This window comes from Taudactylus pleione, unplaced genomic scaffold (assembly GCF_031769625.1).
Source record: "Taudactylus pleione unplaced genomic scaffold, aTauple2 ptg000520l, whole genome shotgun sequence".
In the NCBI taxonomy this organism is placed as follows: Eukaryota; Metazoa; Chordata; class Amphibia; order Anura; family Myobatrachidae; genus Taudactylus; species Taudactylus pleione.
In genome coordinates this window covers 1,057,106-1,296,777 of record NW_028284922.1, presented here as the reverse complement: position 1 = coordinate 1,296,777, position 239,672 = coordinate 1,057,106, and the positions used below count along the sequence as shown (strand labels likewise).

Genomic DNA, 239,672 nt, shown 5'->3' with positions numbered 1-239,672 from the left:
ATATATACACCACTGGTAATAGTCTAGGCTTGAGCTGAGATTCCCGGGGATACTAGCTGATAACGAATAGAGACTTCTGCACATGCGTGAATTAAAATTGCCATGTACTGTACACTGCAGATTTGACTAAAAAATATAAAAAGCAGAAGAGAAATGTAAACAATATAAGTTGCAAAAAGAAAAACAAAAATACTCCAACCCCTCACAATTGCCACCCTTCTTTAGTAGACCTTTTCATGTAGCCAGTGAAAGCACCAAAGCTATAAATTTATTTAACTATCAAATTACCATATTTATTCTCATACTGAAATGTAGAGCAGCAACAATGAATAGTTTGTATATAGACACAATTATTGTTATTATTATTTTTTATTGTTTTCAATTTATTGATTCTACTTTAAAATCTCCAGTTTGTATCTCAAATATACAAAACGTGGTTGTTACATTATACAAACAATAGAACTGTAGAAATAGCCTAACAAGAAAAAATGGTTACGTGTTACAGGATAAAATGGTAGCACGTTATATTTTCCATTAGACTACTATGGCAGGCATAGGCAACTTGGGTTTGCCAGCTGTTGTGGAACTATAAGTCTCAGCATGCCCTAATGCTGGGTCATCTTTCAGCCTAATTCTGCTCTATGGCTAGCCTAATAACCTATGCAATACCCCCAACAGCTTCCAATTAAATGTTTCAAAAAGAATATATGCTTTGTTTGTTACAGACATTCTAAAGCAGTTACCCAGTATCCATTACAAAATTTTTGAAAATTAATAAAAGTGATAAAGAAAAAGGTCATGCAGATAATCCACGTATGCATTTGTGCAAACTGCAGACTAGTTCCATGTATTTCTGCAGGAGATATCTAGTCCACCATGTGTACATGGCAATGGTTATTTAATACCTATGTCCTTACAAGCTCAGGTCAACAATGACATGTTCAAAAATCTGAGTGTTTCCTTTAAAGCTTGAAGCAAAGACAAAATCCCGTCGATCAGTCGACACGGCTGTGAAAGAACGTGGTGCTTGAATATAGATCTCTTTGAACTTCTCAAAAGTCTTCTTCTCGGAGTCCCACTGGTATATTTGTGAAAATGTATAGTCACTGCCCAGTGCTAAGTAATATCTATCCCTAAAGGAAAACGGTTGCAACGCCATTGCTCCACGAGACGGCAGAGCCTGGATCTCGACAAACTGCTTGCTGTTCCACTTCATGATTTTAGAGTCGCCAATGAACCTGGTCAATGAAATATAAAGTTCCTCTTTCATTTTGAAACTCTTAACCGCTAGAACGTCTTCCATGTTTGGTATGTCACTATAAGGGGTAAATTTCTGTGTGCTTTTGTTCCACTGCAATATGAGAGGAACTTGAGAGCGGCTGGATAACACAAGATGAGGCTTCTCGTCTATTTCGATAAATTCTGCATCTGTGTCTCGGAACCATTCGTGGAGAGATTGGTGGGAGTAAAATCCTTTGCCATTCCACTTATACACAGTAGTCAGGCCAGCCTTCGAGCTGTCTGCAATCACAAAAAATATTTCACCTTCAATCTGAAACAGCTCAATGTCATTTGGTTTGGATATACGCGAGACCTCAATGTCTTGAAATTTGGTGAACTTGGCCCAGCTTTCATCGTACTTGTATATGTGAGAGCCACCAAACAGTTGTGCCACCACCATGAACACTTGGTCATCGATTAGGATGGCTTTGCATCCAACAATGGACTGGCCTGCCAACAAAAAAATATTGGAAGTATATAGTTTATAATATATTTAGATTTCAAACTGTTTGAACAGAATTGATTTTATTTATTATTATTTATTATTCACTTTAAAAATTAATCACAAGATTGTGCAAGGACATATAGAATAAGCTGCCCACCACTAGCCAAGGATTTTTACCACTTCCTCTAAAATACAATAAAAAATTATTTATTATTGAAAGAAAAGCCACTTCACAAAGGCAAACCAATAATGTTGAGGCTTAAATTCTAATATTAATTATTTGTGATGTACGAGTGAATGCACTGTTTTATTTATCTGTGTGACTTTGTTCAGTTTTTAGTGCAAGCAGATGTGTATAATGTATAACCACATCACCCTGATGGCAAGGAGGTGTAATGTATAACCACATCACCCTGATGGCAAGGAGGTGTAATATATAACCACATCACCCTGATGGCAAGGAGGTGTAATGTATAACCACATCGCCCTGATGGCAAGGAGATGCAATGTATAACCACATCGCTCTGATGGCAAGGAGGTGTAATGTATAACAACATCACCCTGATGGCAAGGAGGTGTAATGTATAACCACCTCGCCCTGATGGTAAGGAGGTGTAATGTATAACCACATCACTCTGAAGGCAAGGAGGTGCAATGTATAACCACATCGCCCTGATGGCAAGGAGGTGTAATGTATAACCACCTCGCCCTGATGGCAAGGAGGTGTAATGTACAGGGCCGTAGCTAGGGTAGTGCGGCTGGTGCCATCGCACAGGGCACCACAGGTCAGGGGGCGCTGTTTGGGCCTGTCAAATTTCTGTTTATCAATCTTGCTTGTAGCTTCCTCTTATTTCATCCCCAGCATCTCCTGGCCTCCCCTATCTCTTCCCTGGCCCTTCCCCATGAAGCCATGGCCTTTTTTTGGTGCATTATGTCCCTTTGAAAAATGAGGGGGGCGCCAATGCTCATTCTGGCACAGGGCACCAAAAAGTCTAGTTACGGCTCTGGTAATGTATAACGGTTAACCACATCGCCCTGATGGCAAGGAGGTGTAATGTACAACCACATCGCCCTGATGGCAAGGAGGTGTAATGTATAGCCACATCGCCCTGATGGCAAGCAGGAGTGCTGAAAGTGTGAGTGTGTGTGTCTGTGTTGGGGGGGGGAGTGGGTACTAATCATTTAGGCCCGGGCTTGTTAGAGTAGGGGCCCGGCAGGGGCCTAGGTCACGTCTCACTTCCTGTCAGCTGGGCGGCGGCGATGTGTACTCAGCAGCAACAGCCAATGAGTCTGTCTGACTCTCATTGGCTCCTGGCTGGTTAACACACACATCGCCGCCACTGCAGTCAGCGCTACACTGGCTATCTAGGACAGGTGGCGCCCCCCTGCACCACCGGTCCCACAGTGCCCAGGGCACGTGCCCCGCTCGCTCTGGCCTAGTTACGCCACTGCCCTGCTGGTCATGATCCCTCTTCGCATCCCCAGAACTCCTTCCCATAGGAAGGAGCGGGGCTACGAGAGCAAGTGTCATCTGAAAATGGCGCTTGTTCTTGTGAGCAAACTCCGAAAACTTTCAGTTTTTGGAGTTTGCTGAATATCAGGGGGTCCTATCAGACCCCTGACGATGAATGGCCCGGTACCTAAAATATATGGAAACTAGTGTTTCCCCATGGTTACCGGGCCATTTATCATATGATGAATAGGCCCCTGAATGTTGGATGAACACCTCTGGGAAAAATAACCACAGTGTTTCAATTTCTCAACTTTGGCAAGTAAGATCAGCAAAATATATTAAAGATTGATGGCAGCTTTCTGATACAACAAAACCTCAGTTTCTTCTTATTGATCGTTGTGCTAGAGGGGAGTTTTATCAAAAGTTTTAAAAAGGAAAAGTGGAGGTGTTTCCCAAAACAACCAATCAGATGCTAGCTATCATTTTCTAGAATTTACAAGATAAATGATAACTAGTATCTGACTGGCTGCTATGAGCAACACCTTCAATTTACTTTATGGTAGGTTTGATTACTCTCCCGTGTTAAGGCTCCACCCAAGTGCAAGTGTAACATACAGCTGTCGTCCAACTGTTACCATTCTTCTGAATTATTTACCATTCAGTACCTGTCTTTATTTTCATGGCTCAGTCACTGAATCTTATTTAATCATTTTACCTTTGAACTGTCTTTATATTACAGTCTCCTGGATATTGCAGTACAGAGCTTTAGCTGCAACATGTAGGAAGTATACAGGAGCATAATAGGGCTTAACAGCGCCCCCTTTGCGCATGATGTCACACAAAAGGGGGTGCAGCCAACAGCAACCAGAATTGCAGCAGTGCCCACAGCGTTTTCAAGACGCTCCAGGCAGTTGTACACGTGGTAGGTTGTCTGCCTGTAGCGTCCAATGTGTTTTGTACCTGTGATGTTGTCATAACTTCTAAAGTTCATTTCAATGTGATCCCACTCCAGGACCATACAATTCTCCATGCTCGGCTGTGCTATAGCCACAAAGACATCATCCTTATACTGAAAGGTATCCACAGAGACAGACTGGTGGGGTAATATCTGATGGACAACAAAATCTGCAAATAAATAGCAAACAAAAAATTAAATAGTTTCTTTGATTTCATAAGGACTTAATATAAAATAAAATAGTAATGTGACAAACAGTCAGTTTGCAGAGAATATTCTTTCATGCCTTAAAATAGCGTATTATACGTTTAGACTAAAATGTGCTCAATGCAAAACATTAGCGCAGAATAAATAGGTTGTCTCTGTATGCAGTGGCGTAGTGTGTGGATACGAGCAAGCACATAGTATGGCTCACCAACAGTATTGACGTGCGCCAATGGCGGTATAATGTAGTGATACCGGTGCTGGTATGATGTAGGGACACTTGTATAACACAGAAACAGTAGTGCAGGTGAAATGTAGGGACACTGGTGCTGGTATAATGACACTTTTAGTAACTATGGGCCTGATGCAGACCCACTGGTAAGGGCCGGCCGCTCGCAGGTAATGTGGGCCCTTTTTTTTGTCTCCTGCCACTCGCAAAGCTGTGGGAGCCCACCCACAGCTTGTGTGAGCGGCAAGAAGCCTGTCGCGATAATCGCGACCAACGGCTTTGAGACGACACCCTGTGGTAGGGTCTTGGCTGCCGCAAGGCCGAGTGGACTCCTTGCTCCAATAGGGCAGGAAGTCCACTACTGACATCAGTTGTGATGGCAGTAGGTCCTCCCTCAAACGCCAGGCACTCCTAAGGGAACACCTGCGTTTGGCCAACCACCCCGCCTACAAAACGGGGCGAGCTGTCACTCAACATCGACGGCCGCCCCGTCTTGTAGTGAGCCCCGTAGCAACTGAATTTCATGCGCAGATCACAAACATCGAGCCGCTTTGCGAGCGGCTGTGAATCAGGCCCTATATCTTCATTACGTAACATTTGCTATACACTGATAATTTCTCCTTACTAAGAGAGTCCAGGCCATATATAGGACTGTGGGCCTGATTCAGCAAGGAACGCAGTTGCTAATACGCACACAAATGGGCGATTGTTCACACTGCGCATGCGTACGCATAGCAGCGCGCGTACACGAACCAGCCGCTGTGATTAGAACTGCAATCGCTGTGGCGACACAGGGCCGATTCAGAGCCGCTCGTAAGAGGCCGTTCGTTCGCTCCGAGTGATGTTTGCCCAACTGCGCATGCGTACGGATCGTAATACGCATGCGCGAACCAGTCAGTGCGGCCGAAAATCGTTTGTTCGCTAAATAGCGAATGCCTGCTATTTTGAGTGACAGAATGAGGCGTATGTGGGTGGTAACAGGGGAAGGTGCTTGAAAACGGGGAGTAGAGATCCGATCGCAGGCGTGCTTAAAGGTCAAAACGGGCGTTTTATGGGTGTGCATAATTAATACAGCAGCGTCATTGACCACGTCACTGGGTTATTTTATAGCCAGAACTGCTTGCAAAATTGTGGTAGCAAAAACCAACCACAAGAATAGCGAGCAGTTCATACGCTGGTCGATGTACTCGATTAATCTAATAAATAGCAGACATGACGTAGGATGCGAGCGGCCAGGGGGCGAATTTTTTCAAAAAACGACCGCAAGTTTTGTTCGCTCGTTCAGACATAGAGGCGTGAACAGACCGCAAAGAGCGAACGGTTCATTTGAATAGCCACCCCTATTTTCTGAACGAGCGAGCGCAAATAGCGTCCGGCTCTGAATCAGGCCCACAGACCCATCGCAGAGTGAGTGACAGGAAGTGCCATTTGTGGGTGGTAACGGGGGGGTGTCAGGCGAACGCAGGCGTGTCAGTACATTTCAACGGCATTGCATGGGCATGCATAAATTAGCCCAGCAATACCATATACAGTCTAAGGCCTCATAGCGTGCGCTGAAGTTAGCAGTTCCTGAGTGAGGTCTGACCTGCCTTAACTGTGCGTATGGGTCCGATGTTACACGATTGTTATGGATTATTTTGCTATGCTGCCAAAGTATATGGATGTAAGTATGGAATGGATAGGTGGCCGTCCTTATGTTAGGCTGCGATCGCAATGCAAATGCAATCATTTACATATCACCACTGATATTATCAACTGCAGAATAGCGATCCTTGCTGAATAAGCCCTGTGTGTACTATTATCTGCCCAGCATAGAAGGCAGTCCTCTACCGATCACTGAGTAGAATCAGTACTGACCATCAGCTTCTCCACTCCTTATGAGCAGCCCATTAGTCTACCAGAAATAGAAACAAAGAGAGAGATTTATCAAATCTTGGAGGGAGATAAAGATGGATAAGTTGCCCATGCCAACCAAAGTTTCTAGCTATCGTTTTACAACTGACAAATGACAGTTAAGCCGCACATCCACAAGGCGACTAGGGAAAGACAGTACAATTACAACATCGTAATCGTACCATCGTTCCCCATACTTTGCAGTGCCTACACTGAGCGATTAGTTGTTCAGTGTAGGCACCCTACATCATCCCCGAACATGGGCAATCTGTCGTTATCGGCAGATTGACCGGCATGTTCGGGCGGTGATTGACGTTGGAGTGCGCATCGCTGGTCGTTTCCGACAATATAGTGCACGATTGGTGCACGATTAATTAGCGATTGCATGATTACGATGTCGTAATCGCACATTAATATCGCCTGGTGGATGTGCGCCTTTAGAAGCTGATTGGTTCCTATGAGCAACTTTTCCATTTTCTCTATAAGACTTGATAAACCTCTCTTAAAGTATACACAAAGTGGCAGCTATTTTCTGGACATCCCAGCAGGGAGAAACTCATTCTCCAGTCCTGATCATACGGGGGCCCTTTGGTATTGGGGCCCACCAGGGAATTACTCCGACCCATACTTCCTTACTATCCTGGAATGTCAGGGGGACATTTTTGGGGATTCATATGGACTCCTGGAAGAATGAGGGATCTTACTCACTTCTTAGTGAAAAGTACAGGACAGATAAGGGGAGAGGAGGGGTGGCATGGTGGCTCTGTCCCATCTTCATGGAGGGCACTAATGACGAGAAGCACCCGGCCTCGCCCCCCACAGTGATCAGCTGCATCTTCCCTCTGGGAGATCTCCAGCTGAGGTAGTTGCAGTGTAGACAAGTAAGCTCCAGCCCTCATACTCACAGCTCATTTAGCGTTTAGAATACATGTTCTCCTTGCTTTTACCATTCCACACCCCTATCTATAGCTGCACATCTTGGCCACAAAAAGCTCTGCATAAACTGTCATTTAAAAAAATATTCTCGTGTATATGCGGAATATCATAGACAAATGCTGGATGAGGTGAATATTTTGTGCATTATTAATGAATGATGATATAATACAATTGTAGATAAACTTTAAACATACAGTTACCTGTTGTTATGCAGTCTGAATTAAAGCTTGTTAATTCATTCAGCTTCTTCCATTGATATTCAGGAGGCCCAACACACAGCACATCAGACACAGTGGAGTTTGTCATCTTAAGCCAGGAAAACAGCCACTTGGCTTTACAGTCACACTCAAACCTATTGCCGCGTAAATCTCTATAACACAGAGTTAAAAAAAAGAATAACTAAATATCCAGAGCACATAAACAAGATTTACCATTATTGCTGCTAAAATTTGTCAACACTATAAATAAGGCAAATTCCAAGAGATTATATTATCAGTTGTATTTAGAACCATTTTGTATTATTTAAGTAGAGAGCTCTCTTTTTCTGACACCAGCTTAAAACACATGCCAAAAGAGGTGTTTATAGCGGGGTGGCACTATAAGATTCCCTCCCAACGGTCTCCATACGGTGGGACAGTCCTGATTTATGGCCTATGTCAGTTCTTCCAAATCAATACTTTAATACCCTGATGGGCCGGGCAGTTGGGGAGGTAAGTCCCATTTACCGCTGCTCTTCTGTACACTGCCTGCCCCATGCCATGTGCTCTGCTTGCCTAGATCACACCATAGTTCGGAGAGGAATACGCCAGCTGGAAGATATGATGTCACTTACAGATGTCACAGCATCCATAGTGTTATCTGCTAATTAAAGATATAACAATATCTCCCTGGGGGTGGTGAGTGACTGGAGTTGGCGTGTGATCAGGGCCAGCGAGACATACAGCGAGCCCCGATGATACTGAAGGGACGTGACCAAATCCGGGCAGTGTGGCCACATCCCCTTCGGAAACAAAGTCAATGAAAATTATTATGTGCAATCGGGAGCATCTGTCCTCCTTAACAGCTGACCCGGGTCCTTGATGGCCCCTCAATATTTTTGGTCATGGAGGGAATGAGGGTTATAATAGGGTGTAAATGTGAGACGGTTTACAGTGCTGTATGTGAACAAAATGCCAAGAGACAACTACAACAAAAATATCTTTATGTGAACCCGTTAAAATGTCCATATACCACATTTGCCATAGGCTGATTAAACTATGTAATTTTTAGCAATGTCAAACTAGGCTCATTCGCCTGACATATATACTGTGCATTTTAAGCAGGTTTGACATACAGTGTCTTGGCATTTGAAAATGTTCCCTAGAACTTTGAAACATTTTAAAGAAAAAAAAATATTGTGAGGCCATAGTTTAATCCAGATAAGCTTCTTGAACATTACTATGAAGGCAGATTGAATTTATTCAATTTATCTTACTCAATACCACACTATTAGGGCTCTCCAATGTAATTCTATCCTTATCTAAAGACTACTCCAATGCAAGTTGAAGATTCAAGAAAGGAATATAGGGCCTGATTCTGCAAAGATCGAAATAGCAAAGCTGCACGTAACTTCGGCCGGCTGCGGTGACCCATGGGGTCCCACAGCTGGCCGCTGCAATTTGGAGGAAGAGGCCAGGAAATCTCCATCAGCCGACAGGAATCTGCATTCACCAGTGCACTGCTGAATCAGGCCCATAGCTTCAATTTACTATTTTATTTTGCACTATATGTATTGATTACACATTGTAATTAGTATCATTAATTTAATATCATTAATTAATATTACCAGCTAAAACAACTAACCATTCACATATATGTGTGTGTGTGTACGTATATATAAATATATATATATATATATATATTTTCCATAGTCAAAGGACCTTACGGTTTCACATGTTCCATTAAGGCTTCTTAGACATGATCTGAAATTTCACAAATCCTACTGAATTTCTGCCACTCAAACTTAAAAAAGCAATGAAATTCCGATAATTAAGGCTGACGCATTAATAGACGTGTTCCTTGCGCAAAACAGATATGGTATGCTATCACACCCTGTGGTTTAATGCAGATTCAGCACTCTCACAGAGTGAGATTGCCGTCACTCACAAAACGGTGGAGCTGCTAATTCACAGAATTATGTGCTCATTGGAATACACATATGCAGTCTATGCAACTGAGGTCTGAGCAGTTGTGTGGCACACACATCCCACTCAGTGCCCACAATCTTCCCATTTGTTCACCACAACAATCCCACTGGGTTCCAACATCCTTCTCACTCATACATCCAACTCGTTCAGAATACACATTCAGCTCCCTAATTTCTAAAACTGTCATACTCTGTCTATGCATGTACACTATCGTTGCCTCCATGCTGCTATAATCCCTACAACTGTGTGGTCTCCTAAATCTGCTAGTTCTTTATTCCCTCATCCGCACCAATCTGTCTTTCCCCATCCTCGCCACCCTGTCTTTCTGCATCTGTGCCACTCTGTTTCCTTACATCTGCACCACCACCTTCCCCCCAGCCACACCACTCTGTCTTCCCCTCATCTGTAGCACTATTTCTTCCTTCATCTGCACCACTCTGCCCCTCCAACCGTGGCACTCTGTCTTCCCCCCCATCCGCACCAATCTGTCTTCCCCAATCTCTACTGATGTGTGTTCTCCCATTGTGCTAGTCTGTATTCCCTCATCCGTACCAATCTGTCTTTACCCATCTGCACTGCTCTGTCTTCCCGCATCCATGCCACTCTGTACCCCTATCCACATCACTCTGTTCTCCCAAACTGTGCCACTCTGTCTCCCCTGCATCCGCACCACTGTTTTCCAACCATCTGCATCACTTTGTCCCCCCCATCCGCACCACTGTTTTCTACCCATCTGCATCACTTTGGCTCCTTCCCATTAGTGCTGCTTAACCTTCCCCTCCACTCCACGCCTGTCTGTCTTGATCCACACCGCTCTGTCTCTTCCCCCATCGACTCCACTCTTATCCTTACTGTGCAGCTCTATCTTCTGCTCAGACCTCAGTTGCATAGGCTGCATTTGTGTATACCAATGAGCACACAATTCTGTGAATTAGCAGCTCCATTTTGTGAGTGACAGCAATCTCACTCTGTGAGAGTGCTGAATCTGCAGTTAACCACAGGGTGTGATGGCATACCATATCTGTATTGTGCAAGGAACACGTCCAGCCTTAATGATCAGAATTTCATTGTTTTTTTAAGTTTGAGTGTCAGAATTTCAGTAGGTTTTGTGAAATTTCAGATCATGTCTACGAAGCCTTAATGGGACATGTGAAACCGTAAGGTTTCTTGTCTATGGAATTTTATTGCTTTTTTATAATTTATTAACCATCAGGGTTAAGGAGCAAACCAGGCCACCTGCAGGGCAGAAGGACAACAAATAGGTACACTAGCATGGGTGGAGGAGTGAACAGCACACAGGAGTTGTTTTGGGGGTGCAGAGGGAGAAATGGCTGCAGGGGCAGGCTGCAGGTGTGTGAGGCAGTGGCAGCAGTGGAGGTGCGGAGCAGTGGCAGCAACAGGGCCGTGTACAGGAGCATCAGAGGGACTCACTTGGCATTGGGCATGCACCTGAGAAAATCAAATCAATATTACACAGATGCATGGATGTATCAGTGAGATCCATACATGCATCTGTTAAAAAATGAATGTGTAATATAAAAAAATTATGTTCCCCCCCCAGCACAACCAGCACCAGGCTTTGGAACCCCAGTTCTGGTTGTGCTAAATACAGGGGACAAATGACGTAGAGGTCACCAGTATTAAGCACAACCAGCACCAGGCTAATCAGAGCCAGTCCTGGTTGCCAAAATACAAGGGAAGAATGATGTAGACGTCCCCTCGAAAAAAATAGAATTCTCCCATAGAGAACTCCTGAGGGGGGGTGGCATGGTGTTTAAGGGGCTACATCTTAAAAGTTATTGGAGGTACTGAGCTGAACTTTGGCATGGGCGGGTAGAACTGTTGCTCGGTGCTGCATGCCAAATTTCAGGGCAAAAACATAACAAATTAGGATTTGGGAGTAATCTAAAATTTCAACTGTCAGTTTTTTCTGACAGTCTCAATTAGGACCACTTTTCTGCTGTTCTCTATGGGGGATTTTTGGGAATGCATAAGTCAGGGTATAGGGTGAATTTAGACTTGGGGTTTGTTTTATTATGTTGCAATTGTTAAGATCTATCATGCATCCAGTGCATTGTGTCCCAGACTGGCAAATCTGCCCTACAGCACGGCGGATCTGAAGATGCGATGTACGACGAGCAGGGACGCGCATTGGCATCGTGATCGTGAGTGGACACTCACGATTTGGCCATATTTTAGACGATTTGTCGTCACAATTCGTCGAAATCGGCCAAATCGAGTAAAATATTGCTAGGGTGTGTGGGCAGCTTAAGGCTTCCGACAACCGAGAGACTGACACCACCAAAGAGGAAGATACTGCCGAAGACACCCCGGAAGGTAAGTATTGATCAATACCTGTGGTTTGATACATCTCCCCCACAGTATTGACTCTTTCCCCATTACACTTATTCTGCCAGCCTGTGTTACTATCTAATTTACATTGTCAGTGTGTATGACTTTATCGTACATTGGCTGTCATCCTGTTTCCCCATACTACTTACAGTCTCAGCATGTGACCCATTACATTTATATTATCTGTTTTATGATATTCCTGGAAAAAAGGCTAACATGCATGGTGTTTAAACTATCCTGCATCATAATAAGTGAGCTCTATTCTCTGGCGTCAACTCTCCTACACCTCTCCTGCTGCCAGTACAGGTTTAGGAATGTGTTTGGCAAGGGACACAGGGCCTGATTCAGAGCCGGACGCTATTTTCGCTCGCTCGTTCAGAAAAAAGGGGTGGCTATTCAAATGAACCGTTCGCTCTTTGCTGTCTGTTCACGCCTCTAGGTCTGAACGAGCAACAAAACTTGCGGTCGTTTTTTGGGAAACTACGCCCCCTGGCCGCTCGCATCCTACGTCATGTCCGCTATTTATTAGATTAATCGAGTACATTGACCAGCGTATGAACTGCTCACTATTCTTGTGGTTGGTTTTTCCTACCGCAATCATGCGAGCAGTTCTGACTATAAAATAATCCAGTGACGTGGTCAATGACGCTGCTGTATTAATTATGCACACCCATAAAACGCCCGTTTTGACCTTTAAGCACGCCTGCGTTCTGATCTCCACTCCCTGTTTTCAAGCACCTTCCCCTGTTACCACCCACATACGCCTCATTCTGTCACTCAAAATAGCAGGCATTAGCTATTTAGCGAACAAACGATTTTCGGCCACACTGACTGGTTCGCGCATGCGTATTACGATCCATACGCATGCGCAGTTGTGCAAACATCGCTCGGAACGAACGAGCGGCCGCTTGCGAGCAGCTCTGAATCAGGCCCACAGAGTCTAGCAGGGCTGGGGCCAAGAATCCAGTACTGGTCGGCGCTAAGTATGAGCTGCTCCTAAGGAAGTGTAGGACCTACCAGATGTTCACCGCTGGAGATCTGTCTCACCTGTCTTGGAAGAAAAAGCTGACATCAGGATTTTCTATTTCCTGGAGGTGGCAGGGTTTTATTTACGCAGTTTCAGAACAAGCCTTTGGAATGAGCAATCAGAGCTAGCCAATTTGCAATCAGGGCTGTGTCATGGATCCTCCTCTTCACTCTTTAAAAGCAGGAGCAAGGCAGTCCAATGGCAGAGAGGAAGAAAAGAAGACCTCCCACGCAGACCAGAAGGGGACAGATGGCTAGACATTTAAGTCCTGGCAGCAAGGGGGCTCTTGTGCAAAAGAGCTAGCGCTTGCCTTACTTGCTTGTCCAGGATGAAGCCCAGAGCAAGTGTCAATGTCAATGCCGAGAGGCAAGAGAGAAACCAGGGTTTGGCAAGCTGAGGAGTGAACCTGTGCAGAGAAGGGCCTCGTCTTTGGCCAGATATGGTAATGCCTCAGTGGGCTGCCCCTTGGTTATTGGTTCCTTTGTTTGTCAGTGCTAGGCCTTGTCCTTTGATTAGTTCAGTTCTAGGTCATGCTCTTTTGTTAAATAGGGCACTAGGTCCATGCTTCCTCATCAGGTTTCATGGTCCTAGGCATTAGTAGGGCACTAAGCTTTTAGTAATATTAGCCCTTTTCTGCTGCCACTGAATAGTCACAGCTGGGAAACCTGTGTGCAGGTTCCCAATGTATCAGCTGCTGTGGCAGGTATTACACCTCCCACATCGCAAAGGCAGCTAGGCTGCGACATCAGGTAGAATTTTATGCACAGCCTTTTTTGCTTCCAGGGATAAGAGCAGTTCTGGTCAGGCCTGGGTAGCCCTTGTCACCAGGCCCGCCAAGAGCCGCGCTGAGCCCCAGTAAAAAAGGGGCCGTGGCCTAAGCGTGGGAGACATGGCCACACCCCCTTAAGTTTAAAAAAAAACAGGTTTTGCAGCGCTGTGTGCTGGTGAGGGGGTCACAGTGAGCTCCCTCAGCCCGGCGCATAACCAATGGGGGGCGTGATCAGCTACTATTGTGACTGCTTCTTGTTCTTAGTAGCAGCCACAATAACACACAGCAGCTTGTGCTGGGCTACTGTGATGTAGGAGGTGGGGGAGCGGTGCCGGACCCGGGCCCTCGCCAGGCCCCTCCAGCAAGCCTGGGCTCAGGTAATTTGTACCCACCCAACCCCCCCCCTCTCGGCGCCCCTGCTTGTCACCCCAATAGGCTGTTTATAGCCATGGCCCCATTGAAGGTAGGCTGTTCATGTAATACCTATTGATTGCTTGTGTTAGTCTCTCTGCAATTATACCTGCACTGTATACTTTTATATTGTTTTATTTTGTTGCTGCCTCTTTTGATTAGGTGCTGGATTGCAGATGAAAGTTATAAGCAAAGTGACAAGTGTTGTTCCAGCGAGTAGCCTCTGTGTTGTGTGTCTTCTTGTAGGCCTGTCCAGTGCATGTGGCTGCTAGGACAGACTGGGGGTCTCATTCAGGCTCGGTCGCAAGCGCCAATGCGCTCGCAACCGGGTTGATGGTTAGCCCTGTGCACGTGCAGCGGCCGCACTGCGCGTGCGCAAGCCCCTGAGCGAGAGAGACACTCTCTCTCTCCGGAGCTCTCTACAAAAGGGGCGGCTGTCGATGTTGATCAACAGCTCATCCCATTTTGTAGGCGGGCCGGGGGGGTGGTTTCAAAAACATAGGCTACCGTTTTGTGGGCGGCCGCACTGATATCATCAGTGATGTCAGTGGGGAGCTTCCTGCTCGATCTGAGCAGGAAGCTCCCTGGGGCTTAAGGTTGCCGAGACCCAACCTTAGGGTCTCATCGCAAGCCCCGATGGTCGCGATGGTGTTCACCATCGCACCCATCAACCTGGTCGGTCGCTAAGCTGTGGGTGGTAACCCACAGCTTAGCTAGCGACCAGGAGGTCGCACTAAAAAAAAGGAAGCGGCCGCCCTCATTCAGAGAGAGCAATCGCTTCTTGCGACCACCTCTGAATGAGGGCCTGTGTGTGTATGCCATTTGTCCACACCGTATAGATGTATAAATCTGTCTGACACGTGTTGCCTGCAGATGAGTCCTTATACATCTTTACTGCAGTCTCACTAAAATGACCCTCTTGGCATGTCAGGTCCTATGAGACTCTGCTGGCGCCCGGCATCTTTTTTGCATCTTTTTTTGCTGACAACGCGTCTAAATTGCAACGCGATGCAATCAGAACACACCAGGCTGTGCTGATTAATTAGATATGCGACACTCGAATACCTGTGTGCAACTGAGTGTTTACGATGTGCTACAATGTAGCGGCCGCAGCTTTTTTTCGCTCCAAGTGCTCCACATACAGACTCAGGTGCACACAGATATATTTTTGCATTCTTGGCAAATAAAGAGATGCCCGACGCTAGCACAATAGCTCAGGACCTGGTAGCTCAACCACGCCAAGCAAGTCGTGCTGCATGATGTTTTGAGGCTAAATGTATGAGGACATATCTGTATAAACTGGTCGTGTTGTCAGGTAGGAGCTTGACAACTGCTACTTGGTTGTGTACACACCCATAGGTGACATTTGGGTGTCCGAGGCATTTGTGCCAATTATGAAGCTCATCCATTCCTATCTGTGTTGCCACTGTTTTGTCATCGCATATCTGTTGGGTCTTAACATCTCAATCTTTACAGAGAGTCGTCCAACCTGCATTCCAGGACCGTATGTAACACCACAGCAAGTGGCCTGAATGTGAGAGCGAGTGTAGAAGGGTAATGGTGTGACTACACCTGCACCATACCCTCCACACCTACTCACACAGCAGGAAGGGATCACAGAAGTACAGTAGAACTGCCCTAGTCAGCAGGGCACATTTCTTCATCGCCAGGTTAAAAGTAATACAACAATTTATATTTGCTATATAGATTATACGTTTAAGCATGTCATTAGTTAGCATTTCCAGTTACATTGCATCAATGGCCAATTTGCTTATTACTTCTTCTTTTAGCCCCTGTAATGCTTTATTTTTAGAAAAAACATGGTTATTGAAGAAAGACTTCACCGCAATTTTCATTTACTGATATCTGTTTTATCTTTTTCCCTATCTCAGGCCCCTGGTTTCATCATGAACTTTACATCTTATTGAGAGTGACAACTGAGCTGACAGTCTTTATACGCTATCTGATGTATGGGACAATGGGACCTATTGAATGTGAGAAGAATGTGAAACTGACAACGTGCTGATCTCCTTTCATCTTGATAGAAGATATCACGTTAAATAATTACTTTATTCTGCTATGTTGACAGTAGCCAGTCAGTTCTTTTTAGATACTATTTCAGTTTATCAGCTTATACAGATAATTTATAGTAAGTAAAGTAAAGGGATATTGCAGGTGAGCACACTATGGGCCTGATTCAGAGCCACTCGTAAGCGCCCGCTCATTCGTTCCGAGCGATGTTTGCACAACTGCGCATGCGTACGGATCGTAATACGCATGAGCGAACCAGTCAGTGCGGCCGAAAATCGTTTGTTCGCTAAATAGCGAATGCCTGCTATTTTTAGTGACAGGAGGAGGCATATGTGGGTGGTAACAGGGGAAGGTGTTTGAAAACGTGGAGTGGAGATCCGAACGCAGGCGTGCTTAAAGGTCAAAACGGGCGTTTTATGGGTGTGCATAATTAATACAGCAGCGTCATTGACCACGTCACTGAGTTATTTTATAGTCAGAACTGCTCGCATGATTGCGGTAGGAAAAACCAACCACAAGAATAGCGAGCAGTTCATACGCTGGTCGATGTACTCGATTAATCTAATAAATAGCGGACATGACGTAGGATGCGAGCGGCCAGGGGGCGTAGTTTTCCAAAAAACGACCGCATGTTTGGTTCGCTCGTTCAGACCTAGAGGCGTGAACAGACCGCAAAGAGCGAATGGTTCATTTGAATAGCCACCCCTTTTTTCTGAAAGAGCGAGCGCAAATAGCGTCCGGCTCTGAATCAGGCCCTATGCTACTAAGCCAGTGCTGCATAGAAGGCAAATACTGCAAGTGCTGCATAGAAGGCAAATAGTGCAAGTGCTGCATAGAAGGCAAATACTGCAAGTGCTGCATAGAAGGCAAATACTGCAAGTGCTGCATAGAAGGCAAATACTGCAAGTGCTGCATAGAAGGCAAATACTGCAAGTGCTGCATAGAAGGCAAATACTGCAAGTGCTGCATAGAAGGCAAATACTGCAAGTGCTGCATAGAAGGCAAATACTGCAAGTGCTGCATAGAAGGCAAATACTGCAAGTGCTGCATAGAAGGCAAATACTGCAAGTGCTGCATAGAAGGCAAATACTGCAAGTGCTGCATAGAAGGCAAATACTGCAAGTGCTGCATAGAAGGCAAATACTGCAAGTGCTGCATAGAAGGCAAATACTGCAAGTGCTGCATAGAAGGCAAATACTGCAAGTGCTGCATAGAAGGCAAATACTGCAAGTGCTGCATAGAAGGCAAATACTGCAAGTGCTGCATAGAAGGCAAATACTGCAAGTGCTGCATAGAAGGCAAATACTGCAAGTGCTGCATAGAAGGCAAATACTGCAAGTGCTGCATAGAAGGCAAATACTGCAAGTGCTGCATAGAAGGCAAATACTGCAAGTGCTGCATAGAAGGCAAATACTGCAAGTGCTGCATAGAAGGCAAATACTGCAAGTGCTGCATAGAAGGCAAATACTGCAAGTGCTGCATAGAAGGCAAATACTGCTAGTGCTGCATAGAAGGCAAATACTGCAAGTGCTGCATAGAAGGCAAATACTGCAAGTGCTGCATAGAAGGCAAATACTGCAAGTGCTGCATAGAAGGCAAATACTGCAAGTGCTGCATAGAAGGCAAATACTGCAAGTGCTGCATAGAAGGCAAATACTGCAAGTGCTGCATAGAAGGCAAATACTGCAAGTGCTGCATAGAAGGCAAATACTGCAAGTGCTGCATAGAAGGCAAATACTGCAAGTGCTGCATAGAAGGCAAATACTGCAAGTGCTGCATAGAAGGCAAATACTGCAAGTGCTGCATAGAAGGCAAATACTGCTAGTGCTGCATAGAAGGCAAATACTGCAAGTGCTGCATAGAAGGCAAATACTGCAAGTGCTGCATAGAAGGCAAATACTGCAAGTGCTGCATAGAAGGCAAATACTGCTAGTGCTGCATAGAAGGCAAATACTGCAAGTGCTGCATAGAAGGCAAATACTGCAAGTGCTGCATAGAAGGCAAATACTGCAAGTGCTGCATAGAAGGCAAATACTGCTAGTGCTGCATAGAAGGCAAATACTGCAAGTGCTGCATAGAAGGCAAATACTGCAAGTGCTGCATAGAAGGCAAATACTGCAAGTGCTGCATAGAAGGCAAATACTGCAAGTGCTGCATAGAAGGCAAATACTGCAAGCTGCTGCATGCTGCACACATACTGGCCACTTCTATTTTTGCGCTTTAGAGTTGGGCTAGCATGTACCTCCTAACAACCATAAATCAGGATAAACATTTAACATATTGCCCTGGGTAGCGCAGAGTGATTTTTCGGGTGCAACTTTGCACACAGTGGGCCACACAGGACATATCTTGTGTGTTTGCACACAGCGCATGCTCCAGAGCCAAACTCACCCAAGTACATGCGGTGCAGGGACAGACACAACTCAGTCACAGTCCATCACTGGGTGTAACAGGGCCGTCACACGTTGGCAAAGTTTAGTGAGGTTGTGCGTTGGCCGTGTTGATAGAATTGCGGTCTATACCAAGGTGTGAGTAGGCGTAAACGTGCCTATTTTCAGACAGATTTATTGAATGAGGAATAAGGGTGCAAATGTGCTCTGGTAATAACGATGGCTATGAAACTAATCCTATGGACAGAGGTGGTGCGGCCACATCGAATCAAACAACTCTGTGCACAGGTGAAAGTCTGCATTGTATACATGCTCACAATGTAGGTATAATTGTGCCTCATTTACATTTAAGTCTGCATCAGCCACGAGTGTGGATTGATCGATCTACAGTATTTAGATAGACAGTCAATAAGTCAACACCAAATGGTCGATAGGCAATAGGTAGACAGGGTCAAATGATTGACAGGGTCAAATGGTCGACACACAAATGGTTGACATATGTTGTTTTCATTAATTTTACCCTAACCCTCCCCCTAGTGCCTAACCCTAACTGTCCCCTTCCGCAGCCTAACCCTAACCCTTCACCAAATGCCTAACCCTCATCCTAACCCTAACAATCATGAAAAATGATACAAAACCTGTTAAGCTTTTTCTGTGTTGACTATTTGTGTGCCGACTTTTGACCCTGTCGATCTTAGCCCTTTTACCCTGTCTACCTATTGCCTATTGACCATATGGTGTCGACCTATTGAATGTCTATCTAGACACTGTAGATCTTCCATCCCTGTACCATCAGCCATAGCATCATATTTTTATAAATGGCTGCTTTGACATTGGTGTCTGATATTGCTTCTGCCTTACAGTAACCAAGCACACTTTCCCTACCACCAGTTGTTATTACTCTTTCTTATTGTGGGCCATACATCTATGGCCCCGATTCCCTGTTCTATTGATAATATTTTGGCCGAGATCGGTGAATCAAAGTTTTCCAACATGTTGAATCTCCCTGATTCCAGAATCGGCAGAATGGGTAGTTGGGTTAATCCATCGCAGATGTATGGGCCCCATTACATACACCCATACTTACTGTACACAACCTATGCTAACCAATATCTGTCCTTCCATACCAGGTGTAAGAAGGTGCATGTCTAAGATATGGATACATTTTGGTATATGTGTGAAGTATAGAAGTGCATATATTTATGTCCCACAAATGTACATACAGTACATCCAAATCAATCAGATGTGTCTTTAAGACACAACTCAGATTGGCTGCACTCATCTAGGCAATAATTGTGTTTGCCATTTAAAGGGATGCTGATATAATTCAGATATAAATGACATGATCATCAAAGTTTATTTATAAGGTGCCAAACACTTTGCAGCACCATAGAGAGCAATGTAGACAGGACATACAGGGAAAGACTCATCTTGGCCCTCCCCTTGCCCTTGTCTCAGTAAATATTAGTCATCTTTTCCCTACAGTATATGACTGCCATATAATACAGACAACATCAGTGACCACCATATAACACAGACAGCATTAGTGACCACCAGCAGCGGCTCCTGCACTCTTACCTGAGGGGGGGCAGCCGCTGTTGCTGGCTTGGATCCTGGCGCCTGCTCAATGAATCTGGCAGGTGTTGGGACCGGTGCATGGGAGGCGCATGTGCATGCTTAACAGCAGCTTCTCGGGGCTGCATGGTTTGCAGCCCCGAGAAGCCCTGTAGGGCAGCCCGAAAGGCTGATCGCAGCCCAGACTGACAGCCCCAGGGGGAGGAGACACTTTCCCCTGGCTGCTTGTCTTCAGCGTGACTGGCAAGTGGCGCTTCCAATGGGAAGCCACCTCCAGTGACAGTGAAGCCAGTACAGTCACGGACTGCACTGGCTCACTGAAGTAGCGGATTTTACTGGGGGGGGGGGGGGTGGCTGCAGCCTCACAGCCCCTAGGTAAGAATCGCCACTGGTGACCACAATATAACAGAGACAGCATTAGTGATCAGCCATATAATACTAAGAGCATCATTAACTACCATATAATACATGGAACATCACCATGACCGCCATGTCATATAATGCAGAGAACATCACTGTGACTTCCATACAAGGACATGCAGTAAGGGTAGGCACTCCTGAGATTTGATATAAAAATTATTAGAATAATACAAAGAAGATATTTATAACTTATAAACATCTTCTTTGTTTGTTATAATAATTTTTATAGTTAACACTCACCAGCTTTGTGGAGCTCCCTGGGACTGCAGGGAGAGGAGAGATGAGGCAGCAACAGCTCAGCCTTGCTTCTCTATAGTCAGACACTGCTTGCAGAGCTGGGGGTGGGGCCACACCACGTGCAGTAAGCTGCACAGAAAGAGAGCTAATAGAGGCATGCCTCTGAGTATGGAGACGTGCCTTGAGCACTGATGGACACCTTGGATGTGTCATGTGACCAGGAAGTGCACTTCAGTGTTTAGAGATCAGAACTCAGTCAGCAGAAGCAAGAGAAGACACAGTGATGCAGGTAGGAGAATAAATGGACACTGAAGCTTATGGTGCGTACACACTAGATGATATGCTCCCTGAGCGATATCATCTAGTGTCCCCCCGGCAGGGTGTGCTCAATGACGTTCATGACATTGAGCACACCCGCTGAACGACATCGTCAGGTTGGCCTGCATGTTAACCCGATGACCGATGATGACGAACGACCCACGGGAACGTGTGTCGTCGTTATCGTTCATCATTTTTGTGTTAAAAATGGACGATAAAGTGGATGACTGAACGATATCGTTATCGTTCAGTCGTCCACTTTAATCGCCCAGTGTGTACGCACCATTAGTGTGGTGAGGGGAGAGTTACAGTGAGTAGGGAGTGAGACAGGCTCCCAGCACTCAGACCCATCTCTATGTGTGCCTCCCCAGCCAGTGACCTCAGAGCACATCACTGCCGCCATATAATATAGAAAGTACTAGTGACCACATCCATTTAATACCTAAGCATCAGTGTCCACAATACAATAAAGCATCAGTGACCGCCATATAATACAGAGAGTATTATATGCAGAGTATTTTTGATCACCTTACATTATCATTCCCTCATCAATAATTAACTCCACCTCAAAATCATTAACTACGTTAGCTTCATAGGAAAAACTACATTGAATATAATTAACCCCTGCACAATAATTACCTTTATATTCCACATTATTAATTAGCACCAATGTCATAAAATAATTACACTTATCTACATTAAACTCCTAATTACTTCTCTCAGCCTCACAAAAAAAAACTAAAAAGAAAAACTAAACCTTAATAACTCATTTAAATCATTAATCCCTTACCTCCCCTTATTCTGAAGGTGCATACACACATAACGTTTTTTTGAATGATTTAACTATAACGATGTCGTTATCGTTCAATCGTTGACAAAATTGTTCAGTTCCTGAGTTATAACGATGAACGATTATCGTTCATGCGCGTTCCCGTTTGTAGTTTGTATTTTGTAGTTCATTCTGACTGACCAACTGAACGATTTTCATTAAGGGAAGTTACAAAAATCGTTTGTAGTTCAAAAAATCGTTCATTACGCTTTAAAAAATCTGACAGATAATCTGACAGAAAATCGTTCATAAAATGGTTGGTAACAAAATCGTTGTGTGTGTATGCAGCTTTAGTATTATCTGCTATAAACTATCTAACCTATACCAAACCACCCCCTTCCCCCCATACCCTAAGTTACCTGTTGGAGATCTCATCTCTGGAGTCTGTAAAGGTGGGTATCCACTTGTAGATATACAAACGAGAGCATGATTACGACATTGCAATCGTGCTCTCGTTTGTATGTCTAGTGATGTGCCTAGACTGAACGTTCAGTCCAGGTACATCCCTCATCCCCGCACATGCTGAACCTGACGAGATCGTCAGGTTGACCAGCATTTATGGGCGATGTCAGATGTTGGAAGCGACCAGCGGGCACGCGCATCGCTGGTCGCTTCCGACCAAAACATGCCCGATGCATGCACGATTTGAAAGCGATTGCACGATAACAATGTCATTATCATGCAATCACTTGGTTAAATCGCTAAGTGGATACCCCCCTTTACTCTCCTATTGCAGCCACTGTGCTCAGGAAGCACCAAGCAGCTGCCTGTCAGTGGTCAGGGGCCATGCACAGACAGAGTTTATCTTTCCCACATTCTGAGGAAAGGGTTAACTTTCCTGTAGCTAGGGAGAAACCAGACCCTTACCTCAATTAAGACCAGCTAAGGTATAAAAACCTGGTAACTTTAGTTAGTAACTGGAAATGTGAGGAAGAGATTGCACCTTTAACAGCTCTCCCTATGCTGGACAATCTGAACCATGACTGCTTGTTTGAACTGCTGTCCCATAAGCTGTATTATTGTTCCTGAACTGTTTTTGCCTTATGTAAGAAGTCATTACACTGGCTCTACCTTTTCAAGCTTGGAATAAAAAGCTCACCTGTTTGCATCATCTCAGTCTCCCATTGGTCGTCTGAACTTACCAGCTACAGCATGCCACAGACTTGACTAAGCCACGCTATGCACTCATCTTATTTGCATCAATAATGATACAAAAGTATGATGCTACACAAGTACCCTGGACACTGGTGCTGGCATTGCATATAGTAGCTGTGTGCGATTCGGACGCTATCCTGAGTAAAAGGGCAAACGACTGAAGTCTGGTGCAATTGAGCCGCGCCATGCATCTCACTACCCAGTGTTGTGCTTGATCTGCAACTTTATAACAGATCCATTGCTACAAAATAACTAATCCTAAGCACTAGAAGTGACCTTGGATGCAGCTATGATGCTACAAAAACACTAAATTCAGATATATGTATGAATGTCATGTGTTTCGTGCCATATGGTGCAAAAAAGATAGCTGTACGTGGATACAATTAATGACCAAATAACAAGGCATACAGGCATGATCTTGACATACATGAATACAGCAGTTATGGGCCCATTTATCAATAAAGTTTTAGACCCAATAATCAGAATTTCTCATTGCTGCTATTCATGGCAAAAATAAATTCTGTACCTCCTGAATATATTAAATATCACATCCAGGCATAGGGACTCTGACAGGAGCCTGTCACTGCAATGTGTAAAGTAAAGTGATCGCATCAGCTTAATTCTACGAGACTACAAGCGATCTACTGTGCATGCACTATCATCAGACAGCACATGCCTGATTGTCTATTAACGAGGAGGGATCAGATGGTCCCCAACCACTCAGGGGCACGTCAACCGCCGATAAATACTATAGCAGTATTTAATTTAGAACCACATCGATCGGCACAACAATAGGAACAGAGGAACAGATTTAAATTACACTAAACCCCCCTAGTCACTACCCCCCTGCCCCCCTCATAGTGTAGATGGGGAAAACTACAAAAGTGTGTATGTGTCACAGGTTTGGAATTCTGTAGATCTGGCCCAGGATCCTTGGGTTGAACTAAAATACAGGGGAGTCATGGAGCTTGTATGTAAGAAATAGGAACCACAGACCAGAGAGATACTGGGAGAAAGACTTGGAACCAAGGAGAATCCCACATCCTTCTGGGCGGCTCTCAGCCCATTGACCAGAAAAGTCCAGCAGAACTAAGGACACACTCCAGGAACAGAGGTGGCCACCCCAGAACTTAGGCCAATATAGGAGAGGCAGAACTAAGTCCAGGAATTGGAGTCTTATGTATGCAGAGCCAAGCTTGAGGAAGCAAGAACTCTGGCACTGCTCTGATGCAAGACTTGAAACTGGAACCCGGTTCGGAACTCAAGTACTGAAGAGTCGGGGTAAGAAATACAGATCTGCCAATCACCCCGGCGTGAATACTGTATTCTGCACGCTGCCCACAGCCCTGGAACCTGCACAAGTTCCTCAGCGCCAGCCCTGGGCAACAACACACAGCACAGGGAAACCAATAATCAGTCAGCACAATAATGTAACTGCTAACCTGAAATAGACCTGCGGAGAGCTTGAGTGTAACAACTGAGAAATTAATAGGGCTTGCACGTAATATCCCACTAGTACAGCAGCCAGATGACACAGATACTGGGCGAACCTCCACAAAGATGTAGGTTTGGCAGTGAAACACAGTGGCAGGTGGTAGTAAGCTGCTGATGGTAACGCTGGATCTGTGGTAATGGAGACCGGTATAGCAATGGCACTTGGATGGAGCTGTATGCTGTATGGTAATTGGAATGCAGGTAACGGAGTCCACTTGGAAATAGCGTATGAGGCAAAGGTACCTGGATGTAGTTGTAGAGTTAGCAATGCGGCAGATAGTGTAGTCCACTGAGAGGTAGAATGTAGTTCACAGGGAACGCTGGAAACAGGAGTACTGATACCTGGGGCCTAGAACTATCCTGGAAAGAATTAAGTTGTTCAGGCAATGTGCTGACTACAGGTACAGGTTTAAATAGGGAGAGGTACAGCGTTATTGGTCTGGCTGACTAGGCGACCACACAAGTGAATCAGGTGATGGCTGTGGAATGTCTCAGAGGTGCTTTGAAAGCAGAAATAAAGGAACGTCTGAGTCTGTGTGGGATACTAAGACCCCGATCTGTGACAGCATGTTAGAGAATCGGTGATGATGAGTGACAGTGCGGGTAATGACGTGTGACGCCAGTGGCATAAGTTCATCCCAGATGCCCGGAGGCAAGTTAAGATTTGTTGCCAAGCCCCCAACCCCCCGCCACAGCCGCTGACACTGTAATGTAGCAATTCGTATGCAGACAGGCTATAGAAAGAAGAAGGCGGCAGATGATGGTGTGACATGGAGCTCTCCACTAGTGTATGATGGCTTCTCAGGTGCCGGAAAGGGGTGCCATGTATTGGGTGGCAGTAACGGTATACTCCGGGTACATAGTTACAGCACTAAGTGGGGTGAATATGTTGTGGACAATGGAGGCGGTGCCCCTTCAGATTATCTAAATGGTAATCCAACATCACACAGAAAATAATGATATATCATACTAGTACCATGTATTGGCACACCGTATAACTACTGGGGAGGGGTCGAGGAAGAAGGGCCTCAAAGACATCAATGTACCGGGCCCCAAGATTTCTGTTGTCGGCCCTGGGTTTCCTAATGCTGGTGCAAAGTATATTCAAAGTAAGAGCTTCCGCGCGACCAAAAGTGGTTTGTTCAGACATAGTTTTAGCCTATACATTAATTATGGCCCATTTATGTACAGCATTATGTCCTATGAAATGTTATTAATGAACTTCGCTGTCAATAAGCTGCATTATTTATTGTACAGAAAATTGTCCATTACAACTAGTACATTAGTCTGAGTGCTGCATTACAGATACTGTGAGAAGAGTATTGGGAAACTAGTTGACGACATCTATGTTTTTCCAAGATTTCTGTCACACTGTATATGTTTTAAAACTCAATGGGATTTTTTTTTTTTTCAATGGGATTTTAGTATGGTCATGGAAGGGTTGGGTACGGGATACTGGCACTCCAGATCCCAACAGGGTTAGGATACCAACGCCTTTCGGACGGTATCCTAACCCTCCCCCTCTCCCTACCCCTAACCCTCCCTTCCTGGTGCCTAAACCTAATTTCCCCTTTACTGCTTAAACCTAACCTCCCCCTCCCCGCAACCTAAAACTAACCATCCCCCACTAGTGCCTAACCCTAACCCCCCCCACAAGTGCCTAACCCTAACCCATAATGGTAACTCTCCCCCTAACCCCGCTACTTACCTTTGTGATGCCAGCAGTCGGGATGCCGGCGCTGGGATTCTGACTGGTGTGTGCCAGAATTCTGGGCTCCGGAATCCCTGTGGTCATTATTATTAACTTGCTAATATTTTTTCAAAACAACTCTCAGAAATTAATGGGTTTTTCAAATTATTGAATTAGTTCAAGAACATCTATTTATAACAGGTTGGGTATGATATGCTGGTGGCTGAAAATCCACCGGTTCAAATCCTGATGCCGGAAGCCCGATGGAGTGAAATCCTGATAGAGGCTGTAAGTACCCTAACCCTCCCCCTCTCCTCCCCATAACTCTAACCCTCCCTTGGGCAGTTGGCTATTTATCAAGGGCTCCTGTATGTATTCTTTATCACCGAGCATTGCCATACTGATAGACAAATAGTCATTAACATTATTACTATTATTACTATTATCTTTTATTTATATGTTGCCACAAGAGTTCCACATCACCTTACAAAGTACATAAACAAATGAGCAAACAAGACAACAGCCACTTGGTGGTGTCTAACCCTAGCCTCCCCAGGGGATCCCTAACCCTAACCCCCCCCCCCCCCCGGTGGTTCCTAACAGTAACTCCCCCCTTCCCGCATCCTACACCTAACCCTCCCCTGGGGGGTGCCTAACCCGAACCTCCCCCGATGGTGCCTAGCCCTAAACCCCCCTTCCCGTAGCCTAACCCTACTTCTCCCCTGGGAGTGCCTAACCCTAACCCTCCCACATTGCCTAACCTAACCTCCCCATTCCTGGTTTAGCAGTGAAGGTACGCCGGTTACTTACCTTCCGGATGCTGGCGGTTGGGATCTTGGTCCTGTTCGGGATTCCGGCGTTGGGATATCGGCGGCCGGCATCCTGACTACATCCCCTTATAGAACGTGTTCGATAAATAAGTAGAATCTCATTGATTGCTATGGGCAACAACTCCACTTCTAAAAACTGCCACTTTAATAAATATATTCCTAAGGGTCTATTTATTAAAACCCAGAAACACTTAACTCTGTCAGAAACATCTGTTGTTTGCCAGACTTAGGGCAGTTAGCTATTTATCAAGGGCTACTGTATGTATTCTTTGTCACAGAGTATCGCCATAGTACTAGACAAATAGTCATTATTATTATTATCTTTTATTTATCTGTTGCCACAAGAGTTCCACATCGCCTTACAAAGTACATAAACAAATGAGCGAACAAGAAAACAGCCACTTAGGGGTAAATTTACTAAGCTCGAATAAATCCGAATGCGGCTAAATCGCACGTTAAATGCACATTTGCAATTTACTAAACGCTAAGATCGTCTGAGTTTCTCCCATTCTAAAGAGAAAAATCGGTCGAGAACACCTGAAACTCGGATGGTAACATGTTTTTGGACAAATAGACCATCGATCCAACTCGGCAGCCTTTTGCCATAGATATCAATAGGACCTGGAAATTTACTAATGGTTCGAATTTGTAATTGCTGCCGAAATATAGTGCAAATTGGCCGCAAAAAACGCTAAAACGAACCCAAATAGAAATCTCAAATAGAACACCATTTTCAATTCGAGTTTGACATCTGGGCATACTTAACCATCACTGACACCTAAAATCTGTGGCCAGTAAAAGGGGGTTAACCATATGCATACACCTCCTGTTACAAAGAGAAACAAAGCATGTCAGAGTTTTCTGTGCTGGATGGAGATCTTGTGGTGGCTATGAGATACCTGAGGCTCTGCCACCAGGGTCATGAAACTGAACATGGTAAGCATTGGCCGATGGTGAAGTCATACATGCCATGGCGTGACTCGGTTGCATCAAGCGTCTTTTCGTGTGACTTTTTTTTCTTCAAATGCGTCTTTTTCACTCTGTGATATGAATAGGTAGCACAAGCATCTTCTGCTGTTTAAAATGATATGCAGCATGCCTATGTTTTTGTGTTGCTCACAGAATATACTGTAGGCATGCTGCATATCATTTTAGACAGAAGAAGCTGCTTGTGCTACCTATTCACATCACAGTGCGAAAAAGACGCATTTGAAGGAAAAAAAGTCACATGAAAAGACTCTCGGTGCAACAGGTGGCCCTGCTCGAATACAGCAAGAGGGTCGTTTGTAGCACCTTACATTAGCAGGCTTCCTACAATAAAATACCTTCAAAGCCAAGAGTGTTATTTGAGTTTTGGGTCTTGTAGCTGTGCTAATTTGCATCCACACAGGCCCTGGGAGAACAAAGACCAGTATTTTGAAGCCTGAAAAGGGTGGGGGCTGTTGGGGCATGAGCAAGTCATTGAACTATAAGGCTCAGCATTCCACACTGCTCGGTGTTCACTTAGTTTAAGTGAGATTTAAGTGCACCATTTCTCATACACACATTAATATGCACAATTGCGCTGTTAACTAGTCGCATATTAGCGAATGCATAAGATCCTGTATGAAAACGCTGTTTATTAGCTTCATGCGCACGCATCTGCCCCAAGTTAACTAGCGTCTTTACATCACACCCCGCATACTTACACATTACATATTCACATAAAAGGTTTAATAAGCTTTAAAGTATAAGATTTAAGTTTGTTCATTTAGCATAAATGCTGTGAAATAAAGATTATTTGGTAACTAAGGTTTTATACATGATAACTAAGCCGTGATTGGTATTGTACTGATGCTTACTCTTTCAACAGTATTCCGGTACCATCGGTGTGGAGATCGCATCATGCATTCTCAACTTATGGACCGCAGAGACTTCAAGTTTTAGTTTTGATAAAAATGTACTAGATAATGTCCGGGATCACATCAGTCTGATGCGCTCCCGAGAGAAAAAGGTAAAATACCCATAAAAATGTAACAAGCAATTTGTACCCTCTCTTAAGCAACCATAAAGAAAATGTTCATGATGTGGATGATGAGCCTATTGTCATGACTGCCATTTCCCATGCTGTGCAAATGATAGATGCTGCATCACCACAATCACGAGTGGTGCCGCCATCTTCATCGGCAACAGCAAGGGAAGTGCTAACACCCTCTGCACCTGTAGAGGAAGTTGTTAATACCATACGTAGCAGCAGTAGATTAAACCCCCAGCCAGGTAACAAGGTCAAAGGTAGCAGCACTGCCGGTCTGCATCCCATTCGGACAATAACCATTCCGAATGGAAATGCAGATGCGAACGGTGTAGTGCCCACGAGGGAAGTAGTAATGCATTGTCCCTGGACAAAAGCAGAACTAAATTCCATCATAAATGATTTCCCCGATCCGAAAAAGGAACTAGCCAAATGTCAAAGATTTTTGAGAAATTTGGGTAGTTCTCATGAGCCAACTAATAAAGATTGGCGTGTGGTGTCAAGGGCCTGTCTACCACCGACGTGACAAAATTTATCATGGATTGTCAATTGGATGGTGACGTTCCCTTAACAGACCAAGTAAACCAAGGTAACATTTCCCGCATTGTAACTCAATTGGGTATATATTTTCCGGTAGTAGTTAACTGGAACAAACTTTTCACCATTAAGCAAAAGGAGAGTGACTCTACAGAAGATTATTGCGACCGGGCTCTGCAGGCTATCACCCAGTACACTGGGTTAGAAGATATTAAGGATAGCACTCACCACAGGGGAATGATAGTCACGGTACTCATGGATGGTCTGAAAGAGAATTTAAAGACTCGGGTTCAGACCTCACAACCTGGCTGGAGGGGAGTCACAATAGATACCCTCATAGAATCTGCCATAGAACATGATAAAAACATCTCAAAGAAGAGAGAGACCCAGAGCGAAAAACTAATGGCTGTCAGTATACAAGCTCTGGAGGGAATGACGGTAACATCACAGCCAACAGACACACTCGCAGCTGCACACACACTTACACCTGAACAGTTATATGTCCTCACTAACCCCATGCAAAAACAAACACAGCTCTATTCCACAAACCCTATACAACCACAGGTCCCATACTGCTCACAAACCTCATATCCCCCACAATACCCTTACCCTCTCTATCCTTACCTATATCCACCACCTTTACCCTCTGCTCAAACCTCACAACAACACGTGTCTTCACCCGATCCACGAACATGTTTTAATTGTAAACAAACAGGACACTTAAGTAGAAACTGTACAGTAAAAAGAGTAGGAACCCCAAATCAGGGAAGACCTGGACATCCCCATAAGGGATATGCACAGAGACCAGCAAATGTCCAGCAGGCACCAGCTCCAGTTGTGGCCGTAAATGCTTTATTGGAGAATGGTAGCCAATGCTAGGGGTCAGGTCATACCTGTAGTCTACAGATAGTCAGGTTAACGGGAAGTACTAGGGAAGAACCGGTCATGATGGTTGATGTAGCTGGTACTGAATATCCTTTTCTTGTAGACACAGGGGCGACCAGGTCAGTGAAAAAATCTCCCATTAATTTACAGGTGACCAACGAGACATTGCCAACAATGGGTGTAACAGGTAAAGTGGAACATTATCCTTTAACAAAGTCCACAGAGGTTACTATTGGACCAATGCATACCAGGCATTCTTTCCTTCTGGCTGCTGCGGCTCCTACTAACCTGCTGGGTAGAGACTTGTTATGTAAGATGGGATGTGTTATATATTGCACCCCTGATGGTGTATTTTTAGATATCCCAGATAGAGTTGCACACGAGGTGCGGGATATGTTGGACACTCCCCAAAGGATAATGTATCACTCTACAAGTTTAAATGAAAATCCATCTCAGGTAGTTGAAATGTTGTCCCAAATTCCAGATTCCATTTGGACTAAGGATGGACAGGACACTGGATTAATGGCAAACGTAAGCCCTGTAATGGTAGATTTAAAAAGCGGTAGGCAAGCTCCAAAAATTCCCCAGTACCCACTAAAACAGGAGGTACAATTAGGGTTTTTTCCAATACTTGAGCGATATTGTTCGTACAGCTAGTGTAGCCAACAGTCCCATCTTCCCGGTGAAGAAGAGTGGTGGGAGGGGTTATAGGCTGGTACAAGACCTTAGAGGTGTTAATAAGGTAGTAGAGAGCCAATTCCCTGTAGTGCCAAATCCAGCTGTCATCCTGATGCAGATCCCACCAAATGCAACCCATTTCACTGTCATTGACCACTGTTCTGCTTTCTTCTCTGTGCCTCTCCACCTGACTGTCAGTATCTATTCGCATTTACATACAGAGGTGTACAATACACATGGACACGGTTACCCCAAGGTTTCATAGACAGCCCCAGTATCTTCTCCCAGGCATGGCACGACTGTTTACAATCTTTTCAACCTGCCAATGGATCTGTTCTAATTCAATATGTGGACGATTTATTGCTATGTTCTGACTCGTTTATGTCATGTTTGAATGCTACTAAACTTTTGTTGCTTCATCTCTCGCATACAGGACACAAGGTGGCTAAGGACAAACTACAGCCGTGCCAATCCAGAGTAAAATATTTGGGACACTGCCTAACCCAGGGGTTATGACATATTACAAATGATAGAATCCAGGTCATACAGAACATGACACTGCCACAGAATCAACAGCAAATTCGTACCTTCTTGGGAATGTGTGGATACTGTAGAATGTGCATCCCAGGTTTTTCTATTTTGGCCTTGCCTTTACAGGAATTAGTCTCTTCCTCAAAGCCTGATCGTGTCATACACACAGAGGAAACAGAGCAGGCTTTTCTTCATCTTAAGGATAGTCTGACAAAAGTTCCTGCATTGGGAATACCTGATTATGAAAAACCTTTTGATTTGTATTGTACGGAAGCCGATGGTTGTGCTGCAGGTGTCCTTACACAAAAACATGGTGATGCCAGTAGGCCCGTAGCATACTACAGTGCCCAATTGGACACTGTGGCGAGATCACTCCCCACTTGTTTGAGAAGTGTAGCAGTTACCACTTTATTGGTGAGTAAAAGTGAGGACGTAGTATTGGGTCATGATATGATTGTCTACACTCCCCATGCTGTATCTGCTCTGTTGAACTCAGCTCAAACCAGACACGTCTCTTCGGCTAGATTTACCAAATGGGAACTAGCTCTAATCGCACCTGCAAACATCACTGTTAAATGTTGCAGCACGCTGAATCCAGCAAAGTATTTACCATATGTACAACATGATGTACAAAGGGTGGAAGGAGGCGAGTTGCTGGCGGGAGGTGAGTTCAGCGGACATAATGATACGCATGATTGTATGGAATATCTGAATCAGACCTTTATTGCTAGACCTGACATACACGACACACCTTTAGAGAATGTGGATGTGACTTTTTATACGGATGAGAGTTGTCATAGACAAACAGACACAGGTGAATTATGTACAGGTTATGCTGTTGTAAATGACACAGACATCATAGAAGCTAAACCTCTTGGTCCTCCTCACTCAGCCCAGGTGGCAGAGTTAGTAGCACTAACTAGAGCATGTGAACTGGCAGCAGGCAAATCTGCTAACATTTACACTGACTCGAGGTACGCGTTCGGGGTGGTGTACGATTTTGGGGCTCTATGGCATCTGAGAAATTTTATGACAGCAGCAGGCACACCAGTTGCACATTCCCGACACATAAAACATCTTTTAGAAGCAATCCAACTGCCCAAAGCGGTGGCAGTAATTAAATGTAAAGCCCATACATGTGAGGATGATCCGGTGTCACTGGGCAACAACAGAGCCGATGAAGCTGCAAAATGGGCAGCAGGGTTAAAAATGTTTTCTCCCACTGAAAAAATGATGTCTTTCCAAACAATTGATATGCTGAAATTAATTGAGATGCAAAATTTGTGTTCAATTCAGGAAAAGTCCATTTGGAAGTCCAAGGGATGTGGGCAAGAGTCCTCCGGGCTCTGGAGGGATGGACAAGGTAAACCAGTAGCCCCCAATACATATTACCCCAGCCTGGCTGAGGCAGCACACGGTCTGACTCATCTGGGAAAACAAGGTATGTGCAAGTTGGTGAGAGCATACTGGTGCGCACCAGGTTTTTCTTCACAAGCAGAAAAGATAGCAATGTCCTGTCTGACCTGCTTGAGGAAGAACATAGGGAAAGCGATCCCTACCGAACCGTCCCACATTTCACCGACTGATGGACCTTTCCAGGTGATACAAATTGATTTCATCCAATTACCACCCTGCAGGAATCTTAAGTATGTATTAGAGTGCACTGATGTATTTTCTAATTGGGTTGAGGCCTACCCAGCGGCCACTAATACTGCTGCATTTACTGCCAAGAAAATAGTTCAGGTATTTGTATGCAGGTTCGGTATCCCTAAAATCATTGAGAGTGACAGGGGTACTCATTTCACAGGTGATGTTTTTCAAAATATGTGTAAGCTGATGGGTATTAATAGCCGACTTCACACCCCCTACCGACCGCAAGCCAGTGCCAAGGTAGAGAGGATGAACGGGACTATTAAAAATAAGTTAAGTAAAATCATGGCAGAGACTGGACTAGGATGGCCAGAAGTGTTACCTTTGGTCCTACATAGCATAAGGACCACTCCTAGACCCCCTCTAAATCTGTCCCCATTTGAAATACTGTTCGGTAGACAACCTCATTTGATTATAAGTCCACAGGAAGACTTGAAGGGTAACAACGAGGTAACTGTAAAGTATCTTATATCAATGAGTAAGCAGTTAAAGCAACAGCAGCAGAAACTGAAATTGTTGTCCCATGATATGCCTGAAACTAACTATCATGATGTTGAACCAGGAGAATATGTTATGATCAGAAATTTTTTGCGTTCAGGTTGTTTGACTGATCTGTGGGAAGGTCCGTACCAGGTGCTGCTGACAAGTACTACATCTTTGAAGGTGGCTGAGAGAGATACCTGGGTCCATTCCACTCACTGCAAAAAGGTCAATCAACCGGTGGAGAAACAAGTCGGAGACAAGGCTGATAGCGTGGACCTGTCGCTCGCGAGCTTGTTCCGGGAGGATTGAAAAGGTCGTAGTGAGATACCTGAACTAAGAGAAATTTGCAGGTCTTGTTGTGACAATGGACAGGCCTGCTGTGTTCATTTTCATATTCTCTTTTAGAGTGTTCACCATCCTGGTCGGTTCGGGAATATCCAGCTTCTGTGATGGGAGACCGATTGAGGAAATGGGAGCTGATGGCAGTGCTGATGGAGTGGAGTCAGGAGGAGTGCAATGCCAATCAGGGGAGTGTCTCACCAATCTTAGTACTGTTATTGTTAAGAGAGCTGTCATTCCGGATACTCGGGGACGGTGTGGAGGTTTATCATCTGAAGATTCCTGTATTTGTGAGCTTTGTGGATCCCCAGTTGATGAGAACTGTATCCAACGGTGCCAACCTAAATATAACCCGTACTGGGGTGGGTATCCTTTAGAGGATTATCATAGCATGGTAGGCAAAGTGTTAAATCAAACTGATTGCTGGGTGTGTTCACATGTGCCACAGGGACAGCATAATGTAGGGTTGGTGCCATTTCCGCTGAATATCACGGAAATTTTAGAATTACAAAAAGGGAAAACATTGGATGGAAAATTTCTCTCATCCAAACCACCTCATTTCAAACTATATCAATTCCAAGTAGATAGATCACTTTTGTGTTTAAACATAACCAACTCCAATAAACCCGGGAGTTGGGAAGTGACAGGGAATAATCAGACGATGACCTTCTCACAAAGAGCTAATAATGAGTCCATAAACCATGATCTGTTACGCTCAATTAAATCTAGTGGGAAACATTTTAGGTATCGGTATACATTGAGTTCCACCAAAGAAATTATTGGTAAGGTGCCAGATGGTTATTTTGCTAATAACCATCTGACACAGAAACTTGCATGTACCAGATGGAAGACCCAGAAATAGGATTGTTTGCAAGGGAAATGTGCTTAATGATAATGATGCATACCTTTCCTTATGTTCTCCCTGATAATCTACATTTTATATGTGGAAGAAAAGCGTATAAGTGGCTCTCCCTGAGGTCCGAAGGTTTGTGTTACCTGGCAGGGCCGCAACTAGGGGGGGTTAGAGGTGCACGTGCACCGGGTGCAGATTGCAGGGGGTGAAAAAAGCTGACTCAAGGTGGCTTGGCGGCTGCAGACTCAGAAAACGGCCATCCAAAAATGGCCGCTGCCAAAGAGGAGACAAATGCTAGAGGTCCTTACTGGCCAGGGGGTTTTATGCTCATTGCCAGGGGGTTTATGCCAGCCATCCGCATGGACAAGCAAGGACAAACTTCAGGTACAGGAAGGGAGGGGGCGCAAAATTGCTGTATTGCACCGGGTGACAGATATCCTAGTTTCGGCCCTGTACCTGGGAAGAGTAGTCCCAGAAGTTATGACCCTCACACATGTTGAAATGCTTGGTATACATAAAAACACACCGTCACCATATCTTCACACACAATATGAACACAGAGAATACAAAAAAGGTGTATTTCACCCTCTAGCGCTTCCCCAACACCACATGCAAAAAGGTGATAAGACAAAGAAGACTTATAACCACCATAAAGCAACTCCACTTGCTATGGGACCATATAAACATAAATGAGTCTTGCAGTCTCTGGTTACAATAGGATCTGAATTTTTCTTATCCTCCAAGGCTTTAATACGCTGATCACAGCGAAGTATCACATATGGGGATAAAAAATACAAACATAGTGTAGATCCAAATAAAATAAAATATACTTTTAATTAAAGGTTACACTCACAAATGACAAGTCAATAACGAACATGTAGAAATCCATACAGCATGGCACAGCAACAGCATGTACGCGAATTCCCTCCTTGGATTCTTTGGATGATGGAAAACCAAAGATAACCGCTCTGGATGCAGTATTGAACCATAAGGTAATGCAAGTACAGCCCAGCCTCTGCCAATGATGGATATCGTCCTTAGAGCCCACGCCTATGCCTATATGGTCCCATAGCAAGTGGAGTTGCTTTATGGTGATTATAAGTCTTCTTTGTCTTATCACCTTTTTGCATGTGGTGTTGGGGAAGCGCTAGAGGGTGAAATACACCTTTTTTCTATTGTATGTGATTTGTTGAGTAGTGGGTGTTTACTCAATTGTATTATTCACCATGGCTGCATCCCTGATTTTATTGCGCACCTACGATCAATATTGTTTTTCACAATATGAACACAGAGGCAAACGAAATATGATACCTGGTGACGTGCACAAAGCCACACAGTTAATTAGTGAGACAACTGGCTTTCAAGTTTTAGTCGCATTGGATCCCACCAGGATTGCTCAGGGTACATTAAACTTTAGATATATTCAGGAACTTGCTAAATTGATAGATAATATCACCGAGATGTACGATGACACATTCAGGTATACAGGGAGAGAATTGTAAGCGTACAAGAAAGAACTGGTGCAACACAGGCTAGTGTTAAATTATTTAACTGCTGTTACTGGAGGGTATTGCATAACGTTGGCCACCCAATTTGGAGTTAAATATTGCACCTATGTCACCAATGATACCAGCGACCCCAAGGAGGTGATAGACCGGAAGATGGATGAAATACTGCAGCTAAAATGGGAGTTTCCTAAGAACCATAACGCTTCAGTGGCTGAAGTAAGGGAGAAGACAGAAGGATGGGTTTCATGGCTGAACCCAGTGAAATGATTCTCAGGTCTAGGGGAATGGGTCCAGGAAATGATCGCCAGTATAGGCAAATTCTTAATCCTTATACTGATTATCATCATAATAATTGGCATATGTGTCCGGTGTGTTCCTATTGTGTTGAAGTGTGGAAAATGTAAAAATAGAGTAAAACGAAAGAACGAAATTATGATGGTGGTCAGTAAGAATACCGAGGTAAATACAGAACTGCATTACAACCCTGAACTAGGAAATACCATAATTTAATGTATTATATTTAGACATGCATAGAATGTATTATTGAAATGTTATTTTTAGAAAAACACCTCAGAAAATGTAAAGTCTCAATTCCCCTTCAAGACTGCCTTTATAGGACTGGTGTATCCCCACACCTTTCAGATGATCTTCCAAGATCCGCGGTGTGCGTATAATAGTAGTTTTATGTCCCCACTCAGAGACACATTATTGATGGATTAAGAACCACCTTGTGCCATCCCATAATAACACTAAATAGTATATAAATGTAAGCCTAAATTATATTTTAAAATCAGATTGTAATAGCATGTTGTTTGCTACCAAAGGGTGGACTGTCGAAGCTGGAATTTTGCGAATGGCCGCCTAAGCGCCATTTTAGATAAACTCACACTTTAGTACATGTGGCAATATTACTATTAGCATCATACAATTGCATCTGTGACCATCGCCATAAGTTACGGCGATTCATCAAAAGCCCATTTCATGACTTTACGTAGTTTGGGTGCTCTGGATAAAGTGTGTATATTATTATAATTCCCCTAAAGGATATATTTCAGAAATGGCTGTACAGTATGTCAAAATTGGATTGCATTAGCTAAACAGAGCAAATGGCCACGTGACAACTAGCCTGTGTAGACAAGCTTCATGGACATAACGTCTGCTCTCACTCCAGGTGGCCCTGCTCGAATACAGCAAGAGGGTCGTTTGTAGCACCTTACATTAGCAGGCTTCCTACAATAAAATACCTTCAAAGCCAAGAGTGTTATCTGAGGTTTGGGTCTTGTAGCTGTGCTAATTTGCATCCACACAGGCCCTGGGAGAACAAAGACCAGTATTTTGGAGCCTGAAAAGGGTGGGGGCTGCTGGGGCATGAGCAAGTCATGGAACTATAAGGCTCAGCATTCCACACTGCTAGGTGTTCACTTAGTTTAAGTGAGATTTAAGTGCACCATTTCTCATACACACATTAATACGCATAATTGCGCTGTTAACTAGTCGCATATTAGCAAATGCATAAGATCCTGTATGAAAACGCTGTTTATTAGCTTCATGCGCACGCATCTGCCCCAAGTTAACTAGCGTCTTTACATCACACCCCGCATACTTACACATTACATATTCACATAAAAGGTTTAATAAGCTTTAAAGTATAAGATTTAAGTTTGTTCATTTAGCATAAATGCTGTGAAATAAAGATTATTTGGTAACTAAGGTTTTATACATGATAAGTAAGCCGTGATTGCTATTGTACTGATGCTTACTCTTTCAACAGTATTCCGGTACCATCGGTGTGGAGATCGCATCATGCATTCTCAATTTATGGACCGCAGAGACTTCAAGTTTTAGTTTTGATTAAAATGTACTAGATAATGTCCGGGATCACATCAGTCTGATGCGCTCCCGAGAGAAAAAGGTAAAATATTATGAATGTTTAAAGTTGTGGCAGCATGAAGGGGATGCGTGGCTTAAAAATGTGCAAGCGATGCAAACTAGCGCGGAGGATAGATGTATGTGGACACATCTGTAAGAACCCAGAGTTTTTAATTTAACAACAAAACATTACATTACACAATAGCAAACTCACACCATACATTAATGTGTGCCACCCACACATATGACACTTTAAACTAATGGTAAACAGGGGAACGGGTAAATTACCCCACATGGGGTAAAAATTAAATTCCTGGGGGTAATGGACGGTCAGCCGGGCATGCATATGAATCATTCTATAATATGATTCATATGCATGCCTGGCTGTGCCGCAGGGAGGCTCTATGTTCGGCCATGATGATCAAAATCGAATGCAAAATGCGAATGAAAATTACGAATGGTTATGAATGAATACACCATTGATCAACATGAATGACAACAAATTGGCAGCTTAGTAAATTCAGTAACCTGTTCAAAAAATGAAATACATGAATACGGACAATGTCATCCGAGATTGATCTGGGATGACATATAGAAATCGGCACCTTAGTAAATTTACCCCTTACAATACAAAACAATGCAGGATAAGGACATGGTTTATAAACATTGCTGCATTAGCGATCATAATACTCAAATAAGCAGCAGTGCGTTGTTAGGTGCCCTTGTGGGGAGTTAGGAGTAGATGATAGTATGAGTACGGGAAGGAGAAGCACATGAGGGATGAGGGCCATGCTCGTGAGAGCTTACATTCTAAAGTTGAGGGACAGACAGGGGTAACAAAGATGGGGGAGACAATGAGGAAGGATCATGGAGCAGTGGGTTAGGATAAGAGGTGGAAGGCTTTGATAAAGAAATAGGTCTTGAAGATTTGTAGAGAGGTAGAGAGTCTGATAGGGAGAGAGTTCCAGAGGTAGGAAGTAGCACAGGAAATCAGTATGTGTCACTATGTATACATAAATTATGTACATTATAAAACTTTTTTTGTAATAGGTAAAGTTGAAACCACCCCGTATCAATATTGTGTACTTACCCTTGGGCTAAAGGAATAACTACAATAGAAATATGGTTAAAAACACATACAAAATACAAACAAGATCTGAATAGGGAAGCATGAATAGCATTTGCTACTTACAGGTTAATGAGAGAATCCAAATCACTGAAGATGTCTCTTGGAAGAGTTTTAATGTGGTTATTGGCCAGAGATCTGGAATAAGAGACAAGTAACTGATGGATAATTCTCTGCTACTGTAATATATTATTTTATTAAAAAAAATTGAATAACATCTTAATAGAATAAAAAAAATACAAAACAGATCCCTATAGCTGGACTTACAGGTGAGTTAGGTCTCGCAGGCCTCTGAATGCATGTCTGGAGATGGTCTCTAATTTATTCCCTTCAATAAACCTAATAGAGAAAAGAAACCATGTGAATAATTTTTCTATAATTTTTTTATCATGACAAATATTTTTTGGGGGTAATCATGTTAGATTTTTTTAAGACTTATTAATTATTTCCAACTGTAACTTTGTGTGAAAAATACTAAAATACAGCTGGAGCAAACTGCAAGTTGTCATGCAATTTGATACACTGTTTGTCAACTGTATGCTTTACTAATGGTAAAACTGCACATAAAACCACATGGTCTAAAACTGCATTTGTGCTTTGAAGAATTTGCTGGGTTACAAACTGTCCCATTAATCTTTAATATGACCCTTGCTAGACAAATTAATTTTAGCCATGCTTTTATGATCTTTGGAACTCTTAAATGTTCAGTGAAAATGGTTGACTGCCCTTCTGTGACACTATGCATAATGGTCATTATTTTAAAACAAAAGCATATCACATTTAGAGCAAATTATTCTGAAATTGAATAATTTAATTTAGGTAATCAGAGACCATTAACAGATTAAGGGGAAATTAAGAGAAACAAGTTTTTAAAGGCCTAATAAATCTGAAGTGCAAATTGACTCATGAAAAGAGCTAATAATATAGAATAACCAATAATATAAAATAATTACTAATATAACTGAGATGCTAATATAAAAGAACTATGAATAGAAATAAGCTACCTATATTAAAAACTACTAACATACATGAGCTTCTTATATTAAAAAGTAACTAATATAATATAATAAAGCAACTAATATAAATGAGATACTAATATAAAAGAACTGATATAAATGAGCTACTAATATAAAATACTACTAAAAAAAGAACTGCTAATATAAATCAACTTCTAACATAAAAAACTAATATAAATTACTAATATAAAAGAACTACTAATATAAATGAGCTGCTAATATAAAATTACTACTAAAAGAAATTATATATTTATATACAATAAATTATATTATACATGAGTTACTTATATAAAAAAGCAACTAATATATAAAAAGCAACTGATATAAATGAGCTATTAATATAAAAAAGTAACTAATATAAAATAAATAACCAACTAATATAAATGAGCTACTACTATAAAAGAACTACTAATATAAGTGAGCTGCTAATATAAAATAACTAACATAAAATAACTAATAAAAAGTACTAATTTAAATGAGCTACTAATATAAAATAACTAGGTAATAGTATAAAATAACTGCCAATATAAAATAACTTCTAATATAAAAGAAATTAAAATTTAAAATGACAACTAATATAAAAATGACTATTATAAATTAGCTACTAATATAAAATAAGTACTAATATAAATGAGATACTTATATAAAATACCTACTAATATACATGCACTACTTATATAAAACAGCAACTAATATAATATAAAAAGCAACTGACCTAAATGAGCTACTAATATAAAAACACAACTAATATAATATAAAAAACAACTAATATAAATGAACTGCTGCTATAAAAGTACTACTAATATAAGTGAGCTGCTGATATAAAATTACAACTACTATAATAAACTACTAATATAAAAGAACTTCTAATATGAAATAATTAATAGTATTAATTAGGTACTAATATAAAATAACTACTAGGTAATACTATAAAATAACTGATATTAAAAATAACTGCTAATATAAAATAACCTCTAATATAAAAATAATTCTCATTTAAAATGATAACTAATATAAAAATTACTATTATAAATGAACTACTAATATAAAATAACTACTAATATAAAAAACTATTAATAAACTTTAAATGAGCTGCTAATATAAAATAACTACTACTATAAATGAGATACTTATTTAAAATAACTACTAATATAAAAGAACTTCTACTACTATATATAAGCTACTAATATAAAATAACTACAAATAAAAGTTAGCTACTAAGATAAAATATCTAATATTATCCACTACCTACTAATACAAAAGAGCTACTACTATAAAATAACTACTAACATAAAATAATTACTAATATAAAAGAGTTACAAATATACTGTATGTATAGGATTCAGAAGATTAGCAAAACTATATATATTTTAAATAAATTCTTGGCTATGAGGTAGATTGCTTTACTACTCACAGCAGTTATTCCATTGAAAGTCACTGCAGCCATTCTCTTTTAAAGTGCCCAGAGAAGCAAAGCTATTGCCAAATTTTCCCATTCAATGAGACCAAAGTTATAGCATCAACTAATGATGAGATACTAACATTTATCTGGTAATAGAGTTTTGGCAGGTACACATCTATATAAAAACCATGTAGAATTTATAAAAAAAAATTATTACATTTAATAGTCTTCCATCAAGTCACCAAAACCCTTAGGCATGGATGATATTGACGCCGCCAGGCAGGGTGGGTCAGGCAGCAGCCAGTCAGGTTTTGTCTGAGGTTATTGCTTGGAGAGGGCAGAGTAAACAGGTAATGCTCCAAGGCAGGCAATAACAAAGAGAAGTCCAAGAGCAGGCCGAAATCAGAATTGGAGATGTCATAATCATCAGGAAGCAGTCCAGATCCCAAAGTGGAAACCAAACAATAGTAGCAGGTCCAGGCACAATCACAGGGGCAGGCAATTATAACCAGCACAGAGTGTGCTGACATCCTTCCTCCAGAAACTTCCCTCCTGACTTCCAACCCAATATCAGGAGCACTCACGGAAAGGGCCCTTCCAAATTTGACCAGTCAGTCAGCCAGATACAAACAGGTAAGTACAAATGCTACCAACACATTTCAAGCCCTTCATTCTATATGAACTTCTGTGCTCCTTTTAAAAGGAGCTGTCACGGTACGGTTCCATGTGCACTGTTATCATTATGCTTCATGTATTTCTTCTGATGTAGTGATTTTTTTAACAGGTCATGACTTGTGACCACTCAACCTTTTATTAATAAATATCTTGATTTTTTTGGACAGTCTGCGCTATATATATATATTTTGTTATTTGTGTATATCTAATACAGAAAAGGAGAGTTATGGTAGAACTTAACCTTGTTAACTCTATTTCTTCGAAGTCCATAGGGTCCACAGTGGAGACAATGGGATGTAGGGGGGACCTGGAGGACTGGACACCAACAGTAAAGCTTTTCAATCCCAGGATGCTCAGGTCCTCCCCCTATACCCCGTCCACAGCCTGAGGGCAACTCATTTTTGTTAACAAGCCCAAGGCAGGAGCAGGATAGGAGAGAAAGAAGAATGGTACACTGAAGAATCACACTCTCACACAGAGAAGGAAACAAGTGACCAAGAGAAGAAACCCCTAGAAGCCAGGTGCGTCAGGGCGGGTGCCCTGTGGACCCTATGGACTGAAAAGAAAGAGAGTTAACAAGGGTAAGTTTTACCATAACTCTCCCTTTCATCTTCTTCTTCCTTAGGGCTGCACAGGGGAGACAATAGGGATGTCCCAAAGCAGTTATTCACAGGCAAAAATGCTCCTGAGCTGATAGGAGAACCCTATGCCTGAAGGAAGCATCCTGTGAGGCAAATGTATCAAAGGCATAAAACCAAAGAAAGGTGTGGACAGAAGATCATGTGACCGCCTTGCATAGCTGTTCAGCAGAGGCGCCACGCTGGGCTGCCCATGAGGGACGCACAGAGCGAGTACAATGAGCAGAGACTGTAGTTGGCACAGGAAGGCCATCCTGGGTATAAGTCTGTGAGATATTATTATTATTAAATTTTATTTATAGGGCGCCACAAGTGGTCTGCAGCACCGTACATACAGTAAAGGGTACACAGAACATTACATTACAATACAGTATCCAAAATATAAACAGAACACAAGTAATTATTAGCAACACAATTTTCCATACACAGTACATCTCTGAAGGTGAAGGCTGTCATAGAAGTTCTAGAGAAGAAGGTTGTGAGACAGTGGGGAGGAGGACCCTGCTCCTAGGAGCTTACAATTTAGGGGAGAGGGGAGTCGGACAGATGACATGAGGCATGAGTGTGTAGAGGTGGACCTGAGTGCAGGAAGTAAGCAAGCTAGAGATGGCTGAGGCGGGAGGGACAGAGACCTGGTAACATGGTTATGTGGTGGAAGGGTATGCTTTGATGAACAGGTGGGTTTTCAGTGCACGTTTGAAGCTCTGCAAGGTCGGGAAGAGCCTGATCGAGCGAGGGAGCTTATTCCAGTGGAGGGGGGCTGCACGGGCAAAATCTTGTATACGAGCATGAGATGAAGTAACCAGGGTGGAGGAGAGGTAACAGTCATTGGCAGACTGGAGTGAGTGGGAGGGAGTATGTAAGGAGATGAGGTTGGAGATGTAGGGAGCAGCAGAGTTAGAGAGGGCCTTGTATGTGAAGGTGAGGAGTTTGAAGAGGATTCTGTAGGGGAATGGGAGCCAGTGCAGGTTTTGGCAGAGGGGAGCAGCAGAAGTAGAATGGCGGGAGAGGAAGATAAGTCTAGCTGCAGCGTTGAGAACAGACTGGAGGGGGGCAGGATGGCAATGTGGGAGGCCAGTAATGAGAAGGTTGCAGTAGTCAAGCCGAGAAATGATTAGTGAATGAATAATCAGTTTGGTAGCATTCTGGGAGAGGAACGGCCTAATGCGAGCGATGTTGCATAGCTGGAACCGACAGGATTGAGCCAGAGATTAAATGTGGGGGGTGAAGGAGAGGGTGGAGTCAAGGGTGACACCCAAACAGCGAAGTTGGGGGACAGGGGAGATGATGCTGTTGTCAACAGTGATAGCAAGATTGGTTGGAGTGGAGACTCTATTAGGGGGAAAAATGATCAGTTCGGTTTTTTCCATGTTGAGCTTCAGAGAGCGCTCGGACATCCAGGAAGAGATGGCAGTGAGGACAGAAGGGGAGAGTTCAGGAGAGGAGAGGTATAGTTGCGTGTCATTGACATAGAGGTGGTATTGGAGGCCGAAGGAGCTAATGAGTTCTCCTAGTGTAGAGGTGTACAGGGAAAAGAGCAGCAGACCCAGGAGAGAACCCTCTGGGACACCAATGGGAAGGATGGAAGGGGGGAGGTGGAGGCAGACATGGAGAAGGAGCGGTTGGTGAGGTAAGTGATGAACCAGGCATGGATGGTGTTAGAGATGCCAGAGGTCTGAAGGGTGCGGAGGAGGAGAGTATGATCCATGTTGTCGAAGGCTGCAGAGAGGTCCAGGAAGATGAGCAGAGAGAAGTGGCCCCTGGATTTGGCTGCAAACAGGACATTGGTGACTTTGGCCAGTGCAGTTTCACTGGAGTGAAGTGGGCGAAAACCAGATTGAAGAGGATCAATGATGGAGTTGTCAGAGAGATAGCTGGTGATGCAGTGGTAGACAAGCCACTCAAGTAGTTTGGAGGCAAAAGGGAGAAGAGAAATGGGGCGGTAATTGGTGGGTGGGGACGGGTTGAGGTTGGGTTTTTTGAGAATAGGTGTGACAAGAGCATGTTTGAATGATGAGGGAAAGTTGCCGGTGGAGAGAGATAAGTTGAAAAGGTGAGCGAGGTGGGAGCAGGTGGTGGAGGAGAGGGAGCATAAAAGGCGAGGAGGGAGAGCGTCAATGGGGCAGCTGGAGGGGGGGAGGACAAGATGAGGGAGTGGACCTCGTCGCCCGTGGTGGGGCTGAGGGAGCACAAGGTGGGGTGGCCAGGAGGCACGGATGGTGAAGGAGGTGGGGTTGCAGCAAAGAGATTGAAGGAAATACTGTGACAAATTGCCTCAATTTTGGAAGAGAAGGAGGAGGCATTCAAATGCAGTGAGGGAGGATAGGGAGGGTGGAGGGGGGGGACGAAGGAGAGTGTTGAAAGTACCAAAGAGGTGGCAGGGATTGGAGGACTGAGAGGAGATGAGTGACTGGAAAAAGGATTGCTTGGCGAGGTGGAGGGCCAAGCTGTAGGAAGAGAGGACAAACTTGAAGTGAAGGAAGTCCGCCAGAGAGCGAGATTTCCTCCAGAGGTGCTCGGCTGTGCACAAGCACTTTTGGAGAAACCGGGGCAGTTTGGAGTGCCAGGGTTGGGGTTTGGACTGATGGAGGGGAACAGAGGAGGTGGGGGCAATGGAGTCAAGTGCATAAGTGAGGGTGATGTTGTAGAAGGAGTCCACCTGGTTAGGGCAGGTCATGGTTGATAGAGGAGAGAGAAGAGTATCAAGTGATGAAGACAGGACAGCAGGGTCGAGAGTCTCAAGATTGCATCTGGTGATGGTGGCTTTGGGTGAGGGGAGGAATGGAGGAGTTGAAAGAGTGAAGGAGAGCAGATGGTGGTCAGAGAGGGGGAAGGGAGAGTTGGAGACGTCAGAGCAGGGGCAGAACTATGGGAGACAATGGAGGTACCTGCCACCGGGCTCCAGCTCTGAAGGGGCACCTCCTCCATTGTCCAAAACATATTCACCCCACTTAGGGCTGTAACTATATACCTGGAGTGTACCATGACACCCCTTTCCGGCACCTGAGAAGCCACCATACACAAGTGGAGAGTTCCATGTCAGACCATCTGCTGCTGCCTTCGTCTATCTATAGCCTGTCTACATGCAAATTGATACATAACAGTGTCAGCGGGTGTGACGGGAGGCACCAAATTATAACTCGCCTCCGGGCGTCTGGGATGAACTTACGCCACTGAGTCAGAGAGAGCACACAGATGGGTGAAGACAAGGTCAAGGGAGTGGCCGAGACAGTGGGTAGCGGTGGAGGTCCATTGAGAAAGTCCAAAGGAGGAGGAGAGGGCAAGAAGATTGGTGGATGCAGGATTTGTGATGCCAATAGGGATGTTAAAGTCACCAAGGATTATAGCGGGATAGTCATGCAAATCCATCTGGCCAGAGTCTGTTTGTTAGCTGGCTATCCCTTCTTGTGGAATCCATATAGGACAAAGAAGGAGTCCGATTTTCTGATGGGAGTTGTATGGTTCACGTAGATCTTTAAAGCATGGACCATATCCAAAGAGGCCTCACCTGCCGAGAGGTCTGGTGATTGAAAGGCCAGAACTACAATTTTCTCATTATGGTGATAACGAGAAACCACCTTGGGAAGGAAGCCAGGGCATGTTCGAATAACAGCCCTGCCCTGATGAAATATCAAAAACGGGGTGCGACAAAGCGCCCCATAAATCCGATACCCTACGGGCAGATGCTATAGCCAGAAAAAACAGAGTCTTCTTAGTGAGCTATTTAACATCCACCGATTCCAGGGGTTCGAATGGAGGTTCTTGAAGTGCTTGTAGCACCACTTACAAATCCCATGGAGCCACAGGAGGGACAAAGGGAGGCTGTATATGTAGAACACCTTGCAGGAAGGTGTGAACATCCGGTATAGGAGCAATTCTGCCCATGGTACCAGATAGACAAAGCAGAGACCGCTTCCCAATTGAGAATCCCCGGGATGAACATTGCGTAGATAGCTGGCAGATTGCGATAGGCCCATGTGAGAATGTGGGACAGTTCTGTTATCACTAACTGACTTCGAGTGTCCCCTTGATGATTGAGGTAGTCCACTGCCATGGCGTTGTAGGACTGTACTTGTACTGGCCTGTTCTTCAGAATATCCTGAGCCAGAGTGAGAGCTCTGTAGATGGCTCGAAGTTCCAGTACGTTGATTGGCAACACTGCCTCGACTGGGGTCCATCGGCCCTGGAAGGAGTGCTGGCTGGTTACCGCGCCCCACCCTCAGATGCTTGCGCCTGTGGTGAGGAAAGCCCAGTCTGGGATCCAAAAGGGGCAACCCTTGTCCAAATGGGATGTCTCTAGACACCTGATTAGTGACAGTTGAACCTCTGGGGGGAGACTCATCATCTGGGATCTGAGAAGATGGGGTAGCCCATTCCACCTGGAGAGGATCAGGTGTTGCAGGGGCCTGGAGTGAAACTGGGTGAACTCCACCATATCGAAGATGGACACCATTGATCCCAAGGCCTGCATTGCAAAGTGAATTGACACTCAGCGCTTGTAGAGCAGTCTGCGCACTCTGTGCTGTATTGCTGAAATCTTGTCTGCTGTTAGGAAGATTCTCTGAACCCAAGAGTCCAGGAGGGCTCCCAAATGCACCATCTTTTGAGAGGGTGTCAGTGAAGACTTTTTCCAGCTGATCAGCCAACCGTGCATTTGTAGAAAGGCAATGGTTACCTGTAAATGCCAGTGAAGAATCTCTGGGGAGCTGGCCAACAGCAAGAGATCGTCCAAGTATGGGAGTAGTCTGATCCCTTGTCGATTAAGAAAGGCCACCAGAATTGCCATGATTTGGTAAAGACCAGAGGTGCCGTAGACAGGCCAAACGGCAGAGCCTGAAATTGGTAATGTTGCTGTAGTATAGCAAACTGGAGATATTGTTGATGAGAGGACACTATAGGTACATGTAGGTAAGCGTCTCGGATGTCTAGAGACACCATAAAATCCCCAGGCTCCATAGCTAGGATAATAGAGTGGAGGGTTTCCATACGAAACCTGGGCACCCTGACAAATTTGTTCAGAGATTTGAGGTTGATGATAGGCCGATGAGACCCACTGGGCTTCTGAACGAGGAAAAAGGTAGAATAATAACCCTTGACCCATTGTGAGGAGGGGACCCGAATTATTACTACTGAATTCAGTAAGGACTGAATGGCTTTTTGGAGCAGCAGGGCCTTGGTTGGGTCCGATGACAGGAAAGAACTGCTGGGAGGGTCGCATTAGGAATGAGAGTGCGTATCCGTGGGAGACCACTTCTCTTACCCAGGCATCTGACGTGGTTTGATTGCACAACTGGGCAAATTTAAGAAATCGGCCTCCCATCCTGGGAGCCCCCAGGGAGAGGCCCGTCTTGTCAGGCTGTAGGCTTGTTCTCAGATTTGGCAGGGGGATGTCTAGTAGCCCAGGTCTGTTTAGTTCTATGCTTGAAGGCCTTAGTTGATGCCTGATGTCTTGAAAAGGATCTGGCATATTCCATGCCTCGCTCCTGTGATCAGATAGCTGGTCAGAGTGAGGAAACTCTGGTAAATCTACCTTTTGTCGTTTAAACAGTGGCTGTTTTGTCTTGGGAGCCGGTTCCGCCTCTTGTATTTGTAGGATAGACGTTACAGCTCTCACCAATGCAGGTATGTTTAATTTAAAGGATGGCTCCACGTGTCCTGATAAGGAGTCAGAGTGAGAGAGGCCTGCATCTTCAGCATCCCCAGAGGATATATCTGAATCAGAGAACTGAGTAGACTGGGTAGATAACACAGCATGCTTAGTAAGTTTACTAGGTAAAGGCTTCTCTTTTTGCAGCATTTGCTGAAAAACTGTAGAGGTAGTCGCCAAACTTTGTACTGATTTGGACAGTACATCTATCTATGGGGGAGGCAAAGGATTTGCAGGGAGCACCGGTTGTGGCCATCCCATAGGGGTAGCTACCACAGGGACCACTAGATGGTCCGCAATTTTTGTCAGTACCTGTGAAAAGGCAGCCCAAGGTGGGTCCTGAGGGAGAGATACCGGGGCTGATGAGCCTGGGGCGGTATAGCAATTAATACAGAGACCATCCTGAATGAGATCCTCTGGAGCTGAGCCCGCTGAGCAGGATTTACAAGACACCAGAGTAGCAGCATCAGGCTGCTTGTTATTCTTTCCTCTGCCAGCCATAGTCACTGGGATAATGGAATATAGAAACTGACTCAGTGCAGTGTGAAATATGGCACAGTTTAGTGAGCAACCATGCTATATAGTATGTAATAGCGCTTCCAAATCTATGGGAGATGTGAGGTACAATAAACCCCCTATACCATAGTATGTCAGGGTATAGTAGAATAAAGGGAAACAGTAAAGAAAGTACAGATCAGCGCTAGCACAAGTCACATACAAACTCAGAAAAACACTATATATATCTACAATGGGCACTAAATCAACTACACAGACCACAGTGGCTGGTAGGATATAGCGCTGTATAACCTAGCCCTTGGGAGAGGTATACAGGGAGACTGGACCCAGCGTTCCTGGAGATCTGCTTGCTGAAAATGGCTGCCGCGTGTCTCTTAGGGGGCGGAGGGTGAGGGAGGAGCAGCTCAGGGCACTGCAAGACCACAGTGGAATGGCGCCTTGAGCTGGGGGAGGGGCTGCAGGGAGTGCGCCATTTCCCCTGGCTGATGCGTTAACCACCGGGTCCCCTGGCATATGTCTCTGCACCAGTATAATATATGCCCCGGTAGTGAAGTGGAGTCTTGGGCACACCCGTGTCCATATCAGGGCCTCCGGTCTGTCTCCTGAGATCGGAGGCAAGACTGCATAAAGACGCTGGTCCCTGTAAGGATCCGCCTTACTTGTCCCCTGGATTCCAGGCTGCAGTCTGGGGTCCAGGAAGCCTGCTAGCTAGAGCCCCGCTGGGAGTACCTAGCCGAGGGTTGTGGACGGTGCCGCGGAGGGGTGGTGGAGCAGCAGTGCAGACGTCCAAGGGACTGTCTTGTGCTGCTGCTCAATAGTAAAAATACTAGAAATAAATATAAACATAAATATGAGCTTGGGCTGCGTAAAGCAGCCCTACTGTTAAAAATGGTGATCCAGCACCTGCCGGACACCAACGAAACTGAGGTGCCCTCAGACTGTGGGCAGGCTATAGGGGGAAGGACCGGAGCATCCTGGGATTGAAAAGCTTTGCTGTTGCTGTCCGGTACTCCAGGTCCCACCTACACCCCATTGTCTCCCCTGTGGAGCTCTATGGACCCTGAAGAAGAAATCTTTTCTTATCCCTATACCCTTGGCAGTAAAGATAAACAGGTGTTGGATTTTCAGATTATTTTTCTATGTACATGAGATAAAGAACTTTCTTGGAACTGGATACGCATGTGGAATTATCTTTGAGGGAAGTTCTTAACAATTTTTATTTATGTTTTTCTAGATGTCTCTATAGAGTCTATGCATAAAGAATATGAACTGGCTACCGAAAATTATCACTACATATCGCATCACATCGATGCAATATATAGTGGTGTTTAGTAGCCATTATTATTATTACCAGTTATTTATATAGCGCACACATATTCTGCAGTGCTTTACAGAGAGAATAGCCATTCATGTATACTTACTTGTCTTACATGTCTTCCACAATCCTGGATGCAGTGAGAATACAGACATATCGGGAGCCCAATATGTCTGCACTCTCACTGCGCATGTGCCAGCGTCCCAGAGCAGCAGGTCCAGTCAGACCATACTTGCTGACATCCTGGCTCATCCTTCCGGGAGGGAGCAGCCAGGTCGGCTTAGCAGGGGGCGGGGGCGGCAAAAGGGGGTGTGGCTGAGACAAGATGTGCCGTTACCCTAAGGTTCCTCAGATTGCTCCTCGCAGCTTTGTAGCTGAGGAAGACGCAGACCCTGGCCTGGTCAAGCCTAAAAATGGGGGCGTCACGCCCCTGTTTTGTAGAACGGTCCCAGTAGCTGCTACACAAATGCAAGCCAAAGGCGGCAGCATATCAGTCATACTGCAGCTTTGGGGAACTGTGAGCAATCTTGCAGATGGAGACCTACACGTGCGCAATACAGGTCCTAAGCATGCGCAGGTCTCTCACAATGAGTTGTATGCAAAGCATTGGGCTTGCATATTACTCTGAATCAGGCCCTATGTCCGGGGGGCAGGGATGAGTGGTTTATACCCAGAGGCGAGGTTAGTGGTATATGTCACTGGGAAGGGGGGTTTGTCAGACACTGCTCACCAACAGCCTGCGCATGCATATGAATATATGTAAGTATATGCTCACCCGATATATAAATTGCCCAAGAATATATGCATATTGACTAGATGCTGGAAGCAGCCAGTGTATAACAAAGCACAAATGGTTAGTGTAAAGCTGGGTACACATTTATACAATTGTCGGGCCACTTTTTCACTTTCGACTCGTTCTTTGGACATGGAAAGTGGGTACGCACCTTCCATCATGAGATTGGACCAAGAGTGCAATGTGTATGCACCTTCCACCTTTCTCGCGATTCTACACTAGCAGCAGCACCGTCTCTGTGGGTAGTACAATCCGATTTTTATGATACTTTAGCCTTTGGGGATCGCAGGTTGCAAATATGATTGTATAGTTGTTCACGCGTTTCACAGCACTGTGGTCAGGACTTCCTATCGGGAATGAAGCTGATCAAAACATTGCATCAAAAAAAGTGATTGCAAAGGTGTGTACCCAGCTTAAGAAAGTTGACTTTGTTCAAAACATTCCATTGATTTCCATGTCTACTCCAACACATATTCAGAAAATACATATATTGCTAAGACATTTTACAGTAGTTCAGGTCTTCTTTTAACACATCTGACCGTATTTATCAATATTATTATTATCCTTTTCACATTATTTTAGTATCACATAAATGTATTGAAAGGCAAATAGAGTCGTTTTCGTGAAAAACTACTCCAATACCTTCAATTCACATTTTTTTAGTAATCAGATCGCACTTCCCATACTTTTAATGCGAAATGCAATCTGCCTGAAATTTACTAAAAATAAATTGTAAAAAAATAAGTGGGAAAGCCCTGTGATAATGCCAGATGGCGTTATCAGGGCTTTCCTCAGGTTCCCAGGCAGAGCAGGGCCGGGTGTTAAAAAAACCAAACATTTACCTGCATCCAGGGACCGATAATCAGTGCTCCAGTGAGGTCCTCTGGGGCTCCGGCCAGCTGGTCTCTGGGTTCCTGCACTAGTTTGCAGTATAGAGCAGCTGACAGTGGTCACAGTGCAGGAGCCCGGAGCCCCAGAGAGAGGACTTCACCGGAGCACCGATCGCCAAGGTAAGTGTAAGCAGAATGGGGGGGCAATCATGGAAGGTTTATGCCGGCGGCACATGCTCGGACACCTCACTATTTTTTGCGAAAAATACAGTGAGAAGTGTGCGGAGGGGATTTGCAGAGATAGAATTGTATCGCAAGCTCTGGGCCTGATTCAGAGCCAGACGCTATTTGCGGACGGTCGTTCCAAAAAAGGGGCCGGCTATTTAAATTGAGCGCTCGCTCTTTGCGGTTTGTTAATGTCTCTATGTCTGAGTAAGCGAACTAAAAATGCGCTCGCTATTTTGTAAAGACACCCCTTTGCCGTTCGCAACACACGTCATCTCCGGTATTTATTAGATTAATCGGGTACATCGAAAGGCATCTGAACTGCTCGCAGTGCTTGTGGTAGGATTTTCCTACCGCAATCACTGCGAGCAGTTCAGGCTAAAAGACAACCAAGTGACGTGGTCGGTGACGCTCCTTTACTAATTATAATTATGCACTCCCATTAAACGCCCGCGATCGGATCTCCACGCCCCCGTTTTCAAGCACCTTCCCCTGTTACCACCCACAAACGGTACATTCTGTCAATCAAATTAGCAGCCCCTCGCTGTTTTGCGAGCGCAGGATTTCTGACCACAATGACTGCTTTGCGCATGCGCATTACGACCCATACGCATGCGCAGTTGTGCGAACATCGCTCAGAGCGAACGAGCGGCCGCTTACGAGCAGCTCTGAATCAGGCCCTCTGTCCCTGCAAGTGTTTTTGATACATTCCTGTGATATTTCCTAAATTCGCAATGTGAATTTAGGCAAAAATATCACATTACAACAGCATTTGAAATGCGGATTGTAGTAAATAAGGACCATCATGTATTCTTGTCCGAGGAACAATATTCCATTTATTTACATTGTGTTAGGGTTCCATATATATATAATACTAGCTGAAGTACCCAGAGTTGCCTGGGTTTAAATCTTATTATCTATATATTAATTCTATAAGGTTTTTTTACTGTGAGACCTATTTTGAGAGAATGGCTGAACGTAAAAATATGGTTGCGGTATCAAAATAAAGGTCTTACCATGTAGATGTGCCAGTCGTAAAGAAAAATGAGTTTGGGGCAACAGTTGAGGTGTGGTGGAGTGGCAAAGTTCCCATGTAAAGTAGTGTGTTATAATGACAGCATTTACACTAACATGATTGGACACACTAGATCACGTGACTGTGCATTATTTCCCAATGGCCGCACACTTCCTAGCATAACCGCTCACCTGATCTACTTCCGACTGTCACATGACCATCTGTAAACAAATCCAACTGTAAACAACAGCATCACTCATACAGACGCTACTCACAGGAAAGTAGCACATCCCTGCTTCACTGACAGCAGCACATCCCTGTTTCACTGACATACATACACATTTCTGTTGCATAGTTCCCTGTAACAGAATTTCTTCCACGCAGCAAAAAAAAAAAAGATGTAAGAACCTTACTGGAAGGGGTGAGCGATCATCAAGAGAGAAACTCACGAGTATTCGCAACGTGAGTCTCATTCCAACAACATTTACAACCAAATCAAGAGGCGCAGACTATCCAGCCCTCAGCCATCAACCTCTAGACAGCCAACTGAAATGGAGGCATTGATGGCAAACCTCAAAATCCCCGATTGAACAGGGCCTTGACACCCCCCCATCTCGAACATCAGTGAGACATTGAACCAACTGGGATATCACCACTCTGAGCACTTTGCCGATTACATTTTACCTGATACCTTAGATGAAGAAGAAGCAGAAGTGATTCCTCTCTTGATGCCAGCTATAAGAAGGTGTAAAGCACACCTTCGCTGTGCATTGAATCCTGATTTTTTTCTGTGGGTTATTATGATCTAGGTTCTCTGTCCTTCGAATGTGAGTTCTGAAGAGCTTTACATTTCAATTGTGAAAAGGTTGGCACCAAGACGAACTTTCACTTTAGTAGCTATTACAATGATAAGAAAGTTCTCCTGTCACCGACTCTTTCTCTCCGATTACTTGAAAATCTCCTGAAGAAAGATTGAGACTTTGACAAGTGCCATTTTTTAGACAACATCAGGAAATACAACAGCGCGATGTCATTAGCTTCTTTTGTTGCAAATTAAGCTTTCTTACCTGTAGGACATGGCCCATATACTTTCAAGCTCAACTTTAAATTATCGACACTGCTGAAGCAAATTAAATAAGGATTGGATGGAACTCAACCTGCGATCCTAATCTGATGCCAAAACTGCATGAAATGATGCTCGAAGTCCACCCTTTAGTCCACAACTACAAGATGATGGCAGAAGTTGAGAAGGCAGAGAACGAACTGACATTTATCAAAGGCAGGGAGCCATACGAAGGTCAAATGTTTTTTCAGAACAGCCTGACATCCGTGACCAGAGCAAGATTCAATTTGCCTTCAGCAGATGAAATCGCTGCCATTTTCACGATCAAAGATGGCGATCCTCCAGGAAACTACAACTTGAAGGTCTTCCCTAATGGATCTGGGACTGAATACCTGAAAAATATCAACTCACTGCATTAACTAACTGCAACATTGCTTTACCCTTTACTGTTTCCTTATGGAGAACATGGATGGGATAAGAATAGGCCACATGAAAGACAGACCAATGGCAAGTTCAGAAAAGTGACTCGATTGCAGTATGTGACTTGTAGAATGGCTATTCGGAAATAATTTTCTGTTTTACACAACTCCGGCAAGTTGTGGCTACAGCACTTAGTCGATCAGTACGTACCAGTTGAAGGTTGGGCATCACATGCACAATAGGACACTTGTTTTGCTTGAGCAAAAGAAACTCAGAGTTGAGACATTCGCTGACCTACAAGACCACCTATTAAACGAGGCAGCCGAGCGTGGAGTACAACCTTGTCTTTTTTTTCCCAAGGTTTACCCAGAAACATGAACATGCATCACCAAGATGGTATCGCTTTAGTCAGAGTCTTCGGCAAAGCATCGCTGTTCATCAAATTCACATGTAATCCAAAATGGAAAGAGATAACTGAGAATCTTAAATACGCAACTCAGTCCAACTTCAGACCTGAACTTATTGTTTGGGTATTCAAAGCAAAACTTGATGAGCTCATCTCTGATTTGACCAAGAAAGAAGTCATTGGAAAGGTGATCTATTACCTATATGTCATCGAATTCCAGAAATGAGGACTGCCCCATTGTCACATGCTTCTCACCCTGGCAGAAGAAGATGCGATATGTGAGATTGAACACATGGATAAAATCTCAGCAGAACTTCTGACTGTCCTATTCGAAGTTGTGAAGTCTTGCATGATCCATGGCCCTGGCGGATATGAGTTCACTCTTTTAAAAAAAAAACTGACCGTCAATTTTGACGAGTTTCTACTAGTTAAGTTTTATTATGTGATGTCGTCCAAATCCATCCAGTGGAAGGCCCAGAACCGGCTCTCTGAGTCAAAGTTCTGGCCTGCGCACTCCCCCAACCAAGAGCCCAACTACTCTATTAGGCATCCCAGACCAATTGCAACCCCTCTGTGAAATTTTCATCCAAATTCAGCCAGTGGAAGACCCAGAATAGGCTCTCAGGTCAAAGTTCTTCCCAGCGTACACCAACGGAGGTCCAACCGGGACCCTTGCCCCTTAAAACCTGGCCACAATCCAACTGGACCACTTTGCATTGGTTTCATCCCAATTGGTGCAGAAGTGTCCAAATGCATAACTGGACAGACAGACAAACAAACAGACCAGGAGAGGTCAGGAGATGCTGGGGATGAAAGAAAAGAGAAAGCTACAAGTTAAAATGATAATAAACGGAAACTTGACAGGCCCAAACAGCGCCCCCTGCCCTGTGGTGACCCTAGTTACAGCCCTGGTGGCATTGTCTAGCACCTCATATTTAGGTGACAAATGGCACAACTGACTTTTCAAAAGCTTTTACTGTAAATGTATCCTGATATTTAAAAAACCAGGGTAGCTATCTAGTAAGAATAACCTCTGATTTGCAGTCAATGAATACATCTACAAATTGATTGTAATATATGATAGTAAAATAAAATATGTAAAATGTGCTTTTCTATTGTTTCCTTACTCTGATGTGAGCGAATGGACGGTTTGCAGAGTAATGCTGGGTACATGCTGACATATATATCGGCCGCTGTGCATCGGCGGGTGTGTAGAGACGATATGTCTGTGAATGACGTTGTTCATCTGCCCTGAATCATAGCCGATGCCGATATATCTTGCATATATATCGGCACAACTGGCTGTGTGTACGGGCAGCCCACCAACCTCCTGCATACTTGCTGCAGGGATCCAGCATTGAATGACATCTCAACTGGATGCAGGGGTATATCTAGGGGTCCGAGCGCCCCTGGCAAAGTAATGGACTGGCGCCCTCTCCCCCCATATTTTCTGAATAATTACTCTGTACTTATAACGTCTCTACAGCCAATCCTCCTTCTGTATCCCCAACCAACCCCCATGTTTTATCAGCCAGCACCCCATTCTGTTTCTTCAGGCAGCCCCCTTTTTGTCTCCCCAGCATCCCCATCCTGTCTCCCCAGCCATCCCTTTCTGTCTCCCCAGCCCCACCATCCCACTTCTATCTCCCCAGTCACCCCCCTCCTGTCTCCCCAGCCATCACTCTCCTGTCACCCCAGCCCCACCATCCTACTTCTGTCTCCCCAGTCACCCCCCTCCTGTCTCCCCAGCCATCACTCTCCTGTCTCCCCAGCCATCACTCTCCTGTCTCCCCAGTCATCACCCTCCTGTCTCCCCAGCCCCACCATCCTACTTCTGTCTCCCCAGTCGACCCCCCCTCCTCTCCCCAGTCATTAGCCTGCCTGTAATGTGGGGCTCCAGTCCCTTTCCCCCCTGCTCCAGTCCCTGGCCCCACGCATCCAGCCCCCGGCTCCAGTCCCTGGCCCCCACCATCCAGCCACCAGCCCCCCAAAGCCCACAAATACTTACAAACTTCAGCATGTGACTCGGCGGCTCCTCAGTGCAGCAGCAGCGATGAGGCGCACATGACGTCATGACATCACGCGAGCCTTTATTCTATGTACCTACCAGACAGCCGCCGGTATGCGATAGCGGCTGCCCAGACCTTGACATCTAGGAAGTTCCTAGATGTCAAGGTCCGGGCAGCCGCCATCGCTTGCCAGCGGCTGCCTGGTACATAGAATAAATAAAGCTTTTTTTTATATTTTTAACAAAGCTCGCATGAAGTCATGTGCGCCTCATCGCTGCTGTCCCAGGGGCGTACCCGGGACTGCAGTCCTAGCGGCCCTGTCTTGATTCTACCCCTGGCCACGGGAGGCACCCCGGATGGCGCCCCCCCTTGGCCGGCGCCCCTGGTGAGTGCCATCCTGGCCAATGGGTAGATACACCCCTGACTGGATGGGCAATTTAAATGCCCGGCCAGTTCTGATGTCAGCGCAGACACAGAGCCGGAATGATTGTTAAGTGTGTAACAGGCCAGGTGTGTACCCAGCTTAAAGCTACCAACAACACCACTTTGAAACATGCAAGTGGTAGTAGTAATAGAGAGCTGCACTGGACTATTGATCTTAATGAGGCATTACATTGATTAGGCTCCAGTTATTAAATGCCAAGCAATGATCTGCAATATACTCCTTCCCAGGTATATGCCTGCTAGATGTTGGCCAACTGCCAGTGCTTAACTATCTTTCCACTCCTAATGCTAAATACTCCTTGGGCCATGGTGACTGTATACTATATGCTGCTCAGTGAATCAGTTTTCATCTGTTCTGCTCCAACATTTTTGTCTGGCTGTCCCTGTTATCCTACTATAAACAGTCGCCCCATTACTCTCTCTTCACCTGCTCACAAGCGGCTTTTATCGAGGGCTGGACATTTCAACCACTAGAATGTTCAGGTAGTCCAATTAGAATCGAAGTAAATGCGTAACAAAGGAGCAATATTAATGCAGTATGGCGTAGATCAGAGGTTCCCAAACATGGTCGAAGGCACCCTAACAGCCCAGGTTTTAAGGATATCCATGCTTGACCACAGGTGACTTAACTAGTACTTCTGTCAATTTCATTTAACCACCTGTGCTCAAACATGAATATCTCTAAAACCTGAACTGTTGGGGTGTCTTGAGGACCGCATTGGTAATCTTTGGTGTAGGCTAAGCTTAACAACCCTCTTCACCCTCTTCACTCATTCTCCCCAATACACAGTCTCCCTCTTCACACACTCTCCAAAATACACAGCCCACTTTTGACTAACTGTCCCCAATACACAGCCCCCTTCTTACTCCCCTCAATATACAGCCCCATCTTCATATAGTCCCATAGTGCCACCTTCACTCACTCTTCCTAATATAAAACATCCCCTTTACTCCTCCTAATACACAGCCCCCCCTCTTCAATCATTCTCCCCAGTATACAGCCACCCTATTCACTCACTCTCCCCAATACCCAGCTCCCCACTCCAGTCACACTCTTTGCTTATTCTCCCCATCTCACTTCACTCACTAAACTGGTGTTTAAAAGTGTAAATAAAGGGATAATTAAAAAATATAACAACCAGGCTTGGGGTCCCCCCTTCCCAAATGCATAACCAGCCACAGACCTCTGAGCCCGCTCTGGTACTGGAAAATTGGGGGGAAAACCGGCATGAAGTCTCCCGTATTTACCAGTAACCAGCAGCGGGCCACCTGGGGGGGCTTATACTACAGCAGGGAGACACAAAGCGTGGGGCCCCCTGTCATAATGTACAACCAGCCCCAAACTGGTCAGCCCAGGGTTGGAAATCCTTAGTATATATATATATGTAAGTCCAGATCACCGGAACTCACGGGTTCCACAATGTCCTGGGCCGGGTGCCCTCCACAGTCAGTCACTGCCAAACAGGACGGACTGAACATAATCTCCACAAGGCGGCACTCCGTGTAAAAAAACGACCAAATGTGACAAGATGCTGTCTGCAACGTTTCAGCGCCTTTTATTAGCGCTTTTTTCAAGCATAAAATACACATATTTTATGCTTGAAAAAAGCGCTAATAAAAGCAGCTGAAACGTTGCGGACAGCATCTTGTCACATTTGGTCGTTTTTTTACACGGAGTGCCGCCTTGTGGAGATTATATATATATATATATATATATATATATATGGAATCGGTATGTATTACTGCCGGACAGATGAAATCCCGACGCCGGAAGACCGGCAAATGAAGATCCCGACTAAGGTAAGTAGTACCCTAACCCTCCCTTAGGGGTGCCTAACCCTAACCTCCCCCCTAGTGCCTAAGCCTAACCTCCCCCCTAGTGGCTAACCCTAACCTCCCCCCCGTGGTGCCTAAACCTAACCCCCCCTCCCCGCATCCTATACCTAACCCTCCCTGGGGGGGTGCCTAACCCTAACCTCCCCCCCCGTGGTGCCTAAACCTAACCCCTGCTCCCCGCACCCTATACCTAACCCTCCCCGGGGGGGGTGCCTAACCCTAACCTCCCCCCCGTGGTGCCTAAAACTAACCCCCCCCTCCCGGCACCCTATACCTAACCCTCCCCGGGGGGGGGGTGCCTAACCCTAACCTCCCCCTGGTGGTGCCAGACCCTAACCCCCCCTTCCCTTAGCCTAACCCTAACCCTACTGGGGGGGTGCGTACCCCTTAGTCCCCACGGGAGTTCCTAAACCTAAACCCCCCCCCCGCAGCTATGAGCTCCCGACATCCGGCTTATCAATGTTCGGTATGCCAGGTGTTGGGATTTCAGCGTGGGGCTAATGATAGGTGTCGGTCATTGATCCTCTGCCGGGCTTTCACTGTCGGGAAGCCGGCGGTCAGCATTTCGACCGTCGGCTTCCTGACTACATATACATATATATATATATATATATATATATATATTAGGGGTGAGCGGGTTCGGATTTCTGAAACCCGAACCCCCCCTGAGCCCCCCCCTGAGGCCAATCCGAGTCAGGCTCGACTTTTCCCGCCTGACTCGGATCTGAATTCGAGGCAAAACGTCATCATCCCGCCTTCTGGGTCTCGCGGGTTTTGGATTCTATATAAGGTACCCGCGTCGGCGCCATTTTCTCACTCGGCTGTGGACAGTGAAGAGGGAGGGTGGGAGTTAGGGCTGGCTGGGCTGTGTAGTGTAGTGCAGTGTAGTGTTGTGCTGTGCTGTGCTGCTGTTGTCCATAGGGGCTGTGTCCACTCCTCCAAAGTCCATAGGGGCTGGCTGTGTTGTGCAGTCAGTTGTCCATAGGGGCTGTGTCCACTCCAAAGTCCTGTGCAGTGTCCCAGTCCTAAAGGGGTGCTGTAGTGTTGTCCAGGGGGTGCTCTGTCCATCAGGGGTGCTCCCCCCAAGTCCAAAAAAAATATATATTTTTTCTGTGTTTGTGAATTGTGTGCGCAGTAGCCGTAAGTAAAGGGCCGGCTGGCTCGTCCGTTAAAGGGTGCTGTAACCCCCAAAGTGCACTCCAAATAATATATATTTTTTCTGTGTTTGTGAATTGTGTGCGCAGTAGCCGCACGTGCATCAACAAAGTAGCGCCAAGCGTGCGCCTGTGTCATAAGTGAAGGGCCGGCTGGCTTGACCGTTAAAGGGTGCTGTAATCCCCAAAGTGCACTCCAAACAAAATAAAAAATTATTTTTTGTGTTTGTGAATTGTGTGCGCAGTAGCCGCACGTGCATCAACAAAGTAGCGCCAAGCGTGCGTCTGTCTGTCATAAGTAAAGGGCCGGCTGGCTCGTCTCTTAAAGGGTGGTGTAACCCGCAAAGTGCACTCCACAAAAAATAAACAATTCTTTTTTTTCTGTGTTTGTGTGCGAAATATATGCGCAGTAGCTGCACGTGCATCAACAAGCGTGCGCCTGTGTCATAAGTCAAGGGCCGGTTTGGACATCTGGTCCAGACTGAAGGATGTGCCAACAATTTCTGATATGTCTACTGTCACTGCATATGATACTGTCACCACTGACAGAACGGTGGAGGAATTATTTTCTGTGTTTGTGAATTGTGTGCACTGTGGCTGCACATGCATCAACAAAGGAGCAGCGCCAAGCGTGCTCCTGTGTCATAAGTAAAGGGCCGGCTGGCTTGTCCGTTAAAGGGTGCTGTAACCCCCAAAGTGCACTCCAAAAAAAAAAAAAAATTCTTATTTTTTTTCTGTCTTTGTGAATTGTGTGGGCTGTAGCCACACCTGCATCCTCAAAGCAGCAACGACAAACGTGCATCTGTCTGTTAAAGGGTGGTGTAACCCTCAAAGTGCGCTCCACAAAAAATGTAAAATTCTTTTTTTCTGTCTTTGTGAATTGTGAGCGCTGTAGCCGCACCTGCATCCTCAAAGCAGCAGCGACAAGCGTGCGCCTGTCTGTTAAAGGGTGGTGTAACCCCCAAAGTGCGCTCCAACCAAAATAAAATAATCTTTTTTTCTGTGTTTGTGTGTGAAATATATGCGCAGTAGCCGCACCTGCATCCTCAAAGCAGCAGCGACAAGCGTGCGTCTGTCTGTTAAAGGGAGGATGTAACCCTCAAAGTGCCCTTCACAAAAAATAAAAAATTCTTTTTTTTTTTTTCTGTCTTTGTGAATTGTGTGGGCTGTAGCCGCACCTGCATCCTCAAAGCAGCAGCGACACGCGTGCATCTGTCTGTTAAAGGATTACATCAGTGACAGCATCCAAGTAGGCATGTCAGACAGTCCGTACCTGTACTGGCAGGAAAAAGAGGCAATTTGGAAGCCCCTGTACAAACTGGCTCTATTTTACCTGAGTTGCCCCCCCTCCAGTGTGTACTCCGAAAGAGTGTTTAGTGCAGCCGGGAACCTTGTCAGCGAAAGGCGTAGGAGGTTGCTTCCACAAAATGTGGAGAAGATGATGTTCATAAAAATGAATTATCAACTCTTCCAGGGAGACCAGCCTCCATAACATACAGAGGGACCTGTGGTGGTGGATTCCAGCGGGGACGAATTAATACTCTGTGAGGATGAGGATGTACACAACACTGAAGAGGGTGAGGAATCGATGGATGAGGAGGATGAGGACGACATCTTGCCTCCGTAGAGCCAGTTTGTGCAGGGACACATTAATTGCCAGCTTGTTTTGTGGGGGCCCAAACGAACCAATCATTTCAGCCACAGTCGTGTGGCAGACCCTGGCGCTGAAATGATTGGTTTGTTAAAGTGTGCATGTCCTGTTTATACAACATAAGGGTGGGTGGGAGGGCCCAAGGACAATTCCATCTTGCACCTCTTTTTTTTCTTTGCATTGTGTACTGTTTGGGGCCTAGTTTTTCAAACTGCCATCCTGTCTGCCACTGCAGTGCCACTCCTAGATGGGCCACGTGTTTGTGCCGCCCACTTGTGTTGCTTAGCATAGTCATCCAGCTACCTCGGTGCAACCTTTTGGACATAAAAACACTATTGTGAGGTGTGAGGTGTTCAGAATAGACTGGAAATGAGTGGAAATTAAGGTTATTGAGGTTAATAATAGCATAGGAGCAGAAAAACCAACACATTCTGTGATTTTAGCTGTTTTTATGCTTTTTCAAAAAATACAGGTCCAAAATACAAAACCCAGAACCCACAACACGGAAGGGTGGTTTTGGCAAAACCAATCCAGATCCAAAACACGAAGAAAGATCCAGATCCAAAACCAAAACACGAAAAGTGACCGGTGCACACCCCTAATATATATATATATATATGTATATATATATATATACAGACATACATATAAAAGAGCCAATAACCTGGCACTCCTGAATCTGGATAATTTACACCGATGCCTTATGGAAAAAAAATTGATATACAGCTTCGAATAAACAAACGGCGGCACTCAGTGATTTTCAAATATTACATTATATTGGGCAGGATGTACTATAGGAAAAATGCTGTAAAAACTCAGTTTTTGGGGTTTTTTTGTACCGCATTTCCATATGTACTAAGCCCCGGCCAACCTATTATCGGTGTGGAGGGTAACTCCAGAAAAACCTGCCGTTACCCTATAGAAGCCTATGGGCTTCTTACCGCATCGCTCACCTGACGCTTCGCTGTCGCCCAGCAATTGTTACCACTCACCTAACTCTCCATGATCGCCTGCCGTGCTCCTCCGCCTCCAAGCCCTGGGAACTTCCTGCTGGTGACCTGTGCAGGAAGTTCTGGGCTCCTCCTCCTCCCTGCACCCAGAAGAAGATTAGGAGGAGGAGGAGCCCGGGACCTTCAGCACAGGTAACCAGCAGGCAATTCCTGAGGCTCGGAGGGGGCGGGGTCCCACGGAGACCCCCTCACCCGGCAAAGGGCAGCTCTTACCGCAAGAGCTGTCCTTTGCGATACTAATCGCAAATGTTAGTACATATGCGATTAGTAAGGTTGCGGTGACTGGCGGAATGGTCACAGCTACCTTAGTCCATCCCACCCATTGTATGTATTGAATCATGTCATATTGGAGCTGACATTTCGGGGCTCACATGCCCCTTTGTCAAGATGTTTTTCAACTTTTAACTTACATTTGTATTATGAAGTGAGATTAGAGAAAAATTTATCTTATTGTACATGTGACTATTTCATGATAGCAACATAGCTGCAAGCAAATAAACAGAAATAAATTAGTATGTTACATTTTCTAAACTACACATTATTCCCGAATATTGCTTACTCTGGTATCTGCTCTTCCACCCACAAGTGCAATAGCATATACTAATGAGTCCGTCCATCTTTGCCCTGGGAATCGGAGACCTGTCCTCACTGCTGCTGAAGCAGGCTTTCTTCATACAGGAAGAGTGCTGTCTATTAACAACATGCTGCTGACAAATGCAGACATGTGGGGGCCCGTTAGCGAGATCAATGTTTAATTTATGGAGCTCCATCTAAAGCTGAATATTCAGTTTTGTTGGAAATATCCTTTCAATACAACCATGATAAAGAGCCTGGAGCGTATCATGCACTCTAAATGATAATAAATACATTCTACCATCTAAGAGGTGCATTGTTATTAAAAATAATTACCGTACAGGGTTGCACTCGGCAACAGGTTATTAATTCAGCCCTTCGGTGAGGTCCTCTGGGACTCCAGTCAGCTGGTCTCCGGGCACCTGCACTGGTGAGCAGCTCTATGCTGTAAACTGAGATGCCGGCATAGAGCAACCAACAGAGGTTACAGTGCAGGAGCCCGGAGACCAGCTGACCGGAGCCACAGAAGACCTCACCGGAGCACCGATCACTGGTTCCTGGATGTGGGTAAGTGTTGTTTTTTTGCTTTAACTATTCATATTTTTTAAGTTTTCAGCTTGTGGTCTATTTAGACACACAAAGCTGATCACAGGGATTGGCTCCCGGCTCTGCCCTGCCTGTTAGAGCAGAGCAGGAGTTGGGGAAACGGGGAAAAGCCTGCATAACGCCATCTTAAGATGACATTATGATCACAGGGCTTTCCCTGGTATTTTTTTGGCAATTCATTCTTAGTAAATCTGAACAGATCACATTTCCCATTACAAATATGGGAAATACAATTTGCTTACTAAAAATAAGAAAATTGAAAAGCTTGGAGTAGGGTCTTTTTTTTTTTTTTTTTACTAAAACTGCTCCAAAAGCCCTTTAATACATTTCAATGAAACTAAAATAATATGAAACGGGTGTGGAAAACATACTTTTTAAAAAAAAATTAGTAAAAAAATGATAAATAGCACTGTTAATACTTTAATTTCCATCGTACATAGCTAGAACAGTGCCAATTGGTTTGTACTATATGGGGCTGATGGAAAGCAAGTCATTTTGCGGACAGAATTTATCAGTTTTAAAACTGTGCATGCTTCATAGGGGCGTATACATATAGGGGCTATTGTGAGCAGTATACATCTCAGATGCATCTCAACTTGCGGCTGAATTGTCATAGGTGGCCGATAATGGGGTGATCGCACATAGGCTAAGTTTAGTTAGGGCATGTACTGTAGGTGGTATTGCAAACTATATGAGTTGTATGTACACAGAGGTCCATCTGATTTCCAATAGATCTCTTGCACCAGGAGCGGGGCTTGTGCAAGTGCGCTGATAATAACAAAGACGTTTTAACCAAGACTATGTATAAGGGCAATGTGGCCCCAAAGATTCGTACAACTCATCATACGGGTGAATATCCACATTTAGTCCAGCGCATCAATGCAAATTAAATTGTGGCCCACTTGTGTTCAACTTTGAATTAGTCCCAAAGCCTCCTAATTTCTCAAACCCCAAATTTGCAAGTAGGCAAATAAAAAACACATGCAAGTAGCCATTTTGCTTGTTCATACAGTAGCGCAGGCCAAAGAATGAAGGAAACCAGTTAAGGAATAAAAATTAAATACAGCATATGACATTAAGTGGAGCACTTACAGGTATTCAAGGTGAAAGAGACCAGCAAAGGCATCGTCTCGAATGACAGTAAATGAGTTAGAATTCAGCAAGCTGAAAATGAAGACAGCAGTATTAGAAGTCAACCAGAGGCTCAGAATTAGTCAAGCTGAATTTATTGACTGCTTTAGCAAGGCATTGAGACGTGCAATGTGCTGCCTATTGCTGCTGAGTCAACTTGCAGAGCCTTCAATATGACACACAGCATTAAAGCTTTCAGGAGGCTGATTAGCGGAAAACAAGGTACAGTACAGCAGCTTCATATCTAGGTAGAAGAGTACACGCTACATTTTAAATACAGTTTTTAAGTAAACCAGATTTATCAAATAGGAAAATGTACAAAATGTATTGCTAAATATATGTACTGCGCACATCTCTAGTAATTAGCATAGCTGAAGTGTTTGTCTGCTACGTGTCCCTTTCCCTCTATAAATTTCAATAGAGTTCCATAAAGAACACTCAGAAATGCTTATGGACATTTTTTCCTTCAGGATACAGCAGGTAAGGGGATGAAAAACAGGGACTGCCTGGTTTTAGTGTTCATGGATGTGATAAATACAAACAAGTGTAAAAAGGTCTTATTTTCCCCTGAGCCCTATCTTTGCCTGGTCCACCTGAATACTTTCCTTATGCCCCTTTCAGAATTAAGATCCGGGCAATTGCTGGGCCTATCAACCCAACAAATTCCCGGGGCTCAGCCCGAACCATGGTAAAGAGCAGGGTCGCGAACCCAGGACAATTACATTCACACACAGAAAAAACTTGGCTCAAGGCACATTAATGTGCAAAAACCAGAGTTTTTGCTCTTTGTGTGAAAGGGGTATTAATCATTCCTTCGCGAGCGGGTCTGAATCAGGCCCTAAATTTAATTTCTTTCCCAATTCATCATTTTGGACATGGATCCTCCGACCAGCGCATCCACAGAAGTGGTTGAGCAAAAAATAGTGACGCCATCTTCCAAAGCTACTTGTAAGAAGCGGAAGGCGGCCTTCATGACTCCCACTTCTGGACTGTCTAGAAGTGATCAATTTTTACAACATGCAGAGGAGGTTCTTCAGAAGCCATCGGACGCAAACTCTGTTTTTGGTATGTACTTCGCCAACGAAATGCACACCATGCCGCCAAACCAGGTCGTGCATTTCAAGCGGTTAGTAAATAACTCTATGGTACTAGCTCTTCAAGAACAATGAAATAAAGATAGTAAAGTTGGGTTATATCCTAGGACGCAGCCCACCCCATCGGCCTCAGTCAATTTCCCTGTCCCATATCACCAACTGGCGTATCTCCCAATGCCAATTCCTCCTCCGTCACATCCCCACACCTATCATGCGTCGCGTAGCCCCACGCCGCCACCTCCCTTTTCCCAGCACCTCCAAGAGTGGTGTGCACGCAGCATGGTGATGAAGATTTTTTAAATTTGTGATTTTTTTTTACTCGTTTTGCTAAGTGTTGTAAAATTTGGTCACTTTTTCTTTGGCTTTTGTTCCACGATGACCAAGAGTTTGGTCAAAGTGCCATGACAATGGCTGATGAACTATATATTTATATAGTTCTTATATATATAGATATATTTATATTTCTTGTGCTCTTATCATGAATCCAGTTCTAAAAATGTTGGATCTTTGTCTTTACCTGGGTTTTGTTGGCATCACTAATTTGGCCTCTACTGTACATGACCAATTGTTTAAGTGCCTGATTCTTTGCATTTCTTAGAGTAGTCCTTGCTCTAGAGGCTCTCATTGGTCTGGTATAAGATGATGAATCCTGTCCAGAAAAGTTTGTAAAATAACTTAATATTTTTATCAAAGTTTCAATGATAATGTGTTGCGTCATTATTTGCATTATAATACCAATTTAGAATGGTGCATTGACTGTTGAGATAAGGGGGGAATGGGGGGGGGGTGGTTATGGGTAAGATATACACAGTTTGTAAAGAAAATATTATTGTCCACATATAAAGTCACTGAGGCTGATTAGCGGCCGGTTTGAAAACTTACACCAGATGCACAAACAATGAGTTTACCCACAAGAAAAGGTAAGCAGCCTGATCCTAGCCCTCTCTATCCCTTACCCTGAACCTCCTTATCGGTGTCAAACACTCACCCTCCTTTGCGTGTGCCAAACCTTTATCGTTCCCAGTGGGCACCTAAAGCTAAACCCCATCTGTGCAGAAGGTAACATTGTGGTATTTGGGCTTACGTTACGGATTCCGGGGTTTAGGATGCCGACGCCGGTTTCCTGATCTCCTATGTAATATCTGTGTTGGCATTTTGAAGAACTCAAACATTATTATATTGACATTCAGAAACATTTAAATTTATTGACTTTATTTATGTTTATAAACGTTATTTTCAAAATGTAAATAATATTCATAAAAAACTTGAAACACAAAATAATTTATGAAGCAAGTGTTTTTATTCATATTACAAGGTGCAGAGTTAGCAAAAGACATTAGCTAATGCAGTCTTCCTGCGAAGACACCGCCCCTTCTGCATTAAAGTAGGCCGGGTAGTCCTCCCTGACCTGTTTTGCTCGGATTGAGGCTGTCATGGGAAACCGTGTTCTCGACACAGATGTCCACATCTCACTTTCGTCTATGCCATCAGTAGGATCTGCTAGGGATGTAGATAGTGGCCGTAGGTGAGTGGATTTCCGCCGAAGCAAATTATGGAGGGCACAGCAGGCCAAAACCACCCACTCAATTTTGTCAACATGTACATTAATTGGTGTATTGAAAATACAAAACCCACTACTCATGATGCCAAAGGCATTCTCCTCAGTGCGCCTTGCCCTTGATAGACTAATAATTGAAAATCCACTTTTCTTTCGTCAAACCCCTTTGAGCATAGGGCTTCATTAAATGTTCATGCAAAGCAAATGCCTCATCTGCTACAAATACAAAACTGAGATTATTTTTACATTTGGAGGCAGGAGGTAAATGTAGGCTATTGGACATAATCCTCTCATAAAATACCGTGTCCTTGAAGGACCCACCATCTGATGCCCAGCCAATTTTCCCCACATCAACATAAATAAACTCATTGTTCACAATAACAATGGCCATCAAAACTATACTAAAAAACCTTTATAGTTAAAATACATAGAACCAGTGTTGCAGGTGCTGTTATGCGGACATGTTTCCCAACTATTGCCCGACCACAATTTGGGACATTCCACCTTGACTCAAAGTCCTGTGCAATTAATTGCCAATCCTCAATTGTCAAAGGAAACTAGAATTAAAAACATAAATGTAAAAAATAAAATACAGTTTTAAAAACATATCTGTCCAACATCATATAGCATAAGAAAAGTAAAAAAAGCGAATAACACTTGGGGGGCATACAGTGGAGTCCAGCAGCATATACCATAAGGGCAGTAGGCAAATTACACATGGGGGGCAGACAGTGGAGTCCAACAGCATTTAGCATAAGGCCAGTAAGCGAATAACACTTGGGGGGAATGCAGTGGAGTCCAGCAGTATATACCATAAGGCCAGTAAGCGAATAACCTGGGGGGCATACAGTGGAGTCCAACTGCATTACATGATAAAGCTTGAAGCAAGTAGTCCAGCTACACAGTATTTGAAAATAAAGACCTCTCTGGAGAGTGAACTTCAACCTGTGCTGGTGGAACATGTTGAAATTGTTCATCATATTTTCAAGGCTCAAAAAGCGGGAGCACAAGAAAGTCCAAGAGAACTACGCCGTAAGGAAGTGCCAGACAGCCATCAAAGCCGTGAGATAAATTCTGTGGATCAATGGAGTAAATACTCAAGTATCTTATGTGGACTTGGGAGTCTGGAATCTGAGTGTGGCAGTGCCAGTACATGGTCGGTTGACATAAAGCCAAGGTCCAGAAGTTGTGATGATGATGATGACTCTCCGGATACTGTTAGCTCCTCTTCTTTCAAGGGGACATCAGGAAGTATGCCAGTAGCCAAAACAGGGCTTTAAGGCTGAAGGTTAAAGATGTGACAAGTAGAAGTTGTCCAAAAGTTGTGCCTTTAATAGGTTTAAGTGGCAAAAGTAAAGAGGAAGTGTGTCGCTTTGGAAAAAGTTACTTCAAGTTCTCAATGCCTGTTGCGGTACCCAAGGGTGAGCCTCAAGTACTGCATAAAGAAAGCAAGTACCACCATTGGTACCATAAAGTGAGGAAAAAAGTAAGGAGAAAAATTATCTCCGGAACTTGGAGGATGTGGCCTCCAGAAATTAACAGAGTCTGGATGATCTTGGATCTGGTGGATGGTTCTGAGAATAATGAAGAGGGACTTCACAATGTGAATGCCTCGTCCCATGTAGCTGAACCCAGGGGTTTCAAATTCAAGCTGGGGAGGGGGATATGTGGCAGTATCACCAGAGATGGTGCTGGTGAGCAGCAGATTCTGTGTGTGGCAGGAGAGAGTACACACAGAGTACAAAAGCATTGTGGGAAGATGTGTAATGGCTGCCATAGGACCAGAGCCCAGGTGAGGCTGCTGGTGGACACAGTCAGACAGTCCAGGTGGGGCTGCAGTGTGAGAGAAGCAGACCAGGTGGTCAGGATCATACCTGCAAGGATCAGGGAGATCCCTATACCTCTGACACTGTCCTTGTGAGAGGTGGCAGCCAGCAAGCTAAGAAAGCTATACCAGGCCAGGAGGCCAGAGTCTAGTCCTGCATGTGGCAGGAAGGACCACCAATCTCACAGATTAGCTGCTTCTATAGAGAGGGCTAGGTTGTTTATGATTTCTATTTCTGTTTACTGGTTTTCACTGACCGTAATCTACCGAGCTAATTACCCCACAACATCACAATATATATATATATGTGTGCACTATGTAAAATATGAATGTACTATACTATAACAGCAAATGTGTGTGAGTGTGTGTGTGTATATATATATATTATATATGAGCGGGTTCGGTTCTACTCGGTTCCGTTCGGATTTAAAAACCGAATCTTATTGGCTATCAGCTGTCATGGGTTTTGGATAGCCAAGAAGATTCGGTTTTTAAAACCGAACGGAACCGAGTAGAACCGAACCCGCTCACCCCTATATATATATATATATAAAAATATATATATATATATACACACACACAGTGTGGAGGGGTTGACGTCTGGCTGTGTGTGAGGCACAGTAGGAGTCACCAAAGGGAGGAGTTGGGACCAAAAAGGGGTGGTGCCAGGATAGAAGAGAGGAGGAGTCAGGGTTATTATCATTAAACCGCCCCCGCCTTAATGAAAAGTCTAGGTCCACCACTGGTCCAGCATGAGCGACCACTTCTTAGCTTCACAGGCCTCTCCCTGGGGCAGATGTATGAATCTCTGGAAAGTGATAAAATGCAGAGTGATAAACGAACAGCCACTCAGCTCCTAACTGTCATATTACAGACTGTGTTTGAAAAATTACAGCTGGGAGCAGATTGGTTGGTCATTTATCACTCTCCACTCTATCGCTTCCCAGAGCTTCATACATATGCCCTCTGTTAAAAGCACAACTCCAGCATATGCTGTTAGCACACGATAGTGAAAGGGATCCATAACGAGAGAAAATAGGCACAGTTTGTTTAAAGGCAAGCCAAAAACAAACCAGAGCAAATTAGCAATGCAACAGCGTTCAGCAGGTATAAACCAAACTAGCCACAGAGCATGCAAAGACTTAAAATGGCCGCCACCTATTTATCCCCTCGTGAAAGCCCCGCCCACCCCTCTAGAAACTTCAGGCCAGTGTACAGTACACCCCTCCAAGAAAAACCAGCCCAGTATTTGAATTCACCGCCTATTTGAAAATCGTTGAGGATGAGCGATATATCATTTATCGTTCATCGTTTGTGAAATTGTTTAGTGTGTACGCCCGATATCGTTCGTCCAGGACACCGGGATTGTTCAAGGGAAATCGTTCAGCGATATCGCTCATGGAGCATATCGTCTAGTGTGTATGCGGCTTTAGAGACATCTCAGCAGACATTTCATACTTAGGTGAAGATGCCTTGGAGAGAGATAAAGTGGACAGAGAAAAAGTACCAACCAATAAGCTTATAGTTGCCATTTTACAGGCTGTGTTTGAAATATGACAGTTAGGAGCTGACTGGTTGGTTCTGTGTCTCTCTCCACTTGCCCGATCCTGGTACGCTCAAGACCCTCCTGATATACGTAAGTGGCGGGCACTGGTCAATGATACAGGCCCTTCCTAAATTTAAATTGCCCATTTTACCTTCATCCGCAAGTTGTTTATGTGCTGCATCTGTGATTTTGGGCTCAGCTTTTTACTGATATCCCTTTGACCGTATTATTTGTTACTTAATGATGTGCTTTTTGTGTTTTTTGTAATTTTATCTGTATTTTCTTTCTGTTAAGTTTATAACATGTAGAAAATTTTAAATGAAAACTACATGATTAAAAAAACTTAACAAGTTAAAAATACATCCCTGCTGCGATTGGGATGAAACCAATGCGAGATGGTCCAGTTGGAACCTGGCCAGGTTTTAGGGGGTTCAGTGTCTACAGGGAGGGGAGCCTGTTTTGAGCCTTCCACTGGATTTATTTGAATTAAACTTCACAGAGGGGTGGCAATTGGTCTGGAATGCCTAATTGAGTGGCTGGGCTTCTGGTCGGATCTCACGGCGGAGTGTGCTGGGCAGTACTTTAGCCCATGGAGACTGTTCTGGGCCTTCCAATGGACGTATTTGGACGACATCAAATAATAAAACTTAATAACTTGAAGATTTAAACCTGTGTAAGCTAGTATCTTATATATAAAATTAATTGGCCTGTTTGTTTGTCTGTCCGGTTATGCATTTGGACACCCCTGCACCAATTTGTATGAAACCAATGTGAGTTGGTCCAGTTTGATCCTGGCCAGGTTTTAGGGGGGTTAGGGTCCCGGCCAGACTTCCCGTTGGTGTCCACTGGTCAGAACTTTGACCTGAGGAGCCTGTTTTGGGCCTTCCACTGGATACATTTGTATGAAAACTTCATAGAGTGGTAACCTTGGATGCCGTAAGACATAGTAGGGGGTTGAGGTCCCGGTCAGACCTCGCATTGGTTACACTGGGCAGAACTTTGACCAGAGGAGCCTGTTCTGTGCCTTTCAATGGATGGATTTGTATGAAAACTTCACAGAGGGGTGGCAATTGGTCTGGGATGCCTAACATAATAACTTGAAGATTTAAACCCAGGCATCGCCGGGTACTTCAGCTATAATATACAGTATATAAAATAAGGTCTCTGGGTTAGATGTCTGCTTGTTCATTCAGACTAATCTCTTGAATCACTGGACAGATTTTGATGGGGTTTACACTATTCTATGCAGCATTGGTTGAGGAAGGTTTAGGTGTATGAACCATTCATCTGTGACAAAAGGGAGCTGAGCAGTGACGATATTAGTATAGCAGTCTCAGAAAAAAAATATTGCACCAAGCTGCTGTATAGGAGCTGGCCAAGGTGCTGAAACATCAAGAGACAGTGAGAGCCAATCTGAGATAGCAATGAGCCCTGGACCTGATTCAGACCCGCTCGCGAGCGCTGAGCGCTTGCAAGCGGGTCGATGTTGCCCAAGTGTGCATGTGCACGATGGAGGCGGCGTCATCGTGCGCATGAGCGAGACCCGAATAACGATGGCCAAGCCGTCGTTATGGGTCTCGCTCCAAAGGGGGCATGCTGTCGATGGTGATTGACAACACACCCCCTTTGGTGGGTGTGCCGGGGGCGTGGTTGCCCAGACGGAGGCGTTCCCATGGGAACGCCTACCGTCTGGGGCCAGCCCCACTGACATCACTAGTGAGAGCCAAAAGCACTCCAGGGCTTGCAGCAACGAGACCCTACCGCAGGGTCTCGTCGCAAGCCCAATGGTCGCGATGGTCTTGACCATCACGACCATCATTTTGGCTGCTCGTTATAGCTGTGGGTGGTCACCCACAGCTATGCGAGCGGCCAGGAGGCCGCTCCAAAAAGGAGGAGGAACGGCCCTGATTCAGAGTGAGCGCTCTGTCAGAGCGTCCGGCTCTGAATCAGGGCCCCTGTTGCTTAGCAGCAGTGTAGAAGGAAGGGAGTCAGGATCTGAACAAGGTCACGTCTACAACAGACAGAGAGTGAGAGACAGCCTCCAACGAACCCATGAAGATGCCCTTTTGAAGACACAGTAGCCAGGAAGGAGCCAAGGGAGGTATAGCTATCAGGATTTTTTTTTAAAACCATTGGAACACCATCAAATGATTTCCATTCAATGGTGGCAAACATTGGACTGCCGCCATCAAATGGTAAAAACACTACTATCGGAACAAAAACATTGATGGTTAGAAACCATCAGATTCTGATGTCCATCCTTACGCTGAACCTGCAGGTGGACTCCAGCCACCACTCCTCCACTGTGCAGTGCTCCCTCCCCAAGCGTGATGTTCCCGCTCAGCCACACGCCATCGGTGAACAGGAGGCACCTCCCATGGAAGTCAGTGCTGTTCTTGGACAGAGGCACATGGTGAGGAAGCTCAATAGGAAGCCCAGGAAATACAGGGTACATTGTGCAAAGAGGACATTGCTCATCGCCATGTTTGGCAGCTGGGAAGGGGTGCATATGGAGGCTGCAGAAATATGCACAGGTGCCGCAGCCCCGGGGACATGCTGCTGATAATGCTTACGATAGCTGCAATAGAAATCTCTCATCCATGATCCTCCTGCCCTTCCCAGCACATCCCAGTGGCCAGACCCCAGCCAGCTGCAGGGCAGCAGCAATGAGGGTTGTGGTGCAACTGGTGAGATGCAGGGGGCTGGAGTGAGAAGCAGGGAGTTGTGGTGAGATGCAGGGGACTGTGGAGACATGACGTAAGTTGCTATGAGATGCAGGGGGCTTTGGCAAGATGAAATTGCTCCAGTGCGAAGCCGGGGCGGGTCGCTAGTTTATATATATGAAATAAATGAACAAAAGTGGGCTAAAACCACTCAGTAGACTTAGTCTAGGCAGAGCTGGATTACCTACAAAGCAGTAAGGGCTCGCACCTGCCCCCGACATAATGGTTAATGCCAGGGCTGGCTCGAGGCACATTCGACCAGTGCGGTCAAACAGGGGATCCACCCCATAGAGGGCGCACCCCTCCCAACCACCCCGAGCCTGACATTAAATGGGAGGCGTGCCATACGGGCACGCCCCCAATTATCGGCATTTTGGTGGTGCGGTCTATGGTAATTAGGTCACAGCCCCTTTTCAGATGCACGGGGTTAAGGGGTGTAAGAGTCCCTGTCTGCACAGGGCGCAGCTACTCATGGAAATGGCCCTGGTTAATGCAATAAATGACTAGTAGCCCACCCCCTGCCAGTAGGGTGGAGGAGAATTGTTTGCAGAAACCTAAATTTTGTCGCCGGGCTGGCAGCTGCCGGGTTGATGGCAGTACCAGTGGCTATACTTGCAGAGTAGTTGCCGGATACCATAGAGGAGGGGCCCTCTCCAACCAATCCTGAGTGCACAGGAGAAACCAACTAGAGCACTAGAGAGGGGGAGAAAGAGGTTCCTGAACCTGTGTTATCCTAGTCTGAAACCTCTTTTGCCATTTTAGTCTGAACCTCTTTCTCAGGGCTGTAACCAGGGGTGTGCAAAAGGTGCTGTCGCACAGGGGTCAGGGCCCTGGGGTCTGCACCGTTGCTGCTCCATGACATCTGCATGTGGTTTGCAGGGTACCTGGAATGGCACCCTGTAGCCAGTAGTGCTGCTGCAGAGCTGCATGGAACATTCAAGGGATTCTCCGGACAGGCACTTGCAAACTGTGGAGCTCCGAGCACTGCTTTACTTGGAGCCAACGGCCCAGCTCCCTAGGCATGACATCAGGGGTTTAGGTGGCAGGGCTGTCACCAATCACTGGTGTGTGGATGATTTCAATCCCTATCTACCTCATCACATGAGCCTGAGCTCTAGGAGAGCGTATGCTGAGACCTGATTGAGGAGACCAATGCATGCTCTTCTAATCCTGTTGCAAAGCCTGACATGATTGATATATTGATTGAGGTTGAGAGCAGGAGCAAGCAGACAGGACTTGGAGCCATTTTTGAGGACTGGAATGAGGATCAGAAAAATTGTAGAGCGACCACCATACAAACGCCAAAGGAATTATGTAAGCAGATTTTAAATTTTTTTTATATGTTTGTGATTGTATTCACTTATATTTCAAACATTATTATTACATTGAAATAATATATATATATATATATATATATATTTATTTATATATCTCATAGTGTTAAGTACAAGTAGTAAAATAAAAATAAATATTTAGGAGGCACATAAATGGTAAGTAATTGTAATCTGTCAAGATAACGGTCAGGGGGGCCCCAGACCGGTATATTTCCTAGGACCCCATAAGGTCTTAATCCGGCTTTGACTGTAGGTAGGTAATGATACAAATGCATTTTGTTTGCAAAGACAGAACATTCCCTAATGGCTTTTCCTACCAGACAGCATCTGCACAGCACACCTGCCTCCATGGTAATTAACTGCTAGCTCATACACTGCACTGATAGGAAAGCCACACCACAAGCAGTATTACTCTGTACTGACACAGATACACAAACCACACACTGGGGTCTATTCATCATCCCTTCATTCCTACAAAAGTAAGTGAAAATTAACAGTTTCACCTACTTTTGTAGAAAGGGCCATTCATCAACTGTGTAACGTAGGAGATATCACTGATATCTCCTGGTTACAAGTCTGCCCCGACAGTTTCCACAGTCCCCATACTTTAGGTTGGGGACATAGAATTTATGTAATTCATCAAGTTCCGAAAAAGCATTTTTTCGGAACTTGGCGGTCATCTTACTGTACGACACCCTGAAATGGCGTATAGCACCCGAATGTGTTCACATGCTGCCGTTTACGCGGCAGCTTGTGCAGCAGAGGGATCTATTCTTACTTTCCTGTGACCAAGGGGAGTGGGGGACGATTTTTAACTGTTCGTATTGGGAACAAAATTGCCTAGAAACGTTTATTTTATCATAATGCCATCAGGGGAGGGGCGCCAGAAACTTATTTGGGTTAGATTAGGGTTAGGCTGCAACTAGATTCAGGCTGCGATTTTGAGTTAGATTATGGTTAGGGTTAGGCTGTGACTAGGATTACACTGGAATTAGGGAAAGAGTTAGGCTGAGGTTAGGGTTAGGCTGCGACTAGGGTTAGGCTGCGATTTTGGTTAGATTATGGTTAGGGTTAGGCTGCGACTAGGGTAAGGCTGCGATTTTGGTTAGATTATGGTTAGTGTTAGGCTGTGACTAGGATTACACTGGAATTAGGGAAAGGGTAAGGCTGACGTTAGGGTTAGGCTGCGACTAGGGTTAGGCTGCGATTTTGGTTAGATTAATGTTAGGGTTAGGCTGTGACTATGGTTAGACTGCGATTAGGGAAAGGGTAAGGCTGAGGTTAGAGTTAAGCTGCGACTAGGGTTAGGCTGCGATTTGGGTTAGATTATGGTTAGGATTATATATATATACAGTATATTAACTGATAGATATGCCAGCCTTTAAATAAAGTAAAATACACTATGACTTACCACACTGTCCCTCTGTCACTGATGATGCAGGCTGTAGTTCTTGTCTTCCGTCTCTTGCAAGGTCTTCTTGATGACAGTGCTGTGGATGCCTCAGAGGTAGGAGGGATGGTGTCTGCAGCCAGCCATCCTCAGTCCTCAGCCCCTCATCACCTTCCTCAAATTCAGCCTCTCATCACCATCCTCAGCCCAGAAGCCCAATGTAACCTTTCACCATCCCCATCCTCAGTCCCAAGCCCCTATCACCTTCTGTCCCCAGGCCCCCTTCACCTTCCTCCATCCCCAGGTACCATCACCTTCCTCTGCGTCCAGCCCCTGTCACCTTCTGCCCCAACCCCCTTCATTTTCCTCTGCCCCCTTCACCTTCCTCCGTCCCCAGGCACCATCACCTTCCTCTGTTTCCAGCCCGTCACCTTCTGCCCCATCACCTTCCTCTCCCCCAGTCTCTTTCATCTTCTTCTGCCCCCTTCACCTTCCTCTGCATCCAGCCCCTGTCACCTTCTGCCCCAGCCTCATCACCTTCCTCTGCCCCCAACCTCCTTCACCTTCCTCTGTCACCAGGCACCATCACCTTCCTCTTCTTCCAGCCCCTGTCACCTTCTGCCCCCATCACCTTCCTCTGCCTCCAGCCTCCCTCATCTTCCTCTGCCCCCAGCCTTCTTCACCTTCCTCTGTCACCAGGCACCATCACCTTCCTCTGTCACCAGACACCATTACCTTCCTCTGCTTCCAGCCCCTGTCACCTTCTACCCCAGTCCCCATCACCTTCCTCTAGCCCAGCCTCCCTCATCTTCCACTGCCCCTTTCCCCTTCCTCTGCTTCCAGCCTCTGTCACCTTCTGCCCCAGTCCCAATCACTTTCCTGTGGCTCAGCCTTCTCCTTCATCTTCTTCTGCCCCTTCACCTATCTCTATGTCCAGCCCCTGTCACCTTCTGCCACAGTCCCCATAACCTTCCTGTGGCTCAGCCTTCTCCTTCATCTTCTTCTGCCCCCTTCACCTTCCTCTATGTCCAGCCCCTGTCACCACTTCACACTGTCGGGGCCCGCCCGCTCCTACCGCCACTCCCTCCAGCTGCACGGCATGACATCATGACGTCACGCGCGTCATGTCCAAAACAAACTTTATTGACCATAGGGCCAGCCCCTATGGTCAATAAAGTTTGTTTTGGACACGGCACGCATCGCCGCGCTGCTGAAGGGAGTGGCGGTAGGAGTGGACAGCTTTGATAAATCTCCCCCTGAACCTCATTGCAAGATATTTACATGTAACTACCATAATACAACGACACAGATCACTAATTCACATACTGTACAATTTTCTAACACATAATGATACACTATCAGAAACAAATGAACCTCTCAAGGGCTAGATTAAGGTAAATGAGGGTTAGGGTTTGTTTCCAATCACTACAGACACAAAGTTGTTGAATGTGACATGACAAATTTATACTGGAGTGAACACATTATTAGATTCCTGTGGAGTCTCACAGAAGAACGCTTTAAAATAGTGAAAATGAACAATATCTGCCATCAGCAAACACTAATTGAGATATACTAACACATAATAGGTCCTAACTGTACATGCAGTAGTGATGGAAATCAAAAGTCAATGTTTAGCAACCATCGATGTTTCCGATTCTATGAAAGTACTTTTTCCATTGAATACAGGGAATTCGATGGTTGCCAGCCATCGGATGCAACTATCCGATGCCCATCCGATGGCTGGCTGTGGGGGGGAACACACACCACTGCTCTGCATAGCAGAGCAGCGGATGAGCAGTAGGAGAACAGATGCCTTATGTATGCGCACAGCATCTATTCATAGTGTAGAGGGAGCCTGGGGGCAGCCCAGCACCTCAGAGAGTTCAGGTCGCACCAATATATATGCATGATATATTGGAATCGGTTGTGCTGCAGGGCCAACCTGATATGTCTGTGAACGACGTTGTTCACAGGCATATTGGGTGTGCTCACCCGCCAATGCCTATTTGCACTATGGTGTGAAATATTCCTTGTTCTAAATGTGTTATACAGTCTCCTCCCATCTTCATCTAAAACTACCCGCCAATGCCAGTCTGTTATGCCATTGGCAACTACATGGTCACTTTTTCTACAACAGACTAAAGCAAAGCCATACACAACATCCATTTAATTTAAGTATGTATTTTATATGCAATAGCTGAGAATACAAAAAATGCAAGCTTTATAATGACCTGCTATCTATGCACCTTGCATGATGAATGCATTTAGTACACACATATATTTTCCAAATGCTAAATTATTTTTCTTTGATTAATGAGGTCCAGTCTAGATAAAATACAGCGGTTTATTATTATTCTGGAATGCGGTATATTAAATGTTAACTGCTGATTTCTGCAAATGTCACCTCTGGAAAACATTCTAATGTGTATCAACACTGTCAGCAATGCCATTAGGAACGTGGTATTGAGGATATAAAGGTTCTAAGGGTACAATTAGAGCAAATGTGTTACTCTTGACAGTCAGGATGTATAATTCATAATTACCATTTACTATTAATAATACATAAGATTATGATGTATTGTTAGGATTCAGGAATTGGCTGAACAAGCTCTTTATAAATTAAATACATTATTCGAGATGTAGCGCAAATGTGACATTGATGTTGCCCCTTATATGGTCTAATTTGTAATACCAAAATGGTACCATCGCTACACAAACAGTGATCGCTGGGAGTCATAACTGGAAGGGAGGGGGGTTGCAATATGTACTGATATTTCACAGCAGTGGTGTAAGTTCATCCCAGAAGCCCGGAGGCAAGTTATCATTTGGTGACCCCCTCCCCCTCGAATATGTGACATTGGCTGCTGACAGGGAGGAGTGGGATGGTGAGTTGTGGGTGAGGGGGGGCACCAGACGTGTCTCACTGGCATAAGCAGCTGCTGAGGAGCAGTGACACCGATGAGCAGGGACCGGCTATAGATAGATGGAGGCGGCAGCTGATTGTCTGACACAGAGCCCTCCACTAGTATATGGGTATGGGGGCTTTTCAGGTGCCGGCAAGAGGTACCATGTATTGAGCCGCCGTGACGGTACACTCCGGGTACATATTTACAGCCCAAAGTGGGGTGAATATATTGTGGGAGATGGAGGAGGTGCCCCTTCAGTGCTGGCACCCTAGCGGCAGGCGCCTCCATTGTCTCCCATAGTTCTGCCTCTGTTTCACAGCAATGTTCAGCTGCACGCATTGCTAGAGTATGGTTGCTTTGTGGGATGCAGGGGAAAATTGGCAATATTGATGTCTGTGATGTGCCAGCATTCCGACTATTCTGGTGGCACTTTGCGGCCATTGCAGGGAATTGAATTTGACCCAAAGCGAGTCAGTTATAAAGTAATATTCACATGCACTTGCACAACTCTTCTTGTTTTCCTTCATTATTTAATATTGGTAATATTTTCCAAAGTCTGGGAAATTCAGTCAGTTAATGGGCACACGATGGCATTGCAACTCCCACCGCAGCCCTTCATTCCACATGTTCAAACAAGGGCTACATCTGGAGTTATAGTGAGAGTGGCATTATAAGATTCCTGCTCCCAACTCTCCCAATTTCATCATGACGTTTCCAATATGAGGGTACTCTCCAGCTGTCCTGCGTGTCCTGCCGCTTGTAGTGACATATGGGAAGTATCTTGACACTCACAATAGTCTCTTTGCTCTCCATGGCGAGGGCAGCAATTTGAAGATGTTTTCATCGGAGCAGAGTTGGGATCGGCCTGGCACTTCATGAACACTAGACATGCCCCAGAGATATGGTCATGCCCATTCTGACTTGGACATGCCCCCAGCATGCACAGTCACACCACCTCTGAGATTAGTGGCCTATCGCAGTAGCACTGATTTATTTTTTTTTTCTCGGATAACCCTATTTGGAAAATTCAATCAGCCACGGAAGTCGGGCCGGCAGTACCTTTACACATTACATCTCAGAAGGTGGATTCTGTGTACAGTCTATGGAGATGCGAGCAGAGTCAGCCTACCATTACTGAACGGAAAAACCTGTGCAGATAGGTGCTTAAGGTGGCGACACACCAGGGCGACATACCCGCTGACCAAGGGATCTGCAGACTACTTGGAGGATGATTGGTAAATCAATACTCAATTTGCCCCTCGATGTATCTGCGGCTGCGCTGACATCACATCTGGGCAGGCATTTCAATTTGCCCGTCCAATTGAGATGTCAGTCACAGGCGGTCTCTGCAGCAAGTGTACGGGCGGGCGGTGAATCGCCGATACACACAGCCAGATGTGCCGATATATCTGCAAAATATATCGGCATCAGCTGTGCTGCAGAGCAGATGCGATAAGTCTGTGAATGATGTCGTTCACAGACATATCCTCTGTCACACTCGCCGATGCACTACTGATATATTGCCTGTTCAATGGAACGGGCAATATATCTGTCAGTGTGTACCCAGCATTAGTCAAATGTGTCCTGATTTTTAATTTTTTTTTTATAACAAAATCTTGGGAGGTATGTTATAAAAGGGCTGCAATATTAAAAAGAGTTGATAGACTTGAATGTACTTTTGTAAAAGAATAGACCTGGAGGTAGGTAAATTAGAGATTCATACGTGTTAACCAGAAAAGCACGGATAGGAAAAAAAATAATTATTGTTGATTCTTTGTGATTTTATCATGCAGAAATGATGAGAAAATGTTTCTTCCTACAGTTACTATGAGGAGCACTGCTAAACATTTAGGTTCTGATTCTGAGATGGGAACATAGCAAAAAAAATTACTGTGCACCTGAACAAACCATGTTGCAATACAAGGGGTGCAAATAAGTTTATTATTTATATGCAGGGTTACTACTGACTGTTTTTGCATGTAGCCCAGAAATGCCGGACAGCTTTACTCCTATGCTGGGTACACACTTAACAATGTGTACCCATCCGATGTGTCGTGCGGCGGGTGTGCCGGCATCGGCAAGTGCGTACACACTTGCTGATGCCGGTTGCGACAATGCGACAGCAGGAGCCATGCTGCATTCAGCAGCATGGCCCCCACTGACAATATCAGCCGTCAGTGACATTGCGGGTACACACTCCCCAATGACTAGTGTGTACCCGGCTTTAAACTGCAGTTTAGATTTGAGTTTGGACCATACTTACCAACTCTCCCGGAAGTTGCGGGAGGCTCCCGGATTTCCGGGGAGCCCCCCAAAACCCCGGAAGAGTATCTGGATCTCCCGCATCCCTAGTGAAGTGGGCAGGATGGGGAGATAATTGGCAGGAATCGAGGGAACGCATCAAGGGGGTTGGGCTAAATGATGCAAAAATGCATAATTTAGCCCTGCCCCCTTAACGCCCTCCTGCGATTTGCGGCAGTTTGCCATGATGGGGATGGGACCTAATGATATTGGAACCCAGCCCTGCCTCCCAAAGTGTCCTGCTGTGTCTGCTCTCCGGGCCAGTCGGTAAGTATGGTTTGAACTTTGATCACGTCCTTCTCACATCTAAATCTCTGCACATCCCACAGCTGCCATTACTCGCTCTTTTTTATTTGCTTGCAACTCAGTATCAAACCCTTATTAAGGAAGAGGATTTGTAGTCAGTGTAAAAAGACAGTGATCATTTTTTAATCAGTTTTACTATATGTTAGATAGGTAGGGGCAGAGCGCATGCACATTATGGAAGAGGTGACCTGACATATGCCGAGTTACCGTTAATAGCAGCAGGGAATGAATTGGGTATGGGGGACATGGGGGCAGCGGGCAGTCCTGATAGAGATGGTCAATTTACTTAAAGCCAGCGGCAGGGAAGGAATGGGGCTTGAGGGCAGTGGGCAGTCCGTATGGAGGTGACCCAGCATATGCATATGCCGGGTCACCTTACAATTGCGGCGGCAGGGGTAGGAATGGGGGAGGGCACTGGATCAATTATCAGCGGGGGCAGCAGCAGTCAGCCGGAGGTGACCTGGCATATGCATATTAGGGGTGTGCACCGGCCACTTTTCGTATTTTGTGTTTTGGTTTTGGATCTGGATCTTTCTTCGTGTTTTGGATCTGGATTGGTTTTGCCAAAACCACCCTTCCGTGTTTTGGGTTCTGGGTTTTGTGTTTTGGATCTGTATTTTTTTGAAAAAAGCATAAAAACAGCTAAAATCACAGAATTTGTAGGTTTTTCTGCTCCTATGCTATTATTAACCTCAATAACCTTAATTTCCACTCATTTCCAGTCTATTCTGAACACCTCACACCTCACAATAGTGTTTTTACGTCCAAAAGGTTGCACCGAGGTAGCTGGATGACTATGCTAAGCGACACGAGTAGGCGGCACAAACAAGTGACCCATCTAGGCGTGATACTGCAGTGGCAGACAGGATGGCAGTTTGAAAAACTAGGCCCCAAACTGTACATAATGCAAAGAAAAAAAAGAGGTGCAAGATGGAATTGTCCTTGGGCCCTCCCACCCACCCTTATGTTGTATAAACAGGACATGCACACTTTAACAAACCAATCATTTCAGCGCAAGGATCTGCCACACAACTGTGGCTGAAATGATTGGTTCGTTTGGGCCCCCACAAAACAAGCTGGCAATTAATGTGTCCCTGCACAAACTGGCTCTACGGAGGCAAGATGTCGTCCTCATCCTCCTCATCCACCGATTCCTCACCCTCTTCAGTGTGTACATCCTCATCCTCACAAAGTATTAACTCGTCCCCACTTGAATCCACCACCACAGGTCCCTCTGTACGTTCTGGAGGCTGGTCTCCCTGGAAGAGCTGTTAATTCATTTTGATGAACATCATCTTCTCCACATTCTGTGGAAGCAACCTCCTATGCCTTTCTATGACAAGGTTCCCGGCTGCACTAAACACTCTTTCGGAGTACACACTATAGGGGGGGCAACTCAGGTAAAATAGAGCCAGTTTGTACAGGGGCCACCAAATTGCCTCTTTTTCCTGCCAGTACAGGTATGGACTGTCTGACATGCCTACTTGGATGCTGTCACCGATGTAATCCTCCACCATTCTGTCAATGGTGACAGTATCATATGCAGTGACAGTAGACATGTCAGAAATTGTTGCCAGGTCCTTCAGTCCGGACCAGATGTCCAAACTTGGTCCTGCCTGCCCTGCATCACCGCCAGCGGATTGCTTAGGATACCTAAGTTTTTTCCTGGCAGCCCCAGTTGCGGGAGAAAATGAAGAAGGAGCTGTTGACGTGTCACGTTCCGCTTCAGCTGACAGTGTGTTCACCAGCAGGTCTTTGCACCTCTGCAGGCTTGTGTCGGCCGGAAAGAGAGACACCACATAGGCTTTAAACCTAGGATCGAGCACGGTGGCCAAAATGCAGTGGTCTGATTTCAACAGATTGACCACCCTGGAATCCTGACAAAGCAAATGAAGGGCTTCATCCACAAGTCCCACATGCCAAGCGGAATCGCTCTGTCTTAGCTCCTCCTTCACTTTCTCCAGCTGCTTCTGCAAAAGCCTGATGAGGGGAATGACCTGACTCAAGCTGGCAGTGTCTGAACTGACTTCACGTGTGGCAAGTTCGAAGGGCTGGAGAACCTTGCACAACACGGAAATCATTCTCCACTGCGCTTGAGTCAGGTGCATACCCCCTCCTTTGCCTATGTCATAGGTGGATGTATAGGCTTGAATGGCCTTTTGCTGCTCCTCCATCCTCTGAAGCATATAGAGGGTTGAGTTCCACCGCGTCACAACCTCTTGCTTCAGGTGATGGCGGGGCAGGTTCAAGAGTGTTTGCTGGCGCTCCAGTCTTCGGCACGCAGTCGCTGAAAGGCGAAAGTGGCCTGAAATTTTTCGGGCCACCCAAAGCGTCTCCTGCACGCCCCTGTCGCTTTTCAGAAAATTCTGCACCACCAAGTTTATTGTGTGAGCAAAACATGGGACGTGCTGGAATTTTCCCAGATGTAATGCCCGCACAATATTGGTGGCGTTGTCAGATATCACAAATCCCCAGGAGAGTCTAAGTGGGGTAAGCCACTGGGCGATGATTTCCCTGTTTCTCTAAGAGGTTGTCGGCGGTGTGCCTCTTACTGAAACCGGTGATGCACAGCGTAGCCTGCCTTGGAACGAGCTGGCGTTTCTGAGATGCTGCGACTGGTGACGCTGCTGCTGTTGCTGCGTAAGGTGATACATCTACCCAGTGGGCTGTCACAGTCATATAGTCCTTAGTCTGCCCTGTTCCACTTGTCCACATGTCCGTGGTTAAGTGGACATTGGGTACAACGGCATTTTTCAGGACACTGAGGACACTTTTTCTGACGTTTCTGTACAGTCTCGGTATCGCCTGCCTAGTGAAGTGGAATCTAGATGGGATTTGGAACCGGGGACACACTACCTCCAGCAATTGTCTAAATCCCACTGCACTAATGGCGGATACCGGACGCACGTCTAACACCAACATAGCAGTCAAGGCCTCAGTTATACGTTTTGCTTCAGGATGACTGCTGTCGTACTTCATCCTCCTCGCTAAGGACTGTTGGAGGGTCAATTGTTTAGTAAAAGTAGTGGTGTTCCTACTTCCTCTCTGGGATGATGAATGACTCCCAGCAGCAGCAACAGCAGCAGCGGCAGCAGGAGGCGTAGCAATGCAAGATCCTCCGGAGGAATCCCGGATAGGAGAGTCAGTCATGCCAGTGACATGGCCTGCAGGACTACTTCCGATCCTGACTAAGGAGGAAATTGACGAGGAGGGAGTTGACGGTGTGGTTTGCAGGCGCTTGGATACAACAGGACAACGGGATTTAGGTGTCCCTGGACTGCTTATGGTCTTAGCCAAAGTTTCTGAACTTGACAGTAACTTATTATGAACGTGCTGCAGGTGCCATATAAGGGAGGATGTTCCTAGGTGGTTAACGTCCCTACCCCTACTTATTCCACCTTTACATAAGGTACATATGGCAAGACAGATGTTGTCCAGATTTGGATAGAAATATTGCCAGACCAAAGAGGTGGAATGTTTGGTCTTCTGCCCAGGCATGACCGTGATGGTCTTTTTCATCCCACGGACAACAACTGTCTTCCTCGGAGCCTGATTTAAACAAACCACATCACCATCAGAATCCTCCTCGCCAACTTCCTCCTCAGCGCCAGCTACACCAGTATCCTCATCCTGTTGTACTTCAACAGTGACATCTTCAATTTGCATATCAGCAAGTGGACTGTGGGTGCTTCTTTCAGCACTTGCAGGGGGCGTGCAAATGGTGGAAAGAGCCACCTCTTCCCGTCCAGTGCTGGGAAGGTCAGGCATCGCAACCACCACCACACTTGGACTCTCCTTGGGGATTTGTGATATCTTCTTAGAAAGCACAGTTCTTCGCTGTGCTTTTGCCAGCTTAACTCTTTTGATTTTTTTAGTGGGAGGAGGGCTTTTATCGTCATGTGAAGCTGAACCACTAGTCATGAACATACTAGGGATCGACCTTAGCCGTTCCTTGCCACTCCGTGTCGTAAATGGCATATTGGCAAGTTTATGTTTCTCTTCAGCTGATTTAAATGTTTTTTTCAAGGTCATTTTCCTGAACTTTGTCATTTGGGATTGTATGTGCCCTCTATTATGACATTGGGCATCGGCCTTGGCAGACGACGTTGATGGCATGTTATCGTCTATGTCATGACTAGTGGCAGCAGCTTCAGCACTAGGAGGAAGTGGTCTTGATCTTTCTCTATTTTATTTTTATCGGAGAAAGTTTGGTCCTCCATTTATGTTATATCGATTTGATATATACGTGCGGCTAAACACAGAAAATATTTTTTTATTTTTGCTGGAGAGTAGTGCACTTTGTGGGTTACACCAGCCTTTAAGAAATGAGCAAGCCCGCTCTTTACTTATGGGACACAGGCGCACGCTTGGCGCTGCTCCTTTGTTGATGCACGTGCGGCTACTGCGCACACAATTCACAAACACAGAAAATATATATTTTTTTGGTTTGGACTGGAGTGTACTTTGGGGGTTACAGCACCCTTTAACGGTCAAGCCAGCCGGCCCTTTACTTATGACACAGGCGCACGCTTGGCACTACTTTGTTGATGCACGTGCGGCTACTGCGCACACAATTCACAAACACAGAAAATATATATTTTTTTGGTTTGGACTGGAGTGTACTTTGGGGGTTACAGCACCCTTTAACGGTCAAGCCAGCCGGCCCTTTACTTATGACACAGGCGCACGCTTGGCACTACTTTGTTGATGCACGTGCGGCTACTGCGCACACAATTCACAAACACAGAAAATATATATTTTTTTGGTTTGGACTGGAGTGTACTTTGGGGGTTACAGCACCCTTTAATGGTCAAGCCAGCCGGCCCTTTACTTATGACACAGGCGCACGCTTGGCACTACTTTGTTGATGCACGTGCGGCTACTGCGCACACAATTCACAAACACAGAAAATAATTATTTTTTTGGTTTGGACTGGAGTGTACTTTGGGGGTTACAGCACCCTTTAACGGTCAAGCCAGCCGGCCCTTTACTTATGACACAGGCGCACGCTTGGCACTACTTTGTTGATGCACGTGCGGCTACTGCGCACACAATTCACAAACACAGAAAATAAATTTTTTTTTGGTTTGGACTGGAGTGTACTTTGGGGGTTACAGCACCCTTTAACGGTCAAGCCAGCCGGCCCTTTACTTATGACACAGGCGCACGCTTGGCACTACTTTGTTGATGCACGTGCGGCTACTGCGCACACAATTCACAAACACAGAAAATAAAAATTTTTTTGGTTTGGACTGGAGTGTACTTTGGGGGTTACAGCACCCTTTAACGGTCAAGCCAGCCGGCCCTTTACTTATGACACAGGCGCACGCTTGGCACTACTTTGTTGATGCACGTGCGGCTACTGCGCACACAATTCACAAACACAGAAAATAATTATTTTTTTGGTTTGGACTGGAGTGTACTTTGGAGGTTACAGCACCCTTTAACGGTCAAGCCAGCCGGCCCTTTACTTATGACACAGGCGCACGCTTGGCACTACTTTGTTGATGCACGTGCGGCTACTGCGCACACAATTCACAAACACAGAAAATAAAAATTTTTTTGGTTTGGACTGGAGTGTACTTTGGGGGTTACAGCACCCTTTAACGGTCAAGCCAGCCGGCCCTTTACTTATGACACAGGCGCACGCTTGGCACTACTTTGTTGATGCACGTGCAGCTACTGCGCACACAATTCACAAACACAGAAAATAAAAAAATTTTTGGTTTGGACTGGAGTGTACTTTGGGGGTTACAGCACCCTTTAACGGTCAAGCCAGCCGGCCCTTTACTTATGACACAGGCGCACGCTTGGCACTACTTTGTTGATGCACGTGCGGCTACTGCGCACACAATTCACAAACACAGAAAATAATTTTTTTTTTGGTTTGGACTGGAGTGTACTTTGGGGGTTACAGCACCCTTTAACGGTCAAGCCAGCCGGCCCTTTACTTATGACACAGGCGCACGCTTGGCACTACTTTGTTGATGCACGTGCGGCTACTGCGCACACAATTCACAAACACAGAAAATAATTTTTTTTTTGGTTTGGACTGGAGTGTACTTTGGGGGTTACAGCACCCTTTAACGGTCAAGCCAGCCGGCCCTTTACTTATGACACAGGCGCACGCTTGGCACTACTTTGTTGATGCACGTGCGGCTACTGCGCACACAATTCACAAACACAGAAAATAATTTTTTTTTTGGTTTGGACTGGAGTGTACTTTGGGGGTTACAGCACCCTTTAACGGTCAAGCCAGCCGGCCCTTTACTTATGACACAGGCGCACGCTTGGCACTACTTTGTTGATGCACGTGCGGCTACTGTGCACACAATTCACAAACACAGAAAATATATTATTTTTTTAGCACTTGGGGGGAGCACCCCTGATGGACAGAGCACCCCCTGGACAACACTACAGCACCCCTTTAGGACTGGGACACTGCACAGGACTTTGGAGTGGACACAGCCCCTATGGAGAACTGACTGCACAACACAGTCCAGCCAGCCCCTATGGACTTTGAAGTAGTGGACACAGCCCCTATTAACAACAGCAGCACAGCACAACACAGCCAGCCCCTATGGACTTTGAAGTAGTGGACCACAGCAGCACTACACTACACTACACTACACAGCCCAGCCAGCCCTAACTCCCACCCTCCCTCTTCACTGTCCACAGCCGAGTGAGAAAATGGTGCCGACGCGGGTACCTTATATAGGTTCCAAAACCCGCGAGACTCGGAAAGGCGGGATGATGACGTTTTGCCTCGATTTCAGATCCGAGTCAGGCGGGAAAAGTCGAGCCTGACTCGGATCGGACACGGATCGGGGGGCTCGGGGGGGTTCGGATTTCAGAAATCCGAACCCGCTCACCCCTAATGCATATGATTGGTTGCTGGCTAATAAGGGGCGGAGACAACTGGGAGAAGGCAGGAAGACAGATGTCTTTGCTGTTCTTCTCCCCTAACAGCACCAGTGGCATAAGTTCATCCCAGATGCCTGGAGGCAAGTTATAATTTGGTGTCCCCCCTGGCACAGCCACTGACACTGTAATATAGCAATTCGCATGTAGACAGGCTATAGATAGATAAAGGCAGCAGTTGATGGTCTAACATAGAGCTCTCCACTAGTGTATGGTGGCTTCTCAGGTGCCGTGTATTGGGTGGCCGTGACCAGGGCCGGTTCTCCCATTACTCATGGTACGCAGCTGAGTGGGGCGCCACATAGCGGAGGGTGCTTCATCTGCATACCATGTGGGCCGCGGGCAGACTGTGTCTCTGTGACACAGCTGCACCGCGTGTGTAGCGCTGACCGGACAGAGTTCGGTCAGCACTACGCAGCACAAACACCCGCCGCCGGCAGCTGTGTGTTAGCTTTAGCAGCTGATGAGAGTCAGACAGACTAGATCGGCTGCTGCTCCCACTGCCGGAGCCGGGCAGCTTCAGGCTCCCGCAGTGGGTAATGGGAGAGACATCATGAAGTCTCTCCCATAATGCAAAGCGGCCTGGGAGGAGGGATGGAGGAGCTGATAGCGGCGGCGGGACCAAGACCAGGAGCGGAGTTTTAGGTAAGTGTGTTTTTTAAAATTTTTATTAAGTGTGTCTCTACTGCAGGGGGGGGGGGGGCTACTACTGGGGGCACTACAAGGGGGGGATTACTACTGGGGGCACTACAAGGGGGGGATTACTACTGGGGGCACTACAAAGGGGGACTACTACTGGGGGGGCTACTTCTGGGGGAACTGCATAGGGGGGGAACCTCCACTGGGGGGGACTACTACTAGGGGCACTACAAGGGGGGGACCACTACTGAGGGCACTATATAAAGGGCATTACTGGGGGTACTGCATAGAGGGGGGGAACTACGACTGGGGCCACTGTTTAAAGGGCACTGCATAAAGGGTACCACTATTGGGGGCACTGCATGGGGGGACTGCTACTGGGGGCACCATATAAGGGGCTTACTACTGGGGGCACAAGGGGCACTGCACAGGGGGGGACCCCTACCATGGGCACTGAATAGGGGGGTGCCAAAAAATATACTCGCTTACCAAAAAAATGGGGCTAGGGCTGGCCCTGGCCATGACGATACACTCCGGTTACATAGTTACATCCCTAAGTGGGGTGAATATGTTGTGGACAATGGAGTAGGTGCCCCTTCAGAGCTGGAGCCCGGCGGCAGGCGCCTCCACTGTCTCCCATAGTTCTGCCCCTGAACAGCACTGTTTGCATCATCCTGAGACGGCGAATGCGGTGCTAGCAGAGGAACGGAAACTGAGCTTTCCATTCCTTTATGAAACACACTCACCATATATGTATATTGATGCGATACATACAGGAGCAGGTGCCCCGCTGGAGAAGTAATAAGCTCCAACGGTTCCTTGCTGTATGAATTGCATGAAGCAGGGAAGTGCCCTGTTTTCAGCTAAACAGAACACTTCAGTGCTTCATGAATAGACCATACATGCCTACCCTCCCGGAATTTGCGGGAGGCTCCAGATTTTTCAGGTAACCCCCTGCACCTTCGGAAGGGAAGGCGCTACTCCCGCATTCTGCCCACTTCCTGATTTCCTAGTGAAGTGGGTAGAATGGGGAGAATTTCCGCGGCGATCGCGGGTCCCAGTGTAGGAGGCGGGGCTTAATGAAGCGATTCTTCGTGAATCGCGTCATTTAGCCCCACCGCTATCTACATTTGTGCCAATCAAGCAATTTACAGCGAAGGGGGCATTTAACATGTTGATACCAGAATGTCGACATGCAGTTTTTTGCTTATTTTTTAATGGTTAGGGTAAATATTAGGATTAGAGTTAGGCGAAAATAAAAAAAAATTCAAGATGACGACATTCTGGTGTCGACATGTTAAATTTCGACATTATGAACATGTTAACATTTTAATCATGTCAACCTTTTTGAATGTCAACATATTGGTTGACGACCTAACGTCCATGTCAACATTTTGACTGTTGACATTCTGCTGTCGACTTTTCATACCACACTGGCAAGGGGGAACCCTGGTGAGTTGGAAGGGCATCTTTGTCTGCTTTCATGCACTCATATTGGTTGAAGGGGGAGATGTATCAAACCTCAGAGAGATAGAAGGTGGAGATAGATAAAGTACCATCTAATCAACTTCTGTCATTTTTCAAACACAGCCTGTAATGTGTCAGTTAGGAGCTGAGTGGTTGGTACTTTGGGCCTGATTCAGAGCCGGACGCTATTTGCACTCGCTCGTTCATTAAAAAGGGGTGGCTATTCAAATGAACCGTTCGCACTTTGCGGTCTGTTCACGCCTCTATGTATGAACGAGCGAACAAAACTTTCGGTCGTAATTTTGAAAAAGACGCCCCCTGGCCGCTCGCACCATACGTCATGTCCACTATTTAATAGATTAATCGAGTACATCGAACAGCGTATGAACTGCTCACTATTCTTGTGGTTGGTTTTTCCTACCACAATCTTGCGAGCAGTTCTGACTGTAAATCAACCAAGTGACGTGGTTAATGAAGCTCCTGTATTAATTATGCACACCCATAAAACGCCCGTTTTGACCTTAAGCACGCCTGCGTTCTGATCTCCACTCCCCGTTTTCAAGCACCTTCCCCTGTTACCACCCACATACGCCTCCTCCTGTCACTCAAAATAGCAGGCATTCGCTATTTAGCAAACAAATGATTTTGGGCCGCACTGACTGGTTCGCGCATGCGTATTAAAATCCGTACGCATGCGCAGTTGTGCGAACATCGGTAGGAACGAACGAGCGGCCGCTTACGAGCGGCTCTGAATCAGGCCCTTTATCTCCATCCACTTTATCAATCTCCCCTTTAATACATGCATCCTTCGTGTAGGTCTTGGCCTTGGACACATGGGTGTAAAAAAAATACACGTTGTCAAAGGGCCTTATCCTGAGTCACACGCAGGAGCGAATGCGGCCTCATACTGAGTGCGAATGGATTGCAAATGGAATGCTAGTGTGACTATATGCGCATCCTAATGCATACGCATCACTTTTCCCATACACTAAAGAAGCCGCCATCATTACCAACGGCACTTGCAACCACCCCTAGCTAGGTGCTAGAGACATACCTAAAATAGCGTCCCATTGTCATATGCATGACTCAGAATAGGTAGTAACTATGAATACACACCTACTACCATTTTACAGACGGAGAGACACGTCTGCCGAAGACCAGAGCCGGACCTAGACTTCTTGGCGCCCTGGGCCAGAAATAGCATTGCCCCCGCCTCCTTGCTTTTCAAATAGGGACATAAGACGCATCCCCAACATTTCCACAATTTCTGATGGCAGCCTCATGGGCAGAGAGCTCCATGTATAAGGTGTCTGACTGCCATGTGAGAGGTGATGGGTTTGGGGTTTGAGGGCCTGATTCAGAGCCGGACGCTCTGACAGAGCGCTCGCTCTGAATCAGGGCCGGCCCTCTGGTTTTTTTGACCGGCCCCCTGGCCGCTCGCATAGCTGTGGGTGACCACCCACAACTATAGTGAGCAGCCATGATGATGGTCGCGATGGTCAAGACTATCGCGACCATCGGGCTTGTCATGAGACCCTTGTGGTAGGGTCTCATTGCCGCAAGCCCAAGAGTGGTTTTGGCTCTAACAGAGCCGAAAGCACTCCCACTGACATCACTTGTGATGTCAGTGGGGCCGGCCCCAGACGGTAGGCGTTCCCATGGGAACGCCTCTGTCTGGGAAGCCACGCCCCCGACCCACCCACCAAAGGGGGCGTGCTGTCACTCAACATCAACAGCACGCCCCCTTTGGTACGAGACCCGGAGCAACGGTTTGTTCGTCGCTATCCGGGTCTCGCGTATGCGCACGACGGAGCCGGCTCCGTTGTGCGCATGTGCCCTGGGCCACCATCGACCCGCTTGTGAGTGCATAGCGCTCACGAGCAGGTCTGAATCAGGCCTTGAGTTCCAAGTATGACAGTATTTTGAAGTGTGTGTAAATAAAAGGTGACTGAAGGTGCTTTGGGAGTGGCCAGATGGAGGGGGAGTCAGCCAGGGAGTAGATAGGTGAGGCCAGGAGATACTAGGGATAAAAGAAGAGGTAGCTACAAGTGAGAATGATTATAAACAAAAGTTGACAGGCCCAAACAGCGCCCCCTGCCTTGGGGGTGCCCTGTGCCATGTCACATGTCGCACCACCCTAGTTACGGCCGTGCCTAAGACATATCCCTGAGGTACGCAAGGGTGTGTATGTTCACTAAAGCATATTTAGTGAAAACCCACTAGATATGGCCGCATTTGAACTTATGTGTGACTCAGATCCAAAAAGAGTACAGTCATTTCCATGGTGTCCTTTTAAAATGCTTGTGTGTACAAACCCCACTCTACAGCCCTTGTGTTTAGACATATATTGGCAGACAATTGGCCACACCATCGAACACTGCATCTGCCTTAGGCCTTAGGCAGGTTCAGGATGTCCGAGGGACCATGGCCACCGATGTCAGTGGAACTGCAACTTTTGATGCAGTCGCTGACACCGACACGACTGAGACACGTGCCCTCCTATTACCCACCCCCCTGTTACCACCCAGAGACGCCCATCAAAATTACATGGGTTACCATGCAATTTCAATCTGTGCCTCCCAATGGAAACCATCCCATCTCATCTCAGACACATGCACAGTGGGAGAGCAGCTTTCCATCCATCTCAGAATCACCCCCTAAGTGTCATATGCTATATGCTGGCCATGCTGTGTTTTATTGAGTATTTTGGGTCAGAATTCAGCCAGCTACGTAGGACTTCATGTCAGCCAATGGCTGACATGACTGATGGTCAATGGTTTTGCTATGCATGGCGGAGATCAATAGCAGAAAGCATGGTGATGCTTTTTTTTTCTCCTCCAGCAGTAGCGCTCTGCGTTAATCCCCACCCTGACAGGACCCACATAGCACTACCCCTTCTCTGATTGTTGATTGACAGCACGCCCCCTTTGGTGGGCGTGCCGGGGGCGTGCCTCCCTGACGGGGGCGTTCCCACGGGAACGCCTCCCGTCAGAAGCCGGCCCACTGACATCACTAGTGATGTCAGTGGGAGTGATTTTGGCTCTGATAGAGCCAAAATCACTCCGGAGCTTGCGGTTGAAAACCTCAACCGCAGGCTCCGGCTCGCAAATTCGATGGTCGCGATGGTCTCGACCATCGCGACCATCACAATGCACGCTCGTATAGCCTGTGGGTGGTGACCCACAGCTATACGAGCGTCCAGGAGGACGCTCCATGAAAATGGAGCCCGGCCCTCATTCAGAGCGTGCGCTCTGCTCAGAGCGTACGGCTCTGAATGAGGGCCTATATAAGTACTTATTTAGTATTTTAATATATTATTCACTTGTTATTATTATTATAAATAATAATAAATGTATTTTGTACTAATAAAAAACGCATTTCAGCTGCAAAATATGTAAGATGTGCTATATAATTTGCATACATTTTTTTAAACTTAACTTAGATTTATGTAAATGCAAAAAGTTTCTTGTCAATCATAGAGGCACCCCTGTAGTTCATATAAGTTCAGCACTGCTTCCTCCACTACTGTGTTCAAATCTCCCGCTTGAATGAATGTTGACTTGAGCCAGGCAGCTGGTGATTTGAAAACATCAGTTCGAGTGGAAGAACTGTTGTGGCACTGATAATCTTGAGTAGTGCCCTTATAATTAACAAGTACTTTTCTTTTTTTTTTTATACATTAACAAAAGTACTGTAATCAGTTCTATATTTTAAAAAAATGTTCATACTAAGAATAAAGGATTTTTTTTTAATTCTTAAGTTCTGTTAAATATTTGATGATTTTTGCTACACCAGCAGGGTTTATCATTGGTGGTTACCCTATTAAAATGTATGGCAAAGCAAAAAAATAAGACATTTCACTTGTAAAAATACTATTATGGCATTAAAAGGAAAAATGACACAGTTTAATGAGAAATGTATTTCTGCACTGGTTTAAATACAGTCTTATGTTTTACTAAGGAACTGTAGCTCCACTCTAAAACAGTTCAGAAATAGAAATGTTATATCTTCCTGTGCCAGATGATGGATTATTAAATATAAATAGCAGAACAAAAACACATACTGGTGTTTTACTAACACTACTGTAACTGTTTGTTACAGAACAAGAGAGGAGCTAGCACGCTCTTTGCAACATTATTAGCAGTGATGTGTTCGGAATGGCAATGATGCCCTGTGCTAACATCAATGAAAAGAGCCACAGTCGGTGTTTTGTTATGGAGTGCAGTACTCACAGCAGCTGCAGGGAGGGCAGATGGGAAAACATCCTGTCCTTGATCTCAGAAAATGTCCCATTGACCAGACTCCTACAAGAGCATAAAGAGACAAAAGTCATATAGCAATCAACGGCTGCATGTTACATGACACCTTGGTGTTACTAAACTTATCTGGTATTGAACAGACTCAATATGTATCATTCACAAACATTTTTACTGTGTATTCTTCACTTATAATGTACCATGAAAACACATGTAGCCAAAGAAGAAATACAGGTGCACAACTCCAAATTAACTGATTATATATAAATAAATACATTTTGCAGTAAATACAATAGAGGTATTTGGCATAATCTTGGCCAAGCTTATGGGCCTGCCCACCATATCCGGGTAACCTCTTGTCGGGCAGGTCCCTAACATACTAAGGCTCAAATCCAGAGCGCAGGACATCCCCAAACTAGCCCAGCCAATCCACCCAAAAGCACCGCTCTCATAAGAAAAGTTGGAGTTGTGCACCTGTATTTTTTCTTTGTGTATATATCAATGGTCTCCACAGGTAGCACCTCCAATTATATATATATATATATATATATATATATATATATATATATATGTCCAGAATGTGCAGTCTGAGATCTCTTTTCTTTGTAAACTAATTAGTGCATTGATTTGCACACCTGGGAAGCCTGAGCCACTTCCCACTCAGACTAGCACTTCTACTACATTGGTTACAGCATGCAGTCTGGCAATGTAATATGCACACCAGTCAAAGCACAATATAGGTAAGTCCTGCTAATATTTAGACTGTGTAGTGCAGCTTTGGTTTATTTTTGGGGTGTGGGTCCCCCTAGATTGCTTTGCTGATCTGCTTCAGGGCACCGCAATATAACACATTTTCCTTTAACACATTTTAATACTTCACTGTCTGTTTCCTTTATATATATGTATTTCACTTTTTTATTTTTATGCTTTATATGCGGCCAGTGGCTGCTCTTAACACTTCACTTTTCTTATGAGAGCGGTGCTTTTGGGTGGATTGGCTGGGCTAGTTTGGGGGTGTCCTGTGCTCTGGATTTGATCCTTAGTATGTTAGGGACCTGCCCGACAAGAGGTTACCCGGATATGGTGGGCAGGCCCATAAGCTTGGCCAAGATTATGCCAAATACCTCTATTGTATTTACTGCAAAATGTATTTATTTATATATAATCAGTTAATTTGGAGTTGTGCACCTGTATTTCTTCTTTGTGTATATATCAATGGTCTCCACAGGTAGCACCTACAATTATATATATATGTCCAGAATGTGCAGTCTGAGATCTATTTTCTTTGTAAACACATGTAGCCAACATGGAGATCTCTGCCTGTGGGCCTGATTCAGCAAGGAATGCAGTTGCTAATAACCAAGCAATCGTCTGATTGCTGCGTTCTGCGTACGCATCAAAGTGCACGTGCGCAAACTAGCTATTGCGATCGGGGCTGCGATTGTACAGACTACGCAGACCCATCGCAGAGTGATTGATGGGAAGCAGTGTTTGTGGATGGTGACGGGAGGGGGGAGTGGTCGGGAGTGTGTGATAAGTAAAGTGGGCTTCCTTATTAGGGGTGAGCGGGTTCGGATTTCTGAAATCCGAACCCCCCCGAACCCCCCCGATCCGAGGCCGATCCGAGTCAGGCTCGACTTTTCCCGCCTGACTCGGATCTGAAATCGAGGCAAAACGTCGTCATCCCGCCTTCCGGGTCTCGCGGGTTTTGGATCCTATATAAGGTACCCGCGTCGGCGCCATTTTCTCACTCGGCTGTGGACAGTGAAGAGGGAGGGTGGGAGTTAGGGCTGGCTGGGCTGTGTAGTGTAGTGTAGTGCAGTGTAGTGTTGTGATGTGCTGTGCTGTGCTGTGCTGTGCTGCGCTGTGCATCCGTTGTCCATAGGGGCTGTCCGCTCCTCCAAAGTCCATAGGGGCTGGCTGGACTGTGTTGTGCAGTCAATTGTCCATAGGGGCTGTGTCCTCTCCAAAGTCCTGTGCAGTGTCCCAGTCCTAAAGGGGTGCTGTAGTGTTGTCCAGGGGGTGCTCTGTCCATCAGGGGTGCTCCCCCCAAGTGCAAAAAAAAAATATTTTTTTTCTGTGTTTGTGAATTGTGTAGCCGCACGTGCATAAACAAAGTAGTGCCAAGCGTGCGCCTGTGTCATAAGTAAAGGGCCGTCTGGCTTGACCGTTAAAGGGTGCTGTAACCCCCAAAGTACACTCCAAACAAAATAAAAAAATATTTTCTGTGTTTGTGAATTGTCTGCACTGTGGCTGCACGTGCATCAACAAAAGAGCAGCGCCAAGCGTGCGCCTGTGTCCCATAAGTAAAGGGCCGGCTGGCTTGTCCGTTAATGGGTGCTGTAACCCCCAAAGGGCACTCCAAACAAAATAAAAAAATATTTTCTGTGTTTGTGAATTGTGTGCACTGTGGCTGCACGTGCATCAACAAAGGAGCAGCGCCAAGCGTGCGCCTGTGTCCCATTAGTAAAGGGCCAGCTGGCTTGTCCGTTAACAGGTGCTGTAACCCCCAAAGTACACTCCAAACAAAAAAAATATTTATTTTCTGTGTTTGTGAATTGTGTGCACTGTAGCCGCACATGCATCAACAAAGTAGTGCCAAGCGTGCGCCTGTGTCATAAGTAAGGGGCCGGCTGGCATGTCCGTTAAAGGGTGCTGTAACCCCCAAAAGTACACTCCAAACAAAATAAAAAAATATTTTCTGTGTTTGTAAATTGTGTGCACTGTGGCTGCATGTGCATCAACAAAGGAGCAGCGCCAAGCGTGCGCCTGTGTCCCATAAGTAAAGGTCCGGCTGGCTCATTTCTTAAAGGGTGGTGTAACCCACAAAGTGCACTAGTCTCCAACAAAAATAAAAAATTATTTTCTGTGTTTGTGTGCGCCTTAGCCGCACGTATATATCAATATAACATAAATGGAGGACCAAACTTTCTCCGATAAAAATAAAATAGGGAAAGATCAAGAACCACTTCCTCCTAGTGCTGTTGCTGCTGCTGGGAGTTGTTCATCATCCCAGAGAGGAAGTAGGAACACCACTACTTTTACTAAACAATTGACCCTCCAACAGTCCTTAGCGAGGAGGATGAAGTAGGACAGCAGTCATCCTGAAGCAAAACGTATAACTGAGGCCTTAACTGCTATTTTGGTGTTAGACGTGCGTCCGGTATCCGCCATTAGTGCAGTGGGATTTAGACAATTGATGGAGGTAGTGTGTCCCCAGTTCCAAATCCCGTCTAGATTCCACCTGCATCCTCAGAGCAGCAGCGACAAGCGTGCGTCTGTCTGTTAAAGGGTGGTGTAACCCTCAAAGTGCGCTCCACAAACAATAAAAAAATTCTTCTTTTTTTTTCTGTCTTTGTGAAATGTGTGGGCTGTAGCCGCACCTGCATCCTCAAAGCAGCAGCGACAAGCATGCGTCTGTCTGTTAAAAGGTGGTGTAACCCTCAAAGTGCCCTCTACAAACATTAAAAAAAATTTTTTTTTTTTCTGTCTTTGTGAAATGTGTGGGCTGTAGCCGCACCTGCATCCTCAAAGCAGCAGCGACAAGCGTGCGTCTGTCTGTTAAAGGGTGGTGTAACCCTCAAAGTGCGCTCAACAAACAATAAAAAAATTCCTTTTTTCTCTGTCTTTGTGAATTGCGTGGGCTGTAGCCGCACCTGCATCCTCAAAGCAGAAGCGACAAGCGTGCATCTGTCTGTTAAAGGGTGGTGTAACCCCCAAAGTGCGCTCCACAAAAAATAAAAAAATTCTTTTTTTTCTGTCTTTGTGAATTGTGTGGGCTGTAGCCGCACCTGCATCCTCAAAGCAGCAGCAACAAACGTGCGTCTGTCTGTTAAAGGATTATATTGGTGACAGCATCCAAGTAGGCATGTCAGACAGTCCGTACATGTACTGGCAGGAAAAAGAGGCAATTTGGAGGCCCCTGTACAAACTGGCTCTATTTTACCTGAGTTGCCCCCCCTCCAGTGTGTACTCCGAAAGAGTGTTTAGTGCAGCCGGGAACCTTGTCAGCGAAAGGCGTAGGAGGTTGCTTCCACAAAATGTGGAGAAGATGATGTTCATAAAAATTAATTATCAACTCTTCCAGGGAGACCAGCCTCCATAACGTACAAGGGATGTGCAGGCTCGGTTCTACTCGGTTCCGTTCGGTTTTTTTTACCGAATCTTATTGGCTATCCAAAACTCGTGACAGCTGATACCCAATAAGATTCGATAAAAAAAAACGAACGGAACCGAGTAGAACCGAGCCTGCACATCCGTAGTACAGAGGGACCTGTGGTGGTGGATTCCAGCGGGGACGAATTAATACTCTGTGAGGATGAGGATGTACACAACACTGAAGAGGGTGAGGAATCGGTGAATGTGGAGGATGAGGACGACATCTTGCCTCCGTAGAGCCAGTTTGTGCAGGGACAGATTAATTGCCAGCTTGTTTTGTGGGGGCCCAAACGAACCAATCATTTCAGCCACAGTCATGTGGCAGACCCTGGCGCTGAAATGATTGGGTTGTTAAAGTGTGCATGTCCTGTTTATACAACATAATGGTGGGTGAGAGGGCCCAAGGACAATTCCATCTTGCACCTCTTTTTTTTCCTTGCATTATGTACTGTTTGGGGCCTAGTTTTTCAAACTGCCATCCTGTCTGCCACTGCAGTGTCACTCCTAGATGGGCTACGTGTTTGTGCCGCCCACTCGTGTCGCTTAGCATAGTCATCCAGCTACCTCGGTGCAACCTTTTGGACATAAAAACACTATTGTGAGGTGTGAGGTGTTCAGAATAGACTGGAAATGAGTGGAAATTAAGGTTATTGAGGATAATAATAGCATAGGAGCAGAAAAACCCGCAAATTCTGTGATTTTAGCTGTTTTTATGCTTTTTTCAAGAAAATACAGATCCAAAACACAAAACCCAGAACCCAAAACACGGAAGGGTGGTTTTGGCAAAACCAATCCAGAAAGAAAGATCCAGATCCAAAACCAAAACACAAAACACGAAAAGTGGCCGGTGCACACCCCTAGTCCTTATGTTATGCTGTGAGTGCATTGCAATCACAATGAATTAGCATATTATCACAGATGAACTGCGTGCGTAATCACAGCTGTGATTGCAATAGCGATCTGCAGTGAATTAGTCCCTGTATGCAGACTGCGGGCCGGATTCAAAGATGTACGTTCATCCTCGCTCGCAGATCCCCCCAAGCAGCAGCATGATTGACAACATGCAGCGTTTGGGGAGCGTGCTTGGGCGCCGTTCCCGGACCCAGGAGGGATGAGGCCAGGGTCTGCACCGATGGATGCAGATTCCTGGCCTCATGCGTGACCAGGCACCGGCCAGGCTGTGAGAGCTGAAGCCTTACCAAAAGATCAACTGATGGTCGTGATGGTGATCTCAGCCTGCGATGTCGGTCGCAGTGCTGGGATTGCAAATGAAGCAAAGAGGTGTCTGACACCTCCTTCTGCATTTGCATGTGAGATGGGCGGATTTGCATATATGCCTGTGTAAGTCGGTCCATCTCTGAATCAGGCCCTGTGACCAATTTTAAGCAAATATACAGAAGTACTGATTAAGGGCCTGATTCAGACCCACTCGCGAGCGGCTGTCCGCTCGCAAGTGGGTCGATGTTATGGACTGAGCATGCGCACGACGGAGGGAGCTCCGTCGTGCGCATGCGCCAGACGCGACGAGCGAAGGAAAGTCCTTCGCTCGTTGTGTCTGATCAAAGGGGGCGTGCTGTCGATGTTGATTGACAGCACGCCCCCTTTGGTAGGCGTGCCGGGGGCGTGCCTCCCTGACGGGGGCGTTCCCACGGGAATGCCTCCCGTCAGAAGCCGGCCCACTGACATCACTGAAAACCTCAACCGCAGGCTCCGGCTCGCAATTTCGATGGTCGCGATGGTCTCGACCATCGCGGCCATCAAAATGCACGCTCGTATAGCCTGTGGGTGGTGACCCACAGCTATACGAGCGTCCAGAAGGACGCTCCATTTTCATGGAGGCCGGCCCTCATTCAGAGCGTGCGCTCTGCTCAGAGCGTACGGCTCTGAATGAGGGCCTAAGTCAGCCAAAAAGTAGATTATAACCACAACAATGTATTTACTGTTGCCAAACACATTACAATACTAAAGAGTACTAACTCATTTTATGCTACAAACGATTCCTTGTATCATTAAAAGTTAGTAGATTGTTACATAAGTAACGTTCTTTCTTTATTTAGTCAGTTTGCTGTAGTATTACAAAATATATATAATATGCCCACAAAAATTATGTCAGGGTTTTCTTTTACTCAAAAAAATCTAATTTGTGGTATTTTACCAAAGCAGATAAAAGTAGAACATACAGTATATAGTATGATTTATTTAATTAGATATCCACCCAAACTTTGTATTGTACATAAGGAACCATCATTTCTCCAACCAGTATATGAAGCAGACTGGAGCCTGAAAGTACTTTATTCCCTGTTGCCAACCAAGGGCCTGATTCAGACCCACTCGCGAGCGGCTGTCCGCTCGCAAGTGGGTCGATGTTATGGACTGAGCATGCGCACGACGGAGGGAGCTCCGTCGTGCGCATGCGCCAGACGCGACGAGCGAAGGAAAGTCCTTCGCTCGTTGTGTCCGATCAAAGGGGGCGTGCTGTCAATGTTGATTGACAGCACGCCCCCTTTGGTGGGCGTGCCGGGGGCGTGCCTCCCTGACGGGGGCGTTCCCACGGGAACGCCTCCCGTCAGAAGCCGACCCACTGACATCACTAGTGATGTCAGTGGGAGTGATTTTGGCTCTGATAGAGCCAAAATCACTCCGGAGCTTGCGGTTGAAAACCTCAACCGCAGGCTCCGGCTCGCAATTTCGATGGTCGCGATGGTCTCGACCATCGCGGCCATCACAATGCACGCTCGTATAGCCTGTGGGTGGTGACCCACAGCTATACGAGCGTCCAGGAGGACGCTCCATGAAAATGGAGCCCGGCCCTCATTCAGAGCGTGCGCTCTGCTCAGAGCGTACGGCTCTGAATGAGGGCCTAAGATTTGTGTTAGCAGAATAACGTCTGTCGCAGGGCTGGATTAAGGCCTTGGAATGCCCAGGGCGCTTAAGACAAGGGGGAGCCCTAAGGCAGGGCTGAAACTAGGATTTTTGTCACTCGGGGCAAGACAGTAATTTGGCGCCCCCCTGGTAATTCCCCCATAGTAATGCCACCTGCAGCAGTGCCCCTATAGTAATGCCCTATTCAGCAGTGCACCAATAGTAATGCCCCCTGAGGTAATGCCCCTGTAGTCGTGCCCATATAGTAATGCCCCTGTAGTAGTGCCCATATGGTAATGCCCCTGTAGTAGTGCCCATGTAGTAGTGCCCCTGTAGAGGTGCCCATATAGTGTTGCCCCTGTAGTAGTGCCCATATGGCAATGCCCCCATTTTAATGCCCCTGTAGTAGTGCCCATATAATGCCCCTGTAGTAGTGCCCATATGGTAATACCCCTGTAGTAGTGCCTTTACATTAATGCCCCTGTAGTAGTGCCCATTTGGTAATGCCCCTGTAGTAGATCCCCCATAGTAATGCCTCTCTAGTGCCACTTACACAACAAAAAAACCCCCAAAACATTAGTTACCTTATACCCCGCTCCTGCGTCTGCCGTCGTCCGGTCCGTCCGGCTGCTCCTCGGAATGACGAGAGAGACGTCATGACATCTCTCACATAGTGCCCGTGGGGAGAGCCGGAAGCTGGAGTTCAGGAGAGAACTCCAGCCTCCGGCTACTGCCAGTGGCAGATCCAGGGGGGGGGGGCGATCAGGGCGATTGCCCCCGTAACACAACTGCAAAAAAAAAAAAATTCTTCCTCCATAAGGGTGTGTGGCCACGGACCCTCGGTTAGGCCACGCCCCCTTGACCCAGCCGACTCTCTTCAGGGACATGTGCTACGTTTAAAGTGCTCACTGCTCAGGAAGAGGAAGAGCCTGAGGAGCAGGAACAGCAGGACGCCGAACTGGAAGAAAAAGGAGCAGTCCGGCTACAGAAATGAAGGTAAGTGGGTTGGTTGTTGAGGTTACTCGGGGATGGAGGCTGGAATGACGGGGGCCAGGAGGAGAGACAGGATGACAGGGGCTTGGAGGGGAAACATGATGACAGGGGCCTGGAGGGAAGACAGGATGACAGGGGCCTGAAGGGGAGACAGGATGACAGGGGCCTGGAGGGGAGACAGGTGGCTGGAATGTTGGAGGGCTAGAGGGGACATGAGGCTGGAATGACAGGTGGTTGGAGGGGACACGGGGCTGAAGGCTGGAATGTTGAGGGGCTGGAGGGGACAGGAGGCTGGAATGACAGGTGGCTGGAGGGGACACATAGGGCTGAAGGCTGGAATGACAAGGGGTTGGAGGCTGGAGGGTACACAGAGGACTGGAGTAACAGGGGACTAGACGGGACACAGAGCGGTGGATGCTGGAATGACAGGGGAATGGAGGGGACTCAGGGGGCTGAAAATTGGAATGAGAGGGGGCTGGAGGGGACACTGGGCTGAAAGTTGGAATCACAGGGGTCTGGAGGCTGTAATGACAGGAGCTTGGAGGGGAGACAGGATTACAGGGGCCTGGAGGGAAGACAGGTGGCCGGAATGTTGGGGGGCCGGAGGGGACATGAGGCTGGAATGACAGGTGGCTGGAGGGGACACAGGGGGCTGAAGGCTGGAATGATGAGGGGCTGGAGGGGACAGGAGGCTGGAATAACAGGCTGGAGCGGACACATAGGACTGAAGGCTGGAATGATGAGGACTGGAGGGGACACAGGGCTGAAGGCTGGAGTGACAAAGGGTTGGAGGCTGGAATGATGGGGGCTGGAGGGTACACAGAGGACTGGAGACTGGAATGACAGGGGACTGGAGGGGACACAGAGCGGGGGATGCTGGAATGACTGGGGGCTGGAGGGGACACAGGGGGCTGAAGGCTGGAATGAGAGGGGGCTGGAGGGGACACAGAGGGCTGGAGGTTGGAATTACATGGCTGGAGGGGACACAGAGGGCTGGAGGCTGCAATTTCGGGGCTGGAAGGAACACAGGAGGCTGGAGGGGACACAGGGGGAACATATCTGGTTGAACTTCTGTTGTATGATGATGACACTGATTATATTCCTACACAAACAGGCATCTTCTGGACCATGTGATCTTCAACGTGAATAGTGACTACTGATTGAGGACATTGTCTGCCTATGGAGGATCAATTTCTTCAGACGTTCCCCATTGCCGAGAAACCACCATATAAGTAAGGTGAGTTTTTATTTAGTACACACAAAAACAGTACTGATTTTTTTTGTCCTTTTAAGTGGGGCACCAAAGGAATTTTCACCCTGGGCTCTACTTGGTCTAGAACCAGCCCTGATATGACACACAAGGTCCCCCCTCCTACAGGTGACTAAAACCAGATTAATGAGGAGTCTGAAGACGCAGGTGACACGTACCTCACTCCCAGTGGTCCCAGTGGGATCCATGATTATGGACGGATCGCCAACGCAGTGGCAAGCCCATCCACCACTGCACATATACACGCACATCGCCCCCCCCCTAAAGCAAGAGTCTAGATCTGCCCCTGGCTACCGCGATGTTGCAGGGAAGGAGCCGGGCGCCCGCTGGTAATAAAATCTCAGTGGACGTCCGGCTTGGAGCGTCCCTGCGACTCGGGCACATGCACCACCAGCCCCCCCCTAGTTGCGGCCCTGCCTAAGGTCTAAATTTACAAGCATATCATTCATGAGAGAGAGATACAACTGGTTGGTATATATTACATAGGCAGGTTTTTTCCCACATATTCTGCAGTGTTGTGTCCTATTGGTCACAAGACAGTAAACCTACCACGTCATGAAATATTTATCACAAAATGTTTCTCATTGTGTTTCCAGCATGATAATTCCCAAGCTGCCATATGTTACATATAGAAACATCCCACCTCAATTTCCCATGTGCCCCCTTCTCCCAATAATCCAGCTCTAGTCTAGTGGTCTGCCTTGGCATCCACCAAGAACCCACATAAGAAAGTACTAGCATCACAGCAGGGAGTACTCATATCATGTCCCTTATATCTACCCCTTGGTGTGACCAGCTGGTTTAAAGGGTAAAGTGTTACAACTAAATCAGCAAATGGTAGAATAATCAAACAAAGCTGAGGTCAGACACACTGGAATACTGCATGATATCAAATCAGCAAACAAGAGAATAATCAAACAAGACTGAGATCAGATACTGATACTGGGAGGTATAATACTGGAAGGTACAGGAGAATCTGAATGTTGGAGCAAGAGAGAACCTTACAGTATACACTAGTAAGGATGGCCACCAGCCATCGATGGTATGTAACAATCAAGGGTTTTTGATCGATGGGGAGGGTGAAATGGCACACATCATCGGTTGAGGTCCAATCGATGAGTGTTCACGTGCTGTGCAGGCACGACAACCAGCTATCAATGGCTCTCCATCCAACCAAACATTCATACCACCAATGGTTTAAAACCATCGCCCACTGATAGCCTGTGCCTTGATAGACAACCCTATTCTCTGGCACTAAAGAGTGCTCAGAGTTCTGTTTAAATAGGTACATCTGGTTTGAATTTGTATTTGATAACGTTACTAGTCACCCCCCGAAACTTAGAAGTGGGCAAGTGAACTGCTGGCAAACCCCTATGCATAAAGGGGTGAGCACCACGACATCAGGGACAAAAGAATGTCAGATACCAACTCCAGTATGTATATATCATTCCAGTCCACACTGATAACAGTTGCTTTAGGGCTAACACCGTGAGGTACACTATGTACACTATGTAGACAAAACTGATTGGACACTAACAGCAAATAGATCAACAAGATTTTATTGATGCCAGTACTTTGTAGGTCCACCATGTGCAGTGATTACTACAGACACCCTTCTTGGCAAACAGTCCGCAAGTTCCTGGACAACAGCAGGGGATATGTTGTGCCACTCCGTCTTAAGTACAGTGAACAACTGTGACAGTAAAGAAGGTCGAGTCAGCATAAAATGTATACTATAGCCAAGACCCCCTGTGTCACTATCACTACATATTATATTCTCCACTGTGTATATGTGCATATAAGTGTGTGTTTATACTTTACATGGCAGCCTGTGAAGATTTACATGCCAGCCACACCAGAGGGGCCTATTAAGATTCCTCCCTGCTGTGTCTGCAAACAAGTGGCCACCAACTGAAGACAGGGGAGCTGGGAGGAGAGGATGCGGCCAGTGGGGGATATTGGACACCAGCAGGGGGGGCCGAATCAGACACCCATGGAGGGGTGGGTCTGGATCAGACATCCGTGTGGGGAGGGGGGTGGCCCGATTGGACACTTGAAAGGGGGAGGGCAGGATCAGACACCTGCAGGTGGGAGGTGGGGGCTGGATCAGACACCCATGGGGGGGCCTGATCGGACACCCACAGGTGGAGGGCTGGATCGACACCCCCCACCGGACCGGACAACCACGGTGGCCGGATCTGACACCAGGAAGCTCGGGGAGCTTAGGGGTGAAAGACTGGGGAATAGAGAGGGGAGAGACATAAAGCAGTGAGTCAGCTTTTTGGAAGTGATACTTTTGTTAGGGAGGCATAATAAATGCTTCCAAAACATTTGTTAAACTTGCAGCGAGTTTAAAACATAATGATCACTAGTGATAATTATGTCATGATGAATAGGACCCTTAGTGTCCTTTGTGAGTAGAGTACAACTGTCAGCATTTGTCTCAACTAGTATGCAATCCTGGAACTGCAGCAGTTTAGACCTCACAATCTCCAATGATAGCTTAGTCACTTCTAAGAAATCAAAGTTAGGCATCAAATTCTGTAGCATCGCCATTGCAACCTCCTCTTTGTCCACCTGTATTCATTCATGTCTCTGCATTCACTCAGTTTGGTACCATACAGTGTACGCCACAGGTTTATCCTTCTTATTAGATCTTCATACGTGCTTTATGCAATCACAACACAGTGCTAATAAATACACGCGTAAATCATCAAATCACCATAGTCATCATTAAACACACCACACGATGAAGCTAAGTAAAGGAGAAAGAGGTACAGATAGAAATCCCCACTAGTGTACCACATAAAATACGTGATGTGCAACTGCCACCCATTACACATTTAGTACCATAATTACGTGACAACAAACAACTGAAACACAAAAAGAATACCAAGACACAGGATGTATTAAGCCACATACGATAAGACTCGTAAATATATACATATTAGTTTATTTCTAAAATAAATTAGATAGTTTCCTTGACAACCACATTAACATTAATAATGGAAAGACAAACTTTCCTGCAATCAATTACATCCGGTTTCCTTGACAACCAATATGCAAACCATGTCAGACAGGAAACCAATTAGAACCACACCCGATTTCCATGACAACCCCTATGCTAACCACACCTCACAAGAAGCCTATTTAAACCTAAACACAACTATTTAAACACAACCATCATTCACGTCCCTGAGGAAAGCTGGAAGGCTGCAACGCGTTGGACAACATTCAATCCATCTTTGGAACACACGCTGACATACGAATGCTTACCGGAGTAAGCACTAACAAGACTAGCTGTTCCCCGAGATCCCGCGAGATCTTACGAGGATTCACTCAATTCAGAAAGCGAAAGGCAAACCAGAGTATCCAGGAAGTGTGCATACGGCACATACCATAACTGCCTCCGTACGGACCTAGGCCCTGATTCAGAGGCACTCGTAAAAAGCGAGCGCTCGCTCTGAATCAGGGTGGGCGCTTCTTTTTTAGTTGTGGCCTCGTGGCCGCTCTCATAGCTGTGGGTTACCACCCACAGCTTACGCGAATGGCCAGGGGATGGTCGCGATGGTCAAGACCATCGTGACCATAGGGCTTGTGACGAGACCCTTGCTGTAGGGTATCGTGGCCGCAAGCCATAGTGGACTTCCTGCTCTAATAGAGCAGGAAGTCCACCTACTGATATCATGAGTGATGTCAGTAGGGCCGCCCACAAACGGCAGGCGTTCCGGCAGGAACACCTCCATTTGCCCAGCCACTCCCCCTCCCCGCCTTCCAAACGGGGCGAGCTGTCGATCAACATCGACAGCTGCCCCTTTTGGATGCAAGCACCGGAACGAGTGCTTTTTGCGCTCACTCCGGGTCTTGCACGTGCGCACTGGCATACCATCGACCCACTTGCGAGAGGGTCTGAATCAAGCCCCTAGTCTCATGACCACCCGGTGAGTAGAGCGGCCGGCCATGGCGATCGATAGCCGGAGACCACGTGATCAACTGTGATCGTGGTTCTGGTGGTCTCGCCACGTCTGGTGAATCAACGGGACCTATAGAGAGTGTGTAACTTGGCACACACTCCAACGGAGGCGGAGAGACTGTGTACCTGAAAGAACCTTTCACACAAGGATTAACATCGACAGCAAGAAGAAGGGTAAGTTCTCGGACCGGAGGGCACGGGACGCCGCCCCTCCAGAGCGCAACCCACCCAGGACACTAATTCCGTCTGCAATATATATTGTTTAAATTTTTTTCTTATATTTAAAGGACATTGGCCCTGATTCAGAGCCGTTCGCTATTTGCGGTCGTTCGTTCAAAAACAAGGGGTGGCTATTCAAATGATCCGTTCGCAAATTGCAGTCTGTTCACACCTCTAAGTCTGAACGAGCGAGCAAAACATACGCTCGTTTATTTGTTAAAAACGCCCCCTGGCCGCTCGCACCATACGTCATGTCCGCTATTTATTAGATTAATCGAGTACATCGACCAGCGTATGAACTGCTCGCTATTCTTGTGGTTGGTGTTTGCTACCACAAATTTGCGAGCAGTTCTGGCTATAAAATAACCCAGTGACGTGGTCAATGACGCTGCTGTATTAATTATGCACACCCATAATACGCCCGTTTTGACCTTTAAGCACGCCTGCGTTCGAATTCCACTCCCCATTTTCAAGCACCTTCCCCTGTTACCACCCACATACGCCTCATTCTGTCACTCAAAATAGCAGGCACTCGCTATATAGCGTACAAACGATTTTTGGCCGCACTGACTGGTTCGCGCATGCATACTAAAAACCGTACGCATGCGCAGATGTGCAAACATCGCTCGGAACGAGCGTACTGCCGCTAACGAGCGGCTCTGAATGAGGGCCTTTGTTCACTATTTTATCCCCCCCATTTTTTATACATTCATTTGACCATATACTTCTAAATACTACCCATTCCCTGTACCATATCCTGCGTACATTACTCCTCAATTGATTTGTTGTAGTATTTGCCGGATCCCATAAAATCACCTATTATCCCTGGGTGCTTAGTATTATTAGATCTACATATACATATTGATTGTCACATTAGGCACCTATAGAATTACGCAAACTAGCGCAGGCACTATAACTGAATATATTATAATTGCCTACACTAGAACAGAATGACAATTGTAACAATTGTTAAAAGAACACAGTCTATGTTAAGTGATGCAGGTCTGAACAAGAGAATCTGGATGGAAGCAGTCCAAACTGCAGTATATCTCAAGAAATTAGCACTTACAGTAAAACACCATTGGAGACGCGGTCAAGCAAAAGACCAAGTATCAGTCATCTCCGTGTCTTTGGGTGTAAAGCATATACCCATATCACTAAATAAAAGAGGTGCAAGCTGGATCTGAAGTCCATCTCATGTATAATGCTAGGATACTGCCAGGTAAGCAAAGAAAACAGATTATGGGACATTAACAATCAAAAAACTTATAAAGTGAAGATATGTAGTGTTTCATGAGAACATTTCAACCAAAGACAAGCAGTATAATGTAACAACACAAAAACTGGTAATGTTAAATATGCCCGCAGCTGGAAGCGTGTCAGAAACTGAAACCATAAGTAAAAGTAGTCAGCTACAATGCAGGAGCTCTATGAGGAGCAACAAAGGAAATCCATCTACAACAGGGGTAGCCAAACCGCTCATCGAGATCCTCTAACAGTTCATGTTTTCCAGGCCACCTGTGGACCTGTAGAATGTATCAGTTAGAATTAATGCATTCCATGTTTTAAAATGTAACAGTTAGTAATGACTACACCTGTGCACCAGCTAGGTGGCGAGGATAATGTGAACTGTTTGGGGATCTTGAGGATCTGGCCTTCAGGACACATTTCACTGTTACACTACACATCCATCACTCCTTTTACATTCTTCACTCTCCAATCTCTCTTGATTGATCTTACGCCCCCTCCCCCTTTTTTTCTCCCCCGTCTCTCTCCCTTTTCTCCCTTGGCTCTACACTTTAGTATTATTAATGCTATTTATCCTAGTACTCTTTCCAACCTCGTTTTCACATGTATTATTTTTCTCTCACTCCTCTCCACGATATCTCTCCTTATTTTATCTGTTTATTTCATTACACATTATTTATAATTATTATTTTTATTTCTTAGTATTTCACTTTCTATCTCTTACCAGCCCCCATTGTTGGTACAGGTGTTATTAACTTATAACTTCTGATTAATCACTCCCCCGTTTTCCTTCTATATTTCCAACAATGCTAGACCTTTTTTCTAGATATGCTCTTGCACCACTTCTTGTGCTTTTACACACTTCTTCTATGCAGGTACTTTAATACGCGCTTGTATAGTCAGACACATACTGCACATCCGTTCATCTTTCATCTTTCTAGTGTTTCTTAAATTTGGATCTTTTCTAGCATCATCAGGACCTTCACTCTTTTATACTTGGATTTTATTCTTTTATTCTCTTATTTTATATAATTTTTTCAATCATATTTTCCATTTATTCCCCTCTATTGTCATCCTCCATTCCTTTCGTTCTATTATTCACTTTTATCTCTATTTTGCACTCTGTTATTATCATTTGTTTTTATTTATAATCCTTACATATTTCTATCTCTTTGCACTTACATTTATATTAGTAACTCTCTTACTGAGCTATCATTTTTACAATTTTTCCTTTGCTTCTAATATAATTTGGATCCAGATTATTTATTTTTCCTCTTCCCCAATAAACATAATATTGTTTTGTTTTATTTTATTCATTATCATTATATTGTACTTTTTTCTCATACTATCATTCCATTTATGCGAATAATGATTAGTCCATTTTCTATATTAGATTGACTAATTTAATGTATACTATTACCCACCAGTGTGTTCACAGGTGTGATAGTTTCAATTTGTAACAATTTGTAACTACCCATTGGCCTCTCATATATGCTCGTCACAGAGACAAAGACTATGATTGGTTGCTCTCCTTCATTTAAGCCCTGACCAGCTTACTAGCAAGTCAGGCTGATACTGGTGAACAAACCCGCAGACGTTGGGTGAAACGCTCGTCAACAGCAGTTCCCATCGGCGCCGATGGGGACTCAGACCTCTTTAGCAGGAACAGACACACACAGGTATTGCTTTTATTCCTCTCCCTTCATGCTCATCACTCTCTCATCTGGTCCGGTGTTAGCACCCTGCAATGCTCTTTACTATCAGGGAGCACACTGGTTAACTTTCTATACAGAAAGCAGGAGTGACATTTCTTTCTTCCGATGTGTTTATCAGCTGTTCGACTGTCCCCTTCACCCAGTATGTTCACTGCCTAAGGGCACAAATTCTCAATAGGGACTTTACCTACGGTAGCACATCTCTCTATTCTGCTCCATTCTGACACATTACAACAGAGTTTGGTGACATTGTCTATGCTGATCAAATGTGGATCTATAAATATAATTTATTTTTGTCTATTGATTAGATAGTTTTTCTATTTGTGACCCACTATGTATGTACTGTATATAGAGTGTGACCTGCAAACTATTGATTGTACTTTTTAGGTATACCGCTATGATCTAAACATTTTATCACCCAAATATATAATTTGGAGAGTGATGTTTTTTCTTTATTTTTCTTTATTTTACAGAATATACAGTACAACTGCCTATTTCTCGTCATTCATAAATACCATATGTTGAACACTTTGGGGCATATTCAATTGAGCGCAAGGTTTAGCGAGGAAAAACCCTGCGCCCCTCGTACCCAATTTTGTATTACAGCGGGTATGCACGCTCATGATACCTGTGGTATCCAATTTAAAAAAAGTGGTCATAGGGTTTTCAGGGCTGACAACCCCACGCGTGTAAAAAATAAGTAAAAAAACAATTCTACATTTACCTGCCCGGGGTCTCCAGTGGTCTTCGCAGCACCCGGTGGCCTCCCCTCCATCTTCTCAATGGATAGGGGGCTGCTGGGAGTCCCCATGGGCTGGTGGGAGGAGCAAGGGCTGCTGGGAGATGTAGTTCTCCCAGCGCCCATTACGGGGCGCACATAGACACTGGGGGGGCACACACATTGGGGGTCACACACACACAACACTCATACACACTTGCAAACACTAACAAACACCACACACACTGACATACTCACCCTGCTGCAGAAGAGCCGGCTTCCGACACTGGATGCAGAACGATTTTAGAAAAAAAATCACACTTACTCTGGAGGTGCGAGAAAAAAAAGTTCCCGGCGCTCAAAAAAAGGAAAAAATCCGCAATAATTGAATAGCAAAAATCCCACACCTGCAGGAAAAGCTCGCAGGTGCGGGATTTTTGCTTTTCTCGTCCCCAATTGAATATGCCCCTTTATATAACAATACTATTATTTTTCTATACTTTGTGATGATCAACAACTCAAAGGGATACAATTTCTCCTGTATCATTGCTGTATACATTTTCACCACCATTGGGTACTTGTGTCTCAAGAGCCTATATATGACACCAACCAGTATTTATAAAAAGAGTTGATGTCTTACTATTTATATTTATGACATCACTTTTTGTCATCATATGATGCGACAAAATGGTGTTTTTCTCTTCTGTTGAGGACTATGGGCCTCATTCAGACCCGCTTACGAGCGCATAGTGATCGCAAGCGGGTCGATGGTCGGGCAGTGCACTTGCGCGGCGTGCACGAGCCCCGGAGTGAGTGAGGAGCTTGCTACAAGACGGGGCAGCTGTCAATGTTGATCGACAGCTCGCCCCGTTTTGTAGGTGGGGAGGGGCGGTGGCTGCACAAATTTGAGGCGTTCCCGAAGGAACGCCTGCCGTTTGTGGGTGGCCCTACTACCATCACACATGATGTCAGTAATGAACTTTCTGCTCTATTAGAGCAGGGAGTTCACTGGGGCTTGCGGTGGATGAGACCCTACCACAAGGGTCTCGTCGCAAGCCCGATGGTTGCGATAATCGAAATCATCGCCAGGCCGCCCACACAAGCTGTGGGTGGTCACCCACAGCTATGCGAGCGGCCTGGAGGTGGATTTTTTTAATAAAAAATCCACCCTGATTCAGAGCTAGCGCTCGCAAATAGCGAGCGCCTCTGAATCAGGACGTATATATACTAAGCTTTATCTTGCCTGGTGATCAGTTATTTTATATTAAGTATATTAAAAGCTACAGTATGTTTTTTTAATTTCTATACTGTACTTAAAGTTGTGCCCCCAAAAAAGTTTTTTTCCCTGGAGCCTCCCGGCAGACTCCTTCTTCAGGTCTCTTGTGGGAGTATTCTTTCAATATGTATTGACCTGTAGAGTGTATCAGTTAGAATGAATGCATCCCATGTTTTAAAATGTGACAACCTGTGCACCAGCTAGGTGGTCTGGAAAATGTGAACTGTTTGGGGATCTCGAGGATCTGGTTGGCCACCCTTGGTCTAAAGCAGTGGTTCTCAAACTCAGTCCTCAGGACCCCACACAGGTCACGTTTTCCTGGTCACTCAGCAGGTGCACAGGTGTATTCATTACTCACTGACACATTTTAAAAGATCCACGGGTGAAACTAATTATTTCATTTGTGATTGTGAGGAGACCTGGAAAACATGCACTGTGTGGGGTCCTGAGGACCGAGATTGAGAACCTGTGGTCTAAAGAAAAGATACAGCTAGGAATTTGCAAACTTTTTCTGCTGTGAACCTCAAACCATACAAGAAGCGAAGTTAAGCATTGATAGGAAAGAGTGGAAATCAGTTAAAGATCTTACAACTTTGAATAACAATGACACATGGACCATTGTGGACAGCCTGAGCAACTGTAGAACAGTCAAAAACAAATTCCCAACTTTTTGCCAAGGGTTACACTCAGAAACCCGGCAATGACCATATGTTATGTATGGTCATTGCTATATCTACTGTGTATGAATTGCTAATATACTAGCTAGGCTTTAAGCCATCCTTCTTAAATGGTGAGCTAGTGCTGATATATTCCCAATGGGAAATGCATGTCTTTTAAAGACATTGTATGGGCTAAAACAAAGTTTTAGCCGATAGACAGTCTACAGCTAGAGATGAACTTTGTTTACAGACTGATCACTGTTTGCATTACAAATTGAGAAAGAAAAGCTTATTTATCATAGTGGAATATGTAAATGATCTAGTGCTTGCAGGTCAAGAAAGCCAAGCTCGCCAATGTCAAGTTGTTGGTCAGTGACAAGTTCAAACTAAAAGACCACCAACTGCTGAGTCTGAGGCTTATACAAAAATTGCACGCTGGGACTGTTACCATAGACCAACAGGGGCACATTGAGGTAATGCTCAACAAATTTGGAATTACCGACACTAACACAGTCAGCTCACAAATTGACAAAAGAATGACAATTTCAAAAGCTATGTGTCTAACAACAGAGGCAGAAACAGAGGAAATGAGAAGAGTACTTTATAAAAATGCCACTGGAACTCTATTGTATGCAAGCATTGTCACATGTCCAGACAGGATTGGGTACGGGATGCCGGGACTTGGGATCCCGGCGGTCAGAATCCTGACATCCGCATCCCGACAGGGTTAGGATACCGACACCTGTCGGTCAGTATCCTAACCCTTCCTCCCCAGTGCCTAAACCTAACCTCCCCCCTAGTGCCTAAACGTAACCTCCCCGCACCCTAAACCTAACCCACCCTCCTTTGTGCCTAACCCTAATCCTCCCCCTAGTAACTAACCCTAACCCCGCTACTTACCTTCGGGATACCGCAGGTCGATATGCAGGCGCCGGGATCCTGACAAGTGTCGGTAATTTGGCGCCAGCATACTGACCACCGGAATACCCGCAGTGGGTATTATGACCACATCACGTCCAAACATCACCCATGCTATCAGTAAGTTACTTTGCTATCAAGCCTGTAAGAAAACATCGGACAGCCTTAAATGCGTTCTCAGATATTTTAAGGGTACAGGGTACGAGCAGCTTAAAGCTAAAGTTTGTGAAAACTGGTAGTTTGAATTTACAAGCATTCTGTTATTCTGACTGCGGATCAGATGAGGACGACAGGCGTTCTTCCACCAGATACCTATCTGCTTTGGCAGACACAACAAGGCCTTATCCACTACCGAGGTGGAGTATAAAGATCTCACAGACACAGAGTTAGGCCTTCATAGTTCAAATTACACCATCTTTATTACATGTGACAACTTTACAACTGTGTAATTGACTTGTTTTCCAGCACCAAACATCATGGTCAATCTAAGCATTTTGCTCTCCGCGCATCTTCCCTTCTCCGTCCTGTATAGAAAAGGCTAGATATATCATACATCCCGCTGCCGCCACTGTATATGTGCTACAACACCAGTATTGACCCCATACATTCCTGGTTGCACTTGGAGATACTGAATTGTGTACAACTGCTTTATACCGGTTAATAAACCAATCCCCGACCAAAGGGGGGGTGCCACCTGGCAGTGCCACCAGTAGCCAAGGGGTGGACAAGTCCCTCGGCCCCACAAGTGTAGGGCAGACCGCAGTGAGAGCGGTCTGCCCTACACAGTTTACAAACACACAGCCGCCAGCGGCAGCTGTGTGTTTGTAATAGCAGCCAACTAATGACAGTCTGCCTGACTCTCATTAGCTGCTGCATCGTCCGCGGAGGGAGCTGGCTGGAGCTCACTAATGAGCTCCGTCTTCTGGCTCCCTCTGCAGCATGTGATGGGAGAGACGTCATGACGTATGATGTCTCTCCCATGCAGGAGAAGAGCGGGCGGAACTGAGCGGACAGTGGCGGTCGCGTAAGGAGCGAGGATCATGTAAGTTTTTTTTTTTTTGTGTGTGTGTGTGTGTAGGGGGGGCACTGAAATAGTGGGTGGCCGCTACTGGAGGCAATTTATGGGGGGGTGCCCACTACAGGGGGCACTCTATAGGGGAGGCCACTACTGGGGGAACTCTATAGGGGAGGCTACTACTGGGGGAACTCTATAGGGGTGGCCACTACTGGGGGCACTCTATAGGGGAGGCTACTACTGGGGGAACTCTATAGGGGTGGCCACTACTGGGAGCACTGAAATAAATGGTGGCCGCTACTGGGGGCACTTTATGGGGGGGTGCCTGCTACTGGGGGCTCTGTGTATGGGTGGCCACTACTGGGGGTAATTTAGGGGGGTGGCCACTACTGGTGGCACTGCATGGGGGGGGCGCCAGTCCTTTACATTGCCAGGGGCGCTTGGATCCCTAGATACACCCCTGTAGGTGTACACACTATACGATAGTCGTGCATATTGATCGAAAGAGCCAAGATACTGTATAGTGTGTACCCAGCTTTACTTTCTTTTCTTGCTTTGCTCTGACCTCAGAATCAGCCTCATTGTATTGAAGAGCACTGAAGTCACATACGGGGTTAAAACTCTTCAGCAATGGAGAGTTCCATTTAATTATCCCCATGTGAATATGAACATTTAGGCAGCAGTTCATTAGCAAATAAGCAGCTACAGTATAAATACAAAGACAACCATGCCCGGAGCCTGATAATCATAAGTAATTTTACCTGGATTTTGTCAAATGCAGTTTTTAATTTTTTTTTACTTTTGAATTCCAATATCTACAGGGGCGCTTCTATAATGGGTGCAGGGCACATGGGCCCCGGGGTCCAGAGGAGCCCACATTGCACACCTTGTACCCATATTTTTTATACTTACCTTCGAGTCCCATGTCGGCGCCAGTGTCAGCACTGACAAAATCGCCTGGAAAATGGCCTCTGCTGCCATATTCCTGGCATATTGCGCAGGCGCAGTAGGGAAAACACCGGGAAAATGGCCACAGCGCCATTTTCGCAGTGATCTGCACATGCGCTGTAGTCTCTGGGCACACTCTAGTGCCCAGAGTCTACCTGCGTGGCGCTGCACTCAGTGTGCTGCCGGCCGCGGAAGAGAGAGGAGGGGGCCGCGGAAAGAGACCGCACATGGGCCCCCTCCTCTCTTGAAACCCCCCTGAATGAATATATATATATATTGCAAAAAATATATATGCATTGAGCTTGTTTAATTGCCTGGTTTATATGTTGCACTATAACCTATAGATCAAGCCATCAAATATCAACTTTTCGCTGTCTCGTATAGGTCCGTATTCAATTGCCGGCGAAAATTCCTGGACTTTTCGCCTGTGGGACTTTCTGCCGTCATCGCTAGTTTTGCCTCCGGAAAAGTATTGCGCTCGCCCCCGCTATTCGCCCTATTCAATTGCAAAGGACGCGAGAATGCATCCTAGCGAAACTTAAATCTGCAAAAAGTCCTGTCAGATTTGGGGAGATCAGCCTGACACCCCCCAAAAGATGCACTGACATGGGGTAATAACTATGCATACCCCTGAATAGCCCTGCTGAAGGTATTTGGGGTGCTGAAATGCTCTCAATTGCTGCTAATTAGCGTATTTGCACAAGTGGTGAAGAATAGCATTTAGCAGTGTTTTTAGGTTAAAATAAGTAGTCCCAGCAAATTTGGGGTACATGAATATGGGTGCAAGCATGGTTAAAATTCGTTAAGTAATGTCTTAAAAAACGCACTTTCTGCAAACACCTGCAAACAAAAAACACCTGGGGCATACTTGGGGGACCCCTGGAGTCTATTTCGCTAGTTTTTAAGTTTGTCCCCCAACTTTTTTTTTTTCACCCCCAAAACAAAAGTACTTTTTTTTGGGTGAACTAAAGTATTTTTTAAACTTTTTTGACACAGTTTACCTTTGGGGGACTGTCCCAAGGCTGCAGGGGTGTTGCCGCAACTTTGCACCCCAAACGCCCAATTCTGCACTTTTTTCCGCCCCCCTCTCAGAGGCGAATCATTCCCGCTGGTTACAAGGCGCAGACTTTTCGCACCGGTGAAAAGTCGATGGAATTGAATACGGGGAAAAGTTCTCGCCTGGCGAAATGATGTCACTGGTGAGAACTTTTCGCCGAGAACAGCATTTCGCCGGCAATTGAATATGGCCCATAGTCTGTAATGAACGCTCCCACCTCATTATCCAGGTTGCTATGGGTGATTCTGCTTGCACTGTTTTCTTAAATAAGCCCTCATGTGTTCAGATGACAAAATGTCACCAAGAAAAGAGACATAATTCACAATATTCAGTGTAATTAAAAAAATATTGAAAACGTTGTAATGTATTTAATTACCATCAGTGTATCATATTGGTATGATAATAGGTATTTTTAAATTTGTAACTTGTTTGAATATATAAAAGAGAAGATAAAAATCATTCTTAGAGAGAACCTGTCACTTTTGTGTACTTTTCATAGAGTGCACTATGTGCTACAAATAAAACATAAAAAACCATCACCGTTATTTTATCATTTGCCTGGTACCTACTGTAGCATAACATAGTGGCTAGCGCTGTATGTAAGTAACCTGACTGAGCTTCTTAATAGAGATACAGTGTATTTTTTGCTTGATTGTAATCATATTTCTCCATATGTCACAGCTTGCTTGTCTCACAGCATATGTATGACAGAAAACTCTGTGATGTAAGCCTCCTGCGACTAAGTGTAATTTAGTATATGACCAGACCTGAAACCCCAAGTTAAACCATTTACATACAGTTGCACAAAGATTTTATGGTCTCTACTAGAAAAAATGGATTATAAGAGAAAGTGTGGTCTATTTACTAAACCTTAAATGGAGAAAGTGAACGGAGATAAAGTACTAGCCAATCAGCTAATAACTGCCATGTCATAGGCTGTTTGAAAAATGACAGTTAGGAGCTGGTTGGTTGGTACTTTATCTCCGTTCATTTTATCTTCATTCAAGGCTTAGTAAATAGACCCCAAAGTTTGTATTTCATCAGAGACTTCTATGTTTTTAGTACATCCAGTAATCCTTAAACGGCCAATACTTGCCTCTATAACACACATACAAAATGATAGTTTGGGAAAGGCATCAAGTAAACAACGCAGGACAGGACCTGACCATGCAACCAATAGGGGAAGGGGGCAGCTGTATAGCCTTTGGAAAGACAAGTATAGAGGGACTATGGTGGTTTACTTTAAAGGAATCATTTTAAGTTTAGATTGGAACTTGGTGGATTTGAGCGCACTTAAGCATCTTAAAGAAGAGAAATATTGTGCACAGAGCATTAAAAAATATATCTGATTTTTTTTTTTTCAAGTTGAAAAGTTGAAAAAAAAAATTGTCTTACACCTTACAGACAAATGCAATGCTGGTGAATGCCACGTGGAATTGATCATCTTTGATATATGAGGATGAGGAACAGATCCAGCTGACTAATGACAAATCTGGCAGTACACCCAGAAGTCATTACATTTGAAAGACAACCATTTGTTGTGGTGCAGAGATCAAGACCGCTGAACTTACTGACGTTACTTACCTATATGTGGTTGATGAGTGTTACGAAAAGACAACAGTGGGTGGAAGTGCATTATAATATCTACATTAATTTGGTGTATGAGGTAATATGGGGAATTAACTGACATTCAATTCATAGGGGTATATTTACAAAGCTGCGGGTTTTTAGAAGTGGAGATGTTGCCCATAGCGACCAATCAGATTCTAGCTATTATCTTTTAGAAGGTGCTAGATAAATGTTAAATAGAATCTGATTGGTTGCTATGGGCAACATATCCACTTCTAAAAACCTGCACCTTAGTAAATATACCCCACAGCATCAACAGCAATGGTCCAGACAAGCCATACCAGCATGGTAGCCCACGCTTTGAATATATTTGGTGTCCCTCAATTAACCAAGTGTGTATCTTTTTAAATGATGTGTCTATCAGCAATCTACAAGCACAATGTCTATCAGTTACTGCACATTTCACTTGATCAATGCAATGATGAATAGACTGATACATGACTACACAGATGAAGTTGTATGACCTGAAATCAGCCCCTGGCACTTAGGAAAGGGCTGTGTGTGGGACTCGCCTGCACACTCCTGCAGTTGGTCAGGATACAATATTCATCATTCATACAACTTCTGCTGCCGACGTTCCACTTACAAGGAGCTGATGTCGCTGGGGATGGTCCTTGGGATCCAGGAAGAGCCGACACAAATAACTGATTCCTTGGTGCAGCTGCATGTGGATGGACATTTCACAGCTTTCTTAATTTGAACAGCGTGCTGCATGCATCCGAGCAAAATAAAAAATAGCAGGGGTTCCTTAATAAGCGCCATCATCCTGACCCCCCCAGACTGAGCGTATGTGTGTGCACTGTGGAATAGTGAGGACAGAGGCTCAGAAGGAGCTGGCTGGCAGGCATTCCTTATTCTGACCGCACCATACTACACTGCATTTGCCTCCTGACATCAGCACTTCAGCTGCAGCCTGTTTTTTTTTTTTTTTTTTTTCCTTTCCTCCAATGAATAATTTATAAAACACTCCATTCTGTTGTGTTTAAAAATAATCCCCAAGTAGCAAAGGCTCTTACTCCGTTGCATCATGCTTGTTCCTCCTGGAACATGAGGAGAACAAATCAGGGGGTGACCTTGCAAGGGCTTGGAAGAGATGTGTGTTTTGAACAAGTGTAGTGTTGTCCTGGGTGATCTGTCACACACAGTGACCTAGAGCTACTTAGGGACTGCTGGTGGGAAATCTTACCTTTACAAGTATATCACATTGCAAATGTTATTTTAGTTTTGGTAGTCAGGTCAGTGAGATCTGCAGCACTAAAAGAGTTAACAGCTTAGGCTTGTGCACTTTGTCAGTGGATATGCAAGCAATATTGATCATCGAAAGGACGTATTGACTGTCAGCTACTGGTATAGTAGCTACTTGTGTTTGCTGAAAAAGATTATGTGTATATGCTAACCTACAACTATAGCAATATACATTCAGGTGGCCACCAGTAGCAGTTGCGCAGAGCTGGATAAAGGTTTGTGGGGGCCCTAGGGCAGCTAACATTTTGGGGGCCCTACGAATAAAATTGTCAATATGATCTGCAGGCGATGTTATTAAACATTATAATGAGTACATACTCCCAGCAACACACATAGTTTAAAAAACACTATTGTGCCCCCAGTTCACATTATGGCACACAAAAACACCATTATACATTTGCCACACTGCCCCCACACTGGTGATGTAGACATATGAGGGGTTTCCCCAGAGAGGGAGCCCCGGTTGCCCTGTTGTTAATCAAGCTCTGTGGATGCTCCTAGGCATACATCACATATAATTATACCCATGATTATAGTAGGGGTGTGCACCGTCCACTTTTTGTTTTGGTTTTTGATCGGGATCTTTCTTCGTATTTTGGATCTTGATTGGTTTTGCCAAAAGCACCCTTCTGGATTCTGGGTTTTGGTTTTGGATCTGTATTCTTTGGGGAAAAAAGCATAAAAACAGGTAAAATCACAGAATTTGTTTTTTATTTTTGTTCCTACGCTATTATTAACCTCAATAACATTCATTTCCACTCATTTCTGAGCACCTCACAATATTGTTTTTAGGCCAAAAGGTTGCACCGAGGAAGCTGGATGACTATGCTAAGCGACACAAGTGGGCGGCACAAATATGTGGCCCATCTAGGAGTGGCACTGCAGTGGCAGACAGGATGGCAGTTTGAAAAACTAGGCCCCAAAGAGTACATATTGCAAAAAAAAAGAGGTGCAAGATGGAATTGTCTTTGGGCCCTCCCACCCACTCTTATGTTGTATAAACAGGACATGCACACTTTAACAAACCAATCATTTCAGCGCCAGGGTCTGCCACAAGACTGTGGCTGAGATTGGTTCGTTTGGGCCCCACAAAACAAGCTGGCAATTAATCTGTCAGGAGCAAGATGTCGTCCTCATCATCATCCACCGATTCCTCACCCTCTTCAGTGTTGTGTACATCCTCATCCTCACAGAGTATTAATTCATCCCCACTGGAATCCACCACCACAGGTCCCTCTGTACGTTCTGGAGGCTGATCTTCCCAGAAGAATTGATAATTAATTTTGATGAACATCATCTTCTCCACATTTTGTGGAAGCAACCTCCTACGCCTTTCGCTGACAAGGTTCCCGGCTGCACCAAAAACTATTTTGCAGTACACACTGGAGGGGGGGCAACTTAGGTAAAATAGAGCCAGTTTGTACAGGGGTCTCCAAATTGCCTCTTTTTCCTGCCAGTAGAGGTACGGACTGTCTGACATGCCATCTTGAATGCTGTCACTGATGTAATCCTCCAAAATTCTTTCAATGGTGACAGCATCATATGCAGTGACAGTAGACATGTCAGAAATTGTTGGCAGGTCCTTCAGTCCGGACCAGATTTCCAAACTTGGTCCTGCCTGCCAGTGCCAGATTAATGTTCACATGGGCCTGGAGCTGATATTTATGAAGGGCCTATTGCAGAGGTTCCCAAACTTTTTTGAATCACGGCGCCCTAGAGTATCAGCATTGTTTCACGGCACCCCTAAACCAAACATTTGTTATTGTGAAAAATTGTAAAGTGAAGTAAATCGTGCTTACCTGTCATCCTTAAATTAATTTATGTGGTTGTGGACAGGTTTGAGCTTCTGTTTGTCCACATATTTACATTACATTGACCATAAATAATTTGATTTGGTGTGAACCACTAACCTGAGGCATCCCTGCAAGTGTCCCGAGGCACCCCAGGGTGCCACGGCACACAGTTTGGGAACCACTGGCCTATTGTGTAACTAGAGATGTGAGGGCGTGAGCTGCGAGGTGTGGTCTGCACAGGGGGTGTGGACAGTGCCATGGGTATGGCTATAGTGGAGCAATTGCAAGAAAAAGTTGCGCTCTGTGTGAAATGGTATGAACTCTATTGTCTGTCTTTCATTAAGTGCTAGAATAGTTTAAATAAAAGAAGAAAAATCAAAATCGTTCACTGAACATTGTCATATTTCTATAAGTGTTCATCCCACATCCCTAGTCACTGCCTTCTTTAGCTGTTCCTGTTAAAAAAAAAATATCTGCAATGGTAATACTGGACTAGGGCAGTAAGGGCTACCTTACTGTACAGCTGTGTATGCATGAGCTTGTTTGGGCATTAAGTTTTTTTTGTTAATTAAAAAAATAAAAAATAAAGTTTAAAATAAAAAAAATAAAAAATATTTAAAATGATAAAAAAACTCAGAAGTCTAAAATTATATCTTTTTTGTTTACATTTTAAAAAACAATCTGTTATTGCCATATTGAAATAGTGCTAATAGAACAGGTAGGACGAGGACGGGATGTACTAAAGGGGAAAATGCGGTAAAACCCTGAAAATGCAGTTTTTGGGGGTTTTACCGCATTCCCCATATGTACAAAGCACCAATGGGTAATGCCATCTTCAGGTGGAGTTACCCAATAGAAGCCTATGGGCTTCTTATTGGTACGCTCCCCCTTGGGAGGGATCCGATCGGATGCACACATATACAGAGTGACCGTGCAGTATAGCTGGGACTTGAAGGAGCAGAATGTATGCGCTGTGATACAGAACTGCACAGCACAGTGCAAACTGGACATACCAGCAGAGGGGATGGGATGGTGAGCACAAGGGGGGGGGAATCTTAGGGATCTTCATAAACCAACTTTCTGGGGCCCCTATACACCTTAATCCAGGGCCTGTCGCTCTTCCTGTTTGTGCTGACACTGTCCCTTTGGGAGCGGTGGGGTGGGTGTGACATCACACATGTGCAGAGATGGTACTCTATACAATGCAGGGAGGGCTTCTGAAGACTTCCATATCGCTTGCCACTCCTTGCACTCCCAGCTCTGGGTCCAAGTCAAGAATCGGTCCCCTTATGTGCAACTCAAGCTCCTGTACCCTCTTAATTTACCACTTGCGGTTAAGATGCCAGGGGATGGGATGCCGGACGTCTGTATACCAAAGCTGGAATCCTGACTCCCATCAGGAAGCCGATGCAGTGATCCCAAAGGGATCAAGATACCAATGTCAGAATCTCGAACACCGGTATCCCGAAGGTAAGCATACGGGTAAGGGTTAGTGTTAGCCCGGTGTTGTCAGGGTTAGGGACCTCCCGAGGAGGATTAGGGTTAGGCACCGACCGGGGAGGGTTAGGCTGCGGGGAGGGGGATTTAGGGTTAGGTACCACCGGGGGGAGGTTACGGTTAGGCACTAACCCGGGAGGGTTTGGTTTAGGGTGCGGGAAGGGGGGATTAGGGATAGGCAACACCGAGGGGAGATTAGGCACCATCGGGGGGAGGTTAGGGTTAGGCATCACCAGGGTAGGCTTAGAGGAAGAAAGGGGGAGGGTTAGGGTACTTAGATTGGGATGCCGCTGTCGGTCTTCTGACCGGCGGCATCCTGTCCAGTGGTATATCATACAGATTCCTGTGTATGTGTGTATATATATATATATATATATATATTAGATTTATATACACATATATATATATATATACACATACATGCATATATATACACACACATATAAATATATATATACTATAAACACATGTTTACACATACATAAATACATATATACACATTTACATACATATATATTATATACACATTACAATATATCTATATATATACATCTATAGATAGATAGACAGACATAGACATTACACCTCTGTTTATGTACACTTTTCTGAGTTTTCTCACTAGTGTCCGGCTGCAGTGTGCCAGGTCAGTTGCCAAGGTGAGGTGAGGGGTCAATGGCTGGGCTTTAGAAAACCCAGGGGCAGAGTTTTGAGCATCTCGGTATACAGATGAAGGGGCGGAGCTTAACGCGATTTGGGGGGGCGGAGCTTAACGCGATTCGGGGGTGGGGAGTCGGCCTGCCTGGAGGTGGAGTTTTGGACAGTCTGGGGGCGGAGCTATGAGCAGGCCCGAGGATAAGCTGGGCATCAGGTAACGGGCGGGGGTGGAAGCAATGGGAGATAATCCTGCAGAATGGACGGGGCTTCGGAAACGCTGTAGTGGACTGGTGACAGAAAACGTTTTTTTTCCTGTCAACACAGCATGCACTGCAGTAGGTCCTGTGGGCCTATTTTCATGGGGTGGCCTGGAGCTGGAGCTCCACCCGCCCCATTGTTAATCCGGCCCTGCTGCCTGCCCTGCATCACTGCCAGCAGGTTGCTTAGGATATCTAAGTTGTTTCCTGGCAGCCCCAGTTGCGGGAGAAAATAAAGAAGGAGCTGTTGCCGTGTCACGTTCCGCTTCAGCTAACAGTGTTTTCACCAGCAGGTCTTTGCACCTCTGCAGGCTTGTGTCCACTGGAAAGAGAGACCCCATGTAGGCTTTAAACCTAGGATTGAGCACAGTGGCCAAAATGTAGTGGTCTGATTTCAACAGATTGACCACCCTCGAATTCTGGCAAAGCAAATGAAGGGCTTCATCCACAAGTCCCACATACCAAGCGGAATCGCTCTCTCTTAGCTCCTCCTTCACTTTCTCCAGCTGCTTCTGCAAAAGCCTGATGAGGGGAATGACCTGACTCAAGCTGGCAGTGTCTGAACTGACCATGTGTGGCAAGTTCAAAGGGCTGGAGAACCTTGCACAACACGGAAATCATTCTCCACTGCACTTGAGTCAGGTGCACACCCCCTCCTTTACCTATGTCATAGGTGGATGTATAGGCTTGAATGGCCTTTTGCTGCTCCTCCATCCTCTGAAGCATATAGAGGGTTGAGTTCCACCGCGTTACAACCTCCTTGGTTCAGGTGATGGCAGGGCAGGTTTAAGAGTGTTTGCTGGTGCTCCAGCCTTCAGCGCGCAGTTGCTGAATGGTGAAAGTGGACCGAAATTGTTTGGGCCACCCAAAGCATCTCATGCAAGCCCCTGTCGTTTTTCAAAAAATTCTGCACAACCAAATTTATTGTGTGAGCAAAACATGGGATGTGCTGGAATTTGCCCAGATGTTATGCCGGCACAATATTGGTGGCGTTGTCCGATATCACAAATCCCCAGGAGAGTCTAAGTGGGGTAAGCCATTGAGTGATGATTTCCCTCAGTTTCTCTAAGAGGTTGTCGGCGGTGTGCCTCTTACTGAAACCGGAGATACACAGCGTAGCCTGCCTTGAAATGAGCTGGCGTTTCTGAGATGCAGCTACTGGTGATGCTGCTGTTGTTGCTGCATAAGGCGATACATCTACCCAGTGGGCTGCCAGTGTCATATAGTCCTTAGTCTGCCCTGTTCCACTTGTCCACATGTCCATGGTTAAGTGGACATTGGGTACAACCGCATTTTTTAGGACACTGAGGACACTTTTTCTGACGTCTCGGTATCGCATGCCTAGTGAAGTGGAATCTAGATGGGATTTGGTACCAGGGACACACTACCTCCCTCAAATGTCTAAATCCCACTGCACTAATGGCAGATACTGGATGCACGTCTAACACCAACATAGCCGTTAAGGCCTCAGTTATCCGCTTTGCCACAGGATGACTGCTGTCGTACTTCATCCTCCTCGCAAAGGACTGTTGGACATTCAGTTGCTTAGTAAAAGAAGTAGTGGTGTTCAAACTTCCTCTCTGGGATGATGAACGACTCCCAGCAGCAACAGCAGCAGCGGCAGCAGTAGGCATAGCAATGCAGGATCCTTTGGAGGAATCCCGGAGAGGAGTCAGTCATACCAGTGACATGGCCTGCAGGACTACTTCCAATCCTGATTGAGGAGGAAATTGACGAGGAGGGAGTTGCTGGTGTGGTTTGCAGGTGCTTGGATACAACAGGTCAACGGGATTTAGGTGTCCCTGGACTGCTCCCAGTCTTAGCCACAGTTTCTGAACTTGATAGTAACTTTTTGTGACCGTGCTGCAGGTGACGTATAAGGGAGGATGTTCCTAGCTGATTAATGTCCTTACCCCTACTTATTACACCTTTAAATATGGTACATATGGCAGGACAGTTGTTGTTTGGATTTGGATAGAAATATTTCCAGACCAAGAGGTGGATTTTTTGGTACTCTGCCCAGGCATGACGATGGGCTTTTTCATCCCACGGACAACAACGGTCTTCCCCGGTGCCGGATTTAAACAAACCACATCACCATCAGAATCCTCCTCATCAATTTCCTCCTCAGCGCCAGCTACACCAATATCCTCATCCTGTTGTACTTCAACAGTGACATCTTCAATTTGAATATCAGCACCTGGACTGTGGGTGCTCCTTCCAGCACTTGCAGAGGGCATGCAAATGGTGGAAGGAGCCACCTCTTCCCATCCAGTGTTGGGAAGGCCAGACATCGCAACTACCGCCACACTTGGACTCTCCTTGGGGATTTGTGATATCTTCTTAGAACGCACAGTTCTTTGCTGTGCTTTTGCCAGCTTAACTCTTTTCATTTTTCTAGCGGGAGGAGGGCTTCTATCATCATGTGTAGCTGAACCACTAGTCATGGACACTCTGTTCATAAATGGCATATTGGCAAGTTTATGTTTCTCCTCAGACTATTTAAATTTATTTTTTGGGGTTCTTTTACTGAACTTTGGCTTTTTGGATTTTACATGCCCTCTACTATGCCATTGGGCATTGGCCTTGGCAGACGACGTTGATGGCATTTCATCACTATTTTTTTTTATTCCAAAACACATAAGGGATAATCAGATAGAATGCTTTAGCACGTTGGTGGAAAAAGACATAAAAATATGAGAACTAGCCAAAATAAAAATATATCAAAAAAGGACAATGAAGCAATAAAATCATTAAGAGAAAATGATACAATTATAATTAAACCGGCTGATAAGAGGGGTGCTGTTGTATTGATGGATCATGGAGACTACATAGCTGAAATAAATCGACAGTTAGACGATACAACTACTTATATAAAAAACTTAAGAAAGATCCCACTGCAGGGATAATTGATGATCTTAAAAAATTGACAGAGAAAGCCCTGGAAACAGGAGCTATAACACAAACGGAAAAAGATTTTATTAATGTAGAAACTCCAACAGTGCCTACAATATATATATATATATATATTGCCTAAGCTACATAAACATTCCACCAAACCCCCGGGAAAATGAATAAGTTCTCAGTCCAACAGCATTACATCGAATCTATCTGCTATGGTAGACCATTATCTCCAACCTTTAGTCACCAAAAATAACTCCTGCCTCAAAGATACCTCTGATCTACTAAGAAAATTGAATAATCAAAAATGGGAAAGCAACTACACTCTAGGAAGCTCCGATGTTAGTAGCTTGTATACAATAATAGACTGAAACAAAAGAGAACGAGCTGTCACCTTTTTCTTAGAAAAAAGTGACTATCCCACTGAAATTAAAGATTTTATTATTGAATCTATTTAATCATTTTAAAAAATAATTGTTTTATTTTAATGGATAATTTTACCTACAAATTTTAGGAACCGCTATGGGCACCATGTTTGCCTCTAGCTATGCCAACTTATTTATGGCATATCGGGAGCATTTGATTATAGATCCTATCAAAGAGAAAGGGGCAAACCTGGTAAGCTGGTTCAGATTCATAGACGACATTTTTTTCATATGGAAGGGAGATGCATATGAATTGATTCAATGGTGTGAGATGTTGAACAATAATGATTTTAATATCTTTTTAACATTCACTACAAGTCCTATGAATCTTAGCTTTTTAGATTTATTAATATATATTAAAAATAATACAATATGTACAAAAACCTACCTAAAGGAGACAAACTCTAACTCCTATATAAATATTTCCAGCGAACACCATAAAAGATGGCTGGATAACATCCCTCTAGGTCAGTTCCAATGCATAAAAAGGAACTGTACAGAGGAAGATGAACTAAAGAAGGAAATGTATGATATGAAAAATAGATTCATAGAAAAAGGTTATTCAGTAGAGACTTTAAATAGAGCTGAAGACAGAACAATGAACATACCAAGAGAGGATCTGATTAAAGGGAAAGAAAAAGAAATATCAAAGGACTCTAGATGTGAATGGGCTTTTATCAGTCAATATGGATCTTACCATAAACAGTTAGAAAAAAAACATCATAAGAAATTGGAGAGTATTACAGAAGGATCCAATACTAAAATAGCATTTACCTAATAAACCCTTCTTTATTTATAGGAAATCCTCATCATTAAAAAACAAAGTGGTTAGAAGTACATTAACAGGTAATAAAATCACCAGTGAAAGAACGAGAGGCTTCCACAGATGTGGTATGTGTTTAATGTGTAGAACTACAAGTAATAAAAATATTGAAAGAAAAACCACTTAATTTCAATTTGAAAAAAAACAGTAGCACATTTTTTATTAAACATTTTATTACTTGTCAATCCCGGAATGTAATATATATGTTGGAGTGTACATGCAGGCACATTTATGTGGGAAAAACAACAAGAAATTTGAAAACACGCATGTCTGAACATATTTACAATATCCATAAAGGACTTTTGGGACATCCTCTATCTGAGCATTTTAAAACAATCCATAACAAATCAGAATCCCATATAAAAAGCTTCTTGGGTTTAGAACAGATAAAAGAGAGTTGGAGATCAAAAAATTTGGATAAGAGACTTGCACAGAAAGAAATGTAATGGATTTACCAAGTTGACACCCTTGTACCTTTGGGATTAAACTCAGATTTCGAGCTCAAATGGTTTTTAGATTAAACAGTATTTGATGTTCTTAATTTCATACTTATTCATATCTATTATATTTATATGTGTATTTGTGTTTTATTAGAACATATTTATATTTTAATTACCTGTTTAGACTTTTTATTTTTTGTTCTCTTTCATGTCCCTATGGATAAAATATTTAATCTGAGAGATCTCCCAGTTACCCCTAGGTAGGGATTGACTATATGGGAATACAGAGTACCATATTAGTTTCATGGGGTATCTGGTAGTTCCCTTGGCAACAAAATGGCAATTTGCATCCATCTCCATATAATATATTGGAAGTGTGAGTGGAATGCAACCTGTAAAGATGTAGAGTCAAGTGGAAAGCAAATGGAATCAACATCGCTTCAAAATAAACCATGATACTCTATCCATGCCCACTTCTGGGTCTTGGAACGCAGGACGAGACGACTTCCGGTTTCCATTTTTTTCCTTCAATGGAACTCAAGCTGTGATGACTTCTGGCTTAAAGTTCCCACGGTGGAACGCAAACCGCAGGAATCCAAACAGGTTGTAGAGCATTACCATTTCTGGTTACAGTCCTTTAAATAGCAGTGGATACAACAGCATGGCACTCTGCACTTGAAAAAGGATCAGGGAAGATCCAAAACGTGTTGTGCTGGTGCTGCTATGCGACTTTGAAGGAAGCCCCCTGTGGAGGAATCTGCTACAAAACATCTGAGGCAAAGCTAGGTGATGTGCAGTGGAACCAGCCTATACTATCTGGACTTTGGACTTGACCTTGTGTTTACTCACACCACCCACCTCCCATGGTATGATTCTGGGGAAATCCTCACTCACGAATGCATTTTAATCTCTGCTAATGCACTTTACACTTATGTGCTGATTAATAGTGTATTTTATGATAATTTTTTATTTATTTTTACATGACATGTATGTTGGTTTTCATTGTCAGTAATAAATGTATCTTGTTTAACCTCAAAACATTATGATGTATAATTAATTCATCAGCTCTATTATGTCTTTCAATTAGAAGCACTCTCTATTCCATCAAAAAATTTGTCATGACTAGTGGCAGCAGCTTCAGCTCTAGGAGGAAGTGGTTCTTGATCTTTCCCTATTTTATCCTCCAAATTTTTGTCCTCCATTGTTTTTATTTGTTTTGCTTGCATTTGCTATTAGGCATCAATAAAATAGCTTCAGGGTCATTCCACATCAGTTCAACAAGGTGTGTCCACCACCCATCTCAGATTTTTACTAACATTTTTCAGTTAAAAGAGGATGCCAAATAACAATTTCTGTCAAATATCTCGACTGCCTAACTGTAAGTTTCCGAACTTCGATTTTTCAATTGATTAAACTATTGTTACAAGTCGCGGTCACGACTTGTCTCCCGCTAGTATTTTATCTCCTGCTGATGCTGTTGTTCCAGCGCCGTCAGTTGCTAGGCAATCCAGATGCCGCAGGATGCCACGTGTTCCCCACAACATGGCGTGATTGGCCCCTTTGCCTATTTGTGCACACTGGGCTTTTGCCGCCTCACCGACTATAGCGTTCCTGTAGGTTCTCTCGGCTCAGCTGCATGGTCAGCATTCTGTATCTCCTCGTGGTATCGTATTCTGGTTCTACAGCTGAATTGCCTTGCCACCTGCTCCCAAGCCTCTCAGTCGGCTCCCTAGCCACACCAGCAGCTTCCATGCTGCCACCATCCCACCAGCCGCTACATCGGCTTCACAGCCACACCAACAGCTTCTGTGCTGCCACTGGCTCACCAACCACTGCATCGGCTTCCCAGCCGCACTAGTAGCTTCTGTGCTGCCACTGTCTCCCAAGCCAGACCATCGTCTCTCAAAGCCGCATCTCAAGTACACCAATTAGTGTACCAGCTCCCAAGCCACACCATCGGCTCTCAAAGCCGCATCTCAAGTACACCAACTTGTGTACCGCTCCCGAGCCCCACCATCGACTTACAAAGCCATATCTCAAATACAACAACTCATGCTACCTGCTAAAAGCCGCACCATCGGCACCTTAGCCACACTATCGGCTCTCAAAGCCGCACCATCAACTCACTTACTTCTGCTACCGGCTTCTGCTGCACCATCGGCTCTCAAAGCTGCACCACTAGTACACAGTTCCTGCTTCTGGCTCTTGCTGCATCCAAGCCGCATCATCGGCTCTCAAAGCCGCACCACTTGTACACAAACTTCTGCTCCCGGCTCTCAGCCGCACCATCGACTCCCAAGTTGCTTCATCGGCTCATAAGTCGGATCATCGGCTCCCAAGCCAAAACACTGACTGTACCTACTCCTGCTGTTCCTCTCACCACCGGATCCTATTGTACATTCGTGTGAACCGCTGCTACCTCGAGTATTAAGACCAGGCGGCCACCTAAGTACCGGTGATCATGTATAGGTCTAAGAAAACAACAGGTGGCTGTTAGTGGTGGAAGACCTCGCAAGCCTGGGTTCTAGAGGGTTCACATGGAGCAGACTTTGGGATTTATAACAACTATTTACTAATGGCGGCTTATTTATTCAGTTTATTTGAAGTATCACGGGTGTTTATTAAAGAATCACCACGAAATTTGGACCCCATAAGGCAACTTTTTCTCCCAAATCCAAAAATCTAAACAAGATTACTTTATCTGCCTTACGTTTTGAATTACAGCAAAAATTCAAGATTTTGGAAGAGAATTAAAAATGCAAGGTTAAATCAACATTAGATATCCCAATTTTTTTATGAAAATGGATAAATGTACAAAGGTATACATTACTACCACAAAAAAAAATCAGAATGGTACTTTGTTTCATTATGGAGAAAAAAAATAATGAAGTTGACATTCGATTACTGTTATACATAATTTACACAAGAAACCATTAAATGTAAAAACTTAAACATTACTGAAGTTAAGTCAACAATAATATTATTTCCCCTTGTTTGGTACCTGTTGTAACGGGCTGTAATTTAACTTAAAGTGTCAGCAGACAGTGTATATTCCCTTTCAGTAATCCTTGGATAGTAGGCACTTATGTTACACAAAGGACATGATTAAAAGGAACAAAACACTTATCTCTTGAAGGCCAGAATAACACATTTGTTGATTGGTTTGGTGCTAGAGTTTATTTTTATTACTTCTTGGCGTGGCGCTGTTACGGTTTCCTAAGATTCACTGTGTAATCCCCCAAAACCCAAAAGATTGGGTCTTCTGCCAATAACAGCCACCCGCTGTTCCCTTAGAACAGAACATGTTCACCGACACTTAGGGGGCCGCCTAGAGTTAAACTTGGAGTAATAGAGGTTTACACAGGTCTCCTAGGAAGACCAGGGTTTAATGTGACACCAGTCAGAGCTGGTGATGTTGATGCAGCGAATATCGTTGGAAGAATTGATATGGCTGGTTCTGCCATTGATGTTGATGCAGCGAATATCCCTGGAGGAATTGATATGGCTGATTCAGCCATAGATGTTGGAGCAGCGAATATTGCTGGAGGAATTGATATGGCTGGTTCAACCGTTGATGTTGATGCGGCAAATATCGCTGGAGGAATTGATATGGCTGAAACAACCGTGATGTAGCTTAGTTCGCCGTGATGCAACTAGTACAGCCAGAGAAACTGATGTGGCCTGGAGGGACCACGGTGTGGCTTGATTCGCTGTGATGTGGCTAGTACTGCTTGAGGAACTGATGCGGCCTGGAGGGACAGTGGAGCGGCTAGTACAGCCGGAAAAGTGTTGTTAATACGCAGAGACTTAGGCAGTTTAAGTAAGAAGTGACAGGATTAACCTGAGCAGTAATCCAAGGGCCAATGAACCTGGGACCCGGTTTCTGTGTGGGTTGTTACACGGCCTCCGATGTCTGTCTGCAAGGGTCTTGGAGCACATAGAAGTCATAAGGAGACATTGGCGAACCTTGTTCCAAATGGAGCGCATCTGGGACCTGAAGATGTAGATGCAGACCCCCTGGCATTGGGAACGAAGGAATTAGCTCTGGGATGTTGTCCAGTGATGCAGTAGAATGGAGAAACTGAGGACGCAGAATGACAAGAGTTGTTAAAAGCAAACTCCGCCAAAGGCAAATGAGTAACCCAAATTTGGAAAAGAAAGAACGGAGATATTGTACCAGAGACTGATTGGCACGTGCAGTCTGACCATTGGACTGAGGGTGATAACCATAGGACAGACTAAGGCAAATGCCTAATGTAGAACAGAAATCCTTCCAGAATTGAGCAATGAACTGAGGACTCGATTCAGACCCACTCGCTAGATGCTTTCGCTCGCTCGATGCATATGCAAATTCGGCTAACTGACAGCAAGGCAGACGATTGCATGGCAAGGCATAAGCATGCACACTATGTCTTGGCATGCAATCTCCCTGTGAATGCAGACGCTCACCAGCCTGTCTTAAGATGCCCACTTGCGTACATCATCTCCAGGATGTGCATGCAACCATCGGAAGTGAATGCAGCGCTTGTGGTTGACCATACCCTACCGTAAGCACTGTGAGCACTTCAGTGTAAAATTCAGCCAGGTGATGTGTACTATGATGCTGAATCTTAATTATGCACACCTTTGCAACAGCGTTGAGACACTCAGGCACGCCTGCATTCGCACCTCCACTCCCAAGTCTTCAAAGACCAACCCCTGTCACCACCCACAAATGGCATACCCTGTTGCTCATTCAGCTATGCAGTCTATGCGCAGCGAGTGAATGATTCCCGATCGCTCATACTGGTTTCGCGCACATGCACTGCGATGCATGCGCACATTGTGAAACATCGCCCGCTATGAGCGAACGCATCCTAGCAAGCGGGTCTGAATCAGGACCTGAGTTCACCGGTCAGACACAATATCCAAAAGGTAATCCATGAAGCTAAAAAATATGCTGGATAAATAACATGGAAAGTTCCTTGGCAGTGGGAAGTTTGAGCAGAGGAATAAAATGTGCCATTTTACTGAAGCGATCCACTATAGTCCAAATAACAGAATACCGAGAAGTAGGAAGGTCAACAATGAAATCCATGGCAATGTGTGTCCACGGTCTACTGGGTATAGTCAATGGTAGGAGGCCAGATGGAGCTACACGCAGAGTCTTATTTTGAACACAGATGTCACAGGCAAGTACAAACTCATGGATGTCTTTCAACAAAGAAAGCCACCAGACTGAACGGGAAAGTAATTCCATAGTCTTGGAAATACCTGGGTTACCTTTGGCCTTTTGGGAGTGGAAGCCCAAAAGAACTGCTTCCCGTAGTCTTTCTGGGACGAACAATAATCCGGCAGGATTTCCAGATGGAGCTTCTGACTGATAAACTTGAAGGGAATCAGCCAAATTGCGTGCCACAGCCAGATGAATACGAGAAGTAGGAACAATTGGTTCAACGGGGCTCCCACTCTGTTGAACGGGTAAAAAAATCCTGGAAAGTGCATACGCTTTGATGTTTTTAGACTCTGGACGAAAAGAAATTATGTAATTGAAGCAAGTAAAAAATAAGGCCCAATGTGCTTGTCTGGAATTTAGTCTTTTCGCGGTTTCAATATATGCCAAGTTCTTATGATCGGTAAGGACCGTGACTTCATGTTTGGCTTCTTCTAGCCAGTGCCTCCAATCACTTGATAGCTAATAACTCGCGATTGCCCACATCATAGTTTCTCTAAGCAGAAGAAAACTTTCGGGAGAAAAAAGCACAAGGATGCAACTTGCCTTTAAGATCCTTCTGAGATAAAATAGCTCCTGCTCCAAACTCGGAGACATCTACAAATGGCAGATCCGGATTAGGATGATGAAGAACTTGGGCATTAACAAAAGCAGCTTTAAGGTTATCAAAAGCTTGCACAGCCTTGAAGGGCCAGTTAACGGTGTCAGCGCCCTTTTTGGTCATTTCTACTATTGGAGACACGATAATAGAAAAAGAATTGATGAACCTCCGATAATTTGCGAATCTGAGAAATCATTGGATGGCTTAAAGAGTTGTGGGTTGAACCCAGTCCGGAATAGCTTTGACCTTACTAGGATCCATGGAAAAACCCTGAGAGGAGATGGTATATCCTAGAAAGGAAATTTTTGTCACCTCAAATTCGCATTTCTCGAGTTTGGCATAAAGATGGTTTTCTCCTAGCTTTTGTAATTCCTGCCAGACATGTTGATGATGTTAATCCACCAACTGGGAATAGATTAGAATATCGTCCAGATATACAACCGCAAAAATACCAAAAAATTCATAGAAGACATCATTGATAAGATCTTGAAAGACAGTTGGGGCGCTGGAAAGTACGAATGGCATGACCAAGTACTCATAATGACCAGAATGAGTATTAAAATCTGTTTTCCATTCATCTCCTCTCTAATCCGAATTAAGTTATAAGCCCCGCGGAGATCGATTTTGGAGAAGATGGTTGCTTTGCGTAACTGGTCAAAAAGGACTGAAATCAAAGGCAGAGGATAGGAATTCTTGACAGTCATGCTGTTTAGCCCTCTGTAGTCAATGCAGGGTCTAAGTGACCAGTCTTTTTTTTCATCAAAAAAGACTCCTGTCCAGACTGGAGACTTGGATGGGCGGATGAATCCCTTGGCTAGTCCGTCTTTGATGTATTCTTCCATGGCCTTATTTTCCAGGACCGACAAGGCATACAAGCAACCTTTAGGTAATTTGGCACCAGGAACCAGGTTGATAGCACAGTCGTAAGGTAGGTGAGGAGGAAGGACATCGAGCTTTTGTTTGGAGAACACATCGGAGAATCCACTGTATTGAGGAGGAATTTTAGAAGACTGTTCCGAAACCGAGGGTTGTAACATCTGAACTGGAACAGAGAGACACTGAGTATGACATTTGGAGCTCCACTTGATTATTTCACTAGCGTGCCAATCAATCACAGGATTGTGATCCCTGAGCTAGCGAAGTCCCAAGATAATTGGGGCCAACGGGCAATGAATGAGAAGAAAAGAGAGCTCCTCGGAATGTAATAATCCAATGGAGAGGCAGGTGTGTGGTGATCGAAATGCGACAACACCATCAGAGAATGTATGACCATCTAAACCGCAAATGGAAATGGGGTGATCCAAAGGAACAGCAGGAATTCCCAGGGTCTCAAAAAAGGGAAGGTCCATGAAGTTACCTGCTGCACCACTATCAAAGAATGCGGCGGTGACAGGAACAAATACAGAATTCTTTGGGGAAACATATGAGGGTGAAATGTAATTTCCCCTAAACATTTAGGCCTTCCATTTTACTGGCTTAATTGAGCAGTTATTTACTGAGTGTCCTCTGCCACCGCATTACATGCAAAGACCTAAAGATTGTGTCCTATGCTTTTCCTCAGGAGGCAGATGGAAGGCTCCAATCTGCATAGGTTCTTCCAATTCTGAAGGAGGCCCCCAAGAAGAAACCCGAGGAGATCTAGTGGGTAGGTCCTTCTCACGTACCACACGTCTACGTTCACATAGACGACGATCGATGCAGATAACTAAATACATTAGTTCATCCAGTGTTCCGGATACTGGGTGTTGAACCAAAATGAATTTGATAGACACAGAAAGGCCTATGCGAAACTGGCTATGAAGAGCAGGATCATTCCAGCCAGAGTCCACTGCCCATCTACAAAACTCTGTGCAGTAGTATTCTGCTGCTTTCTGCCCTTGTTTAAGAGAGCGCAGATTTGTCTCCTCCATAGCTGCTTTATTTGGGTTATCGTAAAGGAGACCTAATGCTTTAAAAAACACCTCAGCAGACAGCAAGGCACTATGGGAAGATAACCTGAAAGCCCAGGTCTGAGGATCACCTTGGAGTAATGAGATGACAAGCCCCACATGTTGTGCCTCAGTCCCAGAAGAAATAGGGCGTAATCTAAAATAAAGTTTGCAACTCTCCCAGAAATTGAGAAGCTCCTTGCAATCACCTGAAAACCGGTCTGGAAGGTTAATTTTAGGCTCCTTGAGACTCATCTGAACTGAAGTGGAACGAACTTCTTCCACCTGGAGGGAAAGCTCCTGCACTTTTTGAGTAAGGACTTGAATCTGTCCCGCCAGAATCTGAGCTGGATTCTGCAAAGGCTCCATGTGTGTCACAAATGTTGGGCCGGCTATAATGTTACTGTTTCCTAAGATTCACTGTGTAAACCCCAAAAACCCCAAACATGAGGCCAATAACAGCCACCCGTTGTTCCCTTAGAACGTAATATGTTCACCGGTACTTAGGGGGCCGTCTGGACTTAAACTCTGAGTAATAGAGGTTTACACAGGTCTTCTAGGAAGACCAGGGTTTAATGTGATACCAGTCAGAGTAAGTGATGTTGATGCAGCGAATATCGTTGGAAGAATTGATATGGCTCGTTCTGCCGTTGATGTTGATGCAGCGAATATCCCTGGAGGAATTGATATGGCTGATTCAGTCATAGATGTTGGAGCAGCGAATATCGCTGGAGGAATTGATATGGTTGGTTCAGCCATTGATGTTGATGCGGCGAATATCGCTGGAGGAATTGATATGGCTGAAACGACCATGATGCGGCTAATGCAGCCGGAGGAATGGATGCGGCCTGGAGTGACTGTGATGCGGCTTGGTTCGCCGTGATGTGACTAGTACAGCCGGAGGATCTGATGCGGCCTGGAGGGACCGTGGTGTGGCTTCATTCGCTGTGATGCAGCTAGTACAGCCGGAGGAACTGGTGCGGCCTAGAGTGACTGAGATGCAGCTTGATTGATCGTGATGCTGAGACGGGACCTCGCAGCAGGAACCGGAAGAGGACGTACAGAGAAGCTACAGCCACCAAGGCCGTTAGGGTGCTGTCAGGCATAAAAAAGATCAAGTACTAATCAGAGCAACGGAAGGTAATCCCGTGTTCCCAGTAACATGTGGTAAGACCTGGCATCTGGATCGCCTAGCAACAGATGGTACAGTTCCCGCATAGCAGGTGGAAGTGGTAGGAGCAATCACTGAAGCATTTGAGAGTGACAAGTCGCGCCGACGACTTGTAACAGGCGCCTCTTCACGCGTTTCATATATGGGGTGATTCTAGTGATGGGCTTGGAAGAGACAATCAGGGCCGTAGGGAGGGTGGTGCGGCCTTTGCCTCCGCACAGGGCTGAATCCTTCAAGGTCACCGGCCACACACTTCCCGGCTCCGGAGCTCTGCAGGAACAGACCTCCTGCAGTGCTGCATGGCGCTCCAATACCGATGAAGGTTTCCGCCCTCCACCCACCTCCTGGAGGAAAAGGTATGCGCTCAGGGGGAGGATGGGGCTGGGCGAAGAGAGAGGGGCAGCACTGCTGCACAGGGCACACTGCCGTCTTGATACCGCGCTGGAGACAATATTTGAGTAAGCTTCTCTTGAATGGCTTTACTTACCTGTTCTTTCTTTTTATTAGCATATGCCTCCTGGGGGTATATTTACTAAAGTGAAAGTTTTTAGAAGTGGAGATGTTTCCATAGCAACCAGTCAGATTCTAGCTATTATCTTCTAGAAGGTGCTATTTAAATGTTAAGTAGAATCTGAATGGTTGCTATGGGCAACATCTACATTCCTAAAAACTCCCTCTTTAGTAAATATACTCCCTGTTGTCTTGTCTTTACCCGATGCAATTTCACTGGTGTACAACCAAGCTTTGCAATACTTTCATTCAGCTCTGCAGGTTCAGCTAAACTCATCACTGGGGATTCAACTTCTTCTGTTGGCATATATCTGTTTGTTCTTTTCAGTGTAACAGTTGAATTCTGCATATTGGGCAAAGTTTCTGTCCTGGCTTAATAACAGCATGAAGTTGACATATTGGCCTCGATTCAATTCAAAGCGATGATGAATAGCCCCGGAAGGGAGCTATTCAATTCAGCACGATGTTTGATTTGACTAAAGGATTTCTTCTCGGACCCCCCTGGGATTGAAAGGAAAAATCCAACAAAAGTGCTGCTCTCGCCGCTGTTTGTCGGCTTAGTGTGGCGCTAAGAGCCTTGTGGCCGGCACTTTAGTCGAAGAATGCCAGTTCTCGTGACTAAACACCCAGTTTAAGTCACGAGAAATGGCATTCTTTATTTTTTTCCTCCACTATGAAAAAGAGTACCATGCTGATTTCTTGTGTGATAATAAGGTATATCTTTGTTAAGCACATGAAAAAATTTTGTGTATATATATATATATATATATATCACTTTTCTCCAAAAGGACTTGTGGTCCTTTACAGAAATCATGAATACTGTATAATACTGAGAATTAGATCATGTATTCTGGCCATGAAGGTAGCAATCCAGGCAGCCATCTGGGGCACACTACATAGATGTCACACATTGGGGTGCAAACCCTTCTTACAGAGTGTGGTGATGCCATATTATGGCCATCCGAGTCCCTCCTGGTCGTGGCTGTCAATCCTGAGGGCTGGACTTTCCCATCTGCATCTGGGCCTGGCAATCTCTCTGGTGGTTCCCACAACTGCGATGCATGGGCTCTGCCATCTTGGTTTTCATTCACATGACTGCATTCACCAATTAGGTTGCCACAGTCACGTTCACTTGACCTGCCTGAACAATAGGCATGAGGAGCGCCCCTATTTAAACCCTGCCTGGTGCTATGCTTGTTGCCAGAACAACACTTCTCTCCTAGGGGGTAAATTTACTAAGAATCGAGTTTGCGTGAGTTTGCATTCTCACGCAAGTTTAGCCTGTTTTCCCGCCTCACAAATTTACTAAAGGCAAACACAAGTGAACTCGCACTAAACAGATATAAAAACTCGCTTGAGTTTACAAAACTCGACAAAATACAACATCGTCAAAACTCGCAAGTACTTCCCATAGAACGTAGAAAGATACTAATAAGCGCTAGTGTGACTAATATTCCTCATGTAATAAATACACAATTTTACTGATTTAGCAATTCACTGGTCTAAAGGGGAAGGATCTCACAAAAATATGCAAATTGATATACAAAAAATAGACAGCGCTGACCAAATGAATAAAATTAAAACACATTTAATATCACATATATTTGTATAAAACCAATATTGTACTATAATAAGCTCAAAGAGTATTAGTAACAAATGCCCACTGTGAATTCACAGCTTATAAAACAGAATCAGCACCAGCGACAATATAATATAGTGTCATTTATTATATATCCATTCGGATTTCAAGGAAAATAAATTGAAGTCAGCAATCCCAGGTAATGTCATAAATACAGGATTCATTGGAACCAATATGCTGGATAGCAACGATGCTTGGACAGTGCTGTCACTTTCCTAAATGAAAATTATAATGATCCCAGGCTAAATAGCCTTCTGTGATTTCCAACAGAATAGAGGTCTCAGGGGCCTATTCATCAACACTAAAATAACGTTTTTAAGGACATTTTCCTTAAATAACTTAACGCATCTGTAGGCAGTGCTGCGCATGCGCTGGTTTTACAGATGTAACAGCGCATGTGCAGCACTGTTTCCAGATGCGATAAGGTAGTGTAGGCAGGGAAATGTATCTATTTCCCGAAAAGCTGTCATCGCAAAAATTACAGCTTTTCGGAATAGATACTTATGGAGAGGTGGAATGATGAATTCCACCTATAATTAGCTAGAACTCCATGAGAGTTCTAAAGCTAATTATGTCCATTGCATTTTTACGTTTAATGAATAGGCCCCTCAGGCCGTGCACGGCTTATAACTGTAAATGTAGTGTGAGTACTCACATACCACCGTGTTGAAATAACGATGGGGACAACTTTGCTGACCGTGTCTCCAGATATATAATAAATGACGCTATATTATATTGTCGCTGGTGCTGATTCTGTTTTATAAGCTGTGAATTCACAGTGGGCATTTGTTACTAATACTCTTTGAGCTTATTATAGTACAATATTGGTTTTATACAAATATATGTGATATTAAATGTGTTTTAATTTTATTCATTTGGTCAGCACTGTCTATTTTTTTGTATATCAACTTCCCATAGAAAGTAGCACAACTCGCAAATTTACCAAACTTTGAGTTTTTGAACTCGCACGGGAATTTCTCAAACTCACTCCAAAATAGACTTTTCCAATAGACGACCTCCTGAGGTGAGTGTTCGCGTGAGTTTGAATGTGTTTGAAACTTTTCAAGGTGTTTCAACTTGCAATCACTGGCCACACATTGATGATGCCTATAAAAGGCTCCCAAATTGCTGCCTTTATTTGTGTGCAGCAGAGATGGCAGAGTTTAGTGAAATATACCAGGAGCAAGAAACTGAGCAGGCTCAGGAGGTAATGCAGGTACCAGAAAGGCTGCGCAGGCCACGTTTTTTTAGGAGGCATTTGAACCTGAACGCATTGGCCGATGTCGAGGTCATACAGATGTTCCAGCTGAATCGTAACAACATATTCCATCTGTATGACCGAGTCAAACAGGACCTAGACCCTGACACAGCACGTTCACACTCTGGGGGTCATTCAGACCCGGTCGTTAGCGCCGATGCGCTCAGACTGGGTCGATGGCCCCGACAGAGCATGCGCACAACAGCGCCGGCGCCGTCATGCGCATGCGTGAGACCCGCTACGACCGACAGCGCCGGTCGTAGCAGGTCTCGATCCAAAGGGGGCGAGCTGTCGATGTTGATTGACAGCTCGCCCCGTTTGGAAGGCGGGCCGGGGGGGTGGCAGCCCAAACGGGGGCGTTCCCATGGGAACGCCTACCGTTTGGGGGCGGCCCCACTGACATCACTAGTGATGTCAGTGGAGAGCTTCCGGCTCAGACAGAGCCGAAAGCTCTCCGGGGCTTACGACAAGGGAGACCCTACCCTAGGGTCTCGTCGTAAGCCCCGGTGGTCGCTATGGTCTTGACCATCGCGACCATCACCTTAGGCGGTCGTAAGGCTGTGGGTGTTAACCCACAGCCTTACCACCGCAAAGGAGGACGTCTTGAAAATTCAAGACGACCTCCCCTCATTCAGACCGACCGCACTCGCTCAGTGCGACCGGCTCTGAATGAGGTCCTCTGTCTCAGGCCTGCATAAGCTTCTGGCTGTGCTGCACTTTTTGGCTACTGGGAATTTTCAGTCTGTCACTGGTAGAGTTCTCGGTATATCCCAGTTCACATTTTCAAGATACCTCAACGAGGTACTGGTGGCATTTCAACCACTAATTGATTCCTGCATCTGCTTCCCTAGCCACGAGACAGTGGCATACAGTCAGGGTAGTTTTTATAACATGGCAGGCATGCCAATTGTCTTGTGCGCTATTGACTGCACACACATTGAGCTGAGACCACCTAGAGGGCGTGCGCACATTTACTTCAATAGGCATCATGCACATTCCACAAATGTGCAGGTGGTTTGTGATGCAAAAATGAAAAACAATAGTGTTGTAGTCGGCTACCCTGGCTCATGTCATGATGCCTTCATTCTCAGGCGATCATCCCTTCATGCACGCTTTGAGGCCGGACAAATGCCGGAGGGATGGTTGCTGGGTCAGTACCTTTGTCATTGTCACTTTTTTGTTGATGTCTATGTTTTTGTTTTTTAGTGTTGAGTTTTTTACTCTTTCTTTCAGGTGATGGTGGGTATGGGTATTTGAGTTGGCTCCTGACTAAGTTGGCACTTCCGGATTCTCCTGCTGAGCATAATTATAATGGTGCACATAAGTCCATTTGATCTGTTATAGAGCGTACATTTGGCCCGCTAAAATGTCGTTTCAGATGTCTTGATAAATCGGGTGGCCTTTTGTTATATTCTTGTTTAAAAGTGTCGGATATTGTGCTCAGCTGCTATCTTCTGCATAATTTGTGTTTGCAGCAGCCGCTTCCAGCTGATTATGCTTTAGACAGTGAGCTAGCAGGGGAATCTGTTGTATCTGGTGACAATTTGAGCACAGAGAGTGGGAGGCAGATCAGGCTCATCACATTTCCAGGGTAAGTTATTAGATTTGTTTGTGTGTAGTTACCTACCCCTGCTTTAGGTTTTAAAAGATCAGATCACCTTTGTAATTTGACTTATCATTTTGCCAGTAGTGTACACATGTTTTAAGGTAAAGTCCAACATCTGAAATGTTCGCCCTAAACCACGTATGCCCCATTGAATGTGGCCCCATAATTTGTTTGTGGCTTGCTTACTTGTGTAGGTCTTCTCCTTTTCAAACAATCTCATTTGATCTATCGGCATTGTAATATCCTTCTGCTAAGGTGCAATAGGTTTGACTTTAACATTTTCAGAGGTAATGTTAATTTTAGGGTGGTCATCATAAACTAACCAAGACCAATTTTTTTGTATTGTGCACCATAAATATTTAAGGTTAAAAAAATTAAGGAAAACACAAGCAGCACTGCTCATTTTTCATTATTGGAAAATAGTTTTTTGGTTATGTATGATCCATTGGTAAAGTGTTCACATACAATCAGGGCCGGATTTACTGCTAGGCAACCTAGGCGTCCACCTAGGGCCCGGCGGTGCCATGGGGCCCGTGGACGGGCCCCCCGAAATCCAACCCTGATCACCTGGCGAACTCAGTTGCGGTGGTGCAGCCGGTGCATTGCACCAGTGCTCGCTGCAATGAAGGGGGATACACGGCAGCATTGACTAATGAGTCACACTGACTCATTACACTTCGTCTGGCCATAACAAAGGAGGAGGCGGTCCGACACGCCTCTTCTCCTCCCCTATCCTCTCCTCTCCTCCTACTCTCTGCGGTGAGAGGTGGCCGGTGATGTCTGAGGGGTGGGGGCTTTAGAGACATGGGGCTGCGGGGGCTGAGTGGGCTTAGGTGGCTCCTGATCGGCGGGCTTCATCTCCGATGCTGCTGGGGCTTCTGTGGTGCGGGCTGCTGATACGGAGAATGCTGCCGAGGTTTGTGCTGATGGCCAGCCGGGCTACCCCTCTGACCGCGGTAGTTGGATTGCCGCCCACGCCTTGGCCGCCACTTCCCCGTCTGTAAATGTACACTCCCATACCTCCTCCACCTGCCCTAGTGACCGGCCCCGGCGTGAAAACCAGAGAAGAGGAGCACTACAGCAACTAGCCTACAGTCAGACTGCGTGAAAGGTCAGTTCTCAGTTCTTCACTCACAGTTAACTCCCGTTGTGTTTTTTTTTTGTTCTCTCTGTCTCTGTCTCTCTCTCTCCTCCCCCCAGTGAATCCTTTCAGCTTAATTTACTCCCTCATTCAGAAACCTAACATACTATGCCATTTGCCTCTAACCTTTACCCTTTGCCTATCACTCACTGCTTCTCCTTGTAATCCTCTTCCCATCACATTATCTCTCTCCATCACCCACTGCCTGTCACCCTCTTTGTCTCCGTTACCCTCTCCCTGTTACCTACTGCCTGTCACCCTCTTTGTCTCCATTACCCTCTCCCTGTACCTACTGCTTGTCACCCTCTCCCCATCACAATCTGCCTCTACCTGTCCCCCTTTCCGTTACCCACTGCTTCTCCTTGTCGCCCTCTCCCATCACCCTCTCACCGTCAGCCACTGCCCCTCACCCTCTTACTTTCACCTACTCTGTCACCCTTACTCTCTCTCTGTCACCCACTGCTTTTCCCTATCGCCCTCTGCTTGTCATTCTCTCCCCGTCACCCACTACATCTCAATAACATCCTCTGCTTGTCACCCTTTCCACGTCACCCTCTGCTTCTCTGTTACCCTCTCCCCTTCCCCCTCTCTCTCTACCCCCATCACCCTCTCCCTGTCACCCTATGCTTCCCTGTCACCCTCTACCTCCCCCTGCCACCCACTGCTGTGGGGCATATTGTGAAATATATATATCTATTATTCTTAATTTCCACAAGGTTTCAACAGAGCCTAACAAGGGGTAGGCCCCAAACTGGTATCTTGCCTAGGGCCCCATGATGTCTAAATCCAGCTCTGCATACAATACAAACATTTTTATTATTAGTCAAGTGTTGTCATTTTTATTTAAATATTTTATGAACCCTTCATTTGTTTTCATCTCAGCCTCAGCAATCTGATTGTGGCCAAAAGGAATGTTGTTATGGGTTGTTTTGTTTCCTGTTTTTTTTTATATATATTTTTTTTTTTTTTGCGAAAAGTTAACCCCACAAATAAAGTGTGTATTCATTTTCTAGGCAACATGCACAGTCCCCTTTGTGGCTGAAATGTGTTAAACAAACAACATTGTGTTTAAGCACTATAATGTATTTCACATGTACACATATGTATATTTGTTGTATTGACCAAAAAAGTGTACATTCTTTTAAACATACATGAGAAAAACACTTGCATGTTCCCTTAAGGTATGTATAACACATACATATAGCCACACAATATTTATTTTTCATAATGTTTTTAAAATGTGTATATTTAAATTGAAATGGTGATCTATAAAAGTATAAAGCATATTAAAAAATGAGTTACACAACACAATTTACACCGTATACCTATGTTTGGTTTGGATCCAAATTTGGTGTAAACTTGTAAGATTACCACAACTGAACATTTACATATTTAAATTTTTGATAACAATGAAAGCATCATGCCCAAATTTCACATAAGATGAATGTGTTTGTGCCTAACATTTTTAAATTAAAACCTACCCCTAGGTGGGACTTTACCACCCCATGCCACTTGCATTCCACGTCTAGTGCGTGGTGTCCATCTAGGTGGTGTGCTGGCAGGTGTATTTGTCTGGGAAGTGCTGGCTCCAATAGTGCTTACGCTTGGGTCAGGTAAGCACCCTAAGATTTGTGTTGCAAAATTAACCATTGTGGCATATATGTCCTGTAGAGCAGTGTTCTGGTTCTCAAGTAGATGCAAGAAAGTTGCATGAAAGTGGTTATTAGCCTCCTGATGTCTTTCTTGATTTTCCTGCATCAATAATAGTGTGTTTTGGAACCTACTATTGCCCTCTCCAATTTGCTCATGGCAGTTGGCCAATCGTGTGTGTTGTACTGTTTGACCTGACACGGACCTATTACGCCTGTGTGAATGTTTGTTTAACGTATTAATTTGACAAATTTGTGTGGTGAGAAGTTTGAGCTGCTGCCAGGGGCATTTCTAGAGAGGAGGGGGCCCGTGTGCAATCTCCAACACGGGCCCCCTCCTCTCCGCCCAGCAGCGCACTGAGGTATGCGCGGCCAGCACCGGAGTTATAGACTGCCCAGAGTCTAGTGTATGCACAGGTCACTGGGAAAATGGCCGCAGCGGCCATTTTCCCTGTACTGCGCATGCGCAAATGATGGGAAAATGGCTGCCGCAGCCATTTTCCAGTCATTTTACAGAGCTGGACCCCCACGCCAATGTGGGACTCCGGAGAGGTAAGTAATATTATGGGTGCAGGGTGTGTGGTGCGGGGCCCCCCTGGTGCAGGCTGCTGCTTTTGATACTCTAACATAGCTTGGTAATAGGACAGGTCAGGCTGAGGAGGAGGAGGAGGAGGAGTAGGGGTTGCCTGTAGTTCTGGTGTTGTCTGATGTTCCGTATGCTGTGTTGTCATGGATGGAGACACCGGTACCATTGTTAGAGTAACGTGATCATCATCTGCTTCTGCAGGCTCCAAATTGCTGATGTCTCCCACCAGATCCGCAAGTGTGTCAAGCAAACATAAAAAAGAGTTTAGGGTAAGTATTGCTTTGAACACACATATATTGTAAATATACACAAGGCTTTTAGACATTTTGTCTGATCCAAACATAATTACATGTTTTCAAGTCATGTAAACCATCAATAAGTTGCAAATGTTCTGATCTACCTTGCTTTAATGCTATATTTCTACATCCTCCAAAATGTACGGGGTGTGCATTATTCTGGAAAACACAGTCAATGATATAACACAAGTTTTAAACTGTTTCCACACTTTGGGGTGTAGGTGTAAGAGTGTAAGAGTGCTTTCGGATCTGAGAAAAAGGTTGGTCCTATTTTTGCCCTTGTTTGTCATACTTATCCCGGATATCTGTTTGAAATGTTTGTCTAAAAAAGTGCAACATCTCCACTTTGGCAAACCCACACTATATTTAAATATCCACTTTGGGTCACAGGCCATGGACAAACATCTCCATTTTTCCAAATGTTTGTTCGGGTAAATGTATCAAACAAGTGTAAACAAGTGCATCCAAATGTATATTTCAATCTTGCGTGTTCATAATGTATTAAACAAGTAATACCTCCTCATTAAGGCATCTGAACACTTACAACTGGCCTTCACAGCTGGAGGTTTTGGGGTAATGTAACCTGGCCAAATGTTTTATTTTTTTATTTTAAATTAGTGTTTGCTACGGATAATATAATAGCATCTAAGTTACCTTTTGTTTCTTTTCTAGGGTCACCAGCTGGGTCTATTTTCATTTCTAAAGTGTACATTTGGTATGCAGTCGGGATGACGGCGGACCTAATCCCGACAGCTGGCTTCCCGACTGCTTAATCCCGGCGAGGGTTAAATGGCATGCATCTAAATCTAGATGCCTGTCATTTTACCGACACCGGGAGACCGGTGCCCGGCATCCCGATCGAAGGGACGCCAGGCGCTGAGCGCGGATAGCTGTGGGGGGGAGGATTAGGTTTAGGGATCCCGGAGGGGGATTTAGGGTTAGGCACCCCCCCGGGAGGTTAGGTTTAAGCTAGGGGAAGGGGGGGTTAGTATAGGCACCCCCGGGGGGGATTTAGGGTTAGGCACCGCCCCGGGGGACTTAGGTTTAGGCAGCGGGGAAGGGGGGTTAGGTTTAGGCACTTAGAAGGGGGGTGATTAGGGTTAGGCATGGGGGGGAAGGTTTCTGTTAGGCACCCCTAAGGGAGGGTTAGGGGGGTAGAATTAGATTAGTAGATACTTACCTTGGACGATCGGGATTTCCTCCTCTGCCGGGATGCCGTTGTCGGGATTCCAACCGCCGGGCATGGGTCCAGCGGTAAATCATACCGGTTCCGTACATTTAGCTCATAAATGGGATTTGAAACTTAGACCATAGAAAGTTAATCCACTTTTAGCCGGTAATATGGACACAAATGTATTCTAAGTAGGATGTTAACTTGATAAATGTTGAAAATAATGAATGTGCTTATTTATATGTATGTTAGTTAGTTTTTACATGTTTCAGCCAGTTTTAAGGTAATGTAAGTAATGGATGTTTAATGTATGAAATTCCAAAAACAAGATGGGGTGTGCCCATGCTGGTGTGTGTCCCCTCACTTAGAAACTGTGCCTTATTTGCCCACAACAGTACCTCTACCTAAAAATACAAAACCAAAAAAAAAAGATCTGAGCCCTGTAAGCACGCAATGACAAGCCATTTCCAGATACATTTAAGTACAGTATGTATAGCGAAAACTTTGGCGGACAGCTACAAATGTTGTAGTGTGCAGTGTAATTGTATCTTTACTGCAATCACAGACTCACCTTCCAGAAGTGGGGATTCAGGAACAGAAGTCATATTCATTGAGGACATTGTTGGACCGGTGCCTTACTGTAGGTGTGTTGAGGGGGTAACTTGTGCTGGAGGCAAGGAGGACCCTTTAAAAAAAATGTACAATACATTAATCTTTACTTTTTAAAACTTGTCTGCAGATAGTCACCCATCACCCAAAGCCAAAACGTGAAGTTGCCTGGAGTGGCTTTTGGTCCGTGATGGTTGCTGTGGCCTGGTTGGAGCTTAATGACAAACATTTCAATGTTTACATTTGTACTTCTAAATGTTGACAGCACAGGGAACAATGTGAGACATTAATTACCTGCAGCATCAGTGCCCTCGGCCCGCACTTGGCTACGTAGAGTTCTTCTTCCTGCTGTTGTTTGCTTTTGTCTGGATGGGCCTGAAAGAATTTAATACCCCTTTTACACCAAAATCCCGGGTCTGACCCTGGAATTTGAACACTGGTCAATCCCGCGTCGAACTCTGCTTCAGACCCCGTTTACACTGCAACTCGACCCGGGTTATTCCTGTGTTTGCCCCTTTTACACTGAACTCGGGTAATCCCTGCTTTTCTCTATAGAAGTCTTTAAAAATGGTCTGCTTTAAGGTCTGACAAAGATGGTCACAAAAGAGAGGGGTGGGGACTGCTTACAGCTTTGCTATAGGCTGCTGTTCTGGCTGTGGCAGGCTGTGTATCAGCCTGTGTTTGTGGATGCTGGTCAGGCTGTGGTGCAGGCTGCAGTTCTGGCTGTGGCAGGCTGTGTATTAGCCTGCGTTTGTGGCTGCTGGTCAGGCTGTGGTGCAGGCTGCAGTTCTGGCTATGGCAGGCTGTGTGCCTGCCTGCTTTTGTGGCTGCTGGTCAGGCTGCTGTGGTGCAGGAGGTTAGGCAGGCAAGCGATGGCTTCATGTGCATCTCTCTGCAGGGCACTGACAAATTACATCATCTGACGGTGCCCCAAAAGCTCCAATCAGCATCTTTTGGAGCTAGCCGGGTCAAATAATCCAGCTAGCACCTGTTTACACTGCCTCATGACCCGGGAACAACCCGTTTTCAACCCTGCTCTCAGCCCGAGTAAAATTGCCCGGTAAATCGACCCGGGTTATTTTTTGGGGAGCCGTTCACACAGAGCCTCAACCCGGATCGACCAGGCAATAACCCGGGTTATTTGTTTGGCGTAAAAGGGGTATTAGTTACCTATCTTACCAGTTTCTTCTTACTGTTGTGTACAAGTGGAAACATTATGTGCTATTATTTACCAGCCTCTTCCACAACGCTATCCTTCTGTTGCCTTTAGTTTTCTCTTTTTTTTGCAGATGATTTTTTGCCTATTTAAAAATGCATAGCAAAATGACATTATTAATAGTGTGTGTTAGGATTCAGTTTTTGAAGGTGGAATTTGTAATTTGTACAACAAACAATGAAAACTTTAAGCACATTTTTTTGAAGCAAGACAATAAAACATGATTCTATGTTGGAAATGTACATTAGTATTGTTGAGTGTGGTTAAAATATGTATGTTTTACACTTTAATGTATGTTGGCAAACATTTACATTATACAAATGATTTAAGTAGCATACACAGTAATAAACACACCACAAGCACATAACCTTAACATTAGTCTATAGAGCACAAAACCCAAGATCTGAGTAAGAATAGAGCAGGTAGGTGATCTTTCTAAAAATTGCTCCATGTGAGACACCTACTTTAAAATGTAGAAAAATTTAGAAATAAAACAAGAACAAGCTGTAGTGGGGTGTGAAGTGTAAAATCAAGTGTAGTGTACTTTGCATTTCAACACTGAGTTCACGTGTTTGCCTCTGAAAAAAAATAGACATGGCAAGTCGGGTCTACATTTTCTTCTAAAAATTTAAAAAAAAAATGTTGGAAATAAAACACATTAAACAGTACGTCAAACAACCCCCCCCCCCCCAAAAAAAAGAATACCCGTCCCAAGCTGTTGTGGTGCTACAGATCCCAGCATGGTCTACAACAGATAACATATGAGGGCATGCCAACACTGTAGCGTGCCACAACAGTTACACACTTTGAAAAAAAGAAGACTGTGACCCCATCCAAAAAAAAAAAACAGGAAAAAAAACAACTTGACAAATTGATTAGTCACCAAACACAAAAATGGAAATGTAAAACAGTCCCAAAAATTCCACCAAGAAACCCCCAAAAACACTTTTGAACATTTTAAAAATACAACAAACTTACCACTGCGCCTGGGGGCATCGGTACCCCGGACATTCAGACGTCTGACCACCTCTGGTGGTATCATGGATTTAACGACCTCCTCATAGTCAAGGTAGTCTGCCTGGTAGGGTGATCCTCCCCCACTTTCTCTGGCTGTCTGGGCCTCGGTTGCCATCTTTTCTTTGACACAAGGTTTTACGTCGGAAAAACATTTTTTAATGTTATCCAGAGTGCGGCAAGTGGTACCCTCTGCATTTACTGCACTCTCCACGGATGCCCAGATGGCATTCTTGTGACGGGCCCCTCATCACTGCTGCCTGAACTACTAACTCTGCCGGCTTGAGCAGCAAACACCTCCACCTCACTCTCTCCCTGCCTTTCCTCTGCCCTGGACACAGTGGCGTAACTAGGGCAGGGCGAGAGGGCACGTGCCCTAGGTGCAGTGGGACCAGCGTCGTGGGGGGGCGTGCGCCGCCGGCCACGGTACCAGCCCGCCCTAGTTAGCCAGTGTAGCGCCGACCGCAGTTAGTGCGGTCAGCGCTACACATTTACACAGGACCGGCGCTAGGCTTCCCAGCGCCGGTCCTGTGCTGCACAGCTGAGCCCCTTCCCTCCCCCTGAGTGCTTGCCCAATAGCGCCAGGAGGAGGGTGGGAGACGGGCGGGCTCAGGCTGTGCTGACACACACATCGCCGACAGCGCTGGCAGTGATGTGTGTGTTAACCAGCAGCCAATGAGTCAGATGACTCTCATTGACTGCTGCAGCTACAGCGCCAACTGCAAGAGCCAGCTCCTTTCCGGCTCCTGCAGTGGGTAATGGGAGAGACGTCATGACGTCTCTCCCATAATGCAGAGCGCGCTAGCCCGGGAGGACTGACGTGCGGACGGCAGCGTGGATTCAGGTAAGAATTTTTCCTTTATTTATTGTTTCATTTCAGTGTGTATTTATCGGGGGGGGGGCTAAGGAGAGGACTACTACTGGGAGCACTGCTTAGGGGGGGGTGGGTTCCACTACTGGGGACTACTACTGGAGGGGGATACTACTGGGGGCACTGCTTCGGGGGGGGAACCACTACTGGGGTCTACTACAGGTGAGAGGATGATTACTAAGGAGGGGACCACTACTGGGGGCACTGCTTCATGGGGGGACCACTACTGGGGGCTACTACTGGCGGTACTACTACTGGGGGCACTGCATTGGGGCATTGGGGGGGACTGCTACTGGGGTCTACTACAGGGGGCACTGCATTAAGGGGGACTCCTGCTGGGGCCACTATAAAGGGCACTGTATAGGGGGGACTCCTACTGGGGGCACTGCATCAAGGGGGACTCCTACTGGGGCATGATATAAGGGGCTTACTACTGGGGGCACTGCACAGGGGGGACCACTACAGGAGGCACTGAAAAGGGAGAACCACTACTGGGGGTACTGCATATTGGGGATAACTACTGGGGGCCTGCATAAGGGGGGTAACTACTGGGGGCACTGTATAAGGGGCACTTCTGGGGGGCTGCATATGGGGGATCACTACTGGGGCACTGTATAAAGGGAACTAATGGCGGGCTGCATAAGGGGGACTACTACAGGGGAAACTGTGTAAGGGGCACTGCATATGGGGGATCACTACTGGGGGCCTGTATAAGGGGAACCATTACTGGGGGTTCTGTATAAGGGGCACTACTGGGGGCAGGCATAAGAGGGACCACTACTGGGGGCATTGTATACTGGGGGTACTATATAAGGGGCACCACTACTAGGGGCACTGCCAAGGGGGGACTGTATAAGGGGCACTGCATTAAGGTGCAAATGGAAGGAAATGTTCCCAGTGACAAGAAAGGGGTGTGTGTCATTTTTCAGTGACCAAGCCCATTTTTTGGCATACGCGCACATAGAGAGGGGGGCTCCATTTTCAAATTTGCCCTGGGCTCCAAATAACCTAGTTACGCCACTGCCTGGACATAATCCAAAACACCTAGCTAAACAAACACAGAACACAGAAATTGAAAAAAACTAACAAACACAAACCTCCTCTCCTACTACCCTCACACACACCACACACAAAACACTGACAGGACGAAAAAAAACACAATGGAGGCTGAAAAGCAAGACAAACAGATAACTTACAAGACAACAAATAACAAAACAATTTACACACACCAATCACCAATCAAATCCAAATGCTACCAAATCACTAACATCACTAGACACACTCCTGACTGTCCATCTGCAAACTCCTTCCAAAACCTTCAAAGGTGTGTCTGTTTGGGGCGTTTTTATATGCTTGGCCAGTGTGTGTTTGACATGTGACTGATTCAACCAATCAGAGTACTTTGTATTGAAAATGCATGCATTCTCACACCAGTTTTACAAACTCACTTCTGTTTGCCCAAGTATTTTGACTCGCACGAGTACTTAAAAACAAGGGACATTTGCACACGAGTTAGGGCTCGTGTGAATTTCTAACAAAGAAACTCGAATCCACTCACCATCGAACAACTTGAAAAGACAAAACTCGCATTTTAGTAAATTAACATAATCAGTCGTGAAAATCTTGAGCGAGTTCCTGCGAATCACGTTTAATCTTGCACAAACTCGATGCTTAGTAAATTTACCCCCTAGAGACCAGTATCCTGTCTTTTGTTGCTTCCTGCTTCTGTTCCAGTTACATGCATCTGAGTCAGTCTCCAGCTAATTGCGTTACCAAGTGCATTCTGTATCTGACTCAGGGCCTTATTCAGCCGTGCACTGCTGAACGCAGATTCCTGATGTTTGGGAATCTGCGCAGGTGCAGGACCCATTCTGTGAGCGTGCAGAATGGGTCCTGCTGACACGCTCGCAAAGTGGCAGCAGACTGTCAGTAATTGCCAGTCTGTTGCCGTTTGTGGACGGGGAGGGGGCGGCGATGCCCTCTGTTTCCCTAAAGATGGGTCACCACAGCCGGCCGATGGCACGCAGATTATGCGATGATGCCTCCTGCTGCATTACCATATCTGCAAGGATTACAATTGCAAAGCTGCCTGCGTTCATACATCATATATCTATAGCCTGCGTGCATACATCATATATCTATAGCCTGTGTGTATACATCATATATCTATAGCCTGCGTGCATACATCATATATCTATAGCCTGTGTGTATACATCATATATCTATAGCCTGTGTGCATACATCATATACCTAAAGCCTGCGTGCAGAATCAGGCCCTCAGTCTCCAGATGCAGAATGCATTTGCTCATTATGCAGTCACCTGTATTTGCCAAGTGCATCTGTCAGTCTTCTGTCACCCCGAGTGCCAAGTACATCCTGCATCAGATTCAGTCTCCAGTCTTTAAGCATTCAGCTTTCATTCCAGTTTTCTACCCTCTGTACTGTTTCTGCATGTCACACATATCCCATATAGCACACAGGTTCAACATCACCTGTCATCTGCTTCCAGCCACGTGCAGCATTCAGCATTTACACCCTCTGCAGGCTGTCTTAAGTACTACAAGCACTCCATTCCTATTCCACCAATGGCCTGCTTCCACTATTCTGCAGGCCCGAGATCAGCATTCCCTATAAGACTGTATCCATCATGTTACCAGCACTCTCTGAAGTTTACTTTCAGACTATACTATTGCCCAGGGTATTCTGATACATCCGTTCAGCCCCAGTTGTCCTAACGCCAATCTAAAGTACTGGTCCCCATGAGAATGAGCTAAATAAAAGCTTCATCGACTTCATCTACTATTCTCCTGCCAAAACTAATCCTAATGGCCCCAAACTGAATCTACAAAATCCCAGTGACGTGACAACAGGCAATAGTGGGCAATGAGATGACACATAATGGGGAAGCTACAGAACACAAAAGCGAGATACATCATCATCATCAGACTCATGTATTGTTTATCCTACTCACAAGACTGTCAGGTGGGGCAGGCATCTTGGGTGCACTATATAGGTTGCAATGTGTGTGATAAGCAATATATGTGACAAATAGGACAATTGTTTATACAGAAGGAAACAAATGCTAATTCTCTGCCTCAAACTTCTTCTCTTTTACACCAAACCCTCTAATATACAGAGCTTCACTGAGAGCTCTACTGACAGTACTCATTCCTAACATGGAGTATAAATTATGTGAGACAAGAGAGTGTCCTCCCTGCTGACCCAGACAAAACACCCATCACCCTTCTTATCTCAGATCAAATTGGGACACTGGCGCAGGTCTCAATGCAGAACAGCATTTACGACACTGAGTTCCTGCAAAGCTAATAGCTTGATGTTTTACAGCTTTGTACTGTTATTATAATTCTGCAACTAGCTACTACTAAGTATATGGACCAGGTCATAGGATGATATCATAGCATAGATATGAGCTGTTGATCTAATATACTGCAGGGAAATATATTGTTTAGTTACTGCCCGGTGTTGGGTGACAGAGCAATGTATTCAGAGGTGGCCCTAGCCCATTTGGTGCCCTTGGCAAAATTTTGACTGGTGCCCACAACAACTTCCCATACCGAGGTGAACAGCCCCTCCAGAAAAAACAGGTGGCCCTCCTCAGTAGGTGCTGTCGACGTTTTAAAACCATCTGTCTTTTCATCAGGACATGTCATGATGAAAAAACCAATGGGTCTTGGGTTATCAACATAACCTATATGATTTGTGACAATATATCACTTTCTTACAACTACTGAGGAGGGCCGCCTGTTTTTTTCCTGAGGGGCTGTTCAGCTCGGTATAGGAATTTGTTTTTTATCCTAGGAGGACACCCTCGAGATTACCAGTAAATTTATCCAGAGTGCCGGGCTGAATGTATATATGTGTGTGTGCATATATATATATATATATATATATATATATAAACACACACACACACTATATTTATAGCGATGCCCCCTGTAGTGCCCTTATAGTAATGCCCCCCAGTAGTAATGCCCCCTGCAGTGCCCTTATAGTAATGTCCCCCTGTAGTAATGCCCCCTGTAGTGTCCTTATAGTAATGCCCCCCTGTAGTGCCCTTATAGTAATGCCCCCTGTAGTGTCCTTATAGTAATGCCCCTTGTAGTGCCCTTATAGTAATGCCCCCTGTAGTGCCCTTATAGCCGCTGACACAAGCACACAAAAAAATAAAACTTACCTTAAACCCACTCCTGCGTCCTGCGCCATCTGGTCCACCAGGCTGCTCCTCGGAACTATGGGAGAGACGTCATGACGTCTCTCCCATAGTGCCCGTGGGGAGATCTATAAGCTGGAGTTCAGGGGAGAACTCCAGCCTCCGGCTACCGCACAGTCCACATCGTGCACTGAGCTGTGCAGTCTGTGTTCAGCCAGTGCTGTGATTGGAGCCTGTGTAATGCGCTCTCCGCTCTCTGCGCATTACACAGGCTCCCATCACAGCACAGGACACAGACTGCTCAGCTCAGTGCATGATGCGGACTGTCTGTGCTAGGGGGGCGATCGCTCCTTGCAGAAGCTCATTCTGACCTAAGGGCCGGGCGGATGCGGTTCTCGGTCACATGACCGGGCTGGCCATCCGCTGCGCTGCCCGATCGGAGAGCTCTGATTGCAGCACCGCTCTGGGGGAGAGAGCGGGTAGCTGCGCCGGCTCCGGGGTAGCAGCGGCAGGTGGCGGTGGCAGGGTGTGGGACAGGCAGAGCTCAGCCCTGGAATGCCCCTAGCATTCTGAGTCGCCCCTAGGCATTTGCTTATAATGCCTATGGCCGGCTCTGAATGTATTATGTGTAGAACACCACACAGGAGAGTACTCTGAATCACCACAAAGGAGCACTAAATGGCATCTCCACTAAGCAAATGCAGCTTTGCAAATTGCAACCACTGCCCATCTCGATTTGAGCATTTCCCTGGGGCGCTTAGGTTTGCAGGTGATGAGTGTGCCCGTAATAGTGCTCGTCCAGCAAACACATCCATTAACAGGAAAGTCTTTTGGCAGAAAATTGGATTTATAAGCGTTCCCGGAACGATGCAGTAAAAAATAACATGTAACAGAAACAGGTAAGCAGGCGCCCCCTTTTTCTCATGGTTTATGTAAGCAATGCAAAAGTGTCTCAGGAGAATATTTTAATGTTTACTTAATTAAAAGGCATGGCACTAAGGCAGGGGTGGGGAACCTTTTTTTCTGCCGAGGGCCATTCTGATATATATAACATTATTTGCGCGCCTGGTGCAGGTCACGCCCCCTCAGTGTGATGTCACAGGGGGGCAATACCACAATCGCCGGTGACTAAAGTAATGCCCGGAGCATCAAGAGGATGCTCCGCGGAGCTGTAAGGCAAGCGGTGTGACCATTTGAAGTGTCCTAAGGACACTCCAGGTGGCACTGCTGTATAGAGTCTGGCTGCAGGGTGCCATTCTAGGCACAGTGCTAACCAGATGAGGCTAGCAGAAAAAAGCTCAGAGGGCCAGACCAAATGATTCCGAGGGCCTTATACGGCCCCCGGGCCTGAGGTTCCCCATCCCTGCACTAAAGGGATAGGAGGCTGGACATTTATACAGTATAGTGCACCTTATTTAAGATTATTTAGCACATTGAGACGCATCTTAATTAGCAGAGGCTACACCCGAGGGTGGAGAGGCGGCGTTGCAGCTCCATGTGTACATAATGGTAAATGTTGTTTCATTCATAATTCCCTAGTCAGCTTGGTACTAGATGAATAATCACCTTACTCTCTCAGCCTACAGTAAAAAAAAAAAAAAAATGAATAAAACTGATTAATATAAAATATTATTATTTAGGGCCCTATTTATAGCAATCTACATTTTAATGCAGCAGCAGTCTCCTCTCTTTCACTGCCCGATGTGCCGCTGCGACTGCGCTGCTATACAAAAGCGGCTGCATCGGTAGTGGAAAGAGAGAATTGTTACAGATGGGCCCCTAGACCGCTCCTCCTCCTTGGAACCACCACTGTGTCGAGCACGCAGCGCCTCGAAGCGTTGCGGCACATACTCTGTTTTACAATCTCTGGGGGAGAAGGCGTGGCAACGCCTAGTGGATTTTAGTTTCGATTCAATTGCAAATGGTCAATGCTTTGTCTATTGTGCGTGAGTCGCACTGCGGATGTGCCACCATGGTCTTGCGATGCTGGTTGCAGTGTGGAATAGGATGCAGGGTGATTGGCAGACAGCGACTGTGTGGGGGAGGTAATGGGGGGAGTGGCAAAAAACCTGCAAATACATTTCGGAGGCGTGTTGCAGCCAGTGACTGCGTCTTTGGACATAGTGTAAGCCGGCCCCCGGCTGCTTAGTTGCGACAGACATTCTGAGCATACATAGGATTGCTAAGAGATCCGATGGTGTGATCGATGTTTGTCCGATGCTGCTTCTCTGCAAAAAAGCGATATTTGCATAACTTCTCAGATCCGCTGCGTAAGAAGATGCAGCACCTATGGCCTTTCCGTCACCTCTGAATCAGGCCCAGTGCTAGACAGAGATACAGTATATTTATCTCAGTGGCAACACAACCTTATGATCCCTCAGTCCAGGAGTACAGTGGGAAGGGTTGTCTACAGCTGAAAGCCTAACATTTAACAGCAGGTAGTAAGTAAGAAGGCCGAGAGAAAGGAAAACTATTTTTCAGTACAAAAATTCTAAGTAACATCCCTCATACAGATAGATCTGTAACATAACAAACCTTGTTTGCTACAATGCCATTTAAAAACAACTTGTGTTTGATAAATGGCTTTACAAACGGTAATCTGACAACTTTTTTGAAGCAATGGCTTTGACTCCACTGATTGCTTTTTTATTATAGAGTAAATAACATTCTAGGCTGCATCAGTTTTCTTATTTAGCGCTATATGAAATACTTGCAATCGGAGAATAATGGCATGAGCACCATCACCAAACAGAGAGAAAGGCATTTAATATACTGGAGTGGGAGCTGCACTGTGCATAAAACTAACGAGCTGGGCATTTCATGTGGTGCTGGATGCAAAGGGCAATAAATAATGTTAAGTGAAAAGAATGAACAGTTTAAAAGAGGCACAGGGCTCTGACTGTAAGCCTGCTGCAGTGTGGACTAATGCTACTGAGGGCTTTCCATCTTAACTTTCAGGATATGAATCATTTCACATATGAGTTAAGGTACCCATACATCTGTGACGGTGTAGCATTGGGATTGGAAATGCTGATCTTCCGGGTGGAAACGCCGACCGTCCACCATCGATGTTCAGCAATCCATCGCAAGATCACTGTCATTTTACATTTTAAATGTCCCCGATTAGCCAATCACGATAATTTTTTGATAGCGATCGTCAAAATCCAACATGTTGGATTTCTGCGATCTTGCGATGCCGGGTTGCAGCATCTCAGGATCGCTGGATTGCCTGCATTCTTGACACATTCTAAAAAGACAAGGGCATGTATACATGTATTTTTTCTAGGAACTAAAAATAAGAGAGAATGGGCCGGCAGTCTGTGTACATCTCTGATGGTGGGGGGACTGCGCATGCCCTCAAAGCCGCAATCAAATTAACAGGCTGCGGCCATTTGGGGACAAGGAGGGGGTGGCGCTCTACAGTGTTCTCGAAAATGGGTACTTGTTGTCCCTGTTTTCTGGGAGTACCATGGCCAGTATCTGCATTGACTGATGCAGATTCACTGGCCTCGGCAGCGCAGATGCTGCATACCCCAATGGTCACGCTGTTGATCCGATATTGCATCTTTGGACGGAGTCATCGATCTGAGATGCTGGCTGGAGGCGTCTTTTCTTTCAGACGTCTCCTGCAGGACTAGTATATGTGCACACAGCAGCTGTGTCTTGTGCATAGCATACATCTGTGAATCAGGCCCAATTTCCTGTCCAAGAAGAAAAGCATATATGTAGGAATTTCAACTATACCTTAGGTCAGTGTTTCTCAAACTTCAGGGGGTGAGGGGGGGGGATATTAATGAAAGCTTGGAGATAAAATAGTTAGAGATAAAGGCCTGATTCAGCAAGGAATGCAGTTGCTAATACGCATGCAATTGGTCGATTGATTGTTGTGCACTGTGCATGCGTATGCATCGTAGTGTACGTGCACAAATGAGCACTTGCGATGGGAACTGCATTTGCAGAGGCTACGCAGAACCAGAGCAGAGTGATCGACAGGAAGTGCTGTTTGTGGGTGGTGGTCGGGAGAACGCAGGTGTGCCATTGCGTTTCGACGCCGTTACAGGTGCGTGCATAAATTATCCACTGCATGGCTATAAGCAGCCAAAGCACTGATAGTGTGCGTGGATGTGAGCAATTTCTGAGAAGGTCAGGGCTTGTGCAAGTGTGCATATGGGTCCGATGCTACTTGATGGTAGCGATGGTTTTGCTATGTTCCCCTAGTATACGGATGTGAGTAAGGGTAAGTGGGCGTCCTTATGTCAGGATGCGATCGCAATATGAATGCAAACATTTACATATCACCGCTGATATTGCGGTGCGTACGTATAAGCAGAATAGCGATCCATGCTGAATCAGGCACAAAGTACCAACCAATCAGATCCTAACTGTCATTTTTCAAACACAGCCTGTAAAGTGACAATTAGGAACAGGTTAGTTGGTACTTTACCTCTCACAATTTTATCTCTCTCCAAACTTTCATGAATACCCCCAGGTTTTAAGTACAGTATATCCATGTGCCATGAGCACAGGCGACTTATACCAATTTTCCACCGCCGCAAGAACCCAGGTTATTGTTGTGTCATCCCGGGTCACGGCTCAGTGGGAAAGGCTCCAAGAAAAAAATCGTGGATCGTCTGACCCGGCATTTCTTTCCAGGTCTCAAGAAGGGTTTTATATGCATAGAGAGGAGGAGGGGGACTCACTGGCAGTTGGTGTGGCTTCCTATTTGAAATTTGGACTGCGCTGCAGCCCCACCTCTGGAGCCGCCAGTGGACCCTACAGTATGTACTGTAAACAGATTTGAACATCCTCCTTGTAGGGGGAAATGGCTCTTCTCCACTTACTCACATGCAGAGGGTCCCAGCCACTAACACTAATACCATTTCAGATATTTATCAAGACTGCGAAACCATCGGTACAGTCAAGTACCATCGCAGCCTCATGCACACTTGCACAAGCCCTGACCTTACTCAGAAATTGCTAACAGCCACGCACGCTATCAGGCCTCAGGCTGCGTAGGCCATCATAGTGTATAATTTATGCATGCCCCTGCAACGGTGTTGAAACGCACTGGTACGCCTGCGTTCACCTGACCACCCCCCCGTTACCACCAACAAACGGCACTTCCTGTCAATCACTCTGCGATGGGTCTTCGTAGTCATTGCAATCACAGTCCCGATCGCAGTGGCTAGTTCACGCACTGCGATGCATACGCAGTACACAACAATCGGACGATTGCGTGCGTATCCACAGTATGGTAGTAAATCAGGCCCAGAGCTCCCAGGTACACTGTATCTGAATGGTCCCAGGGCCTGATTCACCAAGGATTGCTATTGCGATCGCACCTGCGATTACGCAAGGAGTTCTGGTGCGAAAATATGCTAATGACTGCAATTGCAATGCCATCGCACAGCCAGCATAGAGACGCCCACTACCTCCCTCTACTGCATTTGCACATCATTATTACTTTGCAATTCTCCGTACACATCGGGAACATCGAGTAACATCGGCCCCTCACGCAGATTTACAGCAGGTCTCACCTTACTTAGAAATTGGTAACCTTGTAGCACGCAGTGACTACTCAGGCTGCATATGCCGTCTCAGTGGCTAATTTATGCATGTCCATGCAACGGCATACGAACGGACAGGCATGCCTGCGTTTATCCGACCAATCCCCGGTCACCACCCCCAAACGCTGCCCTGACTTCACTAACTCTATGATGGCTCTGTAACTCCGTGAGTTATCGCAGAGCAATCGCAAAGCTAACTCGCGCACGTGCACTGAGATGCATACGCATGCGCAGCAAGAAACAGTTGGCCGACTGCGTACGCTATCGCAATAGCGATCTTTGCTGCATCAGGCCGCCAGTCCATTACTGTATATCCAATTCCTACATCTGGTAAATAATTCTCCTATACCATCTTGCACACCAGTCTGGTTTTACCACTGAGATTTGTTCTTACAGCACCCATCGGTTCCAGACGATACTTCCAACCATAGGTCTCATCCGATGCTTCCACCATCGGACTCTTATGAATTGTGGCCCTCATTCAGAGACGCTCGTAAGCGGCCGTTCGTTCGTAGTCAGCCGATGTTGTACAACCACGCATGCGTCGGTGTAACAGTGTGCATGTGCGTACGTCTGATTGCGGTAATTTTTCTGTCGATCGTAGACACAGCGAACAGGAAGTGACATGTCAAATGTGATTGACAGAACTGTCCGTTTTGGGGCGGTGACGAGGGTGGAGATGGAAAACCGCAGGCGTGTCGAGGCGTTTTTTGGGCGTACATAAATTATCTTATGCGAGCGCCAAATGTGAACGGAATAGGTGATACGTCACTGTCTGATCCAATTTCCATTAAGACTGCTCGCTCAGCTTGTGGTCTGGTATAGTCTACCACAATGACGATGGTCTCTTCGTACTTCCCTTGGCACATCGATGGAGTTGCGATTTATCAATTGAGGCCACAAAAACAATCAACTTTGAATTGCAAAAATGCTTGTAAGGTGTTTAGCAAATAGACATTTTTTAGTAGCTAAAAACCGAACGCAGGTGAACTACTCAGCTGCAAATTTCTGGGTCATAGAATCAATTAGCTAACAAATTTTATTTAATTTTGCGTGCTTTTGAAATATTTGTAAGTGTTTTTTTAGGGAAACAATATTGTACGCATGTTTGTTTTTTTTCAAAAATTTTTTGGGGCCGAGAAAACAATCGTCCTTTTGTTTTTTGCTAAGTGTTAATTAAAACTCATAAATTGTTTTTAACCCTTGTTTTTTTAACTCAAAATTAATGTTTATATTTCTGTTGTATTGTTTGTAATTTTGTTTGGAGGATTAACTTTTAACCAGTTTTGGAATAAATTAACAACAGAATTTTGCAGATTTTCAACATAATTTTATTAAATGTTTGTTTGTTTGTTTGTTTGTTTGTTTGTTTTTTTAAATAAGCAAATTTGTGTTTATGTAAATACAAATAACAAATGATTTTGGCCACACACACACAAAATAAGTGGCATTTGAAATCCAAAAACTAACAAAATTTAAAAACAATTCACAAGAAAGGAGAGGGAGGTTTGGGGCATTAAGGAATATGGGGCAAACACAGAGATGGATTGTGGGGAAATTAGCCAGTGCTGTCATCGCCTTTTGGTCCGTTTGGCCGGGGTAGGGAGGGAGCCTTAACGGGTCCGGGATGTCCTTCTGCTGGCCTGGCCAGAGGCAGATGTTGTGGCCTCTGACTAGGCATAGGGCTAGGCACATTTGGAGGGATGGCTGTTGTTGTGCCAGAGGTGGAGGGTCTGGATGTTCCGGCAGGACAGGAGGCCGGCTCCAACATGTGCTGGCGAATGAGCTGCTCCAGGGCATTTGCAATTCTGATGTTTGCCCCAGTATTTTCCGCCAGGGCATTTGCAATTCGCACGTTGGCCACAGTATTTTCCTCCAGGGCATCCGGCACCCGTAGCAGATTGGCGTCCATCCTCAGCAGAATCTCGGTGTGATGATCCGTTTTAACATTGAGATCAGTGAGGAGGGCCACTGCCTGCGAGGGGGAATGCCCTGGACTGTCTGCCACAGGGTCCCCAGCCGGATCTACTGCTTCCTCCCCTGCAGAGCCAGAATAAATTCTGCGGCCAAAGCTCACCTCTGGAGCAGACTCATCCCCCTGTGTCTCTGTGAGAAAAAAAGAGAATAGAGTAAAATTATAATCTAGATATTGTCAAAAACACATTTCTGAGTTGTTAACATTACAACATTTACCTGGGGCAACATGAGGAGCCGCAAAGTCTGGCATGTCGGTATCAATGTTCGACAGGCCAAACACCTCCTCATCCTGCACACACCCCTGGGCCAGCTCCTCCAAATCTGTGAGCTCAAGTGACACAGGGGTGGGACCCCCACCTGTCCCCCCTGCATGCCTAGCCCTATCAGCCAGTTTTTGGTTAAGCCGATATTTGAAGTCGCTCCATCTGTTGGTTAAAAAGTTGGCATTATTCCTGCAGTATTTTGACCTGTAAACACTTTTTACTAAAATGTAGTTTTTACGTACCAGCGTTTGACCTCCCGGGTTGAACGTTCAAACTCACCCACCCCATTGACAGCACTGGCTATGTCGTCCCACAGTTTCCATCTCTGGGTTGCACCCATATTCCTTGGTGCCTGTGCCAGGTTGTCATTGCACATTTGCACCAAAACCTCCATCTCCTTCCTTGTGAATTGTGGCTTCCTTTTTTTCTTGGCCCTAGTTTGCCTACTAGGGCCAGCAGCCTCTTCCATGGCATCCTCCACACCTTTTTTTAAAAATGTTTAAAAATATTTTTAGTAAAATGTTTTAAAATGTAATGTTAAACATACGCATTTTCCCATAAAAAAAAAATACTTACATGGCGCCTGTTGGCTAGTAATTTGCTGCTCTGTACTCATTGTCTTTTCTCAATGTAGCAGACCGATTTGGGCCTTCAGTGACGTTTTTAGACATGCATCAGCATTATTCGGCCGCATCATTCCTTGTGCGCTCCTATTGTCCGTCCTTAATTTGAGGGGGAAAATAAAGCCTATTTATGGCTTGGTGTGACTCCAGTTGAGGTGGCATTTTTGGATTGTTGGAGGTTTTGCGGTGTAGTGGTTTGTTGGTGCTTTGTGGTTGTTTCGAAGGAGTAGTTGTTATTTGTGATATTTCTGTTTTTTTTCTTACTTTGTTTTTTTACGTTAGCATTTTTGCGTTTTTTTTGGCTATTTTTATTTGAATTTTTGAGTAAGTATTTTAAAAATCCCCCTAAAAAATTAATAGTAAATAGTTTTAATGTTTTTTTTTTTTTTACAGTTACCGTATATACTCGAGTATAAGTCGACCCGAATATAAGCCGAGGTACCTACTTTTACCCAAAAAAACTGGGAAAACTTACTGACTCGAGTATAAGCCTAGTGTGGAAATGGCAGCAGCTGGTAGTGCCCCCAGTAGTAATTCCCCCTGGTTGTGCCCCCAGTAGTAATCCCTCCTGGTAGTGCCCCCAGTGGTAATCCCCTCTTTCAGTGCCTCCAGTAGTAATCCCCCCCTGGTAGTACCCCCAGTAGTAATCCCCCCTTTTAGTGCCCCCTGTAGTAATCCCCCACTGGTAGTGCCCCCTGTAGTAATCCTCCCCTGGTAGTTCCCCCAGTGGTAATCCCCCCTTTTAGTGCCCCCTGTAGTAATCCCCCCTATTAGTGCCCCCTGGTAGTGCCCCCTGTAGTGATCCCCCCCTTGTAGTTCCCCCAGTGGTAATCCCCCCTTTTAGTGCACACTGTAGTAATCGCCCCCTGATAATACCCCTTGGTAATGCCCCCTGTAGTAATCGCCTCCTGGTAGTGCCCCCTGATAATGCCCCCTGTAGTCATCGCCCCCTGGTAGTGCCCCCCCCCTAGTAGAGAGAGACGTGAAAAGAATTTAAAAAAATAAACACTTACCTTAAACTCCCGCTCCTGGTCCCGCCGCTGTCCGCTCCTCCGGCCGCTTTGCATGGGAGAGACGTCATCATGACGACATGTCTCCCATCACCCACTGCGGGAGCCAGAAGATGGCTCCCGCAGTGGGAGCAGCAGCAGCCGCTGACAGTCTGACAGACACTCAGCGGCTGCTGATTACACCAAACATGCAGCTGCCGGCTCCGGCGGCTGTGTGTTTGGTAGTGTGTAGCGTTGACCGAACTCCGTCCGGTCAGCGCTACACTTGACTCGAGTATAAACCGAGGGGGTACTTTTTCAGCACATTTTTTGTGCTGAAAAACTCGGCTTATACTCGAGTATATACGGTATTTTGGCAGTGACCCAGTGACATTTTATAACTTTGGGATATTTGTCTGTTTTTGGTAAGTGTTTTTGGTTTTATGAATTAACAAATTCGATGTGTTGGTCTTAGCATATGTTTCGCTAAGTAATGTGTCGTTTTTTCTGTGTAAAATCATGTCTTACCACTAAATGTAGCGTACTATTTAGCGAACTAATGTGTCTTTTTAACTGTAAAAGTAGCGTACTATTTAGCGAACTAATGTGTCTTTTTAACTGTAAAAATAGCGTACTATTTAGCGAACTAATGTGTCTTTTTTTAACTGTAAAAGTAGCATACTATTTAGCGAACTAATGTGTCTTTTTTTAACTGTAAAAGTAGCGTACTATTTAGCGAACTAATGTGTCTTTTTTTTTTTAACTGTAAAAGTAGCGTACTATTTAGCGAACTAATGTGTCTTTTTAACTGTAAAAGTAGCGTACTATTTTGCAAACTAATGTGTTTAGATTTTTTCTGTGTAAAATCATGTCTTAACACTAAATGTAGCGTACTATTTTGAGAACTAATGTGTGCTCCCTTCTCTAATTTTTCGCAAACTATATTTGTTTTCATTCATAGTTTATTAAATTAATCTTAAAAATATTTTCTACTTTTTAAATGTAGGTTGGTTTTCACATGACACGTCCCAGGCCTGTAAGAATCTTTGGTTTGCTTTGAAAAGATAAGTATATTTTTCTTAACACATTTGTCTAAAACAATAACTACCTGGCTTAAGATTTCAGATTGATGTTGGTCATGTTATATTGGCCATGGTTCCAGAAACCGACCAACCTCGACTTCGTCCCAGGCATAGGCCTTGTAGGCGTGCAAGGCCCCAGATATATAGAACATGTGTCTCCCTTTTTGGAATGCCAGATGATGAGGTGTTAAGACGATACCGTCTTCCGCCACAAATCATCATAGAACACTCTCTCATTAATAGAGAGTGATCTTGAACGGCAAATTGACAGTCCTACAGCAATACCACCACTTACACAATTGATGTCGGTGTTACATTTTTGTGCCTCAGGATCCTTTCAAACCACTGTGGGAATATTCGCAGGAATATCCCAATCCTCCTTTTCAAGGATCCTGAGGGCAGTGATGGAGGCACTTTTTAAACACCTCCATCATTTTATAAAAATGCCATTGGATATGGGTTCCCTTAATGTGGCGAAGGCTAATTTTTACCAAATTGCTGGCTTCCCACACATCATAGGGGTTGTGGATGGCACTCACATACCACTTCAGCCTCCAGCAAGGCTGGAGGCTATATTTAGGACCCGAAAGCACTTTCACTCGATGAATGTAATGGTGGTATGTGATGCCTCCCTCCAGATCCTGTCCCTGAATGCCAAATTCCCAGGCAGTGCACATGATGCCTTCGTCATCCGGCAATCAGGGATTTGGCACAAATGAAACAACCTACAAGCTGGTGAAGCGTGGCTTCTGGGTAAGTTGACACCTTCTGTTGAAACCAATGCAAAGCTTGTTACACAATGGTCCTGATGTTGTTTTTTATATTTTCACAGGAGACAGTGGTTACCCTTCCACGCCCTGGCTGCTCACTCCTTATTTGGTTCCCACACCAGGGCCACAAAGTGAGTATAATTCCGCACTTACAGCCACCAGGCAGGTGGTGGAGCGCTGTATCCTCCTTTTAAAAGGCCGATTCAGATGCCTCCACCGCTCTGGTGGCGACCTCATGTATTTGCCGGCTATGGTTTCGAAAATTGTGGTCCTGTGTGGGATATTTCACAACATCGCCATAAGGAGTGGTGTCCCAATGCAGCCAGAGGATGCCTTGCCTGAGGACGGCCCCCCCGAGGTTGGTCGGAGATCAGTATGTGGGGGGGCCATACGTGATGAAGTTGTGGCCAGATTTTTTAGGTAATTATTTCAACAAATTTATTTAATTGCCACAAAGTAGACATGTAATATTTTAATGTACACTTTTAACTTGTTATATATATATATATATATATATATATATATATTTTTTTTTTAATCCCTAAAATGACCATAAAAATCCATGCCTACTACCTGATCAGCACAAATGACTTTATGTGGACACATTGGATATAACTTCGGGAACAATGATTTCTTCTCCTCATTTGTGGATTCATGTTGGCATGCTACTTCTTCAAACAGTTCCTGATTTTGTTTTTGGGGGTTTTGGTGTTGTTTTGACTTGTGTGTGTGTGTTTTCAATGTTTGAATTTATTGTGTCAATTCACTTGGTGTTTATTATTTGTGTGCATTAAAATTTAATTTTACGTTAACCAACCATTTCCATCGTAAATTACAACCAAGTGTAACCTGTTTCTAAAAATGCAAAGTTGCTTAATGCCTAATACTGTAATTTCTTAATTTGTAAAGTTTAGTACCCTGCTTTGTTGCTAAAAACAAACACCAAAGGTATTATGGTGAATCAGTATGGTTTTCAATTCTAGGCCTAAGCAGGTAGCTTTAATTTTTACATTACCCACACCAAAAATTATTCTATTTTTGAGGTTAATTCTCCAAACCTATTGGTATTGTTATGTGTTTAATGTGCAAGCTTACATACTTACTTGAGCTTTCCACAAACAAATTTACATTACTTTTAAACTCATGGACAAATAGTAGACATATGTAAGGTTCAACAATCTAAGATTTACACACAAGGAATGAGACTTAAATAAATCCAAATAAACTTTATTTTTTCTTAAACTTTTTTTTTTAAAAACAAAAAATTAGTGGCGCAGGCTCGCCAAAAGATGGTCCAATGAGACCAGCATAGCAATGACATGGCCCCGTAGCTCCATCAATCCAGCAGCAAATGCCTCGTTCCGCCTCTGGTCCTCTGTGGGTTAAAAAAATGTACGGATTACTAAAATGACACCTTCATTTATATTTTAAAAAACATCCAACAATTCAGACTATCGCCAAAAAAAAAAAACAGGTACCAAAACATGTCCAAATCAAAAGGAAAGCAAAACGAACAGATTCAAAACAAATAAGGGCCCAAAAAAAAAAAAAAAGAAAGAAAAAAAGGTGCAAAAATACAACATTTGTGGGTAGCGTTAACAAGAGAGACACAAGTGTGAGTGTTTGGACATGTGTCATATGTGTAAGGGGAAAACATCCTTGACATTGTTTCTCAAAGATATATATCAAAAACATTGGAACTACTTTACTATTTTGAACTGCACAGGCAAAAGGACAACATCAACCCAAATTTAAAAATCCCCAAAAAAACAGTTTAAAATGTAAACATACCGGTCAAAACAAAATGGTGCCTGGAGCACCGAATTCCTCCTCTTCTGAGATTGGCCAGTGGCTCTGGGAAGGAGGAGGGGTAATTTCGGATGAAGTGGAGGGTGAGGAAGAGAGAGGGGGGGTTTGAGGGGAGGGGGAAGTTGGAGGGATGGTAAGGCGAGGAGAGGGAGGGGACTGACGGGCGGCAAGGTCTGGGGTGGAGGGGGAATTTGGGGAAGAGTGGGCAGAGGATGTTTGGGTGGGAGTGGGGGATAGGGGTCGAGACGCCCGTCTGCGCCGTCTTATTATCTGCTCGGCCCCTAAATGATGGAGAGAAACATATTTAATTACAATAGTTTTTGTTTTTTATATTTTTTAAACAAAATACCAAAAAAATCAAAAAACGCCTATACTGTAAACATGCACACGCAGGTAGGTCCAAAATTAACAAACAGGGCTATACTATAAACATGCACACGCAGGTAGGTCCAAAATTAACAAACAGGGCTATACTGTAAACATGCACACGCAGGTAGGTCCAAAATGAACAAACAGGGCTATACTGTAAACATGCACACGCAGGTAGGTCCAAAATTAACAAACAGGGCTATACTGTAAACATGCACATGCAGGTAGGCCAAAAAAATACAACAAAATAATAAAATATATATAAACAAACACATAAACACTTACTTTCCACAATCTGGAGACGCAAAAGTGCAAGCAGGCGTGGGGATCGGCGTCTCAAATCCGACCACCTGCGTTCCAGTTGGCCTGCGTTCCAGGCGGCGGCGCACCTCCGCGTACGCCATCCGCTTGCGGAGGTTGGTGATGGGGGGCGGATGATGGGTAATTCTCTGGTCCATCACCTCAGTGAGGACCAGTAGCTCACGCCTACAAAACGCGGAGGCTCTCATGATGGCAATGATTTTTTTTTACACAAAACAGTTTTAATAAAGGTCCTAGAAAAAATTTGATTGGCTAATGTACTTTGTAAATTAACAGGAACCATTCTATTGGTTATTGTATGAGTCATGTGACCTACAGTCTCACAAATATAATGTGAGTTATGATAGGCTTGATGCAGTGACATGCGTAAGCTAATTTAAATTAAAAAATGAAAGTAATAAAATTTGCCTATAAAAAACAACGCAAAACAATAGTAGCATTCCAAAAAACTTTTAATGTCGAAAAACCATCCCATTGGTCAAACCGTACGTATTCTGCGGTACAAATGACACACACTGACAAGAATAAAGTTTATTGACATTGAAAAAAAAAACAGGATTGCAAACATGTGAATAGCAATTAAGGTAATTAATATAGTGATTGCCATTAATCGATTAAAGTGTGTTTGAAGAATTAAATAGCAGGCAATCGAAAACTGACAGGGCCAATTCCGGAATTGACTTGTGCGAGCGTTCTCTGCAACCAAAGAGGAGATGGACGGTCGCTATTTTGAACGTTCGCTAGCTAGAGGAGGGGTTGGGAGACTATGGGGCGGAAAATTAGCTACGATCGAACATACGAGCGAGCGTTTGAATTTATATATTTCCGCTCATACGGCGGACGAGCGAACGGCCACTTGCGTCTGGGTCTGAATCAGGCCCTAAGTTCCTCAATTCATCAAAATAGTTCCCAACCGATCAAGTTCAACAATTTATTAATATAGGACTTACATCAATTAAGTTCATCAATTCTTCAACTTCTACGGTGGCCATTTCATAAGGGGCACTACTACAGGGGGCATTGCATATTGGGCACTACTACAGGGCGCTTTGCATAATGGGCACTACTACAAGGGGCATTGCATAAGGGGCACTACAACTGGGGGCACTACTACAGTGGGCGGCAATCGGGAAGCCGACTGCCTAAATACCGGCAGCTGGCTTCCCGACTGTCTTATCCCGGCAAGGGTGAAATGCCGGGCGTCTAGATGTAGACGCCCGCATTTCCCCGATGCCGGGAGACCGGCGCCCGGCATCACGATTGTTGTGATGCCGGGCGCCGCGAGCGGACAGCCGCAGGGGGGGAGGGTTAGGTTTAGGGCTCCCGGGGGGGACTTAGGGTTAGGAACCCCCCCCGGGAGGGTTAGGGTTAGGCTAGGGGGAGGGAGGGTTAGGGTTAGGCACCCCCGGGGGGGACTTAGGGTTAGGCACCCCCCCGGGGGACTTAGGTTTAGGCAGCGGGGAAGGGGGTGGTTAGGGTTAGGCACTTAGAGGGGGGATTAGGGTTAGGCACTTGGGGGGGGAAGTTAGGGTTAGGCACCACTAAGGAGGGTTAGGGTTAGGGGGGTTAGGTTAGGTTAGTGGATACTTACCTATCCACGATCGGGATTTCCAGCACTCTACTCCTGTCGGGCCGGCGGTATTTCATACCAATTCTGCATAAGGGGCACTACTACAGGGGGCTTTACATAAGGAGCACTACTACAAGGGGCATTGCATAAGGGACACTACTACTGGGGCATTGCTAAAGGGCCACTACTACAGTGGACAATGCATAAGGGGCACTACTACAGTGGACATTGTAAAAGGGGTACTACTGTGAGCTTTGCGTATAAGGGGCACTACTGTGTTTCGTAACGTGAATAAGGGACACTACTGTACTATGTGGTGTAATGTGAATAAGATTGTGCTGCTGTGTGGCATAATTTAATTTGTGGATACTATATGTGATTTCGTCAGGAAATACCACCTGCCCCTTGCTGTGAGGACATGCCCCTTTTGCATGCCATACCCCCTTTTTCGGACTCGGTAGATCACAAAATGTTTGTTTTCAGCTTTAAAAGTAGATCACCAAGTCCAAAAGTCTGGCCACGTGTGCTCCAAGAGAATTAGAGAATACGTTGTTTTTTTTACCTTATTCAAGTATATATACATTTACTGCAATGCATATTGGTAGCTGCTCAATCACCTTTGTAATATCACTCAGGTGCATGAAAGGGAGGGGTTAGTCTATACAAGAAACAGCAGAGGGTATCCCCCAGCACTTGGAATGATATCAGCCTCCAGGCCACGTCATGGCTTCTCTGATACTGGAGGTCTCTAATACTTGGTCAAAGTCTGGAGTGCAGAACCCCAAAAAGCAAGGCAAAGGCCAGCCACCCTGGGGAAGTACACCAGTGAAAGACTAAAGTGTTAGTTTTTGCCTAAGTATGTGTTAATAGGTGATACATAGGTGAAAGGTGTAATTAAAGTGCTAATATTATATATATATATATATATATATATATATATATGCTAAGAGTAAAAAAATAATAATTTGAAGGTAATAAAGTGTTAAAGTGTGCCACCCCAGAGCAGCCCAGCCATACCAACCCCAGGAGTCACCACACCGCAAACTCGTCCCCAAAACATAACTGTATCCAATTTGGGTCATATAATTGCCCAATATAAGGCCACATGATAATGGCATATACAAATATACCTGAAATGAAAGCCAGCTTACCTTGGAGTCATCCCTAAGTCCTCCTAATGGCACTACAAGAACCAGCATGCTCTCCAGACGCTGGTCCTATATATGCCTCTCAGAACAGCAATACATGTTGGTAGCTGCTCCATCACTTCAGTAATATCACTCAGGTGCATGTAAGGGAGGGGTTATTCTATACAAGAAACAGCAAAAAGTAATCCCCCAGCACCCAGAATGAAATCAGCAATAAGATTTGAAAACCTACATGGTGGTAGATAATTCAGAGATCTCAGTTGCATATATTTGCAAAAATATGGCTAAGCCTCCAGGTCATATTACGGCTTCTCTGATACTGGAGGTCCCTAATACTTGGTTTTCCTGTTTATTATCATTCTCACTTGTAGCTTCATCTTCTTTTATCCCCAGCATCTCCTGGCCTACCCTATCTCTTCTCTGGCCCTTCCCCATGAGGCCATGTCCCTTTTTCAGGTGCACTGTCTAATGTCCCTATTTAAAAAATGGGTGGGAGAGGGGCGCCAATGCTCTCTCTGACAAAGGGCACCAAAAAGTCTAGTTACGGCTCTGATAGGATAACTATATAAAAGTGTATTATTGGCCCTAATAATTCCTGTTTTATGCATATTTTTAAATGAGTCAAATGGTAGAAAGCAAATGTTTTTGGCAAAATGTTCTTTTTAAATTGGGGGGTGCATAAAAATGGCTATAAGTATATACAAGTATTTGTGTCATTTAAAGTCAGTTTTTAAAAACCTTCAAAATATGCCTCTAACACCCACCTGCAGTCTTAAAAAAAACATGTCTCCTTCATAAAGCACCCCCATATTCCTGTCCCACATCAATTAAACAATTTTCCGTGCATTTTGCAATTTTTCACTCAAAAATGATGTTATTATTGGCCAAATTAAGCTAATTAAACACTTTTTTGCCTAATTGGTCATTATGGAGGGCAGTGGCATAACTATAAATTTTGCTCCCCCCTACCCAAAAAGTTTCTGCCCCCCTCCCCAATGGCATTTTGGTAAAACTAATACAGGGACGTTTCTAGGCAATTTGGCTCCCAGTGCAAACCTTTAAAACTGCGACGCCACCGCCAACAGACAGTTTACATTATTTGTCATTTTTCCTCCTTATAGTAATACCCCTTAGACATTATTCCACACACCGTAATGTCCATTACACATTATGCCACACACCATAATGCCCATTACATAATATGCCACACACCGTAATTTCATTTACACATTATTCCACATACCGTAATGCCCATTACATATTATTCCACACACCGTAATGCTCATTACACTTTATGCGACACACCATAATGCCCATTACACAATATGCCACACACTGTAATGCCCATTACACATTATGCCACACACCATAATGCCCATTACACATTATGCCACACAAGATAATGCCAATTACACATTATGCTACACACCGTAATGCTCGTTGTCAGGGGTTTTAAGCTATGGGTTCCATGCTCATTGTCATGGTTTTCAAGCTCATTGTCAGGGATTCAATGCTCTTTGCCAGGGGTCCTATGCTCATTGTTAGGGGTTACACGGGAGAAGATGCAGCTTCCTCCCAGTGGCACAAGCGTTCCTGGCACTTACGGTTAACGCTATGCACATGTGCTGCCCTGACAGACGCTAAAGGTCCAGTAGGAACTCTACCACCTGTCTCCTTCTAGGTGGCAGTTATTTTTGAGGGACGTTTTCAGCAGTTTCCATACAGACGGCTAGCCTGCATGGAATCTGCAGCCCCCAAGCTACCGAGCCCCCGAAGGGTCTGCGGGGGCTAGTGTTATGCCTCTGATGAAGGGTGTCCCAGTGGTTCTGAACAAAGTCTCAAAATTTTTACCTTGAAATAGGGATTTTCCCCAACTTTTCACCTGCTAAGGTTTTTGCGACTTTATATTATGGAGATTTCACACCCACGAAAACCACGGCTAATAGGATAGTGCTGTAAGTACAAATTCACTCACTAAGCCATTTTTCATGAAAATACGGCTTATCACAGCTATTCCCCCTTCTGATTTATTTGGTCAAACCTCTGCTATATGACAATGACATTGCTTATATTCCTAAGCAAACAGGCATCTTCTGGACCATGTGATCTCCTACGTGAATAGTGAATATCGATTGAGTCACCATATGCCCAGGGAGGAACAATTTCTTCAGAAGCTCCTGATGATATTAAAATGAACCTCTATATACCCCTGCCTGTACCTTCTAATGATGACACTAATTTGCGTATGCAGTCATACAGTAAATAAAGACTTAGACTTGGGATCTGTGGTTCCAAAGCACAAGTATTATTCAAGTAAAAGAACAGTCAGTTACACGCAATTGATCCAGACACAATTTAGGCGCAAAGGAATTATACAGACCCAAGTACAGTATACATACGCAGCGCTTCCGGTACCAGATGTTAGGCACCAGCAAGAAACCCCTCAGTCAGCATTCAGCAAGAAGACTAAAGACCCAGTGTTGGAGCACACATATTTATAACAGGCTGGTTCAAATAGACTCTCCCTGCCTCTAACAGCTGGGTGTCTTTCTCTTCCCACCCCTTGTAACATCACCAGTTGTTCATAAAATATACATTTTGTTGCTTGCAGCCTCTGCGATCCATAACTCGAGAATGCATGATGCGACCTCCCCACCGATAACACCGGAATACTGTAAAAAGAGTACGCATCAGTACAAAACCAAACACGACTTGTTTAGCATGTATAAAACCTTAGTTATCAAATATCTTTATTTCACAGCGTTTATATTAACTGAATAAACTTAAATCTTATATCTTAAAGCTAATGGAACCTTGTAAGTGAATATGTAATGTGTGAGTGTACGGGGTTTGATATGAAGACGCAAGTTAACTGGGGACAGATGCGTGCGCATTTAGCTACTAAATGGTATTTTCATTCGGGGTCTTACGCATAATGTGTATGTAAAATGGCAAAAGATGCAATCGCATGATGCTAATAATTGTGCGTTCGCTACTGGGCGTCATGTTAGCAGCTCAATTGTGCGTAATGTGCGGTGTTTATGCATGAGATTCCATCTATGATGGACTTAATATATATATATATATATATATATATATACACATGCACATACATACATGCATACATACATACATACATACACACACATATCATTCCTCACTCACAGTTTCAGACTGCAATCCTAATGTGACTTCCAGCTGTGAAACTAAACCATCCTGTCTGGGTATGAAACTAAAACCTGTTTAGGATTCAGACAAATCCAATTGTGTAGATCAATGCCTGGATTATATTACAATTGCCAACAGGGATTCCCAATTTGTATGTAAAACACTCACAGTTTCTGGTGCATTGTCTATTCTATTTAGATTATCAAAAACATTGTCATTTGTTCTTAGCTCATGAGTTGTAACTTAAAGTAACGCTGGTCGCAAAATGGCGTCTTGCAGATTCTTGTTTCTAAAATGGAGTCTAGCTGCCATTCGCAAGATGGCGTCACGCACGCTTCAATTTTAAACTGATCTTGTCTCAGCCAATTATCCAGCTTTGACAGTCCACCCTTTGATAGCGAACAACATGCTATCACAATCTGCTATTAGAATTTAATTTAGGCTTACATTTACATATTATTTAGTGTTATTATGGGATGGCACAAGGTGGTTCTTAATCCATCAATAATGTGTCTCTGGATGGGGACATAAAACTACTATTATACGCACACCGCAGATTTTGGAAGATCATGTGAAAGGTGTGGGGATGCACCAGTCTTATAAAAGCAGTCTTGAAGGGGAACTTAGACTTTACATTATCTGAGGTGTTTTAAAAATAACATTTCAATAATACATTCTATGCATGGCTAAATATAATACATTAAATGATGGTATTTCCTAGCTCAGGGTTGTAATACAGTTCTATATTTACCTCGGTATTCATATTGACCACCATCATGATTTCATTCTTTAGTTTTACTCTATTTTTACATTTTCCACACTTCAACACAATAGGAACACACCGGACACATATGCCAATTATTATGATGACAATTAGTATAAGGATCAAGAATTTGCCTATGCTGCCGATCACTTCCTGGACCCGTTCCCCTAGACCTGAGAACCATTTCACTGGGTTCAGCCATGACACCCATCCTTCTATCTTTTCCCCTACTTCAGCCACTGAAGCATTATTGTTCTTACGAAATTCCCATTTTAGCTGCAGAATTTCATCCATCTTTCGGTCTATCACCTCCTTGGGGTCGCTGGTATCATTGGTGACAAAGGTGCAACATTTTACTCCGAACTGGGTGGCCAATGTTCCGCAATACCCTCCAGTAACAGCAATTAAATAATTCAGCACTAGCCTGTGTTGCACCAGTTCTTTCTTGTACGCTTGCAATTCTCTCCCTGTATACCTGAATGTGTCATCGTACATCTCGGTGATATTATCTATCAATTTAGCAAGTTCCTGAATATATCTAAAATTTTATGTACCCCGAGCAATCCTGGTGGGATCCAATGCTACTAAAACTTGAAAGCCAGTTGTCTCACTGATTAACTGAGCGGCTTTATGCACATCACCAGGTATCATGTTTCTTTTGCCTCTGTGTTCATATTGCATGTGAAGATATGGTGATGGTATGTTTTTTTTACGTATACCAAGCATTTCAACATGTGTGAGGGTCATAAGTTCTGGAAGTATTCTTCCCAAATAACATAACAATTACAATACTAAGACTGGTCAGACACTCCCCTGGTTTGGTATAGCACTCCTCCTCCTGACTCCCCTCCATCAGCTCTGCCATCAGCTCACATTTCCTTTATCGGTCCTCCATCACAGACACTGGGTATCCCCAAACAGATCATCACGACAGAAACTTTATGTGTCCCGCTTGGTTGCAGTTAAAACATGTTTTTGAACGGGTTGGATGAAAGGATTGTTGTGGGAGTTGAGCAAGAGGAAAAGGTGGTGGGTATGGGTAAGGATATGGAGGATAAAAGGGTATGGTGGGAGGTATGAAGTTTGTGGGTAGTATGAGGCCTGTGGTTGTGTATGATATGTGGGGTAAGGATGTGTTTGCTGTGGTGTGGGATTGGTGAGGACGTGTAACTGTTCAGGTGCAGGTGTGTGTGTGGGTGCAGGTGTGTCTGTTTTCTGTGATGTTATTGTCATTCCCTCCAGAGCTTGGATACTGACAGCCATTAGTTTTTCACTCTGGGTCTCTCTCTCTTCTTGGAGATGTTTTTATCATGTTCAATGGCGGTTTCTATGAGGGTATCTATTGTGAGTCCCCGCCAGCCAGGCTGTGAGGTCTGAACCCGAGTTTTTAAACTCTCTTTCAGACCGTCCACAAGTACCGTGACTATCATTCCCTGGTGGTGAGCGCTATCTTTAATATCCTCTATCCCAGTGTACTTGGTGATAGCCTGCAGAGCCCGCGCAATAATCTTCTGCAGTTTCACTCTCCTTCTGCTTAATGGTGAAAATTTTGTTCCAGTTAACTACTACTGGAAAATATATACCCAATTGAGTTACAATGCGGGAAATGTTACCTTGGTTTACTTGGTCTGTTAAGGGAACGTCACTATCCAATACACAATCCGTGATAAATTTTGTCACGTCGGTATTGCGTGGTAGACAGGCCCTTAACACCACACGCCAATCTTTATTAGTGGGTTCATGTGAACTACCCAAATTTCTCAAAAATCTTTGACATTTGGCTAATTCCTTTTTGGGATCGGGGAAATCATTTATGATGGAATTTAGTTCTGCTCTTGTCCGAAGACAGTGCATTACTACTTCCCTCGTGGGCACTACACCGTTCGCATCTGCATTTCCATTTGGAACAGTTAGTGTCCGAATGGGATGCAGACCGGTAGCGCTGCTACCTTTGACCTGATTACCTGGCTGGGGGTTTAGTCTGCTGCTGCGGCGTATGGTATGAACAACTTCCTCTACGGGTGCAGAGGGCATTAACACTTCCCTTGCTGTTACCGATGGAGATGGCGGCACCATTCGTGATTGTGGTGATGCAGCATCTATCATTTGTACAGCATGGGAAATGGCAGACATTACAATAGGCTCATCATCCACATCATGAACATTTTCTTTATAGTTGCTTAAGAGAGGGTACAAGTTGCTTGTTACATTTTTATGGGTATTTTTGGTAACTGTACTTGCACCTCCATCCACATAACGTGGGGGAGGTGAGCGTGACCTGCTGGCAATACTCTCCACGATGCTACCTCGCCGCACGGGCACGCCATTTTGCGGCTCGCCCGTATTGCACTTCAGCGTCGCGGATGTATTTTCTGGCAATGTGCTCACAACGCTTGTTTGCGATGCTTGCACAATCTTAAGCCACGCATCCCCTTCATGCTGCCACAGTTTTAAACATTAAAAATATTTAACCTTTTTTTTCTCTCGGGAGCGCATCAGACCGATGTGATCCCGGACATTATCTAACACATTTTTATCAAAACTACCAATTCTGGGAAACGGTCTAACACTCTTCATCGTCATTTTAAACCTTACATCACAACACCTTATAGCAAAAGTACCGTACTTAGTATGCATAATATGACGGGCCAATCCAATCTGAGCTTTCATTAGCAGCACATCATTGTCTAACATCTCTACTGTTTGCATGGCTCCCATTCTGAGACAAATCCTACGCTTTTCAATAAAGATTTAAACTGGTGAAAGACAATCAAGATACTTTCACTTACCTGTGGACGATTAAAGTCGGCGGCGCCCACACACCTGGATAAGATTTGAAAAAGGCAACTTCCACGCCCGGATAAGATTTAGTAAGGCAACTTCCACACCTACGAGAGTTTATATGTCGGCCACTCCCACGCGCCTCTCTACAACAAAGACAACATGTACACCTGCTACTGTGTATAGAACGGTAAAGCTACTTACCGAGCGGCTCGACTAACCCTTGCACCTAGCCCTTAAGGATCATACGATACCCTTAACTGTCCAACAAATACTCACTGTTACACACTTTTTCCTGCGCAGAAAAATACACGTTAACCCAGATATTGGTAATAATTAAAAAATGTAAACCTCAATGGCTTTGTTCAAACACGTGGCAGCACAACCGGAAGTACGTATACGCTATTGTGCGACCAGCCGCATAAAAAAATAATGCGACTACAATACAACCGTATGACTTTTTAACTGCGTACGCAAAAGTGCATCTTTTCTGTGCGCAAAACTGCGACTCAGCTGCATACTCAATACTGCGGCACCCATGTAATCATCAACAAAGGAAAACAAACTTTTTCCTTTCTTGTCCCTGGATTCTAGTCAGCTTCCTTGGCTCACACGAAAACGGATAGCGATTTTTCAGCACAAAGCGGTTGCAGGAAAACCCTGCATGTGGCCACTCCACCCTTTGCTGAGATATATATCGATAGCCGTATGTGCCGTGTGAGTAGGTAAGTGACTTCACTCGATGAGCCCCCATCTGATGATATTAAAATGAACCTCTATATACCCCTGCCTGTACCTTCTAATGATGCCGCTAATTTGCGTACTCAGTCATACAGTAAATAAATACTTAGACCTGGAATCTGTGGTTCCAAAGCACAAGTATTATTCAAGTAAAAGTACAGTCAGTTAGACGCAATTGATCCAGACACAATTTAGGCGCAAAGGAAATATACAGACCCAAGTACAGTATACATACGCAGCGCTTCCGGTACCAGATGTTAGGCATCAGCAAGAAACCCCTCAGTCAGCATTCAGCAAGAAGACTAAAGACCCAGTGTTGGAGCACACATATTTATACCCCCCAGAATAGACAGGACAATAGAGAAGTTTGCTGCTGATGTCATTGGTTCCAAGGGGAGAAGCATCTGTTACAAAGCATTTAACAGGCTGGTTAAAATAGACTCTCCCTGCCTCTAATATAGCTGGGTGTCTTTCCCTTCCCGCCCCCTGTAACATCCTAACAGTTGTTCATGAAATATACATATATACAAATATAAAGTTTATGGTGCATTGTCTATTCTATTTAAATTATCAAAAACATTGCCATCTGTTCTTAGCTCGTGAGTTGTAACTTAAAGTGATGCTGGTCGCAAAATGGCGTCTTGCAGATTCTTGTTTCTAAAATGGAGTCTAGCTGCCATTCGCAAGATGGCGTCGCGCACTCTTCAATTTTAAACTGATCTTGTGTCAGCCAATTATCCAGCTTTGATACTCCCCATTGCAGAGAAACCACATATAGGTAAGGTAGACTCTCAAGCTACTGGACGGTACCTGCCAGGAACCTGGAGATGAAGGGGTCCCTAAAATAAAGGTTGTACCGGGCCCCATGGTTTCTGATACCGGGCCTGCGCACAATCATACAATATTTTTATTTACAAATAATTATGGAAATATTCTCTGTTTATAATTTGGCATTATACAATACTATTTTCTCATTTTCCAGCCCCCATTGAGAATATATTCATGTTGGAGTACCACTTCCAACATAGCAGGAGTTGATCAGCCACTCCAAGAAAGATCATTTTCAAGTTTTCCGCAGAAATATGTGTTGCATATATATGGTACCATGTATGATATGGGTAAAACCGAGCGGGCATATTTCTTATATACAGTCAGGTCCATAAATATTGGGACATTGACAGAATTTTCAGATTTTGGCCTCTATTCACCACCACAATGGTTGTGAAATGAAACAAACAAGATGTGCTTTAACTGCAGACTTTCAGATTTAATTTAAGGGTAATTACATCCAAATCGGGTGAACGGTGTAGGAATTACAACAGTTTCAATATGTGCCTCCCACTTTTTAAGGGGCCAAAAGTAACGGGACTATCAACTCAAAAGCTATTTCATGGACAGGTGTGGGCTATTCCCTCGTTATTTCATTATCAATTAAGCAGGTAAAGGGTCTGGAGTTGATTCTAGGTGTGACATTTGCATTTGGAATCAGTTGCTGTCAACTCTCAATATGAGATCCAAAGAGCTGTCACTATCAGTGAAGCAAGCCATCATTAGGCTGAAAACTCAAAACAAACCCATCAGAGAGATAGCAAAAACATTAGGTGTGGCCAAATCAACTGTTTGGAACATTCTTAAAAAGAAAGAGCATACCGGAGAGCTCAGCAACACCAAAAGACCCGGAAGACCACGGAAAACAACTGTGGTGGATGACAGAAGAATTATTTCCCTGGTGAAGAAAAACTCCTTCACAACAGTTGGCCAAATCAAGAACACTCTCCAGGAGGTAGGTGTATATGTGTCAAAGTCAACAATCAAGAGAAGACTTCACAAGGGTGAATATAGAGGGTTCACCACAAGATGCAAACCATTGGTGACCCACAAAAACAGGAAGACCAGATTAGAGTTTGCAAAACAACATCTAAAAAAGCCATTACAGTTCTGGAACAACATCCTATGGACAGATGAAACAAAGATCAACTTGTACCACAGTGATGGGAAGAGAAGAGAAGGAAAGGAATTGCTCATGATCCAAAACATACCACCTCATTAGTGAAGCATGGTGGTGGTAGTGTCATGGCGTGGGCATGTATGGCTGCCAATGGAACTGGTTCCCTTGTATTTATTGATGATGTGACTGCTGATAAAAGCAGCAGAATGAATTCTGAAGTGTTTCGGGCAATATTATATGCTCATATTCAGTTAAATGCTTCAGAACTCATTGGACGGCACTTCACAGTGCAGATGGACAATGACCCGAAGCATACTGCAAAATCAACCAAAGAGTATTTTAAGGCTAAAAAGTGGAATGTTATGCAATGGCCAAGTCAATCCCCTGACCTGAAACCGATTGAGCATGCATTTCACTTGATGAAGACAAAACTGAAGGGAAAATGCCCCAAGAACAAGCAGGAACTGAAGACATTTGCAGTAGAGGCCTGGCAGAGCATCACCAGGGATGAAACTCAGCGTCTGGTGATGTCTATGCATTCCAGACTTCAGGCTGTAATTGCCTGCAAAGGATTTGCAACAAAGTATTCAAAAGTGAAAGTTAGATTTAGGATTGTTTAGTTTGTCCCATTACTTTTGGCCCCTTAAAATGTGGGAGGCACATATAGAAACCGTTGTAATTCCTACACCGTTCACCTGATTTGGATGTAATTACCCTCAAATTAAATCTGAAAGTCTGCAGTTAAATCACATCTTGTTTGTTTCATTTCAAAGCCATTGTGGTGGTGAATAGAGGCCAAAATATGAAAATTCTGTCAATGTCCCAATATTTATGGACCTGACTGTGTATATATATATATATATATATATATATATATATATATATATAGATGGAAACACAAAAGAAGGCGCTCCATAGTGCATAAACAGTTTATTTAAAAAACACAGTACTGGTCATCCAAGCATAAGCATCAGTGTACTCGTACCACAATAGATGACTCTGTGGACTGGTTACTACATGGCAGAAGAAAATCCAGACCACACCGCAGGAGACCTGTGCACCACGCCACGACTCTCCACGAGGTAATGGCGTGTCGGGTGACCCGAGAGGCAGACACCGAGAGACCAGCCTGGATAGATCAGTCGTCTTGTAAGCCCCGCCCTAACGCGTTTCGTCATCAGACTTCGTCAAATATATATATATATATATATATTTATATTGTGACACAGTCAGATTAGGAGGTCCCTCTCCTGGGTAGGGGACTCCTTCCTTACACACACACACACAGCAGCAGGGAAGCAGCACACCAGTCTGGATGCGAGTACAAGCTGGTCGGCGCCAGTCTTTATTGTACAATGTCAGAAATAACATAAAGAAAACATAAACATAAATCCTAGCCCTGTCGGGGCACTAACTTCACAGGTAGTTCCTTCACTACCAGAACCTGGCAGGGCCTAATGCCCTCACCAGCAACCAAGGCACAGCACAATACTTACAGATAGGTTTTCAAGTGTCTCTGAGCAAACTCCCTGCCTGCTCTTCCAGGTGAGACAATCAGCCCTCAACACACTAGGCTTATATTGGCCACTCTCAGGTGGAAACCCTAACAACCTGTTACCAGGCTGCGAGAACCAAAACCTGGAGTGGCCGTGGGTGGAGCCCTCCCTCTCCTCTCACCCACAACCCCCAGTTCCCAAACCGGCTTTTCAAAAAGCCGAGACTCAAGCCTGCTACACTGCAGACTTTCTCCTGGAGGTTTAAAACACATAAGACAGGAATCTGGGATAATTGTCCCTGTCACAGACCACTTTACCAGTGATCCTATCACAAATTATATATATATATATATATATATATATATATATATATAGAAAATAAATATGCCCGCGCTCTGTTTTACCCATATCATACATGGTACCAGCAGCATGGCAATATTAATGCCATATATGTATACAAAACAGAAAAACTTTTGCTATCGGCGCTAACAATAATATACTGCAAATTTATGTGTGTGCAGCAAATAAAACAATGGGGATTTTGTCATGATTTGAATCCTGACGAAATCCTGGTCCTGACGAAAGTGCCGCTAATACATAGGCACTGAAACGTTGCCGTTTACATAATTGCCGCCTGAGTGTATTTTTTATGCATGGAGTGCTGCACCTTTGGATTCTTTACTTTATATGCGGTGCGAGCACCAAGCACTTTACTAGGACTGATACAGGGAGAGCCGGACTCACTGCTACTGTATGTATATATATATATATATATATATATATATATTTTATTTTATTTTATTTTATTTTATTTATTTATTTTTTTTTTATTTATTTGCTAGACTCTTCAGTAGTTCCTATCTAGCATTTTCTTGGTTAAAGCATGTTAATGCAAACATTGAAAAAAAATATATTGTGTATATGTGGGGAGTGGGGAGATTTACCAAAGTTTGGAGAGGGATAAAGTGGTGAGAGAAAAAGTACCAACTAATCAGCTTTTAACTGTCATTTTACAGGCTGTGGGGACCATTTATCAACGAGTTTTATAATACGCAACGAGTTTTAAAACTTGTTGCATATGACAAAAGGTGCTCCAGCCAATCAGCTCCCGACTGCCATTTTTCAAACAGATGACAGTTAGGAACTTATTGGCTGGAGCACTATTATCATACGCAACTAGTTTTATCACTCATTGCGTATGATAAAATTCATTGATAAATGGGCCTCTGTGTTTGAAAAATGACAGTCAGGAGCTAATTGCTTGGTACTTTATCTTTCTCCAAGCTTTGATAAATCTCCCCTTGTATTTGTTACTAGAATTGCCTTCTCTCTCCTGTACGCTTGGCTACTACTATTCCTAAAACTGTACATCTTCAGAACTACTGTATGATTTTATTGATGTGGTTTATACAGAATCAGCCAAAATATTCTTCTAATACGGCTGGTTTTAGAACCTGTATTGACTACAGGGATCTCAATAAACTAACAGTAAAAAAAAAATAGCTATCATTCTAATACTAAACTTAAGATGGGTACACACTTGCCGATGTGTACCCGGACGATATGTTGGCCCGACGTGTCAACATATCGTACCGTGGGTACACATTGAGCGATGTAATGAACGACGGAAAAATCTCTCGTTCCGTCCTTCATTACTAGCAATGGCGCCGCATGCGATTTCATCCAGTTGGCCATGCAGCATGGCCAACCAGACAATATCGCATGCGACCGTGGGAGCACAAAATTTCAGGGTACACACTATGCGATCCGCACAATCTATCGTTCTGATCCGCATCAGAACTATAGATCATTTAGTGGATTGCATAGTGTGCACCCAGCTTTAAATTAAAAGGCACAAGAATTAGGTTTTTCAAGATGCCTTTAATATGTAATACACATTTTCGTGTCATTAAGCCCTGTCCTCTCCATACAGAGCTGTGATTCCTGGCAATTATCTCCCCATCCTGCCCTCTTCACTAGGAAGTAGGTGGGAACCGGGAGATCCAGACACTCTTCCGGGAGTGCGTGGGGCCTACCCGAAAATTTGCGAGCCTCCCGCAACTTCCAGTAGGTAGGTAAGTATGATGTAGACATGACCTGACATTGGCAGGTCCTGGGATGTTAACAGCTGTCAGCTGTGTGTGGGATGGAGGTTAGTCCACACAGCAGTTAACTTAACCATGGATTGGTTTATTAACCGGTAGACAGCATGTGCAGAATAACAGTGGGTTAAACAGTGTGCAACAGGTACAGGATGCAGTATCTCCAGGTGCAGCCAGGACCATATAGGATTAATGCTGGATGGCGTAACACACCCCTATGTATATACTCAGTGGTGGCAACGGGATGTATAAAATATTTACAGGTAGCAGTGATTACACAGGGGGTCTTGGCTGTAATATACAGTCTCCCTTGTAAGGAGACTCTAAGGGGCACCTCCTTCACCATACAGGAAGGAGGAGAGAAGAACACACGGAGGGCCATGCATGCGCAGCAGCACACTTGTCATGTTGGAGGTTGTGCCTCCGGTGGTCTGGGGTCCTAGTGTCCGGACAGAAAGAGGACAATGAGGATGCTTCAGTGGGCGCTTCTGGGTGGTAACAGGGTGGTGGCTAGCCAGACGTGGGCGTGTCGTCATCAGTGACTGCAAATTTTTCTGCAGTTGCCCTGATTTCGGCAATCATGTTCACCCGGACATTCTGCACATACATAGGGTAGGTGCAATGTCCGATGATGTGACTGATGGTGTGACTTTAACGGAAAGAGGTGGATTAGCGCAGCAGCCGGTGGCCATCTCTGTACAAGTTCCATCGACCATTTTTGCCGGATTTGGATTTGGTTCTAATTCGTCGTCTGGCTTTGGATTTGGATTTGCCAAACTGTGGTGACTGGTTTTGATTTTGATTTGGATTTTTTACAAAAATGACAAAGACAGCTAAAATCACATAAATTGGGCTTTTTTTAGTTCCTAGAGTATTATTAACCTTAATAACATTAATTTCCAGTCATTCACTGTCATTTTAGACCACCTCACAGTTCACAATATTGTTTTCACCATTCTTGGCCAAAGACTGCAGTGAGCTGGCTGGTTACTAAGCGACAGAGCAGCGGCGCAGACATCACAGTTTTTTAAAGCACATACAGTATATGAAACATTGGCATTGCAGTGGGAGAAATGAAAGGTAGAGCAAGATGGTCACGGTTCTTGTATACACAGTGGTCTTATGCCCAAGCAGTCACAGTGCTTGTATACACGTGGGGTACAGCACCAAAAAGAAAAAAGAGAAACCGAAAGATTAAATAAGAAAAGAGGTGTTTTAAACCTCTAGGATGGGGGCCGGCATTTATGCATATTACTTGTGGGAGTTAGCCTATGGCAGACAGGGGCGGGTTTGCAACAGGAACTTTATATAATGGGCTAGAAGTGTGGGTCAAAGCCTCTTTGTTCCAGATTCATCTAGGTCACAGCAGGGCTCTTCATTATCCAGGGCCCTTCCCGTTCCCCGCTCACAGCGGGGCGCCCGCCATGTTAGTGAGCGGGGGGCGGGGCTTAGTAGAGGGGGCAGCCATCTTGCAGCCAGCTAGTCCCAGGCTCCTAGTGCTGGTAGAATGGCCCAAACCCAGTCAGCCCCTGCAGTTTTGTGTATTGCTGCCCCTCCCCCCATTGCTGTGCAGCCAGAACCCTCAGCCATTGCTTCTGCCTTGTCTACTCTGGCTGCTGTGTTTGCCCCATTTTTAGCAGCTCCGCCTGCAGGCCCTTTGCCTGCTAACGCTAACTCTGCGAGGGTCCAAGGTGGCTCGGAGATAGAGCAATTGGTACAGGCATTGAGGGATATCGCTCCTAGTTTGCCCCGCAAAGTTTAGGGACTACCGCACCCTCCCTTCCACTGAGTCAAGGTTTGGGTCAGAGCAGTGCGGATGTTGTGTTGCCTGCTGCAGAGGCGGCAGCATGTGTCCTTTCTTCTTTTTCAGATGACGATGTCGAGGAAGGGGAGCTGGTTGACGTAGACATCAGGGAGGGGCCGTCCAGATTTTCCTCTGATACCGTGACATCGGAGAGTACAGGGGGGTCTTCCTCAGACTCTAGTTCTTTGACATCTTCTTTTGCTTCCTCTATCTCTAACCCGGACAGCGCTGGCAGAGCCTTCAAGCGAGCAGCGAAATATGCAAAATTGGAGGCAAGGCGGCGCTCGAGGCGTAGGCATCGCACCCCTAAGCGTAAGAATATAGAGAAAGGGTTGGAAGGTGCTGCAGGCGTATACTGCGACAACACCGCAGTATTGCAAGGTTTAAGGGTGACTTGCCGCACTAAGATCTGCAAGGGAGACCATGTGGATATTTTTGCTCTTACGGAGAAAGCTAAGAAGGCATTTAAGGCGGCTAGGGCAAAAGGCGGTATAGGTTTGGAGGCGTTCAAATCTTACAATAATTGGTTGGCCGGTTTTTGCATTTTCTCAGCTTGCTATTTGGAGACGCGTCCAGGTGAGCACCTGAACGTCATTAGATATCTGCATTTAATTCACAGCATGCAGTTATCCGCCAGGGGCATGGCTTGGCGCACTTACGATGAAGAATTTAGTCGCAAGCAGGATGGCAGACAGGTGATGGATCTAGGGTGGAAGGACGTGGAGGTGTGGCTGGAGGTCACGCAGCCTTTGTGTCCTTCGTATGAGGGGTACAACGCGAGCAAAACATCTAGTTCGGTTCGTCAGGGCCAACAGCAGGCGTCTGGGGGGGAAATGCTTCGCGTTTAATAATGCCACCTGTACGCAGGGACGAAAATGTCGTTTTTGTCACCTCTGCTTGCGATGCGGTGGCAAAAACCCAGCTGCCAAGTGTTTCAAAGCGGGTTCCCAGCAGCAGCCTGCTCAGCCAGCGAAAGGCGCTAGTGATAAGTAAAGCTCCATCCCCTGTCCGTGTCACCGCAATAGCGAAATGGTTGAATTGGTACCTGGTCCTGCAGGACGCAGAATTTTTGTTAAACGGTTTCAGTTTTGGTTTTCATTTACCTATTTGCAGGGATGTTGACACAGGCTCGCCTAGTAATTTGTAGTCTGCATTTCAGTTGCCTCACATTCTTAGGGAGAAAGTCGATGGTGAAGTTAGCTTAGGGCGTATGGCGGGTCCTTTTGCAGAAACCCCCATTAGGGATCTTGTGATTTCCCTGGTGGGCGTGGTTCCCAAGAAGATTCCAGGAAAATACAGGCTCATTCAGCATCTGTCTTATCCGCCAGGCTAGTCAGTAAATGATGCTATACCAGTTGAGGATTCTTCAGTGGTGTACCAGTCGTTCGACGATGCTTTGGACGTGGTTAGGTGTTATGGTCCGGGCGCACTGATGGCTAAGATAGATGTTGAGTCGGCTTTTCGCCTATTGCATTTACACCCAGAGTCATTCCGATTTATGGGTTTTCGCTCGGACAACGCATATTACATAGACAAGTGCTTGCCTATGGGATGTTCTGTGTCCTGTGCATTTTTTGAGCGATTTAGCACTTTCCTACACTGGTGCGTGGAGTTTTCTTGCGGTGGTCATGGGATAGCCCACTATCTCAATGACTTTCTGTGTGTCGGCCCTGCCGGTTCAGATAGATGTGGTTATTTGTTGTTTTCTTTGCAAGCGCTGTTTTTTCATTTTGGAGTTTCGGTTGCTGCGGACAAAACTGAGGGCCCTTCCTCTTGCTTGTCATTTCTAGGTATCGAAATCGACACCACGGCAGGCGCTTGCCGCCTGCCTCTCGATAAGGTCGACAAGTTGCACAATGCCATAGCAGAGTGCGCGGGTTCCAGTAGAATTACCCTGCGGCAGGCGCAATCCCTTCTGGGTCTGTTAAACTTCGCCTGTAAGGTCATACCAATGGGCAGAGTTTTTTCGCATAAGCTGGAAAGGGCCACAGCTGGGGTCTCTAAGCCGAGACATTTGCTACGTTTATCCTCCGAGATTAAGCGGGACCTCTCTGGGTTTCGTTTCTTTGGGATTTTAATGGTGTTCGGTTGTGGATGTCTCCAGCCGCTGACAATTTGCGGCTGCAGCTGTTCACTGATGCAGCAGGAGCCACGGGGTTCGGCTGTTACCTTGATGGCTCCTGGTGCGTTGGCCGTTGGCCGGTGGAATGGGTGGCGAAGGGTTTCACTAAGAACTTGCTCCTTCTTGAACTCTTCCCCATAATGGTTTCTTTTGAAATCTGGGGGGAACGGTTACGCAATCGCAGCATCATTATCAGGTGGGACAACCTGGGCGTGGTCCATGCGATCAATCGGCAACGCGCGGCTTCCCTGCTGGTTTTGCGCTTGCTGGCACAGCTGGTGCTCACATGTTTGCGATGTAACATCATGTTTAAGGCAAGACACGTTCCTGGGGTGGAAAATGAGATAGCCGATGCGTTATCACATTTTCAGTGGGCTAAATTCCGATCTTTGGCCCCTGGTGCTGTCGCTGACGCGGTGCTTTGCCCCTCTTATGTTTGGCAGGTGATCGAGCTGGCATGGAGGGCTTAGCAGAACAGTCTCTAGCCCCCTCCATGTTGCGAGCATACCGTCAGACATGGAATGAATGGGAAGATTATTCCCGTAGCAGCAGGCAGGCAGGTAAGAGTCGTTCGATGCTTTCTTTTATTTGGAGTCTCCGTTTGGCTGGCAGATCCAGGGCTTCTGTTACGCGCTCTTTAGCAGGCATTGCATTTTATTGTAAGTTGAAGGGACAGCCTGACTTTACAAAAAGCTTTCTTATCATGAAGGCTTTAAAAGGTTGGGCGCAGGTCTATACCGGCCAGTAGCTGACCGTAGGAAACCCGTGGATGCTCACTTGCTTCCGGCAGTGTTGGGGGCTGTTCATGGAGTTGCTCTTACCAAGTACGAGGCGGTCCTGATCCATTTGGCATTTTCGATGGCTTTTCACGGTGCCTTGCGGGTATCGGAGCTGGTGGCGTCTTCCAAATGGGTTGATGCCACCATGCTCCTCTCGGATAGCTCAGTCAGTGAAAGGTCTGTGCTGTGTAGGATATGGCGGTCAAAGACCGACCAGGCTGGTAAGGGTAGGTGGATCTCGTAGAGTCCGTCTAAGGACGAACAGATCTGCCCTGTGGCACTAGCTACGCGCTTCGCATTATTACGGCCGGATGTCCCTGGTTCATGGCTCATGCATTTGGACAGGACCCCGCTTACCAAATACCAGTTTGGTTGGTTTTTGAAGAGGTGTGTATCAGTTTTAGACCTCCCGCCTCAGGATTTTGGTACAGCTGAGGGTTTCTCGCCATAGGAAATTAAGGCCCTCGGGCGTTGGAAATCTGATAGTTATAAAAGTTCCATTCGACCTAGGTGTTAAGGTCCTCTGTTTAAAGTTATATCACAGTTCTTGTGATGTTTATATTTTATGCTTGCCCGGTTCTTGTCTTGTCTCATGTACTGTTCTGTCTCGTATTGTCTGTTACCCCTGTCCGTCCTACTGGGGATTAGCTACTCGCCATTGCTGGCAATGGGAGTCTTGAGGTATTTTACAATTTTTACCTGAACTGACGGATTCAATTCGGCTATTCTCAATCATTTAATTAGGTCATAGTCCATCCCTCAGCAGGTTTTTATTTTACCTCTTGCCGAGTTCACTTGTTTTTTCCCAATTCCACCCCACCCATTCTTCCCCTTTGTGTCTTTTGTTTGTCTTAGCCACTTTAAATAGTAAAGTCGGCAAACAATAGAACATTTTTCTTTTTGGCAGATACTCACTTATGTTCTGTCTGATCCCACTAATACACCATAAAATTTTATTGTTTTAAGACAATTACTAATTTTTTCTTTACTGCTTTCCTCCACCTTTAGGATTGCTCTTTGACACGCAGGACATTTGGGTTACAGGCCATTCATATATTTTCTGGGCTGCTAGGTTTATGAGTTCAGATCAAGCTCCAATTTTTGAACATTCAGCTAGGGTCCGTTGGATAGGTTTCAGAGGTATGAGATGGCATTCCTTTTGTCCTAGACTGTTAGAGTATGCAAGGCTTTTTGGTAGGCCACGTATCTTGGTGGCTCATTTAGGAGGCAACGACTTAGGACGAAGGCCCACTGTAGAATTAAGAGTTGTTATTGTCAACGATTTGGCGAGGGTGCAAATCGACCTGGCCCTCGTGTAAATTAATGTGGTCTTGCATTGTACCTCGACAGGTCTGGCGTGGGGTTAGGAGTTTTCCTGCTATTGACGAAGCTAGGAAGAAGCTTAACATTGCTGTAGCCAAATTTGTGATGGCCAATGATGGTCTTGTCATTTACCATAGGAACATTCAATTTCGGTTTAGTGATTTATATAGGGCTGACGGAGTCCATTTAACAGTGGAGGGTTTGTCATTGTTTATTGGGGATTTTTTGGGGGAGTTGGCGTTATTGGGGTAGTCCTCAATATGGTGGCGGTGCGGTGGTTCTATAAGCAGAACCTTGCTGTGGCGGGAAAGAACGGCAGGTCACCAGTCCGGGTGCAATTATGATTTAAGGGCGCTCCCTTCGTTGACTGGTAGTTGGCTGTACCAACCTAACGGGGGGCAGTATCACCACTTAAACGGGTGGGAAGTCAAGATGGGGGTGAGCGTTACCTTTTGTTGATATGATTTACATGGTTATGTGTATGCACTCTGGGCGATCTACGCCTGCTATGCCTTTTGTTGTTTGTGTGTGGGCATAGCAGATTTGGCTGATTTCTAGCCGTCCTTTCTTTGCCACCATACAACCTTAAATAAATAAATAATAAATTATTTGCTCCAATAAATCGCCATCAAGTTATCTGCCAAATCACGTCTCAGTGTCTTTATTTTATGTTAGTATGATAAGTGGTTTTCACACATGACACACCTCATCCGATAGAAGGTTTATGTTTTTAAAATAAAAAAAACTTTTAACTTTCTTGACGTTTTTTTTTTTTTTTTTACTTTTTATTTAAACATATTTTTTGTACACACAGCCACTTGTAAGTCTGGAGTCTTTGGCACAACCACTTTAATCAGCAGAGCATAGCGCAGCGTGCATCAGCGTGCAGTCAGTGCCCCTTACATAGTCACTTAATCAGCAGAGTATAGGGCTGCATACATCAGCGTGCTCAGTGCCCCTATAAATAGCCTCCATCAGCAGAGTATAGCGCAGTGTGCTGTCAGTGCCCATATACATAGCCACCATCAGCAGAGTATAGCGCAGTGTGCTGTCACAGTGCCCCTATACATAGCCACCATCAGACTATAGCGCAGCGTGCTGTCAGTGCCCCCTATACATAGCTATCAGCAGAGTATGTCTCCTTAGCAGAGTGGTGCGCAGCATTCATGTGCCTCCTGTGGTTTTTTTAGACAAGGTGCCGCGAACAGGACTCGGCACCTGGTATATATAAAAAAGTCTTGCAAGAATCTGACATCGTTCACATGCCGTTCGGACTCGCCGGGCGATCTGAGTCGGCGGGAACACCCAAACTTGCGTTCAGGTGGGCTCGGATCCCCTATGTTCGGAGCGGTCCAGATTCCACTGAATCCGGACCGCTCATCTCCAATAAAAATACGCAGTCATGCCAGCATTACCGTCCATCTCTGAATCAGGCCCATTGTGACCTAGGGGTCTATTTACTAAGCAGTGTTAGGAGACAAAGTGAAATGAGATAAGGTGCCAGCCAATCAGCTCCCAACTGTCATCTCACAGGCTGTGTTTGAAAAATGACAGTTGGGAGCTGATTGGCTTATCTTTATCCTAATCTCATTTCACTCTGTCTCCTAACACTGCTTAGTAAATAGACCCCTAAGACCCAACATATCGTGGAGTTAATGCCACTCGTGCTTCGCCTGCTACCGCTGCAAAGCAGGAACTGGCTAACGCAGCTGTTACTAAAATAGACCCGCTGAGGAGGGTGAACATTAAGTCAGCCCCTCTGCGGTAACAGCTGAGACTCCCTTCCCCTGACAGCCCTGTGTTACTCACCATCTCTGGCCGGCAGCAGCAGCAGCCATAACATATTTTTTTTTAACAAACTTTATTTAAAAATGGCCAAACTGAAGCAGCTGAAGTCCTGCTTCTCCAGTGATGAGAAGCAGATACCTGCAGCTACTGGAGGCGGTAGCTGCGCTGGAGAAGTCACCCGACGGTAAGTGACCTCTCCCCTTAGTAATACCTGGGACACTTAGCGCTGCCATAGGTGTTTATGGCAGCGCTAAGTGCCCCAGGTGCAGTGCGATATTGTAGATTGCACTTAGCGCTGGCAGGCTGCAGGCAGAGAAAATCCCTTTAGTACATACTGAGAAGCGGTATGTACAGGGATTTTCTCCGCCCTTAGCGTTTTTCTGCCCTTAGTAAATAGATCCCCTAGTTATTTAGGATTAGTACTTTTATCGCCAATGAATTGGTATACAGTTGCAGTTTAAGCATAACGATGTGCGGCGCGAGACATGGCATTGGTCACTTGTATCGGCCCTTTTGCCCTAATTCAGAGTTGGTTGGTAATACAGCCAAGCTCGCATTCGCTCCTTCAACAGCGGCTCCGGGTATATGCAAATCTCAGCCTTTCCTTTTTGCTCCACATTGAGATGGAGTGTACGAGCGGTGTGACGCCAACTTTCAGGCTGCGTGGTCTGTGCATTTGTGATGGAGATTGTACACACTCAACATCTGTCACAAAATCCACATTTGCGGTAGCCTAGGGTCTACGTTAGTTACGCTACTCAAATCCAACTAAACATGGCCTGTGAAGCTGTGGATTTGCGATTAGGAAGGCAGCTTTAGGTCGCCTCCCACACGCAGGGTTTGCAAATCCCATCTCTGAATCACGCCCTCTGTCTTTTGCCTTTTCACCCAGATTAGCGAATGAGTAGCACATAGAAGCTACATGTAATGCCAGCGCCAGTAGTCAGTGTACCCTTGTATTGTACTTCTGTCGCATTAGCGATGCAAAAAATACACATACTTTGGCACAAAGTCTCTGGCGGGATTCTTGGCGTGGCTGAGATCCGCAAAAGAGTATCGCCAATTGCGACTTTTCGCCAGGTGGAAACTTATCTCCGTATTCAATTGCAAACACTTTTCACGTACGCGAAAAAACAATGCAATGTAATAGGCGAAAAAGATTTGCCTCTGAATAGGTGGAGATAAAAGTGCAAAATCGCTATTTTGGCGTGCAAAGGTGGGGAAACCACTCAGCACCCTTGGGACAGCCCCCCAAAGGATAACTGCGACAAAAATCCCCTAAAAAAAATTGAGGAACACCCCAAAAAAGCACTTTGAAAGTGCAAAGTGGGGTTACAAACTTAAAAACTAGCTAAATAGACTTTTGGGGGGGTCTGCAAGTATGGGGGAGGTGTTTTTTTAACTGCAGGTGTTTGCTGAAGGTGCGTTTTTTACGTTTCTTATAACTTCGCTTTAGTGTCTATTAAATATGCTTGCACCCATTTTCAAGTACCCCAAATTTTACAGAAATACTTATTTTCTCCCAAAAATATTGCTTAATGCCATTCTTCACCACTTGTGCAAAGATGCTAATTAGTGGTAATTGCGCGAACTTAAGTACCCCAAACTGTTTGATTAGTGCTAATCAGGCACTACTACATTGATCCCCAATGTTTCTGCATCTTTTTTTGGGGTTCAGGCTGGTTCCCTGATTCAGACACCACTTTTCGCCTGTTCTGACTTCGCGTGTCTCAGTTTTTGCGTCTTTTGGAATTGAATAGGATGAATCGCGGGTACACGGCCTAAAATGTTTCCGCGACTAATGCGTGATGTAGGCGAAGGCTCCGGCAGGTGAAATTTTATTGCGTAAGCGATACTAATTGAATACGGGCCTGAGTCGCAAAGTGCATGGCACACCAAGAGGGGCTGTTTGGCACAATTTGAGGATAGGTGTATGTGAACACTTCTGTATGTGGTGTACGTTGTTTGTTTTTTTAATCTTTAAATTTTTATTAATTATTAAGATAGTAAATGAAACAACCAAAAAAAGAAATATACAATATTGGTTACAAAAATAATAATAGAAACAGCCGAAATATACATCAAAAATTTGCTGCACATATATAAAATGAAAAAATATAAGATTTTCAAATTACAGATCCAGCATATTGATGCAACATCAGACATGAAGTTACAAAATAAACTAAAATATCTCCAAAATATTTGACAATAATTGAAATAACAAAAAACAACACATAAAAATATATAAAAAATAAGAGCGTAAAAATTAACCAAAAATGGTGAAGGAAGGGGGAGGGAAGGGAGGGTGTAAAACTCAACTGAGACCTGGAATGGGTAGAGACTGAGGGCCTGATTCAGAGCCGGACGCAATTAGCGCTTGCTCGTCCAGAAAATAGGGGTGGCTATTCAAATGAACCGTTCGCTCTTTGCGGTCTGTTCACGCCTCTAGGTCTGAACGAGCGAACAAAACTTGCGGTCGTTTTTTGGATAAATACGCCCCCTGGCCGCTCGCATCCTACGTCATGTCCACTATTTATTAGATTAATCGAGTATATCGACCAGCGTATGAACTGCTCGCTATTCTTGGGGTTGGTTTTTGCTACCACAATCTTGCGAGCAGTTCTGGCTATAAAATAACCCAGTGACGTGGTCAATGACACTGCTGTTTTAATTATGCACACCCATAAAACGCCCGTTTTGACCTTTAAGCACGCCTGCGTTCGGATCTCCACTCCCCGTTTTCAAGCACCTTCCCCTGTTACCACCCACATATGCCTCTTTCTGTCACTCAAATTTTCAGGCATTCGCTATTTTGCGAGCACATGAATTTCGGCTGCACTGACTGGTTCGCGCATGCGTATAACGATCCGTACGCATGCGCAGTTGGGCAAACATCGCTCGGAGCGAACGAGCGGCCGCTTACGAGCGGCTCTGAATGAGACCCTGAGATTGGAACCATGGGGACCAAATTGTCTGAAATTTAACAACCTCATTATTTTGCAAACTGGTGATGTACTCCATTGAGGCTATGAAATTAATCTTTGCCACAAGATCAGATATTGGTGGTGGTGGGTTTTGGTCCTTCCAATATTTGGCTATCAAAGACTTAGCTGCATTGCAAATGTATACCAGCAGTTTGTCCTGAGATTTGGAAATCCCTGGCATAGGAGCATTTAACATCTTCCATGGATACCGATAGGTCAGTTTCCCAAGCTAATTCGTGGGGTTCATGAGTTGGGGGATCGGGGGATAAAACTGAATGATATATTGTTGAAATATTACCCTCCCTAGTAGTTGAATAAAGACATAACCGTTCAAATGGGGTGGGCATACGTAGTGAGGAAGATTTGGTTTGAGAGCGGATAAAACTAAGGATCTGAAGATACTGGAATTGGTACAAGAAAGGTAGGTTGTGTGGGGTACGTTTTTAGGTTGTACATCTAGTTCAGTGGTTCCCAAAGTAGGTGCCGTGGCGCACTTGCAGGGGTGCCACAGGTTGGTATTCCAGGACCAAATTAAATTATTTATTGTCAATGTGATAGGTAATACCGGTGCTTGTGCTTACAATCATAAAATATATGGACCAACAGAAGCACAACCCTGTCCACCACCATATAACTTACCCTAAGGATGACATATAATCACAATTTACTTACTTTAATAATTTTTGCTGAATTTCTTAATAAGAAACTTTTGGCCTGGGGGTGCTGTGATAAAATGCTGATACTCTGGAGGGCCGTGATTTAAGAAAGTTTTAATCTAGTTGTTTTCATGCATAGATTCAGCTAAGCTTGTTCTCATACAGTATTTATGGACTTGTATTATGTGTTTCCTTTATTATGTATCGGTACCTTTATATGTTTCAACATCCGCAGTTATGGTTAGCTATTTTTGGTTATTTATAAAGCCAATGCACATTGTAATTAACATTGGTATTGTTGCTAGCTAGACTCTTTCTCCAATGAATAAAAAGGTCAAGAGTGTTATTTTGATTATTACATTCAATTATTCATGTTTAAAGTAATGCTGCCTTCTATTTTTTATTTTGTGATATTTACTGGATGGCCTACAATATATTAAATGTTTAATTCTTTTCATTATTGTGTCACTGAATTCACGTGTAAAAGAAAATTATAAGCACAACAATTTATGGGCCCGATTCAGATATGTACACAATGGCGATATTTGAGAGATTATCAGCTGACTGCGCATGCGTTTTAGCTTTTTGAGCACGCGCGGGGATTGAATGGCATCAAATGTGACTACAGTTGTAGTGAGGATTTTTATTTTTTTTGAAACACGATTGATTGGGTTTCACAATAAAATCAAAAGTTTACAATAGTAGAAGCACTTAAAAGCATTTTAGTTACCTATTAACAGTCACAAATATACAGTATCAGAAATCAAACACCTTACTGGTAACAATATATAGCGGTAACATATCAAGAATCGAGTGACATCAGATATTACTTATTAAAACACGTAAATAGTCACGATAAAGAACAATAAAAGAAAGAAACAAAAACAACAGAATAATAAATCAATTGGGGAGAAAAAGGGAGGTCAAAGGAGGGGGGGGGGAGACAAGAAAAAACAAATATGGGTAATGATGCGCTGTAGGGTTCAAAGGGTCCCAGGGTTTATGGCAAGAAATTATGAATAAGATAAAAGACCTAGGCTTCGGCTGCAATGCGACGAAGAAGAAACCAATATGTTGACTCGAAAAACTTCAGTTCGAGTCAATATATACGTGGTCCATTTTTTTAAAAAAATCAGGCTACGCCTTTTTCCACGTCTGGCACTGTGACTTGTCTTTCAAAATATAGAATGCGGAGAAGCATATTCCTGACTCCAAAAATTGTGGGCGTAGTCTTGCTCACCCAATTGATAAGTATAAGTTTTTTTGGTGACAGTAATGCTGGGTACACACTGGCCGATATATTGGCCGATCAATTGATCGGCCAATATATCGTGCCCCCATCGGCCAGTGTGTACAGACGATATGTCTGAACAATGTCGTTCACAGACATATATCGCATTGACTGTGCTGCACAGCCAATGAACAGATATGTCTGCAGACAGGGAACCGCTGCAACTTGCGGATGATGGTCGTTAATACACACTGAACAACCATCATCTGCAGATATATCTGTCAGATATGTACCCACCAAAAGGATAACAGTGAGCAAGGGAAGGATGTTTTTTTTTTTGTCAGACCCTAATTTCCATTGTGAAAAGTTTAAACAGAAGGCTAAGAATAGGGTGCTTAGATAAATGCAAATAAATAATTGTTTGATGAAACATATGAGTTCATCCCACAATTTCCTGATCTTGCCACATTCCCAGAAGTTATGGTAAAAAGACTGATCTCTGGCACCATATTTCAGACATGTTACTGTCTCTTCAGGGACTAAGGGCCTGATTCAGGCTTTATCGCAACTGCGATCAGGCTGCAAATACATACGCATATGCTAATCCACTGTGATTGCTATGCCATCGAGGTACAACATAAAGACGCCCACCTTACCTTACACACATCCGTAATACTTAGCAAAACTGCAAAACCATAGGTAACATCGAGTACCATCTGAGCCTCACGCACACTTACACAAGGTCAGACCTTACTCAGAAATTGCTAACCTTTCCAGCACGCTGTGTTTACCATCACAGTGGATAATTTATGTACACCCCTACAATGACGTTCAAACACCCTGGAGCGCCTGTGTTTCACCGACCACCCCAAAACGGTACTTTCGATAACGATATCGATCATCCAGCACACCACGAACCCCCAAACGACTAGAACGACCTGCAATCAATGATCGCGGATCCCTATAGTAACCTGGTCGATATCGACCAGGTTGGACTGCCTGCACAGTCGATGGTCGTTATCGGTATTGACCATCCATGCCCGTGTATCGTCCGTCATTTGGGGGTTGGAAGGGGCCAAAAAATGGACGATATGAGCGATAAACGATATCGTTCTACGAAGCCTGACCGTGTGTATGCACCTTAAGGGAAGGGGGTTATTAGGAGAAGAACTCCCTATCCTGGGCAGTAGGGAAATGCAGAAAGCGGAAGGACGTAAACTGAGTGCTAGATAGTGGAATGTTTCTGCAGGATTGTTCCATTAAACACACCTCTTTGTGTAACAAATTTCATGCATCCAACTTGTTGTTATAAGTCTTCATCACCTGCTCATTGGAATAATATAAAACACAAAGGGATACTGGGCTAAAATTTACATTTTATTCCGGTAAAGTTAATAAAGTGCCCTACTATATTTCATGATGTAGTTCAAGCAAAAGAGAACAAGCATTAATTGAGTTTCTTTAGGTAATAATTAGCAGCATCAAAAACGTGCGGCTGGTTAGAAAGTAATGAGTCAATCTAAATTCAGTTTTGCATTTTATTCTAGTCTCCAAGATTTGGGATTCTTAATTTCATATCAATAAAGGTAACTGAGAGCAAAGTTCTGCAGATCTTGAGAGAAAAGTTTTAACTATTGGGGTAAATTTACTAAAGTGAGTTTTTAAAAATGGAGATTTTGACCATAGCAACCAATCAGATTCTAGCTATTATCTTCTAGAAGGTGCTAGTTAAATGTTAAGTAGAATCTGATTGGTTGCTATGGGCAACATCTCCATTTCTAAAAATTCACTTTAGTAAATTTACCCCATGTCTGCATTTTTGCAGGCTGAAAGTAAAATCAGTGCTATTTATCTTTTCTTCTCATGTGACATTTGTACACACCCATTGCAGTGACGTATAGCTCTGAGTAGATGTTGATACTATACATGTCCATTAGACAGAAAAACAGAAATATCCTCCAGCACACTAAATTGTACCTGGAACAATACAAGAAAACTATATGGTAAATTCAGAGATATTTGTTGCATGTATTTATAAGTACATGGTAAGCTGCCAGGCCACTTCACGGCTTCTCTGATACCGGCAGTTTCTACACTACATGATAATAGTGCCCACTCTGGGCCATGTAATTATCTGTTGTAAGGCCTCATAATAAAGGCACATACAGAAATGCATCCAAATTGAGAGCCAGCTTACCTGGGAGTCACCCCTGGGAACTCCAATTAGCACAACAAGAGCCAGCATGCCCTCCAAATGCTGGCTCATTCATGCCTCTCAAAACAGCAAACATTAAATGGAAGCTGCTCAAATCAATCTGACAATACTCTTCAGGTGCATGAAAAGGAGGGATCATACTAAGCAGAAAAACAGAAAGGAGAGTATCCCCTAAATATCCTCCAGCACACTAAATAGTACCTGCAACAATACATGAAAACTATATGGTAATAGAAATTCAGAGATATTTGTTGCATGCACCTGAAGAGTATTGCCAAATCGGTTTGAGCAGCTTCCATTTTATGTTATATGTCCATTAGAGATGGCAGTTGTTCACTCTCTAGTAATTTGTCATTGCTGGGACCCGGGTTCAGTCTTAGGTCCGGAAATGATGATGGACCTGATTGTGGGTCAGATGCAGAGGCAATGTCAGACGCAGTGGTGCCATATTTTTTGTCTGCGCACGCATCTGAGTTGCATCATGCATGCTTCCCGATTTTATTCTTACAGAGTCGCAAATCATATTTAGATGCATGGTAACAGAGATGTGAGAGGTGTTCCTGGACAGTGACTGGGAGGTAACAGGGGGGTGGCTAAAAGCACACACGGAGATATATACAGGGGTATTCAATATGGGTGCGATAACATCGTTCTTGCGTTAATATCAGAGCTATGACGTCATTATCGCAGGTTTTAGTTTTACACTGTATTCAATACCAAAGACTTATTGCAGTTTTGAAAAGTCTTTGATAAAAAACGGGGATAACTTTTCACCATTGAATAGGTGTCGAAAAAAAGTGCAGAATTGGGGTTTAGGGGTGCAGGCTTAAAAAAAATAGCCTGCACCCCTGGGACTGACATTTAAAAAAGAACTGTGTCAAAAAAAGTATAAAAAAAAATAGGGACACCCCAAAAAATTAATTTCAAAATTGGGGTGAAAAAAAAAAAAATGGGAAAAAATTGTTTAAGAATAGGGAAATAGGTTCAGGGCTATTCTGCAAGTATGCGGCAGATGTATTCTACAATAGAATTATAGCGGCAGGTGCACAAATGCAGAATTTTTAAAAACTTACTTTAGGGACATCAAAATATGCTAGTACCCATTTTCATGTACCCCAAATTTGATGGGACCACTTAAAAAAATGAAAAAATTAACCTAAGTGCTCTTCTGCATCGCTTCTTCAATGTCGGGAAAAAAACATCTGCTGCGGCTATTTAAATCCTCGATTTTCAATTAAAGGCTAAAACGGGGGTACCCATAGTGTTCCCCCATGTTTTTACAACATTAGGGGGGTCTTACAATTATTTTAAGGAAAAATTCGTAACTTTACGCAAATCCAACTTCGGAGTTTCCCGTTTTCGTTAATTTTATATTGAGTACGGGGATAAGCGGGAGTGCGCACCATACTTTAACGCAGGAAAAAACTCCGATATGAAACGTTAACTTCGACAGTGAATACCCCTCATAGTGTCTTATGGGAGTGCCGCTGGCATCTTGCTGAAAGCAGTTGTGTACAGTGAAGCACAGTATCACATGGCCATACTCAGATGGGGAAGCTGCGGCAGGTGCAAGTTTCAATGGTGCAACTAATGGTACGCCTAAAGCAGTATTTCAGGGTCTATGGACACTGATAGTGGACGTCTTAGTATTTGACATGAATTGTGGTCTTAGCATCCCATACAGATTGAAACACTCATTAATATCTGTGTTTAAAAACCTCAGAGACGTCTCCCTGTAATTGCCTGATGCACCTGTGTGCTCACCTGGTCAGCCAGGACAATGACATTTCACCATTCCCTATTTAATCCAGCCCCTGAATTCAACCCATTGCCTGAACAACGTGTTCCTTCCAAGGATAGTTCTAGGCTCCAGGTCTCACGCTCTGTGTCCTATTATTGTGTTTACAGTGACTTCTATTTGTTACATCGTAGGCTACTTGCTGTTTACCATCCTCAGCTATTCAGTGCCGATCTCTGCAAGCCGTTACCTACAGTACATTCCATCTGCTGCTGTGTGTCACCCTCATCAGCCATGTTTCCAACCCGGATCAGACCCGGGGCAGACCCCTTTTACTCCGTGGCACCAGTCACACCAGAGCCAGGTCTGCAGTGACCAAGCCCTTGCAGCGTTGCAGTGGACGGTTGGAGATGATGTCATCTCCAAGCGCCACTGAAGCTATCCAGTCGGGCAGCATATGGTACGATCTAGGTCATCGTGACCCAGATCGCGCCATTTACACCCGTGGCCAACCTGCAAGCTACCCGAGTTGTATGCCTGGGTCCCTGGACCCGGGTAGATCCGTTTACACTGACAAAAATCCCGGATTGATGCGTGTGCATCAACCTTTCAGGTCTGTGTAAAAGAGGTATTACTGAGCCAGTGTACATCTGCGACCCATCCCATCAGCTGCTATGTATCACCACTTGTATCACCTATGTGCATCCTGCTCTATGTCAGTACCGATGGCTGCTACTATTGGAACAGTGCGTGCAAGTTACCTGTATTTTGATAGCTCCAAACTCTGTGGTTTACTTCAGGTTAAAGGGTTATACTATTGTGCTGACCTTGTATTGGTTTCCCTGTGCTGTGTGCTATTGTCTTGGGCTGGTTCTGAGTAGGGTGCAGGTTGCAGGGCTAATGTTCAGTGTGCAGTATGTGTCCATTAAGCTGTATTACCTATCCTGACTCTCAGTACCTGTGTTCCTCACTGGGTTCCAGTTCCAGGTCTTGTGTCAGAGCAGCATCAGTATCAAGCTCTACCCTGATTATATAAGCGTGATTCCTGGCCTGAGTTCTGAGTTCTGAGTTCTGAGTTTCGCTCTGCCGATAATATATTGATCTGAGTTCCGGAGGTGACCTTTGTCCCCCCCTTCGCAGGTCACTAGGCGAGTGGCCGCCCAGAGGATCTGGACTGTTCACTCCGTTCCAGTTCAGTATCCATGCATATCACCAGTCTGTGGTTCCTACATAGTCACTAGTGTGCCTATTCAGACTATCATCAAGCCTCCATGTTTCCTGTGCACTTCAGTCCTACCCAAGGGCCCCGGGCCGGATCTACAGAATACTAAAACCGTGACATTATTTGCATTTTCGGAGGCACGGATGTACACCAGGAAAGGGCTTTGTAGCAACATTAGCATAAAGATGTGACTGTGGCAAAAGACCCAAGGTCGTCCTCGACTGCGTCCGGTTCAGAATCAACCACAATGTGTGGTGTTTCTATTTGTTATAGGCTGTTATATAAACAGTTCTGTCAGGTCTATCAACAGTCTACTTCAGATTTTGTTTTTGCCAAGATGTGTTGTTCGCAATTACAGATCAGACAAGTGTCAAGCAGGCAATGGGTCAATTGAGTCCAATATGTCCGCTAAGTTGCCTATGAAGAAGTACAATAACTTACAGGTGCCTCATTTAAATAAACCCTTGAGCTAAATGACCCAGATAATTAGATTGAGACTCTACCGGAATCACTTTTTGACCGTGTGTACTCTACTGCAGAACTACACTATGTAGACAAAAGTGATTGGACACTGACAACAAATAGATCAGCAAGATTTTATTGATGTCAGTACTTTGTAGGTCCACCACGTGCAGTGATTCTGGACAATAGCAGGCGGTATGTTTTGCCATTCTGTCTAAAGTAAAGTGATCAACTGTTCAAGACCACATTGTTGTTACATGCTGTAATTCAGTCAACTAGTACGCAGTGTTTACACCAATCTGATGCCCCCTCATGCTTAATGATGTGTTACTTCAATTTCATACTGCTGTGAAAAGTAAAAAAAATGTTCATACCCTTGTGGGAATGTTGCATGCTTTACAATATACTTTTCCTGTATTGAAACTCAAAGTTTGGTGTGCCGATCTTTTCTATGTCTCCTTGCTGAAGTATGGATTACAAATTGTGTGTGTGTGTATGTGTATATATATATATATATATATATATATATATATATTATATATAGAAATCACAGGGGCTCTGCACTCACCATAATAACTAATAATAATAATAATAATAATAAACATAATAAACAGTGGGGTTTTGGTTCATGAATTGATCAATGCATTTAAGCTTGCAGCCCATCGTCACGGGACCCCACCTTACTGCAAGTCCCTACTCTATTGCTCAGAATTATAACATGGACATAGCCATCACATTAGTGTTAAACTCAGGGTATGCTATCAAGGTTTAAAGCTCACAGCAACTTTGCTTTTAAATGTGAGACAGTTAACAATGTGGTCACATACCATGTTGCACCCCAAAACTAGGAATGGTGAGTGCCGTGGATTAGTGCTTTTTGTTATAATATATATATATATATATATATATATATATATATATATATATGTAGAATGGCACTCTTGGTGCAAGGTATTCCAACTGCTGGGGTGCCTTCCCAATATGACTATAATAGAAGAAATGTCTATGCAAAAACAATAGACCAGGCGGCACTCATTCGGACTTGAAGAAAAAATATATATGTGGTTTATTTAAGCCGACGTTTCAAGGCCATAAGCCTGTTAATCAGGTTTTGCACCCTGATGAAAAGGCTTATGAGCCTTGAAATGTCGGCTTACATAAACCACATTTACATTTTTTCTTCAAGTCCGGATGAGTGCTGCCTGGTCTATTGTCTTTACATGGACATTTCTTTTTATTTATTTATATATATATATATATATACAGTAGAGAGAGATGAATAATATCTCCAAATTTGATATCCAAAGTACGACTTCAGCTAGAATGCAGACACCATACAAAGATACAGGCAGCACAAAGAGAGTGAGGGGTGGATTTAAAAAATAAATTTCAACAAACTCGGCTTGCTAGTCCAAACATCAAGCGATGTGTAGGTTTTAAACCCACCACAGTTTGTTCCTCACCCTCCAAATTGCTGGTTATTACATTTGGCAATTAGGAGGGCAAATCTGCAGTAAAATCACTGCAATTTGTGGTGAATTATACTGCCTCACAGCACTGAGGTTGTGGGTTCAATTCCCACCACGGCTCTAAATGTGTGGGGTTTGCATATTCTCCCTGTGTTTGTGTGGGTTTCCTCCAGGTGCTCCGGTTTCCTCCCACACTCCAAAAATATACTGGTAGGTTAATTGGCTCCCAACAAAATTAACCCTTGTGTGTACAATATGTATGTGTGTGAGCATGTAATAGGGAATATAGGCCCTCATTCAGAGCCGCTCGCTATTTGCGGTCGTTCGTTCTAAAACAAGGGGTGGCTATTCAAATGAACCGTTTGCTAATTGCGGTCTGTTCACACCTCTAAGTCTGAACGAGCGAGCAAAACTTGCGGTTGTAATTTTGAAAAATACGCCCCCTTGCCGCTCGCACCATACGTCATGTCCGCTATTTATTAGATTAATCGAGTACATCGAACAGTGTATGAACTGCTCGCTATTCTTGTGGCTGGTTTTTTCAACCGCTATTTTGCGAGCAGTTCTGAGTAAAAAAAAAACAAGTGACGTGGTCAATGACGCTGCTGTATTAATTATGCACTCCCTTAAAACGCCCGTTTTGACCTTTAAGCACGCCTGCGTTCTGATCTCCACTCCCCGTTTTCAAGCACCTTCCCCTGTTACCACCCACATACGCCTCCTTCTGTCACTCAAAATAGCAGGCATTCGCTATATAGCGAACAAACGATTTTCGGCCGCACTGACTGGTTCGCGCATGCGTATTAAAATCCGTACGCATGCGCAGATGTGCGAACATTGGTCAGAACGAACGAGCGGCCGCTTACGAACGGCTCTGAATCAGGGCCATAGATTGTAAGCTCCACTGGGGCAGGGACTGATGTGAATGGCCAAATATGCTCTGTAAAGCGCTGCGGAATATGTGTGCGCTATATAAATAACTGGTAATAAATAAATAAAATTACAAGTTGCCACAAAAATCACCCTAATGCTGAGATAAGTTTATTATTTTATTATGTCTTGCATTTAACAAACATATCTTTTCACATCTAATTGAGTGAAATGACCTTTGCAAAACTCATGAACCGAAGTTAATTTTCACAATTTTATCCTGTTACGCTGTAAATTGCCACATTAAGGGCCTAATTCAGCAAGGATCGCAACTACGATTACGCATGCTATTGGCCGACAGTTGTGTTCTGTGCATGCGTATGCATCGCAGTGCACGTGCGCGAACCAGCCACTGCGATCAGAATTGCGATCTCAGAGACCCATCGCAGGGTCCACCACGTGCAGTGATTTCTTAGCAAACTGTCCACAAGTTCCTGGACAACAGACCAGGACCCATTGCAGAGTGATTGACTAAATGCAGGCGTGCCAGTGCTTTTGAACGTCGTTGCAGGGGCATGCATAAGTTATCCACTGCGATGCCATACGCAACTTGGGCTTTGACTGCGTGCGATGAGGTTAGCAATTTCTGAGTAAGGTCTGACCTTGTGAAAGTGTGCGTGAGGCTCCAATTGTACTCGATGTTACAGATGGTTTCGCAGTCTGCAAAGTATTACGGATGTGTGTAAGGTAAGGTGGGCATCCTTATGTTGTGCTGCGACGTCATAGCGATCGCAATGGATTAGCATCGCAGTGAGACTGCAGTTGCGATCCGTACTGAATCAGGCCCTAATATTCTTGATACAGCCAATCAATTCAGTAGGAACCAGGGCCTCATGAATATAAGATAGGGGTCATGAATACCATGTACCATGATACCTCAGTGATGTCACCACTTCCTAGTGATAGATAGGAAGCACTGTCATTGTACAGCAGAGAAAACAGCCACCTTCACTATGTATCTACTGTGCTCCTTAACATGTATGTTTAACATACTTAGGGCCTGATTCAGAGATGTATGCTAATGCCGTCGCTGCTGTGCGTGAAAATATGCAAATGTCGCAGACGCCAGCCTATGTATTCAAATGCCCACCTGCAGCTTCGCAAATCTAAGCATCTATGTACAGACTCAGCATTGGTCGCAGGTCATTCAATGATAGGACTTGTAAGTAGCCCTATGATCCGCAGAATGACCGGTGCCATGTTATCTGCATACTGGATCGCAGACACAGGCTGCGACCTGTCCCGAAAGTGGTTGTGACACGTCTGCGTTTTTGCTGCCTCTCCCAGTTACCTCCCCCAAATAGTGCCAGACTGTCAATCACCCTGTGGGAAAATAGTCGCTGCGAGCGACAATGGTAATGGACTTTGACACATGCGCCGTGAGACTCAGCACATGCGCAGTTTGAGGGTTATCGCTCAACTGCGTAAATATCGGAATAGCATACAACTCTGAATCAGGCCCTTAGTTACAAACAACAATATTGGACACTTTGAAATATCTCATTTTTAATAACTTACAAAAAAATATAATAATTAACTTTTTCAATTGCTAGGAAACGTATTAATATACCAGTCAGTGATATGTGACAGGTGCCGAGCTGTTATGATTTATTGCAAATTGAACCCAATGCCTCATTTAGCGGGATGCACTGCCCCTTGCGCCCACCCTGTGTGATTGTGCCTGCCGAGCATGGGCCATCACTTCCTAAAATAACCAGCTGCTGACTTGTTAGATCTCGGTTGCTTTGTTCGAGTTGTGGAACTTCTGTACCATTGTCTCCAATGATCCTTACTCAGGCAGGAGACTGAAAGGGCCTTAACACTGAATACTGCAAATGTTTTCTGCGCTGCATTGAAGCCTTAAATCAGGTAGCACTCAGGGAAGCTGCCATTAAACATTTAATACACCTTCACTAATTATACTTTGCGCACCATTGTGTAAGTCTGATTGCAAATTTCTCACAATAATCACTCATCCTCAGATGAATGGAAACCAGTCACCAGTGTTCTAGCTGCAGACTGTTGGGTGTACTGCAGAACAGGCTCATTTGTATTCAACTCTCTGAAAAACAGCGATAAGGAGCCAAAAAAACTCCCAGGAAATGGCACCAATGAAACTCGACACTCCAAAGGCGAGATATTTAAAGAAACAAAATATCAGCATTTTCCACATTTATACACAGCAATTTCGGTCCTTTGTACACTGTGAAAAGAGCAGTTGTGGCCTGCATTCATTTCCATGAAGCCTCATATTCCGAGCTGGAACAGACCGTCTGCGGGCAGCTTTGAGTTTCGTCAAATTAACAGATTAACTAACCCTACCCCGAAATTCACACTGAATGTGGCGAGCAATAACAATTAGCAGGGACAGAGAGGTTAATGAAGCGAGAGTCTCTGCCTACGAGGCTGGATGCAATAACTCGATGATATACAGTAGCTGAAGAGACCCAAGTATAGGATTATGATTTATTTTGGCACTGTCAGGATAAATCACTTTACCATTCTAGTCATGCTCCTGTAGTGCTACATGAATAAAGAGCGCCCATAAAAATATACATATGCATTTTACTGGCTTGATGTATCAAATAGCCAAAGATGTGGCAAGTGCCAGGTTTGTGCGTGCCTGTGTGTCAATTCATTTATTTGATAGTAAATGTACAGAGACGCCAAGAGGGAAGGGAGGTAAGTAGATACTAATTAACCGGACCCAGCTTATACAACACCGCCATATTACACTGTGCAGACAATACTGAATAATTGACATCACTAACCTACACATAGGAAACCCATACGAACATGAGAATAATATACAAACACCAAACACATGGTGCGCTAGACATAATCAAACCCATGTCCCCAGCACTGTGAGACATCGCTGTTGTCACGAGTCGCTGCTGCAGCTCACTCCTGGCTGGGGTCCAGGTTATAGTCGTCGGGCCAAATATTTGCGTCAGGATTTAGTCGCCTATTTTTAGTACTATGGCCCGTATTCAATTACAGGCGAAAAGTCGGCAAAGTTTTGCCTGTCCAACTTTCCGCCTCATTCGTCTGTTTCAGAGGCAAATTGTTGCGAGAGCGTCCCCGCTTTTCGTCTTATTCATTTCCAAAACAGGCGAAACGGAAAGCGGCAAATGCGGAACAGGCGAAAAGTACTGAAGTAATTGGGGAAATCAGTCTGTACCTCAGAAAATGATGCACTAACATAGGGAATCAATATAGATGTGTACTAATAGCCCTAATAAAACTATTTTGGGTAATTAAGTTGTGTAAATTGCTTGCTATTAGCGTCATTGGGAAAGTGGTGAAGAATGGCATTAAGCTGTATATTTTTTGGTGAAAATAAGTAATCCAGTCAAATTTGGGGTACTTGAGAATGGGTGCTAGCATATTTTTATGTCTCTAAAGTGAACTTGGAAAAAACGTGAAAAATATACCTGCTGCATGCACCTGCAATCCCAAAAACACCTGACCCATCCTTACAGACCCCTATTTCGCTAGTTTTGTGCTTGTCCCCCACAAACTTGTTACTTTTTCGCCCCAAAAATGACATGTATTTTTTGGGGTGTTCTTAGGTTTTTGTGGTGTTTATTTTTGGCTGATTTGTCCTTTATGGGGCTGTCCCAAGGGTTCTGAGTTGTTTCCCCACGTTTGCATCCTAAAATAAAGATTTTTGGACTTCTTTGCACCTGCTATTCATTAGAGAAACTTTTTCGCCTATTACAATGCATTGTTTCTGCTTAGGCGAAAAAGTCCTAGAATAGAATTAGGAGATACTGTAAGTCGCAGACAGCGGCCATAGGTGAAACTGTTTAGCCGATTACGGATTTTCGCGTCTAATTGAATCAGGCCCTAAATCGGGATTTTGACTCCGAGATTACGTCAGACGGCTTCCTGTGCGTCGGGATTCTAACTACATCTCATTTATACAATGTGTCAGTATTAGGGATGTAAAGGACCCACCTGATGAGGCTCACCTTGATGTGGTACGGTAGGTGGGCATACATTTTTGGCCAAACATAAGAACTTTATTTATACTCCATGTTCATTATAGAGCTTATTATGTTTTACTAATCAGTATTCTTAGTGCTTAGAGTGTGCACCTGCATTTTCTTTTCTTCTGCATGAAGCTACAAGTCTCAGCTTGGTAGCACCTCTTGGGGCAGATGTATGAAGCTCTGGGAAATGATAAAGTGGAGAGTGATAAATGACCAACCAATCAGCTCCCTACTGTCATTTTTCAGACACAGTCTGTAATATGACAGTTGGGAGATGAGTGGCTGGTCGTTTATCACTCTCCACTTTATCACTATCCAGAGCTTCATACATCTGCCCCAATATGTTTAAATTTAGTGTGTGCAGTTCAGTCCCCCCCCCCCCCAGAGTTCTGTATGACTCAGAATAGGACTGATATGCAAAAATGCATAGATTTGCATCTGCTTGTACGATGTATGCAAAAACACAGCATTCCAATGCCTTGCCCATTCACCTCCCAGCCGACAGATCCGAAGACCTGTTAATCACCCCAGCACCCTTCCCCCATCGAGGGCTGCCTGAAGCTCCGCCTCCCACAGTCCAAAGCTTTTCCCCCAGCTGAGCTAAGCTCCGCCCCCTGGTCTGTCCACAGCTGTGTCCCACGAGTTGAACCAAAGTTCCGGTCATCTGATGCCCCCCTCCCACTCACCGCCCAGACAGCACATCCAACCACCTGTGAGTTGATAGAGATATACTGTATAGGGCACTTATAGAGCTGCACTGTGACTTTGAGCCTCATTGTTTCCTCTTGTACTGTAAAAGACCCCTATAGAGCAGCATTGTGTCCAACCTTTGACTCTTGTACTGTACTGTATAGTGCAGTTCAGATATTTTATCGCTCATTATACACTCTGTACTGTATATAAGTTTATAGGTCCTCCATTATATTTTAGAACTGTATACTCTCTGTGATGCTCTCTGTATTATATGTCAGTCACTGTGATGCTCTCTGTATTATATGTTAGCCACTGCGATGCTTTGTATATGATATGTCAGTCGCTCACTATGATGCGATGCTCTCTGTATGATATTTCAGTCACTGCTTTACTCTCTGTATGATATAGCAGTCACTGCAGTGCTCCCTGTATGATGTCAGTCGCTGTGATGCTCCCTGTATGATATATCAGTCGCTGCGATGCTCCCTGTATGATATGTCGGTCGCTGCGATGCTCCCTGTACGATATGTCGGTCACTGCCTTTGCTCTCTGTATGATATGTCGGTCACTGCCATGTTCTCTGTATGATATGTCAGTCACTGCGATGCTCCCTGTATGATATGTCAGTCGCTGCGATGCTCCCTGTATGATATGTTTATCGCTGCGATGCTCCCTGTACGATATGTCGGTCACTGCAGTGCTCCCTGTATGTACTAAGCCTTAGGGCTCTATTTACTAAAATCCGCATATTGAATGCGGATTGTAGTGTGATATTACCGAGTGAATTCGCATTGCGAATTCAGGCAATATCACAGGGATTTACTATAAATCCCTTGCAGGGACAGAGCTTGTGATAAAGCTCTGTCCCTGCGGATCCCATCTGCACTCTAGTCGCGGTATTTTCGGAAAAAATACAGCGACTAAGAGCCCGCGCATGCGCCGACCCACAGTCGCTGCTACCCCCCACCGACGCTAAGCCCCGCCCCCCACAATCGCGGACCCCCGAGGACCCCCCCCTCCCTTCATTACACTTACCTGCATCCTCCTGGCCTCCGGTGATCTTCTTCGGGCTTCCCGATCAGGTGATCTCCCATACTGCACTGGGACCCGATCACCTGATGACCGGGCCGCAGTGCACTATGGGAGACCAGCTGACCGGAGAGGAGCCATCACCGGAGGCCCGATCACCGGTCCCTCGATTCAGGTTAGTAAAAAAAAAATGTTTCAATTTTTTTTTTTTTTTTTTTTTACAGCAATCAGCTTGCGGTCTGTTTAGACCACATAGCTGATTACTGGCACGGGCTCCCGCCTCTGCTCTCCCCATTAGAGCAGAGTGGGAGCCCGGTAACCGGGGGAGACCCTGGATAACGCCACCTCCAGGTGGCGTTATTATCACAGGGCTTCCCCCGGTATTTTTTTACAATTTATTTTTAGTAACTGGTCGGATCACATTTCCCATTACAATTATGGGAAATGCGATCTGCTTTACTAAAAATAAGTGATAATTAGGGGTTGGAGTAGAATTTTACTAATTCTACTCCAATTGCCCTATAGTAACTACAGGTGAAACTAAAATAATGTGAAAAAGGTGTGAAAACACCCTTTTTCACTTTATTTTAGTAAAAATAATGTTAATAAATAGAGCCCAAAGTAACAATCCATCAGCTCCTAACTCATTTTGCAAACACAGCCTGTATCATGACGGTTAGAAGCTGATTGGTTGGTACTTAAAGTGGACTGAGATAATCTCTCTCCAAGGCGTAGTACATAGACCCCCTAAGTGGCAAATTAATTTAGCAGCAGGTTGTGTCGCACAGTCTCAATTAGTAACCTGTGATCAACTAACAGGCAGCTAACGTCTGCTCGCAGCCCTGGATTATTTAAGTACAAGTCTCTTGGGTAGAGTAATAAAGATTAAAATTGTACTCCTGGTGAGCCTGTGACAATACAAATATGTCCAAAACTGTCTGGTCCTTGTGTTACAAATACATATGGCAGCGAAAGAAGGGGTGTAGAGAGGTCCGGTTGAAGGGGCGTGGCCTAATCACGGGAGGTGTTGACATGCCCCCTTGGGATTTTGCACTGGGGAGGGGGGCACTGAGAGCCCCTAAGCCCGATGCAAAGCAACGGGGGGCTCGATCAGCGTGATTGCACCTCCCCCCCCACAGAGATGTGAGCAGTCTCCCACTCAGGGCCGGATTATAGCCAGGGCGACAGGGGCGATCTTCCTGGGGCCCCCACACATAGGGGCCCCCACACCCTGTCCCCTGCCACTACTACTAAGACCGGCGGAGTACAGCATTTAGCTGTCCCGCTGCAGTCTTCCGTTATTGCAGCTGGGCAGCGCTCACTGAGCACTTGGGCTCAGAGCGCGGCGCTGCTCCGGCCAGCAAGCAGGCTGTGCAGTGGGGTTGTAAGACAATGCAGGCGTGGCGTCAAAGGTCACGCTGCGCAGTCCCATGGCCCATCCCCTCAACAGCGCACGTCTAAAGCCCGCGGAGTTTAATAGACAGGAGCCACAGCTGCTTCCTCGGGACTCACTGCTCCTGTATTAAGTCTGTTAATGTTTTTTTTTTTTTTTTAAGTGTGGTGCTGCTGGTTGTGGGGTTGGAGGGGCACACTGTTATTTTGGGGGGGGCACACTGTGTGTGTTATTTGTGGGGTTGGGGGGGGCACACTGTGTTGTTTGGGGTGGGGGCACACTGTTATTTGTGGGGTTGGGGGGGCACACTGTGTGTTGGTTGTGGGGTTGGGGGGGGCATGTATGTGTGTATATATATATATATATATATATTAGGGGTGTGCACCGGACACTTTTCGTGTTTTGTGTTTTGGTTTTGGATCTGGATCTTTCTTCGTGTTTTGGATCTGGATTGGTTTTGCCAAAACCACCCTTCCGTGTTTTGGGTTCTGGGTTTTGTGTTTTGGATCTGGATTTTTTCTTAAAAAATAAAAAAAAAACGCTAAAATCACATAAATGGGCCTTTTTTTGTTCCTACGCTATTAATAACCCCAATAACATTAATTTCCACTCATTTCCACTCTATTCTGAACACCTCACACCTCACAATATTGTTTTTAGGCCAAAAGGTTGTACCGAGGAAGCTGGATGACTATGCTAAGCGACACAAGGGGGCGGCACAAACACGTGGCCCATCTAGGAGTGGCACTGCAGTGGCAGACAGGAAGCCAATCAGCGTTATGGTGCCCATTTGCATGTAGCACGAACCCGGGAGATCCGTGCTACATGCATCTGTGTGATTGGCACAGAGCAATGACAGGTCCGTGAGACCCGTCTGTGCTGCTGTGGTAAAAAAAAAAAAAAAAACCTGTGTAAAAAAAGAAAAAAATGGCGTGCACCCCCCCAAAAAAGAGCAACCAGCCCCGGGCATTAGTAACCCAGTGCTGGGTGTGCTTAAATACAGGGGACAAACGACGTAGGGGTCCCCTGTACTTAAGCACAACCAGCACCGGGCTAGTCAGAACCAGCGCTGGTTGCCAAAATACGGGGGACAAACGACGTAGGGGTCCCCTGTATTCTGCGCAACCAGCTCTGGGCTCTGATCCGGTCCTGGTTCTGGAAATATAGGGGACAAAAAATGAGTAGGGTTCCCCTGTATGTTCCAGAACCAGCACTGGACTTTTTCTAGCGGGGGGCTGATGCCACAGCCAGGGGAGCCCTTTCACCGGGCCCCCCAGCCGCAGCATCAACCCTGACCGCTAGTCAGCCCAGGCCGGGGATCCCTGGAGAGCTGGGGACCCCCCCAATAAAGGGGTCACCCTCTCCAGGGCACCCCAGGCCCAGGCTGATAGCCCGGGGCTATCCCCGCCACCCCTGGTGGCGGTGGGTGGCGGGTTGATTGTGTGGTGTGGTGTAAATAAAGAATATCAAACATTGTCTTTACAAGTAGAACTGCAAGTCCCAGCTAGCCTGCCCCGCATGCTGGTACTTGGAGAACCACAAGTACCAGCATGCAGGGCATTAAGGGCCCACTAGTACCTGTAGTTCACCTGTAAAAAAAATGTTTAAAAAAACACAGGACACACACACCGTGACAGTATAAGTTTATTAAACATACATACACACACACACATGTACACATACTCACCTATGTAACCTGTAGCATCGGTCCACTTGTCCGGTAAAGTATCCCTAGGGGACCTGTGAAAAAAAACATACTCACCATCTCCTATGCGAGGTTCTGTCCTCTTCGTTCCAAAGTAGGCATCCCCGGACTTGGCAAAAAAAAAAAAACGAAAACGCGATCCACGAACTTAGTACCGTTCTATAGAACGGTACTTCCCGAATGAGAGCTTAGCGGCGGGGTATCACCATGGAAACCCCGCTGCTAAGCGTTCATTGGCTGAGAGAGGTCATCTCCCGTCTCTCAGCCAATGAACGGCTCCCTCCATTGTAGTCAATGCTGGGAGCCGCAGGGTAAACTTTAATAACCTTGCGGCTCCCAGCATTGACTACAATGGAGGGAGCCGTTCATTGGCTGAGAGAGACGGGAGATGGCCTCTCTCAGCCAATGAACGCTTAGCAGCGGGGTTTCCATGGTGATACCCCGCCGCTAAGCTCTCATTCGGGAAGTACCGTTCTATAGAACGGTACTAAGTTCGTGGATCGCGTTTTCGTTTTGTTTTTTTGCCAAGTCCGGGGATGCCTACTTTGGAACGAAGAGGACAGAACCTCGCATAGGAGATGGTGAGTATGTTTTTTTTCACAGGTCCCCTATGGATACTTTACCGGACAAGTGGACCGATGCTACAGGTTACATAGGTGAGTATGTGTACATGTGTGTGTGTGTGTGTGTGTGTGTATGTATGTTTAATAAACTTATACTGTCACGGTGTGTGTGTCCTGTGTTTTTTTTAAACATTTTTTTACAGGTGAACTACAGGTACTAGTGGGCCCTTAATGCCCTGCATGCTGGTACTTGTGGTTCTCCAAGTACCAGCATGCGGGGCAGGCTTGCTGGGACTTGCAGTTCTACTTGTAAAGACAATGTTTGATATTCTTTATTTACACCACACCACACAATCAACCCGCCACCCACCGCCACCAGGGGTGGCGGGGATAGCCCCGGGCTATCAGCCTGGGCCTGGGGTGCCCTGGAGAGGGTGACCCCTTTATTGGGGGGGTCCCCAGCTCTCCAGGGATCCCCGGCCTGGGCTGACTAGCGGTCAGGACTGATGCTGCGGCTGGGGGGCCCGGTGAAAGGGCTCCCCTGGCTGTGGCATCAGCCCCCCGCTAGAAAAAGTCCAGTGCTGGTTCTGGAACATACAGGGGAACCCTACTCATTTTTTTCCCCTGTATTTCCAGAACCAGGACCGGATCAGAGCCCAGAGCTGGTTGCGCAGAATACGGGGGACCCCTACGTCGTTTGTCCCCCGTATTTTGGCAACCAGCTCTGGTTCTGACTAGCCCGGTGCTGGTTGTGTTTAAGTACAGGGGACCCCTATGTCGTTTGTCCCCTGTATTTAAGCACACCCAGCACTGGGTCACTAATGCCCGGGGCTGGTTGCTCTTTTTTTGGGGGGGGGGCACGCCATTTTTTTCTCTTTTTACACAGGTTTTTTTTTTTTTATTTACCACAGCAGCACAGACGGGTCTCACGGACCCGTTAGTGCTCTGTGTCAATCACACAGATGCATGTAGCACGGATCTCACGAGTCCGTGCTACATGCAAATGAGCACCATAATGCTGATTGGCTGAGAGCCGTGACAGACGGCTCTGTCAGCCAATCAGCACTTTGCCCATTAAAGGCAAAGGCATTTTTTTTTAAATGGCCGCTCGAGGCAAAACCTCGAGATCCGACAGCAGATCTCGAGGTTTTGCCTCGGGAGAGGGATCCGGGGCAGACAGGGAGATCCGAGCTTGGGCTCGGATCGCCCCGGATCCCCGAAGTTCGGGTGGGTTCGGTTCTCAGGGAACCGAACCCGCTCATCCCTAATATATATATAATTTTGGATCACTGATAGGGACCCCATGAGTTTGTTGCCCAGGGGCCCCCACAGACCTTAATCCGGTCCTGCTCCCACTGTAGCCCAACACACAACGTGTGCTGGGCTGCTGTGATTTATGAGGGAGGGGGAGGCGGCGCCGGCCCCAGGCCCCCGCCGGCCCCCCTCCAGCAGCCCGGGCCCAGGTAAGTAGTACCCGATCACCCCCCCCCCTCTCTGCGCCCCTGAGCGAAACTTGAGAATGCACAGCTCCCCCCTCCTTTCTCCCCCGCAGTTTCTAGGGACTGAATCATCTGCAGGGCCTAGGTGCATATTAAAGCTAGCAGAAAGGCAGGGAAGTGGCAATCACTGGGGACTCGCTGGTGGTGGTGGTGGATCTTTACTGGTTATAAAATTTACCACTGGTTATAACTATTTTTTAATATATTTCTATTTAATGATTGTCACAGAGGAAACATAATACGAATCCAGTATAGCAACAATACATATCCATGATTGATAAGATATATTTGTGGAAGGTGAAGGGAAGTGTTATCAATAAAAAGGGAATACCATGTCATACTGTACCTGGAAGTTAGTTCAATTTATTTTGTCAAGGATTCTTTGACCTGAATGGAGGGGTGTGTATGTAAGGTAACCAGGCAGTCAGATAGAGAAACACTTACCAGCAAAGGAGAAAAAGTGGAGAGAGATAAAGTACCAACCAATCAGCTCCTAACTGTCATTTTTCAAACACAGGGGCATATGTGCTCTGGAAAGTGATAGTGGACAGTGATAAACAACCAGCCAATCAGCTCCTAACTGTCACTTTACAGGCTGTGTTTGAAAAATGAGAGTTAGGAGCTGATTGGTTGGTACTTTATCTCTCTCCACTTTCTCTCTCTCCTTAGCTTAGTTTTTTCTCTATAAGTGACAGAGGCTGTTTGATTGTTGTTTTATCTCTGTCCAAGGTTTGATACATCTCCCTCTAAGTATCTTTTATTGCCATTTTTCTTAACTATCCTTTTACAAATCATTACCTCCTTTTCAATACCTCTTTAGCAGGCAGGAGAAACATCACAGTAATAGCGGAGCTCATTAAAACGCTCTTTACTCATGTGCCTTGAGACTGTGGTTGCCATAGTTGCCACATGACATTGTGGCAAATCTGGAGAATTGCTAAAGGTTCATACAGATTAGACGATGTGTGTGATGAGTGATATTGGATGCAGCAGGCCTGGCAGGGGTGCCGGCATCGGTAAATGTATACACACTGGCCGATGTCAGCCGCGCCGAACGATGGCAGGGGGGACAGCGATGCCATGCTGCATTCAGCAGCATGGCTTCGTTACCGATATCCCCAGATTAAGCTGCATGTTCAGCTGACTGGGGATATTGTTAACGACCCGCAGGAGCACGCAATGTTGATCGTTCACTGCATACACACTGGACGATATGAACGATATATCGTTGGACGCTATAGTTATCGTCCATATCATTCAGAAATATCGTTTAGTGTGCATGCGGACTAAGGGAAAATGGTAAATACCAACTTTCTTCTTATGGCGTGCCACAGTGATTACTGCTTTAAAAAAAAAATGGCATTTGCATCTTAATTATAATAATATAATGATATTGTATACATTATTTATTTATTACCAGTTATTTATATAGCGCACACATATTCCGCAGTGCTTTACATTTTGCTTTATATTTTGCCATTCACATCAGTGGAGCTTGCAAACTATATTCCCTACAACATGCTCACACACATACACACTAGGGTTAATTTGTGTTGGGTGCCAATTAGCCTTTCAGTATACTTTTGGAGTGTGGGAGGAAACCGGAGTACCTGGAGGAAACCCAGGCAAGCACAGGGAGAATATACAAACTCCACAGTTAGGGCCGTGGTGGGAATCGAACCCACGACCTCAGTGCTGTGAGACAGTAACGCTAACCATTACACCGTCTGTGCTGCCCTATACATAACATTGTGTGAAATAAAATAAATCTGTGAATAATGAAAGGGTGGTTTTTAATATAGCATAAACTACATATAGGAGTCTATTTAGTAACGTACCAGATTTTATCGTGACCAGTCACAAATATCCTTTCACCATATATAAATGAGATCTAATTCCAGGACAGATCTTGTCCTGGAGAAGTGCCCGGACATCTGTCTCCCATTATCAAAGTGACATAACATCTCTAATGTGCATGCGCCATTTAAGCCCATGCGCACTTTGGCTGTCTGACGTGTATCTCCTGATGTCAGACGTCGAACCAAGGGACGCATGCAAAGGAAGAGGGAGGTACAGCAGGGGCATAGGTGCATTGTGGGAGAGATCAGAAAGAGATATTGCTCTGAGGGCGTGCCCAACACTCTCGAAGATGCCGGGCTGTCCCCAGAGACTTTCCCTGCACTACCGGCTCCTCCTCAGAGACTCGGGAGTTGGGCGCAGCACAATAATGTTAAAGTGCAGCACCAAGTTCATGGTCATTAGAGAAGAGCCGGCATTTTGGTGGTAACCAGTGTGCTCCCCCCCCTAGTGACGCCACTGATCCTTTCTGCTCTCTCCTACCAATAAAGCCATATAGAAATGGTGTTCATTTTAGGATATAAGTTTGGAGAAGAGGACATTTGCTGTTCTCCATAAATAACGTTACTGATTAGCCCCCATGAGACCTATGGGGGTTGCATCAAGGGAATCGGTATGATTTACCGCCGGATGCAAGTGAAAATCCTGAACGTCCCTAAGGTAAGTATAGACTAACCTAATTCCCTCCCCTAACCCTCCCTTAGGAGTGCTTAACCCTAATCCCCCCTCTAAGTGCCTAACCCTAACCCTCCCTCCCCCTAGCCTAACCCTAGCCTTCCGGGGGGGTGCCTAACCCTAAATCCCCCCCGGGAGCCCTAAACCTAACCCTCTCCCCCCCGCGGCTGTCCGCGCTCGGCGCCCGGCGTCCCTTCGATCGGGATGCCCGGCGCCGGTCTCCCGGCGTCGGTAAAATGACAGGCGTCTAGATGTAGACGCCTGTCATTTAACCCTCGCCGGGATAAAACAGTCGGGAAGCCGGCGGTCAGGATTAGGTCTGCCAGCTTCCCGACTGCATACCGCATCAAGATGAGAAGTATGAAAACCCTGTGAATCAGTGATTGCACTGCAGTTTTCTTTTCTTTAACTAGGGAAAAGAGAAAAAAAATTATTTTCGTCAGCTAAAATGTTGGAGAAAAGACATTTTCTAATTTGCTAAAAAGAGACAATAGTATGAAAAAAATTTAATAAGTAAATTGTTCTCATTTGTACTTTTCTCATTTGTAAACATTACAATTGTGCATAAAACATAAATTAAAATTTATCTCACGTCTACAACATTAAACAACATTAAATATTAATATTAGATTTTTATTTATTATTTTTTTCTGGGAACAAAAAGCATAAACAAAGTTTCTTTAGGAAAAAAAAGAAAAAAGCTTGACATCTTTTAATTACACCCCATATCAGATTCAATTTATTCATTTAACTTTTGAGTTTTTTGCTTCATTTTTATCATCACTCAGGCAGAAGTACAGTATTGCGTGCTCCATTGTCTGTATTGACGTAGGAGACTGCGGAATCTTTAGCATGAATGGCGCCAAGTATGGCTGAGCTGGCTATCTGAAATAAATCACTTTTCGTGATGACGTGGTTGAGCCAGCTTCAGGTGCAGGAAAACCAGCTATTTATATTTGTAGTGTAACAGAAAACCTCACCACGTCTTTTTTTTTTCTACCGTACTGTTATGTCAGCACATGTCCAGGTGGCTGCAATCTATAAAGGAGCAGAGAGTTACAAGTGCCAGCTGTTAGGGGACTTTCTCAATTTTTATTCTTGTTGAAAACTGTTATATCTAGACCAGACAAGCAACAATAGCAGGTGCTTAGCTGGCTAAAGGTGGAAGCTCCCATTGTAATCACTACGGACTCAAATCTGCACCTGGGAAACAGTTCTTGTAGGCACAGTTTGCCAGAAATTAAATGTATTGCAATCAGGGCCTATTATAAAACAGATTTTAAAGTATAGAATTTAAATAGATTATTAGAGTACTACCTACTTTATTGGTTAAAAATAGATTTTATTTTAATACTCTTTATACTAGGGGCTCGATTCAGACCCGCTCGCTAGATGCGTTTGCATGCTGCCAAAGTATCACAGCAGCCCAGGTAATTTCGATAGTGGTGTTTCTAAAGGTACCTGGTCCAAAAAATGTGAGTCAGGGGCCACGGTTGCAGAGGGCCCGTGTGCATCCTCCATGTGGCCCCTCTCCTCTCTGGCATCAATTTGCAAACTGATTGATGTATTAAGTGTGAGCCCTACTCTATATAAAGCAGCGAAGGATGCGGGAACCATATCCCTGATGAAGTTGAGGGTCAGCGAATTGCGTTGGCTGATTCCTGTTTCCAGTGCTGTCTGGAAAATCGTCTTAGAGAGAGCGCTGATTGGAGGTCCATTTTATTACACATCATAGTGGCGGTATCTCATTGCTGTCATTTCCTGATTCATTTGATAAGGTTGCATTGGAACAATTCCATGTACAAGTTATTAATCCTTCTTGTTTGCTATTGGAATCTTAAATACTACACTACAGATGTGTCCACATACATCTTACCTCCGTGCACTACAAGTCTCGTTAAACATAACGCACGAGCACCGTGTGACTCGGTAGCACAGAGCGTCTTTTCGTGTGACATTTTACCTTCAAATGCGTCTTATTCACAAACCTCCTGACGAAGTCCAGTCTTCTTTGACATAGGGGACGAAACGCGTTGAGGGAAACGAGACCCCTGCTTTTCTACCTGGTTAAGCATCCAGATATGCCTCTTGAATTTTGCAATAAATGTAATTATAATTGTGTTGTGTGTATGTAAAAATTTTACGTTAAATTGTGCTTAAATTACTACACTATGGGAGCACTATTCTTTTCTTTTTATGTCTGAGCCCTATGTCTAACCCAAATCAGAATACTGAGAATGATCAGAGGGGATTCATCTGATAAGATCTGCTTCTACATGCTCATTATTTTGAGCCATATGGTACGCATATATATATGTGTGTGGAAATATTAATTACATCTTAATACTACACTATTAGGCGCTGTTCTCCACCTTTTGTATTTCATAATAATCTTTGAGGACGTGACAACAGAAGTCCTCGCCAGGGAGATCACGAGCCTAAACATTGGGATTTTAGTGGAACTTTTTCCTTATTGGAGGATTCTTTGGGACAATACAATGACTGTGTATAGCGCCGTAACTACTACTATTTTTGTTAATATACATATATATATATATATATATATATATATATATAAGCCAGCTAGAGATACTGAGGAAATCTGCTGTATATGTACAGATGAGTGAGGCCTACATAATGTGCACTGTTCATTTACAAAGCAGAAAAAAAAAAGAAAAAACAGTAAAATTCTCAAATGAATAAATAGTCAAGCGGTTCCCAATCTCTTCCCTGCTCTGACATACATGTTGACCTATTGATTAATGATTACGGTTAGTGACACGCAGCGTATTTCAGCCCCTGGGACTCTGACGCATGCTTGCTGTATTTGCCTACACGTAGATAGTAGTGGAAATGGTCACTTTCTGTCATAATGGCCCTGATTCTGAGTCGGACGTAACAGCGATATTGGACGCAGTGGAGCAATGTTTTTCATATGCGCATGCTTCTGAGTCACACTGCACATGCATTCTGATTTTGTACGTACAGAGTCACAGTATATATTTATACAGTAGCGATAGCAGAAATGTGAGGGCCTTTCCTGGGTGGTGACTGAGAGGGAACATGGGGATGGCTAAAAAGTTGCACACGGAGATGTTACATCTCATGGGAATGTTGCAGGCGTGTCACGGAAATCGGTTGTATGCAAAGACGCTGAACCGCTCACAGAGGACGCCATACTCAGATGCATAATTGGCACCTGCCATAGCGCTGCTGCAAGTTTCGATGGTGACCTCTAAAGATGCACCAGGAGGTATTACAGCATCTGTGGATGCTGACAACGGACGTCTCAGTCCTTGCACAATTGGACACGCGGATGTGCGCCAGGGAAGGGCTCTGTAGTGGCATTAGCATAAAGATGCAACAACTCTAATATTCTCTATGAATGTTTCCCAAATTCTCCATATCCCCAAATCCTCCATAGAACTCATTGGCTATCATGAAAGAGTAGCACAGCACTAACATTGCTTGCTATGTGTAGATACAGGCGCTCCCACAGGCACTGTCACATTTACAGAACACAAAGACATTGGTCCTGATTCAGCAAGGAACACAAGTGAGAGAATGCACGCACTTGGTTGATGTTTTTGCACTGCGCATGCATCGCACTGCACGTGCGCAAACTGTCCAGTGCCATCGGGTAAGTGTACACAGACTACACGCAGTGTGTACGCAGATCCTTCCGATATTGATTGACAGGAAGTGCCATTTGTGGGTGGTAACAGGGAGTGGTCGGCTGAACGCAGGTGTGCCTGTGCGTTTGAACGCCGTTGCAGGGGCGTGCATAAATTAGCCATTGCGATGTCCTACGCAGGCTGAGCTCTCACTGCATACAGGATGTTGCTCAAATCCTAAGTGATGTTAGGTAAACCACTATTATACTAATGTGTTCGATGGTTCTCGATGTTACCGCTATCTTGCGGACTACTCAGGCTGAGTAAAGGGATGTAGGCGGTATTATATATTGCTGGGCGTCTGCATCTTGTGCTGCCGTTGCCATACGTATGCATTGATTCGAATATTTTCTCAGTGGCTGGGTGCGTGCATTCTCTCACTTGCGTTCCTTGCTGAATCAGGCCCATTGTCACACAGACTGACATATTTTTGTCACTAATTCTGTGGTCCTCTCTGTTTTACCATTTTATTTGGGCTTATTGGCAAGCACTGGGGATAGGGCGATGAAAGGTCTGGGGTCCTGGCCATCGAGATGCGGTCATAATACCAACCGCAGGGATTCCGACCATCAGAACGCCGGCATCCCGAAGGTAAGTAGCGAGGTTAGGGGACCCTGACGGGATGCCGGCATCAGGATTCTGACTGCCGCGATCCCGAGCGTCGGCATCCCGTACTCAACTCCTGACCAACTCTGTCCTTTTTTACTTTGAGGAGGGAAGTATCGAGAACATATAATTAAAGTCTCCTATTGGTGGTTGGAATGAACTTTGACATGGGGATGCTGGGCAGAACATTATTTATTTATTATTATTTATTACCAGTTATTTATATAGCGCACACATATTCATCAGTCCCTGCCCCAGTGGAGCTTACAATCTATATTCCCTAACACACGCTCACACACATACACACTAGGGTTAATTTTTGCTGGGAACCAATTAACCTACCAGTATATTTTTGGAGTGTTGTAGGAAACCAGAGTATCCGGAGGAAACCCACGCAAGGACAGGGAGAATATACAAACTCCACACAGTCAGTGCTGTGAGGCAGTAACGCTAACCATTACACCGTCTGTGCTGCCCTACAGAACAGAACATTGACCTGAAAAGCCTGTTCTGCGCCTCCCACTGGATGGATTTGGATGAAACTTCACAGAGAGGTGGTAATTGATCTGGGATTTCTATTGGTGTGGTTGGGGTCCCGGTCGGACCTCACGGCAGAGTGCACTGGCCAGAAATTTTACCCAGGGAGACTGTTCTGGGCCTACCACTGGATGAATTTGGACAACATCACAAAATAAAACTTAATAGCTAGAAGATTTAAACCCCGACAACACCAGGCACTGCAGCTTATTGAATAATAAATGGATCAACATCACTAAAAGTAAAAAAATGGAGAATACTGAAATATGAGCCGTTGACACTGCAGGGTTCGAATTGGTTGACTGTCCCCCATATTCACCAGACCTGGCCCCTAGTGACTTCTTCCTCTTTCCAAAGCTTAAGGAATACATTCGTTGGAAGAGTATTGCTATCATTATGATGATGTCATGACTGCTGTACTAGACTGGTTTGAGGACCAATCACCAGACTTTTTCCTGGACAGAATCAAGAGGCTGGAGCATCGATGGGAGAAGTGCATTGACGTAAATGGAGACTATGTCAAAAAATAAATGCCATTTGAACTTACATTTCTCTGTTATTCATGGTCAGGACATCGACTTTTGGATCCACCCTGGTACTGCATATAATATATTTTAAAAGAGCAAAATGCCCCTGAGCCCTAGTGTACAATATGTGCAGGGCCCACAATAATATGCAGAATCATCAGTGCAGCCTGTTTAAAAGATGTTGTGCCAACAGGACTGGGAAAATGCCAGTGCTGGAGGAAAGGAGGAGGAAGTCCAAGAAGAAGCGCTTACCTGTCCATTGAGGATCATCCCATGTGGTTCCCACCATCGCCAGATCTTTATTTGGTATGTTTTGTGTTGTTTCTCTGGATTGGAAAACCAGAATCTGTAAAGATTCAGGCTCAGCCAATGATGAATTAGCCATTCAAATTTGGTGTAACTGGTGAGCCAATCAGGGAGTGACATGAACTAGCCAATAAGTGCTGGTATTGCCCCACCATCTCACATTGGCTTATTAGCAGGCACTAGTGGCACAGAGCCAGATCATTGGACGATCGGGAGCAGCATGAGCTCCTGAAGAGGCGCTGCTACCAAGAAAAGGCAATAGCGGTGAAGTGAAGCAAGAAGACTATGGGTCTGATTGAGAGCAGCATGCAATGGCGCTGTCCATGTAGTTGAGTGGAATGTGTATGTGTTGAGTGTATGAAAAAAGGTGCTGTTGCGATCAAGAAGCATAGTATAATAAATTTTGTGGAGGAGTCATGGATGTTCCTGGCCGGTGACTGGGAGATAGCTAGAAATAGATGCTAACATGGTCTGTGTAATGGAAGTGTGATGGGAGTGTCATTGAAAGTGGTTGCATACACAAATGCACAGATAGGAGGCCATGGTCAGATGGAGAAACTGTATCTGCCATAGGGCCGGAGCAATTTTCGATTGTGCGATCTAAGGATGCACCAATGGGTATTACTGTGTCCATGTATGCTGAAAGTGGGCGTCTCAGTCCTTGCACATTTGGCAGCATGGGTGTACACAGGGGAAGGAGTTTATAGTGACATTTGTATAAAGTCGCAGATGGCCAACTGCCAATAGACCCTGCTGTGTGCACTTCTGCATCCACCTCTGAATCAGGCCCAAGGTGGCAACTGGAGAAGCTGGAAGCCCTAGTGCAGCAAGGGAGTTCTTTAGAAAAAAAAATGTACTCTTGCCACCTTGCGCGCCAGGTGAAGATGCTAAAAGTCAAGTCAGGTGAGAGGCTAGTGGATGAAGACCTGCTGAGAGTCACGTTGAGGAATAAGGGATCAGCGGGGCACCTATGACTAGAAAAAACCCTACTAACACCAACCGGGTTCCTTTTCAGGTAGTTCTCCACACTAGGCCACCCTGGCCACCAATGATTATGAGCAGTAGGCCCATGCCCCTATGTAAGCCTCAGGCCCGAGCCAGTGCCATCAGGGCAGGAGGCTGTAGTTGGTATATGACCATGTAGGGGCTGCCCCAGAAGCCTAACCACTAGACTACCATTGTATGTTTAGTGTAGTAGGCACTAGACCTACAACAATTATGAGGCATTAGGCCCTAGGAGGTTGGAACTAATTAAGGATTCATGTTAGGCTTTAGGCCCCGAGCACTAGGGAATAGCTTTAGCCCTGGAGAGACCTTAAGACAAGGGCAGCAGCCCATCCATTTTACTGCCAAGTTTGCTGTGTTTTTCCATCAAATCCAGACATTTGAAACCCGTTGTGTGAGCACTATATAGCAATAAAAGGGTGCCTGCCAGGGATGATCTAAAACCCAGCTTGGCAAAGAGGTTAGGTCCTTAGTTCTCCAGATGCTGTGTCCGTTTGTGTCAGATTCCAATTCTGTCTCATTCGTTCTAATGTTGTCTGACCTGCGTTCCAGGACTGATTGCGGAACATTCATCATCCTGAAGGTGAGAGTGGATGGAGCAAAGTATATTAGCAAGGGCTAATCTATTCATGCCCTCATTAAACAGAGCGTCAAACAAGCAGTCCTCAGACCCACTTTTATCCTTCATTCCATACTGTATTTTTCTTACAAGCACTTGACACAGAAGGAAGTTTACACATTGTGTGCTACGAAGATTTAGACAGTAGATTTAGCTGGTATTGAGAGGGTTATGTCTCCCTCACTTAAAATAGCATCTGTGGCACATCAATTGGAGCAGAGACCCACAATAACATGGGCTAATGATATGTGTACAGACACCTGCTGCCCGTGGCATCACTTCATTTCATGCTCAGAAAGCACAAAAACTGCAGGAATGAAAACATCAGCATTTCTGGCCACTTCAGCTGGTTGGGAAACACATTCAGGTAGCAATAAAGGAAAAGGAAGACAAAAAAATGTGCATAGAACTTGGAAGGTAATTTAGTGCACAATGAAAAAGTTCTATTTAAAAAAAGAATTTGCTATAAGCTGCATTCTCTGACAGAAGACGCGCGCTGGCTGGCAGGAAGTGTGCTTGGCAAACGTCAGTATAACTTTTTGTGCTTTCCTTTCCAGGTTTTAGATGTGGTTGTGAGGTAATGCCAGATAATCCTCCTCAGGTTGGCATTGGTGACTAGCTGTTCCTAATATCAGCACTTTCCTTTCTAGTTCTCTTAAAACATCCTCACCTAAATCTTTCTTTCCAAGGAACTTACCAAAAGAATTTGCTAGATGATGTTCACGGCGTATTTCAAGAAAAACTATAATTCACCTATATTTTTCATATTTTGTGTAAAAACAAATACAATTGAAATCAGCAACTAACTAAACAAAATAATATTTTTTTCATTGTCTTTACGGTTTTGTTATGATGCCAGAACTGATTGGCCAGTGGCAAACGAAGGATTTCTAGAGGGGGGTTTCCAAAAGCTTGATTTTATAGCAAGTGTGGCCAGTCCATGAAGAGGGCATAATCAGCACCTAACCAGCTATAATATACGTCATACAAGGTATAGCAAATGTAATAATTCTGATATATACTGGACCAGTGATATGTGTATATAGGGCCATCCTGTCTGAGCTGAATATTTTTATGTCAGATGTGGGCTCCATTCCAGATGATATCAGCATGTTTGGGAATCTGGGGGGCAGCAAAAGAACCTTTGCTGCCCTGATTATAGATGTACAGATTGGTCTCCTTATGAACTGGCTAGCTCATTATTATACAGTATTACTAATTAAAAGTATAGATCGTCTATATCAGTGCACCCATAACAGTGCATGTTTTCCAGATCTCCTAGTTGGTGCATAAGTGTATTCATTACTGGCTCACACATTTTAAAAGATGAACAGGGGGTGCTAATTATTTCATTTGTTACACTGAGAGGATCTTAAAAAAATGCAACTTTAGTATTATATGCTACTTCTATCGTGGTGTGGGCTTGGAAGGGGGTTTCCAGGCAACTGGAAGACCCCCCTGCGTTTGCCTATGTTGGCCTTGCCCAGACCATTGTTCAAAGTAATAAAAATGACAAAACTTTCCTACTACCTCTACTAAAATGCAAACTGGAGATGTGCGCTGATCCCCGTGTTTTGGTTTTGGATCTGGATACATCTTCGTGTGTTGGTTTTGGAGAGCAGTGCATCCTCCAGCATCCCGCTCAATATCTAGTTAATTGAGCAGGATATGTGGCGTTATAATGCAATCCTCAGCGAATGGAGTCAAATTAGGTAGGGCACCCCCCTCCGCCCGGAGGTATGTGGCAGAGGTGGTCGGGGCTGCGGATAATGTGGGTGGAGCTATTTTGGGGGTGGGGCATCAATTTGTGCATAAACCAGTTTAAAAATTCTCAACGTTTGGGCTGTGGGGGCAGTTGTTAGAGAAGGCTACATTAGGTGAGGGGCAGGGTAGGCAAGTTGGCTGGACTAGGGATGGCACAGAGAAGGCTGGCTGGGCCAGGGCAGGGAAGACAGGCTGGACTGGAACACGGCAGGGAAAACAGGCAGGCTGGACTGGGGCAGGGCAGGGAAGACAGGCAGGCTGGACTGGGGGTGGTGCAGTGAAGACAGGCTGAACTAGGGAAGGGTAGGGCAGGGAAGTCAGATTGGACTGGGGTAGGGCAGGGAAGACAGTCAGGCTGGACTAGGGGTAGGGCACAGGGAAGGCTGGCTGGCCTGGGGCAGGGCAAACACAGGCTGGCTGGACTAGGGTGCACAGAAGACTGGCTGGACTGGGGCAGGGCGCAGGAAAGACTGTCTGGATGGGGGGAAGAGGTGCAGGCAGGCAGGAGAAGGCTGGGCTGGTGGGCAAAATAGGAAAGGCTGCCTGGGTTACAAGGGTCAGCATACCTGTATTTTCTTACAAATGAACACAGGCTCCAGCGTTTTCTGAGAGGGAGCCCAGGTGGCAGCAGCAGGGCATACACAGGCGACAAATACTGGGCTGGCAGGGAAAAGGAGCACCGGACGCAGCATGGCATTGCAACGGCATTTGATATATGGAGCCGGCTGTAATTGGCTCAAGGAACGGCAGATGCTCCTGATTGGCTGCTGTTCCGCGAGCTGTGAGTGTCTCGCGGCCTGCTCCATATTTCTAATGACACTGCCGCGCTGCACCCGGTGCTCCTTCTCCCTGAGTGTACCTGTCGCCTGTGTCCGCCACTGCCCCCCGGGCCCCCTCTCTGTCCGGGCCCGGGACTGGAGGCCCGGCAGTCCCCCCTGATGGCGGCCCTGCTGGGCACTGTGTTGGTGTAGGGTTCGTATACTGAGCACTGTGTGGGCATGGAGGTGGTGCATGCTGGGCACTGTGTTGGTATGGAAGGATGCATGGTGATTACTGTATGGGTATGGGGGGTGTATGCTGAGTGTAAGTATGGGAGGGTGTATACTGAACATTATGGGTATGGGGGTGTTTGCTGAGCACTGTATGGGTATGGAGGTTGTGCACCTTCTGGGCACTGTGGGGTATATGCTAGACACTGTATCGATAAGGAGCATACTTACCTATCCTGCGGGAGTCTCCTGGTTCACTGCAGGAAACACCCTGAGTGTCAATAGATACGCCCACAGGTGGAGTTAGACACAACCTTGAGCAAAGCATGACATGCCCCATTACAAGCGCACCACATTCTGCATTCTACAATCTCCCTGAAACTAGTTTTCAAAAGTAGGCAATTATGAGTTAAAAGCAAGGAAAATTACAATCCTGCATCAGACAAGTATAATAACAATTGACATATTATAAAAGCGCCTTTCATATGTAAATCAGCCAGTACAGTATTATAGATAAAAAGTCATAATGCACATAAGTGATATATTGATTCACTAATAATATAAGAGAATGTATAGTCTCTGTATCTTTAAAATCTAATAGTGTCCCGACAGCAATACACTTAATTTATGTGCCTAATGACGTTTGTATTTGCTGATTTACATATGAAAGGCGCTTTTATAATATGTCAATTGTTATTATTAAATAACTTGTGTATTCCCTTCTATGTAATTGAGTTGTATTTTTAATTATCTCGTAATATTTTTGCATCATCTATTCTGTCTCATTGGAGCACACATACATATACTCTAGAAAACCAGCGCAGTTAGTTCATTGTTTTTACAGCATGGCACAACACACAATGCTTTCTTTTATTTCTCTTATTTTTGCTGTCATTATGGATTTTGTGCCAGATTCAGAGATGGACGCCTATGCGATTTTCATGCAGATCGAGCGATTGTTTACCATTGCGAACACGTATAAGCGGCACTGCGCATGCGCAGCGATCGCACTGTGCTTACGGAAACAAATAGGAATCCATCACAGAGTGAGTGTCAGGATGCCAGCGTTTGGGGGTGGTAACGGGGGGTGGTCAACAAAAAAGCGCAGGCGTGCATGTCCGTGTAAATGCTGTTACATGGGCGTGCATAAATTAGCCGCTGCGAGTGGTGTCAGGTGATCTTTGCTAACATTAGCATATTTTTGCAGCTGCGTTGCATATGAAAACGTAGCTGCGATCACATTAGCGTCCATTTCTGAATCAGGCCCTTTGTACAATATCACTAGGTTTTACACTAGTACAGTGTGCACATATTTTTTTTGAATCTTAGAATTTCTAATGCAATATTATCTAGTCACAGTTTTGTGTATTTCTGTGATCCTAACTCAATGTAAAAATGTTCTGATGCACATGAGATATACATAGGAGCTACAATGTGTGACAAACACTAGTAACATACAGAGTCGCATGGAGCTGCTCAAGCTGGCTAATCGCTATTGCAGAGGTTTCCAAACTGTACGGCACAGTGCACTAGCAGAGGTGCCATGGGTGGGTGGGTGGGTGGGTGGTCCGGTCCTAGATCAAATGACGTATAGGCTTATCCGAACACTGCTGCAGCCATTTACACAGGATGCACTGCTTAGTTAGTGTGAGCCTACTTCCCTTCTCATCCTCCCCTTCATTTTCTTCTTCCACACAGTCCAGGCAGAGGGCAGAGTTTAATGTAACTAAGGTCCCCGACCCCACCCTTGCCCTGCTCATACAGTACCTGTCTCCATTCCCCCCCCCCGCATATTCATCTAATCTTCTGTCTCTGTCTCTGCTCCCCCGCTGTGGCTTCCTCTGTCACCATATTCAGGGGCTGGCTGACACATTTTGGGCAGTAGTCTGTCTTTAAAAGGTTGTTTAAAGTATAGAAAGTATGGTCTGAATTATGAAAATGTGTAAAGCCCTTTTTATGGAAAAAAGGGGCCTTTTTTGGTATAATAGCATAACCCCATTTGGGGAAGCTATTTTTTAAGCAAGGAGTCAATATTTCTTATTTTGATAACTATAGCCTCAGGCAGCCTTACCAGGACAGAAGCATATAAAGAAATGTAATTCTTAAAAAAACGAAACCTAAACTAGCGTTCTAAAAATTCCCTGGTAAATTGAAGGGAATTAGTATGAAATACAGATGGACGGGATGCCGGCTGTTAGTATACTGACAGTGGCATCCCGAAGTTTCACATCCCGATAGGGGAACAGTGAGTACTGTTCCTCTGTCCTATGTAGCCCCTAACCCTAACCCTCCTTTCCTGTACCCTGATACTAACTCTCCCTACCCTGCACCCTAACCCAGAGCCGGCCCTAGCCCTTTTGGTGCCCCAGGCAAAATTTTGACTGTGCCCCCTAACAACTTCCCATACCGAGGTGAACAGCCCCTCAGGAAAAAAACAGGTGGCCCTCCTCGGTAAGTGATGTCGACGTTTTAAGACCCATCTGTCTTTTCATCAGGACATGTCATAATGAAAAAACCAATGGGTCTTGAAACATCAACATAACCTATGTGATTTGTGTCAAAATATCACTTTGTTACAACTACTGAGGAGGGCCGCATGTTTTTTTCCTGAGGGGCTGTTCAGCTTGGTATAGGAATTTGTTTATTATCCTAGGACACCCTCGAGATTACCAGTAAATTTATCCAGAGTGCCGGGCTGAATGTATATGTGTGTGTGTGTGTGTATATATATATATATATATATATATATATATATACTATATTTATAGTAATGCTTCCTGTAGTGCCCTTAAGGCTTATAGTAATGCCCCCCTGTAGTGCCCTTATAGTTATGCCCCCTGTAGTGTCCTTATAGTAATGCCCCCCTGTAGTGCGCTTATAGTAATTTCCCCCTGTAGTGCCCTAATAGTAATAGCCCCCTGTAGTGCCCTTATAGTAATGCCCCCCTGTAGTGCCCTTATAGTAATGCCCCCTGTAGTGCCCTTATAGTAATGTCCCCCTGTAGTGCCCTTATAGTAATAGCCCCCTGTAGTGCCCTTATAGTAATAGCCCCCTGTAGTGTCCTTATAGTAATGCCCCCCTGTAGTGCCCTTATAGTAATGCCCCCTGTAGTGCCCTTATAGTAATGCCCCCCTGTAGTGCCCTTATAGTAATAGCCCCCAGTAGTGCCCTTATAGTAATAGCCCCCTGTAGTGTCCTTATAGTAATGCCCCCCTGTAGTGCCCTTATAGTAATGCCCCCTGTAGTGCCCTTATAGCCGCTGACATACACACACACAAAAAAAAAACTTACCTTAAACCCGCTCCTGCGTCCTCTGCCCTCTGGTCCGCCAGGCTGCTCCTCGGAACTATGGGAGAGACGTCACAACGTCTCTCCCATAGTGCCCGTGGGGAGAGCCGGAAGCTGGAGTTCAGGGGAGAACTCCAGCCTCCGGTTACCATACAGTCCGCATCGTGCACTGAGCTGAGCAGTCTGTATTCAGCCAGTGCTGTGATCGGAGCCTGTGTAATGCACTCTCCGCTCTATGCAGAAGCTCATTCTGACTAAGGGCTGGGCGGATGCGGATCCCGGTCACATGACCAGCTTGGCTATCCGCTGCGCTGCCCGATCGGAGAGCTCCGATTGCGGCAGCGTGCTGGGGGAGAGAGTGGGTAGCTGCACCGCATCCGGGGTAGCAACGGCAGGTGGCCCCAGTGGCAGGCGGCAGGTGGCGGTGGCAGGGGAGGGACAGGCAGAGCTCAGCCCTGGAATGCCCCTAGCATTCTGAGTCGCCCCTAGGCATTTGCTTATAATGCCTATGCCTAGTGCCGGCTCTGCACTAACCCTAACCCCCCCGGTAAGTGCCTAAACCTAACCCTCCACCCTTAGTGCCTAACCCTAGCCCTCCCCCCTTAGTGCCTAACCCTAAACCCCCCAGGTGGTGCCTGAATGTAACCCCTCCCTTCCCAGAGCCTAACCCTAGTCTCCCCTCTCCCGCAGCCTAACGCTAACACCCCCCCCCAGTGCAGCTGATACTCATCTTTCTGCGGTGTACTTACGATCGGGATGCCATCTGCTGGGATCCCGAAGTCGGCATCCCGAGTCATGTTGGGATTTCGGCACCAGTGTTGTCTCTGCGTTTCGGGATTCTGATGCCGGCAGATGGCATCCCACTTTTTGAGATGCTGACCGCATCCCAATTGAAGAATTTGATTTCTAGTAAAAGCAATGAAATCTGACAAACAGATCAAATATCATCGCAATTTATCAAGACATACACAGAAACGGGGACGGGTGGGGATATGGGTACACATACAACATTTCCAATAGAATCAGAAACACAAATGTAAAAAGAGATCGGGACAGACACATGCATGTGGAGATAGAGGGGAATGGTGACTCCCATGGGGAGACAGGGGTCCTGAATCAGAGATGTACAGAATGCTTACGTGTACGCAGTTGAGCGATTGTCAGTAATCTGCGTATGTGTATGAGTTGCACTGCGCATGTGTTGCTTCATTTTCGTTGTCGCTCACAGTGAAGATTTATTCGTGAAGTAATTGAGATTGAGTCGGTCCGTTTGTGAGCGGCAACGGGTGAGCGGCGGCTGAAGCGCAGGCGTGTCACGACTGTGAAGGTGATCTCAGCCTGCGAATGTGATCACTTATGCAGTACAAACGGCTCCAGCGTCTCATTTACAGCGGCGATACTCCGTGACCAATAGTTACTCAGAAGACTGATACTCGACTGATCTATGGCTGATGCTGAGTCTTTGTACGCAGTCGCTTACATTTGCTAAGCCGCCAGTCGGAGTCTCAATTCAAATCCAGACAGCTGCGACATTTGCATATTTTTGTACAATAGCTCTGTACAAATTTGCGGCGGCAGCATAAGTGCATAAGTGTACATTTCTGAATCAGGCCCAGAATTAGAGAGCTAGGGGGCGGGATGTACTAACCATGGTGCAGGGGTGGGGCTGTGTAAGGAGCAGGGGTGGGGCTGTGTAAGGAGCAGGGGTGGGGCTGTGTATGGAGCAGGGGTGGGGCTGTGTATGGTGTAGGGGCGGGGCTGTGTATGGTGTAGGGGTGGGGCTGTGTATGGAGCAGGGGTGGGGCTGTGTATGGAGCAGGGGTGGGGCTGTGTAAGGAGCAGGGGTGGGGCTGTGTAAGGAGCAGGGGTGGGGCTGTGTAAGGAGCAGGGGTGGGGCTGTGTATAGTGTAGGGGTGGGGCTGTGTATGGAGCAGGGGTGGGGCTGTGTATGGTGCAGGGGTGGGGCTGTGTATGGAGCAGGGGTGGGGCTGTGTATGGCGCAGGGTTGGACTGTGTATGGAGCAGGGGTGGGGCTGTGTGAGGAGCAGGGGTGGGGCTGTGTATTGAGCAGGGGTGGGGCTGTGTATGGCGCAGGGGTGGGGCTATGTATCTAGCAGGGGTGGGGCTGTGTAAGGAGCAGGGGTGGGCCACTGCCATTCCAAAGAGGTCTATGAGCACTCATCACCTTTTCTTATCTCACCCCGGCCTCTATCTCCTCATATCATTAACCTCCCCTCTGTGATCTTATCTCGCCCCCTTTACACCATTATCTCCCCTTCTGTCATCCTATTTTATCTACCATCTCTATATCATCGGGTTGGGTATGCGATCCCGACGCTGATAATACCAGTGGTCAGAATCTCGGCAGCGTATTCCAGATGTTGGACATCCTGACGCATGCAGGTAAGTTCCTTCCCCTAACCCACCTTTCCTGCAGCCTGACCCTAACCACCCCCCCTGCACCCTAACCCTAACCCTCCCCCTAGTGTCTATCCCTAATTCCCAACCATAATAATTAGCATCGGGATAGCAGCCGCTGGGATTGTGACTGCTGTTGGGATTCCGGGATTCTGTCCGCCGGCGCTGTCTGCACCGGGATGGTGAGAACACTCCATAGAATCATATGTCATATCTCAGCTCTTTTGTCTCTCAGAGTAATTTTCCTCCTCTTACCTCATATCATAATCTTTCCTTACTGTCATTATCTATGACTCCCTCTATTTCCTAATATCATATCTAGGGCTTCATTTATTAACGAGTTTTATCATTCACAGCGAGTGATAAATCTTGTTGTGTATGATAATGGTGCTCTAGCCAATCAGCTCCCAACTGTCATCTGTTTGAAAAATAACAGTTGGGAGCTGATTGGATGGAGCACCACTTATCATACGCAACAAGTTTTATCACTCGCTGTGAATGATAAAACTCGTTAAATGAGGCCACTAATAACCATTCCCTAATATTAACTCTCACCTTCATGTGTTAGGTAATTATCTTGCCCCCACCTGTCCATACAGTATGTTCATGTGTTTAATTTCTCTGACCTAATTATTTCTTGTTTTGCTACATAAAATTGAGAATATATTTAGATTATTATTATTATATTTTATTTATAGAGTGCCATAAAGGTTCTGCAGCGCCGTACAGAGAGTAAAACAATAAGACAATACAGGGTAAACCAGTACAGTACAAATAGTACACAGCCACTGATGCAATATGTGCTATTGGAAAGTACAGTGTCAGCTGAAACCTGTAGCTGTTGGCATGGGCGCAAATGACAGGTCTAGTTCGACTGAAAAAAACAAAAACAGATGATGGGGTCCAGGGGCAAAAAGCCCAAGGTAGGATGTGTAGCAGGTGTGCAAGAGAGGTATGTGATGAGAACAGGAGGGAGGAGGGTCCTGCTCATGGAGCTTACAGTCTAGAGCAGAGTTTCCCAAACGCGGTCCTCAAGGCTCCCCAACAGTTCAGGTTTTAGAAATAGCCATGTTTGAGCACGGTTGATAGCCACGGTTGAGCCCTGCCCATATTTTAAATATGGGCAGGGCACGCCGAATATGCGCACAAAAAGGGACATGGTCTTGTGAGGAAGGGGCATGACCACACAATAGTACCCCCAATTAAAATTCTGCCACACAGTAGTGCAGCCTTATTCTCATTACACTACACAGTAGTGCCTGTTATTCATATTATACCACACAGTAGTGCCCCTTATTCCAACCTCTGGAGTGCTGAGACTGAGCTACTGAGTGCACCACTTGTAACAACATCCTAGTGGACTCTGGCAAATAGCCATTGTGGCGGCCACTGGTTCCGCCCCCAGAGAATCCTACACTCTGTGTGTCTGCACTGGTCGCAACGCCCTAGCTAAGGCCCTGCCGAGCAGTGTGTGTGTGTGTATGCCACCCTGTCCCTAGTGTACTTGTCTTTCTGTCTCCCCTTGGGTGCCCCTTTGTGTGTATGAAGACCAGCAGGAACAAGCAGGAACTCCGTTCCTGAACCTCTCATTAACTATGACGTAATGTCCTGGGCCAAAATTAGTTTTCCACAAGATAAGTTTTATTTTAAAGTCCCTTTTGAGTGCCTTCTTTTCTGAATACTATAGACAGTATATATGTATATATAATATATATGTGTACAATATATCATTGTTTTTCTATAGCTCCACCCCCAGTAGGTCCTCCCACAGTTTCTGAAATATTTTTCCAGAAAAATAGCCCTGTATATAAATATATATAATATACATATAATTGTTTTTCTGTAGCTCCACCCACAGTTCCTGAACCTATTTTTCCAGAAAAATAGCCCTCATGACACCCATTATTGACCCCATCCCATCTGTTGCCCCTCCTTTTCTTTCCATCTGCTACCAAACCTCAATGTCCACTGCGCCTAGGGGGGATGAAACAGAAGGAGAGAGGGCTTTCCTCACAAGAGCTTATATTCAAAAAGGTAGGATATTTCTAATATCAATAAGATGGATATATCTATTTTCGCAAAAAAGTGTGATATGTTACATGTATATTTGCTATTACGTGCAATTTACCAATAAAATAAAATAAAAAAAAAAGGTAGGGGGGAGTAGTAGTTGTAAAGGCTAGAAACAGCGGGTTAGAGATGGTGGATGAAAGACCCAATCAGGTAGCGATCCGGTAGGCTATGGTGAATAAGTGGGTTTTGAGGGAGCGCTGGAAGCAATGGATTTTGTGGGAGAGCCTAATAGACCACGGGAGAGCATTACACAGACTAGGGGCAGCACGGAGAATTCTTGTAGGCAAAGAAGTGGGAGGTGCTAATCGTGGACAAATGAGGCGGTGATCGCTGGCCAACCGGATAGAACGGGAGGGAGTGTGGAGGGAAATGAGGTTGGAGATGCAGGAGGGAGAGGATAGTGAGAACACATAACTATTACAATCATACAATGGCATTATACCTAAGTATTCACTACGTGCTCCAGTCACACAGCCTATGTTTAAGGCTCTCTAAAGTATATAACATCTTGCGCCTCTTCCTTTCATCCTCTTCTGTAAAATGATCTGTTTCATTGGTTTATATCTTAAGGGAGCAGACCCTTAGATTTGTTAACTGTAATCCGGTTAAAGAGCACGTCGAGGATCATCACTCCGTCTCCATCTGTTTAGAAACTGTTATGTTCTACTGTGACCATTAGTCGTC

At 45.0% G+C, this 239,672-nt stretch overlaps 1 protein-coding gene across 2 annotated transcripts; it reads right to left on the bottom strand.

Moving 5' to 3' along the window:
• Positions 1-350: 350 nt before the first annotated feature.
• On the bottom strand, positions 351-121,726 carry LGI2 (leucine rich repeat LGI family member 2). Of its 2 annotated transcripts, XM_088450593.1 has the most exons (8): positions 121,466-121,726; positions 96,198-96,269; positions 65,917-65,988; positions 39,848-39,919; positions 39,647-39,718; positions 7,597-7,766; positions 4,140-4,304; positions 351-1,731 (listed from the first exon to the last, which is right to left on the bottom strand). In XM_088450593.1, exons 1-8 carry the CDS (start codon positions 121,642-121,644, stop codon positions 914-916), a joined length of 1,620 nt encoding a protein of 539 aa, XP_088306719.1. In that variant the 5' UTR covers positions 121,645-121,726; the 3' UTR covers positions 351-913. The 2 variants fall into 2 exon arrangements, with proteins under 2 accessions (XP_088306719.1, XP_088306720.1); XM_088450594.1 differs by lacking the exon at positions 65,917-65,988.
• Positions 121,727-239,672: the final 117,946 nt, after the last annotated feature.

Coding starts and splice junctions, on each gene's coding strand:
- LGI2 (XM_088450593.1), bottom strand. CDS start 121,644: ATGATGGCGCTTATTAAGGAACCCCTGCTATTTTTTATTTTGCTCGGA. Junction 39,719..39,847: donor CTGCGAGACCTAACTCACCT/GTAAGTCCAGCT, acceptor CTCTTATTCCAG/ATCTCTGGCCAATAACCACA. Junction 7,767..39,646: donor TTGGATTCTCTCATTAACCT/GTAAGTAGCAAA, acceptor TCTGTGTTATAG/AGATTTACGCGGCAATAGGT.